The sequence below is a fragment of the Vigna unguiculata genome, chromosome 9, assembly GCF_037176805.1.
Source record: "Vigna unguiculata cultivar grain cowpea cultivar isolate G323 ecotype 2 chromosome 9, ASM3717680v1, whole genome shotgun sequence".
NCBI lineage: Eukaryota > Viridiplantae > Streptophyta > Magnoliopsida > Fabales > Fabaceae > Vigna > Vigna unguiculata.
In genome coordinates, this window is record NC_140800.1 from 43,544,366 (window position 1) to 43,809,106 (window position 264,741).

Sequence of the window (264,741 nt, forward strand, 5' to 3'; positions counted from 1 at the left end):
TTAACTTATCGGTTCAGTCGAATTCGAGTTTATTGAATTACAGGTTAATACGATCAGATCTTTTGGATTGCAAATTTATATTAAAGTAAATGCTTTTAGTGAAAAAAATAATTTTGTTTTGAATAAATGATATTCATACAGTGAATCTTTAACTAAAAAATTGACATTATAATATTAATAATTATTATTATAATGAACTATAATTTTATATAACTTGCTACTAATTTCTAATAAAATAATATCATATTAAAAATAATTTAAAATTTAAAATATATTTATAAATTTATAAATATCAAAATATAAATTCACGTTGAGTTGGATATTAATAAAGTTTCAATTTCTTCTATCATAGTTATTCATTTGACCAGATTTTATTTATTTAATATAATACGCTTATCAAATACAGTCCGATCACATATTCAAATTTATTTGTATACGATTTTTTTTCTCAAACCTAAAGATGACAATGATACAGAACCACCTTATTCCATATCCATATTATAAATCTTATTTGTAAGTGCCTATTTACTTTTATTTTTAGAATATGCTTAATAAAAGCATTAACATATATTAAACAATTACATATATTCATAACTACTTAAAATCAAATTTTCTAACATTCCATTTAGAAGTTTAAAATTAATAAAATAAAATATTTCATTATAATATTCAAAATAGGTAACATAATGTATAAAGTGCATTAAACACGTCTTACAAAAAATAAAACTAAAAAAATATATCATTTATATATTCAAACTAAACCACAAAGCTTTATACAAATTAACAACTAGCTTTCTAAGATATTTTATTACTCTTACCGATAGCTCTTAATTCTTAGAGGTCCCTCTAAACCTACAACTTCATTTGTTTTTACTAGATAGATGATCATCACAAAAGAAAGAGACAAACAATACAAGAAAATACAAAACACATAACAAGGTAAGCTAGTATATAGAAAAAATATTCATATATAATTAAATCATGTTAAATACCCATGAAACATGATATAAAACATATACATGTTTATGATCATACAAGTAGTTGACACTAAACTCAATTATCCGGATATATGCACTTGACATCGAACTCACGTGGTGTGCACTTTTGGTGGTTTCCAAACTCTCAAGAGTTTGACCTTAGGGGGTTATCATCCAACCTCACATAAGGTAAATCTGGTTCACACCTAGGACCAAACAAGTATAATAATTAGGACCTCCTGCAACTCTCATCATATAATCTATTATACTCTACTTGAGTGTGAATAATTATCTGAGTACATGCTACATAATACTTCCATACTAAATCCATATACTTTATCTACATCTACACAAAGTAAATACTTTCTCTAAGTCCAATTTTGAATTCTTATGGTTCCATATACTCCAAAATTTCTAAAAATTTTATGAGGGTCATATGCAATACATTTTATTGATATAAATTATTAAAGTGAAATTTTAAATTTTAATGGAATGATAACACCAACCATATATATAGATATTTTCAAATTGGAAAGACAAAAAGATAAAATTAAGCTTAAATGTAAGGTTATAAAACAGGCCTTAAATATATAGGTTTTATTGAATGAGGTAATGTGTGTGTGGGAGTTGCTAACAAGGGAAGGTAAAATGTTTTTGTTAAAAATTGACTAATGAGAATATAAGAATTGATAGAGTAAACGTAAAATATGTGGGACTTAAATAAATGGGAGAAAGAATTCACTTAAAGTAAATTGTGATTAATTTTAGGTTAACAGAAGTAAAAGATTGGATTTATTTCCATTGAGATAAAGTGTGGCGTAGTTGACTGAATAGAAAGAAAAGACGTCTTGGTTGGTTTTGGGGTTTGGGTTTAAGGAGGGGAAGGAAAAAAGAGTAAGAAATTGATTCTTTATTTGTTTGGGAAGGGAAGAAGAAAGAAAGAAAAGCATTGAATCTGATCGAAAGAGGAAGTAATGAAAATGGGGATTTCCAAGACAAGCACTGAGGTTACCGACAATTCCAATTCCAATAGCAACAGCAATAGCGATAGCAGCAATAGCAATAGCAGCAGCAGCACTCAGACTGAAACTGACAACCATATCTCCCTTCCTGCTCCCTACGCCGAAGGAGAGAAGCTATTGGCCACCCACTCTAATCATCTTTACGTAGCCAAGGTTTTCTTCTTCTTCTTCTTCTTTTTTATCCCAAATTTCAAAAGTATCATTCTTGAAACCCAAATATTTGCCTTGTTTAAAAGGTTAGGCAAGTTGAGTACAACATCACTGAAGGCTGGCAGTTCCTCGTTCATTATCTCGTAACCTTCTCAACGTTTCTCTCGTTTTACTCTTCCCTTAACATTTTCTCAATCTTATTTATTCTCTTAAATGGTGTTTTTTTTTTTTTTTTTCATTTTCAGGGTTGGAAGAAAAGGTGAGCGTGTATGTTATATATTGTCTTGTTCAACGTTCTATTGAGAGGTTCTGGCTTAGTTCTCAAGTGTTTAGTTTTTGCTGCAGTTGGGATGAATGGGTTGGAATGGATCGTTTGATGAAACACACCGAGGAAAATATGCGCAAAAAACGTGCCCTTGATGAGAAGCATGGCATTGACAAGAATCCGAAAGTCCCACGTGGTCCTCTGGCTAAATCCAAGAGTACTAACGGTCAGACAGTTCTCTTCTGCATTTTTATTGATTCAACCCCAATGACTTCCTGTGTTTCTTGTCTATAGTGGAGCTTGCGACTGTGTTGTGAAAGCCAAATTAATTTGAGGCATAGTACTAGAATTAGATTATGCATGTGCTGTATCGGCTGGAAAGTGTAGAGGTTGATGTTGTCTGACTTGCCATTAAGGAATTCTACCAAAAGGTTCATCACAGTTTTCTTGATGCAGTATGAGTTGCTGATGACTCAATGTCTTTTGTGTATGCCGAGGGGGAAATTATTCCGTGGTTTCGGAACACCACTTCTTCATGGTCCCAACTAATGTCTGTATACGTATTCAATTTTTATAATTTATGAGAAAGAATTAATAACACCTGATTATATGTTATGTAAAGATTAACGACAACTTTAGTAGTCTATAGCCACCAACTAATTTTTCTCTAACTGGGATGAGGCTGATGATGAGGATTTTTATTCAGTTTAATGCATTTTTTTGTTGTATTAGAAGCGAAGTAGTTCTTGAATGATGCTCTCTAGCTCGTTTCTACAGAGCCATTTTATTCACAATAATCAATATGCATGGTAAGAAACAGTTTGTTGAGGACCTTCACCATGTTCAGGAATTGGGATCCTCTAATATTTGGGCCTATGGGGAATTGGGGATTAATTGACATTACTTGAAGGTTACATGAGCAGTTGGGGACTGTCATCAAACTGGTTCGTTTCTTTTTGCAATCTATATAACTAATTACACACACACACACACACACCATATATACACGTATATATTATATTATGTGCTCTATCTCTAACTTAACTTTTTATAGTATCCTAGTTCAGTGGGTGAGCCAAAAAGATTTCTGCAATGAGGAAAATATTATTTCCTTGAGTTATTTTTTTTTTTCTGTCAATATATGTTGAAAACAGAGTGTTTTTTCCTTAGTTGGAGTAAGAGACTAGAGGAATATGATTTGGAAGTAAAATTGGAAGATGCCACACCTCAAATTTCTTTGTTAAATTTTGTGATCAATTCTACAAAAGGATGGAGAAAATGATAAAGATGTAACACAGGATACAAGTGGGATGATTAAAATGTAGAAAGACGTTGTGGCTTATTTGTGATTGCAATGTACCTACCAAATTCTGAGGAATCTTTATCATATTGCTATGAATTGACTATACTTACGGTAGTGAATGTTGGGCCTTAAAAGGACAAGAGAAACATGTTGGAGTGAAAGAAATGACAATATTAAAAGGGTCTTATAGCACAAAAGACAAAACAGGATACAAAATGATTGTATACAAGGAGAGATTAGTGTAATTAATATAGGAAAAGATGATAGAAAATTTGTTAAGGTAGTTTGGAGACACACAAAGAAGGCCACGAGAGATACTGGTGAGAAAAGCTGATTGTATGATTTGTACTCCTGTTAAGAGGAAAGATACCAAGGATTTGGAAAGTGGAATCTCATGATAAATATTATATCCAGCGACATCGTATGATTTATTTAGTCAATCTCATGTTAGAGAGTAAGGATTTGTGTTTTGAATTAGTCACTGTACCCAATAATGGTGAGTTAATAGAGGGCACAAAAGAGCAAGGAGCTTATATCTTATGGATTACACCCTACTGAAAATAATCATGCAAGAACCACACCACTTTAGAATCCCATACTTTGTGGTTGGAGAGCTCAAGATCTTGTAAACCCCACTTTAGAATCCCATACTTCCAATAAAGTCTCAAGTTCCATACCTATATCCTAACACTTATACTCTGTACTCTCGCTAATTAGAATAAATGATTTCAGACCCGTTTTCAATAAACTACAAGCAATTTCAAAGCAGTCCATGTCTAAGGATTTGTGCAAACTAATTCTCAAGAATTTTCATTAATAGTTACCACTGCCACTTTTTTAGTGGGGGTGAGTTCCAAAATAGAACTATATATTGTCTAATTAGCTAATATGTAAAGTATAATGACTTATCTTTAAAAATATTGTATTCCATGAGGAATTTCTAAGCAAATATTGGGACCAGTTACAACAAATCACTGTGCTTGGTTGGAGCATCACTCGTTCAACTCAACATAGATCTAGCCATGTGCAATGCTTCGTGTCTGTGCTAAGTTCTTCTCTTTACTTAAAAGTTGGTTGTCATTTGATCTAATACTCAATGCATTACTTGTTTTAATTTAGTTATTATTGTAGTTTGTGCTGTAAATTAAAAGGACTTTATGGTTTGTGACCTAATGCAAATATGTAAAAAATAAACTTTTACTTAGTTTGTGTTCCTAATATTTTTGAGATGTTTGAAATATGAAATGCAGTTTCAAGAGGCCGGAAGCGACGGAATGAACCTGTCATCAAGGTAGTCTCCCGTTGTAAATTTCAATTTATATAGGGCTCTTGTCATATATCCACTCAACTCAAAGTTCACGTAACTCTTCAACATCAATACAAATTGTTAGTCAAATTAGTTGGACAATTCGTGTGTACATAATTGCAAACCTTTTTCACTGATGTTTTGTTCCGTGAGGAGGTAAGGCAATGGTTCTTCACAATTCCTTTTTCCCAAAAGAATCAGTATAGTTGATTTTATTGGTTGATTATTTGTAGCCCAAAACTGCTCTTGATCCTGACAAGCTTGTCACCATTCAAATTCCTCCAACGCTGAAGAAACAACTACTTGATGATTGTGAGTTTATTAACCATCTCGGCAAGGTAGTGATATCATCTTGAAAATGTTAATATAATTTATGATGATTACTCAGTACTTCATTTCTTTAGGAGCGTGTCATGCATATATAGTTTGTTAATAGTTACTGAACACAGTTTTACTTTCGCGAAGTCATTTTCAAATTGTTGAATATATGTTTTTTCCTATGCAGCTCGTTAAACTTCCTCGTTCTCCTAATGTGAAAGACATATTGAAAAATTATTTTGATTACAGATTGAAGAAATGTGGCTCGTAAGTTTATACTGGCACACCCCTCCATTTTTTAAGCTTGATGTAGAAATATTTTTTTCTATATTGGGAAGTGAAGTGTGTGTAAAATTATTTCAAACAGTTTAGCAGTTTGAACGGAAACCTGGAGCCAGCAATTATTTTAACTGAAGTTACTATTATTTAGAGTAACCCCCTGCCTCATAACCTATTCACTAATCTTTTACGCATCTTTTTAAGTATTGTTTTGGAATAAATTTTTTTTTTTGGGCCAGTCAATGCATATTCAAGTGGAAAGTTTCAGTTTCATTAGGATGATGACAATCTGTTTCTTAAGTTCTGTAATTGTTTATCTTCTTGAATTTCATTACTACTACTCTGGCTCTCTGTTTTTTGTGCAACCTCAGTATTTATATTTTTTACGCATGGTTCTTATCTCTACTATTTGAAATAGGATGGCTGATTCGGTTGAAGAAATTATGAAAGGATTGTGTCGTTACTTTGATAAAGCACTGCCAGTGATGCTCTTGTACAAGACCGAGCGCCAACAGTACCAAGAAGCTTGTCCAGCCAATGTGTTTCCTTCTGCTATATATGGTGCTGAGCATTTGTTACGCCTCTTTGGTATGCTCGATTGTCTGCCACCAGACAAACTTACTATATGATGAAGGATTTCAAGTTTAGCTTATTGTTGCATCAAGTTGTAATGAAAATAATACAGACGGTGGTGTGGTTATTTTGCCGAGTGGACAGCAAAGTGCTGGCCGTTTTGGTTTTGCCTTATTTCCATGTGCTTATGTTTCTGTCACATCTTGTAGATCTTTATTGTGTTTATCATTATTATTGTTGTGGTTATTATCATTATTATGCTTAAAGATTCTAATTATCGGTGCCTCTTTTTTTCTGAATTTGAATTTTGAAGTTAAGTTGCCCGAGTTATTGTTCCATGCTAGCATTGAAGAGGAGACATTGACGGAGCTTCGGGCACAGTTTCTTGACTTTCTCAGGTACCAATGTCCCAATGTTCTTTGGTGATGGATTTAAACGAGAGAATAAGAGAATAACTCTGTTGACAGTTGACATTTTACTAACAAATTTTAATGCATAACTATCCACTTTATGTTGCAGGTTCTTGCAAAAAAATCACAGCACACTCTTCCTTTCTACTTATCATGTTGCTGAAGATATGGAGATTAGCTCCGATAAAAAAGGTGACTAGGCTTGTCAGCCACAATTAATTTTGCTTTGTACATAGTTCATAGAGCTGCTGCCGGTATAGAATGTTTGTCACAGTTGCACCTTTACCTTCGTTTTATCAATATGATGTGAAATTAGATTTGGTGTAAACCTAGTTTTGGGAAATGACGTTTTCAGAGGGTATGGAGACTACCAATTGTGGAAGGAAATTACTAGCCAACTGATCCTTAATTTTAAATACCAGTTGATTTAGTTTTGTTTCAGATTTTAACGTTTACAAATAATGCCCTGGTTTCACAGTTCAAAGTCTTAAAATCAAATTACTTTCCTAACTTCCTACTGCAGCCTCAATATGATAAACTTTATGCCTGCAAATTAGGTCATTGTGAATGGTAGGTGGTTGTAATATCTTCTTGTGAGATAAAAAAGTGAGGAAGTGTTATAAACAAAATTGTGATTCCATATATTCCAGGGTTTCATCAAATGAGAAAGTTTAGTAAGTCAAACATTTGTTTTCTTTCCACCCAGGGATACCAGACTAGAATAGCAAGTACAGCCAAAAATAAATAAAAACAATCTGTATTTTTTTAAAACATTAAATATTTTTTATAAATATAATTAAAACGTAAGTTATATTAGTAAATTATTAAAATATTAAAAATAAATATATTTATTAGTAAGACAATATTTTTAAAATAATGAAACTATGCTACCAGTAACTTTTTTTTTCTAAATCAATTCTAATAATCACGTTTTAAAATACATGAGAATATGTGTATATAGACAACGAAGATTAAAAAAACTTATAAATTCAAAACTAAACTATGAAATCGTTCACCTAGTTTCCTATTTTAAGAAAAATATCGTGATCATAATCATTGAATCACAAATCACAATGGATGTGGATATCACGTCTTTCAATTTTTCTGACTGGTATTATCATTATTGAACTATTATATATTTTAATTTTAACACCATGATGATTATTATTAAATATAGCCATGAAGTCGACTATTATTATTATGATTATTGTTATTATTAAATATTTTTATGGTATTCAAATAATAATCCTAAAACGTTGAATATAAAACAAATTGTTACAAAATAGTACCATCTTATACGAGTTCAAAGTCTACGATTTAATGATAAATATTTTAAAACATCCTTTTTGAATAAAGAAAAAGTGTTTTAATTAGAATGATTTATATATCTTTTGGATAGGAATGAAGTCATTTAGAGTTATTTTATCCAATATACATTGAATTTTGATAATCCAAAAATTAAATTAGAATAATTTTATCTTAGAACATTAATATCCCAACAGTTAAGTTAGAAGCTTTTATTAAGCAGACGAAATTCATTTTTTTATAAATTCAAAATGTAATTTTTTATATTAAATAGAATTATTTTTATTTAATTATACTTTATATAATAGAAAATATTAGTTCAAAATGTTTAATTTATCTAAAGGTGGGACTCACCAACATTCTTGGGATGATGACACGCCAAGCGCTTTGTTGAGCAATGTGTGATGAGAATTTGTCATCTTCCTCAAACTCTCCATTGTACTCTTTTTTTCTTTGTCTTTCTCACGAAATGGTATCAAAAGTTTTGTCAATTAAAAATTGCGAGAAATAAGTTCAAAAAGATGGAATCGATTCCTAGGACAGTGTCATAAGGGTAAAAGTATCTTTATATTTGATACAAGGATTCCAAAAATAAAGGCGATTTTAATAAAGAAATAAAAGAGGAGAAATATTTTTAAAAAATCTTAAATAATTACATTACAGATTAAAAGTTAAAAGCTTGAGACTTTCTAAATAAAAGAATACATAAGATATGAAAAGGACATAACACTTTTAATACCGAAAAATCATCATTCTTTCGCTAGAACAATTATTATCAAAGTTAATAGATCTGTTGTTAGTTTATCCTTTGAATAAGAGTGTAAAAATTCTTACAATCATTGTATACAGACTATTTATTCTAATTATTATATATATATATATATATATATATATATATATATATATATATATATATTCCCTTATGATTGTATTTATGAGACTATTCCAAAATACTGAATTCCTTGATAGTTGACTTGAAAAAAAGACTGACATGTACGAGAAAAATAAATAATAAAACGTTAAACATGATGATATTTTTTATGTGTGATGGAATTTAGTTTGGTATAAAATTGTTGGCTATAAAAATTAGAATATCCCGAGCCTTGGATTATATTCTTTGTTGATTAAGATTAAATTTTTAAATTATTCTCAACACATCCTATGATTCTTTTGAACACAGCATAACTATCACTGTCAAAGAGTCTGCGCAGGGAAGCAGAACGAAACCAATGCCAAAACCAGGAAGCAACTAATTTGAATATGAAGCTAAATCAATAGTCAATGGATGAGATGAAAGGATAATAGTCAATAGTCATGGACACCATTGCAGGTAGTGGAAATATATATATGCATTGAGAGTGATGAACTTAGATTATTGTTAACGGTGTAATACTTTTAACTCAATTGTTACCATGTGGTTCATCCTTCTCTCTCTCGTTATGTCTCTGCAACTTTCATCTTCAGCAGTAGAAATCCTGCATCAAGGTTCATCCCTCTTGGTGGAGGACCCCAACGATGTCATGCTCTCACCAAATGCCATCTTCTGTGCGGGTTTCTATGCCGTTGGCCAAAACGCATATTCCTTCGCAGTTTGGTACTCCCAAACCAACGGCGAAACCCAGGATGCAACCGTCGTATGGATGGCGAACCGTGACTACCCCGTTAACGGCAAGGGTTCCAAGCTTTCCCTTCTTCCCAACGGCAACCTCGCCTTAAGGGACGCCGACGAATCCCACGTTTGGTCCACAAACACCGTTTCACTGTCGTCTGTGCAACTGTTTCTCGACAACACTGGCAACCTCGTTCTGCGCGAAACGAAGGGCGGCGGTGTCGTCTTGTGGCAGAGCTTTGATTTCCCTACGGACACGCTTTTGCCTCAACAGGTGTTCACGAGATACGCGAAGCTGGTCTCTTCTAGAAGCGAGACCAACAAGTCCTCCGGTTTCTACTCGTTGTTCTTCGACAACGACAACGTTCTTCGTCTTCTTTACGATGGTCCTGAAGTTTCTGGCCTTTACTGGCCAGATCCATGGTTGGCCACTTGGGACGCTGGACGTTCCACTTACAACAACAGTAGAGTTGCGGTGATGGACACACTCGGCAATTTTAGTTCTTCAGATGATTTCTCTTTTCTGACATCTGATTATGGCACTGTGATCCAAAGAAGATTAGTGCTTGATCATGATGGAAACATTCGCGTTCATAGTCGCAAAAATGGTGGAGAGAAATGGTCTATTACGTGGCAAGCCAAAGCAAGACCGTGTAGTATTCATGGTGTTTGTGGCCCTAACAGTTTGTGCTCTTACCACCAAAATTCAAGTGTGAAGTGCTCTTGCCTTCCCGGGTATAAGTGGAAGAATGACCACGATTGGTCTTTTGGATGTGAACCGAAATTCTCTACGCTTTGCAACAAAACCCAGTCTCGGTTTTTGTATATAAGCAACGTGGAGTTATATGGCTATGACTACGGGATTTTGACAAATTACACTCTCCATCAGTGTCAGCAGTTATGCCTTCAATTATGCGACTGTAAAGGCATTCAGTATACATATGTCTTTGGCAGTGGCACTTATACTTGTTACCCGAAGTTGCAGCTGCGGAATGCGTATCAGACACCGTATTTCAACGCTGATCTGTACTTGAAACTTCCAGCAAATAGTTCATATTCTTTTGAAGGATCCACAGACGAGCACAGTGTTGATTGCTCTTCGAGTTTGAGCACGGTGCAGCTTGAGAGAGCGTATGACATGAGTCATGAGAACAGATATGTGAAGTTCTTGCTTTGGTTTGTAGGAGGATTGGGGGCATTCGAAGTTTTGTGCATATTTGTGATTTGTTTTTTTGTGGTGAGAACAAGGGAGAGGAAATATTCTGGTGTGGATAGACGAGTCTATAACTTGGCCATGAATGGTTTCAGAAAGTTCAGCTATTCTGAACTGAAACAAGCCACGAAAGGGTTTCGTGAGGAGATAGGAAGGGGTGCAGGAGGGGTTGTATTCAAGGGTGTGTTGTTGGATCAACGAGTTGCGGCTGTGAAGAGACTGAAGGATGCGAATCAAGGAGAAGAAGATTTCCTTGCAGAAGTAAGCAGCATTGGAAGGCTTAACCATATGAACTTGATTGAGATGTGGGGGTATTGTGCTGAGGGAAAACATAGACTCTTGGTGTATGAGTACATGGAGCAAGGGTCTCTAGCACAAAATATCGAGTCCGATGAATTGGACTGGACCAAAAGGTTTGACATAGCACTAGGTACAGCAAGAGGATTGGCTTATGTTCACGAGGAGTGTTTGGAGTGGATTCTACACTGTGATGTAAAGCCCCAAAACATTCTTCTAGATTCTAACTATCATCCAAAGGTAGCGGATTTTGGGCTGTCGAAGCTGCGAAACAGAAATGATAGTAGTACATACTCTAGTTTTTCACGGATACGAGGAACAAGAGGTTACATGGCTCCCGAGTGGGTTTTGAACCAACGAATCACGTCCAGAGTTGATGTTTATAGCTATGGGATTGTTGTTTTGGAAATGGTGACAGGAAAGAGTGCAACGAAGTATGTTGATGGCAGTGATAATGGAGTGGAGAAAGAGCATCTGGGCATGGTGGCGTGGCTTAAAGATAAAGAGAAAAATGGATGTGGTTGGGTTGGTGAAATATTGAAACCCAATGTAAAAGGAGTTTACGAGGAGGATAAGATTGAAGCTTTGGTGAGAGTGGCTCTGCAATGCGTTGAAGAAGAAAAGGATAAGAGACCCACAATGAGTCAAGTGGTAGAAATGCTTCTGAAATGTAGACGCGAAGATGATAATCTGGGATCATCACACGTGAGTGTCATCTCATAATTTATGTTATCCATGGCCGGTTTACGCAGAAACTGAGTGATTTGAACAAGGTGATCAAGCTTGTTTGTGGACAGGAAAATAATGTTTGAAGAACTATATATAGGTCAGTCTATTTCCAAAAATATAAGTATACAAAATAAAAGAATTTGATTGTATAAACTTATTACAAGTTAAGATATTGTTACATTTGTTTGGATAACTTCTTCCTATTATTAAAATTGAAATTTATCTTTTGTCGAAAATTTAACACATTTTAGTCACAAAATTTTAAAAAGAATGAATATGATTTTTTTAATTCATAAAATTAACTTTTTAAATATTAAATGGTAGAATTGACAAAGTGCAAAATGATATAAGAAATTTAATGGTAGTTAAAAATATTTAATGATTAAGAAAAACTAAAACTTTGTTATTGAATTAAAACAATTATATATTTTATATTTGAAGTTTAGGAACTAAAATATATTAATATTTGAAACATAAAATAAATTTCAATTTTATAGTTAATGTCAATTTCTTAAATAATAACGTTTGTTAAGTTGATCAATAAAATATGCTTATGAAAACTATTTCCTTTCTATAATTATATTTAAATAAACCTTTTAAAAAATAGTTAGATTAATATATGCTATGTTTTATAAAAATTACTATGAATTTTAAATTTATAAAAAAAAGGCATTTATCAAAACCTGAAATTTACTTAAAACTAATTATATGTTCACTTATTAATATAATTCAAATAAAATTACGAAATTAAAAAATTTGTACCAAAATTATAGTTATTTTTATATATTTTAAAATAAAAAATATATGTCAATATTTATTAGTTTGAATTAATTATTTATTTTAAACATAAAAAATAGTAAAATAAATAAATAAATAATTTGACTGTAAAAAAGATAAAAATAAGTTATTTATACAAAACTATAAATTTTTCAATAAAAGTGTATACTTCTACTAATACTACAATTCAGTGTAATGGTTTGTAAATATAATAATAATAATAATAATAATAATAATAATAATAATAAAAATAAAAATAATAATGATAATTATTGTAAGCCCAAATGTTAAATGTGCTCTTATAAGCCTAGCTCCTTATCAATAAAGTGAACCTATATAAGTAAGTTTCATCTATATTTATTTATGAAATACAATTTAAAAGCATAATTCTATTCATAATAAAACTCTAATAACAATCTTTCTTTCGAAAGATTTTAATCTTATGTTTGAATAAAAAATGTTATAATTTATTAAAAAATTAACTATATTAAATTTGATTTATTTTTTTATCAAACTATTTAAATATTTTATTTAGATAATATAATTCAAATTTATTGAATTTTTATTTGCTTATTTAAAATATTTAAATTATCATTAAATACAAAACGTACACCACCTAAATAAGGTAACTTTTGTTGAAAAATAATTCAAATAAGCATCCATACAAAAATAATAATTAAAGACTTCAATATAACTTATCATATATGGATTGAGAATATAAACAAAAAGTATAGTTTTGTCAAGTATTGGTAGATAACTAAGAAAAATAACTCTTATCAATGCTATCTAAATAAACTTAATCAATATTACTAGAAAAAATAGTTATATTAATACTAATAGAAACAACTCTCATCAATAGTAAAAGATAAATAATCTTCGCATATATCCTAATATAATAATTAAAAAAAATCTTAACTATTATAAATCAAAAGCAAATCTTAATTGATTCAACGAAAAAAAATAATCAAACAAAACATACAATTGATGTTAATAACAAACTATTATTTATATGAAAAAAGATATAACATTAATCTATATCAACAAAATAATAATACTGATATGTAATCAAATAGTGCACTTATATATATATATATATATATATATATATATATATATATATATTATTTTCACACAACAAACATTTCTATTTTAAATATATAGCAAATTGATATTTAAAGTTGATGTCATTATAAATGTTAAATATAATACAATAATTTAGGAACTTTTGAAACTTATAAGATTTGAAATCAGAACATATTATTAAAATTAATATTTACGAATAATTTTTAGTTATCACAATATAAAATTCTATTTTTTTAAAGCACCTTCAAGACCCCAACCACATGACACAAATTCAATACTTCTCTTGGGTTCACCACAGATCATTCAATCTTATTTCAAATGAAAGTGGATCATCAATTGTGGTAATTAATCAATTTAGGTAGCAAATTATTTCAGCTGGTACTGAAGAACTCAAGGCCCAGTAACTCTGACTTCGTAAGCCCATAGGCAATATATCTTCCTTCAAACCTGTTTTTATTTTCCAAATACTCCATGTTATTGATAACTATAAAACTTTCCACTTTTGTTATTCTCAATAATGATATTGTACTCCTAAATATATTTTATCAGACCATTTTAATTGACTTTCTCCTCGTAGACTTTTAGAAAAAACTCTCCACCAAACTAAATTGTTATTTAGATTTGTTCCTTTTAAAAGATTTTTTCACCAAATCAAAGTATTATAATGTACTCTCATTCATAAGGGAAAAAGAGGCTATGTCCCAAGCCTTTACAGTAAATGAATAACAAATTGATATCTCGATAAATAAATCCTTATCGAAATATTTAGAGTGAGAGATTACCATATAAGTGAATTATGTTTTTAGTACCTTAATTTTAACTCAAAATTGGATTCGTTCCTTCTGAAATTTCGATACATTTTGGTTTCTAAATTTTAAAAATAAATAAATATAGTCTTTTTAACCAAACTACGTTAATTTTTTTGGAAGTGTCGAATGCATTTCATGTTAGTGTTGAAGTTATTTACACTGTTTGACACATTTCGGTTTAATATTTGATGAGAAATGCATTCTATACCTTAGAAAAAAGTTAAAGTAATTGAGTTAAAATATTATATTAATTCATTTTTAAAGTTTAGAAATAAAAATATATCAAAGTTTCAAATAAAAACAAATTTCAATTTTTAGTCAAAGTTCAGGAATTAAAGACATACTTAACCTTATTATATTAAGTCATTTGACCAAAGAATCATAAAAAAAAATGTAGAACATTATAAATTTTTTATTTTTTATTTTTTTTATAGTTAATAAATGTGTTTTTTATCTTCGTTTTGATTATCGATTGCTTGCTTCTTCTTTTTTTTTTTAGGTTTTTTATCTCATTCCAGGAGTTTTTTTCTTATAAGGCTTTCATGAAGGCATAAAACTACATGAAATGTAAATATTAAATGAGATAAAATAGTGTCAATTTGACTAGAGATTCCAATTTAGTAAATTCTATGTCCATATTAATATGAATGGGACTTCGATTATACACAAAATTTAAAAAATGTTGTTCTCAATAAATAATGATTTATTGATTTAATCAATGTAGTCGTAAAAAAAAAAAAAATTTTTAGAGGTGACTTTATTACTTTACATTGATGTTGGAACTATATTATGAGTTATTCCGAAAATTTGTTATTTCCCACTTGATGGAAGGTATTGATTAGAAATGGATCGATAACCAGGATCGGGTCAATAATCACATAGCCACTATTCATAGTCCTTTATACTATTTGATTATATAGAAAATGAATGTATAACTCTAATGATAATCTTGTTTTTTCATGACAACCACCTATCAATACAATGAATATTTTGTAATAATAATAATAATAATAATAATATTTAAAGTAAATTAGAAATGCACATTATATTGGTTGCTTGACTCCTATGAGGTAGAAGACCAAAATACCGGGACAAATATAGAATGAAATCGGTTTGCATTGCTGATTTGTAAATTATCATTATTATAATAAACTCACAGCCGCCTTAAATTGACCCAAATTTGGAGTGGACGCTTTTAGTTGGTTGCTCGTGGTTTGCACCAACCATCACATTTGACGGATAATAATGATGAAATAAAATAATGTTCTGCAAACACCATCCTTGTCATACTTTATATTTCCACCTACGATATCAAATTATTTTATTTAGAATGCATTTTCCAATTTCGTCCTTAAAGACCTGAGAGGTGCTTTTAATTTGATTTTTTAAGAATATTTTTTTTGTCAATATATAAAAGGTTATATTATTAATGATCAGTATGAATTTTAATATGTTAACTTTTTGTGTTATTTGAAGGACTGAAATGGGAGTAAAATAAAGACTCTAGATGACTGGAATCTTTTCCTTTGAATAAAGAGAATTGAAACCTAAATAATACTAAAAACAGAATTCAAACATAAAAATAAAAGAGCAATTCCATCTTAAAATAGAATTATAACGGAAACAGAGATTTTTATAACTATCTCAACCAACAATGAAACCTAGATAATATTGCGTAAGAAACAGTAGCAATGAAGCATAAACAAAACTTCATTGTTATGTCATTCATCCTTTCCTTCAAAATAAGCAGCAGTGGCAAGAATCCAAAAACAAGAAGAATAAGAAAATTAAAAGACGAAATATAATTAAAGAGGTAGGAGTTTATTTTGATGAGCCCGAAGCATCTCTGCAACTTGGCTCATGGATGGTCTTTCATTCATATCATCTTGCACGCACTGCAAAGCCACTTCAACCAAAACCTCTACTTCTGAAACGTTGTAGTTTCCTTCTAAGCTGGGATCAATTATCTCCTCCATCCGAAACCCAAAAGTGGGTGCAAGCTTTATCTTCTCCCTTATCCACGTCACAAGCCGATGCTTCTCTATATTCCCACTGTTCTCAAGACTGTGAATTGCCATAGGACTTCTTCCACTCACCATTTCCAACACCACTATCCCATAGCTATAAACATCCACCTTCGAAGTGATACGGAGATTGTAAGCCCATTCCAGAGCCATGTACCCTCTAGTCCCTCTTATTCCTGAAAAACTACAATTTCTACGCTCGTCTCTGTTTAAAAGTTTTGACAACCCAAAATCTGCTACTTTTGGTTGGAACTCTGAGTTAAGGAGAATGTTTTGAGGCTTTACGTCGCAATGCAAAATCCACTCCAAACACTCTTCGTGTAAGTAAGCCAAACCTCTTGCTGTGCCCACAGCAACGTTGAACCTTTTCTTCCAATCAAGTGCGTTGCCAAATAGATTGTCCGCTAAGGATCCATATTCCATGTACTCATACACTAAAAGCCTGTGCTTCCCTTCAACGCAGTAACCCCACATGTCAATCAAATTCATGTGGTTCAGCATCCCAATTGTTCTTATTTCAGCCAAAAATTCAGCTTCTCGCTGAGTAGCTTCGTTTAAGCGTTTAATAGCCGCAACACGGTTATCATATAATGTCCCTTTGTAAACAACCCCTCCCGCTCCTCGCCCAACCTCCTCTTTGAACCCTCTTGTTGCGGATTTTAGCTCTGCGTACGTGAACCTCTGAAACCTTGTGGCAGACAGAAGGTGTTGTTGTTCATCCAGCGGGTCAGGGTTCTTGCTTGTTCTGAACAAGAAGAACCACACGAGGAAAATGGTGGAAAACTCAAACACCCCGACCCCGAAAGCGAACCAAACCAAGAAACTCAACGTGGAGTTTTTTTCTGGCGGCTGATAAAACCTGTTCAACTTTTGAGACAAACCGACGGAGCAATTCATCCTGGAATGTTTTAGAATCTTTGTGGACGAGCGCAAAATCGAATTTGGCAACTTTATATAGGTATCTACAATTATATGAGGACTATCCCTTCCATTGAATGCCACCTTTTTCACATAACAACGAAATGTTCCAAATTCGTTAAACTTTAATTGAACAGCTACACATTCATCACAAAGCGCCAGACATAGATTCTGGCATTCCTTTAAGCTCGAAACGATTCCATAGGACATATCATAGCCGTACAGGTCCATGTTTGGAAGACGGAGAAAACCCAAAGACTGACGACTGTTGCAAGAAAAATCAGAAGGAGAAAACTCGGGCTCACAGCCCTGAGTCCAGTCATTAGGATCCTTAACCTTATACCCTTTCAAGCAATAGCAAGTCCTCCCAATAACAGGATCATGATTGCAGATGCTGTTCTGTCCACAAATTCCATGAATGGAGCACGGTTGGGAAACAACTTGCCACGTCACCTCCCAGATCTTACGCTCCTCGTTGAAGCTATACAAACGCACATTACCATCAGAATCCATCTTGAGTCTCCTGTACAGTTTTTTGGGATAATCGGTGGAGCGGAATTCAAACCCATCAGAGGAAGTGAAGAGTCCAAAGGAATCTAACAAAGCGGTTTTGGTGAAATTGTAGTTGGTTCTGCCTATGTCAGTTGGAACAGTTGGAAGCTGCCACGGTGCTGGCCAGTACACGCTGGAAAACGTGTGACCTTTGTAGAGTAAGCGAAGAAAGGACTCGTCGTCGAAGTAAAGTTTGTAGAATCCGGAGGAATGGTTCGTTGCACTTCTCGGAGAAACGAGAGCGACTCGCTCTGTGAGTGGCTGCGTTGGAAGAAGGGTATCCGTTGGGGAATCGAAGTTTTGCCAAATGGTTGTGCCTTCGGAAGTGAGGAGAAGAAGGTTTCCATTGTTTCTTAGCTTTAGGTGAAGTTGGAAGGAGGAAAGAGTGGCGGTTTCCCAGATAATGGTTCCTCCAGCATCCGTCAAAACGAGGTTGCCGCTTTTCCGGAGTGAGAGGAAGGAGCCTTTGCCGTTGACGGGTTGGTCACGTTTGGCCATCCATAAAACGGTGGGTTGTTTGGAGCGCGTGAAGCAAACGGAGAAGCAGAAGGCGTTTTGACCAACTCGGAAGAAACCGGCGGAAAAATCGCCATTGGATGAAAGGAGGATGTCACTTTGTTTCTCTACCGAAAGTGAGGAACCTTCTGGAAGTGTGTCTCTGGCTACAGATGAAGTGGAGATGAAGAGAAGAAGGAGAAAGAGGTGGTTTCGCATTCCTCTGCAGAGCATAAAGTGCAAGAATTAATGGATGATCATACGCCGATCAATCCCACGTATACTTTTAGAATTCACCAAATCAAAGTATTACTATATAAATATTTAGATTTGTTCCCATTCGATAAATGTTCTTCCATTTTCCTTATAAGAGATTCATAAAAGGCCCTATATTTTTTACACTCAAACTTTCATGTTTAATATCTCAATTATACAATGTATTTTCTTTATATGTTCATTGTCACTCCTAAGAATCTATTTTGAATTTCCTGCGGCAAAGAATTTTTCTATAGGATAATTAATGACATAAAATTTGAACAATCATGGTTCCTTATAGAGAGAAAAACTAAATATAAGGTGATTTATATATTTTACCATCTTATCAAATTTATCTAGATTTTATAAATATTGAGTTTTTTTTTTCAAGTTTGTTTCCACCTGTACACTTTTTTAGAAACAATTTTATTTTTACATTTGATTCAATATTAAATTTGTATAACTTCTAGCATAGTGGCGGATCTATATATAATTAAGTATGGTCAAACGTTCTCCCTCATTTTTGTTAAAATATTTTTTAAATATTTGAAAAAAAAAATTATCTCCTCAAATAATTTATTTATTTTCTTAATTCTGCTCCTCTTACTCTTTAAAAAATTTATACTTATTATTTAATTACATGATGATAATTATTATTAATTTATATTATTTGAAAATCAAATCATTTCCACTGACTCGGGTCTTAGGTCTATTACTATTTCTACATAGATTTCGAATCTTAATTATACTATTTTCAGAGAACGACCTTTAAATTCAATTATCATTTACTAAAATTAAACTTCACCAAACTTACTCATTGAAATTAAAGGTAGGTTCCATTTGACAAGTTGCTATAGGCATGGAGCCTATCTCTATTAGATTTGTTAGATTACTTGAAAAATATAATGTTTATACCAAATTAAATACATATACTCGATTGAAGTAGTGCCTAATTTGTATTTTAAGTAAGTTTCTACTTTTATTTTTAGTGGGAAAATAGTGTTAAAGAAGAAATATTATTGAAGACGATCAATTGTTTTTTTCTTATATAAAAAACAACTATTAATAAAATGGATGAATATTTCATAATAATAATAATAATAATAATATTCAAGGGACAAATAAAAAACGAAATAGATTTTCATTGCTGATTTGTAAATTATTATTATTATTATTATTATTATTATTATTATTATTATTATTATAATAACTGTTTCGGTCTTGAATTTCATGGAGATGAAAACCAAAAACAAATTATCTTTCTGGTTCTTAGTAGATATGCATTTTTCATTTTTTAAAATTCAGTAATTTTGGTTCCAAAAAAGTCTATCTATCTCTTTTCTCTTCTCCTTTATATCGTATTTTATAAACAGTATTTTTAATTTTACAAAGAAGTCACCATCGACTTCACTTATTAATGTTACATATTTAAATTTTATACGTCTCTTTTTTATTTTAACGTATGGAAGTCTAGTATGAACATACGACTTCCTTTTCTCGGTCTTTATCCTTTTCAAATTTTCAAATAATTTAATCATCAAAATTATATTTATACAATTTAGTCATTAAAACAATGATAGATATACATTTTAAATTTTAATATATTAATCAAATTATAGAAAATATCTTAAAATACAAATGTATTTATAATTTGTTTAATTAATATTCATATATATATATATATATATATATATATATATATATATATATTATATATATATATATATATAATTTAATAATAAAATTATTAGAAAAACATAAATCATTTTTTAAAAAAGTAAAAGAACTTAAAACATTTTTTAAATTTATTAATCAAATTATTAAAAAATCTTAAAATAAAAAATATACAATTGTATAAAAATCAAGAAAACGTAAAAAATATTAAAAAAAATTCAATAATCATATTATTAGGAAATATTTTTAATATAGAAAGATAAATTTGAATAAAAAAATCAAAATAAGAAGAATTTAGAAAATAAAACAAAATAAATCGTATATTAAATTCATGACTTCATGAAAATAAGAGAAGCATATAAAATTATAAATATATATATATATATATATATATATATATATATATCAGTGAAGTTATAAATAAGGTTTACGACTTCTTTTAAAATTAAAAGTCGTGTTTGTAAAAGACTACTTCATACTTTTAATATTTTAAAGTGATACTTACAGTATTAAACTTTACTTATTTACATAAAATTTTCAAAATATACCTATATATGTAATTTTAGTAAAAAAGTTACATTATTTTGTAAAAAAAATTGCCAAAGTTGTCCAAATTGACCCAAATTGGTTGGTGGATGTTTAGTTCAGTGGTCTTGGTTTCCGTGAGCTATCTCACTGTTTTTGACTTTGAAACTAGGAAATGACGCTTAATAATGAGAACCCAACTTTGACCTATATAAGTGGAACTCGGATTTGTGATCAAGTATCGGAGTAATGTTTAACATAGATAATATTTTAATCCAATTTTTTTATTCAATTTTAATCCATCATTCTTATTATATTTATAGATAATTTATTTTAATTTTTTTTAATAATATGATATAATATTTTAGAGATAATTGAAATGATGATTTAAAATATTATTGTCCTATTTATATAATGATATTTTAACTTATTTTTGTGATTCATTTTTAATTAATTTACTCTTATTACTTTTAAATTATTTATTTTAATTATTTTAATGATATGTCATGATAATTTAAGAATGATTGAAATGATAAATTAAAAATAGATAAAAAAATAAATTAAAATAATATTTTCCCGTAACATATCAGTGGGAACCTTTAAAATATTTTTGAAAATTTGTCATTATTAAGATGGTAAGTATAAAAGAAAGTAAAATAACTATGTAAGAAAATCAAGATTAAAGAAGATAGTAGAGTGAAATATTTTCCCTCTGTTGCAACTGTGAACGAAGTTTCTAATAAGGAAAATAATGTTTTTGACAAAATTTTTTTTGACAAAATTGACAAAATTACAATAAATAGAATTAAAATAGATTATTATTTTATTTTTTAACCAAAATAAAATAATAAAATAATACTTTTTTACTTAAATTGGTAATTTGTTAAAAACTTTGTTAAAAAAACTTTGTTAACCAATCACTTCCCATGAGTTATGATAGTTTAACAAAGTTTTTAACAAAGTTTTTGACAAAGTTTTCTATTTAGGTAAAAAGAATTATTTTATTATTTTCTTTTAATTAAAAAATAAAAATTTAATCTGTTTTAATTCTATTTTTAGAAACTTTGTTAAATTTGTCAAAGTGGTAATTTCCCTACAGATTTACGGCAAGAGTTTTTCTATTGTTTGCTGTTTTCAACTTTATCTGTAATCTTTATTCATAATCTCACTATTTTCTCCATATTAACAATCCTTTGTTCAAGAAATAATTAATTATCCTTATTCTTCGTACAGTTTTCTATAAAGAAGCAAACTTAAAGAGCTATTCTAATTCAAACATAAAACTCTCTTACAAGTTCAAAACAGAATAAAAACATAAAACTTAAAGAGCTATTCCATCATAAAAGAGAATTATAACGAAATAGAGATTTTTTATAACTATCTCAACCAAAAAATAAACCTAAATAATATTGCGTAAGAAACAGTAGTAATGCAGCACAAAAAAAACTTCATTGTTTTGTCATTCCTCCTTTCCTCCAAAAGAAGAAGCAGCGGCAACTATCCAAAAACAAGAAGATGACAAATATAACTAACGAGGGAGGAGTTTATTTTGATGAGCCTGAAGCATCTCTGTAACTTGACTCATGGATGGTCTTTCATTCATGTCATCTTCCACGCACTGCAAAGCCACTTCAACCAAAACCTCTGCTTCGGAAACATCGAAGTTTCCTTCTAAGCTGGGATCAATTATCTCCAACATCCTAAACCCAAAAGTGGGTGCAAGCTTTATCTTCTCCCTTATCCACGTCACCAGCCGATGCTTCTCTATATTCCCACTGTTCTCAAGACTGTGGATTGCCATAGGACTTCTTCCACTCACCATTTCCAACACCACAATCCCATAGCTATAAACATCCACCTTCGAAGTGATACGGAGATTGTAAACCCACTCCGGAGCCATGTACCCTCGAGTTCCTCTTATTCGTGAAAAACTAGAATTTACACGCTCGTCTCTGTTTAAAAGTTTTGACAATCCAAAATCTGCTACTTTTGGTTGGAACTCTGAGTCAAGGAGAATGTTTTGAGGCTTCACGTCGCAATGCAAAATCCACTCCAAACACTCTTCGTGTAAGTAAGCCAAACCTCTCGCTGTGCCCACAGCAACGTTGAACCGTTTCTTCCAATCAAGTGCGTTGCCAAATAGATTGTCTGCTAAGGATCCATGTTCCATGTACTCATACACTAAAAGCCTGTGCTTCCCTTCAACGCAATACCCCCACATGTCAATCAAATTCATGTGGTTCAGCATCCCAATTGTGCTTATTTCAGCCAAAAATTCAGCCTCCCCTTGAGTAGCTTCGTTTAAGCGTTTAATAGCCGCAACACGGTTATCATATAATGTCCCTTTATAAACAACCCCTCCTGCTCCTCGCCCCACCTCTTCTTTGAACCCTTTTGTCGCGGATCTTAGCTCTGCATAGGTGAACCTCTCAAACCCTGTGGCAGACAGAAGGTGTTTTTGTTGATCCAGCGTGTCAGGCTGTTTACTTGTTCTGAAAAAGAAGAACCACACTATGAAAATGGTGGAAAACTCAAACACCCCGACCCCGCAAGCGAACCAAACCAAGAAACTCAATGTGGAGTTTTTTTTTAGCGGCTGATAAACCCTGTTCAAATTTTGAGACAAACGAACGGAGCAATTCATCCGGGAATGCTTTGGAATCTTCGCGGACGAGCGCAAAATCGCATTTGGCAACTTTAGATACGTATCTTTATCGTAACTAGGACTAACCCTTCCATTGAATGCCACCTTTTTCAGGTAACAACCATGTTCTCCAAACTCATTAAACCTGAACTCAACAGCTACACATTTATCACAAAGTGCCAGACATCGATTTTGGCATTCCTTTAAGCTCGAAACGAATTCATAGGACATATCATAGCCATTCAGTTCCGTGCTTGGAAGATGGAGAAAACCCAAAGACTGACGACTGTTACAAGAAAAATCAGAAGGAGAAAACTCAGGCTCACAGCCCTGAGTCCAGTCATTAGGATCCTTAACCTTATACCCGTTCAAGCAATAGCAAGTCCTCCCAATAACAGGATCATGATTGCAGATGCTGTTCTGTCCACAAATTCCATGAATGGAGCACGGTTGGGAAACAACTTGCCACGTCACCTCCCAGATCTTACGCTCCTCGTTGAAGCTATACAAACGCAAATTACCATCAGAATCCATCTTGAGTCTCCTGTACAGTTTTTTGGGATAATCGGTGGAGCGGAATTCAAACCCATCAGAGGAAGTGAAGAGTCCAAAGGAATCTAACAAAGCGATTTTGGTTATATTGTAGTTGGTTCTGCCCGTGGGAAGCTGCCACGATGCTTGCCAGTACGCGCCGGGAAAAGTGTGACCTTTGTAGAGTAAGCGAAGAAAGGACTCGTCGTCGAAGTAAAGTTTGTAGAGTCCGGAGGAATGGTTCGTTGCACTTCTCGGAGAAACGAGGGCGCCTCGCTCCGTGAGTGGCTGCGTTGGAAGAAGGGTGTCGGTTGGGGAATCGAAGCTTTGCCAAATGGTTGTGCCTTCGGAAGTGAGGAGAAGAAGGTTTCCATTGTTTCTTAGCTTTAGGTGAAGTTGGAAGGAGGAAAGAGTGGCGGTTTCCCAGATAATGGTTCCTCCAGCATCAGTCAAAACGAGGTTGCCGTTTGTCCGGAGTGAGAGGAAGGAGCCTTTGCCGTTGACGGGTTGGTCACGGTTGGCCATCCATAAAACGGTGGGTTGTTTGGAGCGCGTGAAGCAAACGGAGAAGCAGAGGGCGTTTTGACCAACTCGGAAGAAACTGGCGGAAAAATCGCCATTGGATGAAAGGAGGATGTCGCTTTGTTTCTCTACCGAAAGTGAGGAACCTTCTGGAAGTGTGTCTCTGGCTGCAGATGAAGTGGAGATGAATAGAAGAAGGAGAAAGAGGTGGTTTCGCATTCCTCTACAGAGCATAAAGTGCAAGAATTAATGGATGTAGATACACCAATCAATCCGTTGTTCCAAACCTGATACCTGTTTATATACGTCTACCATTTTATTCTTTTTCCTTTTTTTTGTTGTTGAGTGTATCAAAATTAATGACTGCCATAAGATAGTATACAATTGTATTTATCTTTTAAGCTATTGTTATTATCATTTTATATTTAGCATTGAAACTTAAAGAAGATAAAGAATGGTAAGTATAAGATTTTTGCTGAGATTTTTATTATTTTTAATTTTAGCATCAAACACGAAAAGTTGATAAAAAAGGAATTTTGTATCCCTAATAAAAGGAAAATGGCACTATTTGAATCACATTGTTAACATTTCCATTCAAATAAAATCACTTTTAAAAAATGTACTAGTTATACATACATTATCTTTTAGTTTCATGGTTGAATAAAAATAAATTGGACACCATGTATAAAATTAGTAAATTTAGAGGTCATAAAATGCTTATTTAACAAATATATATATATATTAGAAAAGTTTTAGTGCCCTTTTTTCACGTCATATGCCCCCAATGCCATCTATTAACGAATTCAGCCCCACATTTTTTAAAAAATTTGAGTTCAAATTAATAAAAAATATATAATTAATTTTTAAAATAGTTTGTTAAATATAAAATTATAAAATTAAAATATATATCTAAAAGAAGTTTTTTAAATAATTTTAAAAAAAATAGAATAACGATTAAAAATAAATTATTATTAAAATAATAATTAAAGATAAAACTGAAAAAATAAAAGTGGACACAAAAATGATATCTCTTTATATATTATTATCAATTAAATTTTGTGTTAAATTTAGAAGTTTTAGTTTTCTATTTTGAAAATATCTCAATTTGATCTTTAAAGTTGATGTGGTTAGAAGATAGACAAGCAATAACAAACAAATCAACTAATGTTGTATTAAAAGGAGGCAGCAATGGTACCTTCTTCTACTATGAAGGCCCATTCAATCTTGGTTGTATTATGTAGAGTATCACAACACAAGGAAGTACACGAAGAAAATGTAGAGTTGTGGGAAGTAATTTTAAAAATTATGTCCGCTGATACTGAAGAACTTAAAAGCCCAATAACTCGGATGTGATAAGCCCATAGCCATCTTAAGAATGATTAATTATTAAACATTTAAGGTGTTGCAAATACGGTATTTTTACCAAACTGGTGCATCACCATACTTAGATAGGAGAATTCTACAACATTTTTTCTCATGAACTAATTATCACTTCTATTTCTTTATGAGACTTTCATTTAAGGACTTCATATCTTTCATACCTAGAAGATCATGTTTTATATCTCATCCAACTAATCTAGTGAATTTTCTTTAGATATTCTTTGTCACTCTTTAAAATCTGTTTAAATATATAGTAATTAAGTGGAGAGGAAATTTGGTATGCCATTAGTATAATTAATCAGATAAAATTTGTACAATCTTTAAAAAGAGAAAAAATAATAATTAATATAAGATGTTTTATATATTTTATCGTTTTATCAAATTTATCTAGATTTCATGAAATAATTAGTTTTATTCTCTCTTTTTAAGTTTGTTATCACTAGTATACTCTTACAAAAAAAAAAATTAATAGTGTTTTTAATAAATTTATATTGACTATTAATATATTTTTTATACATTAATAAGTGATTTATTCTTAAAAAACAAGTGAAAAGCACCTCAGTTCTTTAGGGACGAAATTGGAAAATCCATTATAAATAATTTCATATAAAAAATATATAAAAGAGTGTGAGCAAAGATTATTATCCGCCAAGTTTGTGTTCTCGTCATTATCGTTGAAATCTGAGTTCCAACTACAAAACAGAGTGTGATGGCTGGTGGAAACCACGAGCAAGCAACTAAAACCATCCACTTCAAAATTTAGGTCAATTTAAGGCGGCTGTTAGTTTATAATAAATAATTTGCAAACCTGTTTCATTTTTTATTTCTCTCTGTATTTTTGTCTTCTACTTTCGTCTACCTGTCCATAGGAGTCAAGCAACCAATATAATATGCATTTGTATTTACTTTGAATATCCATTTATTAATAGTTTATCTTTATAGAAAAAAATAATAATTAATCACCATCAGTAATATCTCATCTTTAACACTTTCTGTCACTCGAAGTAGAACTTAAAATACCAGATCAGTCATGTATTGCTAATTTTATTTGGTATAAACATTATATTTATCAAGTAATCTAATAAAGACATGGATAGTAACTTGGCAAATGGCACTTATTATAGCTTCAATCAGTGAGGTTGTGAAGTTTTTTTGTTTCGCATACGTTCTAAGCCAAGCATTCGTCCATCATTTGTTGTATTTTTCTTCTTGTTTTACCACAACTTGCTACTTTTTTGTCAAAGAGTTTTTGGTTTTTCTGGTGCCATGTCTGCCATTATTGTTACAGATAGGAGAAACTAAAATTGGATATAAAGAGAAAAAATACTATTAGAAAAAATTCTCATAATCGGTGGATATCTTAATAAAGGTGGGTATACTCTCTCCTTCAAACTTTATAGTCAGATCCACTTTTTTTTTTTTCGTTAATTAAGATTAGACTTAGTGTTTTTAGTAGTTATGTAAAATATAATTATTTTATATTCTTTATTTACACATAAGATGAAGATGTGTTAATTCTTTTGCTAGCACACCAAATCATTACAAATAGTAAAATAAAAGTTTAAGTATATTTTTTTAAGATATTTACGTTTATTTATCTAATTATGATTACTTATTTATGTTAATGGTGGCAAAAATCATGTTTGATTCAATTTAAGAGAAAAACATACAGATTATAAAAGTTAAAAATTGATTTAGTAAAAGAATCATCAAGATTAGATTATGTAAACTAAATTAACGCATTCAATAAATAAAGATATTATTTGTTGAATTTAATTCTCTTTAGACCGTTGTCAAAATACCTATTAATATTTAATCTCATATTTGAAATGTACACCTTATTAATAATTCTTTTTTAATCTAAAGTGGAAAGAAATATTTGGGATTGATATTACCAATTTAAATTTTTTTAACAAAATTAAAAATATTCCCTTCTTAAACCAGACCAAACACACAAATTCGTGTTTTCATACAGGTACATATCATAACTCAAAAAGACGATCAGTGCCTTCTTTGAGCCATGTCTTATATTATTATAATTATAAGACAAAAATAAATAAACAAAAAAGTCACCTCCATAAGCTAATGAGCTTAAAATAAAAAGGTTTGTGTCACAAAAATATTAACGTGTAAATTTTATCTCGATAAACTCATTCAAATTAAGGAAGCTATCTCCAAAAAATTATTTCTTTTGTATATTCTTTAAAATTATTAAAAAAACTTATTATAATAAATTAATGATATTTTAACCCACTTTTAATACACACTTTAATTATCTTTAAATTATCACATCTTATCATTAAAAAAATTAAAATAAATAATTAAATAATAATTAGAATAATGAATTAAAAATAAATAAAAAAATAGATGAAAAGGTCATTATCATTATTTTGGAAAAAGTCTTTTCTATATACACTGCTCCTTGCCCAAGCTATTTTCTCTGAACCCTTTTGTTGGGGCTTTTTGATCGGCGAATACGAACCTTGGAAGCTCCATGGCAGAAAGCAGGTATCGTTGTTGATCCAGCGTGCGACGGTGCTTGGTTGTTCTGAACAAGAGAAGCACACACAAGGAAAACAATGAAAACTCAAACGCAAGCGAATCAAACCAAGAAATTGACGGTGGAGTTTCTCACAGCAGGTTTCAACTGTTCACAAATACCAAGGCCTTCCAGTAACAGATCATAATTACACATGCCGTTAAGATCCATCTTCAACTAAGAGGAGAAGAATGAAGAGGGTGACGTCATGTCCATAATGCTTAGGGTTTTTTAATTATACTTTTGAGAATGGCTTAAATGCCCTTTTTCTGCACAGAAATATTTTACTTATATTTAGGTGGATACTCGTACACCGCCTTTTTTTTTACCATAGTATGGTAATTTTTTCAATGTTACATAAAGGGTATATTTGAATTTTTCTTAGCACATATTGTGCTTTGAGCATGATTTTAGAAACAAGAAAGGGTCCATAATTATGGAAATACAATCAAAGTACTGTTTTAAAATTGCTGAACCTTTAAATTTCAAATTCTAAATTCTAAATTATATACTGAAATATGATTTTGTTATTAGAATTATTTTTTCTTTCTCTTTTTCTCTTCCCCGTCTCTTCTTCTTTTTATTCATTACTTTATAATAAATATTTAGTTAGATAAAACCCACAAATTGGTGTTTATTCTACTGGTGGAATTATAAAATAAATTTTAAAAAATTAAACTATCAACTGATTTACCGAAGGATTTTTACAAAATTTAATCATCGAAGAATTTAAAAGAAATTGTAACTAATAAATTTATCAAAAAGATTTAATTATTTATGAATTTTCGTCATGGTCAAGACTTAAAGACGCCTATTTTACTGACAAAATGTGAAAAAATTATATATATATATATATATATATATATATATATAATATCTTAGGAGTACCCCTTTATAAATATCCAAATTTAAGTTCATTATGGTTGAATGATAAATAAATAAGAGTCAAAAATGAATTTGGATTCTCTGCTAAGTTTTTTTTTGTGTTATTCCTTTACTGTGTTTTCATAATACATTGATTATCATTAATTTTGACATTTTAAAATATATTAAAAAGATATTTAAAATACTGACATAATGTATTTTTAATACTCAGTAGAGGACAGTAAAAAAAAACAATAGAGAATCTAAACTCATGAAAAAATGTACAGGATTCAAGAAAATGGAAAATGGGTAAATACACCCAAAACTTAATTAAATTTTAAGTCTATGATAAATTTAATGGCTTTAATCGAGTTCCCATTATTTATTTTTTGTCCATTACATACTTGAAAATTCAATATTTTTCAATTGAATTACTGTCGTTGTTTACTTGATAATGTGATTATTAGTTTGTCTTGTTACCTTGCTTAATTGTTTTTACATCTTTAAATATGAAATTACCTAGTTTTGTTGTAAATATAAAATGTGGCTTCTATGATTGGATGAGAGTAAATTGAAGTGAAAAGAAAAACAAAATGAAAAACTAAATATAATGTTAGGAGACTACGGAGGTCCATTTGAGAATGGTTTGCCACCAGAAGACCTTCTTTAAATCTTTCATTTGCCTTTTGCATGGCATAATAAGGTCATGAATTCAGATGCAAAACTCTTTTTCTTGATTATTGAACTTCGTTTTGGCCACTTGGAGTTTGCAACTTATCCTGTCAAATTTTCATTCTTAATGTCCACAACTTTACACCGTAAGACGACCTCTATTCTGCAATATCTAATCTTGGATTCGCAAAGTTCACGCACAACTCCAATCCAACTATTGAGTTGATTGCCGAAAGCCAAAAAACTTGACCAACATTACCAATTGAAGCATAGAATAATCGTCATGTGCCAAGTTGCTATGTATAGGACATACCAATTGGGTCGTTATTGGATTATTTGATTAAATTAATAATATACATATATTTATTGGTTGCTTGACTCCAATGGAAGACTATATGAAATTAGACTGAAAAAATACTCAAACAAATAGAAAATGAAATATGTCTGCATTGCTGATTTGTAAAATATTATAACATACCCAAAGTTGTCTCAAATTGACCCAAATTTGTCAGTGGATGTTTAGTTCAGTGGTTTTGGTTTCCATGAGCTATCATCACACAGTTTATGTGGTTGGAATTAATGGCGCTTAATAATGGCAACTCGGATTTCTTTGTTCATCAAGTATTGCAGTAATGTTTGGCTCACATAATTTCTCTCTTATTCTTCTTTACATTTTTATGTAACATTTCAAATTGTTTAATAAGAAGAAAACGGGAAAATGAAAGAAAATAACAGAAGCTAAACTGCAATAAATAAGATTTTGAGTTAGAAATTATATTTTTTAAGTAGTTTTAAAATATATAAAAATAAAAAATTATTTAAAAAATATTACAATATAATATAATATATTATAAGAGAAAGTTATCGAATTTTATTTTTTTAAAAAATATCTTCTGTAAGAATATTATACCAAAAGAGTATTTGACAGAAAAGAGAGAAACAGATTGAAGCATGAAGAACCATTATCGTTGAAAAAACAAGGCTGAGTTAAGAAGATTTGTTAAAATACATTAAGCTAAAACGGTAAGTATAAAAGGAAGTTGAAAAATTATGTAAGAAAATCAAGATTAATCTTTCCCTCTATTACAACCAAGAGTTTTTGGTTAATGTTATTTATTTACTGTTGGCTGTTTTCATTTTTATCTCTAATCCTCATTCATAATCTCTCTATTCTCTCCACATTCACAATGTTCAACCATCGTTAAAAGAAGTAATTATCCTTATTCTTCGTGAACAATTTTCTAATAAGAAGAAAAATTTAAGAGGTATTCCAACCCAAATATAAAACTCTTACAGAAATATATTTTTAATTCTTTTATAGTTTAAAAGTTTTGATATTAAAACTTTACTGTTTTGTAATTCATTCTTTCCTTCATCTTGAAGCTGTTCTCATGTAGAGGAAAAACGAAAAAACAAGAAGAATAAGAAAATTAAAAGACGAAATATAACTAACGAGAGAGGAGTTTATTTTCGTTGGCCTGCAGCATCTCTGCAACTTGGCTCATGGATGGTCTTTCATTCATGTCATCTTCCACGCACTGCAAAGCCACTTTAACCAAAACCTCTACTTCTGAAACGTTGTAGTTTCCTTCCAAGCTGGGATCAATTATCTCCTCCATCCAAAACGCACAAGTGGGTGCATGCTTTATCTTCTCCCTTATCCACGTCACCAGCCGGTGCTGCTCTATGTCCCCACTGTTCTCAAGACTGTGGATTGCCACAGGACTTCTTCCACTCACCATTTCCAGCACCACAATCCCATAGCTATAAACATCCACCTTCGAAGTGATACGGAGATTGTAAACCCACTCCGGAGCCATGTACCCTCGAGTCCCTCTTATCCGTGAAAAACTAGAATTTCCACGCTCGTCTCTGTTTAAAAGTTTTGACAATCCAAAATCTGCTACTTTGGGTTGGAACTCTGAGTCAAGGAGAATGTTTTGTGGCTTCACGTCGCAATGCAAAATCCACTCCAAACACTCTTCGTGTAAGTAAGCCAAACCTTTCGCTGTGCCCACAGCTACGTTCAACCTTTTCTTCCAATCAAGTGTGTTGCCAAATAGATTGTCTGCTAAGGATCCATGTTCCATGTACTCATACACTAAAAGTCTGTGCTTCCCTTCAACGCAGTAACCCCACATGTCAATCAAATTCATGTGGTTCAGCATCCCAATTGTGCTTATTTCAGCCAAAAATTCAGCTTCCCCTTGAGTAGCTTCGTTTAAGTGTTTAATAGCCGCAACACGGTTATCATATAATGTCCCTTTGTAAACAACCCCGCCTGCTCCTCGCCCAACCTCTTCCTTGAATCCTTTTGTCGCTGATTTTAGCTCTGCGTAGGTGAACCTCTGAAACCCTGTGGCAGACAGAAGGTATTGCTTCTTATCCAGCGGGTCAGGGTTCTTGCTTGTTCTGAACAAGCAGAACCACACGAGGAAAATGGTGGAAAACTCAAACACCCCGACCCCGCAAGCGAACCAAACCAAGAAAATCAATGTGGAGTTTTTTTTTGGCGATTGATAAACCCTGTTCAACTTTTGAGACAAACCAACGGAGCAATTCATCCGAGAATGCTTTAGAATCTTCGTGGAAGAGCCCAAAATCGAATTCGGCAACTTTAGATAGACCTCTCCAACGAAACCAGGAATATCCCGTCCATTCAATGCCATCGTTTTCGGGTAACAATTATAGGTAGCAAACTCGTTAAACTTTAATTGAACAGCTACACAATTATCACAAAGTGATAGGCATATATCCAGACATTCCTTAAAGCTCGAAACGCGTGACACGTTCCAGTCATAGCCATAGAGTTCCATGGTTTGAAGACGGAGAAAACCAAATGACTGGCGACTGTTGCAGGAAATATCAGAAAGAGAAAACTCAGGCTCACAGCCCTGAGTCCAGTCATTAGGATCCTTAACCTTATACCCTTTCAAGCAATAGCAAGTCCTCCCAATAACGGGATCATGATTGCACATGCTGTTCGGTCCACAAATTCCATGAATGATGCACGGCTCGGAAATAACCTGCCACGTCACGTCCCACGTCTTACTCTCCTCGTTGAAGCTATACAAACGCAAATTACCATCAGAATCCATCTTGAGTATCCTGTACACTTTTTTGGGATAATCCGTGGAGCGAAAGTTAAAGCCGTCAGAGGAAGTGAAGAGTCCAAAGGAATCTAAAATAGCAGTTTTGGTTACATTGTAGGTGGATCTGCCTATGTCAATTAGGATCTGCCACGAAGCTGGCCAGTACACGCTGGAGAAGGTGTGAGCTTTGTAGAGTAAGCGAAGAACGTTGTCGTTGTCGAAGTAAAGCTTGTAGAATCCAGAGGAATGGTTGGTTGCACTTCTTGAAGAAACGAGACCGGCTCGCTCCGTGAGTGGTTGCGTTGGAAGAAGGGTGTCGGTGGGGGAAGCGAAGCTTTGCCAAATGATGGTGCCTTTGGAACTGAGGAGAAGGAGGTTTCCGTTGTTTCTTAGCTTCAGATAAAGTTGGGAGGAGGAAAGAGTGGCGGTTGCCCAGATAACGGTTCCTCCGGCATCCGTCAAAACGAGGTTGCCGTTTTTCCAGAGTGATAGGAAGGAGCCTTTGCCGTTGACAGGTTCGTCACGGTTGGCCATCCACAAAACGGTGGGTTGTTTGGAGCGCGTGAAGCAAACGGAGAAGCAGAAGGCGTTTTCACCAACTTGGAAGAAGCCAGCTGAAAAATCACCATTAGATGAAAAGAGGATGTCGCTTTGTTTCTCTACTGAAAGTGACGAACCTTCTAGAAGTGTATCTGTGGCTGCAGCAGATGAAGTTGAGATGAACAGGAGAAGGAGAAAGAGTTTGATACGCATTGCTGTAGGGAGCATAAAATGCATGAATTAATCGATGCTGATACACATCAATGCCTTATTCCAAACCTTGCTACATCTTTATATACATCTAGGACTACTGTTTCCTTGTTTTCTTGTTGACTTTATCAGCTTATGATAATATCCAGTTGTTTTTGTTTTTTAAACTATTCTTATTGGTATTATGTTTTATGGTTATATGTTTAGTTGGATTCTTTTTACAAGTGTATACATATAGAAGACAAGATCGATAATGTAGGCAATCATATCTCGATAAATTAATAAAAAGAAAGTATATAAATTACTGTGTTTTTCATATTTTACAAAAGTTTTACTGTAGTTTTTTTTATTAAAAAAACTTGAAAAATATAAGTTGGTTGTAGATTTTTCTACAATTTTATAAATCTTGTGAGATATTCACATAACTTTTTTATGAAATATGAAACATTCTATTAACTATATATATTTCAACTTTATATATAGTATAGGTTTATAGTTACGAAGTAAAGTTCTCTCCTTTCCTTCTTTTGTTTCCATTTGAAAATTATACTACATGTTGATATACATTCAATTTATCACGCCGAGAATAGAAAGAAGAATTACTTTCTATGATACTAATTTAAAAAGACTCATATTGTACGGTTTGTACTAAGATAAACCTTATAGTTACGCACAAATGTTAGAGTTTGATAAAATTTAGATTTTAATTACAAAGTTACGGGTTTTTCTTGTAGATCGAGATGGAATCGGGGAGGGATGAAAATGGATTTTGTTATCCCATATTTTTTCTCAAAGAAAATTTTCATTTCCATCCCCGTCACCAAACTCATTGAATATAAAATTTATGTCTCTTCTTCATTCACAACGGATAACGGGTATATATTTATGTTGAGTTTGGGCTCCCAACTATGCTAAGACCTCCCAACTATGCTAAGGCCCATATACTTAGTCAGACCCATTTGACTCACTTAAGGTAAGTGAGAGAGCTTCCAAGTCAGTAGAGTGTGAGAGCATTGAGTGACCAAAAACACAATCAAGAAGAAGAGAGAAAGGGGAGAAAATTCTGCAGATTTTTCACACTGTGGGCTGAAACTTTGACACAAAGTTCGCAGAATATAATTCTTCATTATGACCGTTTGGATCGTCAATCTGAGGTCTCAAATTTGAGATATTGGTCCCGCGCACTAGTTCTATTTTAGGGATTTTTCTCACTTTGTTCTTCAATTAGCAAGATTTGATGTTTTGTGTTTGGCTGCATATTAGCACTTGTTTGTGCAGTTTGTTAAGACTTATTTGTACATTCTTTTGATTATAGTGGAGCGATTTCTTTGGTCTAGACAACCCGTTGTTTTTACCCTTGAATTAAGGGGTTTTCACGCTAAAATTGGTGTGTTCTTTGATTGTGATTATTGTTGCCATTTTATTGTTGTTGATCCTCATAAATTATTGCAAGTTAGGGGAAATTAATCCGCTGCATTATGTGGTATTTTGGTTGTGTTGTTGTTTTTCCCATCAATTTGTACGTGTATCCACACATAAAATAATAAACAATTATGGTAAAAAAACATAATATTATCAAATATTCAATATTAAAAAGAGAGTTGTTTCTTCACTATCAAATATTTATAAAGAAATTATAATTGTATACATTTTAAATTAAAATACCAAATAAATTTAATGAAAACCAAAACATGTATTAGATTTACGAACCTTAATGAAACTTAATTTAGAAAATTTAAAAATATTTAAAAAATATAAAAGAAAAATAAATATTCAAATTAAAAAAATATTTAAATGTCTGTTTATTTTAGTTTTAAAATTCTAATGAGATCTCTATTTTATACCATAATAAAAGTTATAATACGTTATTTTATCAAAATCACACAAAGAACAAATATTAAACTAAGAATAATAGAATTTTAACGTAGATTTTTTATTTTTTGAACTTCAATATATGTTGGATGGTGATAAAAATATCTAGGGCAATTACGAACATTGTTATAATATATCACTTGATCAATATCAACCTAGTTGATAGTTGAGAGATAATGAAAATTATTTTAGTGAAACAAATGAGTTATTCAAATGAAACAAAAATTAATAATAATAGAATAAAAATTAATTATTTTTTTATATTACCTGATAAATGAGAGGTTAATGCTATTGAACACTTAAATGTTGTCATGTGAAAATAAAATATACAATAAATAAAAATATTCAAATGTGAAACATAACAAATATTTAATTGACATATATCCTTTGAACATAAACACATAAAGGTTGTGATAAAACGAAAAATATCTTAGAAATACGAATGAATTTTATTGCAAACCAAAAAATTAAAAGTGTTTAGTATATATATATATATATATATATATATATATATATATTAATTAGCTATTATTTTCCCTGGATATTATATAAACGACAAAGTTATACCTTTTATTTGAAAGGATGATTGATTAAAAATGTCTATCATTACCTATAAAATGTGTTGCTAATGAAATGAAAATGACGAATCATAATATTAGCTATAACTAAACAAGCATCCTGCTCTCAAGATCTATTAGCAATGGAAAATTTTACATGTGTGTATATTTTAATATTTTTTTACCCTTCTAATAATTTTTTTATTTATTTTTTATTAGTTGATTCTCTAAATTATTTATATTTAAAAATAAAAATACTATTTTATTATAGTGTTGGGTAGGTGTTGTTGAAAACCGAGTTCTTTACATGTTGTTAATTCTAAACCTACCAACACATCCTAATAAGGCCAAGGTAGGGTTCTGAAAGTTTTCTGTCCTTTAGGTTTCAAGTTGTTTGTGGGTCACTATTAGCCAACAGCGACAACAATAATTCAAATCGCAATTATTCTTACCATCCATCCATGGTGAATGTATCAAATATCATCTATATCAGAAATTATAGATTCAAAGTAACTTAAAAATTGTGTTAGTTTGAGATGAATAAGATAAATAATATATAAATTTATAAACATATTGATTTAAAGTTTTGATATTTTAGTGTTTTATATAGATTTGTTTTAGACTCACACTTAAAAATATGACTTCTAACGAGGTTATTCACGATTTATTGGTTAGAGATTAAAGTCACCATGGAACTATGACCAACTTTGATTGTTACGCCCTTAGCGTGTGTTTGTATGAAATAACTTTACCGTAAACATAAATTACAGAAGATGGATTTGCAAGTTAAATGGTGTTCTCATGCAATGATTTGTAAGCGAATGCAAAGACAAATTTAAAGATGCATTAATAATTCTATCTCACAAGGGTGAAGATTTGTAGGAATTAAGTGTATTTTTATTTTTATGTCCTTTATATCCATGTCTTTATAAATTTCAGTGGGCAAAAGTATGCTATATGTGCAGGTGAGTGATATGTAAGTAAAAAAAATTCAATAGAAAAAAATCCTAAATTTATATACATATATAATTTATTTATCATTATTATATTAGGCACAAATTTTAAATTTAATTGTATAACTTTTTTCATATTTATAAAAATTTTAATTTTTTATTTTTAAATTTCATATAATTTTAATTTTTTAATTAGTATTAATTATTTCAAATTATTTTTATAACATCAAATTACAAAATCATTTTTTTCATCAAGGGTATTTTAGTAACTTTTTAATTTTATCTATTTTTACAATTTATTTTATCTATCACATTAATCAAATCTTTCACTAACTTTCATAAAACTTATTTTCAAATCCACTCACTTTACCCTCTAAATCTATTCAATAAAACACACATATTCATCAACTCAAATTCACACAAATTCATTTTTACACTCTCTCTCAAATCTATCCACACAAATCGAACACACCCTTAGAAAGAATTGTGGACCGTCACTTGTAATTTTTAACCTATTGTTAAATGCTATCTTCAACGATGCCTTTAATTATTGTTTTAATTTATGTTTTAAAAATTAAATTATTTCTAAATAAAAAGATTCAACTTAATCCAACTATTAATTATTTATCGACAAAAATATTATGGAATAAGACATTAACTAATAACAGTTTACCTAGTTTAATGATAATTTGAAATAACTTAGTTTAATTAGATCCACTAGTAGCTCACTCTAATTTATGTAGACAATATACAATTTTATTTAATTATATTAAATAAAATTTAAAATTTAATTTAATTTTACAATGATTAGTTTGATTTATGTATTATGTCTACGAGTTATTAAAGACTGAAAGCTGGGAAGTTTGAATGTTTGATACATTTTATTAATTTTCTTATGTCACCTTTAAGTTTAGGATTTTCATTTTGTTAATCTATTTTATTCAATATAGTATATGAAACTGAATATATTACAAATTACTCAAAATAAGTCGCTATGAATTATGTTTTCTATTAATTATTTTATTATTCTTATGAATTTAATTACTTTGTACATGATATAAATTTTCAAACAGTTTTTTTTTTCCATAAAATTCGAATTATGTATAATATTTTTACGTGGGTTTACGCCCCGCCCCCCACCACACACACATTTTGTTATAAAATTTTCATATTTTTATCTTTCTATAATTTTTTCACATTTTATATATAATATCTTTTAAACTTTTTTTTAATTCACCCGAAACCCTTATTTGTCCGTTTTCAGCGTGTTTCACCATGCACGGAGGTATTGATTTTGTTCATTGTTTATGGTTTTATTTTAAAAGTTTTATGACTAAAGTAAGTCTGAAAATTATAATAATTACGTTAAGTTTTATTTTTACGTTTAATATTTTCAAAGATGTCAAGGTGTGGTTAAAAATTTAAACAAAAAAGTTATGTAGAAATTAAAAAAATTAGTCTTGTATTTTTATCAGTAAATTTACATTTTATCTGTTTATTTGTGGAAAATAAAGGGTGATTTTTGCTTATTTTATTAATAAAAATATTTCATTTCACGTACATTTCTAATTTCTATTTTTTTAATATATTCTTTCTATGTAAATGCAAATCAAGAATATACTATGCTTTATCAGGGTCTGTTTAGTATTGAATGAAACTGTTTTAAAGGAAAAACTCAATTTAAATCATTAAACAGCATGAAAAATAAATGAATAATTAAAATAATAAAATAAATGCTGACTTAAAATGAAATTTAAAAAATAACGAGCGACTAAATATTAATTTTCGTCTGTTATTCTAATACACGTTTTTTCAAGCCCATCTCCACGCTTGTTATTTCGTCAAACATTTCCTACAATTTCAAGTGTGTAAGTTTTAAACTAATTTTAATATATAGCTTCTATTTGATTATTATTTATGTCGATATCATCTTAATCAGCACCCAAATCATTACCAAACGTTGTTCTTTTCTACACTTTCAACTATGAATCTAAATACTATTCTAATTTTTTATTGGGTTCAACATTAAAAATATATTATATCAATATTTTAAATATTTTTTTAATATTTTTTAAAATATTAAAATTACTGATAATTAATATATTATATAAACACGGTAAAAAATTAGCAAAAAAATCCAAATTCTTCTACATTTCTTTTAATAGCTAAATAAATGACGAGATATATGTTCTAACTGATAAGATAAATTAAATGTTTATAAAATGTAATGTTAAAATTTGGAATTGATTATATGTGAACGAGTGAATGACCAATATTCTCCGCACAAAAAATATAAAATATGAGTGGATCCATCACTAGCGGACCTAGGACGTGACAGGGGAGCTACGGCTCCCCATTTTTTTTTTAATTTTTTTTATATATATTTATATATTTTTTTAAATTATATTATATATTATTTATATTAAAATTATATTATGGAAAATTATAATAAAAGATAAAATAAAAAATTTTAATAAAGACATTAATTTATAAAAGAGATTAGGTTTTTTTCTGACTATAAGATCTTTCCATCATGTAAATTATCATGAAAGTCTGTGAAGAGAGATAAATACAAAGGTTGGGAAATAGAGGTTGGAAACACATAGATTGAGATTCATGTATACATTATTGCATGATCTATCACAAATCAAGGTTAGTATCTTATTATGATTTATGTATGTTAGTTTATGATTCTTTTTAGGATGTTTCTTCCAAATTAAGTTTATCCTAAATTAATATAACCCCTAATTATGATTTTAGGGATTCTTTTATGAAATTGGTATGAACCCTAATTATAATTTTTCCTAAATTATTATAATCCTTAATTATGAAATTTAGGAATTTTGTGTTTTTCGTTACTTATGGTATTTTTTTTTTAAGTTTTGAATTTATACAGTATTGCTTATTTAATTAAAGTAGTATGAGTTTTATTATGTTTTACATTGTGATAATTGTGATTTATGAATATAAATTTTATTTATTCTAAATAGGTAAGAGGTGATAAATTTATATTAGAAAGATTATGATACAAAGTAAAAAAATTGATTCCTTTTTTTCAAAGAGGAAGGTTTGTGATGAAGATAAAAAAGAAATGCATTTACGTTAACTAAGCTTGAGAAATTTAATAAGAACCAAAAATTTAAGACAATATAAAACAAATCTCTAAAGTTATCAGAGTTACATATAATGAATTTAACAATTCAATAGAATGTGATCTGGAAAAAACGACATCAAATTTGACAATACCACCAAATCAAATTGATAAAATACGAATGCTTGATCTAAAATGGTATTCATGAATTGATATCATGATATAATAGCGAATGATAGTAATATTTTTTTGAATTCTACTATTATATGTGTTTGTTATAAGAGGAAATGAAGAGAAAAAAATGAATAATTTTTCTTCTAAAAAAAATTATATATAACAAATCTAATTTGGCTCCCCTACAATTTTAGTCCAAATTCCGTCAATGGGATCCATACCGCAACCACTAAAACCAAATACTGTCAAATGCGACCTGTTCTAGTGCGTTGCTAATAGCTTCATTCAGCGAAAAAGAAAAAAACATCCTTAAAAATAATTTACTCTTATTAAAAACCTGTTAAAATCAGAGAAAAAAACAGATCAGAGAAGTATTTTTAATAACTATTTTTAAAATTTAATAAAGAAAATACTGTAAGATAATAAAGCAGATTAAAATATTAAAACTAAACCTAAATTGTTATGCTTATATATTGAAATCTCTTTCTCTACGGTGTTATGTTATTTTATTATTTAAAATATCATATAACATTAACAATATTATCTTAAGTACTGTTATGCATGCAGATCAATATCCGATTGATTACGTAGCAGCGACCATCAAGTTGTCCAAATTAATAAATGTTCTTAAGCAAACTCAACATTAAAATATTTCCACTTTTGGACCTACAGATGCTACATTTCAAACATTAATCATTAAAAACATTTGAGCCCAGTTGATGCTTAACCGAGATAGAACGTTGGTTACACGACAAAACAAACACAAATGGATCTTTTCCTAATTGAAAACACTTTGGTTTGAGTTGGAGGTTTTGAGAAAAGAAAAAGTATTATAAAAAAATTATAATTATAAACTGATTTTGAGTGCCAGTAAGTATTAAAATGGAAAATTATATTTTGATATATAATTACATACCACTTGACAAAGAGATGATTTTTTAATAATGAAATATATAACAATGGGTTTTAATTGTAAAAAAAGTACCTCAATAATTTTTTAATTAAATAATTATAATTATAGAGTAGTTATGGATGCTAATGTATCCGTATCCAACATGAAATAGACTTGGAAGTTGACCTTAACATAAGAAGCACCGGTTTAATTTAAAACTGTGTCATCCTAAGGTTTAATTGTTTCATTTTTATAATCAATGCGCAATTTATTTAAATAACTTCAAATTTAATTATGAATGAATAGCTTAAATAAATAGTCATAGGTTAAGGAGAACTTCACTTCAACACCTTTTTCAATTCTAATGTTAGAATGTGGAGGTCATAAACATGTGTAGGTTGGTCGAGTTTTGCTAGGTGCGGTATATCAGTCCCCCAGCCTTGTCCGATATGAGTTGTTGGTTAAGGATGATATGTGCTGATAAGCTAGCGGAACCGGCTAGGTGTGATACACTAGTTCCCCAGCCTTTAAGTATGGTGAACAGTGTTAAGGCTAAAAAAGTAGTAACCGTCAGAGGATAGGTGAAGAGACGTCAGTGGTCAAATCGAAAAAGTTTTGACGCCGTCGTTTTGAAGTGTCATATTCTTTGCAATGATAGTGTCGATTGGTCCATCAATAGAGATGAGGTGGAATATTCTAAGATTGGATTATGTGCATTAAAAGGTTTTAAGTTCGATTTTCATTATACATAAAGATACTTTCTTTATTTAGAGAAATAATAAATACTGTGTTTACTTGAATTAATATAATTATCTCCATTTAAAATGTTAATTATTATATTATTTATATTAATTATTTAATATTTTGTTAATAGTTTCAGCTTTAAGCTAAACTATAAGTTAGATAAACACAAGTATCAGAAATTTCAAAACAATAGAAACTCCAATGACTAAAATAAAGCGGCGTTTTCTTCTGCACCCTTCGTCCTCCTTTGCACCTCAAATTTGATTGTGATACCCATTATAACTCTGTAGATTATATATAATTCACAAATTTAAAAATTTGGTTTAAGAATTTTTTTCCATATAAAATGAATTTTGAAATTCTAATTCTAGATTTTCCTTAATTTTTAAATCTGGTTCTGAATTTTGAAATATGTCCGGTTCTGAAAGGTTGGAAAGAGGATTTTTCGAATTTTTCGAATTTCTAAATCTAATTTTACGTATTGTGAAATCTAGTTTTAATTTTAATTTTCCGATGTTAAAATTTGATTTTGAATTTTTTTCGGATTTTGAAATTTAATTATGAATTTTTTCAAATTTAAAAATTCAGTGTAAGATTTTATTGATTTTTGATATCCAATTCTGGATTTTTCAAGATTTTAAAATTTAGTTTATAATTTTTAGAAGATTTTGAAAAACTGTTAAAGAATTTTTTAATTTCAACAACCAAATTTGGATTTCTCAAATTTTAAAATACGGTTATGGGATTTTTCAGGATTTTGAATCTAGTTTCGAATTTTCGAGATTTCAAAATTCGGTTTATGACTTTTTAAATTTCAAAATTTAGTTCTGAATTTTCTTGAATTTCGAAATTTAGTTCTAAATATTTTTCAAATTTCAAAATATGGATTAGGATTTTCTTGGATTATAAAATCCAGTTATGGGATTTTTCAGATTTTTGAAATTCGGTTATGAATCATAAACCAAAATTTGAAGGTTATGGATTTTTCATATTTTTAATTTTGATTCTGAATTTTCTCAGATTTCATAATCCGACCTTTCATTTTCCGAAATCGAATATTAAAATCAAAGGACTGTTTTATATTTTTGAACTAGTATTATATTTGTGTGTATCCACGAATCGTTATATATATACTTTCCCTGGTCATATCTATCAATCAATTTAACGTGTATGAATTAGTAAGAATAATTGATTTATTACTATCATGTAATCATAATTTGTTTATAATAATAATATATTTTATAATAAAATAACAATATTTTTTACTATAATTTAATTAGTTTATATGACATTTTTATTCTATGTAACACGGATAAGTTTTAAATTTGTTATGATGTATAATTAATCATATTTTGATATAACATAAATAAATAATTAAAAATAGTTTTAATTATATAAAATCTATATAAGTTGTTTTAGAAAATAATTAAGCACACATATGAATTTTATTATTAATACTAATATTACTAATGTTAATATTATTTCAAATAATAATATGATTATCTAGAAAATATGTAACTTATTAAAATATAATCTTGTAAAACATAAGAGTGAAATGCATGTACAAAATGTAAAAAATAAAAGTAGAATGTATGTACAAAATGTAGAAAATAAAAGTAAAATGTATATAAAAAATAAAAGTAAAGTGTGGACATATTGAGAGATACGAATGATACTGTACAAAATGAAAACAACATGAATTAATGTTAAAATTTGTAAATAGAAATACAGAAGTACATACAAATATAGACAAATAAAGATATATATATAAAGACAATAACACAAGAAATTAGAGATTTTTTTTACGTGACAAATATTAAAATTAAAAAATAACATTTAGATATGAATTTATTTGAACTAAATTATAAAATTGTCAGTGATCAGTGATATATATATATATATATATATATATATATATATATATATATATATATGATTAAAAATACAAATTAGACATTAAAATTAAATATTATATTAAAATGAAATGTTCTAGGTTTTCTTTTGTGAATTTATGGTATATAAATTAATTGTTACTAATAATAATAATAACTTAAATGTTAATGCTAATAATAATAACAATAACATTACTACAATAGTAATATCAATGATAGTATTATAACTAATATTATTACCATGTGCTAATGTTAATTCAAATAATATGGTCATATAGAGAAAATAAAATATGCAAGTAATTGATACATGATCTCGTACAAAATAAAAATTAAATGTTTATACAAAATAAAAGTAAAGGGTAGGTACATCGTACAATATTAATGATCTCGTACAAAATAAAAACACAAAATTGATGTTAAAATTTATAAATAAAAACATATGCATACATTGACATAAGATAAATAGACAGATACTCATACAAAACTACTAAAAGATATTGACATATGATGAATCAAAGAAATTTCTATTCTTTTAGATGATAAATACTAAAATGAAAAAAAAAAACTAACATTTATATATAAATTTATTTGTACTAAATTATAAAATTGACATGATAATTTATCAGTGATGTGTATTTATATGACTAAAATTTCTTATTAGACATTTTAGTTAAATATTTTATGAAATAAAATGTGTTAGTTTCTCTAATTGGTCTTCTTCATTTGTTCATAGATTTAAGATATAGGAATGGTTGGTTAATAATAATAATAATAATAATAATAATAATAATAATAATATGAATGCTAATAATAATACTAATATTATTACTAATAATAATAATATCAATAATCAATAATAATAATAATATAACTAATGTTAATATTAATTTAAATAATAATAAAAATTGTAGAAAAAAGGCAATTAATTAACATATAATACGAAGTTTAGGTTAAAATTTGTCAATGAAATATCGAAAAAGAATTGGCCAAATGAAAGCAAAGAAAAAAATGAAATTAAATTTGAAGTATTTTAAATAAAAGTAAGATATACATGAAAATCAAATACAAGACATTGTATCATGTAAATCCATTAAACAAAATGAGTGTAACATGAATTTGAGCTTAAAACTTTGATTAATAATATATAGTATGAGAATATTGTTATATGTTTAAAATTTACAATTAAAGGTTTAAGTTATGTATCAATCTAAAATAACAAATGTATGCACCGATAATAAAATACACCTATATATCATATAAGTATAAATATACATGAATTATAAATGGAGAATATAATGAATATATTGTCCAATATAATTCTTCTATACATACAAGTCTTTTGACATGGTATAATTTATTTTATAATTATTAATATAATTTTGAAATTTAGTTCTAGATTTTTTTGAATTTCAAGCTATGGTTTAGGATTTTCTTGGATTATGAAATCCAATTATGGGTTTTTTCGATTTTTGAAATTCGGTAATGGATTTTCATAAACCAAATTATTTTGAAGGTTATGGATTTTCCATATTTTTTATTTTGATTCTAAATTTTCTCAGCTCTCAGAATCTGACTTTTAATTTTCCGAAACCAAATTTCAAAATAAAGTTTTGGACTTTCCTATATTTTTGAATTCGGTTTTAGATTTTCGGAAACCAAATTTCTAAATACGATTATGGATTTATTTGTTGAATGGATTTCAAAATTCAATTACGTGTTAAGTATTTTTGTTTATCAGATTTCAAATTGTGGTTTTAGACGAGAAAAATGATATCTTACTTCTCTTTGATGAAGGAAAATGAGAAGAGAAAGGAATGAAGTACAAGATGAGGCACAAATGGGACGAGAGGAGGTGCTGGTGAGGAATGAGGCGCAAATAGAATGAAGTGGCAAGGGGTTTTAAATCTTAGTTAAACCTAAAAGCTGTTAGGGGTAATTTAGAGATGTAGAAAGGTTTGGGGTGTAGAAAGAAATTTGTGGGGTGCAGGAAGTGGCAAACCCTTGATCCTATTTAATTTACTGACCCAAAACAATTAAACCATGAGCCGTAAAATGTAATAGGCAAAAGCCCAACTACAAATATGACTGACGCAAAAAGAAAATAAGGGCATATTTGGTCAGGTTCGAGACAAAGTTAGAATGACAATGTGTATAACATGTTAGATTAATGTGTTTTAGAAAATGTAATATGAGCTGCTTTTGTTTTTTATTCATTTTTAAAGAATTTTCTGAAATATGAATTGAAATTAAATAAAAGTATTTTTCTAAATTTTACTAAACGTAAATCATTTTTCAGATTTTATATTTAATATTGAATTCTTGGATAAGATTTAATCCCTGAAAATGTTGCTTATGGTTCCTTGATATTAAACAATATGAATGGCTTGCATCAATAATGGATATTTCTTAATTAGTGTTGCAATCAAACATCATAAACTTGTTAAATGATTGACATCAAAAAATAATAATTATTTTTGTCATTAAATCGTTGATTGAGTTCATCACTGATTTAAGTATTGATTCGTTCATTAAGCATTGGTGATCAAGCTTACACCGAGTTACACAAGTTGATAAGTAAATTGATCATTAAGTTAACTATTGATTCACTTTGCGTATTCCGTCTAAAATTTATTATTTTTCTTGTAATGTTAATGAATTTTATGATGATAAAAACAAGATCCAATAAAAAATTTAGAAATAAAAATAAAAGGATTTGAATTGGTGTATAAAAATATACATTTTATATTAAATATATCATAATTATACAGAATTTTGAACCACCTTCGATATATTTAATAATTCGAAATTGATTACCAAATCTATCAATATTCTAATCAATGTTAAAACAAATAACATGAAATGACATATTTTGAAGATTTATAGTCAACGTTAAAACAAATAACATGAAATGACATATTTTTCTACGCAGAGTCAATAAATAATATAAAATCCTATGTAAAATCAACATAGAATATAGTTTTCTCGAGAATAATAAGTAGTAAATACAACCTAAATGTTAATATACTTGAAAGCTACACTAAAAATTAATATTAGATTAAAATTGAAGACATTTTTTTTTATGTCAAAAGTAGTTTTAATTACAATTTACAAAATCTACATAGCTAAACAAGTAAGCACAATATAAATTGATTGGTAACGACTAATATAGAAGCTTATCGACCTAGATAAATAATAAGAATATTTTATTATTAGAAATCATGAAAAAAAAATGTAATAAAATTTACAGAAATGCTTTTTTTTTTCGTTTTTTAATAGTTTCGATAAATTTCTCTTATTTTTTTTTAATTTGCTTTCTCTTTTACTTTTACTGTCGTCGTCCTAATATTATTGCTGATTTTTTGTATACAGAATAATAAATATGTTATTTATTTTTTAATAAATATTTTGCTTTCATTTAATACATACACACACACACACATATATATATATATATATATATATATATATATATATATATATATATATATATATATATATATATATATATATATATATTAGAAGAAGAATAAATAAATAGTATAATTTCTTAAATGTGTGATTTGTTGAACAATAAATATATATGAACATTAACGTTATTTATTTGGAATAAATTAATAAAATAAATTTTATTTGGAATATTATTTTTTAAGAATCTTTAATATAATATTGAATCTTTAATATAATATTGAACAAGTAAAGTGGTAAGTAATACTTTTAGTCATATTCCTTCTGAAGTAATTACGATTTAATTTTAAAAATCTTATCAACTTATATATGCTTAGTTGTCAATAATTTTTATTTTAAAATGAGTTTTTATTTATGTTGTGTTTGCAACAAATAAAAACATATGTAATGTGTCATTGGCTGATTAAGTTTTCTAATTTTTCTTGTTATGAAAAATAAGGTACAAGCATTGATGAAAATAAAAAATAAAAAAACTTTTAGTTTACCGGAAAAAAGTAAAAACTATCATTTTGAATAGACTAAATATACGAGCATCATTATGGGTAAGTTGTGCTATTTAACTTTTATATCTAGACTTAAGTTAAGAAAAAATTGCAATAAGAAAAAAAGTTTTGAAATATCATAATAACTGTAGTAAATGACTTCTATATCGGAACCAAAATTTATGTTTCAGAATAATAAAAACTAATTTAAACAAGTAAAAAATAGGAATGACTTGTGAACCATTTTACCTAACTCAACTTCTTTCCCTCAATGTTTGCTGCATCTCCCTATTCGACCATTCCGTTTGCGTAAACACCCCTCTACGTTCCAATCCAGACATGTAATTCCACACTTCCACTCGTATCATATCTTGCATCACCTTCAACAACTCTTCGCTCAAAAACTGCTCCGAATCAACACTCCTGGGCTCCTCCTTTGCCACAGGCCCAGGCCCACGCCCAGGCCCATTGTTGGATCCTGGTAGAGACAGACTCAATGACGTCGCGATATCAGTTGCGGAAAAAGACGCAGATTTCGCAACCAGGATAGAGGGCACCAGGTTCACGCTTACGCTCCCTGCTACAGCTTCGTAAAGTGGGATCGGAGGCGTAGCGGGTAAACCCGAATCGCTCAAATCGGATCCGGATGGGCTATCCGAACCAGCGGCGACTCTTTTCAGAGGCCGAGGGTTGGAGGGAGGTTCGGAGCATTTCCTCTTTAGTGTGGAATTCCAATGGTTCTTGATGGCGTTGTCGGTGCGGCCGTTGAGGAGGCGAGCGATGGTGGCCCACTTGTTCCCGAACCTGGCGTGTGCCTTCATGATCATTTCGTCTTCCTCCGCCGTAAAAGGCCGGCGCTCAACCTCGGGCGAGAGCTGATTGCACCACCGCAACCGGCACGATTTCCCAGATCGACCCGGAATGGATTTGCTCACGAGGGACCAATTTCTGGGACCGTGAGTCTGAACCAACCTCCGCAGGGCTTCGTCCTCTTCGGGACTCCATGGCCCTTTTATCCGATCCATGTCCTTCGCCGAAGCCATGGAGTTAATAATTTTTGAGCTCTAACTATAATAATGAATAGGTACAAAAGTTATGGGAAGGGGACAAATGAGTTTGGTAGAGCGAGGGGAAGGGAATTTATATATAGAGAGAGACGGGGAAAAGAAAAAATTGCGAAAGTGATAAGGATGAGTTGTGGAACCGGTGGAGATAACCCGTTACAGCAGTTAGGAGCGGTGTGTTTATCCTGACGAGGTAGTTACTAGCATACAGCTGTCAAACTGACACCTGTCCAATGAGAAATTGTCGTTGTTACACGTATGTATGTGTCCCTCACTCACGCTCTGGGTGCGCCCATTGTGGCTGCGGTTGAGTCCCCCCAACAGATTTACAAATCAAACACTCCCATCTCTCTCTCGTTGCTTTGTGCCAACCCTAATTTTTTTGTGATGCGTGTTTGGGACCAAATCCTAGCCAACTCAACTAACGGATAACTTCCCTGCCTCCTAAATGTTAGCGGTTTTCAAGGTTTCACCTACCTGTCTACAATTCAAATAAATATCTAACTTGTTCCATGGAAATAAGTATGATTTATAAGTATGAAATGTTGTTTTTAAACGGGACTCATTAAATTATTAATTTCTTTTAGATAAGTTCTTCTATCAATTAGACTCTTAATATCCTCTTGGCAGATTAAGTTTCATATAAATACGTTTTTCATTCTTACATAACTCCTCTGAATATAAAATCTTCATTGTCATCGTATTCTAGACGTGATTCTACTACTTTGATCTTTAAATATTGTTAGAAAACTATAAATATCATAAAACTAGTTTAACAACAAAACTATATTTACTTCAAATCCACTAAAACCAAAGATATACCAAAATATAGGCATCATAAGATGAATTTAGAGGCAAAATAATCTTTCCTATATTATTGATGACAAAATAAGAAAATAAGAAATATTATCTTTTCCGAGTATTGACAAAAGCTTGTTTACCTTTCAAAATGTACCGTACTTCTACTACTAAAAAATACATATTTTTTGTTAATGTTGTTTTAAAAAAATTTTCATAAGAAAATATTTATAAATTTTTATTATGAAAAAAAAAATGTAAGATATTGCTACAAATATTTGGTATAAAACAATTTTCACATAAAAATTAGTAAAAAATATTTACAAATTTTATAATTTTGTAAAAAATAATTATTCACGAAAAAATTATTTATCAATTAAAATTTTAAGAAAAAATGATAAAAAGAAAATTGTAAATTATTTTAACAAATTTGTAATAAAAATTTCCTAAAATATGATTCTTGTTTAGTAAACCTATCATTTTTATTACGAACACTAAACTTTTTTCCCCACCCTTTACTAAATCTTCTCAATCTGAATTCTTATTCCTCTTTCTTGCTCTAAAATCTTACACACACACACACACACACACACACACACACATATATATATATATATATATATATATATATATATATATATATATATATATAAATAAAAGACTATAATGATTTCATTAAATTCAATTAAATAAAAAACAAATATAAAAACCAAAAGAAATAAAAAACGTAAATTTAATAACCAAATTACTAATTAAACATTTAATCTTTTATTTCATCATTCACATCATTGTTTGAAACTTTGATTTTTGGTCTTTAAACTTTAAAAGTAAATAGACATAGTCATTTTAAACCAATCACGTTAAATTTTTTTATGTGTTAAATTTTTTCTTGCTATCATTTGATATGTTTATACTATTTAACACATTATTACTTCAATGTCAATTGTTTGACACGTAAGAAAAATCAAGATTATTAGATTAGAAGGATTACATCTCTTTATTTTTTAAATTTAGATATTAAAATATATCAAAACTTTTAACATAAATGAATTTCAATTTTACGTTAAAATTCAGAGATTAAAAATATATTTAATTATCTTTTTATATTTCGCCTTTTTCTTTTCTCATGTTTCTATTAAGGCAACCAGGCCTAGGTTTATTGATTTATGTTAGAGTTAAATATTTTTTTATTTTTTGAATTTCGACATGAAATTGGAATTCGTCTATTTTTGAAACTTTGATATATGTTGATTTACAAACTTTAAAAATAAATAAATATAGTTATTTTAAATTAATTATGTTAAATTTATTTAATGTGTCAAACGTGTTTCATATTAACACTTGAGTTATTTATACCATTTAAAATATTTTCACTTCGATATAAATTGAAAAACATATTTCACACATTAGTAATTTGATTAAAATATCTATTTACATTAATTTCACTTTAAAATTAGAAACTAAAATCATATAGTTCTTTCTTTTATATATATATATATATATATATATATATATATATATATATATATATATATATATTTCATATTTCTAACGCGACTAAGGCCGCTGGGTCCCCTGGTCCTGGAAAAGAATTTTGCTAACCTCGTATAGTGATGATTAGATTCTTGTGTCTGCTAGAATTATAACTAAACGCATAATCCATGTTTAAGGGGTGCGTTTCACGTGGTAATGAAAGTATCTATATAACTAATTAAATAGTGATAATATAAATTTTAAAAGAATAAGGAGTGACAAATGAGGTGTGAAGAGCAAGTGGGAAACATTCTAAATATATATTGTAAAGTTTGGAGAAAGAGTTCCTCCATCAGACAACATGCCTTCCTTGCCAATGTTGCTACTGTGGCTGTTCCTCATTCAACCACGCCCAGTGAAGCCACAAGCCTCCGATAGGAACATATTCATATTAGCGGGTCAAAGCAACATGGCGGGTCGCGGCGGCGTAGTCAACGACACGGCCACGGGGGTCACAACATGGGACGGCGTCGTTCCACCCCAGTCCCGACCCAACCCCTCCATTCTGAAGCTCGACGCGCACCTAACGTGGGTGGAGGCGCGTGAGCCGCTCCACGCGGACATCGATTATAAGAAGACCAACGGAGTGGGTCCAGGATTGGCATTCGCGAACTCGGTGTTGGAAAAACACCCAGAATTTGGTGTAATCGGTTTGGTTCCTTGCGCGATTGGAGGCACCAGCATAAGCGAGTGGGAGCGTGGAAAAGAGCTTTACAGTGAGATGATTAAGCGTGCGAAGGCGTCGGTGCGTGACGGTGGCACCATTCGTGCCTTGCTTTGGTACCAAGGGGAAACCGATACGGTGAACCTACACGATGCACAGTTGTACCAACGACGACTCCACAACTTCTTCTTGGATGTTCGTGATGATCTGCAGTCTCCATTGCTTCCTATTATCCAGGTTTTTTTTTTTTCGATTATTTCCACAAAACCATTACTTATTCATTAATTTGTTTTGGTAGATTTGGTTTGGTTTCGCCTTCTGTTAGTTGATTACATGCTTTCAAGACAAAGTAGTTGCTTGCTGGTCATATAAATTTTTGTTCAACTCTTTTAATTCGGAGTGAAGTAATATCCAGCATCATTTACGTATGTCCGGACAAATACAAAAGACTGAGCCCGCCTCAGATAATATTATATTTTTATCTGCTGATTGCGATAGAGGAATCTCCCCTTTCTAGGTAACTTTGGATACCAACTGTATGCTCTATTAGATTTCAAATCTCGGATATCCCATATATAATTAAATTCTTTTCATATATTTTTTATTTTTATCTTCCTTGTTTTTAAAAAAGTTTTATAAATATTGATGTTTAATTATAGTCTTTGTAATCTATGCTGAACATTTATTTTGGCAATGTATAAATTTAGAAATCCAACCTTTTTAGGTATTTTAGTAGCTCAAATAAATTGGATTATAAATTGTTAGGCATATTAATCTTTTTTAATTATAGCAAATAAGAATCAATAATATGATTTTGCGTGGAGCAACCTATGGTCATTGGTGAAGCAAGTATACTTAAAATATGTAGACTTTGGGGTCATTGTAAGGGAAAATATAGGCATTCAGCATTAATGATGTGGACTTCCTCCGACCAAGATGACCAGTCAACTAACCCATTCACCAACCAAAATTTAGGTCTTTGGTTTTTGGTCTTGCTATTTTTAATCTTTACAATCATTTTTTAATGTGAAACATATATAAAATACGTTTTAATTACGTTTAACATTTGAAAATTAATCTTATAGAAATTAGTTTTTCCTGTTTTTGAAATAAACACACACTCACACACACTTGACTTTGCTAATATACGCCTATATTATGCGGTTACATTTTAGAAAAAATAATCATAACCCTTGACTGAGAAATTAAAAATTTAAATTTGAAGAATAACATAATTCATATATACAATCATAAATTTAATTCTTGACATCTTTTAAAGTACGAACTTTACTTTGAAAAATAAAATCATGTAAACACGTTGACCTTGTTCACCGTTTAATAGAGGGAGAGATGTGTGTCTCCCTTTTTAAGCCTTGAGCAATCGTAGAACATCCGCAAATTTCGTACAGTTTCATAATTTAATTTTATGCCTCTTTAGTATAAATTGTTTGAATAATTTTGTGCCAATACATCATTAAACTGTTTTACACATTAAAATTAAAATCCGATTTGATTCAAAATGTATTTATGGCTTTTCTATATTTAAAATTTCATCATCCCTGTTGAACCAGAATAAGGTTGTGTTTGCAATATAATAAATGGTTTCCTATTGGAAGATTGGTGTCAATTCAAAATGTAATTACTGCTCTATCAAAAACAGGTATCAGTCTCTATTTAAAATATTGTGTCCAAATTCAAGAAACACGTGAATGTGATAGTTCTTCCGTTTATGTTTGGTTCAAATTTTTTGTGTGATTTTGTAGGTAGCTTTGGCATCTGGATCAGGCCCTTACATAGAGATAGTAAGACAGGCTCAACTGGGCACTGACCTCCTCAACCTGAGGACTGTGGACGCTCATGGTTTGCCTCTTCAGCCCGATGGGCTACACCTCTCCACTCCGGCCCAGGCCCATCTCGGACACACGATGGCTGATGCGTTCCTTCAGTTCGTACCCTCTTCAAACATAAATTACAATCTGAGCCCAATCCGTAACGAGGCCATAAGGCTTTACAACTGTGCCTTTTGTGTTTACATGCTCCACCTGTTCATAACACTTCACACAATTTTGCACAAATCTTTCCTATAGCAGCATTCTTTTGGCATTACCATTTTCACCCATAATAGTCATAACACAATCATGTAATTAGACTTCAAACTCGGCAAGAAAATTGGAGCAGTGTACGAATCATTCAAATTCAAATTAAAGTATGAGTTCTTAGTTTACTCTATAAAATTGCCGTTACTATTATGACAAATCATCTATTCACAACGCAATTAATTACTAAAATTTTGATTTAAAGTATACTCGAACAACATCAATTTTATAGAAAACAAGCTAACAATTTTTGAATTAAGATACCACCAAACCCCTTAATCAACTCAAAATTTAAAATCTAACCAAGAAAGCTTACCCACTAATTCACTCTTAAAAAAAATTTGATAATTTATCCTGTATTATGTTGTCTATTTGTACTGTGCGGAGAATGGCCAACCTCAACATTCTCATTTTGATTCTGATTCGATAAATATTTATCATAACACGACGATTTGGGTCAAGCAAGAATTTGGTCAATCAGGATTTGGGCCAAACAGGAATTAGGTCGAGCAGGATTTTGGCAAAACAGTAACTGGGCCGAACAAGATTTGGGCCAAGTAGGAATTAGGTCAAGCAAGATTTGGGCCAAGTAGAAATTAGGCCGACCAGGATTTGGGCCGATGTGGTTAGTTGGTTGTTAAAAAGAAGAGATTTAATATCTAGCGAAAAATCGAATTCAGTTGCTTATATAAAGGAGAAGAGAGGAAGGGATGGACAGACTTTTTTGGAACCAGAACAACTAAATTCCAAAAAATAAAAAACGCATATCTATCAGTGTAAGAGCTAGAAAGGTAGTTTATTATTGATTTTCGTCTCCCTAAAATTCGAGACCGAAACACTATCATATATAGAAAACGAATAATGAAGACTTATTTAAATTAAGTGAATTAGCTTGATATAAAAAATGGTAGTATATGTGGCAGTTGAGTGGTGATGAAAGAAAAAGAAATCTCGGATGGCTTTGAAGCGATAACTATAAAAGGGAAAAGTGGGCAAAAAGCAACACGACATCAACGGTCAAAGATATTATATATTCATACATTTTGAATTTGAAATTGAATTTGAAGTTATGTGAAATAAAATATAGACAGCTGGATTTATTGTGAGGAGTACCCAAGTTTGGCTTTAGACATTGTGAAATCATGATAAACATTTGAAACATTATCTTTAATAGAAGATAATGCCGCTGCAAATTTATAATCTCACTGTAGTGTTAGCTTAGCTAAGGAGTCCGATTGGATATGGACCAATCAAATATTAAATTAAATTTAAAACCACATTAGACCTACGAAATTCAATTATATTTGGTTGACAAATTTTTGTGATTCAAAACTTTATAATTTATTACTCCGTGGATCCACAAATAGAAAGACGTGTGTGAATATATAAACAATGCAACTTCATTTCAGTGAAAAAAATATTATTAGAATTCACCATTCGAGCCTTCTTTAAAAAAAATCGCATAAACTAAAAATTAACAAAACACAATTTTCTCCTGAAAAAAAAATTGTACTCGCCACATAGGATTTAGAACATTTTTTAACTTAACAATTTAATGTAAAAACATATAATTTTATTTTTAAAATATTTTATTCTGAATGTTGTCACTATATCCATTAATTCTACCTCTTAACATAATTTACCTGTGTTAGTTCTATTTAAAGTGAGACCAAAGTTCTTTAAAACTTGATATCAGAATAAATAATTATGAATAAAATTATTCGAAGAAAATGACATAATTAATTGCTGCCTGTATTTACCAAACTCCTCAGATACAAGATATTTATCATAAAAGTAAGGGTTGATTTTCACAAACTAAGAAGTCTAATCGAACCCATAAAAAAATAGTTAATGCAGTAAATTGTATCGAGAGAGTCTTCTGATAAAAGTACTGGTCAAAGAATTAATAATATTTGTTTATAGAAATTTAGGGGACGACACGGAAAATTATGGAGACTGCATTATTATTATGTATATCAATAATATCTTTTAATTTTCAATTAGTATCCTGAGATTGGTTAGTATTTACCTGGTTAATTCCTTCAAAAAATTACAATTGATTTAAAATTATACATAATATTAAATGATTTAAGTAATAACAATATAAGCATTTTTTTTCGAAGCAGTATTCACTTGGACATAATGAGTGGGCATTCCATATACAAATTAAGAATATAAAAGATAATTTATAATAATTGCATCCGAAATTTATTTAATGTTCCTCTAAGTGGTGAATAAACAAAATGACTCATTTATTTTTTATACCAAAAAACATTGTAGTGTTCACGATTTTTCTTAACATATCTTTAAACTTTGAATATAATTGGTCTCCTTTCATTCATATACCTTATTGTTTACTCTACAATAGTATTATAGAAAATGTATTACTTTAACGAAATGATATACATACTCTCTTTTGTTGTTGTATTTCACAAAGTCCTTGAAATAAACAAAAAAATTATTATGACCTGAATATGTTTTCATAATTATCTTTTCAATAACATTTTTTTTTCTCAGCAACGAATATTATATATATATATATATATATATATATATATATATATATATATATATAATTTAATTCATAATTATTATAATTCACACCTTGAAATAAAATACACATAAAAAAAATCCTTAGAGGTTTCAATTTGACAAATATTCTTAATTTTCAATGGCATGTTAATTTTTATTTGCTTGGTTTGTATTGGCTGACACGAACGGCACCAAATTAGCGGTTGTTGAATATGTGAACAAAAAATCAATCACGTACTAACATGGCATCTTTGTCACACCCAAATGAAATACAAAACAGTTAATTCTAATTTCTACCGGAAAGAGAACCAGAACATTGATTTAAAAGATAAAAAGAAACAAGAGTGTGGCAGTGACAAGTCCAACTGCAGAACCAAAATGAAGCAATTACTTTTACTATTTTCTAGTCCCAGATTCCGACCTCCATGAATCCGTCCTCGGTGGCGCAGCCCCTGAACATGGCGTTACAGTTGAAGCCATAAGCGACTTCACCGGTATTTGAGACGGCGATCAGCCCTGCTTTCCCTTCGTCCAGGCGCTGCTTGATGACAAAGTCCACAGCCTGCTGCAGTGGCAGTCCTTTGTGTTATTTATTATATTACAATATATAATTTTTCTCCAAAATAGAATGAATAAGCGTGATAAACCATGGTGAGATGATGAGGTGGCGCCTGTGAGGCTGTCACCGTTTGCAGAAACAAAAAAGAGGAACAGTAAATAGAAGAACCTGTTGTCTGGCGAATTCTTCAGCGCCGTTAAAGGCGAGGTAGGAATGTGGAGACTTGTCCATGACAAGGCGAGCGAGTGAGATGGGGTTTTTGACGGTGGTGAGTCCCGAAACGGCGCCGCATCGTCTCTTGGAACCATCCATGATGCTTGCCTCCATTTCCACTGTTCCCTTTTCTGTCAGGGCAGATCCTCGACCTGAGTTAAACAGGGGATCTGTTTCCAGTTCCCGTACCTGCACCCACACCCCAAAATCACTCCCACGTCATTAAATAAACACCGATTCATAGAATAAATAAATATATTTATCATTATCAAGGTTTTGATATAAAAGGTTCCCAGAAAGCAACTTTGATTGAAACTTAAAAGTTTGGAGACTGCACAATGACAGTGACTGTGATCCCTACGACATTTCTTGAGTTTGATTATTACTGCTATTCATTCGACGGGTTCTGCATTTCTTGTACTCAGTTAAAAAATACATGCATGGAGAACTAGACATGCAGGAAGACATCTTCTGTTAAATTAAAATCTTTCGGCGTTTTCCATAGCAGGAATGGTTATAGTCTATAGATTCGTTTTGAAAATGGTAAGGGGAAATAAAGGACATGCAAGAGGGAGAGATAAAAGAATCACGTACCACAAGTTCAACCACGTCGACGGCAGAAGCATTAGAACGAAGGGCGGAGATTCCAAGATTGAGACAGCGAGTAAGGAGTTGTTTGGCTTGCTCCTGACGAAGCGGTGGGAGATTAGGATCCACACCAGCGCCGCCATGCACGGCTATTGCCCAAGCCCCCATGATATTATTTCTCTTTATTGTATGTAGGCAGTTGTTTATTGTTTTGTGGTGTGTGTAGTGGGAAGAAGTTGGTTGGTGTTTTTATAGGAAAGTTCGGACTTGAAAGTGATTATGTGGTGTAGCTAAATCTGGGTTAGGGTTGAGGGAGGGGAAGTGGTACGCGGTCGTTTCGGATGCATGAGAGTTGTTGTCCCTGACTTGGACAACTCAGATTCCTTATCAACTACTAAGGAAGGAAACAGGTGGGTGCACTATTCCAAATTTGCCCCTTTCCCTGTTTGTGCAGAATGAGTCAGACCTCGGTATCCAAGGCTGCTGCTCTCTTCTGTCTCTGATTTCCTCTCACCATTGGATACATGAGGGGGCAAGATTCAACTTATTCTTTTCATGCTTTAAATTTAACATTGTTTATTTAATACAACCACTTCGATTATACCTTTACCTTTATTATATTAAATAAATCACATTTTAGAGATAGTTTCATTAATATTTAAACTTTGAAGACATACAAAATATATATTTCATTTTATTCGACTTATATTAGTGTAAGCCATTTGTCAAGCAAATTGCATTTCACTGAGCAGATGCGATCAACCAAAATTAATAATTGTTTTAGAATTTAAATTCACTACACAAAAATCTCATTTGTTTGAAAAATTTACATAATTCATTTGGTGAAATATCTCTTGTGATAACCCATTGTAACCCTTGTATATCAAGTTTTAAACATAAATTTTAATTTATTTTATATTCTAATAGGCATGTATGTCAACTCAAACAATTTATGACTATTTTAAATTCGACAACTACACAAAAAGACTCTGAGATTATTTATATCAATCCATTTTTAAAAGTCAATGTTTTCCAACAAATTTAAGTTATCAAAGTTCAAATTTGTTCACATATAACATTTTCATCCAGTCATCCATTCTCAATTTGATTATTCAAAACCCAACTTTATATTTGAGATACAAAACATATTTTAAACAAAGTACAAGTCCAAAGACATCAAAATAAATCCTCAATAACTTGTGATTACCTATACTAGAAAAATCAATTAATCTGACAAATAATTTTAATTTCTCTTATCTGAAATGCTTTTGTTTTTTCAAACAAAAACAAAAATCTTAGAGTATGAAGGGAGTTAAAAATATACTAGAGACCTTGGTAATCTCAGAAAACCTTCAAACCACGAAGTCAAACCAATTGAGATGTGACAATAAAAAAAATCATGTAAAATTATAAACCATTATTGTAAAAGTTCAAAAAATACAAAATAAGAAAAAGTTATGAAATAAAAAAAGCTTACACTAAAAGTGATTTTATACTTATAAATGATTTTTTAAATAAAGTCATATATATATATATATATATATATATATATATATATATTAGTATGAACTTTGACATATATTATACTCTATTTTTACAAAGTCATATTATCTTATTATTGTAATCTAATAAAAAAAAACTTTTTAAAACCATAGTAACAGAAGGATAAAACCTTAAATGAAGAAAAAAAAATTATGAAGTAACGAGATAATAATATTGTGAATTTATTTTTATAAATAACAAATATATTATTGTGACAGTTATCTGTGGTAGAGATTTATAAGTATATCTTAATAAAAAGATATTAAAATTGAATAATTTGTTCAATCTGTCACTGCATGAATACAGTATTTTGTCAGAAGAATCTTGCAGTACCGATGGTTTTATCTAAACGAGGGAATCTGGAATCCCGTGTTTCACCCAGAACAGTGGCACCTGAATCGTTATTTAATTTATTTTTTCAGTACATTTTAATTAATATTAAAAAAAATAATAGAATTAAAAGTTCAATAAAATGATTATTACAGTTTCACCTTAAAATTTGATATTACTTTTAGTAATGATTTTAATTTAAGTACTTTGAGAAAAAAATTTATATTTCAACGATTTAATGTAGATTATTATTGCGGATTAAAAATTTATACAACCAGGCTCTTTAAAAAAAGGACAAAAAAGCCGAGTAATATTTCCGCAGGGTCCTGAAAACTGTGAGGGACTGTTAATGTTTGACTTTTTCTGTCTAATTTTTAAGTTTTACTCATATATTTAATATATTTAGAAAAAGAAAATTAGTAATATTTTTTTTCATTTTTTTATAAGATATTCATAATTTTTTATTTTACTTTATATTTTATATATATGAAAACTAATTAAAAGTTAAATAAAATAATAATAATAATAATATCATCGTTGATTCACAAGTAATAATTTTAGCCAGTTTTTAAATTTTATAATATATACTTTAAGTCTTGTTTAATAATTAAATATGATATATTACTAAAAGAACATAAAGACACGAAAAATGATTTGATTGGTTCGGTACAAGGAATCAAATATTAATAAAATATTACTTAAATTATGTTTTAAATAAAAATTTAAATAGTATTTATAAGAATTGAAATGAATTTTATAAAAAATTACGATTTTATTGTTTTTCTAAATGAATACAGGTGAAATGGGTTCCAGTAGAAAGATGAGGCGGCGATAGAAAATCGGGTAAGATCGGTGACTAATTAACACGATAGGTCACAGGTTATGCATTATGCACGTGCTTACTTATTAACTGGCTCAACACTAAACTAAATAAACAAATCTCAATTTGGATTATGAAATTATTTAGAAATTTTATGATTATAATTTTGACTAATGGAAAAGATAAAGTTGTGATTGGCTGCATAAGATGACTAATGATCGTCACAGATATGAGATAATGCGATATACATGTGTGGACCCAACCAATCTACCTCTCACCAATACAAACCCAAACTAAGATATCTTATCTTCTTTACTTTTTAATCTCCAATTATAAAAAAAATACTCTATGCCATAAAATTATCAAATAATGGTTTTAGTTCACTTTATTTATAAAAAAATTATAACGTTCATTCAATGGTAAATGTTTTAAAAATGCCAAATAATGTTAATTTGAATTGATTTCTTCCCTCAATATCTGTCAATTTGAAAAATACTCATAATCCTGTTTTCCTGCTAAAGGTTTTTATTACAGATTATATTTTTCATGATTGTTTGAGAAAATATAGTGACATAAAATTAGTAAATATTCCTAAAAAAACTGATATAGGGTTGAATCTATAAAATAGCCCAAAGTGCTGGTAGGAAATTGACTACCACTTCCCAACTTTTGGGGTAGGCTACTTTTCTGGGTAGGCCATTAACACAAGGGTGACAGCGATTAACGATTTTTTTTTTTTTTTTTCATGATTCATTTAGTGTATGTATCAAGTGAAGAAAGTTCAAAAATATATTTACTTGTTGGAAATATATATATTGAGTAGCGATAAGACAATTTCATAATATATAATCTCACATTTCAAATATATTATGTGGAGTTGAATTAAGCTTAAAGTTTATTTCTAACATGATATCAAAGCTATTATCTAAAAAAAATTTATCCTAACAAAATTTTTTGAACATTATGTTTCATCCGCTAACAAATCATCCGGAATGTATTGGTAGTTCCACTTAGAGATAATATATATATATATATATATATATATATATATATATATATATATATATATATATATATATATATATATATATATATATATATATATGCAAGTTTGGTGAATAATAATCATACAATATTTTGAAGTGTTTGATGCTTAACTTCAACAAAAACTAGGATTTATATAAAAAAAAATGAACTTCGTATCATATAAAAATTACCAATGTGCCTAACTATTGTATCAAAGGCACATTCTTTCCTCATTTCCAAAACTCCATTATGCCTTAATTAATTTAATGTTTTAATGAAGAAATCTCAATTCAGCCAGCCTCTAACACTCATTTTTTTGCTTTCATAATTACACAAATAATCATACTTCAAATAATTTTTAAAATAAAATCGGCACACTTTATTGAAAACTCAAATAATATTTAAAATACTTTCAGTTTTCCTTGAAAAAATTCTGCGGTGTTCAATCTCTAAACAAATAAAAAGCTATAGATTTTAGTTTTTTTTTATCACCATTCCAACTTATGATGAAACTTCTACCATGGAAATCAAGTTATTTCCCATAAAAATATTAACTAAAGAATCAATTTAGACATATTATATTCATAAAGTCTAATTCAATTTGTACATCTTATAAATACTTTATCTCTTAAATAATCAGATAATCCATTTAATACCTTTTTAATAGTCAACTTAAGAAACATTGCTTAGTAAAAAATATTAAGGTTCATAAGATTCTTTTATGAAAATAGAAAAAGAATAAATGAATTTATATATATATATATATATATATATATATATATATATATATATATATATATATATTAAATAATAATTTATTATCGTATTTTTTAAATTAAGATTGATTAATATTTTATTATGATTTATGTATGTTAAATTTATGATTCTTTTATAATTTATATGTTTTTTACGAATTAAGTTTTTTTCCAAATTAATATGATCTCTAATTGTAATTGTAAAGATTTTTTTTATGGTATTGATATGATTTTTAATTTTTTCTCCAAATTACTCTAATTTTAAATTATAAAATTTAAAGATTTTATATTTTGTGTAATAGTAAAATTTGTAAAATTTTACAAATACTGCTCGTATAATAAATTTGTTGAATAATTTTGAATTTGAATAAAAATTATAATAACCAACTGTTAGAAATAAAAGACTGTATACTCGAATTACGGTATGAAAATGGTTTAAGAAAGATAATAAAAAACTTTTTTATTTAATTAAAAATAATAATTTACATATAAAATTTCTAATTTACATCTCTTGTGTGAAGTTTCCCGATTGAAGGTAAATGTTATAATATGTGTTCACCTTCCCCACTTTACTTTTATTTTCTTGTTATATGAAAGAAGAGAAAAAAAAAAGGTGAGTACAGAGAGAATAAACAGAAAGATAAAGCAAAAACATAAAAGATGTAAGATTTATGAGAATATAAATCTGGCAGAGCCGGTTAGATATTCTCTCATAAACTTTCATCTCAAGAACAAGAAAGATAAATAGAAAATATAAAATGTTTTTAAGCCTTTAAATGATTATCGCATCTTTTAATAAATATTACTCAAGGCATCCGTAGATGCCTAGAAAGAAACTACTCCATAAAAACTTACTTCGCTTCCAGAGGGAGGAGAGAGAGATCTGAAATTCCTCGTTTATTTATGTTTGCAAGTATACAGGAGAAGAAAGGTGTGAAGAGACAAGCGGGATACAAGTAGAGAGAAGGCAAAGGTAGAGAGAAAAGGGTTATTAGAGAGAGAGGGGTTCAAAGTTCTTGCCCAGCATAAGGGACTTAAAGACTCTTTTATAGAAAAATCTTGAAACCTGTAACTTGTTGAACCGGTTTTCAAGTGACCGGTTACCTAGAGTCCAAGTCATCTGGTGACGTGGTTTGTATTTGACCGTTGTGTGTTTTTACCCTTCAGTCTATTACCCAGTTATGAGTAAAATTACTGTGTCACAGGTAAGAACATTTTACTGTCCTCTTTTGGAGACTACCGTAGAAATCATGTCTTCTGGGTCTTCCTCAAGTATTTGGTCTGAGTCTTCATTGTCAGAAGGGAAAGAAGATCCAGGAGTTCCTTGTCCGTGGCTTCCTGTTTCTTCAAAAATTTCTCTGTATATTCTTTCTTTTTCAAATCTTTTAACCAATATGGGACTAGCTTCTGTAGGGAATGGATGAAATTTGTTTCCCATAAACTTCTTCCAATATATTTTGGTGTTTGTGGTTTCTTTTAAAAGGATATATTCTGTATTATCCTTTCTAGAGAAATTCCAATTTGACCCTTCAACATAAGCTTTCCAGAGTTGGTACTGGTATAGCTTTTCTTTGTTGAGTGACAACCCTTTCAAGAAGTCGTGTTCTAATCTGACATGGGCCTCTGGATTTGACTCTGTGAATAGTTTTATGACATGTGTTGCCACGCTATCAGGAGTAGAGGCGCTTTTTGGAAAAGAAGTGATTTGTAGGCAGATATTGATCATATATTCTGCTTGTATTTCATTTACTATTGAGTTTATTTCCTGGGTTAAGGAGTTGAATTTTTCAGTTGGTGGGATTAGAAGCGTTTGGAGGCAACCTGCTTCTAATAATAGTGATGGACATATGACTATGTCTCTATATAGTTGATTTTTGAAGGTTTTTAAATCAATTTGAGCCTTTCTAAAAATGAATTTTATTTGGCATGTACATTTTGTGGTAACCGTTTTGCAATAGTCTGAAGACTCTTGGCATGGTGTTTTTGTGTCGAAATAAGTCTGGGGTTTTACAAATAATCCGTTGTAATTTTGTGTTTCTGAATGGACTTCAAACAAGAATTCTTGTATGACTTCAAATTTTGCAAGGAAAATGTTTGGGTTTATTTGTGGTGAGAAGCTACAAGAGGCAACATACGTATGTGTTTGGGTTCTTGGTTCAAATGTTAACCCTGCTTTTATTTTCTCTTCATCTATAGTTTCCAGCTTTAGAGCCATTTGGGCTTCTTCTAAAGAATTAAAGCCTTTGTAAGTAGACCAGAATTGGTCTTGTTTTGCCTCAGAAAGGTCTTTGAAGGAAGTATAAACTCCTTTATTTGGCTCTGTAATTAGGGCATAATGTGTAAATCCTTTCCCAAAGGGAGAGGCTGGTGAAGTTAACAAAACTCCTTTGTTATCTGTATTGCAGAAATTGTATAGTACACTAATGATGCTTTGTTTCACCTTAGTGACTTGGTGTTCATTTTGAACTGTGTATTTTGGAATATTCCATATGTTTTCAATTAAAACATTTAATTTGACATTTGTATTTTCTCTACCAGGAATAGGTATTTGTGAGTATTGGCAATTCTTGTTTGTCATACTTTGTGTATTGTTCCACCACAAAAGGGGATTTGACTTGTTTAAGACCTAAAGATCCTTTCTTTGTATGTTGTATATATTCCATTTTGGAATATTTGTACCTGCAACATAGAAGTAAATGGGTTAAGCAACAAAATGTCTGAGCCTCTGTAGCTGATATTCCAAAACTCGAACGGTAGATTTATAGGCCATAAGCCTAGCATAATAGTGAGATGGACTGTGTTGGCATAATTCTGTTTTTTGTAATCTATGGCTTGATATCAGTCTTTTAATTATTTTTATTTGTTTAGTAATTCTAATAGCCGAATTGGGGCTATGAATCGGAGTTCTCCACATAGGCTGTATTTGTATTTTGACCAGAAATCCAGGAGGGATTTCAGGATCTTGAATTTGGTGATGCAAGTAATTCATGTATTATGACTGTATAGTATTACTTTTGTATAATGTACCTGGAAAGGATATCAGCAAACATATTGTCAGTTCCTTTGATATGTTCGAAATTTATCATTTTTCCAGAATTTATGTAGTCTCTAAAAAGTAACCATCGTCTATGAGGTTTTTTGTCATTATTTATTTGGTTTTTTCCGTAGGAAACGATTGCTTCACAATCAGTTCTAATGGTTATTTCTGGTTTATTTATCAAAAATAATTTAAATGCTTCTAAGGCGTGTATAATTGCATTGACCTCATAATCAGTGCTGGTCTGATAAACTTGTGGTTTCACAGTATATTTTCCAGAAGCATATCTGCATATTTGTTCATTATCTTTTGACAGATATTTATTTTTCTTCCTTTTTAGGATAGCTCCCCATCCTGATTCACATCCATCACATTCAAGTACTAAATAATCTGAATCTAATGGTAATTGTAGGGTAGGTAATTTATTTACCTTTTGTTTTATGTTTTGAATCAATTTTATATCTTCAGAATTAAACTTTCTTTCTCCTTTTAGAGAAGTTTTATTGTATAAAGGGGCAGTGTATTTTCCCAAATCTGGGATAAAATTCCTGGCATAATTTAAAAGTCCTAAAAAAGATCTTAGGGTTTTTATGTCTTCCATTTTATCAGGAAAGTCTTGAATTTTCTTAGAAATGTGAGGTTGGAGTTTTATGGTTCCATTACCTATTTCTGTTCCAAGGAATTCTATGAAATTTTTACAAATTTCCATTTTTCCTTTTGATATAATTAAGCCATATTTTTCAAGTTTGTATAATACTTATTTCAGGTGGAGATAATGATCTTCTTTTGTTTTGGAAAAAACTAGTATATCGTCTATATAAACACATGTAAAAGTTTTTAAGTCATTGAAAATGTTATCCATTTTTCTTTGGAAAATTGCAGGAGCATTTTTAAGACCAAAAGGCATCACATGCCATTCGTATAATCCTTCAGAACAGGAGAAGGCTGTCCATTTTATAGATTCTGGTTTCATTTTTACTTGATGGAATCCACTTTTGAGATCAAATTTTGAAAACCATTTTGCATTTTGGATACGATTTATAAGAATTTCTTTAGATGGAATTGTATATCCATCTTCAACTGTATTATCGTTTAAACATTTATAATTGTAAACCATTCTAGATTTACCTCTTTTTTGTTCAGAAGATTTATTTACTATGAAAGCAGGACTCCTGTGAGGACTTTCACTTGGAGCTATTACTTTTAGTTTCAGAAGGTGGTCAATATGCATTCGACATTCTTCCTGTTCCCAATTATTGAACTGTATATCTTTAGTTTTTATAATTAAATCAGGGTTGATTATGTTTAGTTTACAAGTAACAGGATCACGATCCCAAAATTTGGTGGGATCTTCTCCTATTATGCTAGTTTTATTTAACCTATCCAGAATCTGTTGGATATTATCAAAAGTGATTTTTTTAGATATTTTTATGGATGAAAAAGAGTCCATAATGTCATCTGGACAGTAATCTATGGATTCTAAATCTTCTTTCATACAATCACATTTTTCTGAGGATTTAGTGTTTGTACATGAACATTCATCAGAGGATGGTTTTGTATAGCTGTCTCCACTAATTATGGGTGACATTTGTGTTTTATCACTGATAATGACATAATCCTTGTTTATAGTGATAGTTCTATTATGGCCTAAAATAAAATCTAAACCAATAATCATGCTTTGTTTTGAAGGGACTAAATTTTCTACATGCATGGTTTTAAGATGTATTTTTTGACCAAATAGGTCACAATTTGTACTGAATTAAAGAGAAATATTGTTTATTTCTTCGTCGTTTATCATTACTACTCCAGACATAGTTCTTGTTTTTTGTATATGTTTACTTTTAGTAATCATATATGAAGGTACTTTTGTTTTGCAGACGACTGTCTCAGAACATCCTGTGTCTAAGAGGGCCTGTATAATTTCTTCTTTAGCAGGGTTTTTATTTTGTTTTGGAAAATTTAATTTTACTAACACTTTAACAGATATTAGTTGTTTTTCATTGCAAACTAATGGGATACATTCTGTGGTTCCCATCATGTTATTTTGTATGTTTTTTGAGATGATACTTGTTCCAGAATCTTGGATTATTTGTTCTAGACGAAGAATTTTTTCTTCAAGGTTATTTATTCTGGTTTCTAAGATTGAAGTCCTAGTATCAATTATGTTTTTATCTTTTATGTTTTCTTTTTGTTCTAAAAATTTTGGTATTTCTTGTATTTTTAGATGTGTTGTAATACATTTTATACAAAAAATTTTGTAGCATAAAGGACAATGAGCCCTTTGTGATTTATGAAAATATCTATCACAATACTGGCAGGGAATAGATGTTGATCCTGAAAAGTATTGTAATGTATGAGGACATATATTTGTTTCAGTTATATTCATTAGATAATATCCAGAATCATCTAATATTTCGCCCAATTCATTATATTTTTCATTTAATTCGAAATTGTATTCTTTAGGGTAGATTTGAATAAATTCATTATTTGTAAAATCATTTATTAAGTCATAATTTTTGGGTTGTTTTTCCAGATTAATTTCATCATTGAATTCTGTTATACTAACTACTGATAATATTTCAGAGTCAGTAGATACATCTTCATCGATTGGAAGAAGATTTATGTGGCAAGATTTGATGAGCTCCGCTTCTTTTGTATAAAGATTTGCTATGTTTGGACAATCTCTTGAGAAATGTCCAGTTTGGCTACAAGCATAACATTTTAGTGTTTGTTTGTAATTTTTATTTTCTCTAAATTTTCTAACGTGCCTGTCAGGATTTAGAGTTGGTTTCCTAGAATTTGAGGATCTTATAGTATAAGTTTTTTTAGAATTAGTTGGTCTTTGTACTGTCGATTGAGACTTATAACTATAAGGTTGGCTATGTCTAGGTTTTCTTCTGGACATATATTTTTTAGTTTGATTGTATTGTTGTGGAGTGTATATTTGTTTACAAATTCCAGAATCAGAATTTTTTAATTGTTTTTGTATTGCAATATGTGTACAAGTGTCTTCCATTACTTTCATAATATGTTGTATTCTTATTGAGAGGTTATTTAACATAGGAGTTACCTCATCATTTTTCCAAGATTCTCTGATTTTCTGGCCTAATTTTCCTAGAAGTTTAAGAAACATTTTTTCTCCAACACTTATATCATGAAAACATCCGGCTATGGAGGCATACATGAGATAATCTTGTAAAAATTCTTTAATTTTTCCAAAATATGTTATAGATAACCTTTCTAGATGTCCTAAATAAATTTGTTGTCTGAGTGTATTCCCGTCATTTGCAGATTGAGAAGTGAGTAGTCTTTGTATTAGGGAGCAAAAATTATAAATGTTAGGACCTGGTTCGATCACTAATGTATTTAATTCTGTTGGGTAATTTTTTTTAAAAGATTCCCAACATGCTCTGGCTATATCGCCTAAGTAGGTTTCTCCTTTGGCAATCATGTCTTGTGAGGACTGAACTTCTTTTTCGTAATGGATACCATAATCACGGATTACAGTAGCAGTCCATTGTTCAATGTATGTTGGTAATAATTGAGGGTCAATTCCTCCTATGTTTAATAAAAGATTTGGCAATGGGAAATTTGGTTCTATTGGGAGCCTCTTTCCCTGTGTTGTATATTGATTATCTGTAAAAGTAACATTTGTTGGGGATTCTCTGGGTATGAATCCAGTAGAATAGCTTTGTGTACCAACATGTTCTAACTGATAACTGTTGGGGTTTACTGATCCTACACTTGTATTGACGAAACCTATTGTAGATAAAGGTTCTGATATTACTGAAGAGTTGTCTTCTTTGTCTAAGTACAGGCTATCAAGGAAGATATTTATGATATTGTCTGTTTCATCATAAATATCTTCAATATTTGTGTTTGTAGAGAGATCTAAAGATCCTTGTCTATACATGGCTATAATTGTTTGATGATGATTCCATTCTTCATCAGTCATTTCATCATTTTCATCTTCTTCGTATTGTATGATATTCATCATGGAAATGTGTTCGTTATCAGGAATGGCTGAAGTGCTATGCCTATTTTCAGCTAACCTATCTTGTTCTAAGTCAAGTCGTGGTATATTTGTATAATCTACAAAACTTAGACTAAGTCCTCTAGACCTGTTATGTAAAATGGCAGATGAAGGGGCTGTAATTGGATTATTTTCTTCTCTGGGTAAATGTGTTTGCCATAAATGTCCTTCATTTCTTCTTGTGAAGGCTTGAGCTGGTAAGAATTGTGTACCATAAGAGCTAATGGCTTCTTCTAATGGTCTAGTGTTTATTCTATACATAGAAGAAATATGGTTACTTATTCTTCCTATGAAGGTTATGTCTAAATGTAGATTTTCACCCATCCAATTGGGTCCAAAACCTATCGTTTGTACTTCTAGGTTTATATGATTTATAAAATCTTGTAGAGTTAATGTGAAATTTGGAGCAAGATAAATAAGGGAAAAGGGTTGATTTAGATCTACTTCTAAAATCCCTATTACACTTTGTGAATCATTATTCTGAAATCTTGAATCGTGTAGAACTATCAAAGCTCTAGCTCCAATCATATGTCTGGCTAAGGATCTGACTCCAATGGTAATTAACCCCATATGAACATATCTTCCTTGTTGGTTTTGTAATTGTCTTCCTGTTTGTGGAGATATTAGAGGGATTATCTCATAGGTGTTGTCAGGGAGATGAAAATCTTCTATTCTTCTATATCGATAAAGGCTTGTTCGTTCAGAACTTAGCCACCCTATGTTGTATAATTGTCTAGGGTTTAGAGAATCTATCCTTGAGTTAGATCCTATATCTGTATTTTGTTGTATATCTACTAAATCTTCTAATCTTCTAATGTTAGTAGTTCTTTGCCTATTTAAGAATCTATCTAAGATTCCTGGATGTTGTATTAGATTTTGGCTTCTAGTATGATGTTCTCTTAATCTTCTGGGGGTTCCGGGGAACCTTTGTGTGCTACTATTCATATTAATATTATCAGTTTGTGTTTGTGTAGCCGTATTGGGTTGTGTCATCATTATAAACTATCATCATTGTTTGTGGGAGGTGCTGCGTTGGTACTTGCAGCTTTTGAATCTTTTTTAGTTGTGACTTTGATAAATTTCTGTGAATTTTTAGAAGTTGTTTTTGTATTAGTGTATGTTCCTAAAGATAGTTTAGATACTTGCTTTATAAGGCCATCTATGTCTTTGGACAAGTTCGTCCCTTTAGTAGAATCAATTAGATGATTCAATTTTCTAGAAACTTCTTCTAGAAGAGCTATTATAGTATTATTTTGTCCTATAATAACTGTGTGTACAGGGTCTACTTCTGAAGTAGGTTTTTTATAACCTACAGGAGGAGAGTTTGTGATTTTTTCAACCGCAGTTAGGGCTGATTTGTAGTCAGTGCGTAAGAATGGCTGTATGTTATCCATTAAAGAAAATTTTAAACAGATAAACAATAAGGCAGTGTAGTGGCAGGAAAACAATAGAAAGTAGGCAAAGTGGAAAAGCAGTAGTAGGAGATAAAAAGCAGGAATCTACGGAATACACTGTAGAGTAATACTTATAAAAGAATATAAATAATCATAAGGCTCAAAAACTCTTCTTCTTTTTTTTTTTAAAAAACATATTAACAAGAAAATATGTATGTAAAGAGTGTCGCAATATGCAAAGTATTCCTCAACCCTCAGAAGCAGATCAGATGGGACTTATGGCTCTGTTGGCTCTTCTGACTGTAATCTGCCCGATCTACAAAGGGTATCCTAGCGAATACAAGCCACTTCAATCACATAAATATTCAAAAGGTATCCAAGGATTTCTCGCTCTGATACCATATGAAAGAAGAGAAAAAAAAAAGGTGAGTACAGAGAAAATAAACAGAAAGATAAAACAAAAACATAAAAATGTACACAATGATTCTTCTTGGATGAAAGTTTGTTTTGCTTTGGGCATACTTAGAAAGGAAGGTGAAGTTGGTTTGTGTAATATAAGAAATAACAAAATTCATATTTGAGTAGCGCAGTAAATGGAACATAGTCACTTTCCAAAGTTGGTTGGTGTGTGTGTGTCATGCTTGGTCCAAATAGCTCATGAAAACAAACTAGGAAAGTTACAGAGCTAAGCTACACTTATTTGTAAAACTAATCGATCAAATGAAAATACAAATCATCCCTAATTAATAAACTAAATAAAAAAGAAAATATGATCTAATATAATCTAACCCCACTCTATATTTCATCTACCTATTTTATGTGGTGTCAATTTGATGCTTCTTTCGTAAGAATGTGACCTTAGAATATAGTTCTCACTGCACATTTTCCACGTTATGTGAAGCCCATGTGAAACACCCCGAGTATTATTTTCCACTTACTATTATCATTATGAATAAATGAGTTGAAGGTTTTCACTTGCTGTTTATGGTATGGTTTTCACCTTCTTCTTTTCTTTTTCCCAACACGTATCGTAAGTTGAAAATTTTATTGAAGATACCAATAAGTATTATACGTAGAAATCTTTCCTTCTAGAAATTCAAATCTTAATTGGCTACATGATTGTAAGTATATATAGCATCATTTATTTGGTAATTCTTGGTGTTAACCAACCAACCAATTTGTAACTTTGGGAGCTCATAAATTGTACATAATTGTCTTCAAAAATGGTTTTATTATTGTATCAGCCCTAGCTAGCTAGAGTACGAATCCTCCACATTGCTTACATGAGCCTCATATTCAACTTAAATTTTGAGCAAATTACTTAGAATCTTGGTGCCTCCATCTTTCAAGTCTTTTGATAGAGATACAAATATACTAAATAATAGAATACTTACAACTTCACCTTCAAATTTTTTTTTCGAATTTAATATTTATTGTTAGATGTTCTGAAAAAAAAATTATAGATATAAGTGAAACTCATAAAAAATTGACAATATTTTTAATTAAAAATCTTTAGACAATGATTTTGTGAGTTTATTTCCTCTCATTAAACTTTTTCACTTTTATTTAATATATAACTTGAACTCACACTTAAATTCTTTTATATTATGAAATAATTTCTAACTTTTAGCATAAAGTTTTATTCTATTTTAAGTGAATATTATCATGTTATATGTTTTTAAGTTTTTAGGCAAATGAAAGAAATCTTGACTTTCTTCATTTTTGATTTAAAATTCAATTTTTTTTTATAACTTTAAAAAAATCAATTTATTACATTATATTTAAATTAAAAAATATTTTTTATTTAAAACTGATGGTGTATATTACATAACTCCGAAGATATTTTATATAAGATCAAGTTCTTAAACCTAAAAATTCTAGCGATAACCCCAATAGATATGTTTGCAGTAGTACAATGGAGAGTTTAATTTTTGTCTCAGAAACGTATGACATGTGTGGTTGTTGTAAATTCATGCTAAACGAAAATATTTTTGTTCTGTTAATTTTAAATTTGAAGGAAAAGTAGTTGAATAGGAATAGTGTGTAGTAAGCTAAGAAGAATAGGAATAAATTAGTAACGTGAAACTCGCACCTTAACAGAGTTAGGCAGTGTCAATTGATGGAACATTGACATTGAGTTATGCATTTCAACGAAAGCAACCATTGAAAACGAAGATGTTTTACGTTGAAGTTGACAAGGTACGAAAGGAAAAGAACGTGAACGGTAATGCAATTTCTATACGATCACATATTTTTTCTGAAACTTTATTACTTTGTTTTTTAAGTTCCATCAAAATATAAAAATTGATTCTATTTAATAATTTTGTCAAGAAATCATTTTTTATTTGCTTTGCACCTCTCAGACTTTTCTTGCCGTTTAATGCCCAATAAAACTGATTCTGAGGGGAACTTCCGCGTATGCTGAAATCTCTTTTCATGTTTCAATGTCGCATCACTTTAATTTGATAAGAACCAAGTGTTGTTGCTTTGTTTGGTATTCCTTTGAATTTCCCTTTAGATCATTATTTTAGATAAATAAGACTAACATTCAAAATGTTTTACATGTTCCTTGTTCAAAGAACACCTATTGTTTATTTTTATCAACATTTATCTCAATCTCAACTATATTTCAAATACATCATTATATGTGATATAATAATAGCACACTATAATAATAATAACTTTAAACAATTATCAATTTTGGTGACAAATACTAACTGACCAATTTATAAATCAAGAATTATTGATAATTAAAATAGTTTTAAAATATATATAATTAGTCTTTAAATTGGTCAATAACATTAATTACTAAAATTTTAACTATCAAATAAATTGATTTTTAAATTTGTCTCAAATTAGAAAATTAATCTCTAATTAAAAAATTAGTCTTAGATCTCTATATTTTTTTTTCTAAAATTGATTATTATTTAAAAAAAATTTTGTAATAATATTTATTTATATACATTATTACATGAAAATGATTTACAAACTTGTGAAAAAAAAGTTACATTATTAACACAATTCAATTAGGATGGCAAAAGAGACCCGCCCCCATTTTTAAAAACATTATTAAACACATTTTATATTATTTTTAAATTTTATTTCTATTTAATAAAAATAAATTAATGAACCATTTATTCCGCTCCGTCTCCAACCCACCAATTTTACAGGATCAGTAAGATAAGTCAAAAGGATATTAAAAATGAGTTTAAAATGTGTTTAATGCTTATTGATTTTATAAAAGGAACTTCTTTTAAGGAATAATAAAAGTTTCTGAACTGTCCCTTATATAGGGATGGTGAATATTATGTCAATAAATCTAAGTCTCGGGAATAAATATGTCAATTTTCAAAGTGATTTAGTAGTTTTTAAGGTAAATAAATCAAACAAACAAATAGTATTTTGTAAACAAATTTAACTCAAATTTACTTGATTTGTTAGAGCTTAACCTAATTAATAGTTTATATATATATATATATATATATATATATATATATATATATATATATATATATATATATATATATATATATATATATATATATATATATATATATATTAGAACTTAAATTCATAACAAATAAATATTTTATTTTATATAAATTGAAATTTGGATTTACAATAAATAATTTAAATTATGATATGCTAATTTTAACAATCCATTTAGGAAGCTGTGAAGATAACGAGAGAAAGACAGCCAGTATTTAATTGAGAGAGTGAGAATCTTGCTTTTTAGACTGTATTCTTCATTAATAAATTATGTGAATTAAAGATGGTAAATTGCCTTTTCAATTCAATTAATTAAAATATAAACATTAATTTAGATAAAACCAATTTTACATCCATTTTATACTAACTTCAAGTACCCGTGCTTTGATAAATTAATAAAATAGAAACATATTTATTTTAAAAGTTAGCTTGTGTATTGTATGGAATAATTTGTTTATATAATTAATTCACAACAATCATGATAATTTATTTAAATATTTCGATTTGTATTTACAATGAAGAATTCAAATTTTTATGAGGATATTTATTTTAAATTATAATATAAGATTGTTAACAAATATTTTAAAAGCTATTGCAATATAATTTAAATGTGAATAGATTGAGATAAACATACAGTCAATAAGATCAAATATAAATATAAGAATAGTAATTAAAGGAGGATTTTTCACTCATTACAGGTAGTGTACATCTATTACACACACAAACTTATATTACATCTCTTTTATTTAGCCGCAACTAATTAAAACTATTATTATCTCATGTACCTGGCCAAAGCTTATATTATAATTTAAATTACTCTTTTTTAATTTAAAATAATGTATTATAAATGTAATTATTGTATAATTTAAATATTTAAACTTATTTAGGTCTTACGATTTGAATTATGTAAAAACATTTATAATAATGTGGACTAAAATACTGTTAATTATTAAAAGCATACATAACCACCACCTTGAAATTATTTTCCCAACTCCAATCCGAAGCAGACCATGTTTATTGGGCTACGGTGGGCCTCAGTCCAACTCAATTGCACAATGCAATGTCCAGAACCAACTCAGTAAGGATTCATGCAAACAAGGACAAAATACCTCGGGCCCAGGTAATTAGTAGCATTAACAACAAAAGGCTCAGTTTCATCTCTGTTACTCATTTCATTAACTTTATTTATATACTTAATAATGTTTTGTTCTTATAATCTATAAAAGATTTATTTTAGTCTCTTACACTTCAAATTTGAGTGTTTTTCCTTAAAATTAATATTTTCTTTTTCATTTTAAAACATGATTTTAAATCTTCTTTTTACTTATTCAAAGCATGAAATCATTTTATCAATTTAAACCAAAAAAAGTTACAAATAAAGCTGTAATAGTAAATCCTACCTGTCATACTATCTCCAAGATGTATATAGTCCTTTTATTTTCAAATGTTTATTGAATCTCATAATTTGATGTGTTGAATAGGTTAAAAGAGAGTTCAAAATTGTATCCCACAAATAAAAGCAGTCACTGTTTCAAGAGACAACATCGATCCAATTAAACAAAGACTAATAAATAAATTCTTTAAAGAAATCAAAGGTGAAAATGAAAATTTAAGAAAAAATAAAATAAAATATAGGAAGTATATGTTTTTAACATTTTAGTATTTCATATTAATTTATAAATAACATGTGTTTAAAGATGTATGGGATTGCTGATTTGGCATTGTCTGTAAGTGCAGATTTTGAAAAGGAGGTGGGGTTGGAATATTGTGTGATAAATGTATTGGGAAAAGTGTGTGAAGGTTGAGAATGGGGTGACGAGGAGTGATGAGTGTGGTTTGAGATAGAGCCAAAGAGCAATGAATATTGATTCACATTTCTTCATCTTTCTCTGCAGAAAGATGTATAGAGAGTATAGTTAGTTGCTGGCAAAGGCCAATTTTTCATGATTATGGTGACGGTGGCCAAATTCATGGCTACGCCTGTGACGTTTTCGTTTTCAACAAGACAAAACTTTGTTTAGGAAATAGACAATGTCACTGACCCAACCTTGTCCTTGATGTTAACTCTTTAACTAGCACTCTCTCTTCACTCCTGCATGGATCTTTCTTAAATTCAACTCAATTTTTTCAAATATTTCATTCTCAAAACACTTCATCTAATAACGTTTCAAGATGTCCATAAATGATTTCAAATTATTTAAGTACTGTATAATGAATTCCAAATCATTCTGAGAAATTTCTCAATACAGCCTATAAATTAGGGTTTGATTGCTCAAGTCCTTCAAAAAAATTTAATTGAACCACAATTTCCTGATATATATTATGCAACTGTCACGGATTTTTTTTGCATTTCTGACATATGAAAGTGGGAGTGTGTACTACTTCTTTCTTAGAAGGTTATGGAAATATATTTTTATGTATGTTTTATTCCAAAAAAGAGTTACATATTAATTTATTGTTATGCTATGGGGTGGATAAGTTATACTTGCATAAGAATGAATGAAGGATGTTACTTCAGAACCTTCTTTATAACTTTCATTTTTTTTTTATTTAATTAATTTAAAGTTTAAAAAATATTCACACAAAAAAAAAACTTTTAAACATATTTACAAATAATTTTCAATCATATGAACCACATTGAACAAATATAAAATCCTGACTTAACAAATGTACCTTAAGTATACTTACAATTAATCTATCAAATCACGTAATATAAGCAACAAATGAATTAATAAAACAAATATATCCTTAATGTGTAATGACCAATTTTTTTCTGTTTTGGTGTCAAATTTTCTTTTTATATTCTTCTGTTCATTGTTCATAGATGTATCTACCGCTCATTTTCTAGTTTTGTATTTAAAAAAAGAAAATTGCAAAGACTTAAACAAAAGGAGGGATTTGTCCGTTTGTTGTATGCAATTTGAAGAAAAAATACAAAATTTTCTCATCACCCTATTAATTATGTTTTAAGGAATAGATTTAAAAGGGGACCATGTCTATTTAAATTAGTTTGTGTAAAATGGAAAATGAATGGATAAGCAGAGTGAAGCAGTTATTCATTGTAACTATATTTTATAACTCTCGTATATAAATTTATTGGTAACTAGATAAGGTATTGGTAAGAATGGTAAAAGGAGTAAATAATGGTAGAAGAGATAAAGACAATAGGAAAAGATGGGAGATGTAGTTAATGCAGAAGTGTACTGAGTAGCCTGGTTGAGACAGTGACAGGAGGATGCAGCCCAAGCCCAGAAGCCCATTCCATTCCTATCCCGTGCCCCATGTGAAGGGGTCCTTCCTTCACCATTATAACACTCACGCACGGAATGTGTAGCTTCTGCTACCTTCTCAATCCCAATTGTCTCGCCCTTTCAATTCTCCTCCAAAACCACATTCTACAACTCCTACTATAACTATACAGGGCCCCCTCCTCTCTCATTTATAATAATCATATTTCACACACTTCTCAATTAAAACCATCTTCTACGATTCCTCGGATAAGATCAATTATTTCTCCCCACTTCAATCATATACAATTTACATTCTGTGTTTTAATGCATTCACGCGGTGAAATCCCAAATCCCAAATCCCGCACTTTTGACTGCACCATCCTATTTAAAGTGTGGGTCCAAATTCTGTGGACCCCTCTTTATCTTTCAGACAACAAATTCAAACACAGAACAAAAAAAATTGTGTGTGGAAAACAGTTGAATAAGTAGCAGAGTAGAATAGAACCGGCTATTTGCGTTTAGGTGTATGCACACCCTGTTTTACTAATGTTTAGATTCAAATTCATTTGGTCCAGTTTATTTAATGTGTTACACGGAATAATTAAATTTTAAAATATTGTGTGTTGTTATTTAATCAATACTTATCTTTATATTTTTATAAAAATTGTTTTACCTTTTAATTGTTTTGAAAGCTATCTACTACTTTTTCAATACCTCTCAGCTCTTGCCTTGTCCCATTACCATTAGAAAACGTGAGATACTGTCTGACCCAAAGTCAAACGTAATTTTTTGGTAATACTAAAATTTGTTGATCTACTTAAGATGACATATTTTAGATAGGTAAAAAAATTGTCTCTCATTCTGTCACTTCACTTCTACTGTCTAGTCTTTGAGTGATCAGTTAATAGTATCTTTTAGATCTATCTTTCTATCGTTTAATTAATCCAATCATACCTAATTTTGTTTACATATGTTATGGTTTGTTAATTTTTAAAAAATGTCTTAAGTGATTTTTAAACAAAAGTTTTTGCGTTCATGATATTGATAACTTTTATTATTAAATTTTAATATAAATATTAATACTTAATTTTAAATTTTGTAAGTTATTTTAAATATTAATATCAGTTAATGGTGTTAATATTTTTTTAGAATAAATCTAAGATATATTTTTAATAATTGGGACTCAATTGACACATTTTTAGAAAATAGATATCAAACTAACACATTCAAACAAAAATGAATATCATTGGACCGATTAAACCTAGTTCATAAATATTTTATTCTATTATTATTATTATTTTGGATTTTTTTTGTTTTATTAATTCATTTTTATAACTTTTCTGACTTTTACTAGCAAATTTTTAATTTCTAGACTTCCAATGTTAAAAATTTTCTCAGCTCCCTCTGTAGATTAGATAGGCGGGTGTACCTGCTATTAGAAACCAGGTTCAGTTCTCAAAGTTTAAAGAAACAAAAATGTTTAATGTCATAATTTTATCTTAAATGTTAAAAAAAATCTGCTTGAACTCAACTCTTACATGAAGTAGCAGATTTAGACAAATTGAATTATTTATGAAAAAAAAACCTTAGGATAATTAGTTATCTACAGAGAATTAATCTTCAACATAAACTGATGAATTATTGACACTATATTAATAAAAAGAAAAGGCTTGTAATAGCACTCCATTCACAGTAGGAGTAAAGAACTGCACAGGTCAAATGGTGTCACTGCTCCCTACCATCTCTTTGCCTATTTCAAACATTGAAATATACAAAAATAATTGAGTAAAAAAAGGTGTACTTAAATAAATTATACCAAGAAAGAAGCAACATGTTCCTCTTTTCACCAATAGTGTATACTATTTTATAGTTGTCTTTTTCTTCCTTTTTCTTTTTAATTGATATACACTTTACATCATTACAAAATAATTTATACAATTTTTCTATTTGATCTAGATATGGACGATATATAAATTCTTTTATTTTACATCAATTTTAATTGAATTGATGCAGTCTTAGATAACAATCACATATTACAAACTGTCCTCATCCAGATTTGAGTGAAGGGTGGAAGAAAGTGCTTGAAAGGGGAAAAAAAATACATTTTCGTTTATAACCATTAGAAACACATATCATGATGCAGTATCTACACATTATATGACTTCATTATTAAAAAAAAAAAAAAAAAGATGTTGTCTTGTTAGTGGTAACATAATATATGAAATGTGGAAGCATTGGCGTGTTTGTCTTGGTGGAATTGAAAAGTTTTTGTTTCTTCTCAATGTCATTTCATGAACAACAACACTCAATCTCCCTTAAAAAAACTGAAAGCAGCACGTATATAGAGAAAGGGAATAAAGTCAAGCAATGGTCCCCTTTAATAAGGTAGGGAAAGCACATGCAGGGGCTTTCATGGCTGTCTTTGGCGTGCTATGAACAAGACAGAAACAAGATCCACTTCAAAAGAAAATTGTTAAACTCAAATCATTTCTTAATTAATCACATTTCATTATCTACTTAAATATCATGCTACTGTATTATTATTATTTTTTTAATTCAAGATGCTGCTCTGCTGCAACTAGCATACGTTATCTTTTACCACTGAATTGTAAAGGAATGCTGCAAAAGCTCTGTAGAAGTTATTACGAGGAGTTAATGCAGTAAAAATATCACACTTTTGTTCTTGAAAATATGTCACAGGCATGAGGGCTGAGATCTGAGAAAACAACTGTTTGTTTTGCCCTCATTTTGACTTGGTCTTGTTTTATTTTATTCGATCTGCGCGGTGCTTCCGAGAAAGGATCGATATCGAAGACGAATTTTGCACTTCAGAGCTTCAAAAATCGAAAATCCACTGCCATACCTACCAACAAACGCTTTCTTTTTTACGTAGGGAAAGTAAAAGATTATTGGCACGCCTTTTTTTTTTCCCTCTGGTTTCTTTTGCTTGTCAAAAAAATAAATGCACAATGGTAATTGACCTTTTTTCAGTTCAAGAAAAAAATAGACAAACAATAATTCATGCAAGTGCAACACTTCCCGCGGATGTCACAAACGTCTCTATAGTATCTTTGAAATTGATGTCGTGATGTTTAACCTAACCTAACTGAAATCCTATTTAAAATGTGAAGATGATTTGATTTTAGTTTTCAAGAACACAATTAAAGAAGATCCACGTCTATATATACAAGAAATGTTTTTTTTATTTAATAATGAGATTTTGGTTTGAATTGGGGAGCAGAAGAAGCACGAAGATACTGAAATACTAGAACGGGGAAGACAAGGGTCCGCTTTGGCTTTTTGCGATGACAAAAAGACAGAAGAAAAGGAGAAAATTTTGAAAATTGAGAAGAAATGAAGAAGCATGAAAAAACTAAAAAAGAAAGTGACAGAAACATAAAAGGATGGTGTTACAGCTGGATGGCTCATTGTATGATTACTTTTTACCATAATTGCTATACAAACGGAAACTGAACTCAACCCAAAGAGGTCAACACAACACCCCAACAACAAATAAATAATAATCACTCACTCCCTCATATATGCCTCTGGCCGACACTGTGTTTCTCCCTTCACAAGCAAAAACAAAATTTCATTCACCTAAATCTTTCAACAACTGCTTTTTTATTGCCGATTCCAATTCCTGGATTGAACATGAAATTAATAATTGTAATATCTCATCGCATTGAAAGGAAAAGATAATAGAATACATACACTTGTGTTGTATTTGTTGACATATATATACTATTAGTATATTATTAATTATATAAAATTGTTCTTCATAAAATGCCAACAATATCTGGTTGCAGAGTCCTAGAGGAAGAGGAAGGTCTAAATCTAATTCCATTAATAAATGAGGGATGAATGGAAGTAGTGCGAGGCAGAGATGGTTGGCAATTTAACTTGGTGGTCAAAAAGAGAAAGAGAAAGATACGCAGTTATTAAAGCAGGGAAAGACTATATATGTTTCCATTAGGAGTGAGAGAGAGGGTGGTTGAAATTAATGCCTGCCCACAACATTTTCCTTTATCGCTTTACTTCACTTCTACTCTTCTTCCACAAACCTTCCGCCGAACAACACACTGAACCAGAAGCAGAAGCAGCAGCAGCAGCAGCAGCTACTCCCCACGCCTCGTTCGAGCTATCACAGCTAAACGACATTTCCATCACGCCGTTTGGACTTCCCGGAACGCTTCCAAGCTTTCGTTTCATGCATTGCTTCCCCTGCTTCTCGTACCCTGACCACAATTCCAACACCTTCCCACACTCGTTCACCTTCTCCTGTACGCATACATTCCACATTTTTATTTCTCATTACTACCAACGTATAAATCAAACACAACAACAAAATCAATAACAAACCTTGTCGAATCCCAGAATACCCAAGAGTTGTCTCTGGTATTCGCCTTCTAGACAAGGCTCCACGCTTTTCACAACGTGTATCATCGTAGCACTTGCCAATTCAGACGGTAGATAACCCATTAACCTCCAATCTGCAATGTTGGAAAATAAAACTTAATTATAAACATAATCGAGACAGACAACTCACGTTACAAGTCTCTTAATTATGAACTTTTAGACATGAAAATTGTCTTTCAGCTTGCTTGCTGATTCAATGTTTCTTCTAAACCACGAAATTACCTCCGAGGACAGAAACAAGAACGCCTTCGCACTTCCTGAGGAAGTCCCAGCAGTGATGATCCTTCAATCCAAGTCTTCTTGTGATGTAATCAAGAAAGGAGAGAGGGGTTGGCGGGTTCATCTTCCATCCAAGGGTGGAAAGGACCAAAATCTCCATCCTTTTAATCGTTTTGGCTTCGAACAAGTATCTACCCTCTTCCACCTGCACAATTCAGAGAACAATCACAATCAAGACATGTACGAATAGCTAGAAAATATAACAAGTAAATGGAGGCAAGAAAATGTTAGAGAAGAACAAAAGAGTTTGTATTGTGTTGGTAATGTGAGAGAGTGGAGAAAGAAAGATACCTGAAGGTCTAGGAGAAGGGGGACTTGTGTCTCCTCCACTTTGGCAGCGAGGGAGAGACAAGCGACGGCGGCGAGATGTGTCATCCATGGCTTGGCATCCTGAAAGTGGATGGTGGAGAGGAAGCGGTCAAAGTAGTTGACGGCAAGAAGGGATGTGAGAGCAGAGAAGGAGTAGTGAGCGTTCACTCTGAGCATCCACTCCACGGCTTCTCTGTGAGCACACTGGAGCGCAGGGTTGGTTTGGAGGCAAGTGGTTAGAGGGTTGTGTTGTTCTTTCCCCAGCAGCGATGTCAACTCCTGTTCGTCACAAAACATGTCGCTTTCGAACAACACATGAGGGTAGTGAAGGGAGTTTATTAGGGTGCTTCTGCTACTGGTAGCGTTATTATTAGTAGTATTATTATTCTCTGCTTCGTCTAATTCATCTTCCCCAACATCTTCCTCCCAATGCTCTTCGGAGCAGTATAGGGTGTCGAGAAGGGATTTGAGGTTGGTGTCGTGCGCATGATGATGGTGGTGGTGATTAGCCATGTTGGATGAGGGAAGTTCTATAAGATGCAGAGAAGTGGAAGAGAAAGGAGGATTTCCTCCATTGTGTTTGAGAAAGAAAGAAAGAGAAGAGAAGAGAAGTGTGTGTGCGTGAGCACTGGCAGTGAGCAGTGACAATAAAGAAGAGCGTGTTATTGTTATTTATTCCCCAAACGGAAGCAGTATTATTTTTTTTTTTTGTTGGGAGCGTCTGGCGGTAGCTCCAGAGGCGGATGAAAGATGGGCCATGCACCACAATTACTCGACACGTGACAAATGTACCCTACAAATTAATGGATCCCTCTTCTCCCTCTTTCATCCCTTCGTCCTAAACATCGTGTTGTGTTATGTTATGTTGTGTGTTACTATTACTGGTTACCAATTTATTTATAGAATGTTTAAACCGTAGTAGAGGTACACTGTACAATTCAATCAGAACTAACAGTACTTTTTTACTTCTAATGCCCATCCATAGCTGACACCCCCTCTTCTAAACATCCATCTTAGTCTCATATAAAAACAAAATAACCATAGTAAAAATAAAAAATAAAAACCCTAATTTACAACACAGTTTTCTGTTTCGCATATCAGAAACAAATCAGTTAAATAAAAAATTATCAATTCGTCTATTACTTCATAAAAAAAATTTAAGTAATTTATATATCATTTTCTCTTCCATCCTCTATGCCGCAGATGCAACTTGCATCAGAGAAATTTTTCCTTTCCGTGTTTTTCATCTCTAGGCAAGTGATTCAATTGGCGTTTGAACGTTATTTTAATCCTTTTTAATAAGATGAGAGATAATTGTTTTTTAATATATGATCAATTGAAAATGCAAAAACATATTGCTTAATTAATGGAACATGTTTTACATTAAAATATAAAAACATTTTTAATTGTTTAATTTTTAAAATAACTCAAGTTTTGGTTTGCTTGCATTGAAATTTTTTAATTAACCTGCTAATATCTCATTATATTTAGCGTTTACTTTCATGTAACTATACTTTTAAATTACTTAACATTTTATATTTTTTATAATAACATTGGTATGAAATAGTTATTATAAAAAATTTATATCACTAATGATTTCAAACTTTAAAGTACTTTGTCACAAGAAGACAACGACTGACGTTGATAAATTATATTTTACATTTATGTTGCTGATACAAAAATTTACATTTAATTTTATTATAATAATTCATTAAGTGTTAATTTAATATTAGAGAAAAAAGTAAATTGAAAGTTATCAGAAGAGGAACAACGAAAAACCAAATACATTACAGAGCAAAACTAAAGTTATGATATTGGATTTGGAAAATGATTTTAGACCGAACGATTGAATGTATTTGAGGTAACGAAGAAGAGATCGTGAAGTTATTTAGATTTTTAGATAAAAATGATTGTATTTTGAATGAATTTTAGATTAAAGTTTATATTTCATATGCGATGAGTATGATAAATTAAAAAAATATTTTGATAAATAAAATTAGTTAATTATCATTTCATTTTAGAAGATAAAAGTAATATAAATTTAAATATAAATAGTTCATTATTATAGATTTTCTTCAAAAAGTAGTTTTTTTTATCTAGGTTCAGGTTTTGTTTTCTCAACCCAAGGACATTTGTTTTTCCATTCAAGAGAGTTTATTTTCATTTGTGTCAAAGATGGATAATATCTTTTTACAAATTTTATGTATATATGTGATGTGAATTATATACCCATTTAAAAAATATTTACATACTATTTTTAAATTTGTAGTTATCTGTAAATACTCATATACTCGTAAATATTTAAGAGATACATGTTTTATAATTTTTTTAGATAAAATTATAAAAAAAATAAAATTTTAATTAAATTTTAATTAAATTAAATATAATAAAATATAAATTAAATTAAAATTTTTTAATAAAATATAGATTTTATTTTATTTTATATTTTTTATAAATAATAAATACTTATGAATACAAATAATATAGTATCTGTATCTGATTAGTAAACGGATATTAAAATATTTAATAGCCTTCAATATTTATAATTATCCATATATACTAGTTATCCATCGTTAATATCATCACCTTCAAAACAGTACAAAAGTTCTGAAGCAAACCCTTAAAATTATTGACAAATTCACTCTCACATTGATCTTTCCATGGTCCATACCTAAAAACAAAGAATGCTTAAAGGATAAACACAAGGTATTCAAAATATTCAGGTAAATTGCATCAACTTAAACAAGTAGTACAAATTCTTATTGTATTAATTATTTTTGGTTCTTAAAATATAATTCATGTCTCTAACAGATGTATTAACAATATGTGGAGTCTTAAAATAAATTACACAAAAATCTTGTAAAGCCCATTTAAAATGTATTTATTAATGACCATAGATAAATTAGTTAATATAAATAACAAGAAACTTTATTTAATTAGAAGGAATCAACCCTGTATAAACTCAAAATTTATGTCAATTAAATATACTGAACATTAAACAAAAGAAGTATTAATATCAAAATTAAAAAATATTATATCAAGAAACATTCTTATCACTTGTACCCAAAACTCTCAATATATAATTTTTATGTAAAAAAAATAAGACTTAAACTTATTTAATCAAATTCCTTACCGATGAATTGAAATTGAAATTTTATGAACTATTTATCGTATAACTTTTGTAAACTGAATCATTCATTCTCACCATAATGCTTGAAAATTAAAAACACATTTATTTATATAACGCCTGTATATAAAAAGTTTAATTAGTTTGATGGTAACAATTTCGTTCGAATGTGTTAGTTTACTACTCGATTTTTAAAAGGTGTCAATTAAGTCTCAACTTTTAAAAATATACATCAATTAAGTCTCTTTCAGAATAAAGATTATTAATATAGTTAACGGTATTGATATCTAAAATGATTTACTAAATTAAGTATTGATTTTTATATTAAAGTTTAGTAGTAAAAGTCATGAATAAAGTCAACAACGTTAAAAAAATTTCTCTAAATCAGGACATTTTTTTTAGTAATAAAAATCATGACATAATTAGGACATTTTTTTAAAATTTAGAACTTGATTGATATATTTCTAAAAGTGAATATTAAAATTAGGTAACATCTGATTAATTAAAATTATATATGACATATTAAAGGAGTTGAATATAATATTGAAATAATAATATGCGATTTTATTGTAACGTGGTAAAAAAGAGAGAAATGAAAGAAGTGGCGCCCGCGGGAATTAAAAGAAACACAGTGGCCTACACGTGAAAAGAACATGTTCAAACATCTCTCTCCCTATCTCATATCTGATATCCTTTCATTTCACAATACATACATATACGTATACGTATACATACAAATATATAAACCTTGTATTCTTTTTTGACATTAATTAAAGTATGTTTGCAAAATGAGCTGTCATCTGTTTTTGTGGTGTATTTATTTGCTGAAACTCAACTCTTTCATGTGCTTATCGCTTCAGAAGTGACGGTTGGGAACAAGGTTGGGATAGATGCTCTTCATTCACACTCATACAAATCGTAATTAGTAATAAACTAATCAGATGTTAAACTAACTTTACCTAATTTCGTTGAAGCACTTGTTTATCCACCACTCACCTTGCCAATTACATAGTAAAGGGATTGAGTTATGTAACCCCACTCGTTTTAATTTTCTTATTTAATGTTCGTACTTTGATTTTAGAAAATAAAATAATGATATTTTAATTATTAAATTTTAACAACTTTTTTTTATAATTTAAAATGACATTTTTAAAGTGATTTTAAAATATTTAAAATAGAAAAATGAAAAAAATAAAAAAATATTAAAAAATATCACTTAAAATTATAAAAAAATTATCAAAATTTAATAATAAAGAAACGATTTTTCTATAAAATAATTGAATATGAGAAAGTTAGTTGCTCTTTTCAAAAAATGGGTTTGGTTGGGTGTCTTTTATTTGTTATGTGTCTTTTGTGATGTCTCTCAAAAATGTAAACAACACATTGGAATTATGAAAATGTGAGTTTCACTTAAGAAAAACGATAGGTTATGCTTCATTTCTTTAGATAAATATAATTAGAAACTTGAGTTTCAGTTGCAAAAGTATGTCTCAGCTTGAGTTGTTTTGTTTGTTTGTAATTTTTTTTCTTTGATCTCTTTAAAAGTAATCAATTTAACTGTTAATATTTAATAATTATATTCTAATAAAAAATGTGTATAAGATATGATAGGCGAGATCTTAAAATTTTAAAGTGCAATGTTTATAATCTATAACAATATACGAAGAAGATTCTCCTTTTTGTGTCCACTTTTCAAAATACCGATTTTACCCTTTAAATATAACAATTTATTAAATTTTTAAAAGTTGATCGTTACTTTTACAAACTTTTTATAAAATCAGATATCTCTGTTTCTACTTTTCTTCTTTATTTATCAATGGTTATTCTTTTATCTGTTCTGATATATTTCACCTTATTTTTAATAAATATAATTTTAATTTATATATTCAATTAATAACATTACAATATTATCACCTACTAATATAATATCACACATATTTAAAAAATGCATACACACAGGCGCGATAGCGCCTCTGTTTACGCTAGTATAAAGAAAATTTATATCTATATTTCATTTTTCTGTTTTATAACCTATATATAATAGTTTTTTTAATTAAATTAACCGTTTCACTATTTTTATCCTTTAACACAACTTTTAAAATTTAAATATTTTTCTTTTTCGATTTGAGTGTTTTTTAAAGATAATTATTTTTTAAATACTAAAATAAGTATGTATAACAAAAAATTATACAAAATAAATAAATTCATTTGTAATACAAATACACCTTTTTTACACTTATTTTAATAATTGTAGTAGTAATAATAATAATAATAATAATATATTTTTCATATGAATAATGCATTATTATGGTTATGCATTTTATATTCATTTTATTGATCATTTTAATTCTTTTTCAAATCATATTAACATACATTTTATAATATCATTATTTATTTTATATTATTGTATTTATATATATATATATATATATATGATAGATATTTTTAAATCGAAAATTCACTTGAGATGTTTGGTTCCATTTCCGATCTAAAATATTAAAACAATATATTTATTATTATTTCCTTTTATAATGTGTTTAATGTTTTTATTTTTGTCCAATGTAGAAGTTAAATTCGTTGGATTCCTTGGTGCATTTGTCAAAAATAAATTATTTCATATAATAGGTTATTATAAGTGAAAAAAATAATTTTCTTAAACAATAGTAATAAAGTATCTGAAATTTTGGTTCATATAAAAAGTTCACATAATCATTGTCATTATAAAGTAATTAATATATCCTTGAAGGATATTTTAAAATATAAAAAAAAAAAATAGTTGGTGAAGAAAAAGTGCTCTGATTATTTAACATCTAATCTCTGTACTAAATTATATTCAGTTGAAAAATAACATGAAATATATATATATATATATATATATATATATATATATATATATATATATATATATATATATATATTATATTATAAAAAAATCATAAACAATAATCAATTTTAATAAAAAAAGAAAAGTTTTAGTCAAATTTTACAGAATTAAAATTATTGGTTATTATAATATTTACTATTTTGAATAAAATTTATAATTAATTTTTAAATTAATTTTTAAAATTAACTATTAATATTTTAACTACCAAAAAATTAATTTATAAATTATCACTAAAATTAATAGAAAGTTTCTTGTACTAATATAACATAAAATTTTGAAAAATAAAATATACACTAAAATTGAAGAAAAATAAAAAATTATTTAATTTTAAGGATCACAACAATACACAAAAAGACACATAAGATGGTTTAATTGAAAAATAGAGGAAAAAAAAAACAGCCCAAGCCCGGAATAACATTAACATTACACACATTAATATGTATATATTACATTAATCACATCAGATTATTAAAAACACATTAATCACTTTCAACTAAAATACAACAATTCTAAATTAAACTTAAGTGAAACAGTAGAATTTTCTACACTTAACATTTTTGTAAGAATTCACATGAAGTTTATTATACCTAAAATTAATATTTGATCAATCAAAAACACCATATCATATCAGTAAAAATCAAACTTAATCCCTTATATTAATGTAGCTATTTGCATTTACAGTCGACAAATGGTGATATAATAGTTTTAGAACTTCTCACTGAATGCAACACAATTTCATTACAATTTAAATAATTGAAACAAAAAATTTCATAATCACTTAGTATCGTGTTTAGACACAATTTTACTTTACGGACTGAAAATTTAGTTATTGCAACACTAAATCTTAAATAACAACGAAAATAATTCATTGTGTTTACTTACAATAATTTATATTTTAAGAAAATATAATATAATTAAATATTTAATAATAAAAGAATAGTTATTTTTTTAATATTCAGTATTTATTAAAAAATTATAATTATATAAATTTTAAATTAAAATATTAAATAAAATTTTATGAAAATAAAATTATTTATAAAATATATAAATTTTAATGAAACATAATTGATAAAATTTATAAATATTTTTAAAATTTTGTAAAAAAAAAATCAAATTAAAAAATATTTAATTGTATGTTTACTTTAACTTTTTAAATTATAATAAATTTTTTATTTATTTTATATTATTAAAAGTTATTATTTATCACTTAATTAAAATAAAAAAAAAATTGTAAAAAAAATAATAATTAAATTTTAAGATAATTTTTTTTCTTTTGAACTTTAATATATATTAAGTGCTAATAAAAAGATTCATGATAATTATATTAAAATTATTATTTTATAATAAATAAATTTTATTTGTACGATTATAATAATAAAGTTATACGTAATAAAATTATATATATAATAACAAATTAGAAAATAAAATAATTATTTAAAATATATCCCCTAATAAAGATTATTGTCCATAAAGTCGGATTTTCTCATATACAAATTTTTAATACATTGGCCAAAGAAAATGAATATGTTTAATTTTGTGTTATTAGAATATGCATGTCTTGGACCTTATTAGTTTTGCTTCGCCAGCGTTCCTGTTTCCAATTTAAAATATCGAATTTGTCTATTGACCTTTGTGAAGAGATCTAGTGCAAATTAAGATGATACGACAACCATTAAGACTTTGGGATTCTATATCTTTTGGGAATATCAATTCAATTTGTATAATCATTTTAAATCCCAGTTTTCACGGCAAATTACTCTGTCTCACCGTGACAAAAGCTTTTCCCACATACATTTTTTTGAAAATAACGTAGTTTTGATATTCAAAATATTCTTAAAATTGACATTCAATTTGACATATATATAAAATTGAAATTATTTACATGTTAATGTTTGTTAGAATTTTCTTTATCATAATGATTGGTATTATTTTTCTATGAATGTTAAAGATATTTAGTTATTAGTTTTGATTTCTTTTGTTAGACAAGTGTTACTATGGTTTAGAACATGTTGATTTGACATCCATCAATATAGCCATCTTTATTATATATTTATTGTTTAAATTCCAATAATAAAATAACAACTCCAAGAATAAAATAACAACAACCATGTTAATGTTGATTTAATCGGAAAATTATGAATTATAAAAATAAATGAAAAAAACTATTTAATCATTATTACAAACATGTTTATAAAAATATTTTTTTTATTGATATGTTTCTTTCTATATTTCTGCATTGGGTAGTAATTGAAATATTGTATTCAAATAAAGAAATTAAAATTTAAAGAATTTATAATTTTCATCTAAGAGAATATTTAAAAAGTTAAACAACTTACAATAAAAGCAATTTAACTTTTCTTAAAATTTTAAATTTTTTATTCTTTAGACGTTGTTCGTATGCATGGATAGTACTGTATAGAGGAATGTGGTAGGATAGATTTAACATGCGTTCCTTTCAATTAATTTAAGGGAGAGAAAAACACAATTTGATAGATAGGCCGAGAAACCTATCTCACTAAGCATGAAAATATTTCGGTGGATGAAATACTATTTTACAATTTTGTCCGTAACATAAAACTTTGACACGAGAATGTTTTGGTGTATGTTGTGCAAAATGTGTGAGAGTAAGTGAACATTGTCTAGTTAACCAGTGTTGGTGTATGTTGTACGGAGTATGTGAGAGAACTAGCTAGCTAACCGATGTTGGTATATGCTGTGCAAAATGTGTCAAAGTGAGAAGCACTTGTTAGATAACCAGTGTTATATATATATATATATATATATATATATATATATATATATATATATATATATATATATATATATATATATATATATATATATATATAACAATAAATAAAACAAATGCATATAATAATTAATAATAATAATAATAAATATTATTAATAATAATCTCAAATAATAGTAATTATTATTAAAATAATAATAATTTAATATAATTTATCTTTTTATTAATTTTTTTATTGAAATTTATTAAATAGTTTTTAAAATTTAATATTTTTAAATAATCCAAAAATCTTCATATATTTTTATCATCGAGAATATTCTAATAATCTTCAAATTTTATCTATTATAACTTTTTATTTTATCTATCACATCACTTAGTAACTTTCACAAAATTCATTTCAAAATCTACTCATCTTTCTCTCTAAAACTTTGTTCGCTTGAACCGATTGATTTGAATAATCAGCCGATTTGGAGCGATGCACTTTTAATTACATTCGTGTTCGATTATAGTAAAATACTATGACTTGAGACGATGGATTTTTCAAATGTAATAAAAACTTCATCTTCTCCTTGATGAACGGATTTGGGTGAATAAAACTACATTTTACCAATTTTCCCCTTACACATATTTCTTTTTACTCTCATTTATGTACTTGTCATTATGAATAGTTATTATTAATAATATATGTATATAATAATTAATAATTAAAATTAAAATTAAAATATTATTAAAATTTAATATTTTTTATTTATTTAAAAATTATTTAATTTTAATTTTATTAAAAGGGTAGTTTGGTAATTTTTAAATTTTATTTATTATCCATCTTTTTAATCTATCACATCTTCAAATCCATTCACTTTACCCTCTAAATTCACTAAAAAAACACACCTATTTATATACATAAATTAACATAAATCTATCTTTACACTCTCTTAAATTCATCTTTTCAAGTGAAGAGAGACTCTATCTACACAAAAAAAACCCACGTAATTATCCATTCCATATAAATTCATCTCCACCTTATTTTTTTCATGGAAACACGAGAAAAGGAAAGAGTTGAAAATCAAATAAAAAAAATACGAAAGTAATGATTTAATGATTTGTAAAAGTTAAAAGAATTGAAAAACAGAAAAGTAAATTTGACCAAGAATTGATGAAGAAAAAGGGTTTTGGTGGTGGGCAGCTTTTATAAGTAGTAAGTTGGGTAGATATAGAAGAGAAGTTTAGGTGTAGGAAGAGTGCAGAGTGGATCTATTGCAGAAATCGAAAGAAGATTTTAGAAAGAGACTTAAATACAAACCCTTTGGCCTAGGTGAAATTTCTGATTTCATTTGTGATTCCTGAGTATCATTCCCTGTGCTTCAGATACCCAAAACCATAACGCAATGTCACAAATACGGAAGGATACACTTCCCAACATAATTTACTACTAATATATAACACAACACAAGGACAACTCAGTTCTTCTTTTCGTCGTACGATAAAGAGATGTCTCTGCAATTGCCCCATCACAATAAATTGTTGGAACAGAGCAGCGAGCCGTAGGAGTAGGACTGATTCAGAGCTAGCTATACCCACTTAGCCATGCCATGCATGTCAAAATTATTAACGACTTTAGTTTAACTCAAACTTGATGAAGCCATAAAAACATGTCTTAAATGGTGCGACAACAGACACACAGAGAAGTAAATAAAATTAGTGGCATGCTTAAAGCTGTGATTAAAAACAGCCATGAGATGTTGCTTTCTTTTGAAATTGTTGTACAGTGTTGTTACATGGGTGTTTTGTAGGCTCGATGTCCGAGGAGAAAGAAGAAGAAAAAAAAAAGGGCTAGCTAGGTAAAGATAGTGGAAGGTGTGAGAGAAGAGACAGAATGAGTGAAAGGTGATGGTAGATATGGTGGTGGTTGTGGAATGTGGAAGCTAGTTGTGGTTTCCAGCACACCACTAACGCAACAAGTAACCTTTTTTCGCTCTGCTCTTTACTCTTGTGCACCAAACTATGGTACGAAATGTCACCACTTGGACACAGTAAATTAATTAAGAGTTTTTTCATTCATTGATTTGGGCCAATGTCTATTTTTTGCAATCAAGGGTTTGTAATGAGAAGATGATTATGAGTTTTGTTTTCTTTTGTTGGCTAACTTTCTCCCGAAAGTGGTGTGGTAGTGTATGTATGATTTCTTTGTAAGACAAAAACAGCGACACGCACTTTATACTGGTCAAAGTCAGACATGTCCACTCCACTCCCTCAACAAGGATGAGATGAGAGATGTTGATTTCTTCTTCCATTTAAAATCGCAGACCAGGAAAATAAAGGAACAAAACCCCTTTATTGGGACTCATCAACCCTTTCCACAGATCCTACTATTACACCTACATATCTAATAACTCAGGATCATCTTCATCTCACTCTTTTCCATCATTTTATGCTATTAAATATATAAGATTTAATTAATTGGATGGTAACTATTTTTGTTAATTTAGTATCTACTTTTAAAAATGTATTAATTTAGTTTTAATTTTTAAAAAAGTGTTTTTATTAGGTTTTTTTTAGACAAAAATGACTAAAACTGTTAACTTAATTCATTATTTTTACTACTAAATTTTAATATAAATATAAATATTTAATTTTGTAAATCATTTTAAATATCAATACAATTAATAGTCTTAATAATTTTTTGCTGAAAAAAACCTAATTGAGATATCTTTTCAAAAGTTGAGAACACTTTTCTAAAAGTGGATACCTGACATATCTAAATTAAAATGAGTACCATCCTGTAATTAAATCAAAATGAGTACTAATTAAACTAACTTGTAAATTATTGTGGACCCTCCTTCTCCTACGATATTCTTACTCACCACATTGCTTTGTTTTTTCTTTCTACTGCTAGATATTGAATTTGTTAATGCTTGAGCACATTGTAGAAACATGTGAGGAATGATTAGAGATGATTTTTGAAAGTTGTGTGTATTTGAGTTGGATGATTTGTCAGTATCTGTGATCATTTGTAGAGAAGGTTTTGAAAGAGAGAATGGAGATTGGGATAAGGAGAATGTGGTGGATGGGTGGGTATTGTTTGGTTAATGTACTCATATATTTAATATTTAATATTTATTTTGATAAGTCATTTTAATTAAATTTCCTTTCTCTATCTTCTTTATTATTCCCTTCTTTCAAATAAAATCAACTCAAGGGATTGCCTCTTTCCTTTTCTTAAAAACCTTCCCCTTTCCTTTTTTTTTCCCTAAGTAAAAGCCCCGTTACTAATTAGTAATAAATAATAATGTTTATTTATTAATAAGAGCCCGATTAATTTGTATTGGATTTTTTTTTTCAAAAATTTTATTATAATCGTAAAGAGAAATACACAACGTGCTTGCATAAATTCGGTAATGTTATACTTTTAAGTATTAAAATTCACGAATCACTATGCATACAGGCTTGATTTATGAAGTCAACCTTTTCCATTTTGTTACGATGCTGAAGAAGGTACATTATTGCCCTGGACAATTAATCATATTATATAGCAAGTTATCATTTCACCATTTTCTCTAGGTACTTACATCTCTTGTATAATAATTAATTTAACAGAGAGAATAATGCCCTGCATTTAATTATTAAAAGGTACTCGCTCAATGATTTCAAGTGAAGGATTTTTAAAACATTTTCTAATATTTTAAAAGTCAAAGTAATATTAATGAATTTTTTTTACCAATGATGCCTTTAATTTTTACATAATTTATATAGCAATATAAAAATGAAACAAAACTTGTTCTCTTAGTTTTTGTGATACTTTGGTACCAAGTTAATGCAAATTTAAAGTTTTAGTATTCTGTCTTGATGATCAATAAATATGTATTTGGTTTTTTCAAAGAAAGATGGTTGAGTTGTTTTTTATATTTTAAACATTTTACAATGAAATTAAAAAATAATTCAAATTTTTTGTTCAAACTTTGTGGATTGATAATGGGTTATTGAGTATCTTTCTCATTTTTTTTTGTATTTTTATGATATTCTTCGTCAAATCTAATGTGTTTATAAATCTTAACAAAATAATTGAGCGCAAAAATAAGTATTTTGTTAAATTAACAAATTTCGATAGGATAAGTTCTAACTCTGACTTAGATATCATGTTAATAAGTGAAATTAAAGTTTAACTCAACTTTATAAAGTTGGTCTTGCAAGGTTGAGGTAGATTTAAAGTGTATTTTTACATGATAACCGAGTCACTATTAGAGTTTATCATAACAAAGTTTGTTGTTTGAGAGGTTTATTGTTTCACTCCTATAAGATCACCCATCAAATTATAGTTTTATTTAATGATATGAGGATGTGTAGTGGAAGTCCTACATGGACTAGAGACGAAACCAATTTATAGGATGTAGGTGAGGACAAATCTTATCCTACAAACAAATTTTGTATGGTTGAATTAACCTTAACGTTTATTTTCTAATGTTCTACTGCAAACTCAATTGTCCTACATTGCTTAGTAGTCGAGGCCTAAGGCGGTGTAAATATCATTTTCTATTTCCATCCTTTGAGGTGCTTTTCAAGGAAAGAATCATGACACAATACTCATGCCAAAAGTTGGACAATACCAAATATGTGATGGTTGATAGCGTAAATACACCACTACATGATGATCTGACAACAATTCTATTATCATATTTATGATCTAAACATCTCTCTTGTGTTTGATATCAACTTTAAACAAAAAGTAATTATTTATATAAGTAATTTCCACCAATTTCAAATAATTTTAAATTATACATGACACATATTTTATTTATTGATAACTGATTTATATTACAAGATGAGTTGCAATTTCGTAAATTGAACAAAAAATGTTATATATCTAGCTTTTTTTTAACTAAATGTTGAAATACATTAAAAAGTGGGCAACTATACAACATTTTTATATGTATTAATTTTATTTAACCAAACGCGTAAAATATAAGATATAAATTTCCCCATAATGAATTAAACCATGATGGTAAGGGGGAGTAGAGTTGTTGAAAGAAAAATATTATAATATTGAAGTTGAGGGAATGAAATGAAGACATGATAAAATGAAAAGGTTATTTTGAGGTACAATAATTCTTTGAATTTATTGATTTGTCCAAAACTGAGGATCCCTCTCTGGGAAGTTGTACTAAGAAAAAACAGAGCATGAGTGTGTGAGTTATGGAAGATATTGGGCCACAAAGATCTTCATCCAGCTGGGTCAAGAGTGAAGAAGAAGGGTCCGCAACGCAGAGTCAGAGCTTAATCATAATGTTTTCCCAGTAATCATAAAATACCACAACACTACATAATTGCTGCAAAGGGAACATAACATAACTCCCATGAATGAACTCAAATAATGTTCTGTTCCAGGGTTCCCCTCTCTCAGTTCACTTCCATCACCTCTTGCTTTTTACCTCTCTTTTCACTTTTCCACCAAACACAAATTCCATTATAAAATAATAAAAAAAATTGTTGATCATTGACGCAGAAGATTGTAAAGCTTTGTCCATGATCATCTCTTAAAATATTGACCATTGTATATATAATAAAAGGTAACAAACGACTAAGATAGATTGAAATTGACGTGTTATAGTGGTCAATGGTCATGTTAAAAGTGTGAAAATTTTTCTATTTATTTAGTCATGTCATGGCATAAGTCAATTGCACTGAGGATTCATATTGTTGCATTATTGTAGTAGAACTTACTCCACTTCATCCACAAACAGTAGTTGCCCAAGCATACGCTCAATTATTGTTCATGGCATGTTCAAGTACTTATAAGTAAATAAAATAAAAGAGAGTTATATTTTATAAATTAAAATTAATTTGTGTATAAATTAATTTCTTGTAAATATAAATTAGCTTGCACTTCAATTAAGTTTAGATTACAGAAAAATTCATTTTATATTTTTAACTTTTCTACTCTTTTTTTTTATAGAAATAGTTATCTAAACAAAACCTACGTATTTAACTGTATATAATAAAATAATTGACTCATTGGCAATCCATTTTAACTGCTTTAAAGGGGATAAAGATGTTTGGCAAATAAATATATCAAAAGGTTAAAAGTAAACTTAGACAGCAACTTTACCTAATGAATATATCACAGAATGGAAATGGATAAAGACTTTCGGCTTAAAAGGGGGAATTTTAACTGATTAGGTTTAACAAGAGTTAAAAAACGAACTTTGTTATGAGTAAAGAAGAACTTCATTTGAATATCATAATCTCAACCTGCTTGAGTAAAGAAGAACTTGACATAAGTCTGCAGCAGGTTAGAAAGCGAAGGGTTTTGGTAAAAAAAAAAAAAAACATCAGTTATAACAATATTGATTGTTTTAATGATGTCATGTTACTCTGTTAAGTTCTAAGAGCTTTTTAACTTTAAATGGATTTTTTCTTCTTGCTACAGCTTTTGCCATTCTTGCATGTACATAGGGAAAATTATCGAAATTTAATGCAAAGTAAGAAAGTATTTTCTCATGATACTATTGGTCAGGGATTGACGTAGTGTTTGGAGCTCGATTCCACATTCGCGACCTGTGTTTTGGAACTTAAATATTATTCACGTTAATTTGATTAAATTACTATTTTACTCTAAATAATGTGGTTTTACATTAGTCTCCCAAACAGTGAATTGCTGCTGGGAAATCCCTTTTACCCAAGGGAGAAAATAAAATACGATCATATATGCTGAAGTGCTGAACCACATGGTTTCTAAACTGAGATATTTAGCTTATTTTTTATTTTATTTTTAAATTTAGGCTTTGAAGATGAAAAAAAAAGTCACAACATTATAAATCCTTTTATATAATGTTTAGAAAATTTATTTTTAATTTATACATAAATCATTTTTAATTTACAAAGAATTTTTTTCCTAAGAAGTCAGTTCGCCCAAAAACATTCTTAATGAATAGGTAAATTGATGTTTAATTTTAAAATACTTGCCTTTGGGTCGTGAATTTCGTTGATGATTTGTCATTATTAGGCATTCTTTGCAACGAGATAGTTAGTTTAGGGGTATCCTTCACATTTGATTTGAATCCAATTATAAAAGTTCAGTCATTATTATTCTATCTGATCAATGCGTTAGAGATTTTACATCCATATCTAAGTATTGCGAAATTAATCTCACTGGTTCTTGAAATTATTCGTCTAAGTTTTTCAAATTTTTAAAGATTATTCACAATCAAACTTACCTCCCATCTTGAGTTGAAGTCACTTGGTTAACACCCACGGCCATATCAAACTTTCATACCTGAAGCAAAAAAGAATATCCATACTCATAATAGATCTAAAGCTCATTAAAATGTGAAAAGATATCTAAGCGAAACATATTATGTGTCAATTATTTTATAAAGTGAAAGAACATCCTTTTTCTGTCTCCACCATCTTAGCCTCCTATAGTGTAAACCCACCAAAAGACCGAGTCACATCTTCACTAGGCCCCACCACTCTGACCATAGTAGGTTAGTCGATCACGTTGTTTTCTATACTTGCTATCAATTTTTGGAGTATGGGAGGTATATGAGACAAAAGAAGTTAGTAACTTAATGGAGACTGTAGGGCTATGTTATTTCCTATTATTGATGCTAAAGTTTCAAATTCTTGTTAAGGGTTAGAATCAAATATCCTTTGAGTTTGTAGCCATGATTCTAAGCCCTTGGTGAAATTATAAACCATATTAGCCTGGGGAATATGTTACTAACGGTAATACTAACAGAAAGGAAATTTGTTGGAATGTTTGACTTATCATCAAGACTAACATGACTCAGTTAAAAATCTCAAAGCAGCCAGACATAGTTTCTCTTCGTTTTGACTTGTGCAGAGTTTCTTACTGAAGACCCTTGCCGAGTATCGACATGTACATGTCGGATCTCAACTACTACTAAATGTCCCGTGACTAATATAGCTGGATATAGGACACCTCAATCAAAACCCATAATCCAGAGTTGGTACGCAGTACAACCCTAGGCTTCCTTCTCACTTTCTAGACTTTTACGGGTTCCGGGTGTTTTTTACCTCGTTATGGTGATTGTCTGAATCTCTGGAATGAATCCAAATTCAGGTTGAAAGCATCCTCCAAAAATTACGGGGTTAAAATTCAAATGCCGAAGCCCATGCAACAATAAAAATATGCTCAGACTATAGAATGACATTGAATTTTTGTAAACTTATAATATTACAGGTCATTAAACAACAGAATTCCATTCCTTACTGCCAACCAGACAGTTACCCAACTACCAATTTGCGTGCCCAATAAAATGTTTTACAAAACTTACAAGTCAACAAAGTGAAGCCCACTTCAATAATTTTCTCTGTTTCTTTCATAATAAGCTTGATATCCCAGTCAATCAATGGCTATCTACTTCCATTGACAGTATAGGTAGGCCAGAGAGCAATTAGGGGGAAAAGCATATGTAAAAAGCTATGAGCAGACCAAAGTAACCAAATTCCAGTATATATACATCAACCACTCTCACGCTTAAAATGTCGTCGAATAAACCTTTCCGCATGAGTAGGGTACTTATCTCTAATGTATTCCCGAAGGCACTTCTGATAGGAGAAATCAATCCAGCCACCATCAGTTCTTACAACAAAAAGACACCTTGACTGTCGATATTGGGGATGGCGGTCAACCTACAATAAAAAAAGTCACATCCATATCATGCACTATTTGTCCGCTTTGGGGTGTACCCAGAGCAGATCAATGACAAGAAAATCCAAAAAATAATAATGGCTGAAGTTCCAATCTTATGTACGTGAAATACATAGGAGTTGATAGTTTAAAAATAAAATGAGATAAAGGATTTTACCCCTGTAAAGTATAAGGACATGGACATCTTACTAGATTAATGACCTTATTTACCAATTTTTAATTGGAAAGCAGGGGGTTTGGTCTTCAGAATTGATTATCATATCAATCACAAGAAAGTAAAAGGTTGAAGCGAAATCCAAATATGAAGTGCTTTATTCCACAACAATGCGTTTTGGAGGACATACTTTCAGGATCATTTAAACAAGAACCGATTAGCACAAACATCATTTGATCAAAATTAACATAACAAGCCGATAAAATAATAAAAGTATATCTATTTTGCTAAAATGTAAATGAGAATATCAGAAAATTCAGAAAGATCCACACATATATACCTAATGTATTATTTATGAGAGGTGCAACAGTAAGTACATTTGACATAACTGAGGAGGTAACATAGATAGTAAATTAGTAATAGAAGATGACAGCTCCTTCAAAAGGCAAAGAAAGTAAGAAAGAATGAAAAATCTTAACACCTTACAAAGCACAAACTAAAAGAAGTGCATAGTGTATAAAAGGTCCTTTTGCAATTTGATTTTTACTCTAGTTTAGATTCTACAATATTTTCCGCATAGTTATTATAGTAACTATAAATTACTCCGTGTCAGTGCAATGAGCTCCACAAAAACACATTCTTTTTCGCTGGCAAGAAATCAAATTCGTTTGAGGAACTCCTTTTCTCAATGGTTTTGCTTATAATAAAATGATATGCACAATGGCACCAATAATCAAAAGAGAATCTCTATAATAACAAAGTGATAAATGGAGTTACTCGAAACAATCTGAAAACTTCAAGGATAAAACTTTGCAATTGAATTGGGAAAATGTTTAAAGAGCTTCAAATACAATTAAACCTAATATTTTACTTGAGTAGATAAAGGGCCGAAGCTTTATGTCAACATGGTTCCGACATAACTTCTACATTAATTTGAAGATTTATCAAAAAGAAATCATTTACAATTTTAAATATACAGTATTGGTTCATGGAAACTACTATTCAACAGACTACTAATGAACTAGCATGCTGATAAAAAATCCTAATTAACTAGCATTTTTCATATTATAGTTTTGGCCTAGTGATGAAGAAATCCACTTGAATGGAAGGGCAAATCTAAATTATTTAAAAATTCTATTCATAATTTCAGCTTTTAGACATTTAGCCTAATCAAGGCTCGAACTAAATTTATAAAAAACAAAAGAGATGGGAACTATAACTCTAGCAGTCATGTAAAGAGTTCCTTAAATATATTATTGGCAATTACATGTATATTTTGCACTATCAGCTATTATCAGGAGACAGGTTTTCTTCTTCTTAGGTTATTGATAAATCTCAGAAACATGTTACGAGTAATTGAGGACAAATATTACTATTAAGAGTTTTACTAAATGTTTGTTTGGCTTTTATAGGCATATAACAAATTTATCTTAAATTTCCTTTACTCTTTAAGATCCCATTTTCCATCATGATTGCTAAGTGAAGACTTCTCAACATGTTGAAGCTTGTCATTTCCAGGTCTGTTTCTCTTTTAGTTGCCTAACACTTTTCTCCACAACAGTCTGATCTTTTGTGAAAAAATCAGTCGATGCTGAATGTTCTTTGCTAAGCAATTATACTTAAATATAACAATACCAAAACACAATTCAAACCTGAAATTTGACCTTTTTGGCGCAGGAGGTTACTCCAAATTACATACGCCATCTTCTAGTGAAGCCTCATCCTAGGACTAACCCCTACAGCTACCATGATCCTTTTCTCATCTCTATTTTCCTTGTTTTTGTTCATTTTATCATGTATTTCTAACTTCCCCTAGGTTAATTAAGGATGAATTCTACTTCACCTTGGTCTAATTGAGGTACTCTTCTAGAGTTTAGATCAATTTTATTCTGTCTGTTTCTTTATAATTTTGTTCTTAATGTTTTCCTTTGATTGACCACCACTACTTAGGTCTTGAATTACAACGGAATTTGTTCATTGGATAAAAGACTAAATTGATATCTGGGATTAGAATCTAATGTTTCTCTTTAATTGAGTTTCATTTAAGTAAATATGATTCTAATAAAAGAAAAAGTGTTTTCATGAAACTATTGGATTCGACATGTTCTAGTGCATTTAAATGATAATTGAAAGAATTGGTGGTAATCAAAGAATAACGAGTTAGAAAAAATTAATCCCTAACTGCTTAACTATTCACCTCATATTGTGTGTTTCCCACTGTCTTACTTTCCATTCATTGTACTACATTGTCACATTTTATTTCTTTTGGAATATCTAGATCAACACCTATCCTCACGGTTAGTTCAACTCGCAATAACTTGATAGTGAGTGGTAATGGAAACAACAATCTACATCTATATACTTGCCCTAATTGTTTGTTTAAGGCGGGTAGCCAGTCAACAATTATTACTAGCCTATGAAGCTTGGTCATGCCTCTCAATAGGTGTGTCCCCATATTTGACATGTATATGTGACTGTCCAATTCAAAGACATCTTTTTTGTCTAGAACATAATTTTGACAGTACTCCAACACAATGGTAACAAAGACAAATATAATGATTTTCTAAAAACCCACAAATTTGTAAACTTATTGCATAAATTTCTATTATGATTGTAAAAAGAAGAAATAAATCTTAAATGATCACGAATATTTAGATCATATATGTATTATTGATAATTCTTTTTATTCAATCTCTTGTCATATCTTCATGTAATGTGGAATTTATTGAAGTTGTTAATTCGTCTTTAAATGAATCTCGATTAAAATGTTTTTTCAATGATGATGGTCAAGAAGGGGATGAAATGTCCTAAATGAATTAAATCCTCTTTTCATTTTTTGAATGTTAGATAGATGGACTAGATTCATTTTTGTATTAGGTGATAATTAATTTAGAGAATTATATTTGACAAACCTTGTTTATAGATGATTTTGAATACATAAGTATTCGTTGCTAATTTAAATAATTCATAATGATCTAATAAACATATCCATGTGTTTATTCCTACATTTTGGAGACTATACGAGTCAAAGTGTTTGTGCCTTGTCTTGTCCCGTATTCGTGTCGGTATCCGTGCTACATAGGTAATAACCCAAGGTTGAAAAAAATCAAATGAAGGGCCAGAATATAAGTTTAAAACATTTAAGCATGTCTTATCATGTGATTAAATGTCTCTCATAAATAAGCTTATTTGTTAAGAGTAACAAAGTATCAAAGGCTACATTTGACATCAAGGCAAGGGGTTTGGGTTTAATGAGTCTGGATTAGGGGTGGATCAATGGACGAAAATACATAGATTATTAAGAATTCTAAATTCATTCTATCAGAAAAAGATAGATTTAAATAAAATAAATATAGATTATAAGCAAGTGGCGAGAATCAAACCCTCATCTTTAGCTTAGACGGTTAAGGGTTACAATAGTTGATTTCATCATTTTGATTTAACATCCCTAATTCAAAACTAAAACATTAGATAGATATATGTGAGGATATGGTGAACTTGGAAGCCATGGGATGGTTCAAAGAACTGATTAGTAGCTGTTTAAATGCCATGAACAGTAACATTGGGTAAATTGAAGGGAATAATAATACTTGGCTCTATTAAGTCCGGGTAACAACAGAGTAGGCAACCTATTCCAGCCAAACAAATTAAAAGTATATTTTGGATTCTCCACTCTCCTCTTTTGCTAACATAGCTTAACCCTGCTAACCCAAAGGACAACTTGCCTATCTCTTTCACTCACCACCAAAATTTACACCATCATTGGCAACATAGTGCAGAAAAAAAAGAGAGACTAAAACAGCCAAACAAAACAAAGGAACAATGTCATAAACCAACATGAAAGGAGCCAATATATAGGTTTTGTTTTTTGGCAGAAAAAAACGTTTGGGAGAAGAGGCCCTATTGTAAGGACAAGATAAGCCAGATGACTGAGCAAAGTCTTGCAGTAGTACTTACAACGACCTTTCATGGAAAGAAAACCAGAAAGGATGAACCCAGGACCTTCTAGTGGATTGTGGACATTGTTCAATCTTAGCAGTTGAGTGAAACCTTATTGGCAGTTGTGGAGAACGTTTAATGGATTTCAGTATCTTACAGAAGTAAACCACAAGTCTACCTGCCAGTTCAGGAACCATGGTTTTACCGTTTTACGCAGGTTCTAACAGCTCACAGAGCAACCACCACTGTGCTCAAACTAAGCTTGGACATCCTTGTTAAAGTGATGTCATGTGACTTGTCACAGATACACCCCCTCCAAAACGAAAAAAAAAAAAAATAGTCCAAGGGGTGTAGATGAAAACAAGCCACCAAACATGATGAAACGAAAGTCTTAGAAAGGCTTATCAATGATGTGTAAATTAAAATTCAGGTTAAAAGACGTTTACTTAAATATTAAAAGGGTGAGAAACATACAATCTTCACATTTGCCATAGTATGATATAAAAACAGAAAAAATTGCACGATTGGAATATTTTAAGTAGTTTTTAACCAGTCACAAATAACAAGCACTTAGAAACAACTACTACAGTCAGAAGTTGCAAACTGATAAGATAAGCAATAGTAAAGCACCACAGTAATGATACATTCGCATCACAAACAGCATTTCTATTATAAAACGACGACGTACGCAATTATTCAGACCGCGCGCTTACCATAATGGATTCAAGGCCACATCCAACCTTATCTTCAGACTGTGGATGGTACACAAGAAGCTTCTCAACAACCGCTTTCTCGTCCTCCATATTCAATCGCGCTCCGTCCACGTACCTGCAGTGTGAGACACATAATATAATAAACAACAAATAAAATCAACTTGAGATATTTGTAGAAATGAAATTCGGAAGCGACCTTTCGGAGTGGAGAATGTCCTTGGCGAGCATAATGATAGGCTCGATGTCCTTCAGAATCTCCTCTTTTTTGTCCTTCCACTTCCGGTAATCAGGGTCATCCTCCCACCGCGACTGACTTGTCGGGAACTGAGCTTTCCGCACAAAGGAGTGGTTGCTAATGCCGCCAGATTTTGTTTTCTCGTCGGCTTCGTCCGACGATAAGCTGGCGGTGACGCTGCACCACGGCCTGTGACGCGCCGCGACAGCTCCGGCAGTGAAGCGTTGGTCGTTATGGAAACAAACTCGAAGGAGGAGAGCCTGTCTGAGAAGAAGAGGAGCAGCCATGGGTTATGGGGTTTTGGTTTATGGTGACGTGGTGAGTGCTGATAATCTCGTAGTGGGAATTTCTTCCTGCACCCCATATTTTCTCCCTGTACCATACTTCCTAAAATTTCAATTGTAGCCCTGCTGAAATTGATAAAAAAAATTGTGTGTAGTTTTGATTGTGTTTTAGTTATAGTTTCGGACTATCCGTAAATATTTTCGTAAGTGTACAATTCAAAATGTAATTATATTTTGAATTATCCGATTCGTAATACAATTTTAAGATACAGATCAAAATCAAAGTTGATGATAAAAATTATAATTTAAATTTACATTTTAGATCGTAAATTTGAAAAATAATTTAAAATATAAATTACATTTTGAATTATAGAGTTTATAATACAAACTTTTGCTTTAGATTAATCCGTAATATAAATTTAAAAAATAATCTAAAATACAAAATACATTAAAAATTATATAATTCATAATATAAATTTGTATTTTGAATTATATAATTCATAATACAAATTTTTTAAATAATATAAATACAAAATATATATCAAATCAAACTATTCGTAATATAGATTTAAAATAGTATCAAATTTTTAATAAGGTCTAACCAAATTATTTCACTAAACACGTGAGGGGTACGAAGAAAACATGCATTTACGTAAAGAAATTTCTCTCATAATGGGTCAGTCAAGTCCATTATAGACTCCAATCCAACACAATTTATTGTCAGCCCACTTGTTAACGGAATCGGATATCCGTTTACGAAAATTAAATTAGTATACAATTAATAAGAAAAAAATTGTAAATGTTTATTTAGGTGCATGAACATAATGAGAAGTTGGTGCATAACAACTGAGTATATTTGATTATATCTTAATAAATTATGTGTCAAAACATATCATGCTTGTATCTATAATTGGTTATGTTAGTTTAATATACATCACTGCCTTGTTGATTCATTGATTATGCTTTTGGCATACAATAAGTGGTCATGCAAATTATTTTTTGCAAAATCATTCATTATGTTTTTGTTGATAGTTGTTACTATTCACACTTCTCTCATTACACATACTAATGTTGTTGGATTCATCACTTAATTTATTTTTTTTCTTCTTAAAAACGAAACTTGGTTATCTGGTTATTTAAATATAAATTTCGTCTAAAAGTATAATTCGTCTTTTATCATTGTAGAAAATATTAATTTTTTCTCCTTCCTTCCCAGCGTTTTTTATTTTTATCAAAACACTTTTCTACCCATCCATTACAAATTAAAACTTTATATTATTAAAACAAATTTGTTTATGAAATAAAAATTTATTATACAATCAACTATTATATTGTATTATAGAAATGATAACATAAAATTATATTATAAACATATTTACATAAAACCACTATTTTACATTATATTTTGCCATAATAATAAACAAATTATGCATAACTTCATAACTACTCGTATAATCATAAAGTTAAATACATATAACAAATCATTAGCGAATATTCTTTCCTATATCACATACTACTACCATCACCAATCATTTTTACACATATAATCATTCAACCCTTTCAAATTAAACCATCTTGGTGGATCATTAATATTAATAGATTATGATTGTTATATATGTGTGATTTTGGGATTGGTTTGTTTTGAATATGAAGTTAAAGGAATTAGGATGATTGTTTGCTTTGTTGTTAGTGTGATAAGATGCATAGTGATAGTGTGAAATGGGGTTGGTGTAGATTAGGGTTCTATAGTAGTTGCTGAAATCCGAGACTACTGTGTGGATATCAGTGAGGTTAAGAGTGTAATGCGATGGAACAATGATGGTACGGGTGTTGGGTTGGGGTGGATGTGCTTGCCTTGCCAGAAGAAAATAATGCTTAGTGGATTTAGGAAGGTGGGAGAACGTTGCTGACGAATTGATGTTGGAATTCGACATGGACAGGAGAAATAATGTTACTGTTATAATTTGACATTTTATATAAAACTAATATTTTACCATTTTATAATAATAAGCATATGTCTAATTATAAACATATATAATTATATATATATATATATATATATATATATATATATATATATATATATATATATATAACATTCAATTGCTAATTGAATGTGTTAAAATATCGGTTATTAATGCTAAAATCAAGATGAGTGGCCAATCTTTACCTATTTAAAATAACATAATTTAACATATAAGTAAATTAAATATTCAAAAATTTCAAATATTATTTAAACATTATTTTAGTACTTATAAAGTTTTAAATATCGATTTACATGACTAGAAATATTTTTATCGACAGATTATAGTTTAATAATATCATTAATTGATAAATTATATTATATTTAATTATTGTTTATATATATATATATATATATATATATATATATATATATATATATATATATTATTGAATTTAATGAAATTCATTAATACTATAATTGTATTTACAATGAAAATAACATGTACATATTATTGAATATTATGAAAATAATTATGTTCATTTAATATTATTAAGGAATATATATTAAATAATTATAATAAAAATTTTAAGAAAAATAATAAAAAGTTGTTAATTATGCTTCAAACCGAATTAATTGTGACAAAATTAAATAAAAAACTTTTTTTTCAATATAACCCAAAAATCAAATTGACTCCCATCATAATTCATTTTGAAATCTCTAATATAAAATATATAAACATTAAAAAGATTCGGTTTAAAAAATAAAACACCATTATATTTTATTTATTTGTAATTATTTTCGTGACACATACGAAAAATTTTGTAATTATATGATGATTGGGTTATAAAATATTTTATTAAGTCTATAACAGTTTATTTGTTGAATAACTAATTGTCAAAATTAACACGAAGAACTAATTATAAAAAAGATTAAAAATGTTTTGAATATTTGAAAATAAATAAAAGCAAAACTTAATAGGATGGATGTTATAGGAGGGACTAGGAGTACATGGCCCTCCAAAAATTTTGATTTTTTTTTTTAATTTTTGTATAAAAAATTTTTAAATTGTATATAGTTGTGATTTATTTTTTAAATTGTATGTAGTCAAAAATTTTAAATATTTTTTAAATTATTTGTAATATATTAAAAATTGATGAGAATTATTTTTAAATATTTTGTATTTCTTTTATAAAATATAATATTTAACGTTAATAAATAAAAATACAAAATTAAATATAATAAAGAATAAAAATTATTAAGATATTTTTTATTTTATCTTTCATTATCTTTTGAGCTTTTTAAACAATGTTGTGGTCTTCTATCCTCAATGTTTTCTTTTTGTTTCTAAAGGAAAAAATGTTCATTATTTATACTCTCATTTCTTATATGTTCTTTCCCATTGTTGAAAAAAAAAACTCTATTGTCTCACCTAATAGTGAAATATTAGTTTAATAATTAATTTTAATTTTTATCTCATGAATCTTTATAAATTCATTTTTGATAAATATAAAAGAAAAAAATATTATACTATGTGTTCTTTCATAACCGATTATTAATTATATGTTGATTATTATAGATTTTTCTTTTAGTACTTATGTCTCTCAATCTTTGATTAGATTATGATAAATTATCTTGCGCTCTTTTTTTTTATAAATAAATATATTGATGAAGAATAAAAAAATATAATAATTTTTTTAAAGTAATAAAAGATAAGTTAGTCGTAAAGATGAATACGAGACAAATTTAACTTATTCACATATAATGAATCATTGAATCATGATACTAATGGTTCAATTCTTCAATTAAAAGAGTCTTTCAAGATTTTTACTAACAATATAATTATTTACATCAAAAGGGAAGTAGCAAAAAATTTTAGTCCTAATTATTAATGAGTTTAAAAATCTTAAGGAACAAAATATCATCCTTTTAAATCTGTGTGATTATTTTTTATTGTAATTATCATTATAGTAAATTATATTTTGACTCTTTCAACAATATAGATAAGATCTGTCAATGCTTGGAGAGAGACTTATATATTAGCTAAATGATTTTGTATCAACTGATAAAAACATAAAATAAATTAAAAACACATTTCGTTATAAGACAAATGAAGTTATAAGATATTCTGGATTACATGAATAAGTTTTGGAATATTTTATATAAAAATGCATTATGAATTTATTATTCTTAGAAGTTTGTAATTGTTATTTCAATGAGTAAGTTTTGGAATAGTTTATATGAAAATGCATTATGAATTTATTATTTTCAGAAGTTTGTAATTGTTATTTTAATAATGGTTTACTAATCAGGTAACTTGAATTGGGTTTTTAAATCTATATTCTGGTTTAGCAATTCAAAGTTAAATTTTAGAGTTCCGATTGAATGATCCATATTATAATTTTGAATTGTGGTTTCAAAATAAAAAATACAAATTTAGAGACTGTGTAGTACGAAACTATATTTTACGTAGTTCAGAGATCATATCACAAATTATGTAATTTAAACTAATATTTTAAAATTTATACCGAAAAGTCTATTCTAATTACATTAAGTAATTTTGATTTAGAATATAGTTTCAAATTGATTATGAATTTTTATATGAAGAATATATCAGTCATTTCTTATGGGATTGTGACAAGAAAATATGGGATTGTTTTAAAAAAAAAAATGTCCTGAAATAATTGAGGCAGTGGAGTGGGAGCTATATTGGATAAAGTTAGATCCACGATGGTAAGGAATTTGGATTCTGATTTTTGGTACTCTTCTGAAAATATATTGATATATTAAAATAATTTTTAATATTTTAAATATAAAAAATCAATGTTTATTAATATATTGAATGACTTAAATTAGCTTGTGGTTTTTGTCCAAGTACAACACTTAAGTCGTAGGTAATATTAAGTTAACAAGGGGTTATATGACCCCATGTTTAGAGGGTCCATGCCCCAAAAGAAAAGCCACTTTGTTACTACGTGCAACACAAGTGCTGAAATCAATTCTCATCCAACAACAGGACCACTCCCACCACAGACAACACAAGTAGACGCCTCCTATAGGTAATAGTGGGACACCCCGTCACTACATTTAACTCTAATTACCTTTTTCTGACGTATCAAAAGATTAAATTTATTCAAAATCTTATTAGTCGAGAGTGGAATTCAGTGATATTTTACATAAAAATGAGTTCACCGGTTCAATATTGATTACGCAGATGAAGGGGAAGTTGCAGTGGAAATATCAAACTCTAACCAATTCAGTCTCAGGATATAAATTTTGTTATAAATGCCTTGACCAATCATCGAAAGTGGAAAGGGAAATGTGAAGGTTAAGGTCCCACAGTAAAATTAGAAGAAGTTGAATTGTCTTTTACAAGGGTGTGTGTGTGTGAGTGTTTGGTGGCTGCAAGAGGCCAGCCAGATGGTACCATTCTCTCACTTTGTTTGCATTTTGGGTTTTAAATTTTAATGTTGTTGCCCCCATTCATTCCCCACTCTCTTTACTCCTTGTCCGTGGAAGATGGAAAGTGGATTACCTTTGCTTAACTGTCTCTTGCAGCAGACTCTCAGAACCATTTGCACTTCTCCCAACTCTTCCACTTCTTCTAAGTGGGTTTATGCTGTCTTCTGGAGGATACTGCCTCGAAACTTTCCTCCTCCAAGGTCATTACTAAATGCATGTGCTACACTACACACAACAATGTAAAACAGTATAACCAAATGCATGTGCTTGCCCATGAGTTTTCTTTTGTCTGCTTTCAGGTGGGAATTTGGAGGAACTGCGCTTGATCTCTCCAAAGGAAATAAAAGGAACTGGTAATAATTTTGTATGCAACTATGCACATGTTACCTTTTTCTAGAGTTCTTCTTTTATCAAGGTTTCCTTGGTTAGGATTCTTGTCTGGGAAGATGGGTTCTGCGATTTCAACGAATGCGAACAGAGGAAGAGTGGTAGTGGTGGTTACTTGAACGGTAGATTTGGAGCTGACGTATTCTTCAAAATGTCGCACGAGGTTTACAATTATGGAGAGGGGTGAGCGTTGACGTTACCTTTACATTTTCTTGCCATAACAAGATTCGTTATCTTTTCCTCTGTTTTCCAAAATTAGCATTGCGAATTTCAAGTGAAGCACGAGGGGCAAAATAATCTATATTTTGATCTCTATAATTCTGCAGACTAGTGGGAAAAGTTGCCGCAGATAATAGTCACAAATGGGTTTACAACGAGAGTCACAACAATGAGTGTGAAGCCAGTTATATTGCTACATGGAACACTTCAGTAGAGCCTGTAAGAAGTCATTGTTATAAACAGAAATAATTCAACTGTGTAATATATTTCTTAACCCCTTTCTTTCTGTTTTTAATATTCATTGTATTTACCTAACAGCAACCAAAGGCATGGGAGTCTCAGTTCAATTCAGGCATTCAGGTTGGTAAAAATCCGTTCACAAACTCTCACAGTACAAAAAGCTCATGATTTATAACGATTATAAAAATTCACTTTGGTAGAGTATAGTGATAATAGCAGTGAGAGAAGGCGTTGTGCAATTGGGTTCTTTTAACAAGGTGCATGCATCACTTTCTCACCCCTCCATTTTTGCAAAATCTCCAAATTATTAATCATCAGTTCACAAGTTCTTCAGATTGCAGAAGACCTGAATCTGGTGATCAGCATACAAAGACAATTCAGCTACCTTCAAAGCATACCGGGTGTGTTTGGTATTCAAAGATCATATCTACCCATCCAACATCCATACATTGTGAAGCCCAGTTTCATAGAAAGCAATGGAATGCCTCCATATGAAATGACCTGGAACAACAACCCTCAAATTGGAGCACCAGGACCATCTCTTTGTTCAGGTTCTCCACCTTTACCTTTACCATTACCGTTACCATTACCAACCATGCCTTGCAGTTTTGGAGCTTTGCTATCCAAGTTACCATCTGGAATCCCACTGCATAATCAAGTCCCTGATTCTGGGACGCAGAGCAGCACTATTGAGAGAGTGAAGATCGAGGACTGCGAATTTTATCCTACCCATGACGGTGATCACAAGGGAAAGGTTCCTTCCTTGAACAAGTAGCGTAATGACTCTTAATCAGAGTAGTTAGCATAGATTAAGAAAATGGTAAGCTATTTATTTTTCTGTCGTGACCACAATGTATTGTGGTATGTTTATTGGTGGCCGACAATCTATCAATCATAGCGATCACTGTTGCTGTTTCTTTCTGCGCGCATTTATGTAATGATGAATGCAAAGCAGACATTATCTAGAACAGAACTTGATTAAGCAGTGCAACTTTTTGTATCATGTCAAAAAGATATTGATGCTGCCTAACTCCCTGCTAGAAAGTTAATAGCACGCAATAATTGAAAATTAAAGAGGAAATAATGTGGTATTAAGATGAACAAATAAAGGAAGGGTGTGTGGTTAGAGATGAGAATAGCGTGGTGGGGTAGGGTTTGAAGTGTGGTGTTCCATCTGGTGGGGCTGTGTTGAAAAGGAGAGGGAAGAAGAGAGTGATAATTGAAGTGAGGAACTCAACGTCAAGCTGCTCTGGGCGACAATTGGTATTTGAGCCCTGGTCCCCAACACAGTACTGTTTCTTTGACAACTCGAGTGTGTGAAAGTTACGTGTGTGAATTCATGTGTACACAAACTCTCAGAGACACACTTTGTTAGATATTCTTGTCAGGAATTACTATCTCATCAGGTCGCATTTATACCGTGCCTTACGTTAAACTTCACTGCTTCTTCCTAGTTAGATACAGTGCCTCTATAGAATGGTTATCATTCTATTCTAGGCTTAATGTTTGGTTGAAAATAACTTATTTAATACATGTTAAGAATGAATTTACATATCAGGGTGGCATTTTAAAAATTCATTTTTTTAAAAAAAAGTTGGTGTGTTATCTATAACTATATATAAAGGGGATTCCCTCTTTTGTGTTCACATTTCATAATTCCAACTTTACCCTTTATAATTTAATTATTTATTAAATTTTTAAAAATTATACAAGTTTTTATAAAATTATTTACTTATCTCCTTTTTCTTTTTTTCTCTTACTATTCATCAACAGTTATTTTTCTCTTATTTTCTCCGTACATTTTATTTTATTTTTTATAAATATACTTTTATTTTGTTTATTAAATTAATAACATTACAATATCATCAATTATTAATATAATTCAAAAAATGCGTATCGCGCCTGTGTTTACACTAGTCTATTTTATGATTATCAAGTCTTTCATCCTTGTCTCATTCAATGTTTGATGCGATTAACTAATATGACATCGCAGTGAATAAAAAGTGTCAATTAAAATCCTAATTTCTTAATCCCGTAAACTTTTAAACAACAATTGAGTTATACATGAATTATCCTATAAAGATAAGTTTTGCATTTATCTTTCTATAAATGATAAATGATTATCCTGATAATAATGTGGTTGTTGCAATTTTGCATACAGTTTTACGCAATAATAATGAAATTACTAACAAGCCTTTGAAGTAAAAGAAATTACTAACTTGTTTTTTCAACTTATTTGAAATATTGATTTGTATTTGGGTTTTGGAGTTAGACAACAAGTATTGAGATTATATGAGATTAAGATTTCTGAGATGCGAAGTTGAAATTTTTTGAAGTATATGAGGACTATCTTGTGGTTTTTGGTGTTATTATTGATCAATTTTATGTATGAAGTGGTTGTAGTTAGATATTATATTATGTGTGTGTTTAGAAGTTTATATGAAAATGCATTATGAATTTATTACTTTCAGAAGTTTGTAATTGTTATTTTTAATAATGATTTACGATTTAGGTAGCTTCAATTGGGTTTTAAAATCTATATTCTGGTTTAGCAATTCAAAGTATTTTTTTTTTTGAGTTCCGATTGAATGATCCATACTATAGTTTTGATTTGTGGTTTCAAATTATATAATAAAGAATACAATTTTAGAGATCGTGTAATATGAAACTAAATTTTACACTATATTATATAATCGTATAATCATATTTCAGATTTTAATTTAGAGTTACATTATAGTTCAGAAATTATATCACAAATTATGTAATTTAAAATAATATTTTAAATTTTATAGCCTAAAAGTCTATTCTAATTACATTAAGTAATTTTGATTTAGAATATAGTTTCATTTGATTATGAATTTTTATGTGAAGAATATATGAGTCATCTCTTATACTACAGATGTGAAAAGAAGATATGGGATTGTTTAAAAAAGTGCCCTGAAATTGAGACGGTGGACTGAGAGCGATTGGAATGGTGTATCAATTAAAAGGATAAAGTTAGGTAAGAAATTTCGATTTTTTATTAGATATTTTTATGTTATGCTGATTTTTTAAAATGCATTAATGTTGATGTATTAAAATCGTTTTTATTATATTCTAGAACATTAGAATTAGTAAATTAGTGTTTATCGATGTATTTTAGGAGATGATCAAAATATTAACATCAAAATATAAAATACTCAGTAAATATTTAAATTATAGTTCTTAGAATCTTGGATTCTTTTAAAAGGACGATTTCTGCAAATTATTATTATTATTATTTTTATTGTTGTTCATCATCTTATACAAATTAAAAAAAATAAAACACTATGAATTATATAATTTGTTATACAAATTTAGAAGACACTATGGAGGCGCAAACTTTTAAATATTATAGTGTGTAGGAAGAAAACAAAATGGTGCAGAAAGAAATATCCACTCGAATGGGTCAGTCAATTCATTATCGACCCAAACCCAATACACTGTGTTGTGAGCCCACTTGTTAACCACATCGTATATCCGTTCGCTTTTGTAAAATCACAAAATAAACATTAAGTAATACCGGTGCAGCGCGAAAGAATAACCATTGATAAATAAAAAAGAAGAAAAAAAAATAGTTATAGCCAATTTTATAAAAATTTTGTAAAATTAACAGTCAATTTTTAAAAGTTTAATAAATTATTATATTTAAAAAGTAAAATTGATATTTTAAAACTTGACATAAAAAGAAAATTCTCTTTATATATTGTTATAAATATATAGAATATGAAAATTAAATTAGTATATAAATAATAATAAAAAATTAAATTTTTTATTTAGGTGGTGCATTCAGTATATCTGATTATAGTCTTGTTCTTAATCAATTTTGTGGCTCAACATATATATATATATATATATATATATATATATATATATATATATATATATATATATATAAAACCTTCCATTACTAATTGAATATTTGAAATATCTGATGACAAACATTTTTTTTTCAAAGCTTCCTATTTATTAAATATATCTATATGAGAGTGAGATCTGTTACTTACTATGAAAACGGATTTTAGAAAATCTATATATTTTTCTGAAGGAGGGAGCAAATAGTGAAATAGTTAATTATTGGTTTCAACGGAATGGATTACGATTACCCTTCCAAAAAGCCTAAACGCTTACTTACCAATATTGATGACCTTAACGACGACTGTTTGGCTTCCGTTTTCCGGTTACTTGGCACCGTCGATCGCAACAGTTGTTCGCTTGTGTGTCGGCGGTGGTTGAAGGTGGACGGAGACAACCGTCACTCGCTCTCCCTCATCGCCGAATCAGATCTCTCTGGCTTCATCCCCTCTCTTTTCCTTCGCTTCAATACCGTCACCGAAGTCATTCTCAGATATGTCGGCTACGAAGAAGAAGAAGAGACCATCAACGCCCAAACCGTCATCCATATCTCCCAACTCTGCCCTAATCTCACGCGCCTCGAAGTCCACGCTCCCTGCTTTCTCACCGACCAATACCTTGAACTCCTCGCTAGGAATTGCAAGGCTTTGAAGAAGATTAAGTTAAGGTCCTACTTTTCGGAAGGCAGAGGCATGCACGCATTTATGCATCACTGCAAGGATCTGGAAGACCTCTCCATAGACGGTTTTCGTGGAACAGAAAACGAGTGGGCTGTTGCACCGCGAAAGCCGAAACTCAGAGCCATTTCTCTCAAGGACACAGTTTTATTCTATCCTTTTATCGGCGCCAAGAATCTGCGGGTATTGAAGCTTGTTCGGTGCGACGGGGACTGGGATAGGCTTTTTCATGTGTTGACGAATGAGGTTACTGGCATAGTGGAACTCCACCTCGTCTTGCTAGAAATCAGCGATATTGGTTTGGAAGCGATTGCAAAATGTTCGAATTTAGAAGTTCTCCATCTGATAAGATCACCTAAGTGCAGTGACGAAGGACTGGTTGCAGTGGCAAAAGGTTGCAACAAGAGTTTAAGAAAACTGCGTGTTGGGTGGGACATGCAGGAAATAGGTAGCATAGGTTTGATGGGTGTTGCTGAGTATTGTGTTAATCTTAAACAACTGGTTATGATTGGGTTGAATCCGAGCAAAGAGTGTTTTGAAATGTTGGTTTCAAATTGCGAGGGTTTGGAGCAATTAGGTGTGTGTGGAAGTGAGACGGTTGGTGACAGTGAGATGAATTGCATGGCGGAGAAATGTGAAGCTCTGAGAGAAGTGTACATGGAGGATTGCCCTATTTCTGATGAGGGGGTGTGGGCGTTGTTGTTGGGTGGGGGGTGTCCGAAGTTGGAGATAGTGGAGGTTTGGAAGTGTGAAGGGGTGAGAGACAGGGATTTGGAAGAGGTGGAGTGTGGGCAGAGAACAGTGCGTGTAAAATGCACCCTCCAATCCTTGCCGGAGATTCCCAGCCCTATAATACCAGATCCATTTGCAGAGGTCACCCAAACATCGGACTGGTGTATCAATTAAAAAGGATAAAATTAGGTTAGAGATTTAGATCTTTTTTTTTTTGTTATTCATATGCTGAATTTTTTAAATTTTATATATTAATTTTTTTTAATATATCTTAGAATATTAAAATCTGTAAATTAGTTTCTATCTATATATTTTAAATTAAAAGATTAACAAAATATTAACATAAAAATATAAAATACTCGGTAAGAATTTAAGTGAAGCTAATATATTTTTATTATCAACGAAACGAGTGATCAGTGATGAGTATGCGTTTTGTTTCATGGAGAATATGGTACAATTAATTCTTAAAAGTCTCTGTTATCTGTTATCTTCAGGTGATCTGTGATGATAATTGAGTGCTGATTTGTGGGATACAACAATTATTTCACCTCACTGGAATGTGAAGATTTGAGGGTGATAGTTCCTATTTTACCACTTTAACCTTGACATGCGTCTCTGTGCTTGTTCGTATAAATTTTTTGAAAGTTTGGGTGCTGTACATTTGAAATGTAATTTTGTGTTGTGTGATTGAAGGTTTAGGTGAGTAGTGTTGTGTTATTGTGTATGAACAAGTGTTGATTATCATTGAGTGTGTAAATCAGTGTGTATGAAATAAGGTGATGAGTGTATGTACAGGTTGGTTACATAACTGATGTTGTGTGTGAGTGTGTGTATCTGGTACTTTTGGTGCGGTGTTGTTTAAGTTGTGCACCGGTGGTAACCGGTGTTGGTGCTGTGACACTAATTACGTAACTGATTTTGTGTGCGTGATTCATTTTGTTCGGATTCCTTGACCTGTTAGTTTGTAGAGGAGTTGGCCAGAGTTAAAAATGATTGTGGTGGGTGATATTTAATTTTACTAAATTTTTTAACAAATTTATTAAATTTATATTTTATATTTTTAATATTTTTATCACATCAAATTATCATTTCATTCTATGTTTACCATCAAGGGTATTTTGCTAAACTTCTAATTTTATTTATTTCTACAATTTTTTTTAATCTATCATATTAATCAAATTACTCATTTTCAAAAAAATCATCTCCAAATTCATTTATTTTATTCTCTAAATCCACTCAAATAATACATATATTCACCCACTCAAATCAATCTTCGCAATCTCCTTGTCCTACCATCTTACCAAGAGAACACATCCTAAAACTCTCTTTTATTTGGTCTTCCTGCTATTTCATAGGTCTTCCTGCTATTTCATATAAGTATAAACAAAAGAGAAGTAAGAAACTAAATTAGAATTACAAGAAAAAAAAAAGAGAATAAATCATGCAATATTTTTTATTTTAATATTGTAAAATATTTTTCCTTTAGAGGTTAAAACTCGCAAAAAGTGGTTCAAAATATCCTCAATTAATATAGAATTTATAATTATAGAAATTGACAATAACTATCAAGAGTTACTGTACAAAAAAAGTTAACATTCTTTGATTATTGAGTGCAAATTTATAACAAAAAAAGTTATTGAACCGATTGGTTAAAATCACTCAAAGTAATATGTCTTTTTTTCCTATTTTTCAGATTATGTCTTCTTTATGATTCTACCCTTTATCTTTTATGTATAACCATTTGAATGATTTGAGTCAATATTTTACTTATCATATCAATTGGTATTAGACTTATCGATCCAATCAGTACTGAACATAACATCACACAACCCCTTAATTTTAACATTGCATAAAGTAAGATTAAAAGTTTTTTAAACCAAATTCATTAATTAACCCAATCGACATTGAATTTATTTATTAAGTTGATATTCGACCTAACACCACACTAATAAATTAGTTTTTATGTTGTAAAAAATATATTAATCGCATAAGATTTACAACTAAAAAGAATTATGCAAAATCAATGATCATTATAAGTAAAGCCAACTGCCCTTAAGTTTTTTATATATAAACTTTTATTCATGACGGTCTACAAAACCCATGTTTGCTGGTTGAGATTTATACCACATATAAAGCATCATCCAACGGTAGAGTGAAATGGCATATCATTGATTCGCCCACAAACATTTGTGGTCTTTGTTTTTTTAACAGAAAGATATAAAAACCGAAAATGAGAACAAACTTTGTCATCATTTGCTTAAGTTAATCTTGTTCCTACCTGTAAATTCCCAGTGGGTTTCTGAAGTTGACGGGGTTTGAGAGATTTTGGCCACTCTTTATGGGATAAAATGACAGAATCGCAATTCCGCATTTCCCTGCACTGTCTTCTTTTATGTTGCGTTCAATTCTTACATAACCTTCCTCTCCCCATTTATTACCCCATGAATTCTTCACGATCCAATAATCAGTTCCATTTTCTGTACCGTAACCAACAGCTGCAACACCATGATCGATTAAAGTGCCACATGTTCCTGTGAATATACCCTAGTAAAATTCAGACAAATAAATTCATTATATGACTCCAGGAATCAAGAAGCAATGTAGGTTATATACTTTTCAGATAAAATTCATTAGAAACTTACAGATTCATATAACTGAAACTCTTTGCCATATGCTTCAATGGCAACGCTCACCGGTTGATTTGCCACAGCCTTTTTCAAGGCTAACTCATCATAGGGAAGAACACGTTCATAACCATCAATTGTAACGGCTCTAGCATTTTGCTAAAGATAAGAAAAAAAAAGTATATAAGCAATAGCAAGAAACTATTGGAATGGAAACATTACCAATTATGAAACAATAAAGTTAAAAACTAACCTTATTTTGATCGCATATACCATCAGCACCTTGAAAGGGGTAATCATCTTCGGTGTCAATGCCACCGTTGTTTATAATGAACTCAAAGGCGTAATCCACAAGTCCGCCACTACAACCTGCATTTACTGTTCTGTCACAGTCCAACAGTTCTTGTTCTGATAATGCAGTTAGATTTCCTGTTACTATCTTGTTAATCCCTTCCACTGCGGCAATTGCTGAGAATGCCCAGCAACCATCTGTATCAAAAAAACAATAACTTAGACATGAAGATAAAAACTAACGTTTTAAGTTTGTACACGGTTCCATTAACATCGAAAATAAGATAAAGAAAGCCATGATGAATACCATCCAAAACTTCTTTTAAAACTTTACCAAAGTTTTAGTCTCAAAGGCCTTTATCAGAAGTACACAAAAATATTACTACTAAATCCATTTTTTCATTTGAGTAGGACCAAGATAAAACATATATAAACCGTAATTAATTTTAACTGTAACTAGGAACATAAATGTCATATCACAAGAAAGGAGACATGTGTTTTATACCGATCTTATACACATTAAGTACTTACATTTAATTTGTATTCCTTTCAGAAACATACCTTTTTTTTTTTTAATTTCAAATCTAGTTTGACGAACAACTAGTTTAAGAAAATGACTATTTTAAATCGTATTTACAAATATACTTGACATTTTAATTCCTTACAATTCAATTTATCATTTTCATCTTTATTTTTAAATTAACTTTACTATTATATTAAAAACATCAAATACGCATATATTTAATAAGAAACCGTTCTCAAGAAAAACATGGGAGAGAATAGAATACATAAATTATTATTCAAAGTATATAATATAATATAATATAGGGCAGTGGAAGAGAAACAGAGAATGAGAAGAAAGGAAAGTATGTAATAATAATATAATATTAGAGTACAGTACTTACCGCATTCTGCTTGGTTTTTGACTCTCACCACAGCACCTTCTTTCCTCCAATCAACAGATTCCGGCAAGTTGTCATCCACACGCCAGGCGTAACGGTTACTTGGCTTCGCCATCATCCTGAGGGGGTTAATCTTGGTTTTCAGGTACTTGGACCGGTATTCATCGTTGCTAAGATCTGCGAACCGGTTCAGTCCAACCTTGTATGTCCGGTTTTCAGCATTGTGCTCGTCGATAAACTTGAGGTTGTCTTTGAAAATCTGAAACCTCTTCTCTTTCTGGTCGAGGGAGGTATGCACCTTGCCATTCTTCACAAGCCATTCCTCGTATATGCTCCTCACCTCCTCGTCGCTCCTCTGTGCTGTCTTGTCGGCGTTGGTGGTTCTGGCGTACGAGACTATTGACATGTCCAACGCCGAAGACACTGCGAAAACTGTGAAGAACAAGATGAGGATCTTGGGCGAGGAAGATCTTTTCATCCCCATTTTCCTTTTTTGTTTCAATTGGTGATGCAGGAATGGGAGGAAATGGGCATTTATAAAGTCAGACGTCATCATGGTTTATATTATATGTTGATGACTGTGATTATTGGTATTAAACGAATAAAATAAAGGTTTGAATATCATGCTCATGAATGGCGAGGCGCAAGAAAAAACTAATTTATCTATCTGCCATTCTGGCTATGCTTCCAAACTAAATAAATCAATTTTAAATAAGCAAAAGTATTTTGCATCAGAAAACTTATATGTTACTGAATTTTTTTAATTGTAAAATTTTGAATATATGTGAATTGTTTTTCGGGTTTGAAATTTAATTCAAAGGTAAAATTTATTTTTGTCTGAAATTTTAACATATTTTAATCTTTAAACTTTAAAAATAAATAAATATAATTTTTTTTATCCTAATTACATTAATTTATTTTTAAATATTAAACATGTTTTATATTATTATTGAAATTATTTATCTTATTTAACACAATATCTGCTAAAAAATATGTATACACTTAACAAAAATTAATTTAATTAATTAAAAATAATATATTCATTTATTTTTAAAATTTAAAAATTAAAATATATCAAAATTTTAAACATAAATAAATTTAAATTTTGAATCAAAATTCATATTCTAAAAACGTACTTTATCCTTGTTTTTCTTATGAAAAACGTTGTAATATATACTCGGTTGTCTGCCCACCAGAGGTATGAATTTTGCCCTTCTTGTACAGCGCAATTAATTTTTGAGTTTATAATTTTACAGTGCCTTTTTCCTTGAGTATATGACCACACCGTACACAAAAAGTGTAAATTTGAATATTTTTATTAAAAAAATATTTTGCTTAGTATTTAAAATTTGAGTCTTTTTTATCTTTAATTAAGGTGACGTGATTGTTAACGTGTATAATCATTTAGATGTTTTTATATGAAAAATAAATAAAATAAGAGAGTTAAAACTAAGTTTTAATTTCTCATGAATTTAAGTGTTCAATGGAATCTATAACTACTTAAGTATTCAATTGAATATATAGAGATAATTTCTTCGTATGTATTCACATTTTATAATTTTAATTTTATTTTTTATAACATAATTATTTATTAAATTTTTAAAAATTAATAATTATTTATAATTATTTTTCATTAAATTATTTATATATTTTTTATTTATCAATAATTATTTTTTTATTTTATTTTATTTTATTTTTAATATTATACATATTAAAAAAAAAGACATATATATAAGCTTTCTATAATATTATCATTTTAATGCATACACACGGCCCCGCGAGATTTTGTTATTAAAGAAAATTGTTTTATTGAGTTTTTTTTATCTTTCAATTGAATTTTTTTTTAGAAAATATAATCATTTGATTTTGTAGTTTTAATAAATAAAATATAAACTTAATGATATAAGAATAAAGTTTTTAAATCTGATTATTTTAAAAAAAAAGTTAAATATCAAATCAATCATGTAAAAACATAAAATAATAATGATATATTTTATAAAGATAATAATTAAAGTTTAATTTTTTTTTGGTTTTTATTTAAGCAAAGCTGAAAAAAAAAAACGAAACGAGATGATGAGGATGCAATATGATAAATCTCGCTCAAACATAATATTAATGGTAATGAAATTTTGTTTGATACTATATTCTTTAAAGTTTATAAAGGACAACATATTTATAAAGAATGGTACTCATAGAAAATAACATACTATTGAGATATTTCCCACAATATACAATGCTGGAAGAAATTTATGTCACTTAAGCAACCTTATCACCATTTACCAATCTTACTTATTGAAATCAAAGAAAACGATTTGTCTCTTCCTCACTTAATTGCTCATTCAATTTTTGAATAATCATTACTTGATCATTATTCGATATTATTTAGTATCATCGTTAAAAATATATTATTTAATATGATAAATATTTAAACTAATAAAAAAAATATAAACTAAAAGTTAATATTTGAAAAAATACAACGAACTAATAAAAAATTATATTCTAAAATTACGAATAAGACTGAAAAACACTGTCAATTGGTAAAAGAAAAGGAAAAATAAAATAAGTACAAACAATAAGTGAAAAACAATAAAAAAAAAAAACATTAAATATCTTCAATTAAAAAATACAAAACAAAAATAAAAAAGTGAGTAAAAAATAACTTCATTTCCTTTTTATTTATTTCCTCATTTTCAACCTACCAAACGAATTCATTTAATTTTACTGCTCTTGATTTTCTTTTCCATCAACTCTCCAACTAATCATAGCATTAATATTAACCTGAGATGATACACACAACAAAATTACAGGGAGATTTGAAAATATAAGACTATACCTTTCATCAGTTTTTAGTATTAGAATTTCTTCCATGGAAATTACTTTTCTATATCTCCTGCTTCTGCAATTATTCAGAAAAAGAAATCTAGTTCTTTCATCTCAAATCTATATGCTTTTAGTATTAAAAATAGAACAAAGATATGAAAAGAACAAAGATTTAGCAATTGATTATCCAACATCAATAATATCCAACTATCATATTTATATCTATCCAACTATCAGATTTATATCTGTCAAACCAGTGTCCCATTTATGAGACCAACCATGTGTACCTTATTATTTGGTTTCTGTACCCAAGATAATGCAAATTACTATTTCTATAAAGGTTTCTAATAAGTAAGCTAGTAGCTACACCAGGCAAAATGACACTATAAAAAGCAACGCACGGTCACGTGGAACAGTAACCACTCACGGGTATCAATTCACATTGAGCACTCTGTTACTTTTTTTACACTAAAAAATTCATTGGAATGAATATATATATATATATATATATATATATATATATATATATATATATATATATATATATATATATATATATATATATATATATATATATATAAACGTTTTCATTAAATTTATCAATTTAAAATGAATTTGATGTCAGGTTTCCATAGGAATTTATCGGAAAGAACAAATATGAATGAGATTTGAGATTTGAGTTCAATAACATAATATATTAATACTATTTTTAACTTAAAACTTTAAAATAATAATAAATTTATAAATATTTTATTTTTATACGGTAATCTACTTTTTCATTTTTCTACTTTTTCATTTTTCTCATTTTTGGATAGAAATGAAAAATTGAATTGGTTGAGCTGCACCGCGCACAGATGAATGAACTCACACGAAAAACTCACGTGCCCCTACCGTCCAACAATCAAAAGCACTAAGCCACTAAGCAATTTTTATTTAATTTAAACCCTTATAATCTATGAGATGTATTAGAGATGTATGATTTATAACTGAAAAACCTATTGATACAGAGACAGACTCAAGGTTTAGTTATTTGAATTTTTCGACTTAAATTATTGTTAACTTTGAATAGAATCAATTATTTTGTTTGTTTTATAGAAGCCCAGCTTTAGAACAGAACAAGTTTCAAAATCGCATTTTTTATAAGAAATGTTATTGTACTTTACCATTTAACAAGCGTTTCAATCACATTGAATTTTTTCGAAAAGAGTTCATGCGTAAAATTTTTTACAGTGTTAAAAGGTCAGAATTCAGAAATGAAAACTTATTATTAGTAATTTTTTACAACCATTATTATAAAAATTAATAAATTTGTTGAATAAGATAATCTTTTATTTTCGATCACTATCTAAAATTATTTTATATTGTCATTATAAAAAGTAACATTTTATTATTAATGTAATAAGTATATATAGCAGAGTTTCTAGTTTCGATAATGATATTGATGTTGAGATATGAAAGTTTTGGGTGTCTGTGAATGTTCTTCAGCACAAAGTATTGAGTCTGAAGCAAGTTTGCGCAAAGGGAATACGAAAGTTTTTTGGTGGTGTGTTTTATCACGAATACTGGGATATCATGGGAAGAGATGTCTGTTTTTCAGTTTATTCATTGTATCATGGATTTTCATGCTATTTTTGTGGGTAGAATAGAATGGTTTTCTATAATATCTGGAACATCCCGGCTGGTATATTACAGCGTTGACCAAGGTTTGAACGAAAATTTGAGAACATGATAATCTGGAACCAGGAAGATACGGTTGTTTGGCATCTGCGAATGATTCAGCTTGAGGAACATGTTGACTTATGAAGATTTTTGGTCATCCCTGCATTCCTGTTACGCCTTCTTTCCTTATTAGGCAGATTACTCATGATCAAATGCCCACTGACAGAAGCCTGCCAAAGCGTGAATTTACATCTTTTGGAAACAATATTCATATATTAACAACCAACCTTATTTATATAACTATTTATTTAATTATTTATCAAAATAGTATTGAAGAATTCAACTTGCTACTATTATTATAAATGAATTATCAATTCATTGTATGTAAAAAGGTGGTAAGATTATCGTTTTCCTGTGAGAAAAAAAAATGGCTATCACGACATCCTTTTTTTCTGAATGCATTGTTGTCCCTGTGCAAAGTCTCAGTGAGAAAGTTGCAGAAACCAGCTACCTTTCTTCACATGTGATACAACTGTTACATTTTAGAGTGGATGCACAAGTTTTGTTTAAGTTAACAATAAGACAAAACTAGGTTTTTGTATAGGTTTTATATACTATACCCTATAAAATTGAGGTCTGAATGGTAATCGTGTTCATGACCGCCACAGTTATTCAATAAATTTGTTATAAATGGTCCTTTGATTTTATAAAAAATTATTGTAAGTAAATAAATAAATAATATTAATTTTTGTCATCAATAATTTTATTACCTTATTATATTATTAATATTATTATTTTAATTGGATAGTTATTGGGGAGAAATATTTAAGAATAGAAAGGGCTTGTTTTTTAAAATTATTATGACGCTTAGATGATCAACGTCGTCTTCTTGAATAGATTGTATGTTTATATGGTGGTGAATATTTTCCTCTTCCCCGGTCTGTACCTCATTTTCACGTGATGTCTGACCTATGCGCTCAGACATCTGCATCCTCTTGTCACCTGTTCTCTCTCTTCTAAAACGCAAAAACCCCATTCCTAGTTTCCCACACCCTTGTAGCCCAACGGAGCGTATCAAATGGACATTTCCCCAATTGTTTTATCAACACTCCAAAATCCTCATTCAGCTTCGCCACCCTGATCTGAGGTTGCTCCAACAATGCCCAACACAAACCATCCCTTCTTCCCATTACTGTTCCTGATTCTGCTCCTGCTCCTCCACGCTTCTTCCTACGCACATTCCTCCCAACTCCAACGTCGTCATATTCCGCCGTTAGTGTTCACAGACGCCCACGCCCTCCTCGCCTTCAAACTTAAAGCCGACGTAAACGATCACCTTGACTTCTCCCCCCTCACGCGCGGCCTCCGCTTCTGCACGTGGCAGGGCGTCCAATGCAACGGCCCCAAAGTAGAGCGTCTCCTTCTCCAGGGCTTAGATCTCGGCGGCGTTTGGGCTCCAAACACACTCACGCGTCTCGACCAGCTCCGAGTCCTCAGTTTACAGAACAACTCACTCACGGGAACCATCCCGGACCTCACCGCTCTCTTCAATCTCAAAAGCATCTTCCTCGACAACAACCAATTCACCGGTTCTCTCCCTCCCTCGCTCTTCTCTCTCCACCGTCTACGCAACTTGGATTTCTCTCACAACAATCTCTCTGGACCTATCTCTGCTGCGTTCACTAACCTAGACCGTCTTCACACACTCCGTCTTAGTTATAATGCTTTTAGCGGTTCGATCCCTCCGTTTAACCAGTCCTCTCTTAGAATACTTGAAATCTCCCGCAACAACCTCTCCGGCGCGATTCCGGTGACGCCGACGCTATTTCGTTTTCCGCCGTCTTCCTTCGCGTTCAACCCTAACCTCTGCGGCGAAATCATCCGCGTGCAATGCCGCCCTGCGCAGCCTTTCTTCGGGCCCGCGGGGCCACCTAAGACGCCGCTCGGTCAGAGCGCGCAGGTGCACGGCGTCAGTGGCTTAATCCGACAGCCGTACGAGAAGAAGCGGCGCGACCGGCGGGCGGTGATAATCGGATTCTCCGCCGGCGTGTTCGTTCTAGTTTGTTCGCTGGTGTGCTTCGCGGCGGCGGTGAGGAAGCAGAGGAGCCGATGCAAGAAGGACCAGCGGTGCGGGATGATGGCGGCGGATGCGGCGGCAACGGCGGAGGCAGCGGCGGTGATGCGGATGGAGATGGAAAGAGAGTTGGAAGAGAAGGTGAAGAGAGCGGAGGTGGCGAAGAGTGGAAGTTTGGTATTCTGTGCGGGTGAGGCGCAGGTGTATACGCTGGACCAGTTGATGAAGGGTTCCGCGGAGCTTTTAGGGAGAGGGTGTTTGGGAACCACTTACAAGGCGGCACTTGATAACCGTCTGATGGTGACGGTGAAGCGCCTTGATGCGGGGAAAATGGCTTCCCATGCAACGAAGGAAGTGTTCGAGCGACACATGGAATCCGTGGGTGCGCTTCGACACCCCAATTTGGTTCCTCTCAGGGCCTATTTCCAGGCCAAGCAAGAGAGGCTCATTATCTATGACTTTCAGCCCAACGGCAGTCTCTTCTCCCTCATACACGGTATGCTACCCTTCTCAAACTCACTGAGTTAGTGAACGAGTCACCTTCGCCACTTGACTCGTTTCACCCATTTTTAAATTTTACTAATAATAACAAAATTATTACATGTGTTTTTGCTTACTGCGTTTTATTGATGCGAGCAAAAGATTGTGCGTGGAAAGTTTTTGAAATTCTCTTTTGCATGTGATTGCATTTTTGGATTTGATAGCGGTTAAGCTGAGAATCTTGTTGACTAGTGAGTACGTGGGAATAGGAGTTGCTTTTGTTATATGTGAATCATTGGATTATTTTAAGATTGGACGGGGAATTTGAATTTTTAATTAAACAAAGCAAGGGTCTATTGGCTACTGAATAGTCTTTTTGAATTGTCTGGTCCGTGTCGTTTAGCCAGCTGTTTTCTAGCACCTTTCTTTTTTTCGGTTCTATCCCTGTGTAAGTGATGAGGACAGATGCTATCACTCCAGGAATGCTTTTTCTTTGTAACACCAGCTAATAGATAGCAATGGTATTTTTTTTTTTTCTTACTTGGTATTTGGACTTTGGCAGTTGGGGCGGGTAGCTTGTTAATTGTATTGGCAGATTCCTGTTGAATTGAGGACAGGTAGATTCCATTGAAAGGTAAAGATGGGCATCACTGTGTGGGGCTGATGATGGTACAAGCATTCATAAACCATTAAATCTTTATATCCGTTGGCCGTATGCAGGCGGTGGAACCCAAGGTGGTCGGTGATTTTAAATTGCTGACGTTTATCTAATCCTTGTCCTTCTGATGACCCTACTTCTGTTTTTTCTGCTTCTATCGCTCCTACTGTATTTCCTCGGTGAAAACTGTGAGATTGGTAAAGTGATCCCGGTGGGCTTCGGTGTTGAATCAAATTCCGCTAGATGCCCCACCAAACTGCATTCAATCAATCAACTACCAATATTTATACCTAATTTCATATTTCTTTTTATCTTTTCTATCAGCATAGGCTTGATTGTTACTTTATTTTCCTATTATGCTTTGCCAAAATGGGTAATCCAATAATACATACCTTAATGGGGTGATTCATGCTCAGACACATAATTAACTAACATAACATTAAAGGAGAAATAATGTGTTGATAATTGGTAAATTTTTGCGCAGGATCGAGATCAAGCAGGGCAAGGCCATTACACTGGACATCATGCTTGAAAATAGCAGAGGACGTAGCACAAGGTCTGGCCTTCATCCACCAGGCATGGAGACTGGTCCATGGCAATCTCAAGTCCTCCAATGTCCTTCTTGGACCTGATTTCGAGGCATGCATCACAGATTACTGCCTCTCCGTGTTGACACATCCATCCACATTTGATGAAGATGGCGATTCAGCAGCGTACAGAGCTCCAGAGACTCGCAACCCCAATCATCAGCCAACCCACAAATCCGATGTTTATGCGTATGGCGTTTTGTTGCTTGAGCTTCTGACTGGGAAATTTCCAGCGGAGCTTCCATTTATGGTTCCTGGTGACATGTCAAGTTGGGTGAGGTCCATCAGGGATGACAATGGGGGCGAAGATAGCAGAATGGACATGCTTCTTCAGGTGGCTACAACTTGTAGCTTGACCTCACCGGAGCAGAGACCAACTATGTGGCAGGTCTTGAAGATGTTGCAGGAAATCAAAGAGATTGTACTATTGGAGGATAGCAGTGAATTGGAACTGCGCATTGGTGATGATGCCATGCCTTAGTCGTATTCTATTTTATTTTTCCAAAAATTTTCGGTTTAATTATGTGATAAACGGTGGATAGAAGGACAAAAGATTAGTAAACTGGGGTAAAAGATTTAAGAAAGAAATCCATAAATTATACTTTGTTGTACTACTTAAATAGACTTTACCATCTTGGTAGATTGTGGAGGGTTCATAACGTCCCATTTTGGGCTTGTATATTGCTGCTGTGTTGTCCAAAGTCAAGTTTAGAGTAAATATTTTCATTCTTTTTTTTTTTCAGAGTTTTTGTTCTTTAGTGGTATTATCAGTTAAGGGATGATTTACCTAAAAGACCGGTTGTTGTAAGTTAATGGTCAATTGTTTGCTGGTTGTTGTAAGTCTTTGAAATTGCTTTTTTTTTATAAAATGTGATTCCTTAGAGTATGGTTTTTATATTTTAATCAATTAATTAGTTAGTATTTCAAAAATTGTACGGTTTGGAATTTAAATAGATTAAATTGAAAAAGAAAAGAGCATGTAGAATTAATAATTAAACCACAGGTATGATTTTTTTTAATTGTAGGAAAATATAAAAGAAAATTAAAATCAACATTACAAATAAAATGAAAAGACAACTTTTATTGCCTAATCTACATTATGCGAAAATGATAGAAGTTTGTAAATCTCCCTATAAATATCATGAATTTGCTTGAAATTGGTTAAATGTTGTGATACATCTTAATTGACGATGACAAAAGTTTATTAACAGCACGTTGACTTATCCCAGCCCAAAATGTAACCAGTCTCATACACAGTTCAAAAAATGCATACATTTTTTTAAATTAATACAATAGAAATCCAAATTATGAAATATCTATTTCAAAAATCTTTTAAGAAAACTTATTAGACTTCTCACTCATATGTAATCCTTAAAATTCACTGGTGAATTAATCTTTTAAAATCTCAATTCAATTCAATACGCGTAGTAGGAGGTTTACGATAAGATAGGACAGTAGCTTACGTTGTTATTATACAATCTGTATGGTAAAATATCTTTCAATATAGCAGCTAACGTTCTTTACACACACGACGCACTAGAGAACTAAAAAACTACACAGGAATTTCCTTATGTGACAAATGCTACAACATAGAACCTATCAACAAAAATCAATTTGCTTAAACACAATAGGACCGTAAGAGCCTGCAATAAAGAATAAAATACACAATAAGCTTCCCAAGACTTGACAAAAGAATCTTTCTTTTGTTTCTTGTACTGTTAGTATGAACAGACTATTTTCCAAGATAGTTTGTCTGTCCAGAATCTACGATTTCTTCAAGCAAGCGACATCTTCGTTTTTCATTATTTGGGTAATTCTGTCCGAACATTACATTGCAACATACCTCCAAGATGATCCATATGCACAAAATTATGGCAAAATTTCCAAGATCTGGACAGCATTATTCAAGACTGGCAGGTATATACATTTCTTCAGCAACCAATTATATTACACTGTTGCAAGAAACGACGAATGTCAGATCAGTACCATATTAGACTTTTTTGGATAATAGTGTTCGAGTAATATATAACTAATAATTAGCACAGAATATGGACAAAAATGAATTGAAAGGTCGGATGTGTATTCGTTTAAAGAATATTGGACTACATAATTTTTCGAGACCAGAAGTTTGGCAGTGGTTTGCACGAAGTTTTAACTAAAGACAAATTTAAAAAAGAATGGTTACCACTAATTACCTGCACCTAGTGCTCTGTTATTTCCAATGCCATGTGTCTAGGATAATTCTTGTGGTTCGAAAAATACCGAGCCACACGAACTGGGCTGATCGTAAAACAGATCACCTGATACGTGGCAAAACCTGTGAGCGTGGTTTTGTTCTCATGATCGTCTCATCACTATGTCGTATCCATTCTGAAAGTCTCCATGGTTTCTGCCATTTCCACTTGAACTGTAGCAGCCACTGATGATGACTTCTTTTCCACCTCCATAACTTTCCAGAAGCTTGTCCTACCATTGCTAGTTTTTTCATTGACAGGTGTCCGATGGGTATCATCTACATTAACAGTAAATTCACAACCGTATTCAATAAAATCCGTAAACCAGTTCAATGAAGATTAACTTTTAACTTACCCTTTTACCCTGATCAACAAATGCTGCCGATTCCCTCACCAACCCATTGGCAACCCCTGGCGTGTATTTTAGCTGTTTAGGCACTGGCATAGACATTGGAGATAAAGGTCCTTTCACGTCTTCAGCTTGTTGTTTCAATGGATTTGGGGAGTCACCCTGTTGAAGTTGAGTGATAAATTAAGTAGCTAACTACTTGCAAAGGAAGCAATAACTTGATAACCACTGCTATGATCTACAAAAGTAAAATAACGCAACCAAAAGTTTGCTGCACCCACCACAAAATATCAGCTGCAATTCATCACGACAATAATTAGCAGAATCCTAAGGGAGGATGGTTCTGACTCATGATAAACTATGAAGCTATTAGAATTATAGTTTAAGAAATGTAATGACAGGATAGAACCAACGAATAGCGTGATAGGGCAAAGAGAAGGGGAAAGGGAGCGCAGAGAAAGAGAGGAGAAAGCAACACAGAGAAGAGGAGAGAAGAAGCTACAGAAAACTGGAACCCAACAGTGGGAACCACATGTATTCAGATATGAGAAAAAGATTACAATGTTTGTCTTGATTATTTGTTATTACTTGCAATTCGTATTTATAGGAATTGGCAGCTAGGTTAAAAAAACAGAAAACAACTAAACTATCAGTGTTATAACATGCAACATGATTGTCCTTTGCTACTACTAATTACTATAAACTTTTATACTAAATAGATGTTAACCTTCAACTTGTGTTAATGAGGAATTGAAACTTTGGTCAAGCTTTGCACTTGTAAAACAACAAATAGGAAGTGGCTGATGGTGGAATACAACTTTTGTTTCACTCTAGCCAAATAATATTGTCTCTCCTGGTCACCAAGAGGTGTGATGAACTAACGACCTTTTATGTGATACCCAATAAATGAAGAACCTAAGGTACGCTAACAAAGTTAATACTACTATAAGCCTAATTTTTTTCTCTTCGACTTAGTCAGGTGCCTGGATCCGACACTTTGACAGATAACACTACAATTATTATTATTCTTTTAAATCCCAGTCGGTTTTGGCTTGAATCTACTCTAGAACCAATCAAATCCTAAATCCAAAACTTGCCGAGCACCACTCAAAATCAACAACTAGTTATAGGCTTAGTTAGCAGACGACTCAACAATTAGTTATATATTTATTTTCATATTTGATTCTCGCTTGAATCTATTATAGAATCCATCCAATCCTAAATCTAATTTTGCACTGTTCACATCCAGGGAGCAGCACTCATTCCATATTTAGGCACCAAAGTATATCTCCAGAATGTCTCCCAAAATCATAGGCTTCTTATTGGCATATAATGCCTGACCGAGTAGCAATAGTCTTACCAAAGGTGGTGTAGCCAATGTGCTTCCATTAGCTTGCTCTCTCACTTTTAGTTCCTTTTCAACTTCTTTTCTCTTCATCTCACTTTGCCGTAAGAGACCAACAAGTTCTTTTATTTGATCTTTCATTTCCCTGATCTCCATGTCCTTCTCCCAGAGTTGGCACCTATTGTCAACGCAGAAATTCATACTTCAAATTTTAACGGTATACAGTATCACAATTGTGCCTTGTTCAATTAGAAAACTGTTTGGTTATCTTATTTATAGAGAATTGAAAGAAAAAAATATATTAATGATCGAGAGAAACGGTATAGGTCAAAGCACCTAGCATCTGCAACAGAATTAAACATATATTGAAGCAAATTCTTGGCTTCTCCCATTGAACGCAATTGATTCCAGCGTCCACGATTAGAGAAGGCCCTTTCTCGTTCTTCTGCCTCAGAAAGTTGAGAAGCCATTGCCACAAGCGAATTAGATGATATACTCAGCATGTTCTCAAGTGAAGCTATTCTGGCCATTCTTGCATTTGGTGACATTGAGGATGCCCTGGGAGATACAATTTTAAAAGCAGCCAGGAAAACATATGTTATCCTTCATATATTCTATGCATCATTACCTCAAAGATCAAATATTTTTGAGAACTTAAGAGGAAGAATTGACAAATTAACTTAACTTTTTTTCAAAAGAAATAGTACCTGGCAAATCCATTCTTTCTTGGAGGACTGAGACCCTTTGCAGCAAACTCATTTACTTGCTTCAGCATAGCTAATTCTTCTGCAAGGGCAGCTCGCCTGAAGATTGCACCATAATATTATAGACTATCCAATATAGATAAACCAAAAAAAAAAAAAAAACAAGTACTGGACGTGTGTTACATACACTTGGCTCTGTTTCTCATACTCAAAACGGACTTCGTGCTCCTTTACCATGACTTCTAGCTCATGATCAAGCCACCGTTGTAAAGACTTCTCATTGCTCTAAACATGAAGCTCAAAAACTTTGTTAAGACCACATGATATTAAAGCAAATCTAAGAGAAAGAAGGAGAGCTCATTACCTGACCATTTGTTCCACTTCCATTCGTTGTAACTGAAAGATGAAAAATAATTAGAAAAATAACAAAAGAGTAAATGCAATGATACTACCATGCAATTCATTAATAGACAGTTTTTTCTATTTAGACATTTTAAAAGCACATCACATTTAAGCCACACATGACTTTTTAATATCCCATACGGGTGAAAATATAAAAACTTAAAAATAAGCATCATCCGTCCATGCAAAAAAAAAAAAAAAAAATCACACCTGAAGTCTCTCGGCCGGAAGTTTTACGTGCTTCTAACAACTCCTTTAACCTCTTGGTAGCCATCGCAGCTTCTTCAGTTTTTCTCTGAAGAACCTGAAAGATATACATACTTTGCATCAGTCTTGACAACCACAAAAGTCACAAAAATAGAAAGATGTTTTATTCAACTTAAAAACAAGCACTGACTTTCTGTATATTATTTTAAAATCGAGTAAACACTTATGAAATGCATGCATTCAACTTCCTTTTTGAACATGATTTATTTTGGGGAAAACCTTTTCGAAGATAGTGCATCAGTTTCCTAAATCTGCTTATGTTATCATTCTCACATGTAACCTACTTTGCAAATAACTCTGCATAATTGATTAAGTTAACTGACACGATACCATGCAACAGCAATTTGGTTACCTAGGCAATTCGTTCCATCTTGCAGTTCAAGAATAAAGACTTCAATGCATTATAGCATATTCTCTTTTCTTTCCATAACCTTTATTTGAATAAAAAGCTCAAACATAAAATAGAAAGGCAGACTTTAACAGTCTCTTGGTAATTAACACGTGCCACATGCAAAAAGTTCCCTAACTCCCTGCTAAATAAAGCCACTGGGTAGGACGGGGCGAACTGTCCCACCAGTTTCCTCAGTCTTGATATTTATCCATAATGTAAACAAAACCATCATTCTTGAAGATTAAAAATTATTAAGAATTTGAGTTAAGCAATTTTCTCAATATCAAAGTTCAAAGTGTATCTATTGCTAAAAAGTACGCATACATTTTAAATGCTTGCAGGAGTAAACGCTTAGGGGAGACCAGCCTTTAAATGCTTAAAACCAGTCCAATTTGCCAAAACATATCAAAACTCAATTTCATATCGCATATTAGATTAATTTTACATTGAAAAGCAAAACCACTATCTAAAAAATAGTAGCAATGAAACCACTTAGAAATACTTGCCAATTTTTGCCGCTGATTTAAAGCTTGCAGCTTGTGTCTTTCATACTCATTTCTTCTTCCCTCCTTCTTTAACTGTTTTGCAAAGAAAAAGTAATCAATTATCATGTTTACAGTAAATATATGAAGTGATCATGGCCTCTACATCTAACTTCTTTATTTGTTATTTGCAAACTTTTGAGTTGTCAGATCTGAAACTTTCAATTATGCATGAATTGATGTTTATTATTTTACAAAGAAACATCAAATTAGTAATGAAGTAAACATTTCAATTTGGGGAAAAAAAACTAAAGCATTTCAAGATGTCTATTCAGTTAATTGAAAAAATAAAAAGCTTGTCATACTTGCAACAACTCTTTCTCTCTTGAAGCCTTCCACTGCCGAAACTGTTCTGATTCTTGTTTTATCCTTTGCTGCAATTGAACCTGCAATATTATTCAGGTTATAACAGAGATAATATATTAAGAGATTTTTATAACCTTGATTTGAAGAAATACAACAGTCAACCTTTTGAGCCTTTATACACTGTATTTCATCTTGCAGTCTCTTTGCTGCTTCATCACTTTTTTGCTTTTGTTTCAGAAGCTGGACCTGACTCTCTTGCTTCTTCTTCAGATCCATAATCTTTTGGGCAGAATTTTGAAAAGAAAATTAGTAATTTAGAATATCTTTCAATTTAAATCTGAAGCTGAAAATAAATTTAAATATTAATGCGAAAATGGAGAATGAAGCACCTGTGCTTCAAGCGCTTTCAATTTTTGGGCATGAATATCCTCTAATTTCTGTGTTTGTCCATCAGAATTGGCAGCGAGATTTTCAACTTCTGCCAAAAGACAATCTCTCTCTCGCTGCATTCATAAATCAAGTGCATAAATGAATATTATTTTTTTTTGTAGCGTAAAATAAATTTGCAATAACTTTTATCGAACCTGCACTACTCTCTTCTCATCTTCCAATTCCGTTATCTTTCTACCAAAATGCTGCTTGAGTACTTCGGCATCAGATATTCCAAAAAGCTTCATCTCGGACTGCCCAGATATTAATACAAAAATGTAAATTAATAAAATACGAGACAGGAGAAGATATGGAAGAAATTTCTACGAGAGCCTAATTATAACGTTTGTAAAAGAAACATTTTACAGCTTTAGTGATATGTTTTTGCTTTTGTTTCTCTTGTTAAATTATTAAGCTCCCGTATGATAAGATAATCTGATAATTTTCAGTAGCATAACAACCTTAGAAGATATGTGCATTAGTTACAAAAAAATGGATTCAAGTATAACACAAGTGGGAACCGTATTAAGCATCAGAAATAAGTTTCTCACAATAAGGTTCACAAAATTATAGAAAAGAAGTTGCTCATGGTTCATAAAAATACACTATTGATTGATGCATAGTGTGTCACGGGTATGTATTCACATAGACTCTGCAACAACCTCTTTCTGCTGCAAGCGTTTATTCAATTCATGTAACTCTCTATCCATACTATTCTGCAGAAGTGTGTGCTCCCACTCTTTCGCTACTTCTTCAATTTCCCTAGAATCACCTGCTAAAATGGTACATAGCACCCTGAATCATTGCAGTTCAAACCACATTTGATTAAATAGCAGCAACAATATTTTAGAAATGCCAAAGAAGAGGCTTACCCACTGTTTCACTCATTGGATACTCAGCTTCTATGATTGGTAAGCTCCTCTTAATTGCATCAGTCTTCACAATGTATGTGTTACCATCCTGAAAAATAGTTTTAAACCACGCATGCATACATTATCAAGCCAATATCCTGAACTCACTTCATTAAGTGGACTGTAGATACCACGATGAGATGAAAGGACAAACATACGCATAAAAACAGAAACTGAGAAAAATATCCTTAGTTGAATATGAAAAGTAAGACATAGTAAGAGAGACATACATAAGCTTCCCTTTCACCTGGTTCTACAATAGAACATCTACTACGGTATTCATGAAGTTCACGGCAAAGATCTTCATTAGCGGCTTCAAGCCAAGCAATCCTTTCCTTAAGGACCTATATAATAAGTTATAAAATTATTATATTTATGATAATGCAAATCATCCATGGTACTATTAGCCCATTGTAGGAAGTATATTGAATAATCAGGACATCACTTAAGATTGAAGTTATTTGGATCCAACTACCTGAACTTCCTCAGAAGAGCCACCAGCTCGAGCACAAAGTTCTGCCTGCAAATACTCTAGCTGTTGTCGCATTTTTAGCATCTCATTGGACATGGGGTCTCTATTGATCTACAGAAGAATCAATAAGCAAACATAAATCGAAATAAAATTATCTCAATTTTTCCAAAAGAAAAGAACAGAACTTTTTTTGCAGATACTTACAACAGGCTTATTTTGGATATTGCGGGCACGATTTGCGTACTTCAAAGTGTTAAGGGTTTCCTCAGCATTAATATCAGCAGGACTTATGCAAGCTGACAGAAATATCGTTTTATGTAAGAAGTAAGAAGAAGAAGAAGAAGAAGAAGAGGCTAAAAAACAGATTGGCACCCTGAAGATTAGAAATTTTTCTTTGAAGCTAAATGTCACTTAAGATACCCAAGAAATGTAGAATTAATTGGAATACAAGAAACAAAGAGAAACAACTAACCAATCATGACAGTTCTGCTGTTACCTCCTAGTGAATCCTGCAGAATCATTTAACTTTCATCTTTAAATATAAAGTAATTAAACTAAAGATCAAAGAAAGAAAATGAAATACAAAATACTTACATACATATTTACTTTATATTAGCTTCTTTTATTAGCAATGATTATTTCTTTTCACCAAAGCAATTGTAATATTTCAGTTCAGAATCACCCAACATACCACTTGACCAACTTGTAGCCTCAAATCGAGATGTATAGGAGAAGGGACGGAAAAGGGACATAATTTGGAATACAAAATCTCAATTCTATTAGAGAGGAAGTGTAGGTATCAAACAAAATGGGCGCTGTCATAAGGACATTGGAGATGGACGATTTTTGAATCATGCAAGGGAACGATAATATGAAAATGAAGGAGTGCTAGGGGAAGGGGGCCTGATATTTTGGGGGAAGATTTGGGGTGTTGGCTGATGAGCCTTCTTTGATATATTGTATTCTTACAGAATTTCCTTTCTGCGGTATTTGTTTAAAGCTCATGCTGTGGAAGATATGGAATTATATGTTGTTGTTTTTGGAGAAATGACAAATAGAGGGCACAATGATTATTATCCAAACAAACTACCGTATACTTCATAATAAAGAAAAGTGAGTACAGAAAACAGAAAGGTGTGTATATAAAGATATCAAACCTGCAAAAGCCTAGTAAGTTTACTATCCCTATAAGGAACATGAACACCTTCCTTTCGCTTCTTTTCATCACCAAGTGCACTAATAACATTGCCAAGGGCTAGAAGGCCTCTGTTAATGTGAACTCCTGTTTGAAAGATTAAATGACTAGTGAATATGTTTTCTCAAAAGCATACTTAACTTATGGTGAAAAAATGTCCCTAACTAACCTTCCTTAAAACGCAGACCATCAGACCCTGTTCTTTTAGCTCGTTCTGATCCAGCAAGATCTACTAAGTGCAACTTGGCACAAAGATACTCTTCATTCATGGTATCATTTAAACCACTATCACCAGGAATATTCAGCTTTCGCATTTGTTCTAAGGTGATGGTGAAGATGGCATGAGATCGACTACACAAAAAGAAGAATAAGTAATAAAACTCCAGTAGAATAAACAGGAACAGCCGTTTGAGGCAAAACCTTTTTTTTATCATAGACCAGTACCAGGAAGTAAACTTTTTATGCTCTGATGTAAAAGTCTTTCACACTATCATTCAATCACATACTGCTGTGTATAATAAGTTTTTTGGCTTTTATAATAACTCTTTTTAAAGTTATAAAAACGATAATTTAGCGCATAGAAATAAAATATTCAGTTATTCACTAGTAACCAGAAATCCAAAAGTTAAAACATTTTTACATGGCTTATTATAAAGTCAGCCTTACTAAGATGCTTAAAAACAGCCGGAACACTTTAAAGGCGTATCCAATTTCATCATTTAGTTATAGGGTAGTTCAAAGAAGAGAAGAAAAATGAATTGTCAACCTGGATTGGTTGTTCATATTTGTGCTCCCAGTTGCCCTGCTCAATGATCCCTGTTCCAGGCAAGCAGCCATTTCCTTTAGTGTTGTTACACTGACTTCAGTGGATCCTGCAAGGGTGATGACACCATTCGATGTCTCACGAATTTGTATTGGTGGCTTCCCAGGAGTGGTCATTTTTCCTGAATGTCCATTTGCAGTTTCTGGTTTGCTCACGGAGGAGGGATCCAGCAAGTCTCTTACTTCTTCTTTAAGAATCTTTTCACAATTAAAAGTTATTGTCAGATACTTAATCTAAATGTTTTTTAACATATAATTTTTTTATTAGCTTCATTAAACTAAAGAACAATCAAATTATGAAACTCATGCTGCAAACAATAATGGACTGATCAACAAACCTCAATAAAAGACACATGCAACTGAAAATCAATCTGGTGCTTTAGGGTCCCAATTTTGCTAAACAAAACGTTCATAACTTGAGGTATTATTCCGGTTTGGAAACCATCTTTAAAGCCAGTTCCCATGGTGTACGTTTTCCCAGAACCTGTCTGCAGTAGACTGAAACTGTAAAATGCAAAAAGAGACCATTGTAGTGGCATGTAACTTCCGTTCACTTTCATAGTAACTATACCTGACCGTAAGCGAGAACAGTAGCGTTATATCCTTGAAACAAACCATCAACAAGGGGAGCAACACATTCTTCAAACATGGCACTTGAGGGAGAACCAGTGCTTCCATAAACATGATCAAATGTAAAGGAGTGAGCACCAATTTGTACCTGTATTATGGTGACAATTATTATTCCCCAGCCAAATTTTTAGCTACTTAAAAATATATTATTATTGGGTTCATTTTCCGATGACGGAGTCCCAGTGACTTGATATTTGGGTCTATGCAAATATGTAAGTTACATGAAAAATATACTGAACGCTAGCAGCTAGATTTCTTTGAAAATAAGAGAATGACTGACATATTCCACTGTAATAGTTTTATTAATAAGAAGAAGACGACGAAATTAGGACAAACTATTACAAAAAAAAAAATGAAGATGACAATATCGGAGAAAAAGGCAAAAAATAACGCAGCAAGCAATTGAACCGAGGTTCTGATGATACACAGAAACTAAAGAGCTATTTTTATTTCCTAAATCTCCCTGCCCTTGCTAATGAATCATCTTCAATTTGTGTGCCGTACCAAAGTTGTGAAGAATTAGTGAATTATTATCATAATACACACGCACACAAATATATATATATATATATATATATATATATATATATATATATGTGTGTGTGTGTGTGTACTGTTCAAAACACTGTATCGTAGTAACTGCCGGGCTATGGATCGTACGAAAGAAAAGGTGAAACTGTAAAACTGGATAAAAGCCTTCTTCTCCTTCTCTCCTTCTCTCATTGAAAACACTAGATGAAATATAGCTACCAAAAACAAACCCTGTCTATTTCCCCAAAATAACGTTTCAGAAACTTACGAGTCAAGCCTATGCTAGAATGTCAGGAGTCAGAATAGACACAAGTCAAATATCTAAATTAGGTAAGTTTGTCAGATCACAAACAAAAGTAATTCCAAGCCCAAACTCTGTAACACATGTTTATAACGTAAGCAGTTTCGGATCCAGATCTCTCGCGGAAGAGGAAATTAATAGTAGCTAGACAGCGGAACTCAAACAGTGTCGACAGTCAACGACAATGCGCTTCGTTCATTTTCACATTCGCCAATGGCGAAGGTTAAACGACAGCATTGAGCTGAGAGTAAGTAAGTGCACCTGCGGCTTCCCAGAAACGACGGTGACGCAGTCTTTGCATCCTTGAAGCTTCTCATCGGCGATGAGTGGCCGAACATGGACCGCGACCTTGACGCAGCAATCTTCCCCTGCTTCCATGGGGAAGCAGCGTAGTAACAGAGAGACGCAGAGGGAGAGCGAATCGGAGACGAATTCGGTTGCTCGAGAAAGAAAGTGTGAGGAAGAGAGAGATTGACAGAGAGAGAGAGAGAGAACAAAAAAAAGAGAGTGTGTTCTCCGACAATGCTAGAGAGAGAAAGCAATATAATTAGAAGTGGAGAGAGAGGGCGTGTGGGAAAAAAGGGTAGTTGTGGAAACGAAAGGTTCTCATAAGCGAGCCGCGCCAGGCATCTGTAAGAACAACAACCACCATCATTTTCCCTTCACCTTCACTGCATTGTGGTCGCGTGCTTTCAACCTTTTCTCACCCTCTTTCCCAATTTACCCCTCCGCAACGACCCTGTCCAACTGTACTCCCGCATCAAAGTTTCTCTTCCCGCATTTACCATTTTACCCACACCCTCATTTTCTTAATCACCAAACAATCATTTTAATGTATGAAAGCGTATTTATTAAATTGTCCCATTAGTACGTCCAAAACTAAAAAGCTATTAAATAGATATCTCAAATATTCATTTCTTACATCGCTATTTTCTCATTCTACATTTTCCTTTCAACACACCATTAAGAAGCTAAAATAATGGAACTCTTTACTTAACACGTTTTTTTAGCGTTCTAGTTGTTCTACTTACATCTATAAAAATCTGTTTTTTTTTTCCGAAAAAGGTATTTCTTAACAGAAATTCAGGCATTAATTATACTGTTTTGACAGATACTGTTTCATATATACACATTCATTTGACAAAACTTACCTTTTTTTCTGTTTAATAAATGTTCTTTTGTTCACATAAATATAGCAATGAAATACCTAATTGTATATATATTTAAGAGAAATGGTTAGGCGCAAACTAAAGAAAGTCTTGATTTGTTATTAATAAACCAAACTCGGGGGTATTATTTTTTTTTCTACAGTTATTCTTTTACTTTTGCAAAAGCTGTACAAAAAAAAAAGGATATTGGATGTGGTCCAAAATTTAGAAAAATGGTGGATGAATGAATTCACCTAATATTTTTACATCGAAAAAAATGAAAAAGTAAATGAAAGGGGCAGGACTTGAAAAAGATGAAGGCAGAGAAAATGGAAGAAAGCTAACGTAATCTAGTTGGGATGTGGATTTGAGAACAAAGGTAGGAAAAGGAATAACGCAACGCACAAAGCCACGTGACGCGGAACCACATACAGACACCATTATGGAGAGAAAGGAGGGAGGTTTGCGTCTTTGCCGGTACCCAGTCATCGTCACTCACGTCCACATTTCACAGGTGCCATAGTATTTGTATATTGCTTCTCATTTTCTTTTCTCTTTTTTTTTCTCTCTCTGTGTTTGTGTTTGCATGGTCAAAAACATTTTATGCTTTTAACTTCTCATCCTACTTCCACGCACTTATGTTATATATGCCTCCACATTTTTCTCTCTTATTATCTGGGTACATGCTGCTACATTTTTAATTTGTCTTTCTTTCATTAATGAACTCTGTTTCTGTTTCTATGTTACGGGTATATTTGCAACTTTATAAATGTGCTACATTGTTAAAGAAAATTCAATTTTTGTCATATTTTTTTTATTCAATTCAAACGATTGCATCTTATGAAAAAATACTATATCGATCGGTCTTCTTTTCATTATATCGTTTAATATTTTTTAGAAAATAAAAAACATGATATTTTTTTTACTATAGTAACATATTTATAAAATTTTCTATTTTACTTTTTTATTTCTGCATTACAATGAAGAGTAGTTACTTTAACCTTAACTCATAAACCTTCATAAATTATGAGCGAGAGAGGGTCATTGTAAAAAGAAAAGGACTAAAGATTCATACTAAAACGATAGTGGTTTTTTTATAATACCGATTACATGTAGCTTCTATGAGATACAATATAGTTTTACTTCAGTACTAAGATTACCATTAAAGATATATTTAATGTAATTATATATTAGAGTTAAAATTGTGTGGGTCAACTACTGCCAAATAATAAAATTGTTAAAATAAGGTTAGTCAAACATTCAGCTTAAAAATACGTAAATTAATTTGAGTTAAAAAATTATAACTTAAATTGAATCGAGTTATTTTTTTGTCTGATCTAAAATGGGCTTGTTTATAATATAAAATAAAAACAATGTTTTTTTTTAAGTACCTAATCTTGAGTGTACTGTTCTCAATATTTTAACCGTTTTTTTTCTAATTAAATTTTGAGATACTAAATTATTTATAATATTATAGAGTTTGATTTTAACTTATTCTAATATGATATAATCTTACATATGATTTTACCACATTCATTGGATCTAATGAGATGTTTTTACTTCCAATGAATCTTATACTGATTTTTTTTTTTTTAAAAAAAAAATTCATTCAAGACCGATCTGGACACAAAGATTTTATGATGGAAAAGGTTGTAATTTACCTACCATTTAAAAAATAGATTGAATTAGTTTATCTTTTTTTAAGTGACTTAATAAATAAAACTGAACCAAACTCGTCTTATTATTTTTCTTTTGACAATTTAAAGAAAAAAAACATTTCTAATGTTATTTAAACAAGGCATTTAGAATTTTCATGCGAAAAATATATACATACATATATTAAAATCATCAATATTATGAATCAATTAAGTAGATAAATTACAATTTTAGGATTGAGTGATTGCAATTATTAAAAAAAAATGTTTATACAACTTTCTTACTAATAAACTGTAACGTGGTATTTTGACCCAAAATTTTAGTCAATTACTGTCCAAACAGACACAGAATTTTAGTCAATTACTTTACCAAACAATGGTACGAGAAGTTTAATATTTTTTCTTGAGTAAATTTTTTTTTTTAATAAAATCTATCATAATTTGATTCCTATTTTATATTTCTTTATTTAATTTATAATATGGATCATTATTTTTTCTTTAAAAAATTTAATGTACAATACTGAATTACAGTCAGAAAATATCAAACGAAAGTGAAATTTTGAAAGTCATAATATAATATGAATTTTGTTTTTATTTGAAAACTTAGATTATTACTTGTATATGAGAAAATATATGTTAAACACTTAAAAAGTGACAGGTGGGTTAAAGATAATATGAAAATGCATTATAATAAATAGAAAAAGAATAAAGTTAGATCTAAAATCAGATTATAAGAGGAAATGTAAAAGTATTTTAGAAAAAGACTGTTGGTGAGTTATGATATATTTTGAAAATGTAATCTTAATTTTGATTTTGATTTTCCGGTCGAGGTAAAGCAAGAGTATGATGTAAAAGGTTTGGATCGGGATAACACATTGGGCAGATCCAGCTAGGTTAGTGTCCTGCATCACATGGCTCAAAGCCAAGGCTCAATAATATGGTGGGGTCCATTGGGGACACTGTGATGGACCCCACAATCTGTGGCAGTGGCAGCTCATAAATTCATCTTTGTAGTATGCCACTTTAAGCATGGTGTCACCCTCAACCTCGCTCCTCTGTGTGTATACCTGTAAAACCAGCTCATTTTCTCATCTTTATTATTTCACACGTAACCCTATATTATTCAACACCAATTAACATACCCAAAAAATACACTACAATCACCCTCGACATAAAAATCCCAACGGTTCTGTCCCAACACCGACCAATATCAAATTTAGTCATACAACGTCTACGTCGCTATTATTTCTACGTATCAACAAATAAAATCAAATAAAATTCAGTCTCATTTTTCTTCTAGTTTTGTTGCTGATTGGTGATTCCCTTTATATTCACACATCAAATTTTCCTCACAAGTGGAAAAACACATCATTTTCATTACACAACTGTCGTTGCTTATTGCTATGTCACACAGAAATTATTTCGGCACGTAATACGCTACTAACTCTTCTGATTAACGTTGTTGAATGTCTGGTACGCGATGTATAGAAGTAGAGGATACGCGATGTTTGACTTTTACAAAAACAATATTAGATGAAAGAATTGTCCTTGTTTAGTTTATATATTTTAAAAAATAATAATTTTCACTGTGTTTAGTCATCTGTTAATAAAAGTTTAAATGTCCATCTTTTAAGATGGAAGAATAAAAAGGTATGATCACAAACATAAATTTAATTCTTGAATACAAAAAACTGTCTTTTGGTCTTCAGTTTTTATTTTAATTTCTGCGAAAAAAGTGTGTAACATTATATTTTTTTCTCACTTTCAATTGATGATTACAGGAAAATTAGATGTAAGTTGAAAATCTGTATAAAACTTGTATCTCGATTGAATAATGGCTCCACTTGATCCCCTTTATCTCGTCTCCGACAGCACATATATGATATATACGATATATATTCCATTGAATTTTCTACTACAAATTAAATTGATAAGTTCACGGTGCACATCACAGTATGCATATATGCACCTCTACATGAATAACATGTGTCCTCGTTCTGTTAAGGGGGGGGGGGGAGTTATTGGTTCGGATTTGTAGTAAGTATAACCTGCGGAACATTAAGAGCATTTGAAAAACAGATGAAGATAGTTGCATGGGGCACTGACAGGTTTTATCACTTAGCTTTGGATTGAGTACTAGATAGTTATTCACTGAAAAAACAAAAAATAGGAATGAAAAGGTGATAGATTCAAAGTGGATAATCCGAATAAAATGAAAACAAAATAAAAAATAATGAGAAATACTTAAAAGCTAAAATAAACAGTAAAAATTTTATGAACAATTTAATTGATATGATAAAATAAAAATGTATATACATTAATGGTTGAATTTACAAAATAATTAAATTATTTTTATATCAAAAATTATATTTCATTAAAAGTTAAAAGATGTTTAAAAGTACATTATTTATTATTGGAAACACAATTGTGATTTTTTATTAAATAAAAAATTCATAAATCTATTATCATAAAATTTTAGTTCAGATTTTAGTTCAGATTTTATAGATGTTGAATATCATCTCCCTCAAAAAACTCATAAGTATATAAGGTTTGTATTACATCAAATTAGATGTCAATTATTTTGTAGTCCTCTAATCATAACTTTATAAAGGAATATACTTAAAGAAATAAATTTTGAAAAATATAAATTAAAGTTAAAATACATTTAAAATGAAAATGAAAAATTATTGTGAAGTATTAGTATAGAAAATTATATTCGAAATAAATTAGTGAAAATTGTCATTACAAAAAATCATTCACAACACAGTTAATAAATATTAATAAAAAAATTATAACCGGACTAGTGAGTAAGTCTCAAATTACACCTTGAAAATTGTTTTTCATAACTATTAAATAATTAATGATTTATAAAAAATATAAATAAAGTATTGCAAGTCCTATTATAAATTAATTTAATAACATAAACATATATTAATATGGATTAAAATTGTTTATCTCCATTTTATGTTTTTTTCTTGATTCTCTTAGAATTCTTTCCTACGTCAATTGATATAACACATACTATTAAATGCAATTTAACAATGATTTGAATTGGCAAAAATATTATTGGAGGGAGAGAAGGAAACACAAAAATAAAGACTAATGGTTTTAATCCTGTTAATTACATATATTTAATTTAGTTCCATATGTGCTCGAAATTTATGAGACGAATTATCATTTATTATTACTATATATTGGTGCGTTTACTTTCATAAAACTTTGACATAAGAAAAAAAATTTTCTGTCTTCAATACAGATAAAAAAAAACTTATTAGTTATATAATGCACAATATACTTGTAAAAAAATTCTAATAAGTTTATTGTTGGGTGTTTTGAGACAGAATTATTGAGAAGACAACCAATAAAACATGAGTCAAACCCTTTTATAAGGGATTGACACCACTTTTAATCTAAAATTTTAAGGAGATAAATTTATGGGTCTTCATTTTTATAAATGTTTAATTTTTTTTTTAATCAATATAAAACTTACGCTCACACTTAAATTCTCAACGTAATGTTGTCTATAGTTATAGTTTTTTTTCTTTTTGCTTAAACTTAAATCTTTTAAATAAAAATATTATGATGCAGCTGTATTTTTTTAATGGTATTTTCTTAATCATATTATTTGGTGAATTTCTGTAATGGTATATAACATTAAGGTAACTTCGTTCAATGGTGTATTTCCTTATCTTTGGTTGTAGCACAATGTTAGTCAAATACAACTGTTGATCCACACAAATGAACAAAATTTTCTGACTTTGTTTTCGGGTGCATGAACCACTTCACTCAAACTGAATAAATTATGTGCCGTAACATAATCAATTATATCAAAATTTAATGATAATAAAACATTAACATTTTGCACAAGAAACAAGGCTAAATTTGATCAAATACTGTCTGCTGCTATAGTTACGTAATTCTAGATAGAGCATGCATGATGGACATGTGTGGATCCAACAACTTTCTTTACATTTATTTGCAGATCATCACCTGCAGACAACAAAAAAACCTATGTAAATCTTATCTTTTCTTTATCCATAAATAGAGGACATCTATAAGCAAATAAATAAATAGTGACTTTCATTTTAATAGTATTTGACATGTATGTGTTGCCTACACTACGTGCTTTAAATAGAAGATTCACACACGCTAAGCTTACTCTGTGATATAAATACATGCTTAATATGAAACTTATTTTTACCCAATCATTTAATTTAATTTAATTATTTTACCATTTCACCTATATTCACCTTTTTTGGACGCAATTACATGCATGTTGACCTATTGATATAATTTTGTTGCTTTAATAATGAGATGGTTGAAGGTAATTTGATGATGTAATATACATTGAATTATTCAGCAATGAAGTTGTATTCAATTTGAGTGGACAGAGACTAAAATAATGATTCTTATTACGAAGAGGTCTTACCAAAGTTTCCAATGAACGCATGATTGTGTTGGTGAGTGTGTTTTACATTTTTCAGCATATGATATGAGATAATCGAATTACTTCAAAGGGCAATAATTTTTGTCGAATACCGGAGTTTGGGAAGGAGAAATGTAGTTGTAGCTTAGTCCATGGTGATGTGAAAAAACGTTGTAACCGGGTAATGGATTCGAAGATTATTTTATTGTTGAAGGAGAAATGGGAGAAAATGACCTCTCCTCTGTTTGTGGCTTTAATTTTATGTTCATGTGGTGGTGGACTGCAAGGAAAGCAAAGGTATTTTTGTTTTGCAGCATATTTTTTTGTGCCTCATTTTTTTTAGAAGGAAGAGGAAAGTGAAGGAAAGAGTGAGTGGGTGGGTGCATAAAAACCCCAACCTCAAGCTATTCCCTTCAATCCAACCTAACTCTTCATTCATTGGATTTTGGCATCAGAAGCAATTAAGAAAGCAACCAGAGTGTGGTCCCCGTTAACTGTTTATCTCAGCTTCCCACGTCCTTTTTAGCTCTTCTAGTTAAATGGACACATGCAAGTAACATCAGGTGAAGTTTGTCACACTGTTTCTTCTTGGTATGTGATTCAAAATGGAAATCAAATTCCACACACCTATAATCACAATACACCTCTCAATTCATTTCTCATCAAAACCTTCACCAAACCAACCGTTTTGTCCTTAATGCTCTCACTAAACAACAAACCAAACGTCTCTCTCTCTCTGATCGGTTTTATATTAAGCCCAAATCACTCTTACACCAATGCTTCGCTAGTTAATTTAACTCAATATCAACTATTTTTATCCCTTAATATCTCCAATATATACACTACCTGCAACAAAATAAGTTTTCTGTAATCATTGTCAATTGGATGAGACAACTATCTCCATTTTAACTTCGTTGCCGACAATTTTTCATGAACAGTTCTTAACTTTGATATTTGTTGATCAGCGTAACTTCTGAGATTGCTAATTATACGAATTAATTTGGTTCCTATCATTACCAAATCAATCAAATTGGTTCGTGTATTGGATAATTATTACTATCAAATTTGGTCTCCAAAATTTAACTTCTATTGCCTATTTTCCGGTGCCTGGTAAGTTTAATTAGTAGGTAATAAAGTCAATGATTAGAATAATTACTACCTGTCAAAGTTATGCATTAAGATGACTTACTGAAGTTGGAGTTACTAATATACCCTTATTATCAACGATTAAAATGATCAAATAAATCATTAGAACGTCTCACGCTAACTTCACAGCTTTCTTCTATTACGTCGTTAAATATTTTTTATCTAGTAATTTTATCACGTAATCTATCATTGGGTATAAATTTTGAGAACTCATAAATACAAATTTACAACCATTTCATTACTATAATCAAAATTAAGTGAAACTTTTACTCGTATGTCTTTTTTCTTATTACATGTTAATTTGATATGCGTGGATGAATATCTGTATACATTCCAATTTATCCATCCAGTAGTTAGAAGCAATTTGTGATTATAATTCGTTATTGTCTGTTTCATTAACGATTATTGTGGTTATATTAATTACTTGAATATATAAATTCTCATCATTAAAGATTTTACTTTATCAATTTAATCTTAAAATATAGGGTTAAATATTTTTTTGGTCCCTCAAGTTTGAGCGAAATTTAGGTTTAGTCCCTCATCAAAACTTTTGACCAATTTAGTCCTTCATCTTCCAAAATGCGTGAATTTAGTCCTTTTAACCAAATTTTGTTAAGTTTATCTGACATTTCAAGCGCATTTCATGATAGTATTTAAATTATTTATACTGTTTGACACATTTTTGCTTCAATATTAACTTAAATACTATCATGAAATGCGCTTGAAACGTCAGATAAACTTAACAAAATTTGGTTAAAAGGACTAAATTCATGCATTTTGAAATATGAAGGACTAAATTGGTCAAAAATTTTGATGGAGGACTAATTCCAAATTTCGCTGAAACTTGAGGGACCAAAAACATATTTAACCCTAAAATATATAATATAGTCTTCGACTCTGTATAACTAAAATTAAACTATTTTTTATGTGATATTTTTCTTAAGGTTCTTTAATTTTTTGAATTCTTTTCATCTGACTATTTTTCAAAATATTTGTTTTCAAGTTGTGCTTTCATAATCTTCATGTCCAATTTGAGATGGGTGTTAAAGATATATTTGATATCTTCTTTCAGTTTTTTGTTATGATTTTTTATTTAAGTTTTGTATTATGATTTTCTATTGTTTGAATTTTTTTTATGTATTCAAGCATATTTCACTCTTGTAGAACAACTCGTTCACATACTTCAATCAAGTATTTCTTTTCAAATATTCTCTTATTTGTGTTTTATCGAACACTCATATGGTATCAGAGTCATTGTTAAAGTCTATCCTATTGAAATTTCTTGGGTCTGTTGTTTCACTTGCTATAGGACCACTCATTAATGTCCAGTCCTTAATTATAAGACCATTTTATATTATATTTGTAGATGTAAGTCTCACCTTACACCTTACAAGTTGGTTTTGAGGGATTGAGTTAGACTTAAAGTTAACTTCTTAACATGTATCCAATAAAAACACCTTCCGTCATTACTTTCTCTTTGTCTTTCGTCCATGACGAGTTTTGTTTCTCCTAACACTTTATTTCTTCATCTTGGAGAAAATGATGCAGCTTGGAGAAAATGATGCTTTTGTTCTTGTATATCTCTTTCTTGTTGATACCAATTTTCAGCAATGGAAATATAATTGTACAATTTTGTTATCATTACCTCCCAAATATAGGAGCATTTAAAAAAAAACATAAAGTTTATCAATTTCTCAAGATTTTCAACTTCTCAAGGTTCTAAACTTCCCAAGCAGTGGCGAATCTTCAACCAATATTTTGGGGTGCCAAAATTTTGGTTGAATTACTCTTTTGGTCCATTTTTTTGTCCAAAAATATCAAGTTAGTCTTCTAGATTCTTTTAGTCATAATTTGGTTTTGATTTTTTAAAAATTGATGTAATTTGGTCATTTTCGTTAAATATTTTTAAGCAAAGTAAGGATTTTTCATCAAAACTGACACTAAGATTATGTTAGTCATACCAGCAAAGCAAACCATCCTTATTCACAACTTCTATATCGATTAAAAAAAACCTTGATCTGATATAGGAAATTTAATGAAAAAAGGACCAAATTGCATAATTGTTTAAAATACTGGGACTAAATAAAAAATGGGAGGACTAGCTTCATATTTTTAAACGAGAATAGGAATCAAAAGAGTAATCCAAAATTTTTACATAAAATAGTAAAAACATTATATTTATTTTTTTATGATAATAAAAATAATAAAGTTATTATTGTTGTTATTATTATAATTATAAAATAAATATGAATAATTTTTATAATTTTATTATAATTAATTTTTATTTATAATGCTTAAGTTTTAAAATAATAGTTAGATAAAATAATGGTTAAATTAAATAAATAAGAGATAATATTAATAAAATAATTATTTTTATTTTTAAAAGTATTTAAAAGGTAAAATTGAATATGTGTAAAAAAAATTTCCTTTATATATAGATAGAGGTGTATAATTTTTCTTTAAATATCTAATATATAAAATATATTTAAAATTTTAAAATTTTAAAATTTTAAAACAGATATTTAAAATTATATAGATATAAAAAAAAATTGGGGTAGCCATAGGCTCCTTTTATCCTTTCAAAGGTTCACTGTTGTTTTCAAAATGTTTAAGACTTTCTTTATACGACTTTTTGAGAAACTACTATTTTGAAGTTGGATCTTCATATCTCCCTGTCCACTTTGAGAGAGGTATTAGAGATATGTTTAATATCTTCTTTCGATCTTCTATTAAGTTTTCTATAATAATATTTTGTTAGGTTTTATGTTCTTTGAATTTTTTCTGTATATTCAAATATATTTCACTTATGTAGAATAATTCATTTTTATATTTTCAATAAATTATTTTTTTAAATATTTTCTTAATTGTGTTTTACCAAACATTCACAATTATTATATATATATATATATATATATTAAATTTCATTTCGTTCCTCTTTTATCAGGGCAGGTTTTATTTTGAATTTATGTTTAAAAATCGAAAAGCAAAAACTTAGAATAACTTCAAAACAGAATCTTAATAATGATATTCATTCCTAAATAGCACCCAGCATGGTGAGCAATTAATGAAAGAAATATTGCTGCAATAGAAATACAAACACGGGGATTTGCAATCATAAACTAACCAAAAACCTATAACTTTGAAACTGATGGGATTAATTCATACAAACCAGAGATTAGTAGAAAAAAGAAATAATCATTATCAGGCTGGGCCCACGTAGCAAAGTGTCTAATTCTAATTAATTTAGGGCTTAATTTAAAAAAAAAAAAGAAAATGCATGTATAAAGCATAGGTTTGCCATCAACCATAGTCAGGTAAATTAACTATAATACTCTCTAACGTAAATCGTTAATTATATTAACAGTACAATTTTATATTATTATTACTAGCGTAAACACAGACGTTATCGCGCTTGTATATATGTATTTTTTAAATATGCGTGTTGTTATATTAGTATGTGATAATATTGTAATGTTATTAAGTTGATATATAAATTAAAATTATATTTATTAAAAATGAAGTGAAATATATAATAACAGATGAAAAAATAATCATTAATAAATAAAGACGAAGAGAATGAGCAGAGACATCCGATTTTATAAAAATCTTGTAAAAGTAATAGTCAATTTTTAAAAATTTAATAAATTATTATATTTAAAGGTTAAAATAAGTATTTTGAAATGTGGACACAAAAAAGAGAATCTCCTTTATATATTATTACATATATAGAACTATATGAATATTGTATAGTATATATTATAAATATTACATTACGTAATAGAGTATCTAAACACTTTATACATTATATCTGAACCATAGCTAGTTAAATTGAGCATGTTTAGGTACAAAACATTAGCGATTTTTTTATGAAAAAAATGTAATGTAGAAACTAACTCCATAGGCAAACACATACTAGGAATGCATTTAAAATTTTGTTAAGGACTTATAGTATATACGTTTTTAATTAAATAATGTTTATTCATAACTTAACTGCTTAACTTATTGACGTGTAACTCATTAAAAGGGAAGGTTATAAATCATTTTGTTAAACTCAAACTAGTTTTCAAATGTTTCATGAATTCCTTTAGAAATGTAAAAGATAAAAAAAAAAAAAAATTAATGGCCATCAAAATGAGTTTTCTCTAACAAATTAAAACATTGTTATATGCACACTCAGAAATCATACACTAACAATCGACATTCTTAATGTAGCAGCATCTAATTACTGTAATCCAATAACTTATTTTGTAAGGTGACGTAGTCAATTAAATTTTTTTCTGAGAACCAGGTCTCTTAAATTTGTAATATTGGGCTAGCGTTATTCGAGTTTGGTTAATCCTTGTTACTGGACATTAAAGTTGTTTGGGCTATAAGAATTGTCAGAGATGACGCTGTTTATTTTTGCACCTCATTATTACTAAATGCAGCTTTATAATAATAAAAAACAATTAAAATACTCTCTTTCATTGCATTACAACACCGTTATATCTGTGGCTGTGTCATCACTGTGTCACTACACCTCAGTTCTCTTATGCATTCTGTGAGAGGAAGAAAAGGAGAAAAGAGACCTTGTTGCAGAAAAGAGCTCATCTCAGAACATAACTCGTTTTGGAAAACTTATTCTAAAATTATCATTTATGTTATAGAAAGTTTATTTTGAAAATTTTTCTCTGAAAAAATCATTATGGAACACATTTCAAAAATTTTAAAAAGTTCTTTATATGAAAAGTATCATATATGTTTTAGAAATTCTGTTCTGAAAAAACCCATTCTAAAATGCGTTACATGTATTCCAAAGATCATGTGGTAGATATTTTGTTCCAAAAATCATGTTCCACAACTTCCGAGAAAATTGTTCTGAAAATTTTTTATACGAGAAATCCATAATTAGCCTTTACTGAGGACAAAATGACCATTTTAAAATTTATAAACAGTTATAAATTCAGGGGGTGGAGGAAACAAAAAGCCCGTAGATGAATCTAGAGTCTGGCTTTCTGGTTTATTGATATGATCCAACAACTCTGTATTCTGGACCGACTTTTCAATACGTGGGTAACTATTACAAAACCCGGCCCACTATAATGTTAGAAAAAAAAAATTGGGTGCCAGTGCCACACGTGTTTAAAAGGTAAAAATATTTACTATATTCAATATTTAATATTTAATATTCATGTTCATATTATGATACACAAGGTATTTTTTTAAATTTTAATACATTAAAAAATACATAATGTTTGTATTTTTCAATTATACAAAAATTTGAAACGTTAATGCAAGAGTCCATAAAAAAAGTAATTAATATACAAAAATGCAAGTTTTTTTTTATGCAGACTTGTGGACTGACCCATGCGGACCAATCCGTGCAAGCCACGTACTTATGTGGGTCAGTTGTGACGGGCTTGTGAATTCAAATTCTAGACCCGATCCACATATTTTGTGCAAGCCTGTGGACCGATTAGGTCCTAATTGTCACCCCTACTTGTTTGGAGATCTACAAATAAAAGATGTTTATAATCATGAAAATAAAAGACCAAATTAATATTTAAATATTTTTTTCAATTTAAAGCACATTTACCCATTTCTTTTAAGAAACACATCTTTTTTTCTACTTTGTATCTATCAAGGGTTCGGGGTATAGCAGTGGCCCAACAATACAAACATTCCCATCTACGGAATAGGAAAAATCCTATTATTGCTTAAAATCAAAAGAGGCCTCGATGTCACATCTACCAAAATGAAAGGACCTTAAATGCTCTTATGCTTGATATTTCTCATAAATGACACTATCCAACAACTCCTACCATGTTTACAAAATTGAAAATCACATAAATTGAAAAGTGAACAAACCAAAAATCAATTTTTTATTGAAACAGAAATAACATTGAATATTATTTAAAAAATATATATTTAATTCAATCTAATCATAAATTTTACATATATAGAAAGATACATATTACTAATAAATCCATCTCATGCCACATGTTTACACATTTACAAATTAATAAGTACTTAGGAAAATATTAGAAATTCATCACATACTCTTTTGAACATATTTCCTTTACTAATTGAAATTCATTAAATATTACAAATAATTGGTGGATCCCACATTCTATTTAATGTTTTCCTTTTCTTATAACCAACTAGCACATTGTTCTAATTTAATAGTATTGTGTTTGGATCATGAGAAAGAAGCTGAGTTAGATATTAGGAGGGAGACAGTGAGAGTTCTAGTATCTATAATGATCCTATTCAACTTAAATAGAATTATCTTCAATAAAAAATATTTGTGGTTTGTAAGAAAATTATGAAAGCATACAGTTCTAGAAATCATTTAGATAAGTCATGTCAATGTAATTATCAAGCTGTGTAAATTTATTTTAAGCAGTATACATAAAGGTCAATAGCAAGATAAAAAGAGGAAGAGGGTATTCCTTACATATAGATCAGAATTTTGATATTTTGAATTAATTTTTATTATTTTACTATTTGTTTTATTTACACGACATGGTAATATTTATAATATTTCTACATTTTTAGCTACATGCTTCAAATTTATTTTACTTTCATATTTATTTAATTATATAATTTAACTATACACCTCATTAATAAGACAACGGAAGTTTTGAACCCTCTAATGTGCATTACACTGCACACGCATACCTTAAGAACATCGTTAACAGGAATTTCTACCATCGTTGAACAAACCTAGAATCTCGTAGATATGCAAAAGTTTTTTTAAATAACGGTCCAAATTAAACATAAAAAAGATTCTCAGATATGTATTTTTACTTTTATTTATTTATTTTTTATTTTTTGAAGAAGAAATTCACAAGAGAGAGGAGCAACCTACTTACCCAGTTGCCAAACATGAAAGGCAAAGGTAGAATTTATGAAATTCTTCTTAAGTGGCCATCAAAATCAAATCCTAAATCTAACAACAAAACTCAAGAAGAAATTTCATGACAAACCCTTACAAACATCCTTAAGAGAATGCAACATATGTTTAAATTAAGAGATTAATTAAATTTAATTGGGTGGGTTTATCAAAATAGATCTCATCAATTCACTTTAAAATTTGTCCTTCAAACTGTATCTTTCCATTTGTGTTGTGGAAGGTAAAATCTTAAAAAAAATAAAAATAAAGAAAGAAATTATCTTTCTTGAAAATACTTCTCCAATTTGAAAAGTAAACTGAACTAATATTCGAATAAATAGAAATTTCAACGACGGAATAATCAATCGTGAAAGAATCAATTCTTCATGATAGGTTTTTTCTCACGCAAAAATATTACAGCTATTATATTTTACTTTTTAAGTATTTTAAAACTATTTTATATATTTTAATTTCTTACCTCAGACTGTAATTATTAGTTTTGGATTCAAAGTTACACGATTTTTACCAAACATATGTATTATTACAATAGCACTAAAGAAAGAATATATGTTTGAGTAAGAACACCTTTTGCTATAATTATGAATATCCTAACCTTTTTCTATGCTAATGCTTCCTCAGCTTCTCCTTCAATGTTCTGCCAAATGAAAGTCATAGCCACAAATATCCGAGACCACCACATTTTTATCAGCTGAAGAAGAGGAAAAGAATCCTAAATCCTTCTTTTTGGAAAACTACTAATTTAATATTATGTATTAATTTAAAGTTTCTATTTAGTCTTTTGTTTGTTTGAAATTACTGTTTTGAAAAGTTCAATCATTAAGACTCAGCTATGAGTTTTCATCTGTTTTTTTAGAATACAGAATAGCAAATGTTAATCAGTTTAAGGGCACCGAAACTCGACAAATAGAATTAAGAATCATATGATATGAAATCAAATTTCTCTTTCGATTCTTGACTTACGGTAACTCTGAAGAAAATTGGAGAGAAATAAATTACACTAGACATAATTTTTAATAAATGTTAATATTTTCTTCTTGATTGTATTTTTTTTTTAAATAACTTTTGAATTATATTAGTCAAAAATTTATATCAAAATTGACGTAACATGCTTTTTAAAATATATTAAAACATTAATAATTTGATCGTCATTTTTAATTGTAATAATAAAGATTAACATAGGTAAATAGAATAATATAAAATTACAATTTAAGAGTCTGATCGATTTTTTTTTTTTTTATATAAAACTATTGATGGTCTAAAATTTGGTAAAAATAACAAAAGCAATAATTTAATCACTCTTCAAAAATATTTAGCATATTAAAATATTAACTTAAATATCATCCTCAAATCATCTTCCTTTTCACGTCTTCTTTTAATAATTGTAATTAGGAGTTTTGAGCTTTTAATAAATTCCTTAGATAATTTTACAAGTCAATTTTTTTAAAGCAGTTACAGATAGAGGTAAAAAAAATGTTAGTCTATCCCATTTTGGTTTATCTGTTATAAATGAAATGTGATAAACTGGCGTCAAAGTATAAACTAGCATATTGATAGATTGACCCCAGAACCTTTTTTTATTTATTTCAAAAGTAGTTATATATATAAAATATAAATATTTTATAAATTTTAATTAAGTAATTAATTAATGTTTTGAATAAAATAAATTAAAAAGTTATCATCTTAATATTAAATTATTCTACTAGAATTAATAATTAAACTTAACTGATAAGCGTTAATCATTCTTTTAACTTATAATATTATTCTATACTTATATGTTTTAAATAATATAATATATAAAAATTAATTTTTGCTTAGAAAAAATAGGCTGACGGCTCACTAATCTGACAAGACAAAACGAAGTGACAGAGTTGAAAATTGCACCCAATTGACTGACTAACCCACAAATCCTAACTAATTTTTTCATCTCTAATTATGGAACGTTTTTCTTAGGAGAGGATTAAGTCACACATGAAGAAACTTTGTTTCCCATGTCCTTTCTAGAAGCTTCAAAATTTCGTGAATTGAGTTATACCCATTCACTTCCTTTTTATTTCTAGATACTAATTTTAATAACCATTCACGCGACAAGTCAAAAATAATGTTTCTTTTCACAGACAATTGAAGCCTGGACATATAATTTTTTATTATATGAGAATACAATATTTACAGAAGGGGGGTGCTTATGTTCTCTTCCAAATGAAAAAAAAAAAAAATGAAATGCCTGGGCACTTAGAAAGAAGAAGAAAACGAAAGAAACTGTATCTGACTAGTTAGTCAATGTTAAGCCTCCACAATAAAGTAGTGTTTCATGTGTATGAATGTCTCTTTGTGTGTGTTCTCTATATCTCTATAACACTAACCATGCCGAACATCCCATTCAGATGCTGAAATACACATGCATACATCAAACATTCTTCTAAACAACCCATGCATGTGCAGCAAAGCCATGTCCCATCAGGATCAGACGATGTTACCGGTGTGCACTCTTTGCTGTAATCTATGATGCTGTGTTGGGATATTTTCCAGAACCATCTATGACGATTTCAAACAGATCAGCCTCAGACTCCTCGTCAAAATCCAATGTTCGATTATTGTTATGGTTGTTATTATTATTATTGTGGCTTCCTTTGGTTGTGGACCGGTTGAGCCACTGAGAATCGATCCTTCCCATTGAGAATAGCTCCTTGCTGTCATCGTAGCCCAAGGTAGCTGCAGGGGAATTTACAAGTGGGGCTATGAAGCATGGATTTGGCGTTCTCTGGGCATTCGCAGGTGCATATTTGAATGCACTTTGTCCAAAATTAACTAACACCATAATGTCTATATTTGCAGCCATGATCGGAAAAAGTGGTGTGCCAAACTCCTCTGTCTGGCAGTGAATTACATGCATTAGATCAGAGTCTATAGTGAAGAAAACCTTCTTCTGCCTTGGATCAAATCCACAACCAATCACTTTATCAGTTCCCACCCACTCTGCCTTCTCCGATTCGCGTACAAGTTTCGTTCCTGTAACCAATTTTCATACTTAGATGTCTCTAAAGATACATAGCGGAAATATAAATTGCGTGTTGTAAGTAACAGCATCTTTGATTCCCTTCATACTTTTCTATTTTGTTCTAAAAGCTCTTTTCTAAACAATCTCCCACCATTAAACAACCAATTTCTCATCCCAAAGTTCTTAATTTTTTAATTGTATTTAAAATAAGTTTTTTGAAAACAAAAAGCAAAAGCAGCTCATTTTGTTCTTGCATCCCTATCGGCTGTGTAAACAACCTTCTTTAGTTATTGCATTCTGAAAACCACAGACAGGTTTTGAAAGACACCCTGAGTATATGTATTGTTTTCGGGTCGCTGATTTAACCCCAATAGATAAAACAAAATAACAAAACGAAAAAAAGACATGGTTGTTGCAAACTACTACAACTTCACCTAATCTGGTCTACAAAACTGTACCTAATTTGGTCAAATGGTGGCTAAACAAACGAAGGTGAATCAGTAATCTAATATGAGGTTAATGATTTATGAGTTAATAGTTACCATCAAGATAGAGAGAACCGTTGGAGTTGAAGCCAATGCTCCCAGGATAGCTACCGGGAACTCTCAAAGGAACAGAACCCCCTGCTGTTAAACCCAAGGAGAACATCACAGATTCACCCTTCCCACTCTCTCCTTCAACATTGTTGATTTTATTACTTCCATTCCCACTGGTAACATGAACCAAAGCCTCGGAATTCCCTTTGCCATTGGAGTTTCCTTGAACCAAAAGCTTGGTCTTCTCACCTTCCCCACTCTTCCCAACAGATTCACTATCATCGCCACGTGAGTACAAAATGGTAATCTCAAAATATGCTTCTTGTGGGAACGCGCAATTCCCCAGGGGAGGCCCAGGCAAAGGCAAAGCCCCTCTAATGATAGAAGCAACGCCCAGAGAACCATTACTATTGTTGCTTTGATGAGATTTTTTAATACCAGGATTCAACCTCACCTTCTGCATAAACTCAGCAGATCCACGTGCCACTTCCCAGCTTATCTCAGCCTCTGATTCTCTCCCAAAATCACTCCCTGCCGGTGCAGCACACGCCCCCAAAAGCCCCGATCTTTTCGAAGGAGACGGCGTGTAACTCTTGTACCCCGTGAAGGCAAATCGTGACCATCCATTTTCAACAGCATCAGAGGCCATGGATGGATGATCACCCCAATTGAAGAAGCTTCTTTTCCCCGACACCCCACCGCCGCGAAAAACATAGTAATTGTAATTACCCTTGTTGCTGTTCTTGCTCCCCTGATCCACCTGAAAAGGTTGCTGATGGATCCTGGAAACAGAAATCCCTCCCTGCACACTCTCCACCCTGGTCAAACTAGCCGGTTCAACAAAATTCGTGCCATTTCTTTTCCGACACCAACGGAAGAGAAAGACCAACAAAAGGGTGGAGACGCATCCCACGGCGGCTGCGGCCACCGCCACGTGAATCCACTGCCTCATCTGTTTCTTCTAGTGTCGGATTTGAATTGGGTTTGTTTGGTTTGCGGGGTTGTATGCATAGATAGTTTGTTGCTGCGGTGAGAAAAAATAAAAAAATAAAATAAAAGAATAGGTGGAGTGATGGGTAAGGGAGAATGGAATGAGTGAAAGATGGGAAATTGAAATTATGAAACGGGTTGGGTGGCGTGGCGGGCGTGGACTAAGACCGGTTCAAATTCAATCAAAGAAAGCATGCAGGGAGGGGAAGAGAGAAGAGAGAAGAGGGAGAAGAGAAGAGATGTAGCGTTACTAGTAGAAGTACACACGACAAGGTAAGGGTAAGGTAGCGTTTTTGTTTGATTAAGAATTGTTTGGCAGTTCCCTATAATTTAATACTGTGGGAACCGACAAACTCTCCTCGTTAAGCAAACACCGCGTTTGACGATTTATTGTGTCTTCTCAATTCAAAGGAGAGAGAGAGAGAAGACTCATAAGAACTGTGATTGAGTTGTTTCTGCTTTCCGTTCCAGAAACTCAACTTATGATCTCACACACAGTAAAATAAGTATTCTTTTCCATTTTAATCTTATTTAGTACACAATATTTGGGTCTTTTTCTTGAAAACAATATACGGAATAAAAATCTAACATAGTTACACGTATCTTCAGCATGCCACTCTATCTCTATATTGGAGATCGAATCCCGTATTTTAATTTTAATTAAAGAAGTTAAGTGTCGATTAAACAAACTGGGATAATCCATGTGTCCAGTAATTTACTTCATTTTAAATTGATGTTCAGGGTTTTTCTCTGCACAGATTACAAATTTAACAAATTGTTTACTGTGTGGAATCATTTTGTTAAAAGGCTTTGATATTGTTTCTCTATAAATACCTTTTAAGTATTCTAAATAATAAATATTATTAAATTGGGGTTATAATCTAATATTTTTTTAAAGATTTAAAAAACTGATTGATATGACTTGAATGATAAAAGGCTGATAAATTAAAAATAGAAGAAGAAATAATGAAAATGGAAACATAAAAGATATAATAAATAAATGTAAAAATTAGAATGTGAGGAAGAACTAAAGTAAGCAGCAGGACTATCCTAATAATAGAATAGAGGGATAGAAAAATAGTGTTCATAATAATAAACCCGACTATTAAAGAAGAAAGGTGTAATAATAAAGAAGTAAAGGAGTAAAACTATAGAATGTAAGAAAATAATTATAATTATTAGCAGAGATAGCAGTTTGACCTGTTAAAAAAACAAAACTTATGAAAGAAAATGGTGATTCTCTTGTTATCTTGTGGATGGCAAAAGAATGTGACTTTTCAGAGGAGAGAACTAAAGGTCGAAATGTTAATGGTTGCTTTTTCTGAGTTCTGATTCATCTGGAAGGACATTTTGGTTGGGTTCTCTTGATCTTGTATGACCATTTATGATCAAATACTTCTGTTCTTTGGGTCTACTGGTCCTATTATCATGTACTACCATAATAATTTGAATAAAAAGAGAAAACAGATTTTCAAATAAAACTCGTGGTCCACTAGGATGCCAGAAAAAAGAGGCTCCTAAAAAGTGAAAAGAAAAAAATTTAAAAAAAGAAGAAAAAAGAAGAACGTTCATGGAAAGACACCATAACATGAAAGGATAATGATATAGGAGATTCATATATCACAAACACTTATCCATCCAACACACTTTTTTTCCTCTTTTTTTTTTTTCCTTTTCTTTCTTCATCAAATAACATGTGTTTTAACTTAATTATACAGATTAAGATATAATTATTATTAAAAAATTACAACAAAAATCAAGGACACCGTATATAAATGTATTAAAAAACTGTTTTCTTATTAATTATTAAAAACCAATTGTTATTATAGTTTTCCTATACTGTCATTAAGAAGGATAATATGTAGTTTAATCAATCTCTTGTTGGATACGATAATTGATTTGAAATATTAAAAAAAAAAAACAATCAACAATAAATATCGAATTTAAAATTTAGTTCTGAATAATATTAAATTCTTAATGATTCCGGACTTCCAACATTCCATATGAATATAGTGGGAGTTCTTTGCGAGTGGATGCACTCTGCCACTAATGCACCTGACATCATAATTCATAATTATATGTTTAATACTAACAAATTAAGGTTTGAGAGAAAAACACTTTCACATGTAGAATTTGTCTCATTCCATGAATAATGGTTCTCGCTTCCAGATGGCAAACTCATTGCTTGGGACTGTCCTTAAATTATGGCCATGCATGGACCGTGGTGGGCCCAATTTTGAAGCAGCCAAATAAATATAGCACCATGACTTTTAACGAAGGAAAATCATATTTTGAGCGAGATATTTTTTTAATGATAAAATTATATAATAATGGATTATGAGTAAAGAAAAAGTATCAATATTTTCTTTTTAAATTAAAAAATGGTTTTTATAAAGTAAGTTTTTAAAATAATAATATTTTAGCAAATTCTTTTTATAATCTGAAATTTGATATCGTTTAAAAAATTTAAAATATAAAAAAATTAAAAAAATATGTTATAAAAAAATTTATCAAAATCTAATTATTAAAAAATTATTTTTTTTCATTTCTTATGTCAACATATAAAATTATATATTTTCACTTTTTATCCTTTTGGAGAAAAGACGGAGAGATATGACTTCTGTATTATGAAGGTTGGACAGATAGGTATGATTACTGTGGTCGGTGAAAAATACATATTTTTTTAAGTTATATAATTTAATTAATTTGTTATTAAATAACGAAGAAGTAAATATGTTCTTAAATCAGGTAATAAGTAATAAAGTGCATTACATATTTTTTTTTTAATTTTTCTAAATCAGATAACTGATATTATTTTGTACTTCCATTTCCCCAAACTCTAACAAATAAGGGATTAGTGAAATTTTGGAATGTGAAAAATGGTGTGCCTGCATTTGTTGCCTTAGTTTTTTCATATACTTTGATGACGCTGTATAATAGTAAGTTACGTTTGATTATATGAATCATATTTTTGTGTTCCAATTTTAATGAATTTGACCTTTCAAAATAAAATTAGTTGGAGGAAATATTCAACATGGAACGCAATGTTTTACTGTTATATTAATAAAAAAAATGAGTATTCATCTTTTGACGTTGAAATCAAACTTAACCAAAGTTTATTAATGGCTACAGGTTGAAATTAGAGATGACAAATAAACCCGTCTCCGTGGGTATTGCCCGAATCCGTCCCCGTTTTGACGGGGAATCCCCGCATTGACTGGGTATGGGTATGGGTATGGGGAATCCCCGACTTTTTCAGTTGGGTATGGGAATGGGTATGGGGATGTACATATACCCGCCATAATACCCGTCCCCGCCATATCTCCATTCTCGTTTAAATTATTAAAATATTCACAATTAATCAAGTAACCCTTATATATATATATATATTTTTTTTTTTCTATTTTTTATTTCTTTTAATTATTTCATTTGTCATGAAACTCATTCTCATCTCCAATATATTTTTTATCTTATCATAACCTTTATGTAATTATGTTAAAATGATGTATGTTAATTAAAAAAAAATTATGCCTCACATTTGAATATTTATATTATTTTTTAATATTTTTATTTATTATAAATTTTTCTTTCACATGAGAATGTTTATACTCTCAATTTAAGATAATATAAAAAAAATTCTTTACTTATTATTATTATTAATTTTTGTTTAATTTGAAGAACTCTTTTGTTTCATTAAAATAATTTTCGTTATTTTTCAACCATTAATTATATGTTAATATTTGAAAAGTTTTCTTAATTCTCTAAGATATTTTTCGTCTTATCATACCTTAGTTATACATTTGATTTCCTTTGTGTGATTTTTTTCGATAGTCTCTCAAATTATTTCTAAAACACACATTTGTTAGTTTTTTAATATTTTTATTTATTTTTTTTATTTTCATCATGTAGAATAATATTTCGATATATTCTATCTAATTATTTTTTATTTTATAACTCATTATTAATCATAATGTAATTTTTTCACTTTAAATTTTGTTTGAAGTGGTTAAAATTTTATATATATATATATATATATATATATATATATATATATAATGATATTTAGGAATAGTATATGATAATTCACTACAAGAAAAACATGAAATGGTGACTGATTTAGTCAGTAACCCATATCAGTCACTATTTTTCGTCATTGGTGGTAGTAGTTGATTTATTGTCTGAATCAATGACTAAATTAGTGACCGATTCAATGATCGAATCTGTACTTGATTTAGTGACCAATTTAATTACTAATTTATATGTAATTTAATGACAAATTTTTTGGTCACTAATGATATTTCTATTTAATTTTAACCACTTCAAACATAATTTAATAATTAGTTCTGTAAGGTATTTTTCATTTTATCATACCTTAATTATACATTTGATTTCCTTTGTGCGATTTCTTTCGATAGTCTCTCAAATTATTTCTAAAACACACATTTGTTAGTCTTTTAATATTTTTATTTATTGTTTATTTTCATCATGTAGAATAATATTTCGATATATTCTATCTAATTATTTGTTATTTTATAACTCACTATTAATCATACTGTAATTTTTTCCACTTTAATTGTATAAATAACTTTTATTTACTACAATATAAAAATTTAATGTAATTGCTATGAATATTTTTTTGTCACTATCCAACATATATTGAAGTTCAAAAGATACAAAATCTATGTCAAAATTTTATTATTATGTTTATTATTTGTTCTTTGTGTCATTTTGATCAAGTGATGTATTATAACTTTTATTAGTGTATAAAAAAGAGATTCATTATAATTTAAAAAATTGAAGTAAACAAACATTTAAAATATATTTTAATTTGAATATTTGTTTTCCTTTTATTATTATGTTTATTATTTATTCTTTGTGTCATTTTGATCAAGTGATATATTATAACTTTTATTAGTGTATAAAAAAGATATTCATTAGAATTTAAAAAATTGAAGTAAACAAACATTTAAAATATATTTTAATTTAAATATTTGTTTTCCTTTTATATTTTTTTGAAATATTTTTTAATTTTATCAACTAAGTTCATCAATGTTGTAGTTTGCAAATTTAACAAATGTTTTGGTTCACATGAAATTTTATTTGGTATTCTAATATAAAATGTAAACAATTATAATTTATTTTAAGGTATTTGGCATCGAAGAAAATCCTCCTAATATTGAATATTTCATAATATTATGTTTTCTTTACCGTAATTTTTTTTCTTTTATAAAAATTAATATTGAAGTAGTTAGAACACGGGTACGGGTATGGGTACGAGATTATACCCGTTACCCGGTGGGGATGGGGATGGGAAAAAAGTTTGATACCCGTTGGGTTTGGGTATGGGGATGAGGATGAATTTTTTATGCGGGGATGGGTATGGGATAGCGAAACTCGTCCCCGCCCCGCCCCGTTGCCATCCCTAGTTGAAATATTCTCTTTTGTTTGATAATTTAAAAAAAAATGTTCGGGAAATTTTTTTAACAAGTATATAAAAAAAATAATTAAATAAAAAAATATTGTAATCTATATATTAAAATTAAATCTCATACTTCATGGTTTAAAAAAGTTTCCCTAATATTTAACTTCTCATGTCAACTTGTAAACTATTATGTATTTTTGTATAGTTTAAGAATTAAGTGTTAATCCTAATTAAAAACACTTTCCAAGATTATAATTTAAATCAAACTTGGTCAAAATATATACCTTCGTTGGTTTTATTTATATATATATATATATATATATATATATATATATATATATATATATATATATAATGTAAAGCATGAAGGAGCAATGAACCAAATAATTGATAATCATTCTTACCAATTAATCTGATGATGATACATAATTTAATTTCTTTTTGTCAGATTGATGCAGCCGTGAAAAGTGCGCATCAATATAGGCTTAGGCTTAAATATGTTAGTCCTAAGCGTTTACTTACTTTTTTTTTTTCTAAATACTTTTATGTTTTTAATCTTTTTAAAATTAAAAAATAGTATTAATTTTAATATTAGGTGATTTTTTATGTATTTTAACTAATATTTATAACTTAGTGTTAAAACTTTGGCAAGTGTACCAAGTCATGCAAGTAGTAACCGGTAAGACCGGAATATCGTTTCCCAAGAGACTCGTGTATACTAATTAATTGCGTAATTAGTGACTAATTTAAACTAATGAATAAATCCATATTTTGAGTTTCAACGTATGAAGTTAAACTTTGCATAAATAATTAAAATTGAACTTTGGAAGTTAAAGGCATTTAGTGAATGGAAAAGATTAGAAATGATATGACTTGATATTGTCGGGGTTAGAATTCACCAACTATGCTCTCATGCAACTACAATTTAACATCCTCTTCATTAATATGCTAATGCCAACCCACAATATTACTCAAACCCTAATTCCTTAATAGATTGAGCCTAAATTTCCTTATTAAAAGTCAATTCCTTGAACTCTTAATAAGCAAATTTGCTTTATGCACAAAGGTTTTAATGCAACCCATGGGTTAAGCCCCATTCCTAGGTACAAGCTCCATTGAGTTTTCTTATTTCAAATATAGGTTTCAAAAGATATTTCCACACCCAATGAACCAAAAATCATGCAAGAGATGGCTAAATCAATGCAAGCTTTAAGTGAAGAAATAAGAAGACTAGAAATTAATGAAAGAGTCATATATATAATCAAAACATTTGCATTTACACAAGAGTTTCGTGGCTACATCTAACCCCAACAAAAAATGGGTTTAGCTCTCCATTGCCATGGATAGCTCAAGCTTAAAAATGGAAGAGATGGAAGAGAAAGAGATACAAAGAGGAAGATGGAGCTGTTCCTACAAGCCCTAGCACTCCTCCAAGCTCTCCAAATGTGTTCTTCGTGCCTCCAAAATGCCAAAGATCCTTTTCCCCTCGCGAAAACAGAAGAAAAAGGGCAAACTTGACACATCAGCGAAAACTGCCGCCTGGCGAAAGCCTCTCACCGCCAGGCGCAAGCCACCAAACAGTGCTGAAATTTTGTGTGTACCGCCCGACGGTCTCCAGATGCCGCCAGGCGGTGAGCTGCTGAAAAGGCCATTTTCGCCTGGCTGGCGCCTGGCGCCTGGCACTGGAAGAAAGTGTCGCCTGGCAGTGTCTTTGTGGCGCCAGGCGATTACTGTTTCTTCCACATTTAGTGTCTTTTTGCCTTCTTCTTGCTACTCATGATCACTCACTTGTTTGGATTTTTGGAACAAAGCTTCCCTACTACAAAAAGGTCACAAAAATGGGGATTAGTGGTATATTTAGATCAATGTAACCAAAATGTATTTATTTACAAAAAGTGAGATAAATTTGAGGATTAAGTAGGTTAAAAGCTTTGGAAGAGATGATTTTGCAAATGAAATATAGCTTGGATAATGGTAAAATTTAACATTATCACTTAGGTACATAATACATTTTCTATAAGAATTAAAATTTATAAAATATATGTTATTGGTGTACTCTGGAATAGATGTCGGGCATAAAATCAATTATTTGAATTTAAAAGAAATGAAAATTATATCTTAGATAAGATAAAAATAAAATTCATATATTTTACGAAACTTAAAATTAACCACTTTTATTTTTAAACATTATTAAAAAAATGTAAATACAAGAATGAACGTACATTTCTTAATTTATTGAGAGTAAAAACCCATTTCAGTATTATTTAAATTATAACTAACAACTTGATGGTGTTATTACATTTCTTAATACATTAATTTATCTTAAAGGTTTGGACTATAAGAGTTATTTGTATGCTAATATGATTACTTTTTTAAATAAGATGACATGAGGAATTATTATAAATTTTGAAATTTCATTTCTACTGATACCATCAATATTTATTAAAATATTAAATTTTATATTATTTTTTATAAATCATAATTAAATTAGTTAATTTATCAGTACAATTTTAAAAGTATATATTTATAAAAAATACAAACATCACCGCTAATCTCTTCTAAAATTTTAAAAGATTACTCGTTAATCCAAAAAAATTATGATACTTTAAAAAGATCACTATTCAACCAAAATGTTTAATAATCATTATGCCAAACATGCTAATACATAAATTTTACATAAATAAAAATTTGAACTTCAGAAATGCATAAATAAGTTTAAGAGAAGTAATTTCTCTCTCTTATGATATTATTGACAGTCATATGTGATTGTTGTTTAAAAGAAAATTTACATGATGCAAAATATACCAGAATTTATGTGATACATATTTTTTAGTTTTTATATATAAAAAAAATGTAGCATATTTTTCATTTATATATATATATATATATATATATATATTCACTTTTATTCAATGAGAATCAATGAGAATATATGTGTAAAGTGGATAAATATGAAATAGAAAAAAAAACCATGTTACATTATTTATTTCCTAAATATGGATACACATAAATTATTAAAATAAAATTCATTATTAATTCATATGACTTATATATATTAGGATTGATAAATTGGTAAGTTCGATCCGTTTTTGCCAGATCCATAAGTGACCCATCAAATATGGGTCAAATTTGACTGATATGTTAAATAGTAATGGACCAATAATATTAAGTCTCTTCGTACATATAAATGAATATTAAAATCATATTTAATCATATACAATATTTTATAAACTTTTAATTGGTTAGTTAATGTTTATAATTAGATAAATTAAAATAGTTATTATATTTACATGTTAAATTATTCTATTATAACTAATAATTGGAACTTAATTTGTAAGTGTTAATAATTTAAATTTACAATTATAAATTTACACCTTTAAAAAATATAATATAAAATATTATTATTTTTAATTATTTCTTATTTTTAAATGGGTGATTGGCCCCGGTTGGCTGACTCGTACTTTTGCTCGTTAAATTGACAGGCTGGATGGGCCGAGTTAGGACAGGCTGACGGATCGAAATCTTCAATCTAACTCGTCCCTTTTAATACAGACTGACAAACTAACCCGTCTGTTTCAGTCTGTTTTACTACCTCTAATATATATTAACAAAATAGTTAAATAATATTAATAGAAATATTTGTTGGCATAATTATCATATATTAACATAACTTATGATCAAATTTGGATAATTTTATTATATCATAAATATCCTTTTATACGATATATTAACAGAATATATAGTTAATTTGATTAAATGATATATTATTGTTATTATTATGTTAATTTATCATAAATATAGGATAATTTTTTATTATTTTTAAATTTATATCGAAAGTCCATAAATTCTATAAATACATGTAATTCTTATATGAATAAGAAACTCTCTCATATTCATTCATTATGAGAGTTTTTTGTAGATGAACTTTCTATGTGTTTCAATTTCCAAAAATATTCATCAGGCGTTTTCAAGCCCTCTAACTAACAGATAAAGAATGAAAAAAACAAATACAGATAAATGGAAAGAGTGCTGCAATCATTTTTAAGAAAATGAAAATTAATAATAAATAAAGAAGGTGAAGATAAGAACTTTTATGAGGCATTTTATAAAGGTAATGTGCCTTTGCAAACTTTCGAGATGCCAATGGCTAGTCATTAAGCCAAAAGCAGTTGTCATAAATGGTTAGGTGTTGGAATTTCTCAATTAGATTTAAAAGTTGAGATTTGATTTTTTATTAAAAAGTAAACTCATCATTATAATATCATTTTTCTTTAAACGAGTTGATTTCGAAAGATAAAAAACAATTACTTATGGAACAGAGAAAGGAAAGAAAGTAAACTTGTCACCTTATATACATAAAAAATTCATCGTAAATTTATCTTAAAAGACATCAAATGTACATAGAATTTTAATCCTTGAGTATAGTTACATTCGTTCTTCCTAATAATTGGGATTGAGGTCAGTTTCTACTATCACGGTGTGTTGAGTTTTTCTATAGTACTTTAGGGTATTGTTATTTAGAAAGGTAACTATGTGATTGTGCGAGTGTGAAGTCAAGATATTAATTTGATTGTATTACCCACTTTTAGTGTTCCTTCTGCATCTTTATTTATTGGAAGATACAATATGTAATTATATAGATGTAAAGACTCTTTTTACAAACTTATAGATAACTGCCAAAAGAAATAAACATCATAGGAGGGTGCGGTCTCCCAAATATTTGAAGACCAGATTCTGACTAATAAAAGTGTAAAGAAAGATGAATCGAAGTCACATGCAAAGAAAAACGATGAAAGTATGAAACAAAAGGCTCTTCTTTTTCGAATAAAGCAAAAGGGAAACTGATAATAATCATCAGAGCAGCATATGGAAAAAGGGCTATTCCTAACAGAATTAAAATGTTAGAAATCATCTTTGATAGGTATATATATATAACTTATAAACAAATTGGTAAAGGCAGAGGTTCATAATCGAACGTTCTCTGATAAAGGAAGAAAATGTTACATTTGAAGAGCTCATAATCTCCTTTGTCTCCCTTTGTTGCAGACCAAAAGTTTGTGCTGAAGTTGGTTGCAGAAAGGATGGGTTCCAATTCCAAAAACATTAATTAACCAAACAAAAGAATACGACATGTTAATCAATGTCACGTATGCGTCAGCACAAGGGTTAATTAACGAGCATGAGTAGCTGATGCACTCTCTGTCTGCATAAATATGTATAATGGGAGTGTAATTTTTGAACACCAAACAGCACTATATACAGTACAAGCTACTTGTGTATCTCAGCTACTTGATTCAACAATCTCTAATGAGTACACACAAAAGGTGTTATTTGATAATTATCTTATCTACTCTTTCTTTCATTTAGTTGCATATTTAAATATCATAGATATGTTTTTTTTTTTGAAATTTTGATAAATTAGGTTCTTAGAACTAATTAAAATTAAATATTTCTTCAAAATTCAGAATCCCTTAAAATTCAGAAATATTTCTTAAAATTAAATATTTCTTCAAAATAAATAGATTAGGACGAAGTTTATATTATATATTTCACCAACTTCACTAGTTAGTTAATAGATTTATTCTCATTTTAGATGTACGATTGAACGTTTACTAAAATAATTTGTCAAACCTTGTCCGTCTATCAATCAGGTGTACCTGTGTAAAGGTATTCCGATGTGAAAGTTAGCAATAGTTCGATTGGGTGAAAACAATAAATGTTATAATAAATGCAAGAGAAAAATCCTAATAACAATATTTTTGATTTGTATTTATAATTTTCTATATGGGTCAGCGATTAGGATCAGTTTAATCACGAACCAAATGCTTTTTTAAATTTGATTACTAACATGTTAACACTAATAACGAGACTAATTAATTCGTCTTGATGTTGTTCGGTCAAACTTGTCGGACGATGTCACACCTAATATGCATAAGAGGACACTTGGGTGGAATCTTGGGATAGTCCAACTGCTGGGAGTGCAAGGGGATTTTGATCGTTGGTCGATCGATGTTGCACAAATGTAGACCCCAGTATGAAATCATGAGGGTAGTCCAACTTCAGGCATCAGGTGAAGTAATATATGAAATTTTTTTTAGGTGACCGGTGGCAATTAACGTTGTACGTAATTTGCAAACCTTCTTTAAAATAATCTCAATGAGTGATGATTTGCCGATCGACATATACAATACGTTTTACATAAATAAATACCGATCGACCAATACATAATTCTCTGACAGGTTTACGATAAAACAAATATTGAAAAAAAAATGTATTAAGATAGGAAAACAAATATTTGGATAAGTTAGTGAGTAATTTTGTTTTAATTTTTAACTAAATTCTAAAGGATTCTTCAAAACTAAAAAAAAAATATCGAAAAGAAAAATAATAAGAATAAAGAACCGATGATGCAAAACGTATGAAATAGAATGCTGGCCTTCTTTGTTAAGAGGGCAATTGCATCCCAATAATTTTTTTTCTAACTTTATTCTTTTTAATTGGGTAATTTGTAAGTTATTTTTTACTTTTAGATTGTTTATCATTATCTAAAAATTAGAAATAATTTTTGGATTGTATAATTAAAAATATAAAATATTTTAAAATTGTATAATTTGGAAGTTTTTTTTTTAAAAAAAGAATCAAATTGTGTAATTAATTTTTTTTAAGAAAAAATAATTCTAAATTATACCATTTGAAAATGAGAAATATAAAAAAATATAAAAAAAAAGTTATGGGGTGGAGGAAGAATTTTATGGAGGTGCAGGAAATAACTGGCCATAAGGTAATGCTAGCCCAACATTTTGAACAGGCCAACGAGTGAGAGCGTCTACAAACAACTCCATCCAAAACTCATCTCAGAAAATAACTTCTTCAATATAAAAAGCAAAATATATATATATATATATATATATATATATATATATATATATATATATATATATTAAAACGTAAAAATAGAAATTATGATGAAAAAAATAAAAATAAATTTAATAAAATAAAATTTAAAAATAATGAGTGATCTTTATAAAAAAATATAATTATGAATTGTCACCTTTTGGGATTATTATTACTATTTAGATTTGGCCCACAAGTGACTAAGATTTCATGAATTAATGTCCAAACAAATACTGCGTTAGGTGAACGCAGCCCTTCGGGCCGATGGCAGCATCTCACTAGCCCACTACGTTCAAGAGAATGAATCCAAAAGAAACATTAAACTCATTATAAACAACCACTGAAAGTACATGCACTTAACAGTTTGTATCTATTTTTTATTATAATAAAAATGATAATTAAAGGTTAAATTAATAATTTTTAAAGGTTATGGGAAAAAAATATTTAAAAAATTGAAAGCATAATTCAATCTCAAATTTTAAATTTATTTTTTTAAAAGCTGTTAGTCTTAGTAATTTTAAGATATTAATAAAAAAAGTCAGTCTGAAGTCTTTTGACCACTGTTATATTTTTGATTTGATTTTCATGACAGTTTTGTTCGGTAACCACTGAAAATATAGAAATGTTAGTACTCATTTGTTAGCCCTCTTTTTTAGTATAGTTAAAAATAATGTTAATATTTTCAATAATCTAATTTATGTACTTTTATGTAACAATAATTATATTATCTATTTATGTATGAGCTTTTTAGACCACGTATAATCTTAATATGACGTTTTTCAGAGTTTTTTTTTTAAATATTTAGTATTTCCTAATTGTTAGACGTGTGAGGGTATTTTCTTTTTTTAAGTTATCATAGTTAACAAACACAAATTTGATTTGGTGTTCCCTCATAATTTGGTGGTCAATCTTTCTGTCTTATTTCAGGATATAATACTATTTATAAGTAAGAACAGAAATTTATTATTATATTTAGTTATCTCGAAACTTCCTCTTCTTGAAAATACAATTTCATATTTTTCAAATCAAGATATAGTTTTATTATGATTTAAAAATATTTTTTAAAGTACCTTTACATATTTCAGTTAATTTAAAAGAAAAATTTTGTAAGGTCAAAGAAGGTAAATCATGCTAAAGACAATACCACAACCATAATAATAATAATAGTACAAGTAAAAATATATGTAAGGAGAAATATATGATTTTATAGAGACCCACCTATAAGAAAAAATGGTTAAGAATCATTCAGGTATGAGTTTAAGTTACACATTAAATATAGAGACAACAAAATTAAACATCAAATAAAAAAAATTAATTTTTTTTGTTTCGATATTTTATATTAAAAGTTTTGTCAATTTCTTATATATATAGATTGAACTCAAATCACATACATATGATTTTTATTTAATAAACTCTCTCATATAAAAAACTCATCAAATACAAAAGTCGATGAAGAAAAAAAAATGTTATTGATAATTATTACTCCATAATTTTAAAAGAGAGTTGAAATATCTCTTCATTCTTTATAGACTCATCAAACCAATTTTATTTCTCTAAATTATTATTAAGAAAATTGAACCAATAATATTTTTCTTTGTTTCTTTTATTTAACCACTAAAATACCTTATCACTTCCCTTGATTGATTAAAATGTAACATGAGTTTACTTTTAAATATGATAAATTAGTTACATGCCTAGATTATTTGATCGGTTTTCTCTTATCCTTCAATATTACAACAATATTATTCTTGTAGTTTAATCTCCATCAATCGAATGCTGACTTTATCAGTTTTATCTAATCCCGCTCTTCTTTTATAATTGCTTCCATACCCAACAAACAAAAAATGATACAATTAACTTTTTAGTTGATTTTAGTGACGTTCAGGGAAATAATCCGGCTTAATTAATTTGTGAATTATAAGAATACCCCATTTGATATATATTTTTTTTTATATTTTCAAAAATAACCTTATGAAATTTACATTTAAAAGGAAAGTAGTAAAATAAATAGGCACGTGAATAATATCAACAAGTGAATTAGACAATGAACAGGTGGATGGCTTTGATTAATTGTATACTAACTCTAAAATTAGTGTAAAACCAAAGGAAGTTTATGTATTCACATGCACCCTGTGTTAGATAATACATTAATTGATGAAGAACTTGGGTGGGGACTACCCACGTTCAAATTCTGTCCTGATAGCAATATGGGATTTTGCCGATTGTCTCGTCGCCGCAAAACATGCGTTTTCATGTATTTATGACTGTTGGACTGTTCCATTGTGGTTAATATATGTTAATTTTGTGAAGCAACTGCTTCAACTTGCACACTTCTTCACCATTATTTCCAATTCATGCATCTTTCTTCAATGCTGCTGCTGCTGCAAATCCTGAATATCAAATTAGGAAGAAGCCAAGTTGGGTTTTCCTTTATTGGATTGGATGTGTTAAGGCAAAGGACAAAGACACGGGATCATAATGTCAAATGCGTCATCATTTTCTAGGTTAAAATAATTTCACAATTTTAATATAATAATGTCATTAATTAATTAGTGGACAACTTGGACTGCCGACTAGTTAACTTAACTTCCTCCATCTTCGACAGTTAGGTGGACCCCACCTTTTTCTGCTTCAGCTAATTTTCCACCGTTCCTTCTTCTCACTGTTACATCATACACTGAATTCAATCTGTCAATATCCTTACAAGTGAAAAATACAAACCACCTCACTAGGGTTTTATCATTTTTTCTATAAGCCCTCGGTTCTTTTGTGCGGCTCGACAAACCCAGCGTAAAAGTTGTTTGTGTTTCTTTTTCTTTTTCCTCCAAAGTACTTTGTCAGGTTCTAAAGAAAAAAGAAAGATCCAAAAATCAAACTTGATGATATATTCACTCGTTTCTGAATGGAGTTCGAGAAAAGGATGTCAGCTGTTGCGAGTGAATCTTTATCTCCATGATAAGGACCCAACAACATCTTACACATTACCAATTCACCCGATTTATGATAATTTTTTCTTCAACAGTTAATGAACACATTTTGTTCAAGTTATATATTTTCACTGTTACCAACTGGTTTGTACCTACCCATTTGATCGATACATATATTTGGATATGTATAGTTGCAGGATTTTCATATTGTCGTTAGTGGAGCGTTCAATTCTAAATATCGATCATCTCGTCCTTATCTTGTTGGATCAATTTGAGGTCATTAATCATTGCATGCCGTCGGAGGAAAAGTAACCACCATTGTTGTCTGTTTGATGAACGATGAATTGCTATCATCTTCTTATTGATATATATATATATATATATATATATATATATATATATATATATATATATATATATATATTTGAGATGAATTCTTTTATTTGTATTCATACAAGAAAATCGTTATGCACTGTATAGAGTTGTTTGTGACTAAGTAGTTGACATAGAATATTTATATAGATAGTTGATCCTCGTACTGATGTAGGAACTAAAAACATCTGTAGCGATTTTAAAAATCTTTGTTGTGTTGATGTTTTGTTTTTCTTTTACATGAAAGAGTAATATTCTTCTTAGCGTAATCATCTTGACTCAATTTACTTTTCTTTTTTTTTTTTACCCGAGAAAAATCCATATTTAATCCAATGTCACGTATTAATATGTAAAATACATGTCTCGATTTTTATCACATTATTTTAAAATGGTTGAAATAATTTTCTGATTTCTCATTCATTTTGCAGGTTTGCTTATTATGATCGATTCTCAATAAAATGAATTTCGTTTTGGGTTTTAGTAAAAAGTTGGTTCTGTTTTGCTTCCTAGTGATTCTGTTAGGTAATCAGTTATATGCTAATTAAGTAACACATCATTAATTAAATAGGATTAAATTTTTTTTGTTGGTCCTAATAAACTTGTAAATTTTTTATTCTGACGGTCAATTTTTTATTTTTCATTTTGGGCATCCTGTAAAATTTTATTTCTTTTTTAGAGTCATTGTTGGTTCACATCATTTAATAATGAATTGTGTACTATCTATTATCTATTAAGTGACAATATTGTCATCTAGTTAAGTACTAACATATTTTTTTTTCCTTTTAATTTCCATTAAATCGTTACATTTTATTTTTGGCCCTCTGCGGATTTTTCTTTTCTTTTTGATTATCTGTGAATTTTTATTTTTGTTTTGATCTATGTTACTTATTGAAATCTTTTAAATTATGAGGTTCTTAGTGGTCAAATAAGACTGATGCCTGTATTTTTGTAAAAAATAATTTCATTTAATATTCAATATAATGTATGCAGTTGATGTTAAGTCACTTAATAAAAAACTTACGACTTAATAAATGCTTCTAAATACAGATATTAAATAAAATATGGAGATCAAAATGATTTTTTTTTATTATTGACTATGAACAACATTGTCAAGTTTACGAAGGAATAAAAATTGTTTATTTTCTTAAAACTAATTACAATTTACAATTGAAGGAACACCAGATCCAATACATTAGGCAGACTTCTTTTCAATATGGTTTATATTTAAAATAGCATAATATTCTTCAAGTACATGAAATTTTCTCCGTAAACATCTTGTCATGCAAACCAAATTTTTAAAACAAATAGTGGAATTGAACATGTTCAAACTCATAACTAGACTAATATTTTATTATTATACTATTAATGCAAAATGTTTACTGACTTTATTAATCTTTGATTAGTGTTGATTAAAACCTGATCAATCACTATTAAGGAAGTTTCTCGACCCAATTATTATCCTTTTCACAATATTCGATTTTATGATTTGTTTTCCAGCGTAATTTTAGTCACAGTTTTGATGATTAATTCTTTGCACGGCATTAAAAAGCCTTAAGTCTATGGTCGGTTTCGGGTTTATATTATTAAAAAATATTTTGACAAGTCATAGACTATCCAAAATTACTTGCTTAATTACCTTTAGAAGTTGTGGAAACATTTCTTATGAAATTATTACATATTACTCCAAATTATGTACTTAAAAAATATATAATATATTTGTACTACAAAAATATTATCTAAATATATTCACTTTTAATTAATGATAATATGAGTTAATCCTACGCCTTCCAGAAAAAAAAAAAAAAAATCCTCATCAAACATGTTAACTATTTTATATATGTCTTTTGTAACACAGGTCTTTACAACGGATAGTAAATTGTACATAAAAACTAAACTATTTAATTAAAAAATAAATAAAGCTAAACATTATTTATATTTTTAACTAATTAAGACGGCTAATAAATGCTGCAATGGTTCATTTTAACAAAATCCTTATTGAAAGATTAGTTGATTTTAGAAAATTGAATGAGAACTGTTTTGTGTTATAATTTCCTATTCCTGATTTAATGACAGACATGAACAAAATTAATTAAGTAGCTTGAAAGAAAAAATGAGAATATATATAAGTTATCCGTTTAAAATTATTTAAGGCCCCTAAAATCATTATGTATTCCAATTATTAAATGGAATTATGATGTTCTATCCTCGTGTCTTTTAATAGTTTAGTTAAAGCTGTTTTGGCTGGTTTTGTTGTTCCTTGCCGCAAATTATCTGCAGTGTTTATCTTAGTCTTTTAAGGTGGCGGCTGTTTTAGTGCTTAGAAGATGCATAAGTCAACATATTTAACTGTACGTCGGTGAGAAAATTCTGGTTCACCCAGCAATCCAAGCTCACCAAATTTAATGGCGCTGATGTCAACAAGCCGTTAGTCAGTTAAGAAGCTCTTTATCTTTCGAGACCAACACTGCGGAAACATTCAAGCCTTCTACATGTTCCTTAGATCTAATAAATTTTAAATTCTCATTACGGTAATTTGATCTGATTCAACGATTCATATAGATTGATAATTTAGTAAGTCAACTCAATTTTACTTACTTTTTAACGATCAATAAAAATTCGAACTTAGTTTGACCCACCACAGGTTGATAAGTTAAACGGATTGATTTATGAATTCACTTAATTAAAAAAAAATATAATTTTTTTTCGGTCAAAACTAAATTATAATTCTAATTAAAATCTAAATAAGCTTTAATACAATCTAAATAAAAACAAAAATCAACAGAATACAAATTATTCAAGTTCAACTTAATAAAAAACACTTATGTGACCCTTTTATCTGCGGGTTGGTGAGTCAACTCGGCTCACCACGGGTTCAACCTGGGTGAGCCGGGTTCTAAATAAATTGGATCAAAAATCAACTTGTATTAAAATTTGAAAAAAAATTTCAATCCAACCTGACCTGAACCCGTGGTGAGCCGGATTGACTTGCAGATTCTAACCCATTTTGACAGTTCTAATAAATCTCATATAAATTAAAAATCGAGATAAAGTATAGTTTAAATATTTTTTTACTTTTATCCTCTTTTAAGTTATTTTTAAAAACAAAATCATAATTAAATTTCACGCACGATATCTTAAAATTATGATATATTGTGATAAACGGGTAAATGTGCCAAGTGGAGGACCAAAATCATGAGACGAACTCTTAGACTCAAACTCAACTCAAGTGGCTTTGTTGTATTGGATGGGTGATGATACGTGTTTTATTCAAAGACGATCAAAACTTTAGTGTAACTAAATATGACTAAAATGTTTGGTATGGCAATAAAGTAACTTACACTTCTTGTAGAAAATGTTGACTTCGATCATCAAATTAATTTTGGATTTTCACAACATTTAATTTTGGAGGAATTATTACAATGCAAATTTAGCAAAAAAACATTTTACAAGGATTTTAATGCCAAAAATAATATTGTTTGAAAATCATATACTTAAAACTTAATTAAATTCTAAATCAGTAAACTGTATAAGAAAAATAAAAGTCAAGTTGGCGTTATAAACATTAATTTCAAATATTAGAACATGAAGGGATTATTGAAGAACTGAGGCTAATGATATTAAAGAGTTCGAAATTGATTGATTGCTTCTTTTTTATATTGTTCCATCGTTATTAAGTAAGAAATAATTTACGTTATTATTATATTATAATTAAAAATTAGTAGATATTATGATGCATGTTAAGAATTTCAGATACTGAATATTTTTATGTTTTTGTTGAACCTGGAGTGATCATTGCATGCGATTTCTTACTAATTAATTAAATTGTTGAACTAAGAAAAACTCAGATTATAGCTGTCAACCAAGAAATTTGAAGAATGCAATTATACAACAGAGTGTTTTTAATATTGCGTGGACGGAAAGTCTTCCTCTATTGGCACCCATCCGTCCGTCCATTACCACCGACTATTGTCGTACTTTTAATTTCATCCGTTGGATTCTCCATTAAGTTAAGCGGCAACCCATCCACCAACATCATCTTGTAATAGTTATCATTCCGACAAACAAACGCTTAACTAATCCCTTATTTAATCATTCACTAATATTCTATTCTTCTAAATATCTTACTGATAAATAATGCTCCTACTACCGAACAAATATGTTTTATTTCCCTGTAATTAATTACTTAAATATTGTTAAAGATATATGAAAATTTGAAGTATAATTATCACACAAAGTTAGCAGTTTTAACATACACAACACTTTATAGTTTATAATTTATTGAAAATTTAAATTTATATTGTAAGTATATTTTAAATTAAATTTATATATTTAGTATTTTTTTAATCATCAAATTAATATATTAGTTTTTGTAAAAGAGGGATTCAAACCCGTGGACTTATCCATATTCCATCTACTTTTACCTCTAGAGAAATGTTATATCTTCATCATATATTTGATTTCAAAACATAATATGCATTTATTCTTTTCCATCAAATGTATATAATTACAAAGCTTTCAACCAAAAGTAATTTTCTCGGTTTACTCTTGATTTAGTTTTAAAATTTCGTATTTTACCTAAATTTCAATGCTCCAATACCTTTTAATATATATATATATATATATATATATATATATATATATATGTATATATATATATATATATATTCAAATTGTAACCAATTAAAAAAAATAAACTTTTAAGGAACGATATGTTTTTGAATTCTCAATTCTTTGCATTGTCAACTGTTTAGCAACGTTGCCACCCTTTTCCAAGCAATACGAACATTATTCACAATATTTTTTTGTGAAGACATCATAAAATTATTTGACAATTATAGAAAATGAATCTTCTTAAAAAGATATCCGTAATATTCTTAAAAACCAAGAAAGAAGATGAACTCTGTGGCGAGGAATGAAAAGCAACATATAATGAAATAAAGTTAAAATATGTTCCTAACTCCTATTTTTTTCTTTTTTTTACAAATTTTGCATTTTATTTTTAATAATTTTTTCTACATCCAGTCTTTAAAATATTACCAGATTCTATATTTGTCATTTAAAAATATTTCGTTTTATTTTATTGTGATTCTAAAGTATGTATAGATTTTCTTATAAAGTTCTTTTTAACATAATAACCCGTAACATTTTTATTATATGAAAAAATATAATGTCAATAAAAATAATAGAACGAGAATATCATATTAAATATGTAAATCATTTATGAAATAAACATATTTCAATTATTAGTTAATTTATTTTGTTAAATGTGGAGATAAAGTAAAGTAAAATATGAAAAGAGATAAGTGATGAGATACAGTGAGAGTGGAGAGTATAGAGAGGCGTGACCCGTCCACGTCGGCAATGGATGACATTGGGCAGAAGAGGCTACGTGGAATGAATGAAATAGGAACAAAAAAAAGAAAAAATGGGGCTTTGAAATGAGAGAGAGATATGTGTGATGGATTGTGTCGGCCATCTTTGGATTTATCTTAAAGAAAGCTCAACGTGGCGGCCGTACCAGACGACAGACTAGAAGCCAAGTGGGAAACTCATTCCCTTCTCTTCACCCTCTTCCTCCCATTCCCTCAATAATATAATATAATAATAATATTCCTTTCCACACAAACTATTTCCCATTTTCCAACCTCCGTATAAATAGAAACCAATACAACAGCAACATCGTTTCACTGTCTTCACGGACCCTATCAAAACCGTTTCACTGCACACAAAAATTATCATATATTCAGAAACATGGTTTTGAATAGGAAGTGGTAGTAGCTGTGAAGGGGATTTTCGTAGCAGATATGGAAGAAGAAGGTTTACGAGATTGCTGTTCCTCCAACTCCACCACCAACAGGAACACCAAGAAACGCAAGCAGCAACACCACCAAGACAAACCTTACAGAGGAATAAGGATGAGGAAGTGGGGGAAGTGGGTGGCGGAGATTAGAGAACCCAACAAGAGGTCCAGGATCTGGCTGGGTTCTTACTCCACCCCCGTCGCCGCCGCACGCGCCTACGACACCGCCGTCTTCTACCTCAGAGGCCCTTCCGCCCGCCTCAATTTCCCCGAACTCTTGTTCCAAGACGACGACGTTTCAACCCAAGAGGGCAACATGTCCGCTGATTGTATACGCAAGAAAGCGACCCAGGTCGGCGCGAGAGTGGACGCGCTCCAAACCGCGCTTCAATCCTCGTCGTCCCACTCCGCTAATTCCAGCCACGTCAGCTCTGACAAGCCAGACTTGAACGAGTATCCAAAACCCGAAGATTAGTTTCCACCGATCACGGGTCGTGACACGATGTTTCAAAACCTTTATTATCATATATCTGGGTACATATTTCATATTTTCTTCCACTTCACTTTAAATTAGAACCTCTAGGAAGAAACACACACACACCGGAGACGAGGCTAACTTATTCATGAGGTGAGTAAGTACTAAAATTGTATATTTTCTCTTTTTACCAAACACCAAAGGGGTATATACATGTACCACTAGTTGCTCACTTCACGAAGAACAAAGCTTAGCTCTTAACCAATCGAATGAGATCGTGTAACAGATTTTTTCCTTTTTTTTTTTTCAATTTGTATGCTGAAGTCGTAGACTGGTCGCATAGGATGTGGTGTTTTCTGAGGTCGGTGGTGTGTTGTAAACATGTAATTTGTAACGAGATATATGTATGTGTTGATTGGACTAGACAGAATGGAATGAAAGTAGTGTTGTTTCAAATTTTGTTTATGCATATATGTATGTAGTGATGAATTGGGTAATTTGATGAAGTTGTGTAGAGTATATTGTCCCTCCCCTGCGTGTGTTATCCTGATGAGAAGTGAAAAAATGAGGAAACGAAGGAAGAGATAAAGATAGGAACAGCAGTGGGCGAAGAATTGGGCAGCAAAAGAAGAGTGGTAAGAAGTGGATTTGGAGATAAGGAAGAATTGGGCAGGAAAAGAAAAGCACCCCACAAAACTTTATTATTTGAATTTTGTTAAAAGAATATGCGAGATAGGCGGAGAACAGTGTGGGTCTATCCCAAAGTGAGGTTGTCAGTTGTCAGAGTCATGGGAAAGTTGGAGTTTAGGATAGTTGCGTTTGATACACATTCAAAGCGTAGGGCCTCACCCACCTCTCACCTCTCTTTCGTCTTTCTTTTGTTTTCCCCTTCGCACTCTTCCACATCACATTTCCTTAAAAAAACCCTCCACATACTGTCAAAACGTTTCTCTCAATAACGTATATTACGTGGTCCAATGATTGTTTATTTTCATTTCGTAATTTCATCTTTTAACCACCAATACACAGCTGTTGTTTCGTAATTTCTTATTTCCTCTTAAATTTGGACATTATTAAAAAATTTGTTCTTTACCTTCCACCTTAAAAAGGTAACCCAGTAGCACTGTACTGTTGAATAAAACGTTTGTGATGGTTGGTCTGGTGTGCACCTTTGACGTGTTGGATAGACTATGTTGAGGCTTGGGTGGGCGATCTCCAATCATTGATTTCCCTTGGTCGGACTTCAAACTCCACTGTGAACCAATGCCAAATACTTTTCTACACTCCTATAAAAGACCACAAATACTTCTATTCCGTGGCTTAAACCCACTCATGTACAAGACTACAAAAAAATAAATCCACCACATATCAGTTTATGTTTTTAACTTACATCCACAATTATTCCACGTAAATATTGATATAACCTTTCCCACGAAAATTAAAAACCTTAAATAGAATATTTTAACATAATTACAAATCCTACAATGACACATAATTATCAAGTTCCCATACATCCAATAGATATGTTGAATTATAATAATTTCTTTTAAATCAATTCTTTATTTTTATAATTTTTCTTTTTAATATTACTCTACGTGAAATCTTGATGAACACCAACTAAATAATTAACCTTTTATATATATATATATATATATATATATATATATATATATATATATATATATATATATATATATATATTCATAAAAAAAATTTATTGATGGATTTAGGTCATCTCCAATTATCAATACATTTTTTATCATCATTAATCAACGAAGTTTTTGATCTGTTGATAAAATTTATTTACAAATGTTTTACTAATAGATTTTTAGTTGTCAATAATCCATCAATAAACTTCAATTAATGAAAGATTTTGTTCATGATAATTAACAATTTTCTGATAATGATAAACAATGATATCAATAACAAGTATGTGATGTTTCAAATATAAATAACCTTACATGCTCCTTTTATTTGTTCTACTAATGGAAATGAAGAAAGATCAAATATTTTTTTTATTATTATCTTTTTCACAAATGGGATCATAACTCATTTTATAACTTTTGTCGATTATATTTCAGACTTTAATAATTTTAATTGGATCTTTCATCAAATCAAAATATTATTTTATCATATCTACACAACAATTTCTTATGATAATTACATCTAAATCGTATCATATAATATATATATATATATATATATATATATATATATATATATATATATTATATATATATATATATATATATATATATAAATAATATGATCGTAATATATTTAAATAATATATATGTGATAAAAAATACTAATACTCTAATTCACAAAAGACGTTTGGAGTACCCCTTCTTACTACTTGAATTGTTATCTAGCTTACAGGACATATTTTTCTATATACCTTCTTATACTAAAAAGCCAGCCAAACAAATCTAAAAATATGTAATATTCATTACAAGGTAATGTAACTATTCAAATTTAAGGTTTAAATAACTTCTCGATTCCCATAAATTAGGGAATTCTGTATACTTTAATAAAAAAAATTCTTGTTTGGTTCTTAATAAAAAAATTATTTTTAGTTGAATTTCTATTATTTAGTGATAGTTGTGAAGTGATTATCTATTTATTAATTGAGAATAATTGCCGGAATAAGATTTATTTTTTATCATTTTGTTTCCTATTAAATTTTTTATTTTTTATTATTTTTTTTCTTTTTAATCCCTCTAAAATTTGAATTTGTAACTAGTCTTGTGATTTATGGACATGTTTTAAGTGGAGTTATCCCTTATAATAAAAATTGGGCGTTCTTAAGGATTTAAATCTTATTTAAACTTTCCTTTTATATAAAACTAAACTTATTTTATAAGGAATAAATAAATAAATATATGTCAAAATAAAGATATTTAGTCAATACATTAAATTTTATAGTGTGAACCATTAACCCAATAATATATAAAGTATTGCTAAAACACAATGCACATACAAAATTTATATTTAATGGAGTAAATTTAGTAATACTAAATATTAAAAGTCAAGTGCAAAAAGTTATAAGAACTTGATTTATGCTAACCCCTATCGATAATAGGCTCAAAAGAATAGAAAAAGGAGATAAAGGCCCTATGGATTTTCCTTTGTAGAAAGGGTAAGGACAGTAGTGAGAATGAACAAGCATTTGAAAAAAAAAAAAAAGCAAAGACAACCATGCGTGCTCCATGCCTTCTTGCTGCTACAAGATATTGAACATTGATTTCTCTGACCAAGTTGAAACAATGGTGAGACAAGGGACAATGACATGCAATGCTATTTCATAATCAGAAACATCAATTTCCAGATGCAAAGGGAACAAACAGATTTGAGGTCGTAAAGCAGTCTCTAAAGCTTAGCTTTATCTTGGAATCCTTATGAAAGAACCACCATCAGTCCCTAAAGCTTTGCTTTCATGGTGGAATCCTTTTGTGAGAAAACCATTGTCTCATCGAAGAAGACCCCTATATATCACACCATCTAGAAGGGCTTTTTGATGTTAAAGTATCGTGGAGAGAGTTTTCTTGTAAATTAGATGCGTTTGGAAGTTTGACATTAACTAGAGATAATATCAATTTAGAGTATATAGGTGGATGCAAAACCTCATCTTATAAGTCAATTTTGTAGGATTGAGTTAGGTTTAAAATTCAATACTTAACATTGTATTAAAGTTATTGTTAGAGTCTATAACGTCTCGTTTCACAGATAAATATACCTCAGCACCAAAGACAGTATGTTAGAAGTTTTACATTGTTTAAAAATAAGATTAATTTAATATATATTTGGGTACAAGGCTTAGAATTATTTCTCCTCTTACAACATTCAATCAAATATACTTCTTGGTCACAAGTTATTATTCATCCAACCTCTTAAAATCTAAGTTCTAAAAATTCATTACATTGTCAATTGGTACCTTTACATTAGATTTTAGCCCAATTTAAAGTATCTAGAGAGAAATACACTACACACTGTTTCTGTCAAAACTGTTTATTGTCAGGGTGGTTATGTTTTTAATCTTTTTTTTGCACAAAATTTCTTTTTATTTCCCAATAAACTTTTAGTCGATCTCAATTTCTCGTACTTGTATGCCAACATTTTAAGTTCATATCTGACATGTGTTGGCACTAAATGATAACAATGGAATCCCAACAAGAGAAAGATGATAAATTTTAAACTTTTAAATGATGGTGCATGTATGTGCTTTATATCCTAAAAGTATATATTTGACCATGAAGTGTAAAGATAAAAGTCCAATATTGCATGGAGATGGATGAGATAAGCAATATGTAAGAAAAAAGAATTATAAATTTATTGTATTGAGTTGATTTATGATTCCGAATACATCGAACAAAACCAGAACAACTGGTAAGTATTAAAGACTTGTGCATATAATACTTTCAAAGCGGAAAGGAAATGATGTTTACGATGTTGAATAATTCATCAAATCACAACAATTAACAAGTGGGCTACGTCTATATTCCAGAAGGATCATAAGGAAATGAATAGGAGGTGTATAATAATTTTATGGGTTGCATGAAGAAACACGGTCCTTCACTTTACCAGTTATAATGGATTCGGGTTAATGTTTGTCCACAATCAAATTTTAAATAGAAAAAACACCGTCCACAATCTTATTGTAGGATACGTGGTGGACTGATAGTCCAATTTAATTTGATTGGGCCTCCTTTGGACTTTATCTTTAAACAAAACCTTCTATTTGAAGCCGATGGCTATGCAGATCTTATTATATTTCAATCGAGGTAGAATTGTGGGCCAATCCACCTCGCTCTATCCTAGACCCGCAGGGACGGTAGATTATGTGGATCGAACTTTTTCGAACTGCGCTCATAACCTCATCCGTCCAAACTTTTGACTGTGGGCCGGCCCACCTAACCTATCCCGTATTACGATCCTTCTTGTATCCTAGGAAGAAAGAGTATTATCAAATAGTCATATAACTGTCTACTGCTTCTTTTATACGAGGAAAAAAACAAAATGTGAAGAAGAACCGACATTCTAATACACATCTTATCAACTAATACTAAAATGCGAGGATGATATAAACAATTTTTTTTACTAAATCTTAACCTTGTTTTTGAATCAGAAATTTCTTATTTTATAAAGTATTTAAATACATTAAACTTTAAATCATCTCATTTTAAATTATTCTATTTTTTAACTTATTTTATTTACAAATTTAACTAATTTTAATTCTTTTATGTGTATATAGTATTTTAATCACTACAACTTCAAAAAATAAAAAAATCAAACAATTGTTAAAAATTAAAAATTTCAATATTAATGAAATGTTGCATTTAATCCTAATTGATGTTACTTTTGCTAAAATTCGTCAAAAAAATTTCATCTGATATTTGCAAAATATTTTCTTAATTGATATGTTTAGTTCAACTGCAGTTAATTAGGTTGATATTTATCAAGGCTACTTTTATAATGTTGACGGTTGGGGATTTTTTGTTGTTGTTGTTGTTTTTTTTTTTATCAACGTCATATGACAAATTTTTCCAATTGAAATTGGTTAAAGAAAAAAAAAATTTGATTAAAATATTTTCTGTTAACATTACAAAATAAATCCTAAAAAAGAATAGCATCATTGTTGATTGTAAAAAAGTAATAACAAACATTGACAAAAAAATGTATGTTAAAAAATAATTCTAAAAAGAAACTACGACAATCAAAATATAAATTTGATAAATACGAAAAATTTTAGATTCTTACTAACTTTAAATTCTCTAAATTTAAAAAATCCAATTACTTTAAGAAAATTCTATAATTTTAATTTTTTTTAAAATATTTTACCAAATAATATATTTTGTTGTAAAATGTTTTAAATTCTAAAAGAAAAAATCACTCTCTTAAAATTTTCTATCTAAATACACTATAAGGTTATAAACAGTGAGATTCACCCAAGTTGACGAGTGTATACATGTGTTTTCCTGTCTAACATTATGTTTGTTTTTTACTGGTTTATTGTGAACCCACCACCAAAATTTGTGCAGATTTTCAACTCGTCTAGAATAGTTTATCATAGCTAATCTGTAATGACAAATGGAAGATTTTTGTTTAGAAAAACCGGAAAAATGATATTGGAATGATAGTTTATGTTACGAATTTAATTATGAATTTAAGTCTTACAAATTAAATATAAATAAATAAGTTAAAAATTATGTAAAAAAACAAGATTTGTAAGTTTATTATAAGATTTTAAATTAGAGATAATATGAATACGTTATATATAATTTTGATTTATATTTATTAAGGTTAAATCTTCCTTATTAATCCCTTAGTTTGAGTTCGTCTTTGGAATATAAAAGCGGTTCCTGTGGATCACCTTGATCTCATGTATATGATTGTTAGGAATTTAAGTATGAATCTAAGTTCCACATTGATCAGAAATGAGAAAATAGAGCCCCATATAAGGATCAAGGTCCATAAACCCATTGTCATAAGGTTTTGGGTTGAGAGTGGTGTCAGTGCCTTATATGGTTAGACTCAGGTCTCATTACAATACTATGAAATCGTGAATGATAAATAATGAAATGATATATTTTAAATTAAGGATCAAGGCCCATAAACATGTTGTCTTAAGGTTTCTCTAACTAGGGATGTCAACAAAATTCAAGAATATATATATATATATATATATATATATATATATATATATATATATATATATATATATTAGTAAAAAACAGTTTGGCTTAATTTTTTCTAAGTTGCACATCTAGTTTTTTGTCTTCATTCTTCAAACTTCAAGAATTGGTATGTTGTGTTCTTCTAAGTACACTCCTTGACATTCTTCTCTTTTCTTTATTTGAAATTGGGCATATACATCAAATTATATATAGACAATGACGTTTATGGTATGCTTGTTGTCAAATGATGGAATCAAAATAAAAATACTTGGCACGTGACAATTGAGGTTGATTATTTGTTTATTTTGTTTATTTTGTAGGAATCAATTGGAGAAAGTGAACTTTTTGATCAAAACACTAATTAAAAAAATTTAATTATGTTGAATGTCATTTTATGTTTACTTTTATAATTATTTGGACTTTTATGAACTTGAGTTTATTTGAACTTTATTTAAAATTTATGATAATTATGTATTTTATTTTATTTTATTTGAATTTATGATTAAATATTTATTTTTTAAATAATTTTGTAAATACCCGTGGATACTCGTGGATACCCGCGGATATGAAAAAAAAGACAGGTACCTGCATAACGGATACCCGACGAATATGAGTACGGGTACGGGGCATATATTTATCCAGCGGGTAGGGTACGGGAACTACTATTCGTACCCTACCCGCCCCGTTGACATTCCTACTCGATACAGTACTATGAAATCGTGGATGATAAATAACGAAACAATATATTTCAAATTAAACTTTTATATCCTACCTTTAAATTTAAATTAATCTTATAAAATTATCTACATTAAAATATGATTTTAAATCTAATTTAATTTTATGAAATTGGTTATTAAAGTAAGATTTGTTTTTATTATATATTGTAAAGTAGTTTTATTTTCGGTCGACGAAAACTTCTAACATTTACTGACAGTTTCTTATGTATATCATCTCCTATAACTACATCCTCTTTCAAATAATCATTAAATACTATTTACAAAAATATAGAATTAAAACAAATGAAACGTAAAATTACTAAACAAATTTGTTAAAAAGAGATATCTTTCCTATTCTTCATTATCTAATAAAAATAAAAAATAAGAATATTGTAATATTTAAAATAAAGGTGAGTATGGAGGACAAAAATAAAGTAAATATAGATATTTATTCTTGTATAAAAAGGTTGGTGTTAATTTATCATTAATATCATAATAAGTTCCAGGAGTTTATTTAAAGTCCGATCTACGCAAGGCAATGACGTGGGTTGAAATTAAGAGTTTGAAAACATATTAGCTGGAAAACATAAATCCTGCAACAAAAAAAGTTTGAAAATAGGAAGAGAATAATGAAAGTGTAAATAGGCACAACATTGGTTCATTGGCATGGATAATTGTAATTCGGGTTAAATAAGTTTTTCGTCTTCAAGTTTCAGTAAAATTTGGAATTAGTCTTTTTTTAAAAATTTTGACCAATTTAGTCTTTCATCTTTAAATATTTAAAAATGCGTGAATTTAATTATTTTAACTAAATTTTGTTAAGTTTATTTGACATTTCAAACGTATTTCATGATAGTATTTAAATTGTTTACACCGTTTGACACATTTTCGCTTCAATGTTAACCCAAATATTATCATAAAATACGTTTAAAATGTCAAATAAAGCTAACACAATTTGGTAAGAATGACTAAATCCACGTATTTCTAAAGATGAAGGACGAAATTGGTATAAAGTTTCGAAAAGAAACTAATTCCAAAATTCCCTGAAACTTGAGGGACCAAAAACATATTTAACCCATTGTACTCCTGTCAAAATTGGTTGCGAATCGGGCATCTCGGATCGGGTTGGATTAAAAATTTGTTACAAAATTTTAATATAGATTGATTTTTGATCCAGTCTATCTAGAACTCGAATTGAATTCATGATGAGCCGGGTTAGTTCACCAACTCACAAATAAATAGTTACATAAGTATTTTTTGTTAAGTTGGACTTTGCATTTGGGTCATAGATTGTTTTTTTAGCCAATACATAAATAATTTGTATTTTTATGATTTTGGTTTATATTTTGATTGTATTGAAGTTTATATAAATTTTAATTATAATTATAATTTAGTTTTGACTGAAAAAAAATATTTTTTTAATTAAAACCGTGAACTAATTCATTTAATCTATCGGATTGATTTAGTTAGACTATATTTTATTTTTTTCAATTTATTAGTAAATAAACTAGATCGAATTGATTTAATAAATCATCCAGTAATAAATCAAAGTAGCCGGATCGGATTACGACAGCTCTAGATAATTGTCGTGATTGAAGGGAGTTGAGATAAGTGTGGTGCAATCAGATACGAGATCTGTTTAACGTGAGACCAAAAACATTGCCTCAACCTCATAATCTATTTATTTGTCAACCTTGCTATTATTATCCCACCATTTCGACCTTCCCATATAGTCACATCTGTCCAACGGGATAATTAAAGATTAATTAAAGAACTCACCTTTTTAACCAAACTTTTCAACTTAATTTGAATAATGCCCAAGCTTACTAATAAAAACAACTGCCCAACTTTCAACGTGAACCCAGCTTTAGTTATTTTTTCTCGTTGAAAGTTATCAGTAACTTTTAGAAAAAACTATTGAAAATTAATTTTCAGTACTATTCATGATAACAATTCTTTCAACTAAGGGAGGAATTTCATGTGGGAAACTTTTACTCTTATGCACTCTATCTTTGAAGAAAAATAAGAAATAATCATAAACAGTGAAAAAATAGTGAATATTTGCTGGTACCAATTGAAAACATTTTCAAGTACAAAATGAGCTGGTGCATAACATAATACAACTCACCATGGATTTGGATTATGTTTATGGATGGAATTCTCATAACGAGGGTCACATCAAGGTAAGGAGCCAGCAGTATTGAATCTTTGCATGCTGTGAATCATATGTCTATAGATTAGCTTAGCTTTTTTTTCATACAAACAGTAAAAGTTAATTTGCAAGTACTTACACTATTTAATTATATTATACTATATACATTGTAAAATAATTAATTTTCATGATAATGTATTTCATAACACATGTTTAATTTGTGGATACATTTTCTTTTGGATAGTTTTCAATATATGATATAATATACTAATCTTGTTTATGATATTATGATTGTTATTGGTAGTGTTTGTATATTACAAAAATTATATATATATATATATATATATATATATATATATATATATATATATATATTATCTTCTTCCAGCATTATATTCATCACATCAAGCTTTCTGAAGTTCCCTTTTGTTTTCTTGACATTTTTGGTTTAAAAGTGATTTACTCCTATGTTGAAAGGGAGCCATTGATCGCACTTTCTAACAAAGCTAGTTTACGATGACGTTTACTGGTCCTATCTCATGTCCTTAAAAACAGATGATGGGTAAATCGTAAAGTTAGCGGTGCTTATCTTTTTCCATCCTCGAATAATGATACATGTCTTATGTAAATTACTGTACAAATCATTAACACGTTAGATTTTTTTTTTTGTCTGTAAGATTTCAGATATCACATCTCACAGAAAATAATTTGTTCATGTATATGTTTTCCTCCATTAATATTGCCACCCTCGAATGTGCTCCCAACACTATTTATAAAGCGACACAACTTGAATTTCCTTTCAAGCAACCTTTATTTTTCTCCAATCATAGCTAAAACTAAATTATGATATGAACTATTGCTCTAGGAATGTTAGTCAAGAAAGGAATATTTTTTTTATAAAAATGACATAAAGTTTATTTTGATATAGCATTTGGTGGAGAATGGTTTAATTTATAAAACGAGGAATGTATAAATTGAATGGTTAACAATAGGAATGGGTGGCATAATTAGCCGTAAGAGGAAAGTTTGAGTTTGGAAAAACTGTAGATGGGGCATAAAGGGTTTGATAATGATATCCAAAGGAGTGAAACAGGAAAACTCACGCGCAGCTTGCAGGTGCATGATTGTGATGTGATGATTGGCCATCATGCATTTTGACTGAGACACGTGTGCTTCTTGTTTGAATGGCACGTGCATAAGCGAAGGGTGGAATGGAATTACATGAGTAAAAATGTTGAGTCACGTGCCTCCCTGGGAGCCCTGCCCAGCTGGGCTGCTCAAAGAACAGTGATTAGTTATCCGACCAGTTGCCAGCTGCACTCAACACTCAATCATATGCTACGCGGGAAATCAGAATTATGGGACAGGTTTTCTTCCTTCACTTCAGACCAGACCACATATGCGAGGTTTGAAACCATTTTGTAAAATATAATGGTGTTTAATTTAATAGAGCGAATTTGGATATTATAACGTAAGTGGAGTGTATAAAGCAGTGTTGGGAAATTGAAGTAGAGTTCCCGAAAGAGTGGGAAATGGGTTTGCGGGGTGAGTGAGTGAGTGAGTGAGTGTTGTGTTGTGTTGGACATTCTCTGGCAGTGGAAAAAGACAAAGACGGCATTCATGATATCGAAGGTGAGGAAGTCCCATTCATCCTTTTTGATATAAAAATCCGTATCCTGAAAAGCAGATCGAAGGGCTTCCATATTCAAGTTTTGGGATTGGAGGAATCTTTTTGCATTCCTCACATCACTTTATTCATCACCAAAAGCTTTTCAAAGAAAGAGTGTGTGTGTGAGAGAGAGAGAGCCAAAGAGGCCACCGAAAAGCATGGATACCTTATCATGAAAGCAAGAAAAAAAGTCCCGATTTGACGGGCCAACCCACACGCACAAACGCATACTTCATCATCCCACCCTTCTCCACACGCGCTCATTCCATTCCACTTAACATTTTAACATCTTTTCACAATAAATTACCATCACTCTACTATCATATTAACATAATAATGTTGTATGATTCAGAAATAACACACATTTAAATAATTAAATAAGACTTTCAGACAGATTTAATGAATGATATAGAACTCAAAGAAAGAACTAGGAATACATGGTTATTGGAATTTTTCCATGATCACTACCTAGTATAATAATTTACTGCGTACGGTGGTATTGTGCTTTTCCTTTAAAATACATTTTAGTTTTACTTTTGATTGGGTGAGTTGCATTGCCTTTTACTTTAATTTATAGGTGGAAATTCTTAAGTCAACTACATCTCATGATTTGGTCTTGGTTTTTGCAGGCAACACCTCATTTCCCACTTCGTCCACTTTACTAAAGTCTCATCCAATCCTCTTCTATATCATCCCCTATCATCCTCTCTTCTCTCCACCATGACCACCAGCATGAAGGTGCATCACTTCACACGTGCATTCTGGGAGCACGAACCCTTCCTCACGCTTGGCTGCAAGCGATTACGCCCTCTTGCTCCCAAGCTTCCCAACCCTTCTCTTCCTTTCGATCTCAAGACCTTCATCAGACCAGAAACTGGTCCCACAAAACCCGTTTCCTCTCTCCACAATAACAAGGATCCACCTTCACCCCAGGCCCAGGTTCGTATTATTATCTAATTATCACTATTATATACCATCATATCCCTTAACCACTCTTCTTTAATTAATTTCATTTTCTCTCCGCCCATCATATCCATGCATTAGGACTATAATTCACGTCCACGTATGCACGTAAAACACACTACTATTTATTTGTTGTTAATTGTTTGGTGGTATGGTTAATGCACAGGTCGAAACGCATCCAGGAGGGACGCGGTGGAATCCGACGCAAGAACAGATTGGTATATTGGAGATGCTGTACAAAGGTGGGACGAGAACCCCAAATGCTCAGCAGATAGAGCAGATCACTGTTCAGTTAGGAAAGTACGGAAAGATCGAAGGGAAGAATGTGTTCTATTGGTTTCAGAATCACAAAGCACGCGAGAGACAAAAGCAGAAGCGTAACAGCCTTGCCTTTTCTCATACGCCTCGAACTCCCACAATTCATACTGTTGTTACTTTAGAGGCAGCAAAGGTAGGTGTATGTGTGCACTAACCTAGTAATGATACCAGATTTTGTTTTCAAAAGTGGAATTAAGTTAATGAATTATATTGCAGGGGGAAGTAGTAGATAGAGAGGAGGAGGAAGGTAGTCCCTACAAAAAGAAGTGTAGGAGATGGGTATTTGATTGTTTGGAAGAGCAAAGCATGTCGTCATCGTCGGTGTGTGAAGAGGAGGAATTCAGAACTCTGGAGCTTTTCCCATTGCACCCGGAAGGAAGATGTGAAGGGGTTTGAGAAATTGACCATTAATTCATGATTTTGCTTTGCTTTAGTTCCAAATCCAACCATGCTGATTGAATGAATGTGGTTTAGTTTGCTTTACTTTTCTTTTTTCTTTGTATTGGGAAAGAAGAAAGACAAAGTTGTCTCTGATCTGTACTCTTCCACTTAATGCTATTCCTGACTTTGGAACCAAACCAAAGCGATTTGTCTCCCTTTATTTGTTGATTTCAGCTACATATGGGTGTGACTTTGAAAACGAGGGATCCTTTTGACTACAGCAACAAATAAATCAAACGAGGCTTTTAGGTTAAAAGGAGAAGCTACGGACGCACAAGTCCACGCACCTACTCCTTCTTAATTCTTCTTCTTCTCCTTCTTCTTCTTAAGTCTAGTTTCAAGATTGAAAAAGCATTAGTGTCCTGTAGCTGAAATCTTAAAAAATAATCATGTTAGATACTCCACTCACCCGTCATAAATCAGACTTTCATAAAGGAGAGGGCACATGAAGTATGAAAGGGTACATTCATATATTTATTTTTTCCCCATTGACATGCAAGTTTCTTTTTACCACATAGTGCCTCGTAGGGCCATCAGAAGCAGACTTAGGAGGGAGAGGGAGACCAGCAATTTGAATTTACAAGTCCCGACCAGTTTCATCACGTGTACTGTGTCTGCATATCGAGAAAAACAACAGCCTTATCCTCTATCTCTAGGATTTCGATCACATTCTCAAACTATACTTTTACAGTTTAGGGAGAGATGAAAAAAGTCTCATACTGAAACAGGCTGTAAATAATGAAAGACCGATGAGATAGTTGCCTTAATAATTTCAGACTTACCATAAGTATTTCTCAAAAAAAATTATCTATATCCTACGATAAATTTTATTATTACCTTAGAAAATACAATGATATTTTTATTTATAGTATATCATGATAATTTAAGAGTTATTGGAATGATGGATAAAAATTTAGTAAAAAATAGATTAAAATATTGTTATCTGAAAAATTAATAAGGAGTTTTAAGATAAGTGGACGAGTGATTGTTTTTAAATAATTTAAGTGTTAATCTTGTTCATTTTTGAAAAGCTAAAAGTAAACAATTTTGTATTCATATAGGTAGATTACCTCTACCCTGAATTGTTTTAGTAAACATATGGCTCTAAATTTAAACATAAAAGAATTATCTATGACATGTTTTGACATAAATTTTAATAATATATATGATTCCATATATATAATATTTATTTTTTATATTAAAAATCAATTCACAATATGTTCGTCTTCTTAAAATTAAATATGGTTTTAGTATTTATATTTAACATCAAATTGAAATTTGGTATTATTTTAAATCTTAATATATTTTAGTATATTTTAAATTTAAGTATATTGATTTTTTTACATGTTAAACAACATTTAAGATTATGTTTGAAGTGAAAAATGTTAAATATAAAAAATTCAAATATCACATGAAACATCGTATGACACGTACAAAATTAATATAATTGGATAAAAAGACTATATTTATTAATTTTTAAAGTTTAAGAACTAAATTATATCAAAATCTTAGACAAAATGTTGAGGTCAAAGTTTTTCGACTATATATATATATATATATATATTTAATCTTTTTTACTTAATGAATTTCTAATTCACTTTACCTAATTAAATTCTAAAATTTAAAATTTTTCGTTGAAAATTAAATGAATAGACTATATTAATAATCAAAAGTTTAAAGTACCAGCGCTGATGATCTTGATTACTTTCAGAATGAAGATACAATAAATGCAAAATCTAACAAGCAATTATTACTTGTTCTTTGAAGTTATATAAAAATATTTCATATTTCATATATTGCTTGATTAACTCTATATGACTTCCCAAGATTATTTATTTAATCTAGTTCTCAACTATATATTTTCATACAACAATAATTCATAAGTTTTTATTAAATCAAGTTTTTTAAATATTCAGCTTAAACATTTAATTGACTGACACACATTTGTAACTTATTTAAATCCATGATATTTGTTTTAAAGTTACTTAATTATTTTAATATATCATTTCACCACTGAGTGTAAATATAACTACTAAAAATATTAACGAACAAAAAAAAAACAAACTAATTGCTAATATGATTACTAAAATATTAAATAAAAATAAAAATTGAGTCTTGGTGTAGTGCTCAAAGATTTTAAGCTATTTCTTTGCAAAAACATGAAAAATACTATATGAAGTAAAAAAGGTATGTTTAAGAGTAACCGTAAGAGTTACTTTTACTTTAATGATATGTTTTTTGTTGGAGATTATTGACGAGTAGAAATGATAGATAAACTCTTCTATGTGAATATTATTCAAACTCATTTTTATTTTAACAAAAAGGTTTCGTATTAATTATATATGAGTAAATTAGATATGAGTATGAAAAATATTGAATTATTTTAATTAGGTATAAAGATGCCTTCTTATCCAAAAAGTATATTGTATAAGGGAGAAACCTGTCCAATTTTACAAACAAGGAAAATTAATTTGAAATTTAAATCTAGATCTAGCTAAAGTGATATTAATGTTTATCATGCATGGTTCCTTATCCTAAATTTTGTTTGGTTGAGATTCACACGGACCTTAATTGAGCTTAGATAACCTCGCTTTACTCTTGTTAACTTGGTTTTCCAAGGTTATATTTTCCAGTACCTTTTGGACTTGACAGACTCAATCGCAACTTAGCCAAATAGTAATTATTTAAAGAAAAATATAAGTCTTAAATAATTTATAAGTTCAAGAAATAAAATAAATAAATAATTGATTAATTTTTTGAATAAATTAAATATCTTCTAATATATTATGTACCGAATCTTACGTTATACATAAGATTCTGTAAGTGATAAATGTTTAATTTTATTGGAAAGATGGAGAATCTTGGAGGTACAAGTTCGGTTCTTTTACATAGTATAATTATACCTAATAATTACTGAAATGAGCAATTTTTTTTAAAAAATTATCAATATGGAGAATTTGTATCTGATTTATACTATTTCAAAATAATAAGTCATATGTCATGAGTACGACTTTATTATAAATATGATTTCAGATATTAATATTAATAGAACAAAATATTTTATTTTTTATTAAAAAAATAAGTCATGTGTAAGTGAGGACTTGAGACAGGATGTCGTAATTCTCATTGATGACATCTTATATAAATTGTGTTTGTGATGTATGACTCTTTTAAGATGAAGTCTATATCTTCAATATTTTATATTTTTAATTTTTTTAGTTGAAATAATAAATTTAGTTTTTATTATGATAGATGCTTATATTTTTATACTTAATAAGTTGTATTAAAATAATATTAAATAAATAATGAAATATGTATTATTAAAAAAATTAAAGAAGGAAAGAAAAACAATATTATTAAAGAAAAAGAAAAGAAATATTATTAAAAAAATAAATAAAATATATTATAAATGATCATATTATTTTTAAAGTTCTACTTAAACAATTAGATTAGAAAGTAATACATAAAAAACCGAGTAATAATATAGTTGTACTAAAAGATTTATTGATGAGACGATGTTCCACAAGGAAAAGGAAAAGGCAAAGAAAAATCTGGATAAAAAATGAATTGAGATTTTGAATGTTCAGTTCATTTTTTTATGTTATTTGTGGTAGGATTTGAAATTATTTTGTATGTATGGACACATAATGTTTTTAACTTTTGTGATATATGAAAATGTTAGATATATGCACAATAGGCTTAGTATTATGTTGTGTGTATATATAGTAGAGCTGTAAAAATGGGTTGGAACCCGCGAGCCAACCCAGCTCACAAGGTGTCGGGCCGACCGTGTTGGGTTGAATTTTTTTTACAAATTTCAATACAGGTTGATTTTTGACTCGACTCATCTAGAATCCGGTTCTCCCGGGATGGCTCACCAACCTGCAAATAAAAGGATCACACAAGTGTTTCTTATTTTTTTTATTAAGTTGGGTTTTACATTTGGGTCATGTTAATGTTGTTTTATCCAACACATAAATAATTTGTATTTTTTTATTTTGGTTTGTATTTGGATTGTATTAAAGTTTATTTAGATTTTAATTAGAATTACAATTTAGTTTTGACTGAAAAAAAAAAAATAAAAATATTTTTTTTAATTAAGTGAACCTGTGAGCCAACCCGTTTAACCCGCCAACCCGTGGTGGGTCTAGGTTCGAAATTTTTTTACTCGCTAAAAAGTGAGTCGGGTTGGGTTTGCTCACTAAATCATCAACCCGTGGTGGGTCGAGCCGGATCGGACTGGATTACCCGTTTTGACAGTTCTAATATATAGGTTCAGATAACCCAATTATCTCATTAATTTAATATATTTTTGCTTATAAAAAAATGGTCACAAATTTCTTTTTAATTATTTTCTGATAAGATTTTATTTGTTTTTTTTACATATTTGTTTTCTCAATAAAATTCACTTTTTCCAGTAAAAATTCTAACTCTTGATCTCCATTCTACTACACCTTTTAAAGGAAAAAAAAAAACTCATTAATTACTCAATTTCACAACTTTTTTTATCAAATATAGAAAAGTTAATTAAGAGTTCAATAAGTCGCGTAAAAATAACATGACTAGACTTTTTCAATCAAATGAGAGTATACAAACAAAATATTACGTCTTATGGTACACTTAATCATTGATTTAATTTCTGAAGGTTTGGAATCATAAGAATAGTCAGTCAAATTATTCTTCAAAATTATAACATAAAAGGGAGGTTTCTCAACGTGTATTATCCATTAATAACTATTTACATGTCATCTGTGCAATACGAAACTGTCGTATATAAGAATCAGTCCAAAGTTATGGTTGAAAGTCTGAAATCATCGCTTCTTTTTTAGTTTTCTATTCTCTAATAGAAAATGATATATCATATATCAATCAGAAAAAGAAATCATAAAGGAAACATAAATGTTCAGAGGTTCTTGCAAGTGAAATAATATGTATGATTTTGTAAAATAATAAAACTTGTATTTTCTTAAACATGCAGTTAGCGGTCTATTAAGGAGGCTGCAAGACTGAATTTTTCCACATTAGTGCGTTGATGAAACTTGTGGATTTCATGAACATTTTTAATGGTATCATAAGCAAAGTTTCGTTCAAATTAGGCATTGAATGGTTAATTAAATAGAGGAAATGGATACTCTACCCATCATTCTGGATATGATGCAGAAATGTCTTATGAATTATAGGGTTGGATGCATTGCATCTCTTTGCATGTGTGACGCAAAAAGCCATTAATAATGTGGTTAGTCATTTTTTACCAGCCTAATAATTTATTCTGAACTTATAATGAGCCATATATGGACACAGTCAACAAAAATAGTATATTGCATCTTCAACTTTATTTTATTTTTTATGAAGCTAACTTCAACTCATTAGTTACTAATCAATATGGAATCAATTTTCATTACGCAATCTTACAAATTTTGATTCAATGAACGGTAGAAAGCTTTTTATACCGTGTATTTTAATGTCTATGTAAGTTTAAAACAAATTGAAATTTGTAACTATATTTCGTGAACATATTTTTATACTGCCATTTCATTGTATGTAATCACGTAATGAAATAAATTTTATTATTATATTAACAACTTTATAAAATTAGTAATTTAATATGACAGTTTTTAATAATATTTTTTTAAAATTAAGTTTCTCACCAATTCATAATGATATTGTTTCACGGAGTATCATCACTAATGGATTTGGAACGATAGATATTTTGTACTTGTATGAGAAGTATTCTAATCCCTAAATTACTATTATATTTTATATTTTTATTTTTTAAATTGTTATTATTTGTTTAAAATTCTAAGAAGAAATATAACATATGAACTTTCAGTGTAGTCCTTTCTGCTACATTAAGAATCAAGCAGATAAAATAATCGTTTTAGGCTTAAAATATAAAATATTAATTTTTTGTTTTAGGTACTAATATTTTTTATTAAATTAATTATAAAATTATGTTTAAGAAAGAAAAAGGTCTCAAACAATTTTTTATTAAATTAATTATAAAATTATGTTTAAGAAAAAAATGACTTAATTTTCCTAATACTAATATGTCTCTATTAAATTAATTATAATTGTATTTTTAAAAATAAAATTTAATTAAATTATTATTAGAGTGTCTTTGTTTTTCTTTTTAGGATTTTGGTAATCTCATGCTTTTTGTGTAACAATATTTTTAATTTTGTTTTTGGTTATTTTTTTTTCTACTTTGATTTTATTCTATTTGTTAAATTTGTAAAAGATTAAAAATACATTTTTTATGTCTAGTTTTGTTTTTCAGTATTTTTTATTTATCGGTTTTAAGAAATTTTTTATGTATATTTTGACGAGAAGATGAAAATTTTGCTTAGATTGAATATAGAACTATTAATTAGATTAAAGTTCACTATTAAACAAACTCATATTTTCTGTCAATTTTATTTTGAAATTTTTTTCGTATGAAATACTTACAAATTTTGTTGTGAAAAAAAATTTGCAATAAATTGTTACTAATTTTCTTGCAAAATATTTTGTATAAAACACTTTTCGTAACAAATTTTGTAGAAAATACTTGCAATTACTTTCCAATTAAAATTCTTAGAAAAAGTTTTTTCCTGCAAATTATTTTAACAAATTTGCAAGAAAAAATTCATATAATACGAGAATTTCTAGTAGTTTATGGTAGTTATAGATAATGGTGATATAAAATCTCATTTTTAAATTTATTTTAAGTCTTCAAAAATATTTTATACCTTATAGACACAGTTTATAGTGGAATGCCGCCTGCTGCAGACAGATAATCCCGCGGTTTTGATGTGGCAATTTCTTACCTTTTAAGAGGCTCACAACCCGAGCGACCATGTTCCGGTCGTGACACCCAAGTAACCGAACGACCACATTGGTAACGACCCAATTTATCTGTGGATTTTTGTCATAAATATGTCGTACAAGAATCAAATAACTACAAATTAATGTAAAACATGTCAGTAAAAGTTTAAAAAATAATTGGGCCGTGATTATGAAAACCCTAATCACAGACTCATGTCAAACACTATAAATATGACTCCAAGGTAAGTTGCTAAGAACTTTTACTTCGCATTTATTACAACATTATTTACATTCATCTGAACGGACTTGAACTGACTTAAGCATCGGAACATTATCAACAGGTATCCCAATTATCTGGACAACTGAACGAGAGAGAAAGAAAGCAGATCGAACGGGATAAACTAAACTGTAACGAGAAGAGAGTGAAAAGAAATTGAGTGTTTTATATAGGTGCTAAATCCCTATATCCGGAACAATTGAATAAAACTCTTTTTTATCATTATGAATTTGAAATTAACAATTCTTATTTCTTCAATTTAATCGAATGTGATATATTTTCCACAGAAATGATAAAAATATTGCGGGGTGCTACCGTTTGTGGAGACAACACGCAATATTAACATAGTATGTGACACCTTATCAGCAAGAAGAGTGTAACGGAGACTGGACTGTCGGGCTTATACCAATAGTTTAGGAAACAAGAGACTGGGCTGTCGGGATTAAACATACTTGTGTGGATTTTCTTGCAGAATATGGGGCATCTTGCTAATTCAAATCCTCCCACCATTGCTCTAGCATGGCCAAATCTGGGTTTTATAAAATTTCTTTATGTTGGTAATGACTTTAAGCCTTAAATGAAATCTTGAGATATAAAAATAAAATGATAATTTTTTTTTATCTTAATGACATTTTTTACATTAGGAATCAAATACAATTATTAAGATATAAATATAAAGATGTCTCACAAATAATATGACTATGTAGGATTTATAATGACTTTTAAAATGAAAATGACTTAAGACAATATTCTTTTACTATATTTGAAGTTTTGATTTTAGATGTTTATTCATGGTCAATTTATTTATTTTATATGACATAAAAATGATCAATGAATTCTCAAATGTTAATTATAATGACTTGAAATATATAACTAATAGAAAAAGCATATGCTCTTTCATTTATCTTCATTAAAAAGAAAATCCCCCATTTGAATTATTTTATTACCAAACTACACAGGAGGAAAAATGCTAAATGATGAGGGTAGTCTGACCTTTCCACAAATTTTCCATTTTCAATTTTTTTTATTCTCAACTGAAAATGTTTTAATATTATATTTTAAATTGGATTATATATATATATATATATATATGACAATAATTTTTTATAATAATTTAATAATAGTATATTTCACCAAATAAAATGTATATAATGGATACATGGTAACTTTATTTTCTAATAAGAACTTTCCTATATTTTAATGGATAGAAGTTTTTAACAAAACTATTGTTTCCATCCTCTCATTCTCATAAATATCTAATTGAATATATTCCTACTATTATTTTAATATGTTTTAATTTAAATTAAAAGTTTCTGAATTAATTGAGTATAAATGATATTTAATTTTTTAAATTAGATACACAAACGTAATTTCTCGTTTTATACTTCTTGATCAAGATTAAAACACCTTCAATTTTTATCAGATGATTTAAAAAATTATATTAATTTTTTTCTTAATTTATAATTTATTTTTAAGACATATTTTATTATTTTTACTATTTTCTATTTAAGATTCATTTATTAGTATACTTATTTAATATTTATATAGTTGTAATTTATTTATTGATATTTGTTTTGGAATATTTCAAAGCTACAAACTCCCCGACACTGATGCCATCTGTGTCTTTTGCTTGGAGCATGTCAGAAGCACTTGCTTATTTATACCTAGAGTCAGGACTTCTTGGTTCAAGCTATCTACTTACAACTCAAATCACTGTTGTTTGTGAATTTGAATCATGATCACCCCTGTGGTTCGACGCATTTCAGAATACTTGGTGAAACCACGTGGTTTAACCCAAGTCTCAAACCAAACATGCAATTTAACATCCTGGGATATTGCTATGTTGTCTATGCACTATATCCAGAAAGGTCTGCTATTCAAGAAGCCTGCAACCCTACTTGATGAACATGCTTTCATACAAAATCTGTTGGAGAACCTCAAACACTCTCTTTCTCTTACCCTCTTCCATTTTTATCCATTGTCTGGTCGCCTTGTCACCCACAAAACCCAAAACCCTCCCACTTATACTGTTTCTGTTGATTGTAACAACAGCGATGGAGCTAGATTCATTTATGCAACTCTTGATATGACCATAGCTGATATCCTCTCCCCCATTGATGTCCCACACATTGTTCAATCACTCTTTGACCACCACAAAGCAGTTAACCATGACGGTCACTCCATGCCGCTCTTGTCCATCCAGGTCACTGAACTAGTCGACGGTGTTTTCGTAGGTTGTTCCATGAATCACGCTGTCTGTGATGGCACTTCTTATTGGAATTTCATCAATACATGGTCTCAGATATTCCAAGCTCAACCCCAAGCCGATGAATATGACGTTCCCATTCTGCACCAACCTATTCACAACCGCTGGTTTCCAAGTGATTGCACTCCACCAATCAATCTTCCTTTCAAACATCATAACGAGTTCATCAGCAGGTTTGAAGCACCCTTGCTGAGAGAGAGATTCTTCCACTTTTCAGCAGAGTCTATAGCAAAACTGAAAGCAAGGGCAAACTCAGAGTCCAACGATAGTAATACCTCCAAAATCTCTTCATTCCAGTCATTATCAGCACTGGTGTGGAGATCAATAACTCGTGCATGCTCTCTACCGTATGAACAAAAAACAAGATGTAGGTTAGCTGCAAACAATAGATCAAGAATGGAACCGCCTCTTCCACACGAATACTTTGGAAACTCAATTCATAAGGTGAGTGCAGAAACGAGAGTTGGGGAATTACTTGAGAATGATCTTGGATGGGCTGCATTGAAGTTGCACTCTGCTGTTACAAGGCACAATGACAGAGAGGTGTTGCAATCAGTCCAAGAGTGGTTACAGTCTCCGGTGATCTACCAACTTGGTCAGCCCATGGAGGCGTTCGTTGTGATGATTAGTAGCTCGCCCAGGTTCAACATGTATGGGAATGAGTTTGGAATGGAGAAAGCAGTGGCAGTTAGAAGTGGGTATGCCAATAAATTTCATGGGAAGGTGATATCATATCCAGGACGTGAAGGAGGGGGAAGCATCGATTTGGAACTCTGCCTTTTGCCACATGCAATGTGCTCTCTCGAATCAGATGAGGAGTTTATGAATTCTGTTTCAATTTCCACTACCTTATACTAGCTACTATGCTATAATCTTCACACTGTTTCGTTCCTGAATAAGTCAGATATTACTTGTATGGGTTAAATGATGTCTTATGCTAGTTTGCTAAGTTTCCAGTGTTTCACGTTTCAACGTATGAAATGTGATTATGTGTACGTCGTTTTATGTTAAAATTTCTTGGATTGATGTCTTGCACTAGTTTAATAAGGTTTTCAAGCAAGTGTTTGATAGTTAACAACTCAAATATGATTATTTGTATGTCATTTATGTTAAGTGAAGTGATAATATATAGGCTTTTTTGTATTTAGGGGTCGATTTAAATTCAAATTTGTAAAAATGAGTTTGTTGAATTTTTTTTTGCAAAATAGGGTCAAGTCGTCGTGGCGGAGGACGACATTAAAGGTGAAGTCGTCCTCCACCGTGCCGGTTTCTTTTTTATTTTTTTTTTCAAAAAGCGAAATCATGCTCTCAGAAGCCGTTTCTATTTATTTTAAAAGTGAAATCGTTCTTGAGCCTGACGACTTCACTTTTTGGTTTTTTTTTTTTTTTACATTCAGCTTTATATATATATATATATATATATATATATATATATATATATATATATATTCTTTTTTTAATTATATATTATTTAGTTTTTTTTTACTCATTTGTTGTCTTTATAATATACTTATTCGACCAGTGCTTTACCCTCTTTAAATGAGAACAATTGTATCATAATTTAAGATACATGAATCAACCTAATGAAAATATGACACTTAATAATGAATTTTTCATTTATCGTTTTTGCAAACATTTCATCCTATCCAAATCTAAATTTTTCCAAAACGATTTTCATTTGAGGTTATGGTCGATGGAATCTGAAATTCTGTTTCCCTGTTTAGAGGGTATGATTTAAACAGCATATTTTTCTCATGGAAATTCACAAACCTTTTCGTTTTATTTTATGAGTGCTGAAAATTTCATTAATGGCTACGAAGTGAAGCAAAATGGAAGAAGAAGAATACATTATATGGTTATGGCATGGCAAGTACATTACTAAATATCATGAAGAAGGTGACAATGTATTTAAAAAAAACTAAATAATATATAATTAAAAATATATAAATATAAAGCTGAATGTAAAAAAAAAAAACCAAAAAGTGAAGTCGTCATACCCAAAGACGACTTTACTTTTAAAATAAATAAAAACCGGCTTCTGAGAGCACGATTTTGCTTTTTGGAAGAAAAAAAAAGAAACCGGCACGGTGGATGACGACTTCACCTTTAATGTGGTTTTCCACCACGACGACTTGACCCTATTTTGCAAAAAAAAATTCAACAGACCCATTCTTACAAATTTGAATTTAAAACGACCCCTAAATAAAAAAAGCCTAATATATATTATTGAAAGTGATGATATATGCAAATATTTTGGACTCAAGAATAATAGTTTCTTTAATTATTTATTTAAAGCTTAGAATCACATAATTTATTTTGTTACACTTTAACATTATCTACTTTTTGTATGCAAACAATTTCAAATAACTTTAGATTCTATTTAAAATAAAAAACATAATTAATAGTAACCTATAGGTGTTCTTGAGATGAGGATGATGATGTGTATTATCTTTCACTTTTATTTGTTTCCATTTTACATTTTAGTCTTCTTATAACTGTCAAAATGGGTTAGAACCTGCGAGCTAACCCGGCTTATCACAGGTTCGGGCCGGGTTGGGTTGAAATTTTTGTATAAATTTTTACGGATTGATTTTTGACCCAGCTCATTTAGAATCCGGCTCATCCGGATTGAACCCGTGGTGAGCCGGATTGGCTCACCAACCCGCAGATAAAAGGGTCACACAAGTATTTTTATTTTTTTTATTAAGTTGAATTTTACATTTCGGTCATGTTAAGTTGTTTTTTTATCCAACACATAAATAATTTGTATTTCTTTTATTTTGGTTTGTATTTAGATTGTATTAAAGTTTATTTAGATTTTAATTAGAATTACAATTTAGTTTTGACTGAAAAAAAAAATAAAAAATTAATATTTTTTTTAATTAAGTGAACCCGTGAGCCAACCCGTTTAACCCGCTAACCTGTGGTGGGCCGAGCCGGGTTCGAATTTTTTTGCCTCGCTAAAAAGTAAGTCAGGTTAGGTTGGCTCACTAAATCATCAACTCGTGATGGATCGAGTCGAGTTGGACCGGGTTACCCGTTTTGACAGCTCTAAATCTTCTTACTTACACTATTATCACGTTTTAAATCATATGGGTAAAGAATTTTTATCTTTTAGCTCTCACTTTTAAAAAGGTTTTAGTATTGACCGAAACCAAAAATTTTGAAAGAGTAAAAGTTTAAAACAATTTTGAGTATTTAACATAAAATTATATATATATATATATATATATATATATATATATATATATATATATTAAAAATAAGTTCAATAATGCTGAGATCTCTTTAAATCCTTAAATTTGTTTTAAGTATAATTTAATATTACAAAAAAAAATCAAATAAAATTTATACTTACTTATATATTTTATATTCAGTTATTATTTATAATTAATGTATTATCTCTAAGAGATCTCAAATGAAACGAAAAGGATTTTTACGTCCAAAATTTTAGGAATTTAACAAAAATAAAGAAAATATTAGTGTTGTTTTCAGTTTTTGTGATAGAGTTAGATAATTTACATTCGCATGACAAAAAATTTGAACGCTTTCAATGTCGTCTATTTTTTTTTTCTTTAAGATTATTATTATTATTATGTTTTCAATTTTTTGTTGTTTTTATAAAGAATGGTCTTTATAATGTACGGGTATTTTTTTTTAATTATATTTAGTATTTAATAGTAAAAATTAATCAATATTGAATTACATAAATATTTTCAATTGATTTCAGTTTTCGAGACTATGTTAATGTGTAACCACTTGAAGATGTGCTTCAATGCTTGTAACGCCTTCTAACATATCTACCTAATATAACACACAAAGATAACCTATAAGGAAAACAAGAAAACCATAATGTAACACCGCATCTCATAGGTAATTTTTTTAGTATAATATAATAACAATAATACTACTTACAAATTTATTTTTCGTTTACAGTTTTTTTACTTAATCTAACAATATTATTTCTTTTATTTACTCATCCTTTTTACACAACAAACTAAATACTCATAATAAAATAAACCAAAATACATTCACAAACTAAACCTTAAAACATATTAAATTTACCATTAAAATCCAAAATTACAAAATGGACACATATTTAACAATTATTAAATGTACTTAACAAAGTAACAACAGAATAGTATGTTATTAAATAGATGGTTAAATAATTGATTAAAAAGTTATTAAATACGGCGCTAAATTAATTGTTTATAAATAAATTCTTTATTTGCGTAAATTGTTACAGAAAATATTAAAGAATTTATTACTCAGTTTAAATTAATTTAATGCTGATAAAAAAATTAATTTAATTTAATATTTTAAAATAAATTAGTGTTTTTTTTATCTAATTTATTTTCTTATTTTAATATATATTAGTAAATAATTCATTATAAAAGAGTTTTCATAATGAATCAAACAAATTATTACAAAATTTTTACAACAACCAAACAAATTATTAATTAATTTATTACACAATTTTCTTTCATACTTGTTAACAGTCATTTTTTTATTAAACTTATTTTCTTGTACAAAAGTTTATTAAATTTTTTAAAGTCATGAAACTAACAAAATAAAGGGGGAAATTATTTATGTCCACGACTTCTCCTTTAAACATAAAAATAAAGAACTATCTTTTCTAATATGTGACTTCATCCAATTACCTTTATATTAATTAAAATTTTATTTACTAAATACAAATTTTTGGATTTCACAACTTTTATTATTAATTTCTAGTGTAATTTAAAGTCTAATTTGCTAGACATGATTTTTTTTTTAATGTGAAGTCCTGCATTCAAAACACGACTTATCTACCGTAAATTTTAAAATTCTTTCCATTTTTATAATTTCAAGATAAAATGGCACCATAATAATTAAAACCCTATCTTATTTGTAGAACCTTCTATATTTATAAATCATTCCCGTCCTTTTTCAACATTTTTAATCAATTTTTTGCAGATTTTCACCTACAACAATTAGATAGTGCTCTCTAATTACTAGAAAAGATAACTAGGAATCAATAAATAATTATTGATTTAGAATTTTGGAAATTAATTAAAAAGTTATTTTGGCGTGAAAAAATAAATTTGACCAGCTTTAAGTTGATTAAAAAATAGTGAGTGTTCTTTGAAAGAAACGATATAAATATAGGTGTGTTGCGGGTTGCACAATTGTTGAAGGAAAGATTGTTGCAGGTGAGATCAATTGTCTCATGGTAGAAGCCAAGTGAGACGGGTCACAATCGAATGGTAGCACTTAGGCTTGTGTTACACTCTTAAATAGAAAAAGTTACGTTCTGACTAATAGCTATAACTTTTGGCCACGTGGTAAACGCTCGATCATACTAATTGATATTAGAGCCAAGGTCATGAGGCCAAGTGGTAAGCGCTCTATCATACCAATTAGTATCAGAGCCAAGATCACGAGGCCAAGTGGTAAGCGCTCGACTATGATGCACCGATACTTCAACTTGGGTCACGTATCCGTGTCCGACACATACCTGTATCTGATACTTTAGGATACTTTATCGGTACATATTAATGAAGTATCTAGTTTATAAAGTCGTAGTACATTACAAGAAAATTTTAGTGATAAAAAATAATACTCACTATATATAGTGACCAATTTAAAAAATAAATATTATTGGCAACTAAAATAGTTCCAAAAAATTATAATTGGTTTTTAAATTGATAATTAAAATAGTTTATATTATTAATTAGTTTCTAAATCTGTCACTATTAGCTACCAAAGTTTTGACTACCAAAACAATTTATTTCTAAATTGGTCATTAACATTAGCCCATTAGCCGCCAAGGTCTTGACTACCAAAATAATTAGTCTCTAAGTAGAAAATTGGTGTCTAACATATTTTTTATTACTAAAATTGATCATTTTCTTGTAATCGTACTTTAATGATGACAATAATTTATATTTTTTATGTTGACAACTTTAGTACATATAGTTTTAATTTGGACTCATACAATAACAATTATATATTTATTATGTTTTTAAGAATTATTATATATTTTGTAATATTCAATATATCACGTATCCATCACGTATCGTATCTTATTATTGTTAGAAATAAATGTATCGATGTATCATATACATGTCGTATTCGATACGTATTGTATCCGTGCATCATAGGCGTTCAATCATATCAATTGTATTAGAACCAAGGACATGAGTTCGATTCTTGATGGGCTTAAATAAAATTAATTTTCACAATTTAATAAATAATTTTGTATTAAAAAAAGTTCAAAAGATTAATTTTAAATAAAAACTTCATTTTTAAATTTGTTTTAAGCCTTTCAAATTCTTAAGTTGTCTGAAGCTATATTGGTCTTTTGAGAGAAAATTTACTAAATAGACATACTAATGAGACCTAAATTAAATTTATATAAAGAATTAACAATATTTCTAACCCAATTTTTTTTTCTTTTTTACTTTTCTTTAGCAAGAAAACAGAAATTTCCGTGGTATGAGTTTTATTCATTAGTACTATTTACAGTGTGATCTGGGACAAAACACAACTATAGTAATACAATAACAGTGGGTCCAAAAGTTGTGATGTGTATGTCATATATCATACGTATAGATTCCTTTTACACCGACGTGCAATTTTTTAATTGAAGAGAAAAAATGGTGTAGGTGAAACTTTTTTAGCAGTCTATTGAGGAGGCTGAAAGGGTATTTTCCTTATTGGTGCGTAAATGGAAGTTGGGGATTGTTATAAACATTTTTTTATGGTATCATAAGCAAAGTTTTGTTGAAATAGCTATCGAATGGTTAAATTAAGAAGAATAGATGAATACTCCACCATACCCATCTCCCAAATTGATGCTGAAACAATGACAAATTACAGCATTTCATGTGCTAGTGGCATCTCTTTGCATGTGACAGAAAAAGCCATTGTTTTTAGCCATCTTTTGACCAGAATAATAAGATATTATGAACTTCTGAGTCGTATTCGGACACAGTCAACCAACATAATATATCGTTAGGAATTTAAGTGTGAGTCTAAGTCTCACATTGATCAGAATTGAAAAAGTAGAGCACCATATAAGGATCAAAGCTCATAAACCCATCGCCTTAAGATTTTGGGTTGAGAGTGATGTCAGTGTCTTATGTGGTTAAGCTCAGATCTTATTGGTGTTGTTCTCCTTAATGAAACCTCCTGTGTAAAATCTGACATATATCATATCTTCAACTTGATTTTTTACAACACTCAAACTCATTATTTACTAATCAATATGAAGTCACTTTATCCACATTTTCCCTACAGCTATCTGTTTTTCTTCACTCAAGCTTATTTTTAGCTATTTCTTCTATTCATATTTGAGCATCCGTTTTCATCAAATCCTATCTTTTAAACTTAACCCTTGTTAATACAATTTTGAGTCAAGGTAACCTTTCTGAACTATAAATTTGAACGTCCATGTACGTTTAAAAATAATATTCATTGCTTGGATTTGAGATTGAAGGTACCAATTACATCAAAGCCATTATTAAAATTATTTTACGACACTTTTCTTTTAAAACTATTTTTCTCAACTAAACATGTCTATTTTCATTTTACGACACTTTTTTTTACAACAAAAATTAATCGTCGTATTTTTTTCTCTTCGATTAGTCGTTCAATTACAAAATATTGTAATGAAGCTCTTAACTTATAAAAGAATTCTCAAATTTCAATTGATAACTACAAATAACTAATATGAAAATACACGCTGTATCTTCGTTAAAGCGAAATCTTTTTCCAATAATTTGATTTGATTAGCAAAAACCAAACTATAAAGGAGGAAAATGCAAAAATGTGTGCGTTACCCTAATGTTTACGTCACATTACCAGGATTGCTATAGCTAATATAAATATAATAAACTACAGAAAATAAGAAAATTTATTACTTTATTTAGGCTTAGATAATTTATTATATAGTGTAAGATTATAAAACTCAACCCATCTTTGTGTTTGACATATATATTTCATTTTTTAATATTATTTAATGTCTTTTGAATTAAAAATATTATTTAACATAAATATTTTTTTTTATTAAAAATAGCTACTAAAATGGTTGAGTTTAAATATGGAAAAAGTTAGGGGACACTACTGTTTTGTTTTGACACCCGTGTAACAACAGTAAAAACTATTGATGTATTAAGTTATTCAATTTAAATATACATTAAATGATTAAATACAAAAGTAATAAAGTAAGTGGTTGGATGAGAATGGAATGTTAAGACATCAGAATCCTTGAAACATAGGAGTAAAGAATTCTAAACTGTATTCTAGTGGGGTCACATTCTAGCAAAACTCAAAAATGCATTTGGTTCCTTTATGTTAATGGGTAGAAGTTTCCTAGGAAAACTTAAAAACTTGTTTTTATTTAACTCATTCCTCTCTATTACCTGTAAATACATATTCATAACACTTATTTATGATTACTCTGCAACACATACAGATCGAAACTTGTGTGTAAACTTGAATCATGGTTACTCCTGTCGTTCGACGCATTTCAGAATGCTTCGTCAAACCAAATGATTTAACCCAAGTTTCAAACCAAATATGCAATTTAACACCTTGGGATATTTCTATGTTGTCTGTGCACTATATTCAGAAGGGTCTACTCTTCAAGAAGCCTGCAACCCTTGTTGATGAACACGATTTCATACAAAATCTGTTGGAGAAGCTCAAACACTCTCTTTCTCTCACCCTCTCTCATTTCTATCCATTGTCTGGTCGCCTTGTTACCCACAAAACCCAAAACCCTCCCTCTTATACTGTTTCTGTCGATTGCAAGAACAGTGATGGAGCTAGATTCATTTATGCAACTCTTGATGTCACCATATCTGAACTACTCTCCCCAGTAGACACCCCACCCATTTTTCACTCATTCTTTGACCACCACAAAGCAGTCAACCATGACGGTCACACCATGCCGCTCTTGTCCATCCAAGTCACTGAATTGGTCGATGGTGTTTTCATAGGTGGTTCCATGAATCACTCTGTGGGTGATGGCACATCGTATTGGAACTTCTTCAATACATGGTCTGAGATCTTTGAAGCACAATCTCAAGGCCAAGAATATGATGTTCCAATTTTGCGCCAACCTATTCACAACCGCTGGTTTCCAAATGATTGCAGTCCACCGATCAATCTTCCTTTCAAACATCACGACGAGTTTATCAGCAGGTATGAAGCGCCCTTGGTGAGAGAGAGAATCTTCCACTTTTCGGCAGAGTCTATAGGAAAACTGAAAGCAAGGGCAAACTCAGAGTCCAACAGTGAAACCACGAAAATCTCTTCGTTCCAGTCATTATCAGCACTTGTTTGGAGATCCATAATTCGAGCATGCTCCCTAGCATATGAGCAAAAAACACGTTTCAACTTAACTGCAAACAATCGGGGAAGAATGGAGCCGCCTCTGGCTGATGAATACTTTGGAAACTCGGTTGATAAGTTGAGTGCGGAAACGACAGTGGGGGAGTTACTTGAGAATGATCTAGGATGGGCTGCAGAGAAGTTGAACCATGCTGTTACAAGGCACAACGACAGAAAGGTGTTGCAATTAGTCCAGGAGTGGTTACAGTGTCCGGTGATCAAGAAAACTAGTCAGCCTTTGGAGCCGTACGTTGTGCTGATAAGTAGCTCACCAAGGTTCAACATGTATGGGAGTGAGTTTGGAATGGGGAAAGCAGTGGCAGTGAGAAGTGGATATGCCAACAAATTTGATGGGAAAGTGACATCATTTCCAGGTCGTGAAGGAGGGGGAAGCATCGACTTAGAAATCTGCCTTTTACCGCATATAATGACCTCTCTTGAGTCAGACATGGAGTTTATGAATGCAGTTTCGGTTTCCAATTCCTTATGCTAGTTTCCTAATTTCCCACTGTTTCACAAATATTATCTCATTTCCAAAGCTAAAATATATATTCTGAGGGTGTGAAGTATTCATTTTCAAAGCAATATTAATATTATTGAAAGGGATCGTCCTTGTGAAGCTTAAATCAATAAGAATCGGATTGACTTCTCTTTTCATAATCATTGTGTATATTTTATGGCATCAGTAAGATATATATTCACCATGATCATTTTTTTTTCCCAGATGATTTTTTATTTTATTTTGTAGTCTTACAGTAGTTTTGTAATAGTCAATCATATTTTTCCCAGATGATACCAATCTTTTTTGACTCGATCAACAATCTACCAAAAATAATAACCGGATCCTTCTTGAACCCTAATTCTACTACGATAACCATGAATTTTTTTTGGAAAATGATTTTTGGATCACTAAATTTTCATAACTTTAAAATAATTTTATATTTTTATATTTTTATTTTATTTTTTTATATTTTAAAATCACTTAAAATATGTTATTTCAGATTATAAAAAAATTGTCAAAATTTTCTTAAAATATGTTACTTCAGATTATAAAAAAATTGTCAAAATTTTCTAGTTAAAATATCATTGTTTTTTTTATTAGTTCAATAAAATTTTCTAACATAATAAAAAGTAAAAATTAAGAAAATTTAAGAGTGAAAAAAACCCAGCCCATCAAAGCAACTGGAGTGATATATATAAATTTTATTTAATTTTTTCATTTTGTTTATTCATATATTTTTCCTACTCGATGCATATCGATCCCGCATTTATTTTCCGTCACTTTATTTCTCTTGTCTTTATTTTTGGTTACTAATTCAAACAAACCATGAAGGTGGTCAACATGATGGGCGTATTAGGAAACTAGGACAGCAGGGGATCAAACACAGTAACAGCACTGATGAACTCCTGGTCTGATTCCAAAGCACTCATTATGTGTGGCAGAAGGCAAACTTCCAAATCAATGCTTCCTCCTCCTTCACGCCCTGGGTATGCCGACACCTTCCCATCAAATTTGTTTGCGTAGCCACTTCTAGCAGCCACCGCTTTCCCCATTCCGAATTCACACCCATACATGTTGAACCTGGGCGAACTACCCATCATCAAGCTGTACGGGTCAAAGTAACGACCCATTTGAATTATGAAAGGAGAACCTAACCACCCTTCCAGAAATTCTACCACCACTCTATCGGTAAGCTCTGCAACAGCCACATGCAACTTCCCTGCTGCCCATCCTATACCATTCTCAAGCAATTCCCCTGTTGTCGTTTCTGCACTCACTGCATGAACGCAGTTTCCAAAGTATTCTTCTACCACAGGCGGCTTCATTCTTGGTCGATTGTTGGCGGCTAATCTGCAAGTTGTTTTCTGCTCAGACGGTGGGGAGCGCGCACGAGTTATCGATCTCCAAACAAGTGCTGATAGTGACTGGAATGAAGAGATTGTTGTGGTATTGGATTCTGAGTTGGCCTTTGCTTTCAGTTTCGCGATAGACTCTGCTGAAAAGTGGAAAAATCTCTCTCTCAGCAGGGGCGTTTCAGATCTCCAAATAAACTCCTCATGATGTTTGAAAGGAAGAGAGATTGGTGGACTACAATTATGTGGAAACCAGCGATTGTGAATGGGTTGGCGTGAGATGGGAACATCGTATTCATGGTTTTCAGCTTCGGATTGTGCTTGAAAGATCTGAGACCATGTATTGAAGAAATTCCAATACGCAGTGCCATCACCGACAGAGTGATTCATTGAACAACCTATGAAAACACCATCGACCAATTCAGTGACTTGGATGGACAAGAGCGGCATGGAGTGACCGTCATGGTTGACTGCTTTGTGGTGGTCAAAGAATGATTGAACAATGGGTGGGACGTCAACGGGGGAGAGGATATCAGCTATAGTCATATCCAGAGTTGCATGAATGAATCTAGCTCCATCACTGTTCTTGCAATCAACAGAAACAGTACAAGAGGGAGGGTTTTGGGTTTTGTGAGTGACAAAACGACCAGACAATGGATAAAAATGGGAGAGGGTAAGAGAAAGAGAGTGTTTGAGGTTGTCCAACAGATTTTGTATGAAATCATGATCATGAACAAGGTTTGCAGGTTTCTTGAAGAGAAGACCCTTCTGGATATAGTTTGTAGAAAGCATAATAATATCCCAAGGAGTTAAATTGCAGATTTGGTTGCAGAGTTGAGGCTTCACAAAGCATTCTGAAATGCGTCGAACGGCGGGGGTACTCATTATGCAGTGTTTGTGTTTCTTTCCTTTGTTGAGTTCTGAAACAGGACATACCGAAGAATCTATTATATAGATGTTAAATAAATATTAAATAAATAATAAATAAAGCAGTCATTTGCCACCTGCGTTTGACTTGTATCAATTACCATGGAGTTCCGGGAAAATAAGTATAAAAATGTTAAGAATATTTGTTTAGTACTTTTCTTATTTATATTAAATAAATATTAAATACTCTCTTATATAGATATTAAATAAATAATAAATAAAGCAGTCAATTGCGACCTGCGCTTGACTTGTATCAATTACCATGAAGTTCCGCCGAAAATAAGTATAAAAATGTTAAGAATATTTGTTTAGCACTTTTCTTATTTATATTAGTTTTTAGAAAAGTTATAAATTTTGAAAATATCTTTCGTCAAAAACATATTAAGATTAAGATATTATAAATGTTCAATATTCTGCCATATTTTATTTTATACATAAAAAACATAAATAAATAAAAAATACATTTTTATATATAACAAATGTTTTATATTTTAATATTTTTCAAAAATCCTGAAATCTTTATAAAAAATAATGAATAATTGTAATTATTATTATTATAACGGTTGGATTGACTTAGATTGCTAAATAAAATAAGATGAACTAATAAATAAGTTAAAAAATAATTTAATCCCATCTAGATTATTTATACTTTTAAAAATAGTGGGAAATTGAAAAGGCTGCTTTTGAGGAAAAAATTATGAAGAGAAAATTATAAAGTTGAAAAGGAGGGAAAAAATGTGAAGAGAAATTATAGAGAATGCGGTAGAAGATATCTCCGTAGAAAGGAATGAATCAATGTGAAAAGAATTGGTTTGTTACGATATAGTCAATTATTTTAAGAAAATTTTCTTTTTTTAAACAGTAACCAATTCTATTTTGGATACTGATTATATCATGCTAAAGTAAGTGTGCTGTATTATATTCTAGTTTTGCATGATATTTGTTTTGTTTTTTATTTTGTTTTATGTGGTAAATTTTTTATTGTTTATGTGTTCATTTGGTATCAGGCGTCTTTTTCTATTTGGGGCTCGATTTTAACTTAAATTTTTAAAAATAAATTCGTTTAATTTTTTTCTTTAAATAGGATCAAAGTTGTTAAGATGAAAAAGTAAAGTCGTCTTTCATCCAATCAACTTTTATGTTTTATTTTTTCAAAAACTGAAATTGTATCATGAGAAGCCAATTTCTACTAACGTAAAAAGTGAATTATCTTTTTATACAGGACCACTTCACTTTTCAATTTTTTTATTACAGGTTAAAATAAAGACTCATTCAAACAATTAATCAAATTTTGCAGACACGTTAATTATAGATAAGTTTATCTCTCGTTTTTTTTCTCCTTTTCTTTTTCTTCTGGCACTGTTAATTTACGAGAAAAATTAATGGTGCATGTGACGGACAATCAAGCTGCGGCTGGCAGCATAATTTGTATTATTTATTTAACATCTATGCAAAAAGACAATGCTATTTTAACTAAACTTTTACTATTCTTAAATTGTTTTTATAATAATTATAAAAGAATATTTTTTAAAAGGTAAAACGGTTCTCTATGTAGAGAGATCCATTTCTCTTTTAAAGAGCATACACTTGATCTCCAAGATATCTGCAACACGAATCTTGGCTGTGTGCGAGTATCTGCATAATGGGTACTCCGGCGGTACGACGCATTTCAGAATGTTTTGTGAAGCCTCACCCCTCCGACCACTTCTCCGATCAAATCTGCAATTTAACACCTTGGGATATTGCCATGTTGTCTGTGCACTATATTCAGAAGGGTCTACTCTTCAAGAAGCCTGAAACACTTGTTGATGAAAACGAGTTCATACAAAATCTGTTGGAGAAGCTCAAACACTCTCTTTCTCTTACCCTCTCTCATTTCTATCCATTGTCTGGTCGCCTCGTTACCCACAAAACCCAAAACCCTCCCTCTTATACTGTTTCTGTCGATTGCAAGAACAGTGATGGAGCTAGATTCATTTATGCAACTCTTGATGTCACCATATCTGAACTACTCTCCCCAGTAGACACCCCATCCATTTTTCAATCATTCTTTGACCACCACAAAGCAATCAACCATGACGGTCACTCCATGCCGCTCTTGTCCATCCAAATCACTGAATTGGTCGATGGTGTTTTCATAGGCTGTTCCATGAACCATGTTATTGGCGATGGAACTTCTTATTGGAATTTCTTCAATTCATGGTCTCAGATCTTCCAAGCACAGTCTCTCTCACGCCAACCCATTAACAATCGTTGGTTTCCAAATAATTGTATACCACCGATATCTCTTAATTTCAAACATCATGACGAGTTTATAGAGAGATCTGAAAAACCCCTCCTGAGAGAGAGATTTTTTCATTTTTCAGCAGAGTCTATTGCGAAACTGAAAGCAAAGGCCAACTCAGAATCCAATACCACAACAATCTCTTCCTTCCAGTCATTATCAGCACTTGTTTGGAGATCGATAACTCGTGCGCGCTCCATACCGTCTGACCAAAAAACAACTTGCAGATTAGCCGCAACCAGTCGATCAAGAATGGAGCCGGCTCTGCCTGAAGAATACTTTGGAAACTGCCTTCATGCAGTGAATGCAGAAACGACAGCAGGGGAATTGCTTGAGAATGATCTAGGATGGGCAGCGTGGAAGTTGCATGTGGCTGTTAAAAACCTTAACGATAGAGTGGTGTTGCAGTATCTGCAAGAGTGGTTAGATTCTCCTGTGATATATCAAATGGGTCGTTTCTTTGAACCGTATTGTGTGATGATGGGTAGCTCCCCCAGGTTCAATATGTATGGGAGTGAATTTGGAATGGGGAAAGCGGTGGCTGCTAGAAGCGGCTATGCAAATAAATTTGATGGGAAAGTGTCATCATACCCAGGGCGTGAAGGAGGAGGAAGCATTGATTTGGAAGTTTGCCTTTTCCCACATACAATGACTGCCTTGGAATCAGACAAGGAATTCATGAATGCAGTTTCTGAGTTCAATCCCCTGCTGTTCTAGTTCGCTAAATGTGGTGATGCAACCACATCTTCTTTTAATTAATGTAATATCGATTCTGAGTTTTAATAATATAGACAAGTTATTATTCAAACATCTGTTAAATTTATCTCTTCTGTTCACCAAATATAAAAGTGTAAATACAACGATACTTGCTATAAGATCGTAGAAAAGTAATATCCATAGGAAAGATCAACAGAACCAACATAGACAGAGCAGAGGAAGAGCACCAAAGCACATAAAATCCAAATTCTACAGAGAATCCGACAGAGTAACAAGAAATTTTGTACAACAGGACCATTCTAAATTACATTAAATAGCACAACCTACAAAAACATACAGGTCTCGTGAACCCTAATCTGACTCCTTCTGTAGACGTTTTTTCTTGGGCCAGCTGCTTCCTCTTTTTTTCTTACTTCCATGAGATTTCCTTCTTTATATATAAAATATTGAGATATGAACTCATCTTACATAGATCGATACTATTTCAAATTCAAAATCTTAATGATAATAAAAGATTGATATTATTTCAAATTCAAAATCTTAAAATAATAAGTTTACGAGTCTTTATCATTATATAGTGCTTAATTTCTCATTTTTATTTAATATAAAACTTAAACTTATACTTAAATTTCCAACAATCTCCTCTTTCAAAAATGAGTCTCTTCACATTGGTACTTGTCCTCGAGCACAAACATCTCAAGTCACGAGTACTCCTTACTTGTTGATGACTCTTTCACAGCAACCATTTTCGAGCAAGTCTATTAGAATGTAATATCAACAAGTGTCGTATCCACAACAAAAATTATTTCCCAACAAGTCTTTTGGAACGTAATATCAACAAGTGTTGTACCCACAGGAATTTAGCAAGTATATTAGTAGTTTTATTTTTGGGTTTTTGGTTTGTGAGAAAGAGTGCAAGTAAAAATAGATAATAGTAATTAGATAGATTAAGTGTAGTAGGGACTATGAATTGATTTCATCTCATCTTCTTCTACTATACCACTACCATCTTGTTTACATACTATGCAAATCATTCAATGTCTCGGGAGTACTATTTCTATGTAGATCTAAGTTCATCCCTAATATACTAGAACCTAAGGACTTCAAACTCGGTGTGATTCCTCAATCCAAACCAGATAAATAAATGAATCATCAAGTCATCATTAAGCATAAATCAAACCACAAACAATTGAATGAAAGTAAAGATAAATACTCAAGAAGTCGAACTGAATAGAACCAGGATTGATTACATCAAACCTAAACACGAAGGAGTTCAACTACTCATAAAATATTACAATGCAATTTCAACCGCATTTACACATAAGATTTACACTGAGAGCATCTCTCTTGTGCCTCACAAACTTTATTCTATCCTACTACTACATTTTTGGACCTCCATTGAATTCTTGAAATGAGGACCTAAGGTCTTTATTTATAGAAATTTTTGGGCAGTGCTCAACCCAACTTTTGGCGCTCAGCCATGCACTGCCTTAAGTGTTGAGCACATCCTCTTGTGGCTCAACCATGCACCGCCTTAAGTGCTGAGCACATTTTCTCGTGTCTTAGTCATGCACTGCCTTAAGTGCTGAACACATGCTCTTGTGGCTCAGCCATGCAACGCCTAAAGTGTTGAGTACATCTCTCGTCACTCAATCATAAACCGCCTTAAGTGCTTAACACCATTTTGTTGTGGCTGAGCTCCAAAAGTCATATTCTGGATCTTTCCTTGATGTGGAGCTCAACCGTGAATTTTGGGGCTCAGTTGCATCATTTTTAATTCTTCGAGAAATTGCTACAAAATCATAAAAATTCACAAATTTCTTATTTATCTTCTTTTTAGTACCTTATTATGTAATTATAAGCTAAAATTGGTTGTTTACTTACAAAATATGATCAATTAAAGCATCATAAATGTCAAGTTTATATGAAAATGTGATGTATTCTAGACACTTATCACTTGTGCTATCCTTCATCTTAATAGAACACATTTACACAACCCATCGTCAGGAACATTTTCGATACAAGCACTCTTCTGAGCCTGTCACCGCATGAACCTAACTTTTGATACCGGTGGTTAACAAAATTAATAGATAAACAAGTGGAAGCTAAATCAAGTCAAATCTTCCCTAAATAAATATTTTATTAAAAATCACATAATTAAATTAAATCAAAATTAAAACATTTTATTAAAATTATAGAATTAAACTAAAAAAACAAAATTAAATCAGAATCAATTAAAATTATATAGTTATATTCCGAAAATAAAACTTAATAGATTTAATTAAAATTCAAGATTTAATTTTGAATTTATTATATTAAATTTATTACAACATTTTAATAATTTAAAAAAACATAACAAGTGACATCATGATTCATGTCATTAGAGTTGAGTATTTCTTTTTTCAATAGTATATTTTTTTTTACTATCTATACACTTTTGTAAGATATAAAAACAAAAAACAAATTTATTCCTTTATTTATTTTCTCATCTCCTCGTGAAAAGAAGACGTCGCACTAGAGATGATATTGCGAAACAATAAAGAAGAACAGTACAAGATATATATTATTTGCTCTTCAATTAAAATGGAATAACCTTTTGCTAAAATTGTGCTTTATAACACAATTTCATTGAGTTTTCAATTTTTTATTTTATTTTTTAAAATAAATTGTGCTAGTGAGCGCATTTTTAATTTTTATTATTATTCTTTTGTTTATTATCACGTTTTTCATTACTTTTTAATAAAGCCGTACCTATTGACATTATTTTTTTTAATTCGTACCTTGAGACATGTTTTTATGTTTTTTTATTTTTTCTACTTTTATTGAAAAAAGTTATTTTGACATTGTTTTCAATTTTGACCTCCATTTGACACCAAATTTATTAATAAAATATTCTATTAATGTTATAAAAATAAATAAATATATATATATATATATATATATATAAAATATTATAATAAAATAATAATATTTTGAAGCGTTAAATAATAGTAAAAGAAAATTTACAATGGCAAACTACCATTGTCCTTTTATTACCATGTGATCAGTCTTGTCATAGTACAAATGTAACCATAGTTAAGTGTTTCGTGTGCTTTTTATATCCTTGAATTTTATTCAGTGTGTATTATACAAAACCTTTATCTTTCAATAATTTAGTTTCTTGCGTTTCTCTCTGTGATAACTTTTTATAAAGTCATTCGGTTAGGGATTTTTTTTTAAAAGTCGTTATCTTGTTCATTTATAAACAAAAAGACAGATATTCAAAATGGGTCATGCTTTAATTGGTGGGAAGCTATGGACTGTGATAAATATGGAGGCTTTTGGGATTGGGACAGAACTCTCTTTCACGAGGAATGTGTAGTTTTGTACCCAGTTGCTTTCATTATTAGTGCTCTTTTTAATGCCATGGCCAAACTGAAAGTTAAAGACAAAGTGTATTAATAGGGTTTAAAAGAGGCATCACTGAACCAACATTTTTACTTCCTAATTTATCTTATCAAACCAGATTTGGATAGCAATTTTTATTTCTGAATCTGTCACACTGGATCAAACTATCCATTTTTGTCAATATTTTAACCAATCTATTAACAAACATCTTAAAAAAGTTATTAACAAATTAGAAAACAAAGAAAGTTACTAAAATCTACCACAAAATTATTTAAAGATCGATTATATTGAAAAATTTAATTATAACTGGTTGATATGTTTTTATTTACCCTTTTGTTTCAATTTGATATTTTCTCAGTGTGATGTCATTTTCAGCATCATCATAACATTACCAATTCTGTGTTATCTTAGGTAAAGCCCTCTCTTCGTCTTCGTCCATGGAACACAGCAAAATCTTTCACATCTGAGAAATATTAATGGTTCTTAAAAAAAATTCCAACAACGATTTTATATATAAAAATAAGAAAAATGAAAAACATGTTAGAAATAGGCTTAAGCCTAACTCAACCTCACAAAACGGACTTGTAAGGTGGTGTATATTCATCTCGTACGTGAGACAAGAAATTAGTGGGTGGTTTATTAGGAGCCCGATATCGGGTAGAACTAAATGTCAAAGAGAATTCGTTAGCATAGGCTCTAACTTGGCTCTGATACCATGTTAAAAATAGGCTTAAACCTACCTCAACCTCACAAAACCGACTTGTAAGATGAGGTTTGCATCTCACTTATATATTATGAATTGGCCTGATCTCTAGTAGATGTGAAACTTCTAACAAAACATGCCAACAAGCATGATGACTCCGACCAAAAATTAATTAAAAAATAAGAAGGAAGAAGAATACAAAATATATATTATAGGCTCTTCCATTGAAACAAAAAAGCTTTTTTAGTATAATGAAAATGGGATAACTAGTATTACTTTTTCAATTTTAATTTTTTTTGTAGATAAACTATCTAAACACAAAGCAACAGTTTATATAGTATTAGTTATTTAAGATTTTAATAATAAAATAAAATTAAAAAAAAATCTTCTAATGATTTATTTAGCAAAAGACACGTCCAAACAAATACATGCACATGCTACAGCCTACGAAATGAGAGAGCACACTTCGAACTCAGAGTTTGCTATAGCAATTGTCAAGAACAGTAGCTGAACGATTGGTGTAACAGTAATGTAATTACAGATTTTATCATCTCTATCTGTTACCAGTTAGGTAACCCTTCGTTAGTGAACTCTTGGGTTTTGCTTTTGACTCTGGTTAGGTTTATTATGTTACATCTTGATCAAGACTTTGCTTTTTTTCCTCTTTCTTGTATATCTTACTTTTGAATAATACTTTTCTTTTCGTCTCTTTGACTTTTTTCTTCTTCTTTTTTTTTTTTCCTTTGGTCTTATATTTAACATCATATTATAGAGTACTTTCTTAATTAAATTTGATATTTATAGATCTCTTATTTTATTCTATTTGTTATGATATTCTGTTTCATATACAAAATTTATATACGTGATCAGACAAATGCAGAAAATTTGTTCAGGGTAATGAGCTCTTTTTGCAGAAAAGAAAGTGAGTAGGATTTGCCAGAGAATAATTGCTGCATACAAAGGCAACAAAATTGAGGCTGATCTTTGACTGCATTATTGTGGTTGAGGCAACTTGCTGATCTTTGACTGCATTATTTTGGTTGAGGACGAGTAATGATTTATGAACACTAGATACCTCTTAATATGTAGTATATATTAAAAAGAGAAGAAAAATGGTAGACATATAAATCATGTGATGTAATACGAAGAAAGATAAAAAAAAAAAATGTAATTAGAGTAGATAAAATCATAGTATGAATGAATCATCTACCTACTCAACCATTCATTGAAATATATATGTGCTAAAATCTCTAAGCTTATGCCATATAAGTTTGAGTGAGTGGTGATCTGCATCATGGCTACCCCGTCCTTTCGTCGCATTTCCGAATGCTTCGTCCAGCCACACCGCCCCACTGAAATGTCAAAGCAAATATGGCATTTAACACATTGGGATATTTCAATGTTGAGTAGCCACTATATCCAGAAGGGTCTACTTTTCAAGAAGCCTTCAACACTTGTTCATCCAAATCATTTCACAGAAAAACTGTTGCAAAAACTCACACACTCTCTTTCTCTCACCCTCTCCCATTTCTATCCATTAGCGGGCCGTTTCGTCACCCAAAAAACGCAAGACCCTCCCTCTTATGCTGTTTTCATTGATTGCAAAAACAGTGATGGAGCTAAATTCATCTATGCAACCCTGGACATGACCATATCTCACATACTCTCTCCCATGGACGTCCCACCCATTGTCCACTCACTCTTTGACCACCACAAAGCAGTCAACCATGATGGTCACACCCTGCCATTGTTGTCCATCCAAGTCACCGAACTACTGGATGGTGTTTTCATAGGTTGTTCCATGAACCATGCTGTCGGTGACGGCACTTCTTTCTGGAATTTCTTCAACACATGGTCTAAGATCTTTCAAGCTCATGATCAAGGCCGTGAATATGAAGTTCCCATTTCACAGCAACTCATTCCCAATAGATGGTTTCCGAATGATTGCAGTCCACCAATCAATCTTCCTTTCAAACATCAGGACGAGTTTATTAGAAGATTTGAAGCGCCCTCTCTCAGAGAGAGAATCTTCCACTTTTCGGCAGAGTCTATTGCGAAACTGAAAGCAAAAGCCAACTCAGAGTGCAATACCACAAAAATCTCTTCATTCCAGTCACTATCAGCACTTGTTTGGAGATGCATAACTCGAGCCCGCTCCCTACCGTCCGAGCAGAGAACAAGTTGCAAGTTGGCCATAAACAATCGACCAAGAATGGGATCGGTGGGTGAGGAATACTTTGGAAACTCAATTTATGTGGTGAGTGCAGAAACAACGACAGGGGAATTGGTTGAGAAGGGTCTAGGATGGGCCGCGTGGAAGTTGCACTTGACTGTTGCAAAGTATAATGAGAGAGTGGTAATGGAATTGGTGAAAAAGTGGTTTGAATGTCCTTTGATATATGACCTTGGTAGTTTCTTTGACCCGTACTGTGTGATGATGGGTAGCTCGCCCAGGTTTAGTGTGTATGGAAATGAATTTGGAATGGGAAAAGCAGTGGCCGCTAGAAGTGGGTATGCCAACAAGTATGATGGGAAAGTGACATCATATCCAGGCCGTGAAGGAGGGGGGAGCATTGATTTGGAAGTTTGCCTTTCGCCGGATAATATGAGCGCGCTCGAATCGGATCAAGACTTCATCGCTGCAACTTCTCAGTCCACTGTCTTCTACTAGTTCACTGTCTGTGTTAGGTTTACCGAGAGAGGGTTTTGCTTGAGAGAAGAAATGAGATATGAGTCCAATCACATATTTGACATTACTCTCAATCCAAAATCTTAAAATAATAGATTTATGAGTCTTTATTTTTATTTTTGTATAATGCTCTACTTTCTATTTTTAATACTTTAAACTCATACTTAAATTCTTAAAGCAGTACGTGTTTTCTTTGCTTTTCCTTTTTTTTATTTGATCAGCTCACTGCGTGTTTTGTGCTTGAATCTGTTGAAGAGGTCATCCTCCAAATAAGATCATTTGTATTATTTGTATTATGTGCATGTTTTTTTCTCTCTCGAGAGATGTCATTTAGCATCCAGTATTTATTTATGAAAGACAAATTCTCCTATCTTCATACTTTGAACATAGTTGGATTATTGAAGCACTAAGAATATAATCTTGGTAATCTTTTCAAACCAAAGATCTATAAATAAGAGAAAAAATATAAATTAAAGTATAATAAAACAATAAAAATATTATCTCTCAACGTACAATTTTTTAGTAAAAACTGTAAATTTTCATACAATGCTTCATAAACAAAATTATATAAGTGCTCAAGTTTTCCATACACCTATTAGACCTATTAATTTATGTAATGGTGAAAACTTCAAAAATAACTTTTTACTTTTTATAATACTTTACATATAATTCAAAACATTTCACTGAGACTGAAACTTTGATCAATATTCACTTCAAAATTACCTTTACATCTTGAACGTTTTCTGTCCGTCCCTAAAGACAATGAGTCCTAAACTTTACCTAAATTCTAGGAAGCCAAATTTAACTCTAATTCATTTTCACTCGACCTATTAAACAATAAATTTAAGTCTAATACGATTTCTTTATAATATCCACTTGTAAAGTCGGAATGAGCCTCCAAATTTAACTTTAACTCTAATGCATGTCCAACACTAAAAGCACGAAATACTTAAAATACAGTATTTGGAGAGACTAAATGTTTTCTTTTTTATTTGGCATCATTCTCGGAGACCTTCACAATATTGTAGTGGGCCAAAGCTTAGTAGCGAAACCCAAACAAATTTGCTTTGCTTTTCTTTGTTTTGCTTTGTTTTTGTACCCCGTTATTTTCAAAGACTTTTCCACTGTTCTAATGGGTAAAAGTTTATACCAAATGCCAAAAAGTAATTAGATTTGATTTGTTTGACGAGAACGAGAGATGGCTGAACGTGCACGGCAACGCAAACCTTTGGCAGCTGGTGTTTGACTGCATTCTTTAGTTACACAGAGATATATGTTAGTGTCTCCATTCACTCTTCACAAAGGAAATGCTACCCACCGACCTCTCTTCAACACAAATCTAAGTTGTCTCCGACCATCTGCATAACGAGTACTCCTGCAAAATGCAAACTCTAACCAATCATTTTTGTGTATAACAGCATACAATATGAAACATTTATAAACTAGTCACTTTCCTTTTCTTCTAAAAATTAATTTTATTAAGACTATTTTATGTTCATAAGAGTTGTGAAATGATCGATGTCTATCAACTTTTTTCCTACTTATTAATTCATAATCATTGTGTGCTCCGGTGAAAGAGCAAAGATAATTAAAAAAGTATGAGGTGACGTATAATAAAATAAAATCAAGTTTTTTAAGGGGTAGATGGCCACCTTCGTCACACCGAACTCCAAGTTGAGAAATTCAAGTGAAATTGGTCGTTTCATATTGAAACTATTGATTATGTATTGATCATACTCAGACAAACATCCCCAGCTCAGTTCAGTTCAGACATCTATAAGTTATCTGCAACAGAAATCTGAAACTTTTGTGTGTATTAGGATGATGAATTCCCCCGTAGTTCGAATCGTTTCAGAATGTTTTGTCAAGCCGTCGGGCCAAGCTCAAGAATCAGACCGAATCTGCAATTTAACACCTTGGGATATTGCTATGCTGTCTTTGCACTACATCCAGAAGGGTCTACTCTTCCAGAAGCCAAAAACACTTGTTGATCAGCATCATTTCATAGAGAATCTGTTGGAGAAACTCAAACATTCTCTTTCTCTAACCCTCTTCCATTTCTATCCATTGTCCGGTCGCCTTGTCACCCACAAAACCGAAGACCCATCATCTTATACTATTTTTGTTGATTGCAGCAACGGCAGAGGAGCTAAATTCATCCATGCAACTTTGGATATGACAATATCCGACATCCTCTCCCCCGTTGATCTCCCTCCGATTGTGAACTCATTCTTTGACCTCCACAAAGCAGTCAACCACGACGGTCATACCATGCCACTGTTGTCGATTAAAGTTACTGAACTAGTGGACGGTGTTTTCATAGGTTGTTCCATGAACCACAATCTCGCTGATGGCACTTCTTATTGGAATTTCTTCAATGCATGGTCTGAGATCTTTCAAGCTCAAGCTGAGGGAAATGAACACGATGTTCCCATTCCCATGGTCATTTCGTGTCATCCTATTCATAACCGGTGGTTTCCGGATGGTTGCGGCCCGTTAATCAACCTTCCCTTCAAACATCACGACGAGTTTATTAAAAGATTTGAGGCACCTTTGCTGAGAGGGAGAATCTTCCACTTTTCAGCAGAGTCTATTGCAAAACTGAAAGCAAGGGCGAACGCAGAGTCCAAAACCACAAAAATCTCTTCGCTCCAATCCTTATCAGCGCATGTTTGGAGATGCGTAACACGCGCACGCCAGACGCCAGACGATGAGAGAACGAGTTGCAAACTGGCCATAAACAACCGGTCAAGAATGGAACCGCCTCTGCCGGCCGAGTACTTTGGAAGCGCTGTTGGTGTGGTGAGCGCAGAGAGCACGGTAGGGGAATTGCTGGGGAATGATCTAGGATGGGCTGCGTGGAAGGTGCACGTGGCTGTTGGCGGCCATAACGACAGAGTGGTGAGAGACATGGTGAAAGAGTGGTTGCAGCATCCAGTGATTTACCAACATGGTGTGATCGTTGACAACAGTTGTGTGATGATATCAAGTTCTCCCAGGTTCAACGTGTATGGAAATGAATTCGGAATGGGAAAAGCGGTGGCAGTTCTGAGTGGATATGCCAACAAGTTTGACGGGGACGTGATCGCACATCCAGGACGTGAAGGAGGAGGAAGCATAGATTTTGAAGTCTCTCTTTCACCTGATGTAATGAGTGCACTGGAATCAGATCAGGAGTTCATGGAAGCTGTTTCCGTGCCCAATCTTCTGCACTACCCACTTTCTTGATTTGCCTTTACTTGCTTCCTATAAGCATTGAAATAACATGTATTCCATATCAGAACCGTTACTCTTCTGCTCTTCTTTACTAAGCAGAAACAATGTTGTGCTTCAGCAATAATATCCTTTTATTTAGGATTTCATGTTTCAGAGATCATGTGTTCTCACAAAGTCATGTCTCTCTTTAAAACTCATTCGTTGTATACTTCAACTAAAATTGTTTTACCCAAAGTATATCTTCTGTAAATTTTTCAAAATATCAACTGTAAAATAAAAGTGAATTATTAAATTTGAGAAACTTAAAATGTTAATTCTATTTTTGAGGAATTAAAAATGACTTTCAAGTTTAGAAAAATAAAATAAAATTTGATTCAAAGTTTTAGGGGTTAAAAAATTATATTAACAAAAGAATTAAGAAATATATTTCTGTTCCGGTCTCCGATATCAAGGAGACAAAAATCAAGAACAAATTACTCCTCTGACTCTTACACTAGTAACCAAGAACAAATTACTCCTTTGACTCTTACGCTATTAGTTATGCATTTTTTCCTTTTTGGAGTTTCGTAATTCTGGTTCCAGAAAGAGGTTTATCTATCTCTTCCTCTCTTCTCCTTTCCATAGGTCTTCTACCTACCTGATTTGTGGGAAGACTTGTTACTGTGGCAAAATATTACTAACTGATTCATATTTCTCTGTTGAATATTAAATCCCTTCTTTTTATGAACCAATTAAGCACCTCGGCCCAAATCCTGCTCGACCCAAATCCTGTTCGGTCCACATTATACTTGGTCCAAATTCTGTTTGGCTTAAATCATACTCGACCTAAATCCTGCTCAGCCCAAATGCCTCATCACCTCGGCCCAAAATTAAAACTTATAATTTTATGATAAATATTTATCAGATCAAAATTAAAATGAGCATGTTAAGGTTGATAATTTCTATTCCATTATTTTAGCGAAACATAACAACTAACATTATAAATAACGCCAAACCAAAAAATCATTTTCTAAAATTTGGAAACTAAAAGGTAATTTTAAATCTGAAAAACTAAAGAAAAGTAACTCATTGAAAAGACTAAAACTTATTATAATAATTATATTATGATTTAGGTTAGATGCACCCATAATTATTTTACGAGTTCTTTTAATTTTTTAAATGTTTTATATAGTTTTATAAAACTCATATTCTTTTTAATATTTTATAAATTATTAACAAAGCGATATGTTTAAAATAAAAGAATTTATATATATATATATATATATATATATATATATATATTTCTTTTTACAAAAATTATACTTTGACAAAGAAAATATTGACAAAGTTTGTATTTTACACTGCAATATTACTGTTAATTTTTATTTTATTTAAAAAAAATCATTTTTATTGGAAAAAGGACAAAAATTGTCAAGTTTGTTAAAAAAAAATTGTAACATATTCCCCTTCTTTTTGTTACATCAAATCTTATCTATAATTGAACATATTAAATTTTATGTTAGGTGAGATGATCTTTCTAGAAACAATTCTAAAACAAGGTGTATGAACGTGATGGCCATAAGGCCATAGAGCTGAAGGGAATTTGATTGGTTCCGTTTCCTAATCATTGACTATCAACACTGACTAATAACTGCCTCTACCGGCATTCGTTTTCACATGACAAAAATATCGGCATTCAGTTCAGACAAGTCTGAGATATCTGCGAAACAACTCCGAAATTTTGGTGAGGGTGTGGACGATGAATTCCACCGTCGTAAGAAACGTTTCAGAATGTTTCATCAAGCCGTTTGGCCCAGCCCAAGATTCAAACCGAATATGCAATTTAACACCTTGGGATATTGCTATGCTGTCCATGCACTACATCCAGAAGGGTCTACTCTTCAAGAAACCTGCAACACTTGTTCATCGACAAGATTTCATAGAGAATCTGTTGGAGAAGCTCAAGCACTCTCTTTCTCTCACCCTCTTCCATTTTTATCCATTGGCCGGCCACCTTGTCACAAACAAAGACCCTTCCTCTTATACTATTTTCGTCGATTGCAACAACAGTGATGGAGCTAGATTTATCTATGCAACTTCGGATTTGACAATATTTGACATACTCTCCCCTGTTTACGTCCCGGTCGTTGTTCACTCGTTCTTTGATCATCACAAAGCTGTCAACCATGATGGTCACACCATGCCTCTGCTGTCCGTTAAAGTCACTGAACTATTGGATGGTGTTTTCATAGGCTGTTCAATGAACCACGCCATAGGCGATGGAACTTCTTATTGGAATTTCTTTAATACATGGTCTGAGATCTTTCATGCTCAAGCTCAAGGCCATGAATACCGTGTTCCCATTTCACGCCACCCCATTCATAACCGGTGGTTTCCTGATGGCTGTGATCCATTAATCAATCTTCCCTTCAAACATCAAGACGAGTTTATTAGCAGATTTGAAGCACCCGAGCTGCAAGAGAGAATCTTCCATTTTTCAGCAGAGTCAATTGCGAAACTGAAAGCCAGGGCTAACTCAGAGTCCAAGACCACCAAAATCTCTTCGTTCCAATCGTTATCAGCTCATGTATGGAGATGCATAACACGCGCTCGTCGACTGCCACGTGATGAGACAACAAGCTGCAGATTGGCCGTAAATAACCGAGCAAGAATGGAGCCGCCTCTGCCATATGAATACTTTGGAAACTGTATTAATGTGGTGAGTGCGGGGACAACAGTAGGGGAATTGCTGGAGAACGATTTAGGATGGGCTGCATGGAAGGTGCGCATGGCTGTTGCAAACCAAAAGGACGGAGCAGTGCGAGACGCGGTGAAAGAGTGGTTACAACGCCCTGTGGTGTACCAACTTGGTGTGCACTTTGATTCCTGCAGTGTGACGATGTCAAGTTCTCCCAGGTTCGACATGTATGGGAATGAATTTGGGATGGGAAAAGCTGTTGCTGTTCTCAGCGGATATGCCAACAAATTTGAAGGGAATGTGACTTCATATCCTGGATCTGAAGGAGGGGGAAGCATAGATTTGGAAGTGTCTCTTTCGCCCGATGCAATGACCTTACTAGAATCGGATGAGGAGTTTATGGAAGCTGTTTCTGTGGCCAATTTCCTACACTAGCCACCGACTTTGTTCATCGTCTTCAACAGGTAACCATTAAAAATAAGGTAAAATGTACCAGATAGATGCTCCATGTTTTTCGACTGACGATGTTATACACCGAAATATAGGAACAGATGAAAGAAAGAATTAATGTTATGTAGCAAGTTAAGTCATATATGATTAATAATGTTAAGTTCCCTTTATTGCACAACATTGTTGCTCCCGCGCCTCTCAGGTAGAGTGAAATGAGAGAATAATTAGCAATAGTATTGAGTATGTGCTTTTGTATCAAATTATGCTATTATTTTGTAAGAATTCAGAGGAAGATATGACAGATCTACATGTATATCTGGTTTTCTCATATGCAGGTCGAAAACCCTCATAACATTAAGACCAATATACGTGATAGGTCTACACCATCACACACTTTCTACTCTTTTGCACTTTGTGATCTTGGGGAGTACACTTAAAAGTCTGAATTGGAGGACAAATTTAAGAGTTTTGTTTATGCACTCTAATTTCTGCTTTGAACTTTAAAATGGGTTTTGTTTAGAAATGGTTCCTGCTTCGAATTGTCAAATTCTGTTTGGAGTTGTAGTTCTGTCTTAATTGTTAAAGATTATACTTTAGTTAGTTGCTGCGTGTTTCATTTACATTAAAATAATTTATTTGTTTTAATTTTTTAATTAAAAGTTGTTTGACAGTTTTCAAACAAACTTAGTAGTGGAGATATTTTAGGAAGTTGTTAAACATGGGATTGTGACCCGTGTTCTGTGCAGCTCCTATTATTTAGCTTAACAGTTTCATTTCATTCTGTATTTAAAAGTCTCCTTCAATTCAATAAGATGTGATAATTCACTTCAATCAGAAATATTGCTTTTGTTCAAAAACGTACTCCTCTGTTTTATTTCTCTTAAAACACCAACATATTGGTATCAAGAGCCTTCTTCTTAGAAGGACCTGTGAGTGAATATTTAAACCCACCTTGCTTCAATCCATTAAATGGATTCTGAAACTCCTTTCACAGCACTAGCACCATCTGTGTTTGATGGTGATAATTATCACATCTGGGCAGCACGAATGGAGGCACACCTGGAGGCAAATGATCTTTGGGAGGCTATTGAGGAAGACTACGAAATTCTTCCATTACCAATAAATCCAATTATTGCTCAGATTAAAACTCAAAAGGAGAAGAAAGTAAGGAAGTCAAAGGCAAGAGCTACGTTGTTAGCTGCTGTCTCACAAGATGTTTTCACCAGAATCATGACAATTAAATCTGCATTTGAAATCTGGAAGTTTCTCAAGGATGAATATGAAGGAGATGAAAGGATTAAGGGAATGCAAGTAATGAATCTGGTTAGAGAATTTGAGATGCAAAAAATGAAGGAGTCAGAAACAATCAAGGAGTATGCAAACAAGCTTCTTGGCATTGCAAACAAGATAAGATTGCTAGGTACTAAATTTTCTGATTCAAGAATAGTTCAGAAAATATTAGTAACAGTTCCTGAAAAGTTTGAGGCTTCCATTACTACATTGGAAAATACTAAGGATCTATCAAATATTACCTTGGTAGAACTCCTAAGTGCTATGCAGGCCCAAGAACAAAGGAGCAAAATGAGAGATGAAGTTTTGGTGGAAGGAGCACTGCAAGCCAAACTGCAGGTTAGCCAAGCAGAAAAGAAAAAAGTGAAGAATTACAAGAAAAATTTCAAAGGTTCAGAAGCTGCCAACACCAGTAAAGGTAATGAAAAAAAGAAAGAGTTTCCTCCGTGTAAGCATTGTGGCAAAATGGGTCATCCTCCTTTCAAATGTTGGAGAAGACCTGATGTTAGATGTGAAAAATGCAACAAACTTGGACATCATGTGAGAATTTGCAAGAGCAATTTTCATCAGAAAAATGATGCTCAAGTTGCTGATGAAGAAGAGGAGCAACTTTTTGTGGCCACTTGCTTTGCTATTTCAAATTCAAGTGATAAGTGGCTTATTGATAGTGGTTGCACTAATCATATGTCATTTGATCGTGAGCTCTTTAAGGAACTGGATACATGTGTAGCATCCAAAGTGAAGATTGGCAATGGAAAACACATTGCAGTGAAAGGAAAAGCACAGTAGCCATTGAAAGTATGTCAGGTACAAAACTTATCAAAGATGTGTTATTTGTACCTAATATCAGTCAAAATTTGTTGAGTGTTGGCCAGTTGATTCAAAAAGGTTTCAAAGTTATCTTTGAAAGTGATCAATGTTTAATCTAAGATGCAAATGACAACGATGTGTTCAAAGTAAAAATGAAAGGAAAAAGCTTTGCACTTGATCCAATGAAGGAGGAACAAATAGCACTCCCTGCAGCAAATGTCCAAACTGAAGTTTGGCACAAAAGGCTTGGACACTTCAACCATACAGCAGTTGTGAATTTGCAAAGAATGGAAGTGGTTCAAGATCTCCCTTGTCTTGAATTAAAAATTCCAGAATGTAGAGCTTGTCAACAAGGAAAGCAATCAAGACTTCCTTTCAAGCAATCAACTTGGAGGGCAACTGAGAAGCTGCAATTAATACATACGGATATGGCTGGACCTCATAGCACTCTGTCACTTAATGGTAGCAGGTATTTTTTGATTTTTATTGATGACTACTCCAGAATGTGTTGGATATAGTTTCTTAAATTCAAATCAGAAGTTGCTGGTGTTTTTTTGAAATTCAAGAAATGGATTGAAACACAAAGTAATCATAAAATACAAGCTTTGAGATCTGACAACGGTAAGGAGTACACCTCCAAACAATTTAATCATTTTTGTGAAGAAGCAGGGATTGAACATCAGCTCACCGCTCCATACACTCCACAACAAAATGGAGTGAGTGAGAGAAAGAACCGTACCATTATGGAGATGGCTAGATGTTTAATGTTTGAGAAAAATTTGCCAAGAGAATATTGGACAGAAGCCGCACATACTGCAGTTTTCCTTCTTAATCGGCTTCCTACAAAAGCTGTCATAAGAAAAACTCCATATGAAGTCTGATATGGTTTTAAACCTTCTTTGAAAAATCTTAAAGTATTTGGTTCTTTGTGTTTTGTTTATGTTCCTCAGGCAAAACGTGATAAGTTGGACAAAAAGGCAGAAACTAGGATTTTTGTCGGGTATAGCTTAATTTCTAAAGCTTACAGAATTTTTCAGCCAAACACAAGGAAAATGTTGATAAGCAGAGATGTGCATTTCATGGAGAATGATGAGTGGGATTGGGATGAAAAACAAGCTGTAAAATTTCCTGATCAAGTTTCAAAATCTCAACTGGATGAAAATGAGCTTATAGATGACTTTCCAGTTAGAGGTATGAGATCACTTTCCGATATTTATCAAAGGTGTAATGTGGCTATTCTTGAACCAACAGATTTCTGGGAAGCAGAAAAGGATCCAAAATGGATTACAGCAATGAAAGAAGAACTTCGAATGATTGAAAAAAATGAAACATGGAAGTTGGTGAAAAGACCCACAAATAGAAAAGTGATTGGTGTGAAGTGGGTATTTAGAACCAAGTTGAATCCTGATGGCTCAATCAACAAGCATAAAGCCAGACTTGTTGTAAAAGGGTACGCTCAAATTTTTGGTGTTGATTTTTTTGACATTTTTGCTCCTGTTGCCAGATTAGATACAATTAGATTGTTGCTAGCTATAGCTGCACAAAAGGGTTGGAAAGTTTACCAACTTGACGTGAAGTCAGCATTTTTAAATGGTTTTTTGGAGGAGGAGATTTATGTTGAGCAACCTGAAGGCTTTGCTATGAAAGGACAAGAAGATGATGTGTACTTGCTCAAGAAGGCCTTGTATGGCCTAAAACAAGCTCCAAGAGCATGGTACAGCAAAATCGATGAGCACTTGATGCAGTTGGATTTCAAAAAAAGTCTTAATGAAGCAACCCTCTACATTAAAGGTGATGAAATCAATTTCATTGTTGTCTCATTATATGTGGATGATTTGCTGGTTACAGGAAGCAATGAAGAGCTTGTGAGAAAATTCAAAGAAGATATGAAGAAAATTTTTGAAATGACAGATTTGGGAGAAATGGCTTATTTTCTAGGAATGGAAATAAAGCAGAAAAATGGAGAAGTGTTCATCTGTCAAAAGAAATATGCTAAGGAAATTCTGAAAAAATTCAGAATGGATGAATGCAAGAGTGTAGATACTCCAGTGTGCCAAAAGGGGAAGCTAAGTAAAAGAGATGAAGCTGAACCTGTTGATGAAACTTTCTACAGAAGTATAATTGGCTGTTTAATGTACTTAACAGCTACTAGACCTGATATTTTATACTCTGTAAGTCTATTATCTAGATTTACCAATTGTGCTACTGAAACACATCTTATTGCAGCTAAAAGAGTCCTAAGGTACGTGAAAGGGACTTTAAATTTTGGTATCAAATTCTGCCCAAGTCAGGATTATTCATTGCAAGGATATTCTGACAGTGACTGGGGAGGTTCTCTTGATGATTTAAAAAGCACTTCAGGGTACTGCTTCTTGTTTGGAACATGTGCATTCTCATGGTGCTGCAAAAAACAGAATATTGTGGCACAGTCTACAGTAGAAGTTGAATTCACTGCAGCTAGTACTGCTGTAAACCAAGCTTTATGGTTGAGAAAAGTGTTAGTAGATTTGAACATGAAGCAAGAGAGATGCACTGAATTATTTGTTGATAATCAAGCTGCGATCTCTATTTCAAACAATCATGTTTTTCACGGAAAAACCAAACACTTCAACATCACATTATTTTTTATCAGAGAAGTGCAAAAGGAAGGAACTGTCAGCTTGATTTATTGCAAATCTGAATTGCAACTTGCTGATATATTTACCAAACCTTTACCAAGAAGCAAGTTTGAGTTTCTTAGAGAAAAACTGGGAGTCTGCAGCAACCAAAGTAAGGAGGAGTGTTAAAGATTATACTTCAGTTGTTGCTTGTTTCATTTACATTAAAATAATTTATTTGTTTTAATTTTTTAATTAAAAGTTGTTTGACAGTTTTCAAACAAACTTAGTAGTGGAGATATTTTAGGAAGTTGTTAAACATGGGATTGTGATCCGTGCAGTTCTGTGCAGCTCCTATTATTTAGCTTAACAGTTTCATTATTTCATTCTGTATTTAAAAGTCTCCTTCAATTCAATAAGATATGATAATTCACTTCAATCAGAAATATTGCTTTTGTTCAGAAACGTACTCCTCTGTTTTATTTCTCTTAAAACACCAACATTAATTGTTGGACTCTGCTTCGAATCTAACTCTGTTCTTCGTTATAAGTGATATTCATTTGAATTTCAGTGGGTCTTTATGTCCTTCACCTTAATTTTTTTTTCCTCAACCTTCTTTATGCTTTAGGAAACTCAGAAGAAACTCCTACATTACTCAAAAAATAAATAAATAATCTAATAGTAAAGGGAGATGATATTTTATTATTTATTATCTTAACATCCATTAAAAAATAAAAAAGCTACTCTATTTGACAACTTTGTCAAAAATTTATTTTCCAATAGTAAAACATCTTAATAATCAAACTCAAAATCCATACTCTAAAAACAACTCAGAAACAAAGCTCATTTACCTACACTAATTCCACCCTCTCATCTAAACACGAACAACATTCATTCTTCTATTAAGATCTAAATAGTTCCATATGCAATGTAATAAAACTTTAAACACACAATTAATTAATTAATTAATTTAAGGATTGAACATAATTTCAATTCCACTAACAATTTCAATTTTGTTTGACATTTTATGAGTCATTAAATGGATATCATGATATTTGTGCTCCTTTAATTTAAGGTTAAAATACTTTTTTAGTCCCAATTTTTGTCAAATTTTGTCAAATAAATCCTAATTTTGGTTTTCTGTTCAAATAGGTCCTAATTTTCGTCAATTTTGTTCAATTAGATTTTTTTTCTAATACCGTTTAAATCATTAACGGTGATGAATAGTGACTGTCACGTATCACTTTGTGATTTTTTTTTTTAATTTTTTTTAATTTTTTATTTTTTTTAATCTTTTTTAAAATATTCATGTGTCAACTCAATAGCATGTCACATATCAAAGTCAATGTTCTATATAGAGATGGCAAATAAACCCGTCCCCGTGAGTATTGCCCGAACCCGTCCCCGTTTTGACGGGAATCCCCGCATTGACTGGTTATGGGTATGGGTATGAGTATGGGGAATCCCCGATTTTTTCAATTGAGTATGGGGATGGGGATGGGGATGAATATATCCCTGCCATAATACTCGTCCCCGCCACATCTTCATCCTCGTTTCAATTATTAAAATATTCACAATTAATTAAGTAACCCTATATATATATATATATATATATATATATATATATATATATATATATATATATATTCTTTTTATTTTTTATTTCTTCTAAATATTTGGTTTGTCATGAAACTCATTTGCATTTCCAATATATTTTTTATCTTATCATAATCTTTATGTAATTATGTTAAAATAAATGATGTATGTCAATTAAAAAAAAATTATGTCTAACATTTGAATATTTCTATTATTTTTTAATATTTTTATTTATTGTATATTTTCCTTTCACATGAGAATGTTTAATACTCTTAATTTAAGTGTTTAATAGCATAAACATTTCATTTATTTTGTAATATAAAAAAAAATCTTTACTTATTATTATTAATTTTTATTTCATTTCAAGAACTCTTTTATTTCGCTAAAATAATTTTTGTTATTTCTCAACCATTGAGTATATATGTTGATATTTGAAAAGTTTTCTTAGATCTCTAAAATATTTTTCGTCTTATCATACCCTTAATTATACATTTGTTTTTCTTTGTGCAACTCCTTCCAATAGTCTCCAAATTGTTTATAAGACACACATTTGTTAATTTTTTAATATTTTTATTTTTGTTTATTTCCATCATGTAGAATATTATTTCGATAATTTTTATCTAATTATTTTTTATTTTCTAACTCGTTACAATCATACTTTAATTTTTTCACTATAATTTTATAAATAATTTTTATTTACTACAATATAAAAATTTAATGTAATTGTCATGAATATTTTTTTTATCACCATCCAACATATATTGGAGTTTAAAAGATACAAGATCTATGATAAAATTTTATTATGTTTTATTATTTGTTCTTTACGTCATTTTTTTATCAACCATTGAGTATATGTGTTGATATTTGAAAAGTTTTCTTAGATCTTTAATATATTTTTCATCTTATCATACCCTTAATTATATATTTATTTTCTTTTGTGTAATTTCTTCCGATAGTCTCCAAATTGTTTATAAAACACACATTTGTTAATTTTTTAATATTTTTTTGTTTATTTTCATCATGTAGAATACTATTTCGATAAATTTTATCTAATTATTTTTTATTTTCTAACTCATTACAATCATACTTTAAGTTTTTCACTATAATTGTATAAATAATTTTTATTTACTACAATATAAAAATTTAATGTAATTGTCATGAATATTTTTTATCACCAACCAACATATACTGGAGTTTAAAAGATACAAGATCTATGATAAAATTTTATTATGTTTATTATTTGTTCTTTGCGTCATTTTTTTATCAACTATCGAGTATAAATGTTGATATTTGAAAAGTTTTCTTAGATCTCTAAGAAATTTTTCATCTTATCATACCCTTAATTATATATTTGTTTCCTTTTGTGTGATTCCTTCCAATAGTCTCCAAATTGTTTATAAGACACACATTTGATAATTTTTTAATATTTTTATTTTTTGTTTATTTTCATCATGTAGAATATTATTTCGATAAGTTTTATCTAATTATTTTATTTTTTTAACTCATTACAATATTACTTTAATTTTTTCACTATAATTGTATAAATAATTTTTATTTACTACAATATAAAAATTTAATGTAACTGCCATGAATATTTTTTTACCACCATTCAACATATATTGTGGTTCAAAAGGTACAAGATCTATTTTAAAATTTTATTATTATGTTTATTATTTGTTCTTTGCGTCATTTTGATCAAGTGATGTATTATAACTTTTATTAGTGTATAAAATATAGATTCATTATAATTTAAAAAATTGAAGTAAAAAAACATTTAAAATATATTTTAATTTAAATATTTTTTTCCTTTTATATTTTTTTAAAAATATTTTTTCCTTCTATAGTTTTTTTAAAAAATATTTTTAAAGTTTATCAACTAGGTTTCATTAGTTTGCAAATTTAATAAATGTTTTGGTTCTCATTAAATTTTATTTGGTATTCTAATCTAAAATATAAACAATTATAATTTATTTCAAAGTATTTGATATCAAAGAAACAACCATACTCCTAATATTGAATATTTGATAATATTATGTTTCCTTTATTGTAATTTTCATTATTTTATAAAAATTAGTTAAAATTAATATTAAAGTAGTAAGAAAACGGGTACGGATATGGGTACTAGATTATACCCGTTACCCGATGGGGATGAGACAAAAGTTTGATACCCGTTGAGTTTAGGTATGGGAATGGGAATGGTATTTTTTTCCGGAGATGGGTATGAGTATGGGAATGTAATTAAAATTGGAAACATTAGTTACTTTATTATATTGATCGTATAAAATTTATGTAATCTTTTTCCTAATGGTTAACTTATTCAGATATAATTATTTTCATAATGCGTGTTGGACTTTCACAAACCACCATGACCTCCACTCAACGCTTCCTAGAGTAATATCTCAACCTTACAACGGCCTCACAAACCACCGTTTCCATGAAGAAGACCGGTTTCAAATAAAAATCACAAGGGAAAAATTGTAATTCCAAAATCACGAGGGAAAAATGTAATTCCAAAATATATATTTTTATCTAAATTTAATGTTTTAGCTTTCCTATTAATCTATATTCATCAACTTTAAATATTTTTATCTCAAACTTTATTAATTAATGAATATAATTCTCATAATCAAATAATATTTGTTACATCAGCAAATTTGTTTGGTGTTGAATAATATATTTAGTTATTCATATATTAAAATTTGTGACCGAAATAAAATTTAATTCCAAGTTATAATTAAGAAACTAAAATTATATTTAACATTTTTCGCTTTTATTTGATTTAAAATTTCAGCATTTATTTTTCTAAAAACAATTTTAATGTTTTTTATTATTTATAATTAGTGTATGTGAAGTTTTTTGTATTAATTTGCTCTTTTGGTCTCTTCCAAAATTAATATACACAGTAGAGATATTCGAATGACTAAAAATAATCAATCTTCTAAATTCCTTCCTTCTCTTGGAAGCAGCCTAAGAGGAAAAGGAAAGGAAGATATCATCCTCTTCGTGCAACCATCAATGCTTCCTCACATGTTTATTTAAACTCATTTTATAGTTGTACCAAAATAGATATTTGTACCTAAAATATTAATCTTATAAAATTCGAAACAAACAGACTCAATAACTTCAGGAGGTGAGCGTTTTTTGTCCTTACTCATATTTTCCGTGCAAGTATGATCTGGCAGATGCAAATGCCACACATTTACCGATAAACTCTCAGGTTGACAGATAACCTAGTAGGCCATGTGAGCACAGTGATGTTCAGTGTTTTGTCTTTAGTCATATTTTCCGTACACGTATAGTCTAGCAGATGCAAATCCCACATATTTACCGATAAACTTTCTGTGTCTACAGGTTGACGGATAATTGGGAGACCTGGTAAGGTGAGTATGTGATGTTTGGGCATCAGAATAAAATATTTTATAAAATTTAAATAATATATTCAAAAAATTTATATATTTAATTATTATTATTATTTTAATTAAATTATATATAATTTAGTATTAAAATATTTTTATATATTTTTAAAAATTATTTTAGTAATATTTGATATGGAAATTATTTTAGATAAATTTTTTAATTTCATTTTACTTTTATGATTTTCTATAATTTTTTAAATAATGGTGACGACTTGAAAATTTTATTTTCAAATATTCTTTTTGTTTGTCGACTCGATTTAATTGCGACACTGGTCTAATCGATAAAAATATTTTGTTTTAAGCAAGTAATGGTGATAGCAAAAACAAAAAAAATAAACATGGCAGACGTGTCCCACATTAACTCGCAACCTCTTTCATAATTCAAATCCACACATTATCTTAACCTTTTCTTTTTGTCAATTCTTCCTTCTCTGATAGCCACAAGACTCATGAGTTTCAAGCCAAATGTCTCTCACCAATATTACTTTGACAAGTAAACCACACTATTTATCAAACTAAAGACTCATATTTTAATATAACTATAATGTTTTGAAAAACAAAAATAAGTTTTGTATTCTTACAATCGGATTTTTACATTTAAAACTATCTCATACCATATTATCATCTTCTAATAAATATTTTTTTGTAAAACTGTTAGATATAAAGTCTGATTATAATACATGCGTAACAGATATGTTTTATTGGTTAAGATTAGTTTCGTATAATGTTTCAATATTAATCTCCAAAGTAAATTCAATTATATGCGTGATTGAATATTCATAAAAATATGTTCAGATACTAAAATTTGAAATAATAATTCAGTTCTATATAAAAAAATATTTGGATTATTTTTTTATAGTCACTTTATAAAGTTATTAGAATTGGAGAACTGACACCTATTTATATAGATTTTAAATTATAGTTAACGTGTTAAAAATCGAATTTTAACTTTAATTCAATTTCATAAAATTAATTTATAAGGCGATATAAATTTTTTTTTAATTTGATATGAGATTTCCACCGTATATCATCCTTGAGCCTTCCAACATAAACCATTGTTGCTTTTTGCCACTTGATACGATCTTAAAAGATTCCAACATGGTACGAAAGAAAACTTTTTCATGACATTTTAATTGTGCTAACTAAAATGTTTTCATTTATGATTTAAAATATAAAATTAAATATTTTCTTAAAAAGAAAACGTACATTCTTATCTTGTTGTGAATCAAACAAACACAAACCTACTTCAGGATTCTTCTACTAAAAATATTTTATTAAATTTATATTTAGTTTTCATAGTTTATACAATTTTTATTTCTAAAAACACTAATTAATTATTTTTGTTCAGTTTAAGTCACTTTAATTCATTGTTAATATGTCATCTAGTTTCCAGAAAGTTATCATACGTTGTCATATTTATATAGCAATACTAAATATCTATTTACGTAATAATATTTTTATCAAAATATAACGATGAAATTTCACATCTGTTGTCAGATACACCTATAATTATTGTTAATAATTGAATATAAATTCATAACAAACCAAATTACTATATTCTAATTTTTTTAGAAATCACACATATATACAATTAAATAGTTGTAGAGACTAAAATTAATTAAAGTGAATCGGATTTAAACGATTTTTTCCATTCTCTTTTCTCAACTACACATGATATCAAGAGAAAAAATAAAATTACTATCTTTTCCTCAGCAAGAAAATTTCAGGACGACAAGAATTGTGCTAAATGTGTATTCTGTTGGCTCAAGTTAACGTGAACTTAAGCCATTCACAAAAATCAATCAATTATAGATAACAAAAAACTAACTATTTAATTGAAATTAAATAAAACAAACGTTTCTATAAACTATATTGCATATTAATTAAATAAATAAAATATTGAGATATTTGTATAATACTCTCATCTAATTATTTTTCCTTTTTTTTTATAACAATTTTTTTTTTAGCTTTTAATATATTAGGAGTTGATTTGGATAAAACCTTAAACAACGTTAAAGTTACTACATTAATTGCGGATAATGATCTAGAGAACATTGGAAACTGAAACTGAATCCATGAACTCCTGGTCGGATTCCAGCGCAGCCATTACACCTGGCGAAAGACATACTTCTAAATCAACACTTCCTCCTCCTTCATGGCCTGGATATGAAGTAACTTTTCCATCAAATTTGTTAGCATACCCACTTCTAACTGCTATTGCTTTTCCCATTCCAAATTCATTTCCATACATGTTGAATCTGGGTGAGCTTCCCATCATCACACAGTAGGGGTCAAAATAACGACCAAGTTGATATATCAGAGGAGATTTTAACCACTCTCTCACCCATCCCAACACCACTCTGTCGTTATGGTTTATAACAGCCATGTGCAACTTCCATGCTGCCCAACCCAGACCGTTCTCAAGCAATTCCCCTGAAGTGGCTGTTCCTGCATTCAGTGTATGAATCGAGTTCCCAAAGTACTCCTGAGCCAGTGGTGGATCCATTCTTGTACGGTTGTTCGTCGATAACTTGCAACTTGTTTTCTGATCACGCGCCAAGCGCCGCGCCCGCGTTATGCATCTCCAAACAAGTGCTGACAGTGATTGGAACGAAGATATTTTTGTAGTATTGCATTCCGAGTTGGCTTTTGCTTTCAGTTTTGCGATAGACTCGGCTGAGAAGTGGAATATTCTCTCTCTCATCATGGGTGCTTCGTACCTGCTGATAAACTCGTCGTGGTGGTTGAATGGAAGATTGATTGGTGGAACGCAACCATTCGGAAACCAGCGGTTGTGAATGGGAGGGTGCGATATGGGAACATCATGTTCATGGCCTTGAGCTTGAGCTCGAAAGATCTCAGACCACGTGTTGAAGAAATTCCAGTAAGCAGTGCCATCACCGAGAGAGTGGTTCATGGAACAACCTATGAAAACACCATCCACTAGCTCGGTGACTTGGATGGACAACAGCGGCATGGTGTGACCATCGTGGTTGAGTGCTCTATCGTGATCGAACAATGATTGAACAATGGGTGGGACATCAACGGGAGATAGGATATCAGATATGGTCATATCTAAAGTTGCATGGATGAATCTAACTCCAGAATTGGTTGTGCAATCGATGGAAACAGCATAGAAGGGAGGGTCTTTGGTTTTGTGGGTGACAAGGCGACCACACAATGGATAAAAATGGGAGAGGGTGAGAGAAAGAGAGTGTTTGAGCTTCTCCAACAGATTTCCTATGAAATCATGTTCATCAACAAGGGTTTCAGGTTTCTTGTAGAGAAGACCCTTTTGGATATAGTGTGCAGACAACATGGCAAGATCCCAAGGTGTTAGGTGACAGATTTGATTTGATTCTTGGGTGGAATGGCTTGCTTTCACAAAGCATTTTGAAACCCTCTGCACTACAGGACCATCCATTGTCTTCATGGAACTCTTGCACATCATTGTTTTGTGTTTTGTGTTTCCAAGTTTAGGAAAAGAGTCTATATTTATTCTAGCCAGATATACTATTCCTATGATACTATAAATACTAACTTATTGGATAAATTTTGAAATATTGACAAATCATTCTTAACACTGCTATAAAGGATGAAATTACAAGATAGAATTATATATATTATCATGAAAATATATTAAGTATTTGAAATATTGTAAATAATAAAATTTGGTAGATGTTATAAGAAGAGAACTATTCTTTTTAATAATTTTTCATTTTTTTATAATTAAGAAATGAGACAAAAAAAAGCATATAAATAAAATAAACATTGATTTTTTTTATTTAAGAGAGAAAATATTTTAATCTGCATGTGATATACAAGTTGTTATTTTATTATTTTTATAATATATTATACAAAAATACAACTTTAGCATGATATTTTGAGTCAAATAAGATCATTTGTACTGATTATGTTAGATTTTAACTTTCTTTTATGGGTTATACTTTTCACATGCATATCACATACTGATATATTATTATTTTTTGAAAGCAAGTTTAGATAATAACACTACCACTTGGTCATGCCATACGCTAAGAAATGGTGGAAAGTATAATATGAAGGAATATTCTGGAAGGAAAATTGTCGATAAAAATGTGATAGAAGTAAAAGAAAAATATTTGAATTTAAATGGCAAGGAATATTGTCCCTCCCTGATTATACATACATACCCAAACAACTGTCAATAACTAAGGGTAACTATATGACCGACAAACAAATCATATCACATTATATTACCGACACGTAAAATAATATTATATTAACCACATTAAAAACGATAGTAGTTGTACTATACCAGAAATAATAACTAAGGGTAACTTCAACAAGAGTCCTTTCTCTATTTCTTTTTCCCTCAAGAACAGAGTTACCATATGTATCTCTCAGATTAAAGTAAAATTATATTTAAATTAAATATGAGAAGAAAAAGATTAATTTTTCAATAAGTAGCATATCTTAAGTGATGAATTTCAACTTGAGCGATTAATTATCTTTCTATCAAAGATATGTTGCTTAAAAGAGAATAATTTCTTAAAATAATATTTGTTTATTTTCAAACCTGTGATTTGTGTTTAAAGACGGAGTATAAAATAAGGTTATAGTTTTATATAATTGAAAATGTCAGATTGTATTCTCATTTTTTTTTTCAGTTTGAATTTTAATTATTTTATATCCTTTATAATTAATCTATTTAAAGTTAATTTTTTTCTCTTTAAGAAATTAATATAAACCCGAAAATATTTCAAAGACTAAAAAAACAGTTTTAATTATATCATGATATAATTAAAACATTTTTTTTCTTCGTTTTTTCTTTTTGTCACTTTCCCCTGGAAGGTGGAAAAAATATCATCTCCTTAGACTATCAATGATTTTCACATGTTTAATATCATCTCCTGTACCAAAATAAATGCATCTACACAAAAAAAAAAATTAATAAAAATAAATATACCAAAATTCAAAAAGAAACACTCAATTAATACTCCGAGTAGCTGAGATGCCAACATCGTGGTACTGTCCTTAACTTCTTACTAGTACCATGTACAAGTCTCTATAAACTTTTTTATGAACTTTTATAATTTTAAAAAATTATAAATTAAATTATAGTAATTTAATATTATATAGAAAATAGTAGAAGTAGGAAATGTTTTTTTTAATATAGAAAAACATAAGAATATCATAAAAGATTAATGAGGAATAATTCTATGAAAAAATATACTTTGTTGTTAGAGTCTGGAGAAGTTTTTATGATTGGGTGTTTTGGCTAGGATGACAATGCGGCCGGTTCGGCCCGCATAAGGCCTGCACATCACGAGTTGACTCATTCCGTCCCGCACAATTTATGTAGGCAGAAATCACTGATCCACCCCACATATCACTTGGCCCACGAACTAGCCTGCTTTTTTTTTATGATAAAACTTTCAATGTTTAAAAATTGAAAATTTTTAAGAAGTTCACAAAATTAAATAAAGACTTTGGGGAGTTTGATGATAAATTGATAATTCAACATTTTTATCATATTCATACTATGACATACATAATATATTCTTTAAATTTTAGCACATTAAAAAATACATAATATTTGTCTTCTCCAGTTATACAAGAATTTGGAACGTTAATGCAAGAGTCTATAAAAAAAGTAACTAATATACACAAGTGCAAGTTTTTTTTTATGCGAACTTGCAAGTTGATCCGTGCGGGCCGTAGGCTACGAGTTTATACAGGCCGGGTTGTCACAGGCTTGTGGGTTTAATTTCTAGGCCCGCCTCGCGTATTTTGTGTGGACCTGTAGGCCGGCCCGTCGGACCAAATCTTAATTGTCACCCCTAGTTTCGATATGAAATATGATAGAATCAAATAGGTATAAAAAATTTAGTCCATTATAATTGAGGAGAATATTGGTCCTAATTTATTACTTAGTGAAAGCATGCTTATTGGGAGTGAGTGATGCTTTGAGAGGTGCAAAATCTTTCAATTCAAGAAAATAAAATCATATGTCTAAGTCCTATCCTGTGGACCACGAGAAATGTGGTTATCTTCTAGGTTATTATTTGTGTGTTAAATTTGTAGAGACATTTGGTTGTTAATGAAAGTATTTGACGGTGGAATTGATGAAATTTGAATTCATTATAATATAATAAATTGAAATTGTATAATTACACTAGGTTACTTGTTTATAGTTTAGTTTGTAGTTTATCCGTATGTTATAATAGGATATTATATATAGATATATAAAGATATATAATAGTGCAGGAATAATGGTCAAAATGTGAATTAATTGTTGATCATTTGAATTTATATATATATATATATATATATATATATATATATATATATATATATATATATATATATATATATATATGTATATATAATATTAATGCATTAATCTCGATCTAAATATTATATTATGAGGAAATATTTCTTAAATCCTATTTTAAAAAATTGCGACGACTCAAATATAATGCATGTATACATTGAATATTTTTTACTAATATCTTAATTGTGATATTCTAATCAGTAGTATTGTTATATTAAGACAGGGTTTATATATATATATATATATATATATATATATATATATATATATATATATATATATATATATATATATATATTACAATTTGTATGACAACATTATTTTTTATTTTAAATTTTAATTAGAAAAAATAAATTTATCTTCTATAAATGTAGGTTAAAATACTATTAAAAATTTTAAAATTCAGGTTTAGAAAAGCTTTTGATATTTTTAGATGTTCTTTGTTTTTTCAATTACATATATCTTCCTTTTACAAACGGTATTTTTTGAAACATGTTGCATACCAAATTTTGTCAAATTATATATGATTAATGTATTCTAGTTGAAATAATTCCTGTTTGTTTTAATAAGTTAAAATACTAATTTATCTGATGAATTTTAATTAAATAAAAATAATTTTTTATTTTTTACAATATGCACGATAAAATTTCGCAAATTATGTTTAAAATCTATCAATCTTTTTTTAATGTTGCTTTTCTTTTCCGGTGGGTAAATATATATTTTCAAAAATAATTTCGTTCAATATACGATAAAACACTAAATGTGAAAATCCTTCTTAAGAAAGTTAAAATTTCAATTTCAATTTGTTATTTTACAGAGGAGTAACCCTTTTGCCAAAACAAGAAAGACAGAAACAATCAATAATATACATGTTATTCACGTGAGTGCACAACCATCTACTTTACTGTTTTAAGGAGATTTACAAATAACTTCTTAAGAGATTGAGATGCTTTCTGAGATTTAAAAATGAATAATAATATTTTAATCTATTTTTTTTACTCATTATTTCAATTATTATTAAATTATCACATCATATCATTATAAAAAATCAAAATAAATAATTTAATGATAATTAAAACAATAAATTAAAAGTTGATAAAAAAAATAGATTAAAATATTGTTATTTCTTTAAAAATTTTAACACATATTTTAAAAGGATTTTAAAATTTGGGGTCATAACACTACAATACAATCCTATTAAGATCCATCCAGATAATATCGTGGGAAAATATTATTATGATATATATTATTTTAAGTTAAATAATTCGAGCTTTTTATAATTATCTTTTTATCTCACACATTGTAGGTGTTAAATTTAAAATTTATAAAGAAAAAACCAATATCATTATAATTTCAACCATATATTGATATTCGCTCATCTAATTGCATGTTTAACTTTAAAAAAATAATAACTTTGTAATATACCTTATATAAAGTCAAGAAATACTTGTTTTTTTTTTCCTTTGACAATTAGTTGGTCACTACGATAATGATGCGAAATTAATATAAATGATAATAGTCTCCATCGCTTTAATTTTTTGTTTAATTACTATTTTGATTATTATTTTTATTTAGAAGTATTAAATAAGTTCTTCAGATTTTTAAAGTTTTAATTTAATTCCGACTTTTGAGAAATTGATATAATGTGATCATTTTCTTTAAATGTCTTGAAATAGATCATGAATTTTTTATCAAAATTGAAATTGTTAATAATGATGACTTGCTTGATTGATGTAATTAACATGATCACAGTGTCAATCTTTATAAGAAATTATTAATTCACTTTAAGAAATTTAACAAAAAAAATCAAATTGCATCATTTTTTTTATAAATCGTGACCAAATTGAAACTTAACCATACTAGGGGACCAATTTAATATTTTTAGACAAAAACAGAAAAAAAAAGTAACTAAATATTTACAAATATAATTAATAAAACTATGTTCAATATGAATGTTAATGTATATGTATATATAATATTATGCACCAAAAGTAATGTAACAAAATATTTAATAACCCAAATAAGCCTAAACCAGCGGCTACAGCAATTATGTAAAATTTTATTAAATGTTTATTAGAAAAATATAACTCAAACTCGTTGTACCTTCTAATCCAAATAAATTTAAGTTAGGTATTTTTATCAACGACATTATTATTTTATCTTTTTAAAAGAATTATTAAACAAAATATAAAAAAAAAACACTAAATTCATGATAAAAAATTATATGTAATATCTATAATTAAAAAATATATAAATAAATACATAAAAAGAGTATTTATAAAGAAGTAGTCACACTTTTTTTCTGGATCAAATAAAAGCCAGTTTTAACTACTTTTACTTTATTTAGTATCATTAATTATGCATTTTTAAACAAAAAATAATATATTTTTAAAAGTTATTAAAAACACAGTAAAATTTAATGTACTTAATTATTTTCTTTAATGGTTATATACTTATATATGTAATAAACATCTGTTAAAGTTTTGAATATGTTTCTAATAATTCTTACAAATTATATCACACACAAAAATTATTTTAATTCGTGTACATTTGTTTTAGTAAATCTAGTATTTGTCTTTGTTTAAAACATTTTGTTTTAAGTAGGTAGGTAATGGTGATAGCAAAAACACAAAATAAACGTGGCAGAGGCATTGGCCACTGCCGTGTCCCACATTAACTGGCAACCTCTTCCCTAATTTCACATCCATACATTTTCTTTTGTCTTCTTTCTTCTCTGATAGCCACAGGACCCATGAGTTTCAAGCCAAATGTCCTCACCAATATTACTTCGACACGTAATGACACTATTTATCTAACCAAGTACTCATATTTTAATATAACTATAATCTTTAAAAAAAAAAAAAAAGATAAGTTTTGTATTCTTATAATTGGATATTTTAAATTTAAAACTATCATATCATATTATCATCTTCTAATGAAGATTTTGTGTAAAACTCTCCTGTGTAAAAGTGTGATTATAATACCTGCGTAACAGATATACTTTATTTTTTAAGATTAGTTTAGTATTAATGTTTCAATATTAATCTCCAAAGTAAATTCAATTATATGTGTGATTGAATATTCGTAAAAATATGTTCATATAGTAAATTTGAATTAATATAGTTAAAGAATTTCAACAAAGTATGACAAGAAACTTTGTCATGACATTTTAATTGTGCTACCTAAAATGTTTTCATTTATGATTTAAAATATAAAATTAAATAGTTTTTTAAAAGAAAAACATATTCCTATCTTGTTGTGAATCAAACAAACACAAACCTATTTCAGGATTCTTCTATTGAAAATATTTTAACTTAAATTTATATTTAGTTTTCATAGTTTATACAATTTGTATTCCTAAAAAACTAATTAATTGGTTGTTCAGTTTTTTAATTTAAATAATTTTAATTCATATTGTAATATGTGTTTCTAGAAAGTTATCATGCGTTGTCATATTTATAGCAATACTAAATACCTATTTACGTATAATATTTGTATCAAAATGTGACGATGAAATTTCACATCTGTTACCAGATACACCTATAATTATTTTTTTTTGTTAATAATTGAATACAAAATTCATAATACCACGTTACTATATTCCAACATTTTGATAAATCCACATACAATTAAATTGTCATCGAGACTAGAATTAATTAAAATGAATCAGAAGTAAACTCGATTTTTTTTTAATTAATCTTTTAATCTCTGATTGTTTAAAAATATTAAATTGATTATCTAATTTTTTTAAATTTTAATTTGATCCCAATTTTTAAAATATTGATACAATTTGTTTATTTTCATTAAATTTATTGTAACGAATGAAAGATTTTTTTTCATCAAAATTAAAGTTATTATAAAAAATAATATATTTTATTGATGTAATTAACATAATCACAATGTCAATTTTAATAAAAAGAATCATTGATAATATATATATATATATATATATATATATATATATATATATTATTTGAAATATTGTAAATAATAAAATTTGTGTAGATACTATTAGTAGAGAAATCTTCTTTTTAATAATTTTACTGTTATGAAAAAATAAAGTGAATAACATAGAAAATGACGATAGATAATAGAGAAGAGAATAAACAAGAGAGAATAGAGAATGAGAGAATAGGGAGCAACTCATCTATGTCTTATTATTGATAGGAAGAGTCCTATTTATAGATACAATATGTAATCCATAAAGGAAACAAATCAACTTAGTTAATACAAATATCTACCATAAAGAGTAATGAATCATTTGAGTAAATGTATCAAATCAATGGACAATCATTAATTCATAACACTCCCCATTGAGTGTCCATTGATAAAGAATGTGCCTCGTTAAAACCTTACTATGAAAAACCCTTTGGACTAAAAAAAACTAGTGAAGGAAAAAGAGTACAACATTTTGTATTCTTTAATACAATATTGTTTATCACATATTCTATTTCTCCCCCTCATGTAAACTTACATCATTAAGGTGACAGAGTCCGAATTTGTGAGTCATTTGCTCAAAAGTTTTTCTTGGCAAAAACTTTACAAATAGACTTGTCATATTTTCAGATGAACGAATTTTTGGATATCTATATCATCCTTTCAATTGAACAATATATTATTGTCTTCATATATGGTTGTTGATTCCATCTTTCTCGGGGATAGTCACAAGTTTCTTGCACATGTTAAATTATAAACCTTAACCAAACATATTCACAACTTTCCTCGTAATTTTGTATGATTAGACGATGTTGCTACTATGGTTTGTTTCATATACCTTAATGAAACCATTGTGCTACCACATTTGAACAAACATCTTGTTTGTGATCAACCATTGTGACATTGTAAGAATATGTAAAATAACATGCATATCCATAACCCATTGGTCTGAATTTGAATCATTTGGATGGAATATATTCATAGTACCCTTAAAGTAACGAAGTATATGTTTTACTCCAAACCATTTTCTTCTTGTAGTTGAAGAACTATATCTTGCTTAACAAATTTATAGCAAATGCAATATTAGATAGAGTATAATTCGCAAGATACATTAGTGTTTCTATGACACTAAGATATGGTGCTTCTAGACCAAAAAGATTTTCATCATTTTCTTGAGGTCTAAGAAGAGTCTTTATCAACATCTAACGACCTCACAACTATTGGAGTGCATAATGAACATGACTTGTCCATTTAGAACATTTTAAGCACCTTAATCATATAAGCCTCTTGACGTATAAAAATACTTTTATTTAAATACTCAATTTCTAATTTCAAACAAGATTTTGCCCTTCAAAGATCATTCATCTCAAATTCTTTCAATTGCCTTGTGAGCTTATTAGTAGTTTCAACGACGTTTATATCATCTACATAAACAATAATTATGGCAAATTCATTATTTGGATCTTTTCATATAAATACAAGACCAAATAGGATCATTTTTTATATCCTTCTTTTAATAAGTACTCAATAAGACGGTTATGCCACACACGTCTTGATTTCTTTAATCAATAAAAGAGCATGTTCAATTTTATTGAATAACCCTCTTAAGAATTTGTCTTGTTGGGCAAATAAAATCCTTCAGGGATTTTCATATAAATATGATTCTCAAAAGAATCGTACGAATAGGTTGTAACATCATCCATTAGATGTAAATGCAAACCTTGTTGTGCAACTAGGATAATCGAATATTGCAATGTTGTTGCATCCAATACTAGTGAATATGTTTTTTCACAAATCAATACAAGGTTTTGTGAACAACCTTGAGCAACCAATTGTGCTTTGTATCTAACAATTTCATCATTCTTAATTTGATTTTTTGTGCAAAAATTCATATGTACCCAACGGGTTTCATAACTTCAGATGTGCGAACTATATGTTCAAAAACCTTTCGTTTAGCAAACAAATATAATTATGCTTCTTTGCATATTTTCATTTTGGCCAATCTTTTCTTTGCCGACAATCTTCAATGATCATTGCTTATTGATCCTCATTGTCATTCATAGCATTCATCGCTATTATAAGTAAAAGTTTCGTCAATGTTAACTTTATTTTGGTTCCATATTATATGATTCATGACATAATTTATTGAGATCTCATCATTTTCAACCATTTCAGGTACCTGAGGTTCTTCTTGAACCGAACCATTAATTATGTCAAATGAATCTTTTGGGATTTCAACCTTTTCGATTAGGTTATTTTGCATATTAGCCCCCTTTCTCATTCAAGAGTTTTTATCTTTGGAACCAATAGGTCTACCACGCTTCAAACGTGTTCACATGAGTTTTTCAACCCTTTTTTTTTCACATCATAATAAATGATCATGTCAAACAAGGCAATCATTTTGATTTGTAAACTTCTGGTTTACCATGACATGCATTTAAATTGTACTAATAAACTTGTAGTACAAACTATAAGAGAATGTTGATAATTTCTCCAATACACTTTCTTTTTCAACTCAATCATAGAAATATAAAGATATTTCATATCTTTTTCATTGTTTGTCTCAATATAATATCCATTCAGACAAATATCATTGAAACTTAATAAGTTTCTATTCAACTTCTTGGTAGAAGTATAGTAGCTCTTTTAGAGTCTTCAAATATATTTGTAGTACTATAAATAATACTAACATCGATGTCTCACATTATCAAACAAGAGAAAAATTTATTACTCTTGAGAATTGTATAAGTTGTTGTACTATCAATAAGACGCATATTTTTTAGTACTAGTGTAAAACATTCGTTTTTCATATAAACATAAATATCAATATGAGATTTTTTTTTTCAACACTCTCATAATCAATTAGGTGATCAATGCTTTCATTTGCTTTAGCAAAGAAAATAACAATATTAAGATGAGTAGCATCCATATGGCCATAATCAGAATCACCATCTTCATAAGCAAAATGCCTTTGTATGTTCTTCTCATTATTTGTAAGATACTCTGGTGTACAATAATATATACCTTCATCTTTTTGTCAATATTTTCACATTTTCCTTTTTCTTTTTTCACATTATCGTGTCACTTCTGGTGACAAAATGTGTCTTTGAAATTTTCTTTATAACCATGTCCATAATCAATATCATGATCACGATCATGAAAATATAAATCAAATGTTGCAGCATTCACTTCTGGAAATGGAGCAGAACCAATTTGGACAGGTTTCTTGATTTTCTATCAAAAGCTCATTGCTTTGTTCAGCCATACAAAGGCATGAAGTAATGAAATAAATTCATAATATTTATTGTTGCATTCACTTCTGGGAATGAAGCATATTAGGCGGATCTCATGATTTTTCATCAAAAGCTTTATTGCTTTATCCAGCCAGCCATACATAGGCATGAAATAAATTCACAATATTTGTGAAATCTCTTTTCACAATATTTTTGTCATGTTGATTGGATGCTTTATTTCTTTATTGAATGGTATCTCAATATCCATTGCATCTAAATATATTTCAACATTTAAAATCCAATATAAGGAATTCTTCCTTGTAATATCAAGGGTCACAAATCCAAATTTTGCAACATTTTGTGTGTTTAGAACTAGCACATAAAATAATAGTATTAATAATAATAATAATAATAATAATCACCGTCATAATAAAAATAAAAATAATAAGACGGAAATGAAAATTGATAAAGTTAAACAATTTTTATCGCAAGAGGAAGAATATAAGGTGAAATTATAATTTGAGAAAGGATTAGAAAAAGCCTGGATTAAGACACGCATAACACTGTCGTTATAGAGAAAAAGCTTTCACTAGTCCCCAATTGGTTGGAGCATTGTGCTGATAACGTGTTATGAAATAAAGTGAATAACATAGAGAATGACGACAGATAATAGAGAAGAGAAAAAACAAGAGAATAGAGAATGAGAGAATAGGGAGCAACTCATCTGTGTCTTATTATTGATAGGAAGAGTCCTATTTATAGATACAATATGTAATCCATAAAGGAAACAAATCAACTTAGTTAATACAAATATCTACCATAAAGAGTAATGAATCATATGAGTAAATGTATCAAATCAATGGACAATCATTAATTCATAACATTTACAATATTTTTTATAATTAAGAAATGAGATAAAAACATATAAATAAAATAAGCATTGATTTTTTTTTAAATATTTAAGAGAGGTAAATATTTCAATCTGCATGTGATATACACCTTGTTATTTTATTATTTTTATAATATATTATATAACAATAAAACTTTGGCATGATATTTTTAATCAAATAAGATCATTTGTACTGATTATGTTCAATTTTAATTTTTTTAGGTTATATTTTTGACGTGCATATCACATACATATACTATTTTTTTTTTTGAAACCAAGTTTAAATAATAGCACTACGACATTGTCATGCCATACCCGAGGAAATGGTGGAAGTCACGAAAAATAATATGAACGTTTGAATATTCTGGAAGGAAAACTATTGATAAAGATATGATAGCAGTAGAAGAAAGTTTTTAAATGAATTTCAATTGCAAGGAAAAGTTGACTGCAATATTATACATGACTATACACATCGACGGATATTAAGGTTCGAAAAGAATAAAATAATATATTTAAAATTTATATATGTTATATATGTTTCAAAAATTAATAAAAGTTTTTTTTTTCATTTATAATTTTTTGAATTTTAAAAAGTATTTCTTTTAATTCAAAAATTGAATCTTTAATTTAATTAATAGTATCTGTTAAAAAGTATAGGAAGAATTCAAAAGATACGAAAAAATAAAATTTATCTTGATTTTTTACTGGTTTGTTTTATTTTTTCTCAAAAATAATATATTCTTTTATTTTTTATTTATATATTTATTTAAAAAAACATAGTTATTTATTAAAATTTAATATAAAATTAATAAAATTGATAGATGTAATTATTAAAAGAAATTTATAAAAATCATGTTGTAATTAAAATATGATTATGAAAAAAAAAACATCGTACGTAACTTTTTATTCTATATTTATAAGAAAATATATTAAAAAGATAATGATATAAAAAAATATTTATTAAATTAATATTTTCAATAAATTTATTTATTTTTTGTTGTTTAATTTTATATTTTATTATTTATTAACATTAAATATTATAATTTAGAAAAGAAATAAAAATTTACACAACTTAATTTTTATAAATACAATATACAATAAATATATATATATATATATATATATATATATATATATATATATATATATATATATATATATTACATCTAATTTTAAACAAATTTAAAATTTTTGGAAAGGGGTCATGTCTCCTAAGAATCAACTTAAATCCAATCCGTCATTTACTATATATAACAATAGAATTTAGTTTACACGAGTATAAGTAAACTTATGAGTAAGTGCACCCGTTAATTTTTTTTTAAATTATTATTATATATAAAAAACTAATTTTATCCTTGAATCTTATATATTATGTCTTTTAACATATTTAACTTAAGGTCTTAATAAATAAATATATATATATATATATATATATATATATATATATATATATATATATATATTAATTACATTACCTGACACATAAAATGATACTATATTAGTCACGCTAAAAACGATAGTAGTACTGTACTATACCAAAAATAATAACTTAAGGTAACTTTTAGAAGAGTCATCTCTAGAATTTTTTTCCCTCAAGAACAAAGTTACCTTATGTATTTCTCAAATTAAACTAAAATTATGTTTAGAGTAATTATGAAAAGGGAAGGTAATTTCTTTTATTTTTTATTTTAAATTTTAATTAGAAAAAATAAATTTATCTTCTATAAATATAGGTTAAAATACTTATAAAAATTTCAAAAATCAGGTTTAGAAAAGCGTTTGATAGTTTTTAGATGTTCTTTTTTTTTCAATTACATATTATCTTCTTTTTACAAACGGTATTTTTTGAAACATGTTGCATGCCAAATTTCATCAAATTATATATGATTAATGTATTCTAGTTGACATAATTCCTGTTAGTTTTAATAAGTTAAAATACTAATTTATCTGATAAATTTTAATTAAATACAAATAATTTTTAATGTTTTACAATATGCACGATAAAATGGTAAAAATCTATCATTCTTTTTTGAATGATGCTTTTATTTTCTGGTGGGTAAATATATTTTTTCAAAATCATTTCGTTCAATATACTAAATTTGAAAATCTTTCTTAAGAAAGTCAAGAATCAAATTTCAAAAAGAAAGTCAAGAATCACATTTCAATTTGTTATTTTACAGTGGAACCCTTTTGCTAAACAAGAAAGACAGCAGCAACAACCAAGAACATACATGTTATTCACGTGCGTGACACAACCATCTACTTTGCTTTTTTTTTTTAGATTTATTAATAACTTTTCAAGAGTTTTAGATGCTTTCTGAATATGTGTTTAGTTCATATTTTAAAACTCTTATAATCATAAAACAATTTTACATGCAACATTAAACAAACAAAACTTCTGTAGAAAATAATTATACATATTCTACTTATATAATTCCTCTCAATTCAAGTCAATCATATATACAATACATATTAAGGGATCTTCTTCTTTATACAACTTTTCTATTTCTATCTTTTATGTATAAATCTCACCGAATATTCTCTGAATTTCGTATCGTTGCATTCTTCTTCTCGAGCACCACCACCGGATATTTTTTTCGCACATCTTTTGCAAACTATAGAATTCTCAGGTATGCAAGTTTCCGAAAGAATGAATTTGTCTTTATAAGTTTTTACATATTATTCCACGAGCTTAAATCAATAATGTTAGAAAATACACATTAGTGTTGGGAAGAAGTCTGAATTAAGTCTCACGTTAAATAAAATAAAAAATTAAATTATTTAAAAATGAAAATTTATAAATTTATTGTTTTAAAAATAAATTTATAAATTTGATATGATATAAATTAGATATATGTTGGACTCCTATCTCATTTTATATTTCCACTTTCCTTCGACTGAAAACCAAACACCGTTCTCTCAACCCTATCCTAAGCTTGAGTTCTCCGTCTAAAAAAACTCAACTTTTTTTGCTTCCTACACCGTTTTGTAACCCTAATTTTTTTCAACCACCCATTCGGATACAAAGGATGGGCTTTGCTTAAACGGGCTTTGAGTTTCCTTAAACGAATAGTAAGTTTGATTGTTGTCTTTTTTCTTTTTGGAGTTCAACTTCATCTTTCAAAGACCTGTTCTCATATTTGAACTTTTTATATATGTGCTAATTCTTATTGGGCTAATGGACCAATAGAGGCAATCTTGATCAAACTACAAGATCTTTTCTTTTTGCATTTCCATTATTATTAATTACACTACTCTATTAAGAGAAAAAAAAAAGTAAAACACCTTCTCTTAGTACACCACACCACTCCTGTCACTACACCTACTGCAGTCGTTCTGTCATCGTTGTTATAGAGAAAGAAGAGAGAGAGCAAGCATTACAGAAAAAAAAGCTATGAAAAATTTGTTCTAGAACCTATTTTATTTGTTTTGAAAATCTTATTCTGGAAAGCTTTTATGAAAAACTTGTTTTGAACTACATGAGATAATTCCGAAAAACTTGTTCCATAAATTATGTTACAAAAAGTTCATTTCAGAATACATTTTATGTGTTTCGGAAATTTTAAATCTTATTCCTTTTTTTTTTTTCAAAAACCAAGTTCTAAAAATTTCAGAAACATTTTCAGAATTTTAATTTGTAAATCACTTTTACAATGGATAAAATTATCATTTTAAATTTAACGGATAGAAAAAAAATAATGGAACTAATTAATATAAAATATATAATTATTATTCGTACATATAGATATACAACTACATAATATTAAAATTTCAAAATAATATTTAAATACATTACAAAATAGTATGCGTAAATAATTTTCATCACTTGCTAGACCCCTTACTATCAATTGTAATGTTATATGTTCTCATATCATGTATAAATCATAATATGTTGCAATAACAACATGCGAAAATGAGGTAATAGAAGATATAAATATTTACCGGTGGGTGGCATAAGAGATTGAAAGGTCTAAGAGAAACTTAAAAATGATGAATTTTATTTAAAAATTATTCTTTTATCTTTTTTTTTTATAAAAACATATTTATTAAATTGTCAAAATAGTTTCATTTTAACATTTTGTTTTTAATAGATAATAAGATTAATTCATTCTATCTTTTTATATATATTTTTAATTATTATCATGAGTTTGAGAATAATATTTATTATCGTTACTAACTACTTTTTTATTGTTGTTTTCACTTGTAACTATATTATCTTGTCTATTCAAAATACACTCATTTATATTTTTTAATTCATTTTTCTTATATATTTTTATATAAAATAAAAAATTATAATATATAAAACAACACAAAAAATAAGTATATAATAAGTTAAAACAATAAAATTTTATTTTGGTTGTCAAGTAAGTAAACTCAACCATAGACTTTGATATTTTGAAGTTTTATATCTTTTTCTTTTTGACGAGTTTCAACTTTTTAATAAACCTGCAAAGTTTATTTTGAGATTAATCATTAATAAAAAATTAAAAAAGAATTTTTTTTTCTCAGTTGAAACCCTAATACATGAACAAAATTAAGCAAAATAAACATATTTATAATCCTAATACAAATTCATTAAATAGAATAAAAAAACACAAAAAAATAAAAACACACGAATCAGATATGAAAATAAAAAAATCAGTATACAAACAGTATGAGATTCAATGAATAAAATTTGATTTGTCAAAACCTTAAAAAGAATAACTCTATAATAAAAAAAAACAAGATGCAAATAATGAAATTAATAAATGAAAAATCATATAGAAATAAAAGAAAAAAATAAAATCAAAATTGAAGTCATAAAAAAATAAATAAATAAAAAACATGAAATCAAAGTTGAAGTTATATATATATATATATATATATATATATATATATATATATATATATATATATATAAAAGGAAAAAAATTAAATCAAATTTGATATCACATAGACATAAGAAAATAATAGAAACCAAAATTGAAGTATATAATCAAAATTGATTATAAGATATTAAAAACAACTAATCATTCTTTTTATTTTCCTCAATAAAATTATGATTTATTAAAAAAATGTTTTAACTCTCTAAATATCATTTTTAATATCAAACACAGTAATAATAATTTACTAATAATAATTTAATTAAATTTTTTCAAACATAAATTTATAATTAATTTAATAAAAATATACTAATAACAAATTTATTTACACAATGTATATATCATGTATCATTACTTGCATATATATATATATATATATACATATACATATATATATATATATATATATATATATATATATATATATATATATATATATATATATATATATATATATATATAAGCATCGATGCAGATAGCAAATTAAACAATTAGTTACATCATTGCATCATCAACTAAACGAAAGTATTACTAAATAAGTCTCACAAAAGACTAACACATATATCCAACAAGATAATTTATAATTTATGCACACCAAGTATAAGTCTGGTGTATAAACCTCCTTTAGTATTTCATCTCCTAATGTTTTAATTTACATTGTAAATTATCAATGAAAATATGACATCTCCTTTAAACATGGTTAATATATTGTCACCTAATATATTATATCATCATGTACACAACATTCGCCAATAAAAGGGTCGCAGGTATATACATATATAACGTCATACTTTCAATTTTACCGACCAATTTATAAATTAATTATAATTTTCTATTCATAATAATAATAATAATTTTAATAATCAATTATTTTTAATTTTGTTAATTAATATTTAAATTAGTCACTATTATAATTAATTATTTTGTATCATATAAAATTTTTCTTGTTAATCAACATGTTTAATTATATTACAATAAATTTAGTATAATAATAGGTTTTATTTTAAGACTAATATTTTAAATCAAATATTGTATTTACATAAAAAAACATATTTTCATATATTTCTACATCTAACTTTTTTTGTTAAAAACTTTTAGTGTGGATCAACAAGCCCGTACATGCCATGTGTAAATTGAGAATCATACATAGATAAATGCAATAAAAATGCCAAACAAGTAAAAAATATCATAGAACATGCAAATAAGAAATAAAATATTTAAAGATTTTACTTTTAATTCAATTAAAATAACACAAGAAAATTAAGCAAATCGATAATAATAAAATAATAATATGATTACTGTTTTAGTCTTCTAAAATAATTCGTTGTCAGTTTTTTACAATATACACTAACACACCCACACAACTTTTTAAAAACACACTGTCAAGATGAGGGGAAAAATATGTCATTGAATGGGTAGGAAAAATAGCTTAAACATCTTTCAAACGAATGAAAATAATCATGTAAGTAAAAAAAAGAAAAAAAACAGCTTAGGTCCATAAAAATACACTAATGGAAATATTAGGAAAATAAAACTATTCAAATGACCTTAAAAATATAAAAGATATATATGTTTTGTTTCACGTCCGTAAGAAAATAAGTAAAATGCAAATAAAAAAATAGTCAGGATTATTCAATTTAAAAAATTTAATAAACTATTTGAATGCAAAGTAATAGAGATAAAATTATAAATTGAAACTGCATATTATATTATATATATATATATATATGAAAACTCTTTTGAGAATCCTTTTATTAATAAGGAAATAAAATAAAGAAATAAATTAAAGAAACACGTAACTCTCTCGTGTCCTTTTATCTTGTTGATCTTAAATATATTTATATCCTCCAAAGTAATAATTTAATATAAATCTCAAAATACGATCTTATTATAAGAGTATGAAAAATAAGAAGAGTCAATTAAAAGTTTAAAGTGTTCTTGACTCCAGACAAGTAATATCATAGACTTAGGCTCTGTTCTTTTAAAAGGAAGGATTAAAAGGGGAGAGAGAGGAAGAGATAGGAAGGATTAGAGGGTGAAGTTGATGTTGTTCTTTTTAAATGATTAGGAGATGATTTTAGAGTAGATTAGAGAGTGAAATTTGTGAAAGTTTGTGATTGAATTGAGTGATGTGACATATTAAAAAAAATTAATAGATAAAAAAAATGAGATTATCAAAATATCCCTAATATTAAAAGTAATATAAAATGCTATATAAATCATTTAGAATAATTTATTTAATTTCTATTAATTGTGTGAAATAATGTAAATATATTTATAAAAAAATGAATAATCAAATTTATTTGGTATGAAATTAAATTTAACATTTATCAATTTAATATTTACATGAAAAATAATTTATTTATGTTATATATATTTTTTGTTTTTAAGTCTTTGAAATATTTTTTTTTGTTTATTTGATATGAACATACTTTTTTTATAATTTGATTATGTTTGTTAATAATATAGGTAACATTTTTTAATAATTTTTTTTCTTTTTTTCAAATTTTATAGAATTATATATTGTTTATATATTTTTAACTTTTAGATTTTTAGATGTTTGTTAATATTAAAATTTTATTTATTTTTATTAATAAATTAAAACTAAAATTAAAAGATAAATTTAT

At 29.8% G+C, this 264,741-nt stretch overlaps 23 protein-coding genes and 4 pseudogenes across 26 annotated transcripts; 14 read left to right on the forward strand and 13 right to left on the reverse strand.

Annotated features, from left to right (window-relative positions):
- Positions 1–1,796: 1,796 nt before the first annotated feature.
- On the forward strand, positions 1,797–7,044 carry LOC114163884 (protein MRG2-like). The gene is made up of 10 exons (XM_028048257.2): positions 1,797–2,152; positions 2,236–2,292; positions 2,395–2,408; positions 2,495–2,640; positions 4,968–5,008; positions 5,257–5,361; positions 5,529–5,608; positions 6,039–6,208; positions 6,507–6,591; positions 6,713–7,044. Exons 1-10 carry the CDS (start codon positions 1,952–1,954, stop codon positions 6,801–6,803), a joined length of 990 nt encoding a protein of 329 aa, XP_027904058.1. The 5' UTR covers positions 1,797–1,951; the 3' UTR covers positions 6,804–7,044.
- A 2,108-nt stretch (positions 7,045–9,152) lies between these two features.
- Positions 9,153–11,848, forward strand: LOC114163883 (putative receptor protein kinase ZmPK1). Its single transcript, XM_028048256.2, has one exon. The coding sequence runs from the start codon at positions 9,321–9,323 to the stop codon at positions 11,748–11,750; it is 2,430 nt and encodes an 809-aa protein (XP_027904057.1). The 5' UTR covers positions 9,153–9,320; the 3' UTR covers positions 11,751–11,848.
- Positions 11,849–16,002: 4,154 nt separating this feature from the next.
- On the reverse strand, positions 16,003–18,768 carry LOC114164458 (putative receptor protein kinase ZmPK1). Its single transcript, XM_028049133.2, has one exon. It carries the CDS (start codon positions 18,646–18,648, stop codon positions 16,231–16,233), a length of 2,418 nt encoding a protein of 805 aa, XP_027904934.1. The 5' UTR covers positions 18,649–18,768; the 3' UTR covers positions 16,003–16,230.
- A 3,440-nt stretch (positions 18,769–22,208) lies between these two features.
- On the reverse strand, positions 22,209–24,881 carry LOC114164801 (putative receptor protein kinase ZmPK1). Its single transcript, XM_028049569.2, has one exon. The coding sequence runs from the start codon at positions 24,797–24,799 to the stop codon at positions 22,397–22,399; it is 2,403 nt and encodes an 800-aa protein (XP_027905370.1). The 5' UTR covers positions 24,800–24,881; the 3' UTR covers positions 22,209–22,396.
- Positions 24,882–31,310: 6,429 nt separating this feature from the next.
- LOC114164252 (putative receptor protein kinase ZmPK1) lies at positions 31,311–33,961 on the reverse strand. Its single transcript, XM_028048848.2, has one exon. It carries the CDS (start codon positions 33,887–33,889, stop codon positions 31,469–31,471), a length of 2,421 nt encoding a protein of 806 aa, XP_027904649.1. The 5' UTR covers positions 33,890–33,961; the 3' UTR covers positions 31,311–31,468.
- A 14,132-nt stretch (positions 33,962–48,093) lies between these two features.
- LOC114162754 (transcription factor MYB73 pseudogene) lies at positions 48,094–49,203 on the reverse strand (annotated as a pseudogene).
- Positions 49,204–51,601: 2,398 nt separating this feature from the next.
- Positions 51,602–54,267, forward strand: LOC114162301 (putative carbohydrate esterase At4g34215). The gene is made up of 2 exons (XM_028046138.2): positions 51,602–52,280; positions 53,807–54,267. Exons 1-2 carry the CDS (start codon positions 51,681–51,683, stop codon positions 54,128–54,130), a joined length of 924 nt encoding a protein of 307 aa, XP_027901939.2. The 5' UTR covers positions 51,602–51,680; the 3' UTR covers positions 54,131–54,267.
- Positions 54,268–56,867: 2,600 nt separating this feature from the next.
- LOC114162638 (putative isoaspartyl peptidase/L-asparaginase 2) lies at positions 56,868–58,290 on the reverse strand. 2 transcript variants are annotated; one of them, XM_085666435.1, is made up of 3 exons: positions 58,038–58,290; positions 57,399–57,632; positions 56,868–57,233 (listed from the first exon to the last, which is right to left on the reverse strand). In XM_085666435.1, the coding sequence occupies exons 1-3, from the start codon at positions 58,197–58,199 to the stop codon at positions 57,075–57,077; spliced, it is 555 nt and encodes a 184-aa protein (XP_085522561.1). In that variant the 5' UTR covers positions 58,200–58,290; the 3' UTR covers positions 56,868–57,074. The 2 variants fall into 2 exon arrangements, with proteins under 2 accessions (XP_085522561.1, XP_085522560.1); XM_085666434.1 differs by having other exon boundaries at positions 56,868–57,236; positions 58,038–58,284.
- A 5,430-nt stretch (positions 58,291–63,720) lies between these two features.
- On the reverse strand, positions 63,721–70,144 carry LOC146883987 (uncharacterized; annotated as a pseudogene).
- An 11,203-nt stretch (positions 70,145–81,347) lies between these two features.
- On the reverse strand, positions 81,348–83,341 carry LOC114196244 (cyclin-D3-3-like). The gene is made up of 4 exons (XM_028086827.2): positions 82,677–83,341; positions 82,329–82,530; positions 82,050–82,180; positions 81,348–81,968 (listed from the first exon to the last, which is right to left on the reverse strand). The coding sequence occupies exons 1-4, from the start codon at positions 83,205–83,207 to the stop codon at positions 81,714–81,716; spliced, it is 1,119 nt and encodes a 372-aa protein (XP_027942628.1). The 5' UTR covers positions 83,208–83,341; the 3' UTR covers positions 81,348–81,713.
- A 16,259-nt stretch (positions 83,342–99,600) lies between these two features.
- Positions 99,601–105,528, reverse strand: LOC114196078 (DCL-like protein). Its single transcript, XM_028086595.2, has 3 exons — positions 105,125–105,528; positions 104,929–105,043; positions 99,601–100,103 (listed from the first exon to the last, which is right to left on the reverse strand). The coding sequence occupies exons 1-3, from the start codon at positions 105,448–105,450 to the stop codon at positions 99,933–99,935; spliced, it is 612 nt and encodes a 203-aa protein (XP_027942396.1). The 5' UTR covers positions 105,451–105,528; the 3' UTR covers positions 99,601–99,932.
- A 5,293-nt stretch (positions 105,529–110,821) lies between these two features.
- Positions 110,822–112,730, forward strand: LOC114162706 (protein RICE SALT SENSITIVE 3-like). Its single transcript, XM_028046666.2, has 7 exons — positions 110,822–111,072; positions 111,172–111,225; positions 111,302–111,442; positions 111,586–111,697; positions 111,797–111,838; positions 111,919–111,975; positions 112,053–112,730. Exons 1-7 carry the CDS (start codon positions 110,930–110,932, stop codon positions 112,491–112,493), a joined length of 990 nt encoding a protein of 329 aa, XP_027902467.1. The 5' UTR covers positions 110,822–110,929; the 3' UTR covers positions 112,494–112,730.
- Positions 112,731–115,653: 2,923 nt separating this feature from the next.
- Positions 115,654–118,012, forward strand: LOC114164504 (putative F-box/LRR-repeat protein 8 pseudogene; annotated as a pseudogene). Its single transcript, XR_014984560.1, has 2 exons — positions 115,654–117,189; positions 117,495–118,012. The product of XR_014984560.1 is annotated as a putative F-box/LRR-repeat protein 8 pseudogene (transcript).
- Positions 118,013–118,186: 174 nt separating this feature from the next.
- LOC114162120 (cysteine proteinase mucunain-like) lies at positions 118,187–121,356 on the reverse strand. The gene is made up of 5 exons (XM_028045900.2): positions 120,821–121,356; positions 119,878–120,113; positions 119,643–119,783; positions 119,279–119,544; positions 118,187–118,364 (listed from the first exon to the last, which is right to left on the reverse strand). Exons 1-5 carry the CDS (start codon positions 121,299–121,301, stop codon positions 118,316–118,318), a joined length of 1,173 nt encoding a protein of 390 aa, XP_027901701.1. The 5' UTR covers positions 121,302–121,356; the 3' UTR covers positions 118,187–118,315.
- Positions 121,357–126,198: 4,842 nt separating this feature from the next.
- On the forward strand, positions 126,199–129,981 carry LOC114164162 (putative inactive receptor kinase At5g67200). The gene is made up of 2 exons (XM_028048710.2): positions 126,199–127,866; positions 128,993–129,981. The coding sequence occupies exons 1-2, from the start codon at positions 126,456–126,458 to the stop codon at positions 129,574–129,576; spliced, it is 1,995 nt and encodes a 664-aa protein (XP_027904511.2). The 5' UTR covers positions 126,199–126,455; the 3' UTR covers positions 129,577–129,981.
- Positions 129,982–130,579: 598 nt separating this feature from the next.
- On the reverse strand, positions 130,580–141,524 carry LOC114163194 (kinesin-like protein KIN-4A). Of its 2 annotated transcripts, none has more exons than XM_028047351.2 (26): positions 141,188–141,524; positions 140,036–140,182; positions 139,803–139,952; positions 139,409–139,662; positions 138,812–138,993; positions 138,605–138,729; positions 137,920–137,956; positions 137,652–137,743; positions 137,451–137,558; positions 137,206–137,319; positions 136,937–137,024; positions 136,727–136,839; positions 136,220–136,318; positions 136,025–136,138; positions 135,798–135,914; positions 135,635–135,715; positions 135,294–135,365; positions 134,340–134,433; positions 134,092–134,123; positions 133,915–134,012; positions 133,731–133,826; positions 133,360–133,581; positions 133,039–133,201; positions 131,685–131,840; positions 131,291–131,607; positions 130,580–131,047 (listed from the first exon to the last, which is right to left on the reverse strand). In XM_028047351.2, the coding sequence occupies exons 1-25, from the start codon at positions 141,302–141,304 to the stop codon at positions 131,392–131,394; spliced, it is 3,087 nt and encodes a 1,028-aa protein (XP_027903152.1). In that variant the 5' UTR covers positions 141,305–141,524; the 3' UTR covers positions 130,580–131,047; positions 131,291–131,391. The 2 variants fall into 2 exon arrangements, with proteins under 2 accessions (XP_027903152.1, XP_027903153.1); XM_028047352.2 differs by having other exon boundaries at positions 136,727–136,836; positions 141,188–141,523.
- A 16,790-nt stretch (positions 141,525–158,314) lies between these two features.
- On the reverse strand, positions 158,315–161,157 carry LOC114163748 (uncharacterized). The gene is made up of 2 exons (XM_028048042.2): positions 159,734–161,157; positions 158,315–159,202 (listed from the first exon to the last, which is right to left on the reverse strand). Exons 1-2 carry the CDS (start codon positions 160,677–160,679, stop codon positions 158,694–158,696), a joined length of 1,455 nt encoding a protein of 484 aa, XP_027903843.1. The 5' UTR covers positions 160,680–161,157; the 3' UTR covers positions 158,315–158,693.
- Positions 161,158–181,974: 20,817 nt separating this feature from the next.
- Positions 181,975–183,063, forward strand: LOC114195960 (ethylene-responsive transcription factor RAP2-1 pseudogene; annotated as a pseudogene).
- An 11,386-nt stretch (positions 183,064–194,449) lies between these two features.
- Positions 194,450–195,682, forward strand: LOC114162717 (WUSCHEL-related homeobox 4-like). The gene is made up of 3 exons (XM_028046676.1): positions 194,450–194,757; positions 194,948–195,232; positions 195,316–195,682. The coding sequence occupies exons 1-3, from the start codon at positions 194,539–194,541 to the stop codon at positions 195,493–195,495; spliced, it is 684 nt and encodes a 227-aa protein (XP_027902477.1). The 5' UTR covers positions 194,450–194,538; the 3' UTR covers positions 195,496–195,682.
- An 8,674-nt stretch (positions 195,683–204,356) lies between these two features.
- Positions 204,357–205,805, forward strand: LOC114195922 (putative acetyltransferase At3g50280). Its single transcript, XM_028086371.2, has one exon. The coding sequence runs from the start codon at positions 204,357–204,359 to the stop codon at positions 205,743–205,745; it is 1,389 nt and encodes a 462-aa protein (XP_027942172.1). The 3' UTR covers positions 205,746–205,805.
- Positions 205,806–213,259: 7,454 nt separating this feature from the next.
- Positions 213,260–214,975, forward strand: LOC114162228 (putative acetyltransferase At3g50280). Its single transcript, XM_028046047.2, has one exon. The coding sequence runs from the start codon at positions 213,373–213,375 to the stop codon at positions 214,756–214,758; it is 1,386 nt and encodes a 461-aa protein (XP_027901848.1). The 5' UTR covers positions 213,260–213,372; the 3' UTR covers positions 214,759–214,975.
- A 357-nt stretch (positions 214,976–215,332) lies between these two features.
- LOC114162342 (putative acetyltransferase At3g50280) lies at positions 215,333–217,131 on the reverse strand. Its single transcript, XM_028046198.2, has one exon. It carries the CDS (start codon positions 217,002–217,004, stop codon positions 215,628–215,630), a length of 1,377 nt encoding a protein of 458 aa, XP_027901999.1. The 5' UTR covers positions 217,005–217,131; the 3' UTR covers positions 215,333–215,627.
- Positions 217,132–218,605: 1,474 nt separating this feature from the next.
- On the forward strand, positions 218,606–220,138 carry LOC114162211 (putative acetyltransferase At3g50280). Its single transcript, XM_028046026.2, has one exon. The coding sequence runs from the start codon at positions 218,689–218,691 to the stop codon at positions 220,045–220,047; it is 1,359 nt and encodes a 452-aa protein (XP_027901827.1). The 5' UTR covers positions 218,606–218,688; the 3' UTR covers positions 220,048–220,138.
- Positions 220,139–225,242: 5,104 nt separating this feature from the next.
- Positions 225,243–227,122, forward strand: LOC114162378 (putative acetyltransferase At3g50280). The gene has a single exon (XM_028046249.2). It carries the CDS (start codon positions 225,432–225,434, stop codon positions 226,806–226,808), a length of 1,377 nt encoding a protein of 458 aa, XP_027902050.1. The 5' UTR covers positions 225,243–225,431; the 3' UTR covers positions 226,809–227,122.
- A 1,341-nt stretch (positions 227,123–228,463) lies between these two features.
- On the forward strand, positions 228,464–230,216 carry LOC114196329 (putative acetyltransferase At3g50280). The gene has a single exon (XM_028086941.2). The coding sequence runs from the start codon at positions 228,648–228,650 to the stop codon at positions 230,052–230,054; it is 1,407 nt and encodes a 468-aa protein (XP_027942742.1). The 5' UTR covers positions 228,464–228,647; the 3' UTR covers positions 230,055–230,216.
- A 1,428-nt stretch (positions 230,217–231,644) lies between these two features.
- Positions 231,645–233,482, forward strand: LOC114162790 (putative acetyltransferase At3g50280). Its single transcript, XM_028046765.2, has one exon. The coding sequence runs from the start codon at positions 231,781–231,783 to the stop codon at positions 233,152–233,154; it is 1,374 nt and encodes a 457-aa protein (XP_027902566.1). The 5' UTR covers positions 231,645–231,780; the 3' UTR covers positions 233,155–233,482.
- Positions 233,483–244,867: 11,385 nt separating this feature from the next.
- On the reverse strand, positions 244,868–246,375 carry LOC114162935 (putative acetyltransferase At3g50280). The gene has a single exon (XM_028046952.2). It carries the CDS (start codon positions 246,327–246,329, stop codon positions 244,923–244,925), a length of 1,407 nt encoding a protein of 468 aa, XP_027902753.1. The 5' UTR covers positions 246,330–246,375; the 3' UTR covers positions 244,868–244,922.
- Between the last annotated feature and the right edge of the window lie 18,366 nt (positions 246,376–264,741).

Excerpts from the sequence above, each read along its gene's own strand:
- LOC114163884 (XM_028048257.2), top strand. The coding sequence starts at position 1,952 with ATGAAAATGGGGATTTCCAAGACAAGCACTGAGGTTACCGACAATTCC. Across the intron at positions 5,609-6,038 it reads AGATTGAAGAAATGTGGCTC|GATGGCTGATTCGGTTGAAG; the intron begins GTAAGTTTATAC and ends TATTTGAAATAG. Across the intron at positions 6,592-6,712 it reads CAGTTTCTTGACTTTCTCAG|GTTCTTGCAAAAAAATCACA; the intron begins GTACCAATGTCC and ends TTTATGTTGCAG.
- LOC114163883 (XM_028048256.2), top strand. The coding sequence starts at position 9,321 with ATGTGGTTCATCCTTCTCTCTCTCGTTATGTCTCTGCAACTTTCATCT.
- LOC114164458 (XM_028049133.2), bottom strand. The coding sequence starts at position 18,648 with ATGCTCTGCAGAGGAATGCGAAACCACCTCTTTCTCCTTCTTCTCTTC.
- LOC114164801 (XM_028049569.2), bottom strand. The coding sequence starts at position 24,799 with ATGCTCTGTAGAGGAATGCGAAACCACCTCTTTCTCCTTCTTCTATTC.
- LOC114164252 (XM_028048848.2), bottom strand. The coding sequence starts at position 33,889 with ATGCATTTTATGCTCCCTACAGCAATGCGTATCAAACTCTTTCTCCTT.
- LOC114162301 (XM_028046138.2), top strand. The coding sequence starts at position 51,681 with ATGCCTTCCTTGCCAATGTTGCTACTGTGGCTGTTCCTCATTCAACCA. Across the intron at positions 52,281-53,806 it reads CATTGCTTCCTATTATCCAG|GTAGCTTTGGCATCTGGATC; the intron begins GTTTTTTTTTTT and ends GTGATTTTGTAG.
- LOC114162638 (XM_085666434.1), bottom strand. The coding sequence starts at position 58,199 with ATGGGGGCTTGGGCAATAGCCGTGCATGGCGGCGCTGGTGTGGATCCT. Across the intron at positions 57,633-58,037 it reads TCGACGTGGTTGAACTTGTG|GTACGGGAACTGGAAACAGA; the intron begins GTACGTGATTCT and ends GTGTGGGTGCAG. Across the intron at positions 57,237-57,398 it reads AAGAATTCGCCAGACAACAG|CAGGCTGTGGACTTTGTCAT; the intron begins GTTCTTCTATTT and ends CTGCCACTGCAG.
- LOC114196244 (XM_028086827.2), bottom strand. The coding sequence starts at position 83,207 with ATGGCTAATCACCACCACCATCATCATGCGCACGACACCAACCTCAAA. Across the intron at positions 82,181-82,328 it reads TCTTGTTTCTGTCCTCGGAG|ATTGGAGGTTAATGGGTTAT; the intron begins GTAATTTCGTGG and ends CCAACATTGCAG. Across the intron at positions 81,969-82,049 it reads GTATTCTGGGATTCGACAAG|GAGAAGGTGAACGAGTGTGG; the intron begins GTTTGTTATTGA and ends GTATGCGTACAG.
- LOC114196078 (XM_028086595.2), bottom strand. The coding sequence starts at position 105,450 with ATGGCTGCTCCTCTTCTTCTCAGACAGGCTCTCCTCCTTCGAGTTTGT. Across the intron at positions 105,044-105,124 it reads GACATTCTCCACTCCGAAAG|GTACGTGGACGGAGCGCGAT; the intron begins GTCGCTTCCGAA and ends CTCACACTGCAG. Across the intron at positions 100,104-104,928 it reads GTGGCCTTGAATCCATTATG|GTTGACCGCCATCCCCAATA; the intron begins GTAAGCGCGCGG and ends TTTTTATTGTAG.
- LOC114162706 (XM_028046666.2), top strand. The coding sequence starts at position 110,930 with ATGGAAAGTGGATTACCTTTGCTTAACTGTCTCTTGCAGCAGACTCTC. Across the intron at positions 111,073-111,171 it reads CGAAACTTTCCTCCTCCAAG|GTGGGAATTTGGAGGAACTG; the intron begins GTCATTACTAAA and ends GTCTGCTTTCAG. Across the intron at positions 111,226-111,301 it reads AAAGGAAATAAAAGGAACTG|GATTCTTGTCTGGGAAGATG; the intron begins GTAATAATTTTG and ends TTCCTTGGTTAG.
- LOC114162120 (XM_028045900.2), bottom strand. The coding sequence starts at position 121,301 with ATGGGGATGAAAAGATCTTCCTCGCCCAAGATCCTCATCTTGTTCTTC. Across the intron at positions 120,114-120,820 it reads CAAAAACCAAGCAGAATGCG|ATGGTTGCTGGGCATTCTCA; the intron begins GTAAGTACTGTA and ends TTTTTGATACAG. Across the intron at positions 119,545-119,642 it reads AGTTTCAGTTATATGAATCT|GGTATATTCACAGGAACATG; the intron begins GTAAGTTTCTAA and ends GAATTTTACTAG.
- LOC114164162 (XM_028048710.2), top strand. The coding sequence starts at position 126,456 with ATGCCCAACACAAACCATCCCTTCTTCCCATTACTGTTCCTGATTCTG. Across the intron at positions 127,867-128,992 it reads TCTCTTCTCCCTCATACACG|GATCGAGATCAAGCAGGGCA; the intron begins GTATGCTACCCT and ends ATTTTTGCGCAG.
- LOC114163194 (XM_028047351.2), bottom strand. The coding sequence starts at position 141,304 with ATGGAAGCAGGGGAAGATTGCTGCGTCAAGGTCGCGGTCCATGTTCGG. Across the intron at positions 139,953-140,035 it reads CTGTTCTCGCTTACGGTCAG|ACAGGTTCTGGGAAAACGTA; the intron begins GTATAGTTACTA and ends AGTCTACTGCAG. Across the intron at positions 133,202-133,359 it reads AATTCTGTTGCAGATGCTAG|GTGCCAACTCTGGGAGAAGG; the intron begins GTGCTTTGACCT and ends CGTTGACAATAG.
- LOC114163748 (XM_028048042.2), bottom strand. The coding sequence starts at position 160,679 with ATGAGGCAGTGGATTCACGTGGCGGTGGCCGCAGCCGCCGTGGGATGC. Across the intron at positions 159,203-159,733 it reads CGGTTCTCTCTATCTTGATG|GAACGAAACTTGTACGCGAA; the intron begins GTAACTATTAAC and ends AATTGGTTACAG.
- LOC114162717 (XM_028046676.1), top strand. The coding sequence starts at position 194,539 with ATGACCACCAGCATGAAGGTGCATCACTTCACACGTGCATTCTGGGAG. Across the intron at positions 194,758-194,947 it reads CACCTTCACCCCAGGCCCAG|GTCGAAACGCATCCAGGAGG; the intron begins GTTCGTATTATT and ends GTTAATGCACAG. Across the intron at positions 195,233-195,315 it reads TTACTTTAGAGGCAGCAAAG|GGGGAAGTAGTAGATAGAGA; the intron begins GTAGGTGTATGT and ends ATTATATTGCAG.
- LOC114195922 (XM_028086371.2), top strand. The coding sequence starts at position 204,357 with ATGATCACCCCTGTGGTTCGACGCATTTCAGAATACTTGGTGAAACCA.
- LOC114162228 (XM_028046047.2), top strand. The coding sequence starts at position 213,373 with ATGGTTACTCCTGTCGTTCGACGCATTTCAGAATGCTTCGTCAAACCA.
- LOC114162342 (XM_028046198.2), bottom strand. The coding sequence starts at position 217,004 with ATGAGTACCCCCGCCGTTCGACGCATTTCAGAATGCTTTGTGAAGCCT.
- LOC114162211 (XM_028046026.2), top strand. The coding sequence starts at position 218,689 with ATGGGTACTCCGGCGGTACGACGCATTTCAGAATGTTTTGTGAAGCCT.
- LOC114162378 (XM_028046249.2), top strand. The coding sequence starts at position 225,432 with ATGGCTACCCCGTCCTTTCGTCGCATTTCCGAATGCTTCGTCCAGCCA.
- LOC114196329 (XM_028086941.2), top strand. The coding sequence starts at position 228,648 with ATGATGAATTCCCCCGTAGTTCGAATCGTTTCAGAATGTTTTGTCAAG.
- LOC114162790 (XM_028046765.2), top strand. The coding sequence starts at position 231,781 with ATGAATTCCACCGTCGTAAGAAACGTTTCAGAATGTTTCATCAAGCCG.
- LOC114162935 (XM_028046952.2), bottom strand. The coding sequence starts at position 246,329 with ATGATGTGCAAGAGTTCCATGAAGACAATGGATGGTCCTGTAGTGCAG.